Below are 288358 nucleotides of genomic sequence, written 5' to 3'. Positions count from 1 at the left end.
CGCAGTGGAGGAGCCACGTCGGAGGCTGACCGCAGCAGACACAGTAATACGCTCTCAAGCAGATATAGAGTGCAAATAAGACGTGACGCACCATCCTGAGTCGGCAGCAGCATAAGAACCGGACACGGACCAGACTGCTTCACTGTTCGGGACAAGTGTGACAGGGAGACATCAAGCCACACATGTGGCGCCAGACCCATCGAATAGTAACAGAGACATGCAAGGATACAGAGAAGTATGCGACAATAGGGAACACAGGCAAGTGGACTGCAATGGACCCCCAGGTGAGACAATGGAGGGGCTGACTTGAACTGCATGGCGCAACTGGACTGGTGCATATTTTAGGGCTGTTCTCTCCCGCCAACAGCACAATTGATGCACCGCTGGAGTGGGGCATAAATGAGTGCACCGCTGATCCCAAAGAGCAGTAGCAGCCACAAGCACCGCAGCACAGATGAAGGTGGAAAGTGCGGTCGGAACTACAACACAGCATGCAAACATCCGCCGGTCACAATAGGAGCCTGGGACTGTTGAGCATGCACCCGGAGGGCTGGCAAAAGTTATACAGAGGAGGCACTGAATTGGAATCTACGCCGGGGGACAGACGGCACCAACGGCTATGCAGACAGAATAACATTCATAATCAAAGGGAATCGAGGCCCAGCAGCTGGAACTTGTGAGTGCACATGGCAGGCCCCGGCGGTACACACAGAGGGCCTCATTATAACCCTGGAGTTGGACCATGGTGCTATTAGCACCATGGTCCATGCCGGATTCCGCCATGGTGGATGGCGGATTTACCGCCCCATTCCAAGGTTGGCGGGGCGGTAAATCCCCATTCACCATGGCCCCTTCCCCATTCCCATTTTTGGCCCATAGGGCTCAATGGGAATGGGGAAGGCGCTAATTACGGCACCGTAACTTACGGTGCCGTAATTAGCACCAAGGTCCCTTAGCGGGTTGCACTTTAAAGCCTGCAAAAAGCAGGCGTTAAAGTGTGAATCTGGCGTTAAGGGTTTAACCGCGCCGCAGCCTTTTACGGCGCCGTTAACCCCTTAACGCCAGGGTTGTAATGAGGCCCAGAGACGATAAGAAGGCCGGATACAAACAGAAGAGCAAATAAACAGCGATGGCAAAAGTGGAATAGCCCCCGATTAAGGGAGGTGCACAGACTAAATTCCTGCCCAAGGGGTGGATTACAGACCCTGAATCCGGAAGGGGACAAAAGAAGCAAGAAGTTCAAATATAAGGCACGACCAGATAAACGAGGACACATTAACACTTGAGTGGGAAGCACAATTATGTAGCGAGGTCCCCAAGCTGATCGGTGCATGGCTGGCGGCCCTCGGGTAGACCCAACTAGATCTGAGGGTTGGGTAAGCCGGAGCAAGCAAGGAGTTTAGACGGATTGTCCCCGTCCACTTATATCTGGTGCCATCGATATGGCATCCAGGCTGCCGAAAACAAAAGGGAATCAGCCAACGATGGAAGAGTTCACAAAAACGCCAACAGCAGCAGAAGGGTCCAAGAATAAGGAGAGGAACATACAAACTGAAACTCCATCAGCACGAAACGACCAACAGACCCTGGATGCGATTGCACATTGGACCTAAAAGCAACATGGGAAACCAAGCTTAGCACAGCTATGGCTGAACTTAAAACGTCTGTGGAATTCAAAATAGACGCGGTGCAGGTAGATGTTAACTTACTGCGACATGAAGTGAGAAAGCTTGCGGAACGCACAAGCGAGCTAGAACAAGAAGTGAAATCAAACAGCCACAGGCACGTCAACCGCTGCAGAAGTCCACACATTGCAACAGCCAGTGAGCAACCTGGAAAACAGGGAGGAGGAAGCCGAAGGGCGTGCTCGAAGAAATAACATACGGATGGTAGGGTTTCCAGATGGAGAGGAGGGGTCGGGCCCTACCAATTATGTTGAAAACATGTTGCTGCAAGAAACAAGGGAGGAGCGCTCACTCAGGGATTTGCGGTGGAAAGAGCACACAGAGCCCTGACAAAGAGGCCACCGGCAGGAGCCCCCCGAGACCGATTATCGCCAAAATACTGAATTATAGAGACAGGGATAAAATCCTGGAACACTTCCGGAAAGGGGGCACAATACAAAGAGCATCTGCGTCCATTACGGCGTACCCGGATTATACATTCCTGGTGCAAAGACGGTGATTGAACTATGGAACGATAAAGAGGTGACTGCGCGAGGCAGGCTACAAATATATGCTGATGTACCCAGCGAAACTAAAGGTGTTTCATAAAAACAGGGCCCTATTTTTCGAGACTCCAGAAGATCCGACGGAGTGGTTTGATGCACAGAATAGTCGGGTGGGAACAGACGACGAGATCAGGAGTAAAACAGACAATTGAAGCAGCGGCTCCTGAGACCGAGGTGCTGTATAAAATGCGACTCAGGGACTTGATTATAGAACAGCCCACATCGTAATTGGAGAGAGAAGCTATTCATCGGAGGATGGGGGATACAGGCGGACATGGTATATTGTGACATAAATGCGGGAGATACAGAGGAACTGAGCTTCTACCCCATTAGTTAGTTTAGTTAGGATAATGATAGCAAGGTATCCCCCTGCTGAGTTTAAAGTACCGGCAGAGGCCGAAAAAGGACTAGATGCAGGGTAGTCTGACATCCACGGATGGAGCTTGGCAACAGTTGGGGACGGGTAGGGTGGGGGGTGGGGAGGAAGTCAGGGAGTTTGGGAGGAAGATAGAAACAGTTGGGGAGCAAGCTGGACAATTGGGGAAGCGTAGGGTGGGGGCGGGAAGGGAGCTGGGGAAATGGAGGGGGTAGTAATAGTTAGGGAATGAGCTTCCACCTATACACCACTGCGTATGGAGGGGAAGACAAGGGAGGTTGGAGGCGAGACTGGGAATGGATAAAATGGGAGACCTGAAGATCGCTACCTGGAATGTCAGGGGGCTCAATAGTTATTTGAAAAGAAATAAGGTCATGATGTATTTGAAGAGGCAGAGAATTGACATCGCTCTATTACAAGAAACCCACCTGACGAAAGAAAAGCAGGATATAGTGGGAAGGAAATGGAGAGATACCACTATAGGAGCGACATACTCGGCGTACACCAGGGGGGTTATTATGTGGATGGCACTGCATGTCCCCTTTAAGCTGTTACAGTCTACCATAGAGCCAGATGGGAGGATGGTACTGATGAGGGGCTAGGTGGAAAATAGAGAGTTGAGTATTTTCAACACGTATACCCCGAACCAAGACACAGTAGGCTACTTCAGGACCCTGTACAGCAGGATCAGTCCATACATGGGAGGGGTAGTTACATGGGGAGGGGACTTTAATTGCACGCTGGATCCCAGGGTGGATAGCTCAGACAAGTAAAGCCCACTCCGGTGGCTAAAGCCCTGCGGACCCTATTGGGAGATTTTCATCTAGTGGATATATGGAGGATGCACCAACCACAGGACAGGCAATACTCTCACTACTCGGCCCCACAGGACCTACACACATGGCTAGACTATATGTTTGTTACATCGGAGTTGTCAGGGGAACTAATGTGCTCGGAATACAAAGCGAGAGTCCTTTCGGACCACTCGCCATTGATTATAGCGTGGCAGTATTTGCCGCCCAGAGCACGGATCCCGATGTGGAAACTCGGGGCCGAGGCCCAAAAAAATGCAGTGTTTAGGGAAGACCTAAAAAAAGAGATAGTGGAATATTTTGAACACAACAACGCGAGTGTAGATTCGGCAGGCACATTATGGGAGGCATTTAAGGTAGTAGTGTTAAGGTAGTAGTGAGGGGAGCAGCAATATCCAAATCCAAAGGGCTACAGGGTGAGATCACAAGAGAATTACATGAGGCAGAGAAGAAACTAGAGGAAATTATGCACACGGACGAGCACTCCCCAGAGGAGACTGGAACTATAAGACAATTGCAACAAGAGTGTGAAGAATGCTGGGAGAGATTGTGTAACTTGAACTATAAAAAATATGTAGAAAGACAGCATGCTGGGGGGGATAAACCTGGCAGGCTGTTGGCCTGGTTATACAAATGTGAGAGGCCCAGACAAACAATTAGAGCAATATGGGGAAAAGATGGGCAAACACTCGATAGTTAAGAGGCAGTGAACAATGGCTTTGTAGAGTTTTACCAGCAACTGTACGAGGGCACTGGCGGAGGGGCAGAGATGGATATGATAGACACATTAGAAGATATTGACCTACCCAAACTGGAGACATCGAGAGAGAGAACCTAGAGATTCCAATTACCTTAGAGGAACTAGAGGCAGTGATCAAGCTCTTACCTACCACTAAGGCTCCAGGGGTGGACGGACTCCCTAGCGAGTTCTATAAAATGTACACAGCGTAACTGCTCCCCCCATTTCTGGCAATGCTAAATGAAGCTTTGGAGAAAGGGGTATTGCCGGAATCTCTGAGGGAGGCGGTTATCATCCCGCTCCTTAAACCCAACAAGCCAAGCATGGATTGCGGGTCATACAGACCGCTGTCCGTGCTTAACCAAGATAGCAAGACACTCACTGCTGTGTTGGCGAACATACTGAGACTGGTTATCAGTCTGGTTATCAGTAAACTTATACACCCCGATCAGACCGGGTATGTCCCGCACAGGAACATTTCTGACAACCTCAGAAGGCTCCATCATATTATAGAACAAGCGGAAAAGGACTCACAAGAGGTTGCAGTAATATCATTAGATGTGGTGAAGGCCTTCGAAAGAATATGGGGTGGGGCCCATGTACTTGAGGTGGGTACATCTGCTGTACAGTGTGCCACTGGCTCGAGTTAAGACGGGAACGATCATCTCAGATTGATAGCAACTCGGTAGGGGCACTAGATAGGGATGTCTGTGGTCCCAGATGCTGTTTATTTTGACACTGGAACCCCTGGAGATATACTTAAGGCAACAATACAGGGAAGTGGGGATCAGAACGAAGGGGGGGCTACATCTGATATCAATGTATGCAAGAGAATCTACAATATGTATTGGAAGTGATGGAGAGATACGCGATATTATCTGGCATAACAGTGAATCACAAGAAATCATGTATATGTCCCCTTGGTAGATATAAAGGGATACCGCAAGAGGAGCTGTCGGTACTACAAATACGATGGGAGACTGCGACCTTTAGCTACCTGGGGATTGATGTATATCACACAGCCGAGGCGGATTACAGACACAACACAGTGAAATCGGTGACTAACATCGAACACAGTATGAAGTTTTGGGCCAAGCTCCCCCTGCCCATGATCGGGAGAGTGGCATTGTTAAAGATGGTGGTGCTGCTAGGATTCTACACTTCTTTGGGAATATACCATATATGATACCCAAGCGACTCTTTGTAAACTCCAAAGCATATGCAGGGGATTATTATGGCATGACACTACAAACAGAATAGCACTTTGAAAACTATAAAACACATATGATTGTGGGGGCATTAGATTGCCCAACTTTGAGATTTATTTTCTGGTCAGTCAATTACAAAATGTGGCTAGGTGGTTATCAGATGACCCAACATTGGATTCCAGATTACTAAAGGCTGAATGTGCCCCTTTCTTTCTGAAAGAGTGGATATGGTTGCCAAGGTCACAACAAAGGGAGCGCACAAGAATGTTAGAATTGGGATCGAAGATATGGCAGAGAGCTTGCCAGGCCATGGAGAACCCGACCCTGTGTTCCCCACAGATGCTGTTAGTGGCATTGACTTGGGGGGGTGGAGGACGAGCAGTTGAGGAAAATAATCCGTAGACATTGGGAACCAAATAGAATAGCAACACTAGGGGATATATGGCAAGATGGGAAAGCAGTAGAATTTGACACATTAGTAGAAGGCACCGGGGACAATACATCACTTATACCAGGTTGATGAGGGTGGTAGAAGATACATGCTTAGAAATAGTACTGGAGGGTCAGCCCGACACGGCCATAGAAATGATTTATGATGTATCAGATGGAGGCCACGAAGTCTCCCGAATTTACGAACTGCGAATGTCTAGGGTGGGGAAGGAGGTGCTCCAGTTGAGGCGAGACTGGGAAGAGGAAGCTGGGCAATCTATGAGTGCTGGGTTGTGGGTGAGAGTTCAGAGTTATCACAAAAATGTTTCTAGGAACGCGAGATTGCAACAAATCCAGTTATATATTACCCATAGGGCGTAGATGACCTCTCAGAGGATTGCACGGTTCGGGAATGCTGAAATACAAACATGTCCCAAATTTGGGGAGGTGAACGCAGGAATGATACATATGTTCTGGGCATGCCCTGAAGTAAGGAGATTTGGGGGGAGGTGGCCCACCGCTTGACCAAGAAGGGGATTAAGCTGGAAGTGGAATCTTTGTGGGCGTGCATGTTGGCGGGGTTCCCTAGGCCGCGCAAGATGAAACATGTGTTTAAACTAAAAGACTTGGCCTATATATTGGCCAAGCATAGAATTGCCATGGGCTGGAAAGCTAACAATAGACCAAGAGTGGAAGTATGGTGGCACAACCTTCAAAAATGGGTAGATGCGGAGACAACAGTGTGGTGTGAAGCAGTTAATAGAGGGGGGGTGACATAGGGGATACATTTATGGCTTGGAGGCACTTGGTGGCCACACTGTTTGGGTCTGCCCAGACCTGCTCAGGAGACGATGACTAGTCAACAGGTACAGAGGGAAAGGCACCCTTAGTTGATAGAATGGATGATGGTGAAGTAGAGTAAGCTCAGGAAGGGGGAGGGTAACAGGGAAGCGATGGACCTATTGTGATTGTTGCTTATTGTTTGCTTTATGTTGGTTGTTTATGTTGTTAAAATCAATAAAAACCTTTTTTTTTAAAGATTGTGCTTTCATGCTCCGCCTTTTATTAATGTGGGGAAACAGGATGGAAGTCAGGTGTGTGTAATTATCAGTAATTGCCTTACTCTGCCTGACCCTTGTGTTGGGACATGTCAGGTATACGGCTCTGGTGTTAGTCCGTTGTTGCTCACGATGAACTGTCTGTGAGAAAGTGTTTGTATCGGAAAAGGGGGGGGCTTGAGCTTCTAGGTATTCTACCTGGTAGGATGGGGAAAATGTGTTATAGGTAAGGGGATACTGCGTCTCACACTTAGGTGTCCCACCTCCACTCCCCGAAGAGCACTCATCCAGGTGATCCTCCCTCACTGGTCCACCCCCAGGAACGGGATCCAATAGTGCTGGCCATGTCCTGGCCAAATGGATGACAGATCCCCGGGGATTAGTGGGTGAGACACCTTCAGGTTTCGCACAACTTGAAGAGAAAGGATGCTCCTTTTGTGGAATAAGACAATACACAGAAGTCACCCATAATTCGTATTGGGGAAGAGGCCATTCATAGCACACAGGGGTGCTTTCCATAATCCCTTTTTTTTGGATGGACATCTGGCATTGGTCGATGAGGGTGTACCCCACCACAGGTCCGTGGCTTGTTGCAATTGGTCTCTATCCTGCTCTGAGGACATGGTATCCTGGGGGATGTGTACATTTTCAGTGCATGTGGTAATGCCGAATGAACGTGTGGACCACACCCTTAATGACAAGCAGGTCTCACAGGTTATCAGCAAGACTCTTCGAGTCATAATTTGCTTTGTGACTTGCACAATCCCACTGAGAACTTCGAAATTATGTTTGCATCAATGCTGTTCGTTTTGCACTGCCCTGGCTTAATGTCAGTCATAAACCTTCATCCTCTTTTTTGTACGTGGCGAGACAGGGGTCAAGTAATAAAAAAAATAAGTGTTGGGACTCATTCTCATACCAATTTAATGTGGCGTCACCAGAAATTAGCATATCAAGGTGCCCTCTGAAAAAGAAGTGGGGGAACTGCATTCACCCACGTGCACCCTCGACGTGAGCCCTCTCTAGAAGATGAAAGATGAACTTGGCTTAGTAGGATGCTGTTTTTAACTCTCTCAAACGTTGACTTAGCTTTGTTTCAAGGAGAGCTGGCATTTAGAAATATGCAGAAAGTGAAAAGTTCAACACTTTCAGTCTCTTGGACAAACATTAGCACCATCTCCAGGATGGTTTTCCCCCTTTTGGAAATCTTCTAGAAAGAAATTGTTTCCCCCCAAGGTTTCAAGTATTGCTGCTCTGCCTGGCTACCACAGGAAGCCATTGGCAACGATTTACATTTTTTGTTCTCTAACACAGTTCATTGTATTTAAAACATGACATTGTGAGTTTGAAAATACAAAATTCACAGAGGGGCAAACACTCCAGCCCCTCTAAACGGTTACAAAGGTAAAAGCCCCGCTTGAAATATTGAAATATCAAGATATTTCCAAAACACTTTCAAATACTAGAGAAAAAAGGAGGGGGAAATGTGAGAAAAAAAGGAGGAAGGAAGGAGAGGAAAAGGAAGGGGGGAGGTAAGCACAGAGGTGGTGGGAAACCCATGGCTGGCGGTTGGCAGGAAAAGTGAAAGACAATGAGCGACACTTCCCAAACCTGGCGCAGTTACACATAGAGGTCATTAAACAGGCCCCATACAAGATCAATCTTCAAGTTTATTAGTCAAGAGGGGGACCATACGCTTCAGCCAGTCCAAACAATGGGTTGGTGTTAAATTGGCAATGCCTAAATATCTACTCCGTGTCTACCATAAGAGCTCTGTAGGACCACTACAGTGGGAATCTTCAATTGCAGGGATAACAGACTCCGAATGCAGGCAGTGGGCGTCCTCGGAACCGCAGCCATAGGACTAAGTCAAAACATTGAATCACATCCTCCCAGAATGTCTTAACCTCCTGGCAAGCCCAGAACACCAGGGCCGTCGTGGCAACTGCATCCCTTCAGAGCCAGGCTTCATTAGTGGCGGGGCCCTTGCGGGATCACTTCTTGCAGGATGACCAACACAAATGATGAATCATTCTCTGCAGGCGGATACAGAGGCTAAGATCCTCCATTTGCACACACCAGATTCCAATCATGGGCAGTAATGTCCAAGGTCAATGTATTCTCCCACGCGTCCTTCATCTGCGACACGATGTGCGGGAACAAGGAGTCGAAGATCATGGAGGTGGACAGTGGGGATGTCATGGAGAAGTTAGGAGGGTCATGCATGCTTGCATTCAATGTTGAGAAGAGGGAGGCGAGCAGTGATTGGAGATGTTGATACCGACAAGCTCCGTTAACCGGAGCTTGTCTTTGAACCTCAAAAATTCAATGTCCAGTGGACTTCCTCCATCAAAGACTTGGTCCAGCTTCCACATCCCAGCTTTTCCAGTGGAGCATGACTGTCGATCTTTGTTGCAGGGTTTCCCCAAAGGCGCTATTCTCTTGACAGGAGGCATTTCTCGTTCCTCTGTGGGTTCCTCACTTTCCATTCCAAAAGCATGTGTTTAATTGATGACTGAGTGGATGTAGTCGGAGATTCTGGTCCATGGACAAACGACAGACTATTGGAGTGGTGCTAACTAAATTCTCCTCAATCTCTACCCAGTTTAGCGTCTGTTCTGAGTCCATGTTGATCCATTGGTGGGGTGTTCGAGGAGCGCAGGCTCTGTTGTATAACTTTGTTTTGCGGACCCCAAATCCCCTCTGTTTACCACATTTTGAAGCACGTCTTGGGATATTTTAGGCCTGGCACTCTCTCCCATTAAGAAATGGGCCCCCACATTTTACACAACTGAATGCGCTATGGGTGGTGAAGAGGGAGAACAGCACTGAGATAGCATTACAAACACTGCCATTCCCAGGGTACTGTCCCACAATGGGAACTGCTAGCTGATTGGATCAGTAGGTGGCCCCTCGTCAGTGGAACCCTTTTTTCCAGGTCCTGGGACTCAATGTTACAAACCCATGTCATCTGATTGTTTAATCCATTGGTTCAATTGAAGAGAACCAACAATACACATCCCAAGATGTAATAGTGTGCTTTCTGAAAACACGCTAGACGTGGAGGCGGCCAGAGCTGATGGCTGCACTTCATGTGGACTCCAACGAGCTGTTGACATCAAAGAGTTCAGTGTGAAGGACTGCCGGTGGTAAACTCAGATAGCACATTGTGAGGGCGTTTGAAATCAGGTACGAATATTAGAAGTCGAGTGCTGACTGTTGATGGGACCATCACTGGCTTGCTCTCACAATGTACCTGATCTCCTTGCCACAAGCACTTTTGTTCCTATCTGAGCGCACGGCCCTTTGTTGTAACCATAGGAGCCAGGGTCTGAGTCACTTGCTGCACGGTCCTCTGTCTATAGCTTCGGAAACGGGTGCTAGTAGCAGCGTGGCTCTGAGTAGGCAGCAGCTGTGAAGAGTATAGGGCTATAGTTAGGAGTCCTCCATGGGGTACGGAGATGTCATGGAGAAGGCTTCTCTGAAGGGTATTTTGGGATCAGTACTGTCAGCACTGATGCTCCTGTTGGGGACACTTCAATGAGATTTATTTCAGAGGCTTTTGATGGAGTCATCTCTGGGGAGAGGAGCCCAAAAACACTGGGGCCAGGGGAAGCCATCAGATACGTTAGGTGAACTTTGGAAGGGTATATGGAGGATCCTCTTAGAGCTCCCCCAGTCAGTCTCCAGGTGCCCCACCTTGCGCCCTGCATGAACCCTTCAGGAAGATTTCTCAAATATGGCCCACCAGAAAGAATATTACTTGAGAATTGAGGGGAAAGTACCCTCTAGAATCACATTTAGATAGGAGTAGTGCCAAAGGGAAGAAATCCCAAAGGATTGGCCACAGGAACTATTTGCACAGAATACCAAATACATCCGAGGACAGCTGCCCACTCTGGGCTCAAACCACGAGGCATCTCACTGAGCAGGACACTTCATTGAGCACAACTTGGGTGCACCAGCCCCAGACTAGAACACGGGTTCGAGCCCAAAGCAGAATGGGCAACCACAAGGAGAGGTCAAAGGGGCACTTGTGCACAGCGCAAACGTGATTTTGGTAAGCGAGGGAGAGAGTATTGACGTATTGCAGCCGAAAGGCGGTTGTGCCCAGTTACAGAGACGTTTTTATGGGATGGCAAAAGGGGCATTTGCCCGAGGGCCCCCATTTTGGAGGGGGCCCCACAAGGCTAGCTGAAGAAGTAAGATTCCATTGTTCACCAGTCTTAAGTAGCACACGTCATGATATTTTATGGGATGCTGCTGAGGCTCTAAACCCATTGCTAAACCCATTGCCTCTCTGTTTTGTCAAGTGCATTCTGCCTTGATCAATTCATCATGTATTGCTTTCTGCATTCACTGTGATATACATAGTTTGTGTGTTCCCTATGGCACAACTCCGTAGCATTCTTTCCTTCCTGTGCCTTCTTGCATGCTGCTTGTATCGTTTGGCATATTAATTGATCTTTCTTCAGATGTAGGCCATTTGGGTAAAGGGTTGGTAGACAGAAGAGAGCAGACCATATGTTGCAGGGTATACACGCATTTCGTCGACCACTTTTTCATCGTGAGACTTTTCATCGCCGACCCTTTCATCGCCAACATTTTTTTTTAAAAAAAATGAGTTTAGGGGGGGTGTTTGTGCGGGTTGGGGTATGATTATTTAAGTAAGGGGGCGTTTGAGGGGGTGCAGCCCCCCGATAAATAAAAATGTTGGCGATGAAAGGGTCGGCGATGAAAAGTCCCACGATGAAATTTCGTTCGGCGAAATAACGTAGAACCATGTTGCAGGCCTCAGGCAAGCATATTTTAAGGTATGCTTGTTTGACACGAAAAACGGTTTGCTTTTTGGTAAAAGTCAACATTTTTATGCACGTTTATAAATGAAAATGTTACAAGCCATTGTTTTGGAAGTATTTAAAGCATTAAAATACAAAAAGACAAACCCAGATTAAATGTGTTGTTAAATCGCATCGATTGGTGTGCTGGTTCTTATATACTTCCCTTGATGATAGAGAGAATGAAGCTAGAATCATTCTCATTTTGCATAACACCCTTCTACAATGTTTTGTTTAAAAATTGTCATGTTTGGTAATGTGATTTGTGTACTTTCCAAGTCCATTTTTTTATAAAATGAGATTGTTTTAGTTCATTTTAAGAACTGGAAAAGTTTCAAAAAAGGTAGCATGCGCTCCTCACCAGAAAGAACATGGCATGATAACCTGTTCTGTGTTTTTTTCCCACTTTGCGATGAGAGTTTGCTGCCTTGCTTTTTGCTCACTGTACCTTTCACAGATGGGAAATAGCCATTTGCATATCAGAGAGGCACTGCTCCACCTCACTGATGAGGCCCAACCAGTCTGAAACATTTGTATGGGGTTGCTGTTGGTTCTCTTGTTCAGAAGGGTATTGCCATAGCATTTCGGTGCTGGACTGCTCATGTGAGCAGGACAAAGACTGATATGCAAATTAAAATTTCCCATCTGTGAAAGGTACAGTGAGCATAAAGCATATGGCTGCAAACTCTCAAACTAGTTAATAACAACTGAACAGGTTATCATGCCATGTTCTTTCAAGAGAGGGGCACCTGCTACCTTTTATTGTATTTTTGGAAGGAACTTAGGGTTGGTCACCCTAAGTTACCTGGGGGCAACCAGACGTGGACTCCCTGCTCACTCTGCTCAGAGAGGCACAGCTCCACCTCACTGATGTGGCCCAACAAGGCTGAAACACGTGTATGGGGTTGCTGTTGGTATTCTTGTCCAGAGGGGAATTGCCATAGCATTTTGGTGCTGGACTGCCCATCTGGGCGGGACAAAGACTGATATGCAAATGGATATTTCCCACCTGTGAAAGGTACAGTGAGCAAAAAGCAGATGGCTGCAAACTCTCAAAGTGGTTAAAAACCACTGAACAGGTTATCATGCTGTTTTCTTTCGAGAGAGGGGTGCCTGCTACCTTTTTTATAAGAACTGGAAAAGAAAATGTTCAAATGCAGAAATTGCAGAGTTGGCACAAATCCCAGCTTCACCCCTCGCCCCTTAACCAATGTATGATCCTGTGAATCTCATTTAATCTTGTATTGCCTAACCTCTCAATATTGCCAGTCCCAAAACCTTTCAAAATAGTCAGCCCTTCCGTGTGATTTCCTTGTCATGGTATGATCTTCATAAAAGCCGTATTCATGGTTTCACTGTGTTAATAGTGGGCATATTTATATCGCACACCACAGGCATTTGTTCCTTTGATATCTAATGGCAGCACTATTGAAAACCATATCCCACTTCTAATCTCAGTCTGTCTGGATACGGACACCCTCCTGGTAGCTTCTAATCTGCCTCTGCTATCCATGCTACGGTATGTGTAGTGTTTCCCTTTCTTCCCATTGGTGGTCTGTATCCATGCATGAGCACTTAGCATTCTGTGAGATAGCTAATGTGAGTTCTCCGTCTTTTATGTGTTACATGTACCTTTTTCATAAGGTCCTGCATTAATAATACATCTACCTTCCTGGATGTAATTGATAAAAAGTATCCTGTATGTACTTGAAAAGTATCCCTTTGTAGACTGCTAATGTTGGTCTTCAAATGCTACTTGTTTATCATTCTGATAAGAGCAAGAATGAAGAGGGCAAGGGGACTTAAAGGGAGTAAACATGCTTATTATGCTGTGAGACAGCATATCAACCGATAAGTTGTGAGCACGAAGGGTGGGGGCCCGACCAGTATTCTTGATCCCTTAATTCCTTTGGTTTGGTGGAGGGGGGCCCAAAGATGTCCGTGCCCAGGGCCCCAAAAGTGCTTAAGATGGTCCTGCCCAGTTGCACTGATGTGTGTGCCTGACCCCAAGATGGCAGATACCCTACCTGACCCCTCAGGACTCTGGAGAAGGAGTGTAAGCCATTTTGGCATAGTGAGCTATAATCAACACTTGTTTAAGCACAGGGTAAGGACACACAGACATGGGAAGAAGGTGAAACCCTTTGGCTCGCACTAATCACATTATCCCAGGCTAATGGGGAAACAGACCCACAAATCAGAAGCATTAATAGAACAGTTAGCCCCAAAACCACAATATAAAAAGCCGCAAAAATCACTATGATGTATGGGAGTCAGGATTGCATTCCAGAGATTTGGTGAATTGAGACTTGCAGGTGATAATAGAGAAAGGAGCATGCTGGGACCTTGAACCAGAAGCTGGCAAGAGCCAGGGGAAACTGAAGAAGAATAGAAGGTGAATAACTACCAGGTGTCTCCGTCCAAAATTATTGTGGTAGCTGCGAAGGCGCCAGAGCTGAAAAGAAGTTTGCCACCTTGACAACCTTAGAAAAGCATCCGGTGAGGTGGATGGAAACCTTTCACTGCGGAGGTCATGATTACTGGAGCCTGAAAAGGTCTCAAATAGGTAGGGAAAATCCTATCACAGGGGACCTCTAGAGTAAGAGAGGGAGACAGCATGATCTTGCCTGCATACACGCTTAAAGAGACCGTTAAGGCAAGAGGCGTAATCTGAATGGTTCTGCCTCATTAGAAGTGTGGCACATGGCGAACGGCTCAGCTTCTGGATCATCTTCCAAGGTTAAAACACACTGAGACTGAAGGCAGTATGATGAAGTCACTATTTAGGTAACCATCAATGGGGACTGGAGACGCTGGGGGCTAGGTGAAGCCACCGCTCTCTGATGCAAACCCCCGTGATGGTATGTTGGGGATCCCACAGAGTTCCTCCAATCTCCCGTCAAACAGTCATACTTTCAAAGAAAAGACTATAGCATATAGTGAAAGTGCCTAGGGCTACCATCATCTGTGGGGAACATTATACGGGCCAACATTACATGCGCAGGGAATTTCGCACCCAATCTAGGAGCCATTCCCAAGACCACAAGTGGAACAGGATTGCCTGAAAAGTGCATCTCAAGTGCCAAGGCCTAAAGTGGATCCAGAATGGAGCCCAATGCGACTTGAAAACCAGCCTGGAGGGGTACACCAACAAAGCATATGGACACCTGGCAAATATGCTATCAGAGCCCACATGAACTCATTGTCTCAGAGGCCAGAACATGGGACTACACATCTGCTATAACACTGATGCCTAATGACAAGATGGCAGACATGCTATTTGAGCACTCGTGCTGCGGTGGTCATCGCTGGAGAAAGTACATTATCAAAGAAGCCAAAACACCTGAGCATAATGGGGAATGGAGACCCAATGTACCACCAATCACATGACTCTCAGCAACAACGAAGCGTGCTTACCAATTCCATAGATCATTAGAATAATTAAGGACAAAGTCAGCATTTATGAGGAGGCAAAAGCAATCCAGTACCATGAGTGTTAGGATAGCATTGCAGAGAGCTGGTGTTCTAGCAGTGAGAGAAGCAAGAGAGGGGGGGTTGGCAGAAAATAGCCAAGAGAAATAGGCCACCTTAATAGAGAGTCAAGGCTAGGCCAAATCCACCATACAGTTTTAGGTTTGAGACTTGAAGGAGGAACCAGTGCAAGGGCCAGCTGTGGTGCTTAACCCAAAAGCTGGCATGATCCAGGTCTTAAAGAAAATAAGCAAGAGATCAAGGCTCCAGGGGAATTTGAACTAGATCCTGCTGGTAGATGCAAAGCCGCCCGTGCAAATAAATGCACAACCTCGGAAGCCAGAAAAGAGACTACAATGGGCTCATCCCCAAGAGGGTGAGTGTGACCCTTGGCTAGCTGGTTCTAATTCCAAAGCCTGAGAAGCACTGAGGTAAGGGGAGACAATGCTACCCAGGAGTAAGGGGAGTTACAGGGGTTTGCCCTAGTAAAGAGAACAAGGAGATCCATATGAAAAGAGGGAATCTGAAAGGATGTGTCCCTGTAGCTGTGCATCATAATTGCATAATCACATTGGACTGCTCATCATTGCGGCCATCTTTTCATAGCCAAGTCAAGAAGTGTGCTGAGGCGCTTAAAAGTCTCTGAGTCTGAGAATGTTTTGATGGGTGCTTTCCTGGGCTGTGGGCACAATGGAACTGTGTGACTAGAATAAGGATTGAACATTGGACTAAGCACATTAGTGCATCCTTTCACTTGATTTGGTTTATCCCTTCATCCTCACACTGTACCCTGAGATTTCTCTTCTTGGTGTTGATCCCACACCCCAATAGGTATTTCTCGGAACTACTACCCTCAGAGAATGAATAAGCGCAATCCTCACAAGGAAAACAATCCACATTTAGCCAATACTTTTCCAGATGTTAGAAGAATGGGAACCCCGGAACCGAGAAAGAAAATTAGTATTGAGTAATGGAACCAAACGTTTAATAGTTCAACCTTGCAGGAAAGTGATGAATAGGCAAGAAAAAAGAAAATGCAAAGCCTCTGAGGACCAGGGTGCTAAGAGTACGTGTGGTAATCAGAAGGATTATAAGCACTTATCATGCACTAGGAAAGGTCAAAATAATAAGAACAGTCAGAAGGGCCATTTAGAATGCAGGAAAGGCTATTCAGATGGAATGAGCTGCAAGGGATATACAGCATTGAGGAAATAAATATGCTGTTTTACGAAGATAATAGAGGAATCGAGAGGGAGGAAATTAGAGGAATGAAGATGGATATGGGAAAGTTACAAAAGTCAATGGGCCACATTTGTGTGGCGGTCCGGAAACAAGGGTGCTGGTAAGCTTACCAGCACCCTTGTTTCTGGGCCGCCACACTATGTGTCTGCCTGCTGGGGCCGCTGTGCCCGACAAGTCTGACACTTCTGGGCGCAGCAGTCCCAGGAGGCAGAGTTGCCATGGAAGCACCAGCACCATCAGCAACGGTGCTGGTGCTTCCGAGTCCCCATTGGACTCCATGGGGACTTACATTTTCCAGCACCTGACTTCCCGGGCCGCCGGGACTTGTAATGTCCTGGTGGCACCGGGAAGCTGGGTGCTGGAAACAGTGTTACGAGGTTGGCTGCCACCCGCTGGTTGCACGGGCGGTTACTGTCGATCTCGTAATGAGGCCCAATGTGTGTTTGTACATGCTTAGAAAATATATTGAGGGCACATGGCTCCAGGTCCAAGTCAACAAAAGGGGGAATTAGGAAGTACAACACATCACGTGATTCCAAAACCCAGTAAGCATGCAACCGATTTCCCCAAAAATTAGTTATCAAGCAGGGATTTGCATAAAGCAGTTACCTAGACAATTAAGACAATTAAGTGATATGAAATTAATAAATCGTCATCAACATCTACCAATACTAATGGAGGTCCACACAGAAATACATTAGGCCTCATTACGAGGTTGCCAGTCCTTTAACAACGGTACCGATATTGCTTGCCGGTACCGCTGTTACCGGACCGGCAAACTTCGAGTTGTGCCGCTGGTGCCTTTCATTCCGCCAGGTCTGCCTTGGTGGAATGAAAGGCACCCGCGAGCACAGCATGCCTGTGCTACAAGCATCCCCATTCCCATTGAGCCCTATTCGACTGAAATGGGAATGTGGATCTACCGGCACCCGCGAAATGGCACTTACCTGATCCGGTGGGGTCAGAATACCCCGGTAATTGCCCATTCGCGGGTGCCAGACTTTCATGTCGGTATAGAAGTAGCCTTGCCACTCTTACCGGCAAGGCTACCTCCAACCTCGTAATGAGGCCCATTTCCACAGCTGGCTATGCTGAGGAAGCGAAATCCTCATAAAAGGAGTTTCCCATGCAAAGAAAGGCATGCAATAGGCATGAGAAAATGTTCCCAAATTACCAAACATAAGCAAGGATTGAATGGAGGATAGTCTCATAAATAAATGCATCAACTGGTTATGAGTTGTGAAAGGATGGTGTGCCATAGTAAGAGTAGATATTCAAGGCCAGGGTGGGTGCACCAAGACTGACTATAGTAGAAGGACCTTTGTCTATATGCGAGTCCTACTTTCGTTGTTGCTCTTTTGGATCTAAGAACAAGTTCAAATATTGCTGGCACTGGCAAATTGAAAATACCATCCCGGAATATTGTACCTCTTCACAAGAACATTGTAGATGAAGACAAGGTCACTTTCATGAGATTTCCAAACTTACTTAAAGGAAACAAATGTCACTAGAGACATCACGATGATGGGTTTTATTAATTACTTGAACTCTGCAAAAAGGGAACTAAAGTGTGAGGGGTCTTACAATTTGGGGGAATGCTAAAGTGAGTAAACAGAATATAGATTTTTATGATATTCCAGAAATGCTGTTAACTATCAAAGAGACTAATGTCCTGCTAAGTAATGTGTGTAATAACCTGCAGGACAGAATGGTATGTGCACTCTTAAGATCGGATCGGTGTTAGGTAATTGGGATTATATGTTATCTAAAAAAGGAAGATTATACCAAATCATATTTCATCTGCAGTTCGAGCTGCTCTCTGTTGTGGATGGTCTGACAGATGAGGAAGATTTGAGTTGGGGCATTCCACTAACAAGAGCTTCTAAAACTAAAAGACAGCATCTGGTGTGCAGAGTTGCCCAATTCAACATCAAGCATGGGTTCCTGCTGCCGATACTTTAAAAAATTGGTAGGAACCTCAATTATTATTGACTCATAGATGACAATGAGTGGCGTGTGGCTGAAAAGTTATCTGTCGCACTTACAACAGAAAGAGGCCATAACCCACTCACCCTTCAGGTGGGCCTAAATGATAGTGGTGGGCTCTGTCCTCATAAAAAGTAGTAATAATAGGTATATTAAATGGGTGAACCTGGACAAGCCAAACATTAAAAGTGATAGGTATTTATGCATTTTACCAGCATCGATACTAGTCCTACAGAACTGATTTAAAAGAGGTATGCTGTGGAAATATTGTGGAGGATTTAAAGCCCTTAGTCACTAAGTCCTGTCAAGATCAAGCAAAGTATAAAGAAACAGTAATTCCCACAGTGATATTGGTGGATGCAATCTTACAGCCTGCATAAAATATTTATAACATCAGGGCACTGAATGAGGAAGAACGCTTATGACTAGCTGCTGTACTAGAAACGGTGATATTTGCTGTGACAAACTGAGTGCACAGAACCTGGTTGTGAAGCAAACAGTTCTTAAAGAACAAAGACAATAAAACTTCTGCGAACCCTAGTGACTGGAAACTGTATTTGGGATTTTTAGGAATACATTGTGGGGGTCTTTTTGGTAGCAATTATCATTTCATTCAGAGGACCACCAGCGCTTACACGTTCATGCTACTGGACCCCCTGTGTAAACTTTTCAACAGTCTCAAAGCATAGTGTAAAGGTAGAGTAAAGCAAGGAAAACCCACCTTTACTTCTACTCTCAAGTGCTTTAAACAAAGTGCTGCCTTCGAATACTCTTGGCAGCGTTTCATAACGGCTTCTACAGAATCCGCCTGCTATACAGTAAAAGCAAGGCATATTGCATTGGAATCTTTGGTTTTACACCTGCATGAAAACCTCATGGATACGTAAAAACAAATGCTCTTCTGAGATGGAGTGCTCTCTCTGCTTTGCTACCCTCGTACACCTCAGGATGGTACTCTGCACTCATATGCACTCCGCAGTGCAAAGAAGAAGCGTAGAGTAAAGCCGGAAGTGTCTTTACACCTCTCTTTTGCACTCTGCATTGCAAGTAGAGTAAACACTGCCTGCCATGTACACATGGCAGGCAGCGTTTACAATGATTTCCCATGCAATCCAACTGCTTTTTACTGGGGCAAAAACAGGCATATTCTATAGGAAATCATTGGTTTTATGCCAGAATGGAAATCTGATGCTGCTGTAAAACCAAGTTGTTTTTAAAGGCAGAGGGCAAAAGAGAGGCAGAAATGTAACTTGTTTACCGCCCCCCCACCTTCAAAAATGATGAAAATTCCTGGCACATAAATGGAGGCGTTAAAGCAGGGTTTACACCATCACCAGTTACGCCCCTGCCCTCGCAAATATCTTTATGCATAACTATGAGCAACAGCATGTCTTCTAAAATCAGTTATTCCAACCACACATCTATATGTGGAAAAGATATATTGATGATGTGCTTTTGGTATGGCAGGGGTCCATTGAATGTTTGAATCAATTTGTATCTTTTTTTAAATTTGAATTCTTGGGGCATCCAATTTACACATACTTTCAGCTTTACGAGTATTAACTTTTTAGATCTTAGTATCAGCATTTCTCAAAACCAGTTTGTTACCAAAACATTTCGTAAGTCAACATCTGTGAATGCAGTCTTGCACGTGACAAGTTGCCACAGAAAAACTGTCACTTCAAACATACCGAAAGGTGAATTTGTCCGTGCAAGACAAAACTGCTTGTCACAAGAAGACTTTGATGTAGAATGCGCTGTGATACGCAAAAGATTTTTGGCTAGAGGTTACAACCGCAAATCAGTAGACAAGGCTGAACAGGACGTGAGAGTCATGAAGAGATGTGATCTACTCACACCAAAGGTTCGCAAGGATACTGTACATTCTCAGAAATTGAAATTCATCACTAGATTTAATGCGGATAGCTCTGTCTTCCACAATATAATCAAAAGGCATTGGCATATTTTACAACTTGATCGTGACATTACCTCATGGGTGCATACCACACCCAGTTTCATTTATACTAAGGCCAATAATCTCAAGAATATACTCTCACCCTCCTTCATGGGAAGGAGGGTGATACAATAAAGATAAAGATAAAATTGCTGGTATTGACATCTCTAGGTCCCTTGATTCTATTGATCCAACAGTCTCATGTGAGGAGTTTTCTAACATGGCACTCTCGGGTTTTGAGCATCATATGTAATAAAACATCTCCGCTGCAACCAAAAGCTAAGAAAGCCGCCCAACCATGCTTTTCAGCTAATTTAAAAGAACTACGCGGGATAGCTGGTAGAACCAGTCATATATGGTTCAAAAAGCCTACCCCAGTAAAATCAAATTAAAGCCAAAAAAGCCCTGTTGGAATATAAACTGGCCATTTCTTTGGCCAAGAAATATTTCTTGGGGAAAAAACTACAGTCTGCTAGCAATCAAAGAAGAGACATGTTTTCGATCATATCTAGGTTTTGTAATCCAGATTGTAAAAACTCAGCACCTGACCTTACAGAAGCACGAGCCAATCTGTTCAACTCCTTCTTTGTAGATAAGATAGAAAAAATCAGGATAGATATTGAACAGACTATCTGTGCAAATCCACCGCCAGATATAACTGATTCTGTGGTATCTAAATCTGATAATCCCCAAAATCAGATCTCGTTGTCTGTGTTTGACTTTCATTCAGTGACTGAAAAAGACATTCTTGAACTTATGATCACTCTTATACCCACAATCGACTCCCTCTCTCCCCTATTAGCCTATGCAGCCAAAATATTAGCACATTAATTAACTCCATTTATCACCACCTTTGTTAATAAGTCCCTGCTAGAAATAAAATAAAACATCAATCAATCAATCTGCTAACAGGGACTGTTCCAGAGAGCTTAAAGCTGTCCATAGTCTCATCTCTATTAAAAAAAACCCTCACTGGACGTAGAGGTTCTGCAAAATTATCATCCTATCGCAGGTCTATGTTGGCCAGCTAAGTTTCTTGAGAAGGTGGTTACTAAACAGCTCCGGAGTTTGTTGAAAATGAATTGTTGTTAGATAAACTTCAATCAGGATTTCGACCTAAATTTGGAACGGAAACAGCCCTCCTAGTAGTACAGGATGAACTTTTAAAGGCTGCAAACCAGGGGGAACTCACACTTTTGGTGATGTTAGACCTGTCTGCGGCCTTTGATACAGTGAATCACAAAATCCTCCTAGATCGACTACAGGAGGTAGGAAGAGTATCGGACTCAGCTTTGAAATGGTTTGAGTCTTTTTTGACTAACCATCATCAGCGTGTGAGACTGGGAGAGTTCTTATCAAATCTCATCTGTTTTTGAGCTGTGGAGTCCCACAGGGATCTTCCCTGTCACCATTGCTGTTTAATTTATATATTCAACCTCTTTTGGAAATTCTTAGATGGCATGGGTTGGACTTCCATTCATATGCCGATGATACCCAGATATTCTTACGAATAACCAACTTCCAGGAAGCGTCTAGCAAACTGGAGCAATGTTTGTCAGAGGTAAGCAGCTGGATGTCAAAGAACTATTTACAGCTTAACGCTGCTAAGACCGAACTTATATTGTTCGGCCCTAAGTACTTGCTGACAGCTGCAAAAAAACTGCCTGTCCCAACACTGCTGTGTAAAAATCTACAATTTGTCTCTAAAGTTAAAAATCTGGGATGTATGTGGCAAGAAGACCTGGGGAGTGAAACACAATTAGGAGTAAAGACCAAAGCAGTCTACTTTGTCTTGAGAATGCTACGACAAGCACTTACCTCTATCCCCAAGGAGGCACATGCCGCTGTGGTAGGGGCGCTAACTAGCGCCCACCTTGACTATTGTAATAGTCAATTGATGGGCATCCCTGCCAAACAACTTCAGCGACTTCAGAGAGCCCAGAATGCGGCCATTAGATTGATATTTAAATTGGGCACATTTACCCATGGATCATCTTATCGGAGAGAGCTAACTGGCTCTCAATTGCTGACCATATTAAATTTAAGATAGCCTGCATTATTTTCAAATGCATAAATGGCATTACCCCTCTGTATTTGAGAGAGCTAATTCAGCCATACCACCCAGTAAGACAACTACGCTCTAGTGACAGTGACCTTCTGATCATCCCACATTCAACCTATATTTCCAGAGGTGAGAGAAGATTCTCTGTTTTTGGACCTAAGCTGTGGAACTCGCTACCTCTGCATTTTAGGACCATGAGCTCCCTTTTGCAATTTCGCCGAACGCTGAAAACTTTTCTCTTCAGGTAGACAGCCCTGTTTTTTGGGGTTTTGTTTCAATTTACATACTCTACCTTTGTTCTTGTCATCTGCGCCTAAATACGATTAAGTTCATCATGTGCGCGCCATAAATACAAAAAATCAAAAATCAAAATCATGTCAATTCCGTTACATAAACACACTTGGCTGCATCAGCCCCAACTTCAAGGCTTCCGTAAATGTGGTGGATGCTCAATGTGTGCCCATGCATATGAAACATCCGTTATTGACTTTGGACATTTGGGTACACATAAGATCAACTCTTTCATTAACTGCAACTCCAAATTTTGCATCTATTGTATCAAATGCATATGTGGTCTCTATTACATAGGGAGCACTATTCGTCCACTTAAAATTAGGATTAGGGAACATCTTTCATCCATTGCTCAACCTGACTCTAAATACCCCTTAGCCACACATTCGCAACAAGTCCACCACTTGGACGACAAATCCATGATCAGGGAGGGAACTTGGTTCTTAAACTCAGACAATTGGAAGCACGCCTCATTTGCCAATACCATACTGTAGACAATGGCCTCAACACAGACCATGAATTATCAGTTTTTCTGTGATGAATGTGTTATTATGAATATTTAATCAGACTCAGAACAGAACCCCCCCCCCCGTTTTTCACATTACCAGATTGGTATTTCAATATTGATTTCGCTACCTGATCCAGTGGTGACCACCCAAACAGTGCTTATGAGTCAACTGCTATATACATAGCTCAACTAGTACTAATTATGAGGATACACAGGTATGATCCATTAGCATGCCTAAACCCTATTGCGCATTAATACTATGTCTCTGTCGCCGATCCACTTTTTACTATAATGTGCTTCATGGAACCCCTATCCGTGCGCATTGTTTCACCTCCTCATTACTTCACTATTTCTTAAAAGTGACCCATTCGAAATTTCATCCAATATATATAATTTCCACACTACAGCCAGTCCAACCACTCCTGTTACTACTTCAAAACCTGTCAATGGCTCAATTAAAATTGCTCTCTTTTTCAAGCTCATCCAATATATATATTTCTGGCTAGATAGTCAGCATATTCGCTATTGGATTCTGGCTGTCAATAGGTATCAGTGCATCCCGTGGCCATCCATACACTCAAGATGGCGCCCGGGTTTACACTGCTTACACGCCTAGCGTTACGTGACCATGCTTTCAGGTTGATTTATACACAGCACAGAGCCCCGCGAGTTCGGCTCCTGTGCTTCACTCGGCAGTGCACACGCTGGTGAGTACTACACTTTGTTGCTGAGCCCTGACTTGAAGGGACTCGCCAATCTCAGCTGTGTGTCTAGACGACCCCAGCAGCAACGTGCTAATTGGTCCCACCTGTCTGTCTCCTCTCTCCTCTCTGCGCTCAAATTCGTTTCGGACGACTCCTCTACCAGCACGAATAATAATTTAGAATCAAAGTCGATCCTGCAACTGCTAGTAATTGATATGTTCCCCTGACTTTATTGGACATACTTATAACTATGAGTCATTAACTGTATGTGATTTGACTTAAATAGATATCTACTATATTATAGCAAAACTTTTCGGTCTTTTCAATTTTTCCCTACAGTGGAGCCCACGATCAATTCCAATATCCCTGTACCTATAATACATTAACTCACGGGTAAGTGAGCTTCTCCTACACTTAATTGGCACCTCCTTGGCTGACTTATTATCAACTAATCTGACTTAATTAAGGTCAAACTAATTAGGTTCTATTCCTACAATTGCCAGCCCTACTTAGACTGTCATTTCTAACTTGTAGTAACCAGCCTAACAAGAAGCCAAGTTTAAGGTACAACATAAATATTTTTTACCATTTCCTTTACACATTTACTGTTTGGTTGCTCACCATTGGTACCAGGATCATTCTCATGGTTTGCTAAACAATGTTTCTTTTCTGTTCTTTTTTCCCTTTCAATATCCTTTTCTCATCAATTGATGGTGTTACCTAACAACTTTACATATTCTTTTGAATTGTTTGACGCACTATACGATTTGTACAATTGTTGATTTGTTTTTGGCTTGTCTGCCTCACCCCACTTGCCCTTTTTCCCTTGGGTCTGGACGTTCACGTTATTCCTGTTTCTGTTTTGCAACTATATTATGGTTTGTTCAATTTTGCTTTTCTATCAACCATGCTTACTATTATGCAGCCTTAGTGAAAGAGCGGGATGCTCGAAACACATGTCAGGCTGCAACAGTGCTGATTAAAACTGTGAACAAAAGCGAACCTTGCTTGATACTTTGTTTATTTGCGCAGTGTGAGAGCAAACCCATTCTCTGTTTAACTCTTTTATTGTTGTGGCTCTGGTTTTGCCCCTTTTGTGGACTTTCAGTTATGTATTCTATAGCCTGATCTTTTTTCCAGGAATCGTCCATCATGTCTAGGGTCTTTATTTATTTATTTATCTTATTTATTTATTGCATTTGATTACACGCCCAAACCCTTAGGTATCAGGCCGTACAATGTAGTTATCTTCATATCGAAAGGTCTTCTTAGACATCTACCTCAAGGTTACTCTTTCCCCTTGGAGTCTTCCCCTTGCGGTGCACTTTGGTAGGTACATGAGACATTGGGCCCCATTACAAGGTTGCCGGTCCGGTAATAACGATACCGGTAAGGCATTACCGGCATCGTTTACCGGACCGGCCCATCACGACCTGCAAAGCCGGTCCTACCGGCACCGACAGGGACCCGCTGTGGCCTGCACCACCATATCAGCATGCGCGCGGGCACGCAGGCTCCGTGCCAGTAACACCGGCATGCCGCAATGAAGCAGACATTATGAGTCGCACAGATATGCACATATCGGCATCCAGATGCCGGTAAGAAGGGCCACCATGATGCCGGCAATACCGGCATCGTGGATCACCCGTTAATAGTAAACTGCGGTGTTCCCAACTGCCACAGGTGCACACAATCAGCACAGGTGGAGGCAGTGGAGCCTGGCCCTGCACAAAAGGAGCACAAACACCCACCACACCCCTTCCAGACCAAGACCAAAAAGATTCCATTTGCAGTTGAGATACCGGAGCTAGAGGACATGCCTGCACTACTACTCCTTGAGCAGGCAGTACACCAGGGATTACAGAGGAGACATAGGAGAAGAAGGAGGGTGAGACTGCCCCAGCAAATTGCACCAGTGCAGGCAGTGGTTCCCGCAGGCAGCCACCAATTCCTTGCATAAGGGCCAGTCCATTCAACTTAACCCCAGCACAGATCCACACCCTGTACCGCCTGGACAGGGATACCATCACCACCATAGTGGATCTAATACATGAAGACTTGGTCAGCACCACCATCTCCCCTCTGCTGAAGGTGGCGTCTGTGCTCCACTTCTTGGCCACATGCACCTACCAGCTCACAGTGGGCCAGCTGCATGGCATCTCGCAACCATATTTCTCCGGTATGCTAAACCAAGTGCCGGATGCATTCCTTAAGCATGCAAGGGCCTACATATCCTTACCACGGACAGTACAGGAGGTGAATGACACCAAAATAGCATTTCATGCAAAGGCAGGCATGCCCAATGTCATTGGTGCCCTTGAGTGCACCCACTTGGAGTTGGTAGTCCCGCATGCCGTGGAGGGTGTGTACCGCAATTGGAAGCTATACCACTCCATCAATGTGCAGATGGTGTGTGATGCCAGCAAGATGATAACACATTGCTGTGCCAGATTCCCAGGATCCACGCATGATGCAATGATGCATCAGAACTCCTCGCTACCCCGATATGTGGAACGAGATGCAGCCCGACATGCCTGGCTGCTTGGTGAGTCTGCACTCTGGACCATGGGAATGTATTTTGGTGGGGGGAGCAACATGCATATGCAACGTGTCTGCCCCTGGGCAATGGGAGTGTATTTTGGGGTGGCAGGTACAGGCATATGAGTCTGCACTCTGTGCCATGGGAGTGTATTTTCTTTGGGGGGGGGGATACATGCATATGCAAACTGTCTGCTCCCTGGGCCATGGGAGTGTATTGGGGAGGGGGGGTACATGCATATGCAACCTGTCTGCTCCCTGGGCCATGGTACATGGGAGTGTATTTGGGTGTACGGGGGTACATGCATATGCAACCTGTCTGCTCCCTGAGCCATGGGAGTTCCCTCAATGGGGTTTCTGGACACTGTCCATGCTGGCAAACACTGTGCCCATAATCATTCAAATAAGATGCATGACACAGACAATGGAGGCCGACATACTCTGGCCGAACACCAAAGTGTAAATATCAGACTCACAATCAGCGCACACCCCTGAACTTGTCCACTGGACATCACCTGACCGTACCCACAGCACCACAATGCACCATCATGCATTCACAAAGCTGAATACACATGACCTCATCGAAGCACCTCGCAGGTCATGCATCCATGAGTGCGCAGTATGAATTCCCACTCAGGGAAATCCCCTGTCACTGTCCCTCCCTGACAGTAACACTGCATGACACCATGGAAACATGTGCAGATGAATACAAATGGGAAAACACATGTGACAAGGATGCTTCAAATTGGACCCATCAAGTAGTGAACAACACCTACATGGGTGCGATTGGTGTGGCAATCACCCACAGCACATGAGTATCAGCAAGCAAGTCGACACCCTGCATCATCCAAGGAACACATCCCTACACTGGCAGACCCTACCAACAATCACATTATGCCATTGTGACTAGTATGAAGACGTCGAGGGACACGTGCATGGTGTCAACAATTATCCAAAAGCATGATCGTCTACACAACCTGTATTATGTTGGGCATCAGCCTAATGCATCAAACATTGCCCAACATGCATTTGGTCTCATCCCCTGCCACAGAACCCTCACATGTGAGTACATAATGGACCTCGTCACTGCATCTGGGTGGTTGGTGATTCCAATGTCAAGGCCACTAAGTCATGTACGTCACCCAAGTCCAGAACCATGGATTGCCAAGTTGTGTACAGGGCAGACAGTTGCGCAGATGTGAAGTCAATAGCTGCCATTGACGATATACTGCATATGAGCATGAACGATGCACAGGCTGAGTACAAATGAAATTGAAGAAATACCCTTACACATACCTTATTGTGTTCCCATGCAGGTGATGCTGGCTATCCCCTCAAGCTGTGGCTCCTCACCCCTGTCAGGAATCCGCAGAACAGGCATGAAGAGGACTTAAATCGTGCCCATACACGCACTCGTGTGGTCATAGAGCAGACATTTGGCCTGTTGAAGGCACGGTTTTGCTGACTCAGCAGGTCCGGTGGCGCACTCATTTACCAGCCTGAGAAGATGGGCAAGATCATCATGGTATGTCCATGTGCATCCGGCGGAACGTACCTATGCCACCTGACATGGACCAGCCACCACCAGGTGAAGATGAAGATGAAGATGAGGAAGGAGAAGATGTTGCACATCGGCCAGGTCACAATGCACATGAGGGACGTGCTGTGCGCCAATCAGTGATAGACCATAGTTTCTGATACACTGGGATGCAGAGGGTGCTATGAATGTGGAACCCTGGGCACTGTGATTGGGGGAATAAGAGCACTGGGTTTGGGGAAAAATGGGCACTGTACACTGTCATGCAATAAATTGACACACGCTGATGAAGCAATGTCCAGTCATGTGAATTTTGTTTCACAACGGGTGTATTGAACAGATAGTATTTTCAACATAAATGAACCCTCCACCCCCCACAGACCCCCTCCCCCGCACCCCAACACCCCCACACAGTCCCTCCCCCACCCTCCACCCTACGCCCCCCTACACCCCCACACATCAAGTGCACAACATGTGTCCAGATGCACTGACAGTCAACACGTTGAGGGGGGTTGCATGTCTGCGCCGCATGCTGCGCAGGGACCTGCGCACAGGGTTTGTCTGTGTTGAGCTGGCATGCGTGGTATTCGAGGAAGTGGATGGATGTGGCTCGGATGCCGCAGAACGCCGCTGCTCCATGGTGTGGGCCAGTCTCTCCAGTATCTGGGCCACAGTTGCAAAGCCCTCATGGACCCGCTTTGAATACCGATTTACAGCCTTGATGATGGCCACAGTGTTCTCTCTCATCGCCCGGCGTGTTGCTTCCCCATCAGAAACATATTGCTTCACAAGTGCATGCATGGACTCTTGATGGCCCCCCATCCTCGTCAAATGTCCCTCGAGGTCCCAAATTGTAGTGGAAGTGGATGCTTGCATGGCTGGTGTGGACGTGCACAAGACAGGGCTGTCCTCTGGCCGAGACCACTCCTCCTGGCTGCCCTGACCTTCAGGCTCATGCTGAGGGGTGACCTGTGGTGTGTCCTGAGGCCTGGGCGTTTGTCCACCATCCCCCAACATGCTGCCTCCTTCATAAGTGTCCCCCGCATGCCCCTCGTCTTCATTGGCACTATGTTGGACGGATGCAGCAACCTCCCCAACTGAACTTGTGGCTGCCGACTACGTGCCGTCAGGGTCGCTTCACCACAGATGTGGGCTCATCCAGTGAAATGTGTGTCTCCAGAGGGGCAGGGGCAGGTTTTTGATGGACCTGTTTTGGGGGCTGTGCAGCCAATTGGGCACTGTTGTGTGCCTTGTGAGCCCCTTGGCTCATCCTTGTGCCCTTGCACATGGATGGCCTGGTGCCACCGTCCTGACCCCTGGACCTCTTGGCAGGTGTCCTGGGCTGTGCCGCTGCATCATCCTCGTCTCTGTCTGCATCTATGCCTGTGGGGGACAGAGAGGCAGGGCATCAGTGATGGGAGTACTTGCATCATTCATGCATTGCTGTTTGTGCAGTTTGGGCCTTGTGGTTCGTTGCATGTTTGTTGGCATGGAGGACAGGGTGCTTGCAAGATTGGGGAGTTAGTATTGGCATCCCTCAGGTGTAGACATGTTTTACATAGTGGCTGCTGTGAGGCAAACAGGTGTGTTGTGGCTTGCGTGCTGTGTGACATGTGATTTTTGTTTGTGTATTGGGTGTGTATTGGGTATAGCATGCGTTATGAAGTGACAGTGGTGGGTCCAGTATCTCGACAGGCATGTGTGTATGTGTGTAGGATGGGCCATGTATTTGCTCTCATCAAAATCACATTTGTTGGCCTACATTGTACTTTGGGTGTCAGGTGTTTGTGGGGACGCAAAGGGTCACTCACCTTCATCAGCCGATGATGGGACTCCATACTCAGCTCCACCAACTCCTTCAATGGCCTCCATGTCGATGGTGGAGCTACAGGTTTCCTCCCACCTCAACATTTTTAAGGGGGAGTTTGTACTGCCGCCTGTTGCCTGTCCCTGGCTGTGGTTGGCCGATAAGATGTTACGAAATTGCAGGCGCAGGTCGTCCCACCGCTTCCTGCAGTCCTTTACGCAGAGTGCAGTGGTTCCAACTGCACTCACCTTTCTGGCAACCTCCTCCCATATTTTTTTTTCTGTAGCTGTGCTGGACGATGCAGGTCTGCACTGAAAACTACATCCGCCTGCTCCATTAGCGTATCAGCAAGCATATTCAGCTCATCATCACTCAAACGCGTTTTTGCACACGTGCTGTGCCTTTCTTGGTGACTTTTGACATTTCCACCAGTCGGGATTGGGAATTTGGGTGCTCAGGTCCTGTCTGCGAAGGATTGCAATGGATTGTGGTTTTTAAGATGGCTGCCGGTGCATTTCCTGTTCCAGCGCAATGACGTTACTTCCGGTGCTGGTAATAATGGTACCGTTATAATCGGTACTGTTATTTAGGGTGCCAACGGTGGCGGGGGAGGTTTCAATGCATTCCTTGATGCCGCTATCGGGTGGGTGGGGGACTTTACCGGCAAGGCGGTGCATCCGTTACCGGCATGCAGGGACGCGTGTGCACGCAGACTCGTAATCGCACGAAGTTTTTAGAGTGGGCACTGCACAGACACGTTCATACCGGCATTCCGGTAATGACAGATTTTTACCGCCTACCTTCTAATGAGGCCCAGTGTGTTCTTGCTGCTGGGATTTCAGTTCGCATAAACATTCTGGAGGCATTCATGACATATGCGATGTGGAAGCAGACATAGCAGCTTGAGCTCTCTCCAGTAGTTTGTTTGCCTACTTTGGTTATGTGTTTGTACCTCATGTCATTAGATACCCAGGCTGTATCAGTTAGATATGAATCAACTCCTGCTATATATAAATCAGCACTGATCCTACTTCTCTTTACTGGTTTGGCAGTGCTTATCGCCTGACCTGACATGGTAGCCATACCTGCCGGAACTGGGGTCATGTTAGTAGGGGTCACAGCTTGCCCTTCTACAGAAAATAATCTTCAACAAAAAATGATGGTAAAGATGCAGAGAGAAACAAAAACACACACCATCACTATTATACTTTTAATAATGTTACCCATAACTTACTTCACTTTGCACTCTTGTGTAGTTCCAAGTGTGATAATGAACCCACCTCAAAGTCGCCAGAAATGCGTGATTACGTGGTTAGTATATATTAGCTCAAGCCCTGCAGGTGGAATATTGTGCAAGTGTTATAAAAAAAGAACTGTTCCCGCACAATGCTTATTCTAGGGTCACAGAGGATTTCAACTAATGAGGGGCTTCCTCGGTGAAGTCGTGGTTATGTTTGGGCCAAGTGGATCAGAAAGGCATAAAAGAAAAAACTAGGAGATGGTCTTCTTTCTCGTTCGGACCTTCTAACGAAATGGGCAAATTGACCCCGATAGGTCGTGGGCTGGGGATCCTGGGGAATCATGGAACCCAAATAATAACAGTTGCCACTTTCACGATTAATAGCTATGTGTAAAAAAAGCACAGTGTGCCCTGTATGCGAGGATAGGTCAATGGGACCCCCTCCCCGACATGCCCCACCTCTGTGAGGTTCGTGGCTCGTCAGCGGCCCCCCCATGCACCTGTGCTCGGGTGGCAGGGTGGCTGCCGATCAACACACAGGGCCAATCGGCTTGTACTGTAATATACCATGGACACCATTTTGAAAGCTTCAAGACTCCATTTTAGATAGAAACAAACAAAAACCCCAATAAAACAGCCTGCCTGCGAATGCCGCAGCTGCCCCCCGCTCACTGCGTGCAGGGAGCCATGCACTCCCCCTGCGCCTCCACCCCATGGCAGATCTGATGAAGGCCCGTTCTCACGAGCAACCAGACACGAATGAGTATCAGAACAAACACTGTATCATTTACCTTCCGCAGTACATCACTGTCCCCGAAGTGACCTGATTCGTGGTTCAAGTCTGGAAAATAACAGGAACCATCCCGATTGAACAGGCCTCCACCTGGCATCTAACCCCTAGCATTTGAAAATATATGGTGTCAATAACCATCCTACATGAACCCCTGCCCACATTCCACAGATGAGGTGTTGACTACATACCAGAACCCACCGATTCACAGAGTTGTTTGTAAATCATAATATGGGTGTTGGGAAGAGATGAAGCTTATAACGTTGATGAAGCAAGAGTGACCTCAGTCCATTGCAAAATACCATGTGCCTTGAAGACTTAATGAAAGGGCTTGATAGAGCCCCACCTAATGCTAACTAATGATTGCTGCTAGTGTACAAAGGAAGGAGAAAAAGCATTACTAAGAGTACTTGTGTGTAATACAGTGAAACATGGTTAAGGTGGTATAACCGAAAATGCAAATGCACGATTGTATATGAACGTATTGCTTCTATGCTCCTGAGTACACGTTCCAACCTGATGCTACCTCACGTGTTATCTATCTATTGCCTCATGAATTACCAATATGCATTCAACTAATGTTATGTAATGTATGTGCCACTGCCAAACTTGTACAGCTATGCATGAAGAAACAAACGAATGTATAAACAATAGAAATTTGTTATCATCCTAATGCTACTAACTTTATTAACTGTTCCCTCGTATGATATATTGTACAGCCCAGGTACAGAGAATCGCGTAAAGCCACAAGGCCATCTCCCCCTCCTCCCGCCAAGGCCCGCCAGGGCTTGCTGGTGCACGAGCAGCACATCCTCACCTCCCCTTCTTCTGCTGGACCCGTTTCAAGAATTCACCTCCCCCATGTCCGAGGCTGCCATAGTCGGCCAAATGAATTATATACAACCTGGGCCTAAACCCCACCGCCTCAAGGGGGCAGAGGTCTACCCTCGGTGATCCAGTAGTACTCCAGTTCACCCCAAGTTAATGAGCCTTGGAGATAGTTATTCAACCCTGTACTAACATATCATAAAGTAATTCCTCACCACATCTAACAGAACAGAACGACAAGGCAGCTCACCTTGTGCCCTCAGACCAGACACCCAAACTTATGACATCCGGTCAGCAGGTCAAAGGTAATAGTGCACTGATGTATTGGTGAAGCTTCACATTGCATGTTGTTTCTCCGGTCTCCTATTATTTCTTAGAGTATTGTAGGATTTACAGGACAACTGGAATTGTCTAAAGGATGAGTGTTTGTGTGTGTGTGTGGCCACAAGGGCAAAGTGTTAGTGCAGCCATCAATCATCGACTCAGACCGTGCCTGGCCTGGCAGCTCCACCCCGACGAGCCCAGCTGACCTGTCCACCCCACGTTGGCACCACGTGGATGTCCACCAATCCTGGAACGGCTCATCAGTGTACAACCTATAGCTTAGTCGACGCCACTCAATCCCCGAGACGATGTGCCCCCTATGGCTCACAGGATTTATGACGTGGTTTTGTAATAAATATGACTGTCTTTGCTATTGTCAGACAGAGCGCTCTCGGAGCTTGCCGAGTCCTTTGCATGCCCTATTTTGATTATATAAAAACCCCTTTTACATCACCCGCCCTTGGTCTTGGTCTCATTCCCTCCTGGGATGTGTCCTTATTGCCTCTCATTGTGGGGAGGGTACTGCATTTTGGGGACGCTTGCTTTCAGTGGTGACCCCGAAGACGTGATAGACTCTTTCATCGTCCCCTCTGGCACGAGAAATTCCGGGCGGCAGTGGAGACGCACCGTGCGCCTGCTCAAGAGAGCTGCCCACCTACAGCAACTGGCACGCTTAGACGTGTGCACGCAGTAGGCCAAAGGGTACGGGTCCCGTTCCAAAAGAAACCTTAGTACTGCTCGCCAGAGCCGGGGGGCAGCCATTGAGTGTGAGGCAGCACCGCCTGGACGGACCCAGTCCGGAAAATCTCAAATCAAGACGGGCACTTGAGTATTAAGTGCGAGTGATCATAAAAGGGGAGGGAACAAGATTGTACAAGGTCAGTTAATGGGTACTTTCAACTATTAAAGGGATGGTCTAGTAAAAAATGTTATTTAAAAAATAGATAGGTCACATAAAAAAAAATATACTAGCATCCTCCGTTTTAAAACTTCCTATGTAAAATTTTGAGCTATTCAAGCTCAAAATTCGAAAAAGCAAGCACAGGGGCGCCGCCATTTTGTGAAATGGAGGCCCTCCTGTGCTGGCTTTTGCTTTTGCGGCACTAATGAAGGAAAAGCCAGCCAGCTGTAGTAAACAAAGTCTACCGCTGGGTGGCTTTCCCTTCATTAGTGCCGGGACTCGGGGGACGCGGACCGGAGACCAGAGCAGGAAAGCTGCAGCTGAATATCGGTAAGTGCTATACAAAAAATAAGCACTAGCTGCGATTTTTTTTCTAAGTTTTCCGGGCTGGAGGAGCCCGGAAAACTTAGAAATAAAACAGCAGCTTTAAAAACGTTGTATTTATGTTTGCGGTCGCTTTTGAAGCGACCGCAAGCATAAATAAAACGTTATTGTGTTGGAAAACGCTGCGGCTTTAAAACCGCAGCGTTTTCCAACACAACCGCATGTGTTTCTGCCTGCTGTGGCTATCTCTTTGGGTCTCCGGAGCACCGGAGACCCAAAGTGAAAGCCACAGCAGGCAGAAACACACGCGGTTATGTTTACATGCCGCGTAGTGTTTCTACCTGCAGCTGATTTCCCATTTGGGGCAGATAGTGGGCAGGTGTAAGAAGGCCTTACTGGGGAGAAAAGTGTAGGGCAAGAAAAAGGGGGGAGGAATTGTTATGTGTTGTATGTTAAAAGTCTGTTAAATGTTGGTTCCATGTTGCATATGCTAAGCGCGTAGTGTTTTAGAAAATTATATTGCACAAGAAGTGATTTTAAGTTAGTGATGTTAAACAGTTCTGTGATATGGTCATTGTAAGTGTGACCCGGGAGGCAGCTAAGGTAGTACTATTGTGAACCGGTCAAAAAAAAAAAAAAAAGAGGGAAATTCAAAACAAGAACCGTTGGAGATAAGATATACGCGTACACGAGTCACATTGAGAGCTACAAGTAGCACAGGAAGGTGACAAACGAACATACAGTATGTGGGCGGAAACACCCCTGGCCCACATTTGCAAAAATGTACCTGGTTATGCAGAACGCATAAATAATTATCATGACCTGTGGGTCACGGAATTAAAAGGAGAGGGATTACCCAAGGTATGGCCACAAGGGGGATCATTTGATAAAAGTGTCTGGGATATGGTAGCCACGTGTATATTCATAAAATATAAAGGAAAACAGTTTCATAACAGAAGAGAGATATTAGATCTGTGGAGGCTATTTGAAGAAGTGCCTCCACTCAAAAAGAAGAAGATAGCACTTGATCAGCCCACCACCACTAACACTCCCCTAACATCACATGAAAATGGAGGCGAGAGTACAGGGAAAGAAGGATCAATAGAGGTAACACAATTGCACCCCCTCCTAAACAAACCAGTGCCAGCAGAAGGGTATAGCGATCCCACATATGTGCCCAACGCTGCCCCTACAGCCACCCTTGACCAACTGCACCACCACCATATGAGTGCCCCAGACAGCGTGGACAGATAAGCACCCCAGCAGTAGATATTGAAAGGTTAACAGAGGACCTAGACTCCAGACTCTCAATGGCCAGAGATGAGTTATCTAGAATAAGAGATATATGTGAGCAGAGTGGGACAAGTGTCGCAAGAACAGAACAAACACCTAGGGTACAGGCACTCGACAGAAGGGTGGAAGAATGGGGAAATACTATTTAGAATTAAGGAAGAACCAACTCGAATAATAGCATTGGGACCACAAGAACTGGAAGACAACACAGGTGAGGAGGGAATGGCCACTGGGGGAATGGAAGAGCTGTGGTGTGAAATCGAGGATGAAGAACAGGAAAGTGGAAGGTTGGGTGTGGCGGCAGGAGGGAGTTCAGGAAGAGTAGCTGAGACACCCCTGGGAAGAACTATGGAAGAGGAATGGACGGGGAGATTAAGGAATAGAATGGGAAGGATGGCCACGTTAGGGAGGAAAGGATTGAAGGTGAGTACAGGCAAAATGACAAAGAGCAAACTACAACTCCCATTGATACATAGGGGAGGTGGGAGGCCAAATTACATACACTGGGCCCATATGGACAAAGCCAATTTGTTAAAGTCCTTGCCTCCACTATCGGGGGGCAAGTAAGTGGATATATGCATCCGAGAAACATACCGCGGGAGTGCCATTAGCGGTAGGCGACATTAAAAGCTTACTGGTGTCAGCAGTAGGTGACCAGGCAGATAGAGTGTGGGCAAAAGCTGGTTTCCCGGGAGTAACACTGGATTGTGATCGCCATGATGGAGCTTCTTTTAACACAGTGCGCGCAAGAGTATGGGATGCATTGAGAGAAACATTTCCAAACACACCAGATTTACAGTCAGTGATGCAGTGCACCATGAATGATGGGGAGTATGCTAAGGATTTCATTTTCCGGGTGCAGGAGATGTGGAGAGCCGAGACGGGTACGGCCTGGGACCCGTCAAAGTCCCTATTTTACTTTATAATAAAGAGAGGGCTCCCAAAAGAAGTACAGAAAGCACTCGACAAAATAGCAGGGATCGAAGCAAAGGGGTGGCCAGAAATTCAAGGCATAATAGTTCACCATTGCAAAAGAAAAAAGGAAAGGGAGAAAGAAATTGCACAAAAAAGGTTGGGAGATGAGGCGAAGTTAGTACAAACGAAACTGGTGAAGGTCGCTGCGGCTGTAGCAGCACTCCCCCAAGACAGGGAGGGAGAAGAGGAGGAGGGACTGGTAGCGATACAGGGGTGGATGGCAGCAAATTGGGCAGGCAAAGGGCAGCCACAGTGGAATGGACTGGAGCTGTACAGAGGACCCCAGTGGCAGGTGTGGGCGCCCCACGGAGGATGAGGTGGGTACAGAGGACGCAGAGGCGGTGGTCAAGGGTATGGGGAAACGGTGGATATGGAGGGCAAAGTCCTAGAGGGGGACAAAGGAACTGTTGTAATTGCGGAAGGTGGGGACATTTCTCACAGGAATGCAGAAGCAGACCAAATAATGTGTACCAAGACGATCAACCCTATGGTCATCCACAACCGGGGAAGCCCATATGGATTACCTATGGGAGGGGTACAAGGGCAACCAGAGCAAGGGTATGTAGAGCAATGAAGAGAACCACCTCATAATGTACAACCGCACCCACAAAGCCGCCAGCATATGCAATACACGCAGGGCAACCCTTTCGCCACAACAGCTAACGGTGCACCGTACGGCTGAGAAGCAGTGGTATCAGGTAATGTCTTTATTCAAGGGGGGAATACAAGACATCCAGCATAGGACAGCCCACAGGGAGCACTTGCGTATCCTGTACTATCTACGACCTACAATGCAGCAGAGGAACCATTGATAGGGGCGCAGATAGGGAATAAACAGTTCATATTTATGGTGGACTCGGGAGCTGAAAAATCATGTTTATGTGAAGGCCGGTTCCTGTTATCTAATCATAAATTGGAGACGCAGGGGTTCTCTGGGCCTGTTGTCGAAGTTCCTTACACAGAAGATTTAGATGTGACCGTGGGGGTAAGACAGTGAAGGCACCCCTACTGTACTACGAACAGACCCCGATTAACTTACTGGGAAGGGCCCTCCTCAATGAGCTTAATATGACTATCTCCTTTACGGAGAGAGGGATAGTTTGTTCAACTCCAGGGATCTGTCCCATGTGAGTAATGCTGGTGGTGCATGCACGAGCAACAGCACCAGAAGTGAGCGGCATACCGGTAGATGTATTCATTCAAGGGCTAAGAACATTGGCACGGGTGGTCCCAGAGTTGAAAAATCTAGACTGGCGAGTACCCGCAGAGTTCATATTCCAACCAATAGCCCGCCCTGTAATTGTGCCCGGGACAGTGATGTCCTTAGATTTGCATGCAGTTCGGATCTCAGCCAAAATAATAGCCGTCATTGCAATGGACATACATGGCTGTGAGTGGCGCACGGTATTGGGCATCAATGCAAACATTGCATTGCGAGATCTATCAGATGAAGACCTTTTCTCAGACTCAGAAAGTGATGGTGAGATAATTATGGAGATAGCCATACCTTGTGATATCATGATACAGGAGAGACAAGTGCCTGTACAAGTAATGGCAGTGGTAGGAGCACCAGCCTCCTTTTTTGATGATGACATGAAATCAGTGCCCAGTAATTTGTGGACCACAGGCCCCCTTGATGTGGGATTATTGCATGGAGTCACACCAGTCAAAATAAAACTCAAACCTGGAGCTATTTTATCAAGGGTAAAACAGTACCCACTGACCCGAGAAGCAGAAGAAGGGATAAAAGAAACAATCAGTGCATTACTAGCCCAAGGAATAATAGTGCCTTCCAATTCGCCATGCAATACTTGCATTTACCCAATCAAAAAAGCAAAAGGTGGGGTGTGGAGGATGATCCAAGACCTACGCCCCCTCAATAACGTCATTCAAAAAGAATTCCCTATGGTCCCTAACCCGGCATCCATCCTGTGCAGGATTCCAAAGAATGCATCACATTTCACAGTAGTGGATTTGAAAAATGCCTTCTTCTGCATCCCACTGGCCGAAGAGTGCAGATATCTAACAGCATTCACATTGGGGGGAAAGAGATACGAGCATTGCAGGTTGCCCCAGGGGTACTGTGAAAGCCCCAGCATATTCAACCACATCCTACATGAAGATCTAGGGAACATGACAGCAGAAATCACAATTATTCAATAAGTCGATGATCTACTCATCTGCGCAAAGAATGAGGAAGAATGCAGAAAAGACTCCATTGCTCTCTTGACATTGCTGGCCCATAAAGACTACAAGGTCAACAGAGGAAAACTGCAGTACTGCCAGCGAGAAGTGTTGTATTTGGGGCAACTAATCTCTCAAGATGGCAAGAAAATAATACCAGACAGAGTAGCCGCCATCACAGTTGTCAGAAGGCCAAACACAGTGAAGGAAATGCAAACATTTCTTGGTATGTGTAATTACTGCCGAGCATGGATATTTGATTATGCAGCATACACAAGACCATTATTACAAGCACTCAAGGAGGCCCAACGTGAAAACACAGAAATACAATGGTCCACAGAACTGGGTGACGCATTCACGTCACTCAAAGAATTGATCTCGAGCACACCCGTGCTCGCGAACCCAGATTACAAACGCAAGTTTTACCTGTGCTCCCACTCTAAGGGGATCCTCATGACTGCAGTACTGACACAAAAAACGTCCTTAGGGCACACGCCTCTAGCATACTACAGCGGCACACTGGACACAGTAATGCAAGGACACTTAGCCTGCGAGCAATCTCTTGCAGCCGCAGCGTTTGCCATTGAAAAGAGTGCAACGATAGTGATGGGATGCTCCGTAACACTATTCTTGGAGCACTCCCTTTTCACTATCTTGAAAAGATCAAAGAGCACACTCACGACACAAAGAGCAACCGCCTGTGAGATAATATTATCCAGTGCAAACATCCACGTAGTTCGTTGTAAAACGGTAAATCCTGCCAGATTCATTACAGAACCATGCACATTAGAAGACATTCAGGCACACAACTGCACAATTTACAAGGGGGAGAAAAGAGAAAGCACTGTTGTAGGTGAAAACGCATTAAGCGAAGGAGAGGTTTTCTTCATAGACGGGTCAGCATCAATAAACCCAGACACAGGAGAAAAGCACGTGGTGGTAGCTGTTGTAAGGATGGAAGAAGGTGAGTACGAAGTGATAGTGCAGCATCGCCTGCCAGCCCATTACTCAGCTCAAGCAGCAGAACTCATAGCACTTATTGAAGCGTTATATGCAGCAAAAGGGTGCGTAGTCACCATCTACACAGATTCAGTTTATATGACAATTACAGTACACAGCGGATTAGCAAGGTGGGGACGGAGAGGGTTCCACAGAGCGGACGGGTCACCAGTTCAACACGCAGAACTCCTAAAAGAACTCATTGAGGCTTTGAAAGAGCCCACCATGGTAGCCATAGTGAAGTGCCAGGCCCATACTACTAACACAGATGTTATCTCTTTGGGAAACGCGGCCGCAGACGCTGCAGCCAAGGAAGCCTCTTATCTAGTGAAAGAACAGACAGGTGAGTACTTAATGCACCAACGAGTAGAGGAAGAGCTCGATGATGGTTACAGCACTATGCCTGTGTCACAAATACTAGAGTTACAAGAAGGAGCAAGTGAAGAAGAGAAAGGGCTATGGGAAAAGAGAGGATGTAGCCAGTCAGCCACAGATCTTTTGTGGCGTCAGAATAACACACGAAAAGTGGTAATGCCAATCAAACTCTTAGAAATAGCATTCCAGCAACTACACTCCCCAGCACACAATGCAAAGCATCATATTGTAGCAGAGATACAAGAGGACTGATTTGTGCCAGGGCTACAGGAACATGTATCAAAGCTGGCAATGGAATGTACAACATGTCAATTATACAACTCAGGAATGACCCTAAGGACACTGCGAGGAACAATACCCAAACCCGTAGGGCCCTTCAGAGAACTGCATATTGATTATGCAGATATGGGAGAAAGGTGTAATGGCGCATGGTACATGATAGTGGTGGTATGTCCGTTTTCCAGATGGGTCGAAGAAGGCCCCTTTGCATGTCCAGATGCTAAATGCGCTGCAAAATTCTTAGTGAGGGAAGTATTCCCATGCTTGGGGAATTTGCGACGTGATTCGCTCGGATAATAGCACGCATTTTGTTAATTAACTTTTCAAAGAAGTTACAGTTCTGTTAGGAATTAAGCATAAACTATGCTCGATTTATCATCCACAAAGCAATGGTGTGGTTGAGAAGATCAACGGCCTCCTGAAGGGGAGATTGTCAAAACTGCGTTTCTCCCTTAAAAAGAACTGGGTGCATTGTCTGCCTCTGGCCTTGTTTGAGCTGAGAAATCAGCCCAGCAAGGACCACCATCTGTCACCGCACGAGATCGTGACGGGAAGGTGCATGCACACAGCACACTCTCCACTCCGCAGACATTCAGATGCACACAAAAGCGCCACAATATTAGGTGAAGAATTTAATGACTATCTGACAAAACTCACCAGGGCAGCCCGCATGATATCAAGACAGCTTGTACCACCATTCACACGAGAAAAAGGGAATGAGGCAGTTAAATTTGTCGATGAGAACCCACAAGGCCAGTTAATGCCAGGTGAGATGATATATGTGAGGAGCTTCGTACATAGGTGGAATGCCCCAAGATTTCATGGCCCATATGAGGTGGTGTACTGCACACCGACGGCTGTAAAAGTAAAGGGCCTGAGATATTGGGTACATTTGACAGACGTACGTAAAGCCTATGACAGTGTAAGAGAGGGGTCAAGACGAAGAGGTACACAGCACAGCAGACGTGTCACATTAGTTCAAAAAAACAAAAAAACAAAGCAGAGTTACACATGGGTACAGGGTAATGAATGACAACAATGAAATCTATTGATGAGAAATTATGTCTATAACAAGCAGAAAATGTAAATAAGATTGAACTATAAATGAAAACTCTCTCTCTCTCTCTCTTTCACTCCTTCTATTTCTCCGTCCTTCTATAGTAAAATGATGATTTTAACTGTTTGAGTATACTTAATTCACTTTTATGTTTTAACGTATAGGAGTAACCATGGCAACGAACGGGCAGCCCGCAACGAATGATATTAGGGCAGTTAGGAATGTGAATAATACATTTGACTTGCGTAGATATTCGTATGAATGTGGCCTGTTTGTGTGCGCTGTTTTATTTTTTGCCATGATATTTGGTCTTGTCACTTACTGGTTTTTGTCATTCATCTCTTTTGAGATGAATGAGGGGGGAAGAAATGGAACTAGCATGGGGACGGAACCAGAATGGTTAAGGAGGGGGCCTATTTAATATGGGATGGATTCCAGCTTATATGGGGCTATGATACAGTCCCTACCCATGCACAGCCTCTAAATGATACCAACAACAGCCCAATTACAAGCCCACCTCCGCCCTCAGATGTCTCGGAATATAATGTTTATGGTTTAAATGATCGTAACCCTTCTGTCATATCATGGTTGTACGACACTACTGCCACAATGCCCACACTGGAAGTTACCCCGACCGCAGAAACTAGACCACCTGCAGGTAGGAAGGAAGAGAATGAAGAAATGGCAGAGAGGTTTTTGGCTCTATATGATGAATGGGAGAAGGGGGGCGCAGGGATAGTGGGGACGATGTCACAAGGGGCAAGAGAAGCAAAAGGCTACCTTAAAAGCAGTAGGAGAAGGAAGGAGGCGGGGAGGAAAAAATATGACTAATATTATGGCCCGGGCCTAGAGGCAATAGAAGACCCTAGACATCCACATCAGTCAAATAAATGGTACGCAGACTTGAGCTCCACTGCAAAACAGACAACCAACGAGAGTTGTTATGTCTGTTCCCTGATTCCCCACACCTCAGGTAAACCAAAAGTCCTGTTGCCTAAAGAACTGCCTTTTGCAGATGCCCATTCTCTCCTTCATCTCACGCTGTGCAGAATTAAGAACACCTTCCAGGCAAACAAAGTATCTTTTGAAATGCTGCAGAATGAGAAAACCTGCTACTCAAGAACAAAAGGAGTAATATGTTTAAAAGAACCTTTTTTCGTGATTAAAGGGACATTGTTTTTGGACAATAAATGGAAAGATGAAGTAATATCGTGCAAGGCTGAAGCATTACGAGGACTGATGACAGAAAAGCTACAGTGGATCGAGAAAACCTGCACACCAGTTTGGAAGGAGCACATCACAAAACTGACCTGGGTAACCGCCATAGAAAAACCGAACAAATTGCAGAAAGAAATATCATACGATCTGTGTTTTCATGGCGAAGGGAAAAACAACATGGGTGTAAACAAGAACTGCAACCAGACACTCGCTATCCTAGACATGAAGAAAGGAACAGCAGCACTCATGGACACTTACTGGGTCTGCGGTAAACAGGCATTCTTGCACCTCCCACCATCCTGGAGGGGCACATGCTGCTTGGCAACGTTGCATTCAGCGTTGATGGTAATCCCGGAAAGCCACATTAATGGAGGAAAATAAGTGCCAGTTGCCCATCTGGAACAAAAGACGCAGCCAACAGAAGAACCACGATTGTATGCCCTGTCCCAAGACAATGTGCAAGATGTGTTATCAAGGCAGCAGAGATCATCCAACTACATATCCAAAGCCTCCTCAGAGCTGTTGCCACAGATTCCAGACAAGTACCGGCTGTTCAGTTCCACAGAAACATTCTTTGCCTCCCTTATCCCGAGCATCCAGGTACGAGCAAATACAAAATGGCTCCAGATCACGCGCTGGGAGCTGATCCAGCTGGCCAACGACACTGAAGAAGGGTTTAACGTGATCAAGGTGGAGCTAAGGGCCCTGCGGTTAATGACCATGCAGAACAGGTATGTCCTAGACCTGTTAACGGCAATGGACAGAGATGTTTGCCGAAAAACCGGGACTGCCTGCTGCACATTCGTACTTTCTGAAGACGCAGACAATGGAACGTTATCACATGTTATCACAGCAGTGCACAACCTGGGGGAACGAATGAAAAACGGAGGAGGAGCAGATGCCAGCACCTGCTTCGATAACCTTTTTTCCTGGGTACCATCATGGCTAGGACTGACGGTCAAAATGCTGATGCCTATCGTGGTATTTTTGCTCGTGATTTTTTGCGTGTGCCAGCTGGGTCTTCGATGCTGCGCAAATGCGGTGCCAAATGGCGCAATGATGATGATGACAATGGGCAACACTAGAGGAGTGGCGCAGATCATGCAAGAAGCACAAGTACAAACAGATGAGGACCCAGAGCCAAAGTATAGAATGGTGCCATTATACTATGATGGGGATATGGTAGATAGATTATATCACACCACAATAAAGGAGCCACAAGAACGGTAGTGGTATACAGAAGTATGGGTGGACGTGGAAGGAGATGGGGGATGTATATATATAACCTGCACACCAGATGAATATGCTAGGAGGGGGGAAGAGCCTTCGGGGGGGGTATGTATGATATGATATGATATGTTATTTGAGCCTGATGCCAATAAAAGGCACACCATCATGGGATGAGACTGTTGCGAATGAGAAATAGCGCCAGAGGTTGGGCGAGTTACAGTATTCGTTACTTAAGTAACGAAAGGGGGGAAATGTATGGGAGGATAGGTCTATGGGACCCCCTCCCCGACATGCCCCACCTCTGTGAGGTTTGTGGCTCAACAGCGGTCCCCCATGCACCTGTGCTCGGGTGGCAGGGTGGCTGCTGATCGACACACAGGGCCAATCGGCTTCTACTGTAATATACCATGGACACCATTTTGGAAGCTTCAAGACTCCATTTTAGATAGAAACGACAAAAAACCCCAATAAAACAGCCTGCCTACGAAAGCTGCAGCTGGCCCCCACTCACTGCGTGCAGGGAGTCATGCACTCCCCCTGCACCTCCACCCCATGGCAGATCCGCTGAAGGCCCGTTCTCACGAGCAACCAGACACAAACGAGTATCAGAACAAACACTGTATCATTTACCTTCTGCAGTACATCACTGTCCCTGAAATGACCTGACTCGTGGTTCAAGTCTGGAAAATAACAAGAACCATCCCGATTGAACAGGCCTCGACCTGGCATCTAACCCCTAACATTTGAAAATATATGGTGTCAATAACCTTCCTACATGAACCCTTGCCCACATTCCCCAGATGAGGTGTTGACTACATACCAGAACCCACCGATTCACAGAGTTGTTTGTGAATCATAATATGGGTGTTGGGAAGGGATGAAGCTTATAACGCTGATGAAGCAAGAGTGACCTCAGTCCATTGCAAAATACCATGTGCCTTGAAGACTTAATGAAAGGGCTTGATAGAGCTCCACCTAATGCTAACTAATGATTGCTGCTAGTGTACAAAGGAAGGCGAAAAAGCAATGCTAAGAGTACTTCTGTGTAATATAGTGAAACATGTTTAAGGTGGTATAATCGAAAATGCAAATGCACGATTGTATATGAACATATTGCTTCTATGCTCCTGAGTACACGATCCAACCTGATGCTACCTCACGTGTTATCTATCTATTGCCTCATGAATTACCAATATGCATTCAACTAATGTTATGTAATGTATGTGTCACTGCCAAACTTTTACAGCTACGTATGAAGAAACGAGCGAATGTATAAACAATGGAAATTTGTAATCATCCTAATGCTACTAACTTTATTAACTGTTCCCTCGTATGATATATTGTACATCCCAGGCACAGAGAATCACGTGAAGCCACAAGGCCATCTCCCCCTCCTCCCGCCAAAGCCCGCCAGGGCTTGCTGGTGCACGAGCAGCACAGCCTCACCTCCCCTTCTTCTGCTGGACCTGTTTCAAGAATTCACCTCCCCCATGTCCGAGGCCGCCATAGTCGGCCAAATTAATTATTTACAACCTGGTCCTGAACCCCACCACCCCAAGGGGCCAGAGGTGTACCCTTGCTGATCCAGTAGTACTCCAGTTCACCCCAAGTTAATGAGCCTTGGAGATAGGTATTCAACCCTGTACTAACATATCATAAAGTAATTCCTCACCACATCTAACAGAAAAGAACAGAAAGACAAGGCAGCTCACCTTGTGCCCTCAGACCAGACACCCAGACCTATGACACCCGGTCAGCAGGTCAAAGTGCACTGATGTATTGGTGAAGCTTCACATTGCATGTTGTTTCTCCGGTCTCCTATTATTTCTTAGAGTAACATATTGTAGGATTTACAGGACAACTGGAATTGTCTAAAGGATGAGTGTTTGTGTGTGTGTGGCCACAAGGGCAAAGTGTTAGCGCAGCCATCAATCATCGACTCAGATAGCACCTGGCTTGGCAGCTCCACTCCGATGAGCCCAGCATACCTGTCCACCCCACGTCGGCACCATGCGGATGTCCACCAATCCTGGAGCATCAGTGTACAACCTATAGCTTAGTCAAGGCCACCCAATCCCCAAGACGATGTGCCCCCTATAGCTTACAGGATTTATGACGTGGTTTTGTAATAAATATGACTGTCTTTGCTATTGTCAGACAGAGCGCTTCCGGAGCTTGCAGAGTCCTTTGCATGCCCTATTTTGATTATATAAAAACCCCTTTTACATCACCCGCACTTGGTTTTGGTCTCATTCCCTCCTGGGGTGTTTCCTTATTGCCTCTCATTGTGGGGAGGGTACTGCCTTTTGGGGACACTTTCATTCAGCCCTTACCATGGATGGGTAGGTAGTCCTTTCCCTATATCTCTTGCTCTAGAACAAGCAATCCCTGGTTGAATTTCGTCGGGTTGTGACTGTCTTTGCTGGGTGTTTTGTGCTTCTTTCACAACGTTGGCACCCTCCTCATTGCTTCTAGGGCAGGCCTCTGCTCAAAGGGTTTCACATCACTAGCAAATTCCAAGCTTTCTTTCCACGTATCTTCACAGCTCCATCAGTCACTTCCTCTACAGTGTGGGGACCCGTAAACCTGGGCTTGTACCAGGTCCGAACTTTTTTTCGGAACCGGACTATGTCCCCTGGGTAGAGCTGTGTTGGCTTGTGGTGATTCTCACTGATCTCTGTAATGTTATCTTCTTTGCTCTTTTTGGACCTCTCCCATCGTACCTGCAGTTGACATTAAATAAAAGGCTCACTAGCCATCAAGGCAGCAGGTAAATCATACATTTCTTCCCCAAAACATTGACACAGATTCTGCATCAGTTAATGCTCTAGTCGGAGGAGCCAGAGGAAGTTGCATGTGCCATCCGGTTACCACCTCATGTGTGGTTAAGTGGTGGTCGGACCCTGGATTATTGCGCAATTCGAACAAAGCTAAAGACAAACAATGGAGCCAACTTTTGTTCATGGTTGCTTTTATTTTTGCGATTATCTCCTTAAGCAGCCAGTTGAGGTGCTCGCACAGCCCGTTCACTTGCGGCTGATAAACACAGGAGAACTTGTGTTGAAACCTTAATAGGGTTGCGTTATGTGGAAACATTTAATTGGCAAAGGGCTGTTGTCAGACCACAGGACCTCACACACACACCATCTTGGGGACATAAAGACAATGGCATCACTAGTTAGCCCATGCTTTCCTGTCACAACAGGGCATCTGAGGGGGATATAGAACACCCCTTTTCATCCATAACTCTTTTCCTTCCCTTTGCACATTCCCTTGCATCTCCATTATTTGTGTAACTGGCAACGCATTGTACCCTTCCTTTATTAACATAGTACATGCATAATTACGCTCCCGGGATAGGCTATCCATTTCTAGGATTTCCTCAAAATATGCTGCATGCTTCACTTCTGCATCTGCTGCTTCATTGCCCATGGAGATTAGATCCTCCTCCCTTGTGTGGACATGGCACTTCGCGACCACTATGCTTATTGGAAATCAGAGCGCCTCTACGAGTCTATCCAATAAGAGTGTGTGTTGCACTGGCGTGCCGTCAGCGCACCGGAAGCCCCTGCTCAGCCAGCATGATAGCCCAGAGTGGACCGTAGACGTCGCCTAGGCTGAATCTGAATACACTGTCACTTCCTGGTTTTTACTCTGCTCCAATGCCAATATGAGAGTCACTAATTCTGCACCCTGTGCTGAGAAATGTGATGGTAACCATGCACTTACTGCTACTTTACTTTTTCAATCTGCTTTTAGCCTTACTACCACCGTCCCAATATGTCTTTCTCCCGTGGTCTGGTCTATCATTGATGAACCAGCAATATAAAGTACCTCTTCCCTCTGAAGTGGCTTCTCTCTCATTCTCGGAATGCCGTCCCACCTTTCTATGTTTGTGGTGCAATCCTGTACATAGCCTTCTTCCTCTATGGGCTCAGCGACAAATGTAGCCGGGTTCACATTCCTGCATCTCACTATCTTTAAAGCTGGATTCGATAATATCACCTCATACCCCAAAGCCCTTTGTGTGGTCAATGTCCTCTACAGTATTGCAAAGAGAGCAAGCCCCACAAAGAGAGTGGTGCTGCATCCCATGGTAATACTTGCTGACTTGACTACTGCAAATGCAGCATCAACCAGTGCCTGTTCGTAAGAATAGTGCCCTCGCATTACTGGATCTAATTTCCCGCTATAGTAAGCTGATGGTTTGTAACCCATTGTTGTTTTCTGTGTGAGCACCGCGGGCATTACCACTCCATTGGAGTGCGAGAACAAATACAATTTGTCTTGATAGTCTGGGATCCCTAACACTACAGCATTGCATATCACTTTCGGCAGCTCCTCAAATGCACCGGTCATTTCTTCTGTCCATTGTAGTGTGCCCTCCCCTCTTTTTGCTTCTTTCAATGTGCTTTACAAAGGCCTTGTGTATGTGCTGTAATCAAATATCCACGCCCTGCAATAGTTGCAGAGGCCTATAAACTGCTGCATTTGTCTCACTGTCATGAGCTTTGGTGTCTTACGGATTGCCTCTACCCTTTCTGGTGTCACTTTTCATCCTTTTTGCAATATCAACTGTCCAATGTATAGCACCTCTTTCTGGCAATATTGTAATTTGGCTTTGTCTAATTTGTATAATTTTCCTGCTAGTATGTCAACATGGGCACTGAGTCATTTCTACACTGCATTTCTGATTTGTTGCAGATTAAAATATCGTCCACGTACTGTGTGATGGCACTTTCCAATTGTACTTTCCTAAGTCCATTTGAAGGACACTATTGAATAGGACGGGGACTCACAGTACCCTTGTGGAAGCTGAGTATGTTTCCATTTTTTATTTCTATATAGAAACAAAGTCAAGTCCTGTGACTCTGGGTGAGTTGGTAGAGAGAAGAAGGCATTCTTCAAATCTGTCACTGTGAAGTGGGTAGCTTCCGTGGGAATGCTACACAAAATTGTTGCAGGATTTGGATCTACAGGACATTCTGCCTCTACAATCCTGTTTAAAGGGTGCAAATCCTGTATAAAATCCCACAATGCCCCTGTTGCCTTTTTCACCGGGTACACCACAGTAATGCACTGGGATTCTGATGGATTCAGAATGCGCTGTTTAACTAATGCTGCAATTGTCTCATAAATGCCCTCATCTGCCTCTCTCAACCAGGGATATTGCCTTGCCCTCAGTAGAATTGCTCCTGGTCTGAGCTTTATCTTCACTGCCCCTATCCCTTTCAAACTCCCCACATCATAGGGACTCGTGGTCCATAAGATACTGGGTACATTTGCCAAATCTTCCTCGAGAAATGGTGCTGGTGCTTGCAGCATCATCACCATTCTCTGTGGTAATTCCCTGTAGTGTATTCTCAACCAATATGTGATGCTAATATCAAACAGCATTTCGTGATCTGAACTATTGTCCTGGAACAGTTCCTCATCGGTCAAGTCAGTCAACCTGTTACCCTCCCCCACTGCAATCACTATCCTCCAAGCTCGTCCTGTGTTATCTCTCCCATGAAATGTTCTTCTGTCTTCTTACACTATCATTGCCTCAAGTGAGATCACTTTCCCCTCTAGGTCATCTAATGGTAGATCTGGTCTGAATATGTACTCATTGGGAAGATGCCATAGTTTACCATCAATCCCCAGGAGCCATGTTCTGATTACTTCCTCTCCATATTGAAATAGCTCTAAATCTGCTGGCACCCCCTCTGTACCGTGTGCCTGCGATAGGACTGAATAATCTCCCTTACGTTCAGGAAGTGAATTCAAGATGTGGAACACACTATCCCCTGGTCTGTGAATGAAATGGTCATGTTAAGTTTGCTCATGATGTCTCTTCCCATTATGTTCACTGGTGTCTGTCGGGAATATAATAGTGGTAGAACTAAGTCATGCTCCCCTATAGAAAGTGTAAGTTTGTCTGCAAAAGGAACCAAATCCATCACCCCAGAGAATCCCTGTGCATTAATGGTGTTGCCTGATATGGGGTATCTTCCCTCCCTGATACAGGATCTAGTTGCCCCTGTGTCCACAAGAAAGGAAAACGTCTTGTCACCTATCGGCACCCTATTGTGGGTCCTCTGCCGGATTGGGTGTAGGATAGAACACATCAGGTCCATCTGTGGGCTGTCCTTTTGTGGGTATATTGACATCCCATTCCCCATGAATTGATTGCCCCCTACTACAGGCACCCCCCCACAACTTCCGAATGGGAGCTACTCCCATTGAATATGCGTGTGTCAATGTCCCATCATTCTGCTGTGCCGCTTGTGGTGACGACATTTAACTCTGCATCGGCAGTGCAGGTGGTGCCAGTGGGTATGGCTGTGTGGGCCCTTGCACCTGGGGTGTCTGCGCCATAGGCTGGTACACTTGCGCGCGCACATCTTGAGTCTGTACCTGTTGCTGCGTTAATTCTTGGGCATAATAGTCAGTCTGCTCTCCCTAATATTTGGGTTGGTATTGCATTCCTCCATTCTGTTGCATCCCCCTTCTACTTCTACACACTCGAGAGATGTGCCCTATCTGTCCACATGCCCAACACTGAGGTGGTACGCCTGTCGGTCTCTGATAGCCCCCTGAAAATCCCTCTTGGCTCTGCTGCATCTGATGTCCATACCCTCTCCCACTCGGTGCTCCTCCTCTTCCTCCTCTCCCGTGGTGCATGTCGCCTGCCACATGAAACCTCCTCCCATAGGTGGCTGTCTGTACTGTGCATGTGGCGCACCTATTCCTTCTGCGCTTGTTAACATCGCCCCTTCCATGGTATATTTTGAAAATTTCCTCTGCACTTACTTCACCTCTTACTGCTTTCTTTCCTTGTGCTTCTTTTTCGCATTCTCTTGCATTAGTCCGACATGTCTGAGTATTGCATCCTTAGAGCGTGCCACACGGCCGCTCAGCAATTGTTGAATGGTGAACATTGTGCACCCTGTTGTGTGTGGTTACTCCTGGGTAGCTGGCCCTTTTCCACACATCGTCTGCAACCTCCCCATGAATTGCTGAAAGTAAGCTCTTCATGTCACCCACTACTAATGTCGTCCCTACTGTTAACCTTTCTATCCCATATATCCACTTCCCAGCTCCCACGTTCACCTCAAAGTATCCTTGTCAATCTGGTGGCATGGTATATTAAGGTCACCCCTCCCTTCTCTAATAGTGGGCACTGTGTCAGTCGTACCCCTCCACTTTGTCTCCCTGTGTCTTTGGTGGCAGTAAACACCCAGGTAATTTCTCCCTTCCTTCGTCCTGGAAGATCTATGAGCCTTTGCGTGTACTGGGTAACGCTGTCAGCGATGTGCAATATATCCCTAGAACACTGCTGCCTTTCAGCCCTGCCCTCCCATAGTCCGTCCATGCTTTTATCATCTCCCCACATTGTGCCTCTGTCTAGGCTCTTCCCTCGGGAACAGTGAAAGGGTCTCCCTTTCACCTCGTCCTCACTCACAAATAAGTCGTTATCGGATCCCATGTCCCCATCGGTACTGTCAAGGTTTTCCTGGAAGCAAAGCCTTCCCAATATTGTGCCTTTCTGCTGCCTCTCTTCTAAGTGACTCGTGCTTCTGCACTCCCCCCTCACAGAGGAAACAATCTCATCTCTATCCATCCGCAGGGTAGCCCTGCTGCGTTTCTTGCCTCAGTGTCGCTCGCCTCTCCCTTGCGTCTCTCTCTCTCTCTCTCTCTCTCTCTCTCTTTCTACTCATTGTCACTAAAACGTGCTAAGCCCATCTTTACTTGTACTTCCCTTACAGAGTGCCTGTCTTCTTCTCTGCGCCATCACTCTCTAAGGAGCTGGTCTACCTTCAACTTTCTCTTGTCCTTCTTTATTTTCACTTGCCTGTCCCTCTCTTCTTCTGCCCTTCTCCTGGCCATGTCTTCAAGCTCTCTCTGTCTCTGTACTTCCCACTCCTCTCGCTCTCGTGCCTCTGCTTTATGATTCTCCCTATGCGCTCTTTTGTTCTCTTCCTTCTCCTCTCTCTCCCTTCTCTCTACTTCTTCCATTAGTGCTGCCCATTCTCTCGCTTCATCTATGTCCTTACAGCCCATAGCTTAAGCAACATCTGTCGGCCCATCCACTTGTTTGGAACTCTGGGCTCCTGTCCCTCCATGCTTCCCCCTTTCCCTTTGTCATTTCTTTCTATCGTGCCTTAATTTCACTGGCTCCTTGCTTTTGCTGCCTGTGCTTGGCGCTCCCCCAGTCGCTTGTTTGGTTGTGTCTTGTCCCTCCTTTTTGCTATATACTGGAGGTACAAATATGGGATTGGTAGAACCTGCTGCTGCTCTTAATTCCCTTGCTGGACATAATCCCTTGGTCCCTGCTGCTGCGCTTTTGTTTTCACGGTAAGAAGGAGGAGGGGGAGAAGCAGCCAAGGGTTTTTCACCTCGGGCCTCTTGTTGGCTCAGCATCCAGTGTTTACCGCGCCAGGTTCCCCTCTCCATCCTGAAACAGTTTCCATAACTCAAATACAGCCATTTCTTTGCTCAACTTCTTCCCTTTGTAAGCCTTGTGTATATTTGCATGTAATGGTTGCTGCACACATTTAGAGAAGCTCCCCTCTTTTGGCCATGGCTTCAGCAGTTTGCCCTCTGTACCTTGTGTACATTCCGCGCTATATTTACAAATCTTGTCCTTATAGCCTGTGAGGGACTTACACATATGTTGCAGGGATGTATCTCTCATACTTTTACTCAATTACATTACCTCAATAGTTACTTGACCCCAAGTCAGGGTTTTCGACACTTCAACCTTTACTGAATAAACTCACTTTATTTTGCCTTAACACCAAATGTTAAAATAGCTCTCAAAGCAACACAAATCACCAGCCTCTCCGGCTCTCATTCAATACCCTGGGAGTGCTCTCCGTACCGCCCCTCTGCAATTCTCCGCCTCAAAGGCACAACCAACAGTTCTGCACATGCGCCTTCCGCGCACCACCCCCAAAGCACGAAGATTTTTCAAACCCTGATCATCGTTCCCAACTACCCAAAATGTTCTGCACCCCTTGTGCACTCCAAATCCTATACAATAACCTGGTTGGTGATGTCACCTCTACAACACAGGAGAAAAAGAGAAATCACTGATACCTGCCCCTACAATGGGTTTACCAAAACATTTCCCAACCGCGCTAACACCCCAACAAAGACAAACAACATATACACGCCCGTCTTCCTGCCTCCTACCAGGGGAAACCAATGCTCCATGTGTTCAATCTTTACCTACAGGGTCGCCTTGTAGATAAAGCGCTGCAAGACTTAACCAGAAGAACATCTTCCACGATACAAGTTAGCTTCACCTACTAAGTCCTATACATGGGGATACCATCATCTATGACTCGAGCTACAATGCCCAACCCACAGGAAATCCAGTATTTACATATCTTCTGTCATCTGAAACCCTTGAGCCAATCATCTAGGCCAGCTGCCAAAACTGATCACCCCAAGATCGAATGTACCCTAACCACAAACAAATAACATCCACCTCCACTTTTTATCACCCCCAAATCGCCCAATCACCACCCAGCAACAAACATCTGTCAACCCGTTCCCCTGATCGCCGTATGGTCGAGTCTATAATTACACTCAGTGATTAGCTGACGTCGTTCAGCCACCGACTCTCCCCCAACCTGCCCTTCCAGTCTTCTGGGCCTTCCACTGAAAGTGGGCAGGAATTTCTCCAAGGCGGTACCCGAGGACCTTGTTACAGTGTGCACCTCACGTGTCTTTCTCGGTCTCCGTGGGTCACCTCACAGCCTTCAAGGCATTGCAACAGGACAAAGCAGCTTTGTGCCAATCGATCATAGCTAACCATCCTCTGATACCACTTTGGAATAGGCCAGAGGACTGGGGGACTTGCACCAATGATATCACAAGTCAGCAGCGTATCGAAGGCCCATCAAAACCCTCCCCTGGCAATAACAGAAGACTGAGCCATGGGGCAAGGTTTACGGTCTTTATTCTCCAATAGAAAGCAATCACACAGGAAATCACAAATCTCCAGCAATCACAGCTCCTGAGATGATATCACCCAGTTTAGTACCCCGGTGATGTCACAAACATCAGCTACATCCCAAAAAACCATAGCTCGAGTCTATTAACTACAGAGCCAATGTACATTTGAATCCTCATTGGTCTAGCATTTCAGGTGGCTTCGCCTGAGACTTCCCCCAAAAACTATCTATTACATTGTTGCAGGGTCGCACAAAGACCATTGGCCTGTGCAACATTATACACCACTCCATGATCAGAGTGTCTGGATTGGCTAAAGCGGGTCCTCCTAGGCATGGGACCCTGTTCTGTTCACAGCGCTCAGTGTACCTTTTCGAGGTAATGGGAAGGCTTATGTGTCCCCATTGTTGCCACTGGTCTGACCACCAAGCCTTAGAGAGTGCCTTCAGGTTGCAAGTTTTGGTGGGCAATGTCGTCTCTGTTTTGCTGGGAACTGATTCTGTTCTCACCACGAGTAAAAAGTCATTGTTCCGCTCTGCTGTGGCACGTGTGCAAAAACCGCAGGATGAAGCCCTTCTGTCTGCAATTAGGAGGATTTTATTCTGAATTCTTGCAGGTGGCTGACTGCCTCAGGACTCTGGAATTTTCCAGCTGCCCTTGTCCTTCGCTGCGAACACTGTCTGTGTGCTTCGTGCTGCAGAGCCTGCATCTTTCCCTCCATGTATTTGAGGCCTGTGGTCTTATGTGCGTTCACTACAGTCACTCTATGGTTTCCCTATGTGTTCTAATATCTTCTTAGAGGTTAGTCGCAATAGAGCCCTATGGGTTCCTTATACATTCCTGTAGCTCCTTATGATTAGTTGCAATAATGTGGCTGCAAGCTTGGTCCATGTATGGTTGGCTTTCTTGCATTTCTGCATTTGGCTACATAAAAAAAACGCTTTTAGCAGTATGTAAATGTATCTGTCATCTATCTACAGAAGGTATAAGCATATTCTTCATGAATATCTGCGTGTGTCCGTGTTTGCTTCATGACTAACGCTGCTATGTAGTGTTGTCACTAGTGATGTCATCACGGCTGGATTTTGCCATCAATCAACCTGGTCCATTGATGGGACACCTGTCTCCTCAAAGCTTTCAATTGGATATGGTTTGAAAGGTTTGCCTGAGAGAATGTATCTTTGCATATGTAGGATACATGGGTGCAGTTGGTGCTGAACCCAACAGTGAGTTACATATTTCACTCTTTTTCAGCGGGTTGACATTCACATAGGGGATATGAGGGCTATTCCAGGGACCCCCTCTTCACCCCCACCTTTTCAACCTTTCAACCATGTAAAACTTGAGTAAGACCAGCACTGAAAACAAATTCAAATAAAATAAAAAATAAACTACTAGGAATGCCTTCTTTCAGCTCTACATCCAGCCATGGATGACATTTTTTGTTTATCATGCACTGCTTTCCCTACCAGCTCCCCCCTTTATGTCAGTAAGAATAGACAGTTATCATATTTCTACTTGCTCATGTGGGAGTTCTCAGTTCCACCTTCCCTGTGACAAATGGTGTTAGAGGTGCGATTGGACTGAACCTGTAGAATAAACTTTCATCCACGTGCCAACCCAGAGCAAAAACCACCCATTGGGTGAAAGGAAACTCCCAATACAATTAACTAAAGAGGTGTTAGTCATCAGAGTTTCACACAGACAGGCACCATTGCCCTTGTGGATCGTTTAAGCCACCATCACCTAAAAGGCATCCCACCTTTCAGCCAATAAAACCCCTCCCACTATTCTGACTCCACCCAACACATTTCCATCACTAGGCACAACTCACAAAAATACATATAGGTCTAGCTCCTCATCCCTCTTAGAATTGTACGAAGGAGAAACAGCTGTAGCTGAGGAGTGCAGTTGCTGACTGAGACTGATAAGGGGACCATACATTGGGGTACTGAAAAAAGGCGTCATGTCGCATATTGTTTGTAAGCAGCGTAGATCACCATGCAAAATAAGGCAAGATTTTAGTCTGAACTTTTGTAATTACCAAACATTTTGCAGCAAACACATGCTGGTAGATGTGCATTGCTATCAAAAAGCTCTATTTAGTGCAAACTGCACTGGGCACCGCACTGACCTGAATGTGTCCTTTAGACATTGCTCTGTGGTTATGAATCATGATGTCAGCAGCCAGCCTACTAGCGGAATGTGCACTCATGTACCTCCATAGATTCATTGTGTTCATGGAGTCTAGACCTAAGCATTACACATATGTGGGTTTTCACTTATAAGTCACCAAGTATTAAAACATCTTGTTAGATAGTGTATTCATTTGGAAAAGTGCTCCATTTTAATTGACAAAGGTACACAAACACATAGAGAAATCACTTTGAACCTGTGCTGTATTTTAATTAGAAGCTGTCGCATTCACATTTCTCTTAATATGAGACAGAGTACTTGTAAGTAGAAAGAATTCAGCTACCTTCAGATGACCTTCAGTTTACATGCTGTTCATATTTCATGAAGCACCCATGTCATGCCCTCGAATAGATGACCAGAACACACTTTAAAGGTTTAGTTGGAGCTCTCTTTTGGACACTATGCATATGCATCTTACTTTTAATTTTCGGCTATTTTGAAAGTCAACTTCATGTAGAGAAAACAGTTATCTGATTCACAATGTGCCTATAAATCAGGGAGCCAATTTGCTATGATTTTGTGGGTTTTTTCATGGGAGGAAATCTAGATTAGAGCACCTGGCATCATCGTGATTGATATTTGAACGTTTACATTTGAAACCAGTGGAAGGTCTATGAGAAATTGACCTGCTGGCATATTTGGGCTTTTGGTGGGGGATGGCCTGAGCTTTGCAGTGGGATGGCTCCATTTGGGAGGAGACTGAGATTACAGTTTTGGGAGGTAGCCCCAGATGTTCACTGTTCATTTTTGAAGTCAATGGAAAGTCAATAGAAAGGAGACTTGCAAGCACTTATAAAAGATCATAACTAATGACTGCGACACTAATGCCTCCCGGTCAGCATTGCCTCAGCATTGTCTGCTAGATGTAGCTGGGGTTTAGATAAACGGGCCTCTCAACCTAAAAAGCAAAGCTTCACAGAGAAACATGGTTCCTGAATTACCCGGTAAGCCAATTTCATGCGGAGCTGAAAGGCAGAAGAGCACACCCCATGGCTCTAGGATTCCTGACTTGCTCGGGTAAAAAGAAACAGCTATTGTAAAAGCATTTAAGAATAAAGATTTCATCTGTTTCATGGGGCTAAACTTAGTATTTTGCCAATTTTTCCAAATTCAATTTTTTTCGCTGCCTTCTGCATTTTGAGCTGAAGACTTTGTTATCCTTTTTGCGGCCTAGACTTTTTAAATAAGATACTTTTCTTTGTGTAGTGCTAGTTAGACAATAGAGGTCAAGATGTATTTTTTTAGCTAGCTTCTAGCTATTCTCTACAGCATGGAAAACACTGGGTTTCATTATAGGTTTGGTGGTATCCTGCCGGTAAATCCAGCGTGATACCACCAAACGGTAATACCGTTCACACCACTTGGTCCGCCGGAATTATCGGCAGATTACAAGTGGCGGGAAGAGTAGTTAATGTGCATTCCATGGTGTTGCATAGGACTCCATGGGTGGATTTCTGGTATTACCGGAACGGGTAATTCCGTTGCCGTTAATACCGGCTGTCTTTTGCTGGTGGGGTGCCTGATTTACTTCCAGCTCACACATAGCTGGAGGTAAATCACCCCCTTGCCCTCACCAGCAAACATGTAGTTTGCCGGTGTGGAAACATGCCAGTAAATGTTATTACCAGCATGTTATTTCCACACCAGCAAACTAGTAATGAGGCCCTCTGAGTTTGTTCTCTGTTAAGGTTTGACCAGGTGCAACTAGTGGATGTAAAGTAGGAATCCAGCAGGTGGAGTTTAACTGGTGTAATCTGCATTTTTGGTTCCATGGCTTTAGGTTGTTTTTAGGTAACTGACATGTGCCTTTGAGAGACTGGTGGCTGAGGAGAACAGGGAGGAACTGGGCCACCACTGAGAGGAATCCAGAGCCTTGGCATTGGGCCACATCTCTGCATATGGACAGGCCACCAAAGCCTGGAACATAAACACTAAAAAGACAGCTGGCCTCAATATATTTTCTTGCCTTGAGGATGAGCCTGACCCTTCAAAGGGAGAGGCTTAAGCTTTTTGGTTAGGGGGAACGTGACAGTTGAGGGTGTGAAAGAAATGGCTTTTTTTAATTGACATAAAATAATGCAGGTGATTTTGTTTCTTAAGGGGAGGCTTGCCATTCAGGCCCCCCTTTCATGAAATGCTCCATGCCAAAATGATATTGCACACATGTGCCTTTGCTTTAACCAGCCTCTGATATCTAGAGCCCTAGCTCTGCAGTGGCACAGATCATGTTCTTAGGTCACATGGGAATCCCGGACAGCTGCTGGGAAACAAAATACTTGCAGGTGAACCTGCCTTCTAATCTTCTGTACATCTTATCTAAATTATAATAATTGCATGATTGTGTCAGTCTGGTGGCTTGTACATCTGTAGGCATGTGTGGCATGGTGACTGCTAATGACACATCATTATACAGCCACAGCAATTTGTTTCCGTCTAGCGCTAGGGTGACTGTCTCCACAGCTTCATTGTGGAACAATAGCCATAATGCTGCCCCTTTGATTCTCCTACAGGAATGGTAAGTGCGTAGACACTTCCCCCAAGACGTCCCCTAGATACTCTGCTTCAGAGGCCCCACTGACATTACAAGTCCAGCCTTACTCCAGGGTTCTGATAGCTGGAGTTCCTTTGAAGCCAGCAGGCATAGGAAGGGGGTATAGTTAGAGTAGCCAGAGAGGGAAGGCAGACCAAAAGCGACCAACCATCTTTGTTTCTTGTTAGGGCTCTCTTTCTTCTTTCTGTCCCCTCCATTTCCTGTGGGCCAGTTAATGTGGATGTGGTGTCATAAGGCAAAGAGCACTGATTACAAAAAATAAGGATTGTACATCAGGCTTGCTTCGGACTATCTCCAGTGACATTTTGCCTTTAAAAGCAGAGGAGCACCCCTTATTCTTTGATTCATCGTTGGACCATGAAGAGAATGAGAAGCATTCCTTTCTCGACTTCTGATGGGAGTGCATACATTCCAAGCTCCTCAGCCCTAGAGCTGAAGATGGAAGGCATCCAAAGCAGATAGAGTGCTCTGTCCCCTAACCCTCTCCCGGGAATAGTGGGGGTGCCGGCTGCCGGACCAAGGACCCTCTACCGGTTGCACTGCAACAAGGCTCCTGTTGATGTGAGGTAAAGGAGACTCTGAAGGTGCAAGCCAGCCTCTTTTGAATGGCAATGCGGAACAGAATGACACACTTTGTCCATGAAATCCCAGGATTGGTCCTCAGTGCAACCAAGCAGTCAAGGAACAGCTCTAAGCCCTGATTCCCTTATTGAACCACTCGTGAGTTTCACCAACCATTCAGACTACAATAATTGCATTGCCCCTTGCTGATGGGGAAACAGACCCACCAATCAAAATTCTTAATGGAACAGTTGGTGCCAAAGCCTCAATAAAAGATGCACAAACAACAGGAGGAGTTGGGGTTAAGGCGCATTCTAGCAGTTGATGTTGATACAGTGAGAGGAGTAGGAGAAGAACAGGGAGGGAAAAGGAGGTGGTCAATACAAATATAACCTTCTGTAATATAGTCAATAACCAGGAGGTGACTAAGTAAAAGTGTGAGAGAGCTTAGTCTTGCAGGTGAGATTAGAGCAAAAGCCTGATGGGGACTTGACCCAGAACCTGGAAAGAGCCACACGACACTGAATAGAAATAAAAAGAGAATAGCCATATGGCGGTTCTTGCAAAGTCCCCAGATCTGAAAATACGTTTGTATCCTTGAAAACATGAGAAGATCCTGTAGTGTGCTCAGCCTAGGAGGCAACCCTTATCCAGTGAGATATCATTACCGCAGCATGAAAAGGACCCAAGTAGGGGCAGGGAATCATACCCAATGAGACTCCTGAGGCAAGGGGGGGAACTGCAGAGTCTTTCCCAGATTAGCACTGAGGCAAGAGGAGTTATCTAAGTGATTTTGCGCCTTTATGACTGTGTCACATGGCGGTAGAGTACCGGTGGATGGATCATCTTCTGGATCATCTGCCAGCAGTAATGAAATAATTGGGCTGGGGCCCTGAGAATGTGAGTGCACTGAAGGACACTTTCCTGGGTGTGAAGGCTCCAGAACTGAGTGCCGATTTGAATAGGGATTGGACTAAGGGCTGAGAACATTAGACCCTCTTGGCTTAGGCCCTTTCACTTGATTTGAAGTATTCCTCCACCCTGACAATGTCACCTGAGACTATTCTTTTTTCGTGTATTAGATATTCCCCATTCCCATATATCAGGGTGAAAATAGAGAACAAGGGAGGTCTCCATAACGCAAGCAAAGGATTAGGTGGAGCACACCTGAGTTAGTTAGATACTTGATTTTTTCAATAGAGACTCAAAGGACAGGTGTTTCGTGTTTTTTAGGTGCGGGGGAGGAAAAATGGCCCTGGCACAGAGCCAATGCAATACAACCATACAAAGGAAAGAGGATCCGTAGATGGAACCCTCCCGTCCCCTGCACACCTTACAATCCTGTCAATAGACGGTTAAATCATTTGTTAACAAACGTTTGTAAGTATAGTGTTACTTGATGTGCAATTTCAAACAGGAACAGCTATTAGTGAAAGTTTGATACAGAAATGTGTTTAATGATTAAAAAAATAGGCAAAGCATATTCATCAAAGAGAGTGCAGTTCAACTAAAGAAAGGGGGCTGACGCCTTTGAGAAAACTATTCTCTTCTTCCAGAGCCAGGTTGAAATTCCGAACTGCAAATTTAGAAAATAAATAAAAGAGATAATGAGGTTTAATCATCTGACTTAGAGAACTCAATATCAGCTTTCACATAATTACAGCACATCACATTAGTAACATGTACATAAGTCTGTGCTATTAATGGTTAACAGTCTAGGCTTTTATCCGAAATCACAGACCATCACGTCTTCAAATCTGGGTGGGATACTATGTAGCTGCGAAGAGTAACAATCTAGATCACAGTTGTAAATGTGGTGACATATTCAAGGTAAGGGCTATCACGGATGGGAAGTCTATTATGGTCAAATCTATAGAACCAAATAGAATGGGGCACAACTGGGGATGGGTGAATAGTGAAGCACTCACCCAAGCTCAAAGGGAGAGCTGGTCACTTCATTTGTATTGCTCGGCGTGCTCAATGTAAAAAAGGACCCAAAACGTCCATATGTTCAGAGAATCCTTGGAGAAGAGGCCATCTGTCATGTGTTAAGCAGCGAAAGAATGAACCTATAATGCAATAGGTACAAGTAAGGAAAGCGCGGGGTACCCGTTGATTTAATAAGAAGAAGTGAAAATGGTCACTCACCCAAGTGTGTATTGCAAAATGCACCCACAGTTGGTGATATGGGATGACGCCGTTCGAAATAGAGGGTAACCGCCTTTATAGTAGTGTTGTGCCAGAGGGCTGTGAGGAAAAAAGGCGTGCCCCCGCATTAGACTAGGTTCAAACTGGGACAGAAAGCGTGAAAAGAGGAATAATAAAACTAGCAGGGAGAGAGACAGAAACATCTCCCTGGTCTGTAAAGCTTACCGAGTCTAACTGTGTCGCTGAAGACAGTGGGTAGAATCTCGAACGGCGGATGTAAATCCTATGCGAATACCATCCGCGCTGTGGGTTTCCCGAGGGGTCGCTAATGGCAACCGTTGTCAAGAGGCGAACGCTAGAGAGCTACTGTACGCCCCTCGTGTAGTTAATGCAGTGCCTCACAATAGTGTAGATAATGAGGAAGGACTGCTGAGGTTTAGGTACAACTAAGCAAGTGTCCCCCAAGGGCGGCCATGTTGGACTAGTCACAATGTATGTTATGGAAACCTCTAATCCAAATGAGTGTGTCTGGTTGACGAACGTGTAAATGGGAAAAGGTAACTGAATTTTAGCGATAGCAGGGGTGGGGGTATGGAGTAAAGCCATGAAATAAATGGCAGGGAGTGTTTAGAATCCAGTGCTCTTAAATATTATAGACATGTGAGCCAGTGATTTCCGATTTGCACGTTGAAGGATGCCCAGGACTACTGCACAAAGTACAAGTCGAGAAATCATTGTAAGATGAAATCAGAGGTCAAATACTCGGATAGTCGGAGGTACATGAGAGAGTCCATTCTGCATAAATTAAATCTTATAGGTTAACAACGCATGCATGTATGCAGTTACCCTCCATTTCGAACGGCGTCATCCCATATCACTCTTGGGTGAGTGACCATTTTCACTTCTTCTTATTAAATCAACGGGTACCCCGTGCTTTCCTTACTTGTACCTATTGCATTATAGGTTCATTCTTTCGCTGCTTAACACATGACAGATGGCCTCTTCTCCAAGGATTCTCTGAACATATGGACGTTTTGGGTCCTTTTTTACATTGAGCACGCCGAGCAATACAAATGAAGTGACCAGCTCTCCCTTTGAGCTTGGGTGAGTGCTATACTATTCACCCATCCCCAGTTGTGTCCCATTCTATTTGGTTCTATAGTTTTGACCATGATAGACTTCCCATCCGTGATAGCCCTTACCTTGAATATGTCACCACATTTACAACTGTGATCCAGATAGTTACTCTTCGCAGCTACATATTATCCCACCCAGATTTGAAGACGTAATGGTCTGTGATTTCAGATAAAAGCCAAGACTGTTAACCATTAATAGCACAGACCTATGTACATGTTACTAATGTGATGTGCTGTAATTATGTGAAAGCTGATATTGAGTTCTCTAAGTCAGATGATTAAACCTCATTATCTCTTTTATTTACTTTCTAAATTTGCAGTTCGGAATTTCAACCTGGCTCTGGAAGAAGAGAATAGTTTTCTCGAAACGCGTCAGCCCCCTTTCTTTAGTTGAACTGCACTCTCTTTGTTGTATATGCTTTGCCTATTTTATATCATTAAACACATTTCTGTATCAAACTTTTACTAAAAGCTGTTCTTGTTTGAAATTGTAAATCATGTAACACTATACTTAGAAACTTTTGTTAACAAATGATTTAACCGTCTATTGACGGGATTGTAAGGTGTGCAGCGGACGGGAGGGTTCCATCTACAGATCCTCTTTTCATTGTAAGGTCTCCATAATGCCCAGATGGACGCATCTGGTAGTATCTATGAGCAATTAAATGGTGAAAACAAAGCCGGGAAGGAAAAGCATACCAGTGTAGTTAGAAGAAGGTTTATAGAAAGTTGTCTCTTAAAGCTCCTCCCCCACCCTAGCATGGCCCCAGAAGTCAGAACCAGGGGTTAGTTGGGGACATGGAAACAGGGAGGCCAGGCCCATCCTTGGGAGAGAACAGGAAGTAAGACAGTAAAGTACAGAACAGATCTTTGACAGGGGTGTTATTGCTGTAAATACAGCACACCAAATATTAGGAAAGATATAATTAACTACAACATACATTGCCATCAAGATACTACTGGTAAAACAGTGGTGTTTATTCTTAACTGTCTGAAGATCAATGCGTTGTCTAAAAATAATTGTCTGTTGCCTTTTTGGACTACACAGCTGATTTAACACTAGGGCCCTCATTGCAAGTCAGGCGGTGGACCAGTGTGCTATTAGCACCATGGTCCATGCCGGATTCCGCCATGGTGGATGGCGGAATTACCGCCCCATTCCAAGGTGAGTGGGGCGGTAATTCCCCATTCACCATTTGCCCTTCCCCATTCCCATTTTTGCCCCATAGAGCATAATGGGGATGGGGAAGGCGCTAATTACGGCACCGTAAATTACGGTGCCATAATTAGCACCAAGGTCGCTTAGCGCCTTCGACTTTAACGCCTGCAAAAAGCAGGCGTTAAAGTGTGAATCAGGCGTTAAGGGTTAACGCCGCCGACAGCGCTGTTAAACCCTTAACGCCTGACTTGTAATGAGGGCCAGTATTGAAATTGGCTGTGATTGAAATTAAAGGGTCACGGCATACTGGAGGGTTTGCTGAAATTATTAATATTACTACTTGGTGATATTGTGTTAGTGATATTGTGGCCGAAATTAGGATTCACGCAGAAGGGGCCTTCTCTGAGGAAATATACCAGAATCAGGTACATATATGCAGGATGCAGTGGGGCTCCCTATATTTTTAATTTGTATATGTCAGTTGTGCAAACTGCCTTGTATGAGGTTAGGAATTTCCCCCCTGGATTCGGTGTGCTGCCCACACAATGGCTTACTTGGCTGATTTCGTTATTCTGGATTAAACCCCTACTGTAATGTAGTTTAGCCTCCATCTGGATGTATTCTGCTGTCTCACACAATTTGGTTAATAGTTTGGAAAAACCATAAATCATGACATTCATACATCGAGCATGTCTGGCTATTAAACTTATCTGACTCCTAAACAAAGAATTTGATACAGCAAATTGATGAGTTTATCTTGCTTTAAAATGTTTTCTCAATATGACTGTAATACAGAAGGCTATTGTTAGATTTAAATAAATAGACCTACTCGGGGAGGGGGTGTTAGTGGCAACCTTTGTTATTGTTATATACAATTAATGTCATTGGTTGTGTATGGTACAGATGTAATCAGGCATTGGACGTGGGTTGGCAGTCTAAACTAGAAGCCCGTATTTTAAGGTCCCTTTATGTTTGTTACAAAGTTTGGCAGAACAAACTATTAGAACAGAATTTGCTTTAAAATCTCTTCAAGCTTGTGCCATGTTTGGGAAGCTTTTTTGTGCTCTAAAATTAAACATGCTCCCAAACATACCCTAGATGCAGCTCTAAAAGCGGCTGGGAATGTTTGAGAACTTGTTTGAATTTGATTGATTTTAAAGTGGTTGTCTGGAGTGGTCACCTGTGTTTAAAAAGGAAACCGAGATAAAAAAAATATTGTTACGGCAATGGGGGCACAATTATACACATATTATTAAACTTGATCTCTTGGTGGAATGTACATATGTATTCCCTTATTATTGAATGATGTATAATTGCATCTTGAAATTTCCAAATAAACAGGCACCTCAAATGTATATGCATTTTAGGTTTAAACTGCCATATAAAAATATAGGTGCGCGTGTGAAAATGTTGCGTCATCTATGTGCTGATGTGCGTCAAGGTTACTTATTTATTGAAACTGTGAATCAACTTTTTATATTGATTGCATTCTGTGGGATAATCTATGCATACTGTTGTCCAGCCGTATTGTCTACAATGTTGAAATGCTTAAAACGGATCCATTTTGGAGACGATTTATGGAAGACAAGATTCCCCGATTTTAAAATGGTGTGTGTTCTTTATGATTTCTACTGTAATATGATGATTTTAACCAGTGGAGGTATTTCTGTAAACCATACCACTCTCAATAATAAATAAATAATATGCTTAGTTAGACTCAGATCGCCTTCTGCATTGTTCAGAGAGTGTCGGAAAAGCCGGGGAACCTGATAGTCAGTGTGACAAGGAGGAAGAAACATTAAGCTATGTGAACTAGATCTGCTGAGTGTGAGGGTCATTAATGGAGTAACTTTGCTGAAAATGTTGGGGGGGCATGACATCTAAAGGAAAGAGGCCCCTGCCAAATGAAGGGGACAAAATGGTTTGCCACGAAAGTTGTTGGGGGGGCAAACACCCTTGTCCCCCTCTAAAATTAGGCCCATGGGTCATTGTTGTGATGATGAGAGCTGCGAATGGACATGGTCGGTTTAGGGGGAAATGTTCTCGCATTATGTTACTGCCCCGGAGGTTGGCTGATTTTCTGCCGCTGTTTGCTGGTTTTTGGGAGACGATGGAGTGAATTGATAGGTGGGAATTTGGCTGTTTTGTGGCAGAATTGAGAAGAGAGGTGGGGAGGTTACGGGTGTGGCGCAAAACAATGAGAAATGGGCCCACTGCCCGCACAAACTGAGGATCCCATGAGATGATGAACTTTCCATTTGAGATTTACCAATTAAGGGCAATGTCACGCTGGAAGGGAGTTGCACCTACCAACCCACAATATTAAAAATACATTCTAAAACCATGTTTAAAATACTACAGCTGAAAACAGTTCCTCCCTCTGATAGGGATTCCCGGGTCAGCGTACGGTTTGCTGCTCAACGTGGTTAGGTTCCCGCCAGGGGTCAAGTCCTAAAGATTAAAGTGGGTGGACTCATCAACAAACGCAATAGGGTGCGACGTCAGCAGAAATTAGCATATCAAGGTGAAATATGCACATTTTATTAAATTGGCTTTGCATAAACACCCAAATTCCACAGGACGAATGGAATTTGCCTTTTTATAAAATCAACACAAAACCAAGAGAGGATATTTTCCTCCAATAGTGTTTTTGAAAACTTTAAAAGGTGTGCATGTTTTAAACTCCAAGAATCAATACAAATGTTTTCCTTGGGACTTGCAGTACCGAAATGCGACATTTCACCTTTAGTTGTTTGCTATTTTTCATCAGGTTATGTAGTGCAGGGGTGCAGTGGTGAGGTGTCCGGCCTACAAACCTGACGACTGTGGTTTAATCCCACAGGTCATCTTTAATTCATAAATTCAAAGAGGTCAATCAAGGTTTCCCATTTTAGCTAGGGGGACTGAGTCCACTCTGAATAAAGTGGGTGGACTCCGCCCCTCCGCGTGTACCATCGACTTGAGCCCTGGTTCCCGGTGAGCATGACGCTTCTTGGGAATTGTGGATAAATGGCACTGAGAAAAGCATACTGAATTTGAAAGAAGACAGACTATTCTGCCAGCCTCCTGTCTGAGCGGCGCCGTCACAGGCTAACGCTTCTCCAGCTGCCCGTAGGAGGTGCAAATCCCTCTTAATTTAGAAGCTTAGACTTGTAGAGGTGGTCAGACACAGTACGCCAGCTGCTAGGCCACAGAAGGACTTTGAGGGAAATAAAACTGCCAGGTTCACACTCGGTGCCCTATGGGACAGAAATGGGAATGGGGAAGGGCCATGGAGAAAGGGGGAACTACCGCCCCGCCAACCTTGGAATGGGGTGGTAATTCCCCTTTCCTCCATGGTGGTACCGGTATGGTACCGGCGGCAACCATGGTGCTAACTCGGTGCTCTGGCGTGGAGTCCGGTAGGCAAAGCAAAAAATAAACCATCCCTCACCTAATGTATTCAAAAGCGGCTCTTGCTTAATTGTTAAGAGTGGCATTGCACTGCAACATGTCCAACTATGAAAAAAAGACCCTTAGGAACAAAACAAATATATACAGTAAAATATGGGTGCAATAGCAGAGCCAGTAGAGCGCTCGCCTTGACATCTGTGCAGTGCCTGCTGACGCAGGTTCAAATCCGGCATTGTTCTGAGATCGATAAATGAGCACCACACACCATGCGGCGTAATAATAAGCAGCGCCCTGATACCTGAGGGTTCGCAGCGCTATATAAATGCTAAATTATTTATTTATTATTTATATTCTTCCTTAAATCAGAATGCAGAGTTTAACCTCAGAATAAGAGCCGCTGAGTTGAAGCATGTGCATTCTACTGAACCGCCCACCACCCAAATAACAACTGAAGACCAACAGGAAAAACGTCTTTTTTAAACTGTATAAATGATTAATTATGTTTGCATAGAACGTTTGTTTAACTGATAGTGACACATTTCTTAGAAGTACCCTGCCCCATGTGCACCCTATTGCGACATATCAAAACAAGGCAGTAATATGCGCTCAGAAAAACAAATGGTAAATTTTGAAATATAGTGACGCAAACAAGAAAATATATACATTTGTCATGTGAGGAGTATTCCTTGAACTTTTTCTAAGGAAGAGACAATATGCACATCAACTGGTACTGAACAAAGCAGTTAGTGCATAGCCTCCTAGTCGCCTTCGGTGCCTGCATGTGTGCAGCCCTTGCCACTACATGCTTTGCACAGTGCCGAGTACAGCACGCCATGTGGTCTGTACCAGCAATTCCCATTGCCTAGCTGGCTGACATATAGGGCCTCATTACACGGAAGGCGGTAAGGGTTAACGGTCACCGGTAAGGGTACCGTGACCGTTAACCCTTACCACCTTACTACGAGGTCCCTCTGCGAGACCCGACCTTAACGGCTGGTGTAGACCAGCCGTTAAAGTTGGGACCCGCAAAGGGACCTTGGTGTTAATTACGGTACCGCAATTTGCAGTACCGTAATTAGCTCCTTCCCCATTCCCATTATGCCCTATGGGACAAAAATGGGAATGGGGAAGGGCCATGGAGAAAGGGGGAATTACCGCCCTGCCAACCTTGGAATGGGGTGGTAATTCCCCTTTTTCGCCATGCTGGTACCAGTATGGTACTGGCGGCAACCATGGTGCTAATAGCACCATGGTTTACCGCCTACCGTGTAATGAGACCCATAGACTTTATAGGTGCAGTGGGTCATGTCCAGTAATTTCCAGGGGCTGAATCAAGTGCTTTTGTGCACAAGCTTCGCCGGACCCAATGTGTGAGGAATCGAGTTTGCCGCACATCGAACCAGCAAGGTTCCATCAATGCCAGACAAAGTCGTTGCTTCTTCAATGACTTCTAAAAAAGGCATTCGCCCATGGATTCCTCCAAGAAAGAAAATGGAATTGGGAAGTTCATCCGGTTTTGCACATACCAACCCATTGGCCTTAATCCACTGGTAAGGCCACAAACTGGGACACCCACCTTTAACATTTACAGTGTATCCACATAGGTGTTGCTGCTCTAAAAAGTGGGAAGTGCACGCAGGCGAGGACTTAAATGTACATGTTTCTGCTGTAAGGACTCTGCCACGCAACTTTCCTCAAGTACAAGACAAAGTCAGAAACAACAGTGTTAAAACAGACAAAATCTCCATAACGCGTTGGTTTTACACTTCATGCTGCACTGAATGTAAATACAGGCTGCCAATTCCGCTTGGCGGAAGGCATTTACAATGGATTTCTATGGAATCTGCCTGCTTTTAACAGGTGCTAAAAACAGTCCGATTCCGTAGAAAGCCATCAGTTTTACACTAGCATGAAAATACTTACTTTTACACTGAACGGGACTCACACCTGAGTATGATGGTGTGCACACACCAATACGTTGCTTGATTGATATGCAATAAGTGAGTAAACACTCTCCTGTGTGCTCCTGTGTGCCATTATCCCAGTAGGATGGCCAGCCCAGCTGTGATGCTGCAATTGGTTCATTGTAGTTCAAAAGAGGTCACCAGGCTTTAGAATTCATAGGCTGGGAGCAATTAGGCTGAAGGTTCTGTTTTTCATTCGAAAACCTGTGCTTGGTTGGAAGTCTCGAAGGGATTTACCATTTAATAAATGTAGACTCCAGCTGTGCTGTTCGCGTAGTGCCCTCGAACATTTCCATCACTTCAAAAGGACGGTGGCCATCAGTCGTGGAAATGTTGGGGACCACGTTGTCGGCTACCCCCTGAGGCAACCCTCTATGCGCTTAAAGGTCATTTACAGCACGGCCCACGATGCACGACATGTCCATCATCATGGGAAATGAAGAGGACCAGTCTGTGCACTTCAGAGCCCTTCAGCCAAAGTCTTGATGTAGTTGCGCACCAATTCCAAGTGCACTGGGCATATGAGAGACGTGGGTGTTGATCCTTGCAGTTGAACTTGCCCTATGGCAACCGTTTTTCCAATCAGCTTTAATGACTGGGTACAATCTGATGAGGTATTTTCAAAAGCAGAGGAAGGTATCCCTGTGTTTACTCCCAGCATGGCATTCTGCCTCAGAAGCATACAGAGCTCCAGGATCCTGCAGCCATCCTTTCTGCGTAGATTACTCTGGCTGCTCCTTTAATGTGACAGAGATGACTAGTTCACGAGCTTCAATTGGCTTTTGCTTGTGGTAGTCCGACATTATGCACTTCTTGTGACCACATTTTTCTTGCCACATAAAGAGGAAATTATTACCGTGCATCCAAACGTCTGTAAATACGTAGTACTATAAAGCTCATGGCCTAGAGGTAAAAAAATATAGCACCTTTGTCAACAGAAACTTTAAAGACATTAGGCCTCATTACAAGTTTGGCAGTATTCCGGAGATAAATCCACCTGAATACCACCCAACGGAATTACAGTTACCACCAGTTGGTTACGGCTGGATTGTAAGTGGTGGTAAGGCAGTGTTAGGCCCCATTTATGGATTCCATAGGACTCCATGTGGATTTTTGCAAGAGCGCTTTTCCTCCTCCTCACCACCAAAGTTGTAGTACATCAATGCAGTAATGGAGCGGTAATGCAGTGGTAACAAAGTTACCACTGCATTACCGCTGTTTTTTCCCACACTGCCATACTTGTAATGAGGCCCATTTCTTACTCTTTCTTCTTGAGCCATTCACAGACTACCAAAAATGCTTTGCATGTCACTGTATCTGTTGATGTCCAGATCCATGTACTTTGATGGAATTGCCTGTGCCTTCCTGAAATGGATGCTGCACTCCCGGTGATCCCGAGCAGCTGCATCAGGCAGATCCTCTCCTCGCACACTTCAGTATTGGGTCCGCAGAGTTTCCATCACAGATACTTCATATTTAGTTGTCTTTTTAGTAGTATTCATTGTGTTGCCACAAAACAGACAACATTGGGCCTCATTACGACCCTGGCGTTAAGGGTTTAACGGCGCCGTAAAAGGTGTCGGCGCCGTTAAACCCTTAACGCCTGATTACGAGGTCCCTTTGCGGACCCGACCTTAATGCCTGCTTTTAGCAGGTGTTAAAGTAGGGCGCCAAAAAGGGACCTTCGTGCTAAGAACGGTGCTGCAATTTGCGGCACCGTACTTAGCGCCTTCCCCATTCCCATTGAGCCCTATGGGGCAAAAATGGGAATGGGGAAGGGCCCATGGTCAATGGGGAATTACCGCCCCACCAACCTTGGAATGGGGCGGTAATTCCGCCATTCACCATGGCGGACCCCGGCATGGACCATGGTGCTAATAGCACCATGGTTTAGCGCCGGGGTCGTAATGAGGCCCATTGTCTGGAGGTAAACAATTGTAGCTAAGAACATGGAACCAGGCGGCGGCGAATGCTCGCTTCTCCAATCCTGCTTTCGGATCACTTTAGATATTTATTGGATTGGGGTACAAGAGGTAACAATGTCTGAACTTTGAAAGGAAAATCCAGGATGAGGATCAACAACTACTCGACGCAATCCAAGTCTTGTAGGCTTGCACTCATGATCAATTGCACATATTTGCTGGTCTATTGGGCGCCGTTTGTGTCCTCTTTGCTTTTGAAGAACACAAACAAAAGTCCTCTCATTTCTTGCTGAGGTCTTCCTACGCTGTCAACAAAAACAAGCAATCAACAATGAATCGTCTCCAGGGTTGCAATAATGTGATAGTCTCTGGACGTGCAAGCAAGGAATGCCTAAACAACACAAACTAGTCTTCAAAACACATTTATTCTGATAAGCTCAGGTGATCTTTCCAATGCCATCATTTATATAATAACCTTGTATAATTTGTGTATTTACAGTCCACCTGCGCAAGGAAAGACTCTTGGAAAGTATACGCGTCAGCAATGCTCATACAGCCTCCTAATACAACACATGACCTATCATGAACTACGTAATCTATTAAAGAATGTACTCATCTAAACAACACTGTATTGGAGGGTTGTTGTTAGTGCAGGAACCTAATCACACATGAACATAGGCAATGGCTGCGGCATGCACCATAGAAGTACAATATTTATAATCTTGTAATTTTGGATAGTACAATAATGAATGCTACCTTATCAGAGTTTTGAGTGATTTTAAACATGCAATAACTAGCTAACAATTCAAGACTTACTACACACTTGTGCTAGTACAAACAATATATATGAAGACCCAGAATGCATACAAATCACAGGGAAACTAAAGGAAGAAAGAAACAGCATCATCAGAAAATTGTAATAATCTTAAAGTTTATTTTCATGTATACAAATGAATTGTGTGTTTGAGGCCTGCTTATTTCCGCATGTATGTGCACCATGAGCTGAGACCAAACCCTAAGGAAAGTACTTTAATAACATATGACAAGTTTAACGTCTAGATATATAGCACCATTGGAATTTTAATATTCTGAGTGTCAGTGAACAAAACCACCTGGCCTAGATATGTCAGTGAACAAAAACAAGTGGCCCAGATAGGTGATGTCATCAATGACATTTGTGATGTCATCTTTGATGTCCTGGGTGTTAGTCTTAGCAGTGCACGGTGGTGGCGTGAGTTATGGTTGCTTAGTTTACAATAACTAATGAATTTCTGAGGTTTTTCGGTTTTACTTGTAACCATAACGTCCCTTTAACAACGTTTTTTCAGTGAATTTCATGGGTTTTCATTAGTGCAACTTTACCATAACGTCCCTTTAACAACGTTTTTTTCAGTGAATTTCATGGGTTTTTACCAGTGCATTCTATTTTCCTACAATTTACTAATATCATACTTACCCCAATATAGCAACATCCAATGTGCTATCCTGTGCCGATAACTTGGGCTGGCCGGCCGTTATCCCTCATTCCGTTCCCGGGAACAGTGGATGAACGCCACATTATTCCCATTAGCATAACACAAAATGCTAATGGAAATGTTGGAAAATCTTACTTTACTGAGAAATGTAAGGTTTATGGAGTCTATAAGATTTTTATTTTTAGTTCTATTTTTTAACTGTGAAAGGTGATTCCTTAAGAAACCTTTCTTTTGTTGTTTTTTTATGTTTTTTTTTTTGGCAGGAGAGCTTAGAACATAAGGTGGGGAGGGAAATGAGGGAAGAGGCACCAAGCACTAATATGGTGGACAGGGGAAGATGTTGCGCGTGTGTCACATCTAAGGTAGAGGGCACTGTTTCTCATGCTCCTTGATTACAGCTTCAAAAGCACTTCGAAATTGCTTCCCCCTCCAGAGTGGTGTGTTGCAGAATATGCAGAGGAGTATTGTATTATAAAGACATGGATCAACAGCCTCTTTTATTGCTTGCAAGGCAGCTGGTGGGATTTTGTGTCACACAGAAATAGGCTGTGTTGTTACAGTATTGGTTGAGCAAGACATCCTACTACTTGCTAAGAAAGGAACAAGCTTTCTGAGAGCACTGCAGTGGTTAGATTTGGTGTGCCGGCACATGGAGGTGGTTTCGTAGGAGTACTGTCCACGTCGCCCGTGACTGATTGCAAAATTGCACTCAGTTCATTTCACTTTGGTAGCTTTAGCCTTTGTTACATTCCCAACAGTGATAAAGAGCTGCCCCACACATGATTCTCTCTGGGTGCTAGAAGTAGGCACTTCCTATACCTCATCTTCTTGGTCCTCTTCATTTTCTTTGGTAGTACTGTGCTTTTTTTGTTGTTTAGGTCCTCCAGCTGGTGGTGGTAGTGGTTCTTGGGGAGGAGGGATGGCAATACATGTTGCCATTTTTAAGATAAATAGTTTTGCTAATATTCTTCCAAGTATTTATTTATTTATTTTGGATTTGTAGAGCGCACTACAGCCCACAGGCATCGAGGCTCTATAAGGATATGTAAGAGATCTTGCTTGAGGTTTACAGGATTGTGGCCCCTGGATAGAGGCTTGGTATACATGGTTTGGTTACAGTTAGCTTGGTTACACGCACATTTGTTTGGTTACAGTTAGCTTGGTCACATGATCAGAAATTACATTACATATAAAGTGACTGTAAGGCTGGAGGGATACATATACAGGAAAGTAGAACAAGATGTTAGACAGAGCCTAATCAGACAAATAGCAATGTTTTTATGGCCTTCCCGAAAGCTGCATGAGACTCAATCAGCCTGATATGGATTGGGAGGTTGTTCCAGTGTGTTGCAGTCAGGTTGAGAAGCTGGATCCCCCAGCCCGCATTCTGCGTCAAAGAGGAACCATAATGCGATCTGCATACGCAGACCTAGAAGGTCTAGAAGATGTCAGTTTGTTGATCCATTGTGCTAAGTACAGGGCGCCAGGCCATGGAGACATTTATGTGTGAGGGCAAGTGTTTTGAAAACATTCCTTTCTTTTACAGGTAGCCAGTGAACTTGTCTTCTAATCCCAGAGATGTGATCCCTACATGAGATTCATGTGGCTGCCCTAAGGTCATTGTTCTGCGCTATTTGGAGTTTGGCCAGATTCTTGTGGCAGGTTTCAACAAAAAGGGCATTGCAGTAGTCCAACCTAGAGCCAATGATGGCCCTAGCGATGGTAATGCAATTCTTTTGGGAAAGGAAAGGCCTAATTGCATTGATCAGTTTGGGGTGATAGGCTGTGGCCGATGCGATGGCATTAACCTGCCTATCCATGGTAAGGCTAGGTTCAAGATACACACTCAAAGTCTTGATAGCTGGAGAGACTGCTATGGGAATGTTGTCGACAGTGAGAGAGCAGTACTGTTTGTCCAGTTTCCCGAAAGTGGAGGGGGAGCCGATTAGCAGAAGTTCTGTTTTCTCACTGTTGAGACATAGCCAGTTTTCAGCCATCCAAGCATGAATGGTGGAGTAGATGAAATTGAGGGTATTCATATCAGTATGGTAGTTACAGATAGTGGGATGAGCACCTGGGTGTCATCTGCATAGTTGGTATATGAGATGCCAGGGCATCAAGGATATGGAACAGTGGCCTGGTAAAGAGGTTATATAGAGTGGGGCTATGCAGGATCCTTGTGGGACCCCACATTTGATTGGACTGGAGTTGGCATTGGAACAGTCAGAGAAAACCTTCATCACTCTTCCCTTCAGGAAGGAGGTAATCCACTCACAGGCCTTTGTGTAGAAGTTGGTTCTGGAAGACAGATGATGGCATAGGGTTTTCTGATCTCCCAGATCAAAGGCCGCCGAAAGGTCTAGGAGAATGAGGAGTGCAGGTTTGCCTGTGTCTCTCAGGTCATCCATTTGATTTTTTAGATCAAGTAGAGCCGTTTCGGTGCCATGCTTGGGCCGGAAACCAGACTGGCGGAGTCCAAGGAGGTGGTTATCTTTGAGGAATTTTTGAACTTGCAGGTAAACTGCTTTGCCCAAGATCTTTAGCAAAAATGGGACAGTGGTGATGGGTCTATAGTTCCCTGGGACCAGTGGGTCAAGGGAGGGTTTTTTAAGGAGCGGTCTGACCCATGCTTCCTTGAGTGCAGTCGGGACATGGGCCGACTGGACAGAGGAGTTAATGAAGGCAGTGAGGAATTGGGTCGAGGGCAGGGGTACAATCCTTAATGATGTGTGCCGGGCAGGCGTCCCCTTTACAGTTCGAGGGCTTGATAGATTTGATGAGGGCGATGACTTCAGTCTCAGTCATGTCTGAGAATTCAAAAGTAGGTCCCTGCTTGGTAGCGGTGGCTGTGGTGGGTGCCATGGGAGAGGACGTCAGTAAGGAGGAAAGGGCCTTCCGGTGAGCTAAGATTTTGTTGTGCAAGGTGTCTAGTTTGTCTAGCATGGCTGCTTGAATTTTGTTACACCAGGACTCATCCTTGATAAGGGTAGAGGGAAGGGGTGAAGGGGTTTCCAGTTCCCTAAAGATTGCAAAGATTTCCTTAGTACCAGAGTTTGCGTTGTTAATCCTAGTGTTGAATGATGCGGCTTTGGCCTGTGTTATGGCTGCTTTGTAGTCTCTGCCAATGGCCTTGAAGGCTGCTTTGGAGGCTTCAGTGGAGTTTCTTTTCTTTGCTTTGTACTAGATTGTTAATGGGTAATGAGTAAGAATAGGCGTAGGAGCTGTGCAAGGGTACATTTTGAGCATGAAAGTTCCTAGATCAGTAGAAAATGCGGTTCTGAACTGTCCTCGAAGCACGGACCCGACCGCGAAGTGTGGACGCGATGACGTCAGATGTCGACGGATGCAAAAACAGTGGAAAAAGTTTACAGATGTGTTAAAAATGATGCTAGAAGGTGGGACATGGCAGAGTTTTAAGGTGACACTTTGGACATTGGACACAGGATCCCGAAGTGAAGTATCCTGAAGTGATCAGAATCATCATGAATTTCTGAATTGCAGGATTTGCAATTTCCAGTAGCTTTCGAGTGTAGCTGTGAACATGTGAGAACACTGCACGTCCACCCCTCACTCTCCAGAGACTATGTGGGTGCAGAGATAAACCAGGAAAGGGCGTCTCCTCTGCTTTCCCTCTACATCCACATTTTTGAGAAACGGGGGTTTGGCTAGTCTACGTATATTGTTGTGGCTGGGCTTGCACGTACATTGGATATGATTTGTACTTTAAAAGCAAGACCAAGAATGGAAATGGATTACCCTGTAGCCATACATTTTGTGCGCACGTCTAGAATTCACTCTGCGTGAGGAAACCTTCTTTGGCATGGATTGTCACTCTGGCCGCCTCTAGTTGGTCTTCGTCACAGCATTGGAAGCAGGCTGCGAAGGGGTCACCACGTTAATTTTTAACGCTGAGCAGCGTTGTACTATTTACCTGAAATGGTGACCGGTGCTTCCGACAACTCCCCATAAACAGATCCAGTTCAGGATCAAATACTGCGTCCCAAACCCTCCATTTGAGATAAGAGGCTGTCTGTATGTTCTTTCCTGTTTCTGCCCTTTTTCCTGATTCCTGCTTTGTTAATTTCCTTTGGACTTTCCTTTTTTGTAGCCTCCATCTCAACTTTCTCTTATCGCCATTATTCACTTCTGCTCCTGACTGCTACACCTGCTGACAGCCTCCACTTGGATACCCTTTGGACTGCCTGCCATCTCCACTTGGATACTCTTCTGACTGCCTGCCATCCATTACATCAAGTACTCCCCCAGGCACCTGCTGTATCCCTCTGTGCCTCCAGGGTGAACACTGTAACGCTCAGTAGGGCTCATCCCTACTTGCTCACATGTCTTCATGATTGCCGGAAAGACCCCAAAGCAACCCAACGGGAGGGTTGCCTTGGAAGTCGAAGCCACAAGCACAAAGAGACCCTTGGGCCTGGCCTTGTAGCTACTAGAGGTGAGATTGATTCAGTTTACTAAAACCCAAGACATGAAATTGGGAAAAAGAACCTTGACTCGTGGGAGGAACACAGAGAATCTGATGAGATATGCAAATTGTAGGGAGTAAAATTAAGAGAAGGGATTCCATCTTGCTCTTGGAGATAAATGTTATGAGCACTTTGCCATAGTTTATTTTCTTATTTTAGAAATTAATGATCAATTGAGAGGAGTAGAGATGAGTGCTTAGATTTTTGGCCCACATTGTGTGGCAGGAGATAGCAATCTGTTAAAGTTGACACTGCCTGCCGAACATTAACACAGTGGACAAAATAAAATAAATGAGGACTCAGCCTGTTGGAGATGACGTTATACATTGGTCAGTTTGCAGTAGAAGTAATTCAAGGCATTGCCCTATGTTCTCTGAGCATCCATCATTATATGACTACGAGAATGCGGGGGTGGTAGACCACCCTTTCTGCGTGCAGTGTATTGGCAGCCAGCACTCATGGCTGTGCCCTTTTGGGAGGATCCATTTCGCTTCTGATCAGTGTGCCGTAGCATGATGATTGATCATAGAAGCCCAGAGACTGATTGGATCCACCAGCCAGTCTGTGTGTCACTTCTTCCACCCTCATTCTTCCATGCCAGAGCAGCAGCTCAAGCCAAACAACACGAGGCAGAAATAGTCGAAAGGGAGAAGCATTGGGGATTGGGCTACAGCAACTATAAACGACAGTCAAGCTGCTTTCTGCTGGGTATCGAACAACCCCTGGAGGGCAAAGGGCCATTATTTGGTAGGATGCCACTGCCTGCTACTGCAGGTTTATATTTGTGGATATATATATATATATCATTATATAGTAGTCAAAATTATATAGTTGGTCAACTAATGCTCTACCTCCAGACATTCTACTGAAATATAGGCAACACATATGAATGATTTCCATCGGAAACCCGCCCCCCCCCAGCCGCAATCGTGCAATCTGGTCATTGAGGGTGGTGCCGAACCCCTACACTCAGAACGTTTGACTGAGACAAGTCACTCCTGCAGTGACCGGAAGCCTTCCCGCTAACCACAACCTGACGTTGAACTCCAGCTAGCCCATGAGGCCTCCACGCTAGTTGGGACCTAATCTCTTGGCTATTACAAACAATGAATTTACAGAGCCACAACAGGGAAAGGCAAATGGATAATCACAGAGAACTCCAAATTCAGATTATAAAGACTTTCTAAATAACATTAGGTATAACTCTGGCAATGAAGTGGCAAGCAACAGAGCGCAGTGGGATTGAGGATTCTCGCTTCCTTTATCACCATGGCGGGGGGCATGACACACGATGATGGCACCTCCGGCGCTAGTTGCGCTGGCAGTTCAGCCATAACCCTGTTGACTATTCTTGTAGCATGAGAGAACGGAGTGCACTGCCTTCCATGTTAGCCTCACGCTGAGAGGGGAGCGGGTACCTCTAAACTCCCCCTTCGGCTTTGGGTCTCTTGGAATTGGCTATGTGACCTGTCCCTGACCTAGGATTGAGGGATTAATGTACCACGGACCTTCAATCAAAAGGCTGTTCTCATATGCTCAAACAGCTACGCGGAAAATGCCTTTCACCTCTCCTAAATCCTGTTCCGGGAAGGGAATAATTAAGGTCCACGGATTACGAGAATGAAAACACGAGCAAGGACAGACACATGCATCTAAAAGACAGTGGAACGGGTGAGATCTACTCACTGGGACATATGTGTGCTATTAAAACTGGGCAAAATATAAACCAATGTGGTTTGCAAAGGTAGCGGGCGCCCCTCTCTCGACAGAACAAGGCCTGATAACCTGTTCAGTGGTTATTAACCACTTGAGAGTTCGCAGCCACTGCTTTTACTCACTGTGCCTTTCACAGATGGGAAATATCCATTTGCATATCAGTCTTTGTCCTGCCCAGGGGCAGTCCAGCACCGAAATGCAATGGCAATTCCAACCTGAACGAGAGTACCACCAGCAACCCCATACACGTGTTTCACCCTTGTTGGGGATCATCAGTGAGGTGAAGCTGATGCCTCTCTAAGCACAGTGAGAGGGAGACCACGTCTGGTTGCCCCCAGGAGACCTAGGGTTACCAATCCCAGGTTCCTTGAAATTTAGTTTGCAAAGGTAGCGGGCGCCCCTCTCTCGACAGAACAAGGCCTGATAACCTGTTCAGTGGTTATTAACCACTTGAGAGTTCGCAGCCACTGCTTTTACTCACTGTGCCTTTCACAGATGGGAAATATCCATTTGCATATCAGTCTTTGTCCTGCCCAGGGGCAGTCCAGCACCGAAATGCAATGGCAATTCCAACCTGAACGAGAGTACCACCAGCAACCCCATACACGTGTTTCACCCTTGTTGGGGATCATCAGTGAGGTGAAGCTGATGCCTCTCTAAGCACAGTGAGAGGGAGACCACGTCTGGTTGCCCCCAGGAGACCTAGGGTTACCAATCCGAGGTTCCTTGAAATTTAGTTTGCAAAGGTAGCGGGCGCCCCTCTCCAATGTGCTCTGCCTAAAGGAGGTTTACCAAGTTCCCAGCGACAGCCCACAATATCTCCTATGCCCCAGCTCACATGTAAGTGGCATCCTCAGACCCATGGGTGACACAGCGAGTGGGTGGTGAGATGAAGTCCCCTGGCTGGTGCAAAACAATTCCCTAGGGTCAAAAGGATGAACTTCAAAAAGCATAGACAAGCATGCATGAAGAATATGTCATCATTATCAGATCTTTTTTATTTAATATACAAAATTATAGATAGATAAATATTTCTGAGCAACCAAGCAATGTGTGTGCTCTTTAAAATGTAAACCAAATTTACAAAATAATGAACAAATAAATTACAAGAAAACCTACATTTGGACCGACCTAAAGTTATATATATATGGCATATTTATATTCAGAATTGTCCATGAGACAGACCGTGTAGAAACATCAAAACGCAAAAAAGTCATATATACCAAACAAAGAAACAACAATACACGCATATATAAATACATGTACACAAACTTGAAATAACAAACAATGGGCCTCATTACGAGCTTGCCGGTCTGGATACAACGGTACCGGTAAGCTTGCTGGTACCGTTGCATCCGGACCGGCAATCTCTGAGTTGTGCTCGCGGGTGCCTTTCATTCCACCAGGTCTGACCTGGCGGAATGTAAGGCACCGGCGAGCACAGCATTTCGGATGCACCGGCACCGCTATAAACGGTGCCTGTGCATCCGGCTTCCCCATTCCCATTGAGCCCTTTTGGGCTCAATGGGAATGCGGAAGATTTTTTTCCGGCGCCCAGGATTGGGCAAATACCGGGTCCGGCAAGGCCGTAATGATCCGGTAATTGCCCATTTCTGGGTGCCGGAAAAAATGCAGCTCCAGCGGCAGCCGTGCCTGTTTTACAGGGATGGCTACCGCCAGGGATGTAATGAGGCCCAATGTCCCTTAAGTTTAAATAATTGCAAAGAGTGGACAACGATCCTTCTTTTAGCCTACGTTAATATAAAAAATAAGCGTACTGTTGTGTATGGCTTCTATTGAAAGCCTTCAGCTACAATGTTTGTTTCAAAATGCCATATGTTACTCTAATACAGCAATTTCTTATTTATATTCATAAGGGTCTTCTCAGAATCTTATAGGATCTTAACATAAATCCTACTTCAAACGTACGTTCTTATTATTGTTCCCAAATTCCAACTAGTTGCTCTCAAGTTCTTATAACACACTTATAAGAATCTTATACGGCACAGCCAAAACACCTTTCAACTTAGAAACTTATCATCTCCGGAGGCCAGCACACCACCAGAAGCCACAACATCGCCAGGCTTTAAAAAAAAGACCTACAGGAGCGAGAAATACAGGGAACATGCCTCTTCCTGCTATGCAACTTGTCTAGGGAACGCATCAACAATACAGCTAAGACTGCCCCCCTCCCTATCCTATCCTACACTTCAAGAAGGACCTGAAGACTCATCAAAAAATGCCTGACTAAACGCTGATCGCTCCACTCCTCCCTAATTTGCCTCCTCTGGAGCTGTCCCCTCCTGTGCTCCCTCTTTCCATTTTATCACCTCTGCTACGATTGTAACCCACTGGGTGCATCCCCTACGTATGGTGCTCCGTTGCTGTCCAGCTAAGATCACACTTTATAAATACTATACACAAATACTATTCTAGTTCAGGGTCTAAAGGCCAGGAACAAAAGAACAAACTTGTAGATTCCAGGCTGAGAAGGTAGAATCTGCAAGGGTCTGCCTTTTGTTCACGGCCCTCTCATGGTCCCTTATGGGGAAGGGGGATTTGAACCCTTGAAGCTGTGTAGCCCTCTCCTCCCCCTCACCCACGTACCTGCTACGCTCTGGCGCCCTCTTCTGGCTTCGTTCTAAGTCATGCCCATACAGACCTACGCATGGGAGGCGGCCTTCTTTATGCAGCCTTTTGTGCATAGGCCTTTGGTGGGAACAGCCTAGAGACCAAAAACAACTATTCTATATTGCTTCTTTGGAGGTGGGGATGGGACCAGGACAGTAGGTATTATTGTCCTGTTAAGGTTGGAGAGCGTTTTGTTTATGTTATGTTAGGTTAATCAGATTTATATCGCGCACTGCTGACATTTGCATGGTCTCCAGGCGCCAGTGGAGTAACTTTGCTGAAAATGTTGGGGGGACATGGGATCTAAATGAAAGCGGCCCCTGCCAAATGAGTGACACAAAATGGCGTGCAGCAATTGTTGGTGGGGACAAACACCCTTGTCCCCCCTGAAATTACGCCGATTACCTGCTCTACATCACTTCCTCTATCCAACCTCTGAAATGTGGTTGCACAAGTACAGCGCATCGGGTTAAAAAGTGGCATTGGCTGGGCTGGGCCGTGCATAACATAGAACTGCAGAAGGGTAGTTATGCACTCAGAGGCATATTCAACCTTCGGCTCTGAGTGAAATTATAGACAACTCGAACTTCAGTGAAGTCGATTCCCGTAACCTACAGCAACACATGTATAATTATGTATATATTCAAAATTAATAAAAATGTTCTTAAAAGTTTTCCCCCCATCATGGACAATCAAGGATGACATCCATAACCATTGAATTTAATTTTCTTCATAATGTAAAAAATACGCTCGACGAGCAATAAACACATTGACAAAATGGGCTCTCTAGGCAGCTGTAAACAGCCCACGTGTTCTTTGTGGAGAAGTTCTATCCTGTAACACCTGTGCGGAGGTGTACTGTCTGGCTGCTCTATGGCCCAAAGTCAGATTTCCAGTACGCCTGAGAAATTTAAATACGCACCTACTTTTCGCTGCTTGCCGTACCTAGCGAGCGCTGAGCGTTTTTGTTTCTAGACGAAGAACAGAACAAACATCTTAATAACACCCTGCGTGCTTTGACCGAAAGTAACCTCAGGCTGAGCAAGGGAGAGGGACAGAGCGAGCTAGTTCTGGCAGGGATGAAAATAGCATATTATTATTTCACTTCCAGCAGGAAAGATCAGCTTCGCGCGTGCACACACACTGGCACTTTTCCTGCGTGTTAACCATTGAATGGTAAAGCAACTTAGCAGAAAAGAAGACTAACGTTACGTTAGTGTCACAATAACCCACTATATTTCAGCATTTACCACACAAAGACAGGCCATTCGCTGCTTTAGGCTCCTCACAGGAGAACAAGGTGGCGGTTTGAACAAACCTGCCAGCTCTCCCTATTCAGCATAGAGGTACCCACATTTTTGGGGACAGAATGGTGCTATTTTCTCTCTAAAAAAAAATTACTTTCTCCCACTGTTGAAGGAGGACGCGCACACACGGAGATCGGATCAGTCTTCCTTTTTATTTCTGTACTGCGAACTAACTGGCGCTCAGCGCGCCTTTTCCCATAACCCCCTTCTCCCTTCCACCTCCCGCCGTATCATCGCTCCGCCCCCACAACGGTGGGGGCAGGCACTCCTTAACCCCTGAGTGCTCGGCAACATCACCCCCGAACAATATATACAAACATCTAAAATTAGCATTCTTCAACAAGTCTCATAGGTTTCCTTACAGTTCTCCGTGGCCTCTCCTCTTGGTCACCTGCCTCTTGCGGTTCCGAGGTCCTCTCTTCTCTGCTCGTCCCTCCTGGGTCTCCTCCTGGTGGGAACCACAGGTCGTCCCGTGGCTCTCGCGGCTCTGGAGAGGCCGATCGATATAGCGGCTCTGTTCTTTCTCGTCTGGAGTAGTGTCTGAATTGTTGACAGTTCCTGGTGACAGCTCTACTTTGATCCTCGGCTGTCACCATCGTGCCTTTCACTGCGGTTACTCTCATGGGACTTGGAGCAAACCGCGGATCTGTCTTTCTGGGCGTTGGTTGCTGGACGAGTACTTCGTCTCCAATGTGGAAGTCTTGCATCACTGCATGACGGCGGGCGTCTGTCTCTCGTCTCGCTCTTTCCTTAGCTTCTGCATCCCTTCGGAGCACGTCCATGTCAAGCGGCTCCTCATCAGATGGGTTGTGCGGTATGCGGGTTCGTACTTTGTAGCAAAATATGAGTTCGGCAGGTGTCTTATTGGTGGCTTCGTGAGGAGTGTTGGAGTCGGCACAGCGCCTGATGTGGGTCGACCGCTTCCACTCTTGCTCTTTGTCTCGTTTTTTTGATTGATGCCATGAATCGTTCGGCCATTCCGTTCGCTTGAGGGTGGCGAGGAGTTATTTTCGTATGTGTAAACCCTAGATGTTCTGCGAGTGTTCCAAATTCATGGCCACTGAATGGGGGCCCATTGTCGGATTTGACTATCTTGGGGATCCCCCACTCGCTGAATACTTGTTCTATCGCCGCCGCTACTTGGGGGAATGCGGTGGTGTTGACCGTTTTGACTATTGGGAAACGTGAGTGTTCGTCTATTATGAGCAAGAGGTAGTCACCCTCTTCCGTGGGTCCGTAGAAGTCCATGGCCACCCGTTCCCATGGTCGTTCGGGTATCTGTGTGTGTTGGAGCGGGGGTGGATGTTCCGCAGGGGCTGTGCACTGACAGGCGTGGCAGTTTTTTACCCATTCTTCCACTGCCGCGTCCAGTAGCGGGAACCAGACATGGCGCCTCAGCTGCCTCTTAGTGTTTTCTGCTCCTCTATGGCCCTCATGGGCTGTGCTTACCACTTCATTCCTGAGCGTGGCGGGGATGACTATTTTGCACCCTCTGAGGAGGATGTCGTTGTCCTTGACGGCCAATTCGCTGTGTACCCTGGCCAATCTTTCTATTTCTTGTTTGCACGCTCCTGGGTGTGCTAGCGTCGCTCTATGGTGGTCTCTCCATTTGCTGGACAATGTGAGACTGATTGCGAGTGCCATGGTGGGGTCGGCAGCGGATGCGGCAGCCACTCTCTCCAGTGATAACGCTGGAGGCAGCGCGTTCGACGCTATGTACTGTACGTAGGCGATGTCTCCCTTACGAGTCAGTGGGCCCCCCACTGGGTGACGTGATAGGTAGTCCGCGGGGTTAAGGTCACCCCCTGGTCGATGCACGATGTCATAGTCGTATTCCTGTAAGCGGATTCCCCACCGCTCGATCCTCGGAGGCATCTTGGTGTGCGGGTTGCCAAACAGTGAGAGCAAAGCTTGGTGGTCGGTTATTAGAGTGAACTTCTTCCCAATGATGAAGTCATGGAAATGTTCGCACGCCCAGACGGCAGCTAAGCTCTCTTTCTCCGCCTGGGAGTAGGCCAGTTCCGGGGTGGACAGGGCCCTGCTCGCGTATGCGACAACGTGTCTCGGGTGGACATCCGCCCCGCTGGTCTGGGCTAGGATGGCACCAAGGCCCACCGGGCTCGCGTCCACTACAATTTCAGTGTGCCATGCGGGATTGAAGTATGCCAAACGGTGTGCTTCCATCAAAGCTCGCTTGATGTCGGAGAAAGCCTGGAGGCATGCGGGGGTCCACTCAAACACCGTGTCTTTCTGGAGGAGTTTCCGTAGGGGGTCGGTGAGGGACGCGTAGTGCGGTATGTACCGCGCACAGTAGCCAGCCATGCCGAGGAATGAGCAGACGTCAGCGACTTGTCGCGGTTCTTCCAGGTTGGTGATGGTGTCAACCTTGTCAGGATCTGGCAGCATGCCCTCGCTGGAGAAGATGTGTCCGAAAAATTTCAGCTTGGTCTTGCTGAAACTGCATTTTGCAATGTTGAGGGTGAGGCCCGCTTCTTGGAGTGCTGCACATGTAGCGAGCGGAGCCTTGTCGTGAGCCTCCTGTGATGATCCGAAGACGAGGATGTCGTCACTGTACTTCAGTGTGCCTTTGATGGGTCTGATCACCTGCCGGATGGCTTCTTGGAATATTTCTGCGGCCGATGAGATGCCGAAATTCAGACGTCTATATCTGTATAGACCGTCATGGGTCGCGAATGTCGTGATGGGTCTGGATTCCGGATGTAGCTCCAGCTGATGGTATCCTTGGTTGAGGTCGAGTTTGGAGAACATCTGGGCGTTGTTCAGTTGCACAATCATGTCCTCGATGCAAGGGCCCGGGTGCCTCTCACGCTGAATGGCCGTGTTTGCCACCCTCATGTCCACGCACAAGCGGATCTTTCCTCCCTCCTTTGGTACAATCACGAGAGGGGAAACCCATGGTGTCGGACCTGTGGCTGGTTCAATAATACCATCAGACAATAGTTGTTGGAGTGCGTCTGATACTGCCGTTTGCAGGTGGAACCCCACTCTCCGGGGGTGTTGCGATACCGGCCTCACTGAGGTGTCAATGTGTAGTCGGATGGGGGGGCCTTGAGTTTGCCCAGCCCCCTGCAGAGGTTGGGGAAGTCTCTTGTGATGTCAGCCTGCGTCAACAGGTTCTGCATCTGGTGGCATGCGACGGCGCTGACTGCATCTCTCGTATTTATACTCTCAGAGGTTGCTGTGATGGAGTCTCCTGCCTTCACATGTATTTCAATTAGGCCCAAGCGGGACGCCGTGTGATAACTGAGCAGGCATCGGCTTCTAGCAAGTGACCGGATGATGTGTATTGTGGTGTCTACTTTCCGGCCATTCAGGAGAAGGCGTTGTGTGAAGCATCCTACTGTCGGTAGGGGGGTGGTGGCGCCCCACTGAAATATTCTTGAGCGGGACTGTTGGAGTTCAGGTGGGTTCGGTAGCATGGCATAGTCCTGTTCGCCCATGATGTTAACAGTAGCGCCTGAGTCAATCATGAACTGGAACTGTCTATTTCCCATTTTGATGGGGATTTTCGGGGCTTCTCTGGCCTCTTTGGTGTCGAGTATGAGATTGACAAACTCATCTTGGTCATATGAGTCATACGGTATGTCATAAGCAGCTCCCTGCATCTCCTGGTAAAAAGTTTCAGGCCCATATTCTTCTGGTGGGTGATCATATTCGTCGGTGATATATCTGGTCCGATCCGTCTGTTCTGGCTGTGGTGGGTATCCCGTCATGTGGTATTCGTCAATGGCTCTGACGTACCGTCTCTGTCCTTGGCTCTGTTGGTAGGATCGGGGTTGAAAATGTCTGGGAGGTGGCGGACGGACGAAAGTCCTTACTGGCGTTTGGGGTCTCACGGGAGGAAATGGTACGCCTTCCCTGCACACTGAGTGGAAATGACCTTCTCTTCCGCAGTTTGTGCATCGTTGCGACAGAGCGGGACAAGATCCTGCGTGCGGAAAAGACATTCCGCAGCGATAGCATTGTCTCTGAAAGCGGGGTGTTTGGATGTTTTGAGTTCTGTATGGCTGAGGCACCCTGTCGCCTGGACGAGATGGTTGTATGGTTGCAATGAGTTCCGCAGCGTCATGTTTGGGGTTGCTTGGGCTGGCCATGGATGTGGCCTGGGCATCGACCCTCTCATGTATGCGAGCGAGCTCGCTCACTTCCTGGATGGAGAGGGGTTTCTTTAAGAGCTGTTTCTTGAGGGCAGGGGACAAGCAACCTTCAATTACTCTTAATCTTATGGCTTCTTCCAGAGAAAATGCGTCGAAATGACAATTTGCACCTTTTACTCTCAGACGGGTTATGAATTCGTCGGCTGTTTCCTGTGGCATTTGAGTGCACTTGTTGAAAAGGTAGCGTTCATAGTCGCGATTGACTTCAATGATGAGAAGTTTGTCGAGGGCCTTTATTAGGTCCTTGAAAGTGTTCTGTTCAGCTGCAGGAATGGTTTTGACCACAGTCTTTATCTCGCCCCCCACCAGATTAAGGAAAATGTCTCTGATGTTGGGGGAATTTCCATCCCCAGATCCCCTGACGTAGTGCTGGAAGTCTTCCATCCAATCGGTCCATCTGGGACCTTTTGTTGCTTGTGGGGTCATGGTGAAAGGGGGCGGTAATCGCAATTGAATCGGCTGCACCACGTGAGCCGGTGTAGGCGAACCTGGGTTGGACCCTGACGCGGAGGCTGGCGTGCTCATGGTGTCGGACAAATATGTATTTAAATGCCTTATATGGGTAGGCCAGACTCACCGGCCTCCGGCGTGTGGGGTGTCGCAGGAGATGTCCGACCACTCACCTGCGCTGTTATGTTGGGCCCACGGGCTCCTTTGGTCCACCGACGACCTTCTAGGGGTGTGGATGAGAAAAGGATGTCCGGATATGGGAGGAGGAGAACTTAGGAGCCTTCAGGGCGTGATGATGGAGGTACTGCGAGGAGGAAGAGGAGAACTTGGGAGCCTTCAGGGCGTGATGATGGAGGTACTGCGAGGAGGAAGAGGGCTTCCGCCCATGTGGGACACCAGGATGTAGGAGGAGGAGGCCCGGGGCCTTCAGAGTGCGAAAATTGGCAGACTGCCAATGCGGACGTGTTGTGTGCTCTCGGAGGGGGCCCAGGGCAATCAGGGCGCGAAAATTGGCGGGCAGCCAAAATGCGGACGTGCGCGCTCGCGGCGCGGTGAGTGGCGGCGAGCCAAAGGAGGAGCGGAAAGCCAAAGGAGGAGCGGCGGATTGCCGCGGAGGACTCCGTGGGCGCTCAGGGAGAAAACCTTGTCGCCAGTGTTGAAGGAGGACGCGCACACACGGAGATCGGATCAGTCTTCCTTTTTATTTCTGTACTGCGAACTAACTGGCGCTCAGCGCGCCTTTTCCCATAACCCCCTTCTCCCTTCCACCTCCCGCCGTATCATCGCTCCGCCCCCACAACGGTGGGGGCAGGCACTCCTTAACCCCTGAGTGCTCGGCAACACCCACCTAAATATAGTTCATTTCAATGTAGCTCTATGGGCAAACATGAATTTCCCCTCTTCCTTGTGCAAAACCTTCTGATTAAGTGTTCCCAAATGTTGCCCTAGACGTGAGTTGTCCTCATTGTCAGTGTGACGTGTCTCTTGAGTTGGCTGATGTCTCCTGCCTTAAGATTGGTTCACATTGTTAGGGCATGCGTTATTGATGTAGGCATCCACTCAGCCAATCTCTTGAGCAGGGACGTCATTTGGGGGTCGCCAGAGGTCGCAACTGCGACCTCTGAGGTCTCCCTTGCGACCTCTGTGGTCTCCCTTGCGACCTCTGTAAAAAAAAAGAAAAAAAAAAGAAAAAAGAAATCGTATTTTTTTTTTTTTCGTTTTTTGTAATGCAAGGTCCTGGAGTGGCTGGCTCTCATGTACAGGCCCTTTAAAAAATAAATAAGAAAAATAAGAACAGGAGTGCCACAAGTCTAGCACTTTTAGCACTGACCCTAAATAAGAAAGAATAGGAAACCAAATAATGTGTCTTCCTGGAATTCTGTACAATAATTGCTAGACTCATTAAAGGTTTATTTCAGGCACACTTCAGGGGGTGAGTCACTGATTTAGTCTGTTCTTAAACGCCTCAACTCAGCCTTTCATCCTTCTGAGGTCGATAAATGAGTACCAAGACAGGTTGGGTGATATTGGGTTTATATTTTTTCTATATAAAGCGCTTAAGCGTAAGTGCTATATAATAACACATCATTATTATTTGGTCATGGACGTCTGCTTGCATTCACAGTAATTTGGTAATATGGGCCTATACACACTGATCTTAACGCTACATATGGCGATCCATTCTTGCATGAAATGTACATCACATTATAGTGATATCGTAACCATATTTTTCGTAGTGTACAATGCTGTGATGTCACTTCCTGTTTTGGCAACGGGTGAAAGGTCGTGTTCCATCGCTTCCCGCGATATCACTTCGGGGTGGGGTCAAATGACATCACTTCCTGTGATGTCATCAGGGGTCAAGGGTCGTGTGATGTCACTTCCCCTACCCCTGGCATTTTGGTGAAATGACGTCCCTGCTCGTGAGAAGTGCATTAAAGTGCAATTAAGTGATTTTGAGGCACCAGAATACTACTGAGAACAATTGTAAAAAGCTAAACTACATTTCACCTGTAAGCATGCGAGCCCTGGGGGTAGAGCAGGCCAAGCCCAAGATGTTGGTGTTCTCCTGCCCCTCCCCTGTGGTTCCGGTCTCAGTGTGCCACTGAGCTCTTCTTTGAATCTAGCCTGGTCTAGAGGTCAAAGGGGGCGGGGCAATCCCGACGCCCGGCAATGTGACAATTAAAACCAGGGGGCACCCATTATTGGGTTGGAGTGGTGGGCCTCTGCAGATTTGGAGCGATCAGAGGAGGAGCAACAGCACGTAGGTTGCCCCTATTCCTATTCTGGGACCCGAGAGAAACGCCGCACTAGATCTGATGGCCGAGGCCGAATGACTCCTGGTGCCTTGAGCTGAGGATCCGGTGCTAGGGAGGAGTAGAGGCAAATGCAGGAGTGGTATTGTGCTTGTGGTGATCCATGCGGAAAACTGGCACAGTGGGGTGCACAGATGGATGCAGGGGTGCAGTGGTGCTGAGAAGATATGGGAAGGCAATGAATCCTCAGAGAGCTCCAAACGCAATGAGCGCAGGCTTTAGTAGCCTTGGTGGATGACAGCGGCTCCCTAATTTCTGTTTGTTAGCCGCCAGCTGCTTTCCATTTTGGCTTTTGTTGATTTTCTCAATCGCCATGGCTAAATAAAGATAAGATTAGGGAGGAGTGTACGCTCTTTAAGGCCCTGAAAGTGAAATGCTCTGAGCCAGGACGTGGACAACGTGCCGAGTCTTCAGTAGACTGGATCCCTCTCAGACGGGGAAAGAAGAATCATGGTATTGCTGGAGAGCCTACATTAAATAAAAAATGATAAGTACATCGTGAATTAGCGGCACCCATTGTGTCCTTGGAAGGAAAGATGGAGAAGGTAGATCATAACAACTCAGCTGGGATGTACAGAACGAAAGATATCGACACACTAGAGAACATAATGGCGGCTTTGGAAACCACTATGAGGGATACCTTGCACACCCAAGAAACATTTGCTGACTTAACACGGTGCAGCATCATGTGTGCGCCGAGTGGAAAGAAAAAAGGAAACCCTTTAGAACTCCAGGGGTCTCCCTAAGTTGGTCAGTCACAACGAACTGAGTAAATTTGACCAGAAAAATGTTTTTGAGGAATTGGAACTAGATGTCTTCTGGGACCCGGGTGGTGATATATAAAGCGTTTCAGCTCTCGATGAGGGGTGCCGATGGAGTGGAAGAAGGAGGGGGCAGAGTACTTGCTGTGCATGACCAGGAATTTGGGGTTGGCTACTGCAGTTTAGAGGAAGAGGATTACCACTGGAGATTATAGCCTTGTTTTTACTTGACCTGTGTTGTGATGAGCAGGGGAAAAGTCTGGATCTTTTAAAAAAGTGAGGAAGGGATTTATAGATTTGGGGATCCCATCTTCAGTTCCTTTCTAGCTAATATGAGACCAACCTACCACCAGAAAACCTGTATGTTCACGTAGGCAGACTTTTCAAAGAAATTCCTGGCTGTCAGGAAGATGCGCAGAACCAGAAAGGACTCAGCAGGTTGATAAGTACACTCTTATGTGCCCTTTTCAAGTGTAAGGAATTATCAGTGGTGGAAGTGGAGAAAAGGGCACAAGTTGTAGTCTGGCTGTGTTCAAAACGGAGGGAGTGGGTTGATGGGGAGCAGGGGAGGGTGTAGGGCAGGACAAGGCTTGACCTTTGACTTGCAATCCTTATTGGCTCTTGCTCCATTGCAGCTTCAGTGAGCAATGCCTGGACTAATAGAACAATGGCATTAGATTCATTCTCGACGGATATACCCAAACAATATATTAATCAATAGAAAGCTTTAATCTAACTTTGCTTGCATATCAAATAACATATTATTTGACGGAGAGATCACTGAAGAGAGTGTCTATTAGTGTTATCTGTGAGTCATGATTTTCATTAAAACACACAATTCCAAGCATAGCGTAAACGTATGGTGATTGGTATTAAATTGAAACTGCATAGGACTCTAAAAAAAAGTTGCTAGTAATCATCCCGCGGCAGAGATAACTTGGTGAATTAATGTGCCTCAGGCAAAAATGGGTTTAAACTTTAGGTCACCGGATTGAGTCCCGGTTTAGGTGACGGAACCTTCCACTTGTCACCAACCCTGCTGACAGGGCAGTTTCTAGCCAGCTTGGTGGCCAGGGCGAAACACTAGAATGCGCCCCCTCTGCCCCTCCGACTGGCACACATCACTCTCAAACTACACCCCTTTGTCATGTGACAAAATCCTTCCTCAATATCAATACATCATTGCTATACAAATGAAGCTGGTGTCATTACATTGTAATTCAAGCACTTTACAGAAGAAATCTAAAGTGAAAACACAGCTGTTGCTTCACAAGTAAAGGGTTCTTCTGTAACCTGCTCTTAGGGAAGGCCTTGTCTGAATGCAGTTTCAAACTGTCCGTATTGGCACACTGCGCTGCCACCAACCTGCCAGGGTCTGAGGGCCCACTGACCTCTGGCCCTGTGTTGAAGGCATTCTGTTTGTAGCACCTCATATGTATTTCGCAAGGAGCAGCACTAAACTAACCACATGAATTATTTTCTGATAGAAGATTATTATTGCAAGATGGACAGTCTGGTACACTCCTATTGCACTTTTTCAAAATACCCCTATGAGAGAGGGAAATAGGACAAATAGCATCAATGAGTGTTCCTGCCTGCTTTGCATTAAATCACAGAGCATTTCGGGGAATATAACAAAGCTCAGAGATCTATATATTTGATAAACAAGTCTGTGATAAAAGGGTTGTGAATCTCTAAATACATAACCGACACATGGATTGGTGCTCAAATCACAGTTCAAAACACTCAACCTAAAATTAAAATGTTTGTGAGCATGAACCATAAATACTCATTTTGACATCTTAAGTTTTTGGATGTGAGGATAAAATGGCTGCAACATCAGCCACTCAAATGGGGTACACAGGGTCTTTTGCTTCTTGTTTCTGGAGGATTTTATGTGAAGAGGGGCTGCGTCTCAGAGTGAGCATGCCCAGACCCCAATACAGAAACATCTTTAGGGAATTATATTACAGACAGTAAAGGATACCATACAGGAGACACCCAATAAACAATTCACAGAAAGTATTGGACCTCTTACGAAGTTAAGCTTGACCAATAATTAGCTGATGAAGCGTTCTAAATGAAACCGGCTTCTGATAACTGGTAAAGGGTATACAGTTCCTCAGCCACTACCTCCTCTCCATTGCGCATGCCACAGGGTTTATGTCTGCAAAAAAGAGCAGGCCCATTCTTTATCTAACATAGCTGGCATTAGCATCTCTTATTGGTGCTGGCCTGCAGCTCGTGAAAATCATGGTGTGGCAGTGAACAAAGGGCGTTTGGCCTTGTGTATGTACGATTTGAGGCAACTTCTTTGATCACTTTGTGTTTAAGTGTGGGCACAGTATGGCACACTCTTCGGAGCTGCATGCACAAAAAATGCCAGTGTTCTAGTGTATGGACATTGGACGCATCAGACAAAAATAGTAATATGCGCTGTTACATAGAGGAGCCCCACATAGATGCCAATAACCAACAGGGTGGTGACTTGGGCAGAGCACATATCATTGCTACATAGATATCACTGCATTGATTTGCCATGGACTACTGTCTGCATGGTGACACACAATGAAACCTGCCAAGTCACATTGTGGAACCATCTGGTGTGTGATAGGCAGTGGTTGGCTTGTTTAGAAAATGGAAAGATCTTTGATGCTGGGTGGATGCATTTAGTCCATGTCCCAAAGCAGCCACTAGAAAATGACAGTTAACTTTACCAGGCATGCACCATGTGTAACTAAAAAGTAACATACAAAAAAAACGTTTTGGTGGGTCAAATGAAAAGACATGAAAATAAAGAACATAGGTTAAAACGTTTTATGTGTGAATGTGTGCATTTGCTCAGCTAACTGATGTTTTGTGCTGGCCTTCAGAATAAAAAGGCCCTATGTTCAGTTCTTAAGACTGAAATGTTAAGGGAATACTGTGTACAAACAGTGGCTTGTGAAATGTGCCATCACTTATAAATTGCCTCCACTTTAAAGACTTTTTATCTGGTGGCGGGCTCAGAAGCAGCTATCTGGGTGGGCTCCTTACTGCACCCCGGGACCCCCAGCCTGAGCACCTTAGCTCTGCTCCCAGGCACCTGCCCGCTTTGCCCGCCACAAGAAACGGGTCTGCCTGCTGAAACATTTTGCTGCTGCCCGACTGACTAAACAGCAGCTGTGGTGAAAATGGGAAGGTTTAGTCGCCTAAACCCTGACTCAATCCTGTGACTTGCAGTTTAAATTCATGTCATTAATCCACCGGACTAGCTCTCCAGGACTAGGACCTGGTACATGGAGGCTATCCAGATCTCGCCGGAAGATGCAAGCAATATAGCAATTATGCTATAGCTATATGTCAACGGACAGCTGCCACTGGCAGGCCCATAGGCTTGGTGCAGTTGAGTGACATGTAAGGCGCACTTGACTTATGACTTGCTCTATTCCAGCTCTAGCTCGGTCTGCAAATACCAACTTGCATTATTTTACATAGATTTGCAAGCAGGCCAGTGACTATGCACGTTATGCCCCCAGTTGAGAGCCTCAAAGCTTGAAACCTGACGCAGCAGTGCAAGCTTGCCTGGATGCCTGCCAGTGTGTATCACATTTCCCCGTAAGAGGAGAGTAACAGTATGCCCATTCAGTACTTTCATGCTCCGCTGAGATTGCCCACAAGTGCTGACCATGTGCCATTAAAAGGATAGCAGGGCTTCTGACACATGAAGTGCAGGTGAAGTCCATTGAAAGACATTACAGAAGTCCAACTAACTGCTCGTACGGTGCTATTATAAGAACAGCACCTCGTTGGAAGAAACGCAAGCCTCGTTTTAAGCCTTTTGAGAAGGGACACTACTGTCCTGCTAAAATCTTTGCAAGCTTGCTGAGAATGTTGGTATTGTGCCATCAAAGTAACAGCACCTCGGCTGAAAAGGGCAGATACTGTCCAAGTAAAAGTAGGGCAGTCCTGCTGAAAGTGATGGAAACTGTCCATTCATATGTACATTATTAGGAAGGCTTCCGGTTTTATGGGATTTCTTTTTCTGCCATTTCCACCTGTATTTATCCATATTTATTTGTGGGCCTTTTCCTATATTTATCCACATTTCATTTTGTGTCATATACAAATACGACTGACAACAGTAGTTTTCTGCATTTACTCTAATAAAAAATGCATTTATTAAAGCACACATGCAGCCATATAGGAAAGAAATGCAAGCTCCATTTTTTCCATAACAACAAACGGTTGCTCATGTGACTGCTGCTGCCTTAAGATATATGCTGTCAGCAATTTGAAGTAGCTTAATGCTATTTATACACAACCTTTACTCTCTCCACGCTGCAATGTGATTGGCCTGCGATGTATGAGTGACATCATAGAGAACCAGGCAGAAAGATCTCTGTTCTGTTTTTTTTTGCATTTTTATAACTAAATACGGAAAGAAAGCAGAATGATTTCTGTCTATATTTATGTGTAAAAATCAGTAAAAACAGAAAACTGGAAGCCTTAATTATTAGTCATGCTGAGAAGTGATGTCACATGGTTTGTCCGCGTGCATTACGCCTGCCTCAGGTGTTAAAGGGCCATGTTCAGATTGCATGCTGTGCAAATCCTTGACACCTCTGCTCAGACTTCCAATAAGTGGATTTACCTCTTGTACATGTGTAATCTTGTAATACTATCGCTGCACCACTTATTTGTACTCAATACATCCTATAAAAATCCTTTTCTATTAAAAAAAAACGTACAGGCCGATTCTCAAAACTTTTTTTCACCAAGCACCAATTTGTAAGACAAAAGCATTAACCACCAAGCCCATTGCATCCTAGAGTCTTCTTCTCTCTGCTTTGCAATTGGTTGCCTTTGAACACATTTTTCCATAAAGAACAACTCAACTGAACATTATTTTCCATTATACTACTGACTACACCCCAAGCAGCAAAGCCATAGCGGCACATATGAACAGTTCACCTTCCAGTATTTAGGGGTTCATTCGAGTTTGGTGGTAATATTGGTGGTGATATTGTTACCGCCACGTGGCCCCGTGGGTTTACCATGGGATTACAAGTGGTGGTAGGGCGGTGTTAGTCCACATTTATGAAATTGGGGATTTGGGCAGCAATGCCACCAGTGGAATCTTCGGGTGGTAATTCCTCAAAAAATCGTGGGAATTACCACTTGTTAAATCCGCCGCTGGTAATTCCGCTGAAACTTGTAATTTATCAGAGCAGGAAAAAGGGAGGTAATGCCGTTACTGAAAAAAAATTGGCAGTAACAGAATTACTGCCACTTGCTTCCTGCAGAGCCAAACTCGGAATGAGCTTCTTAGCCTGTTGTGGTGTCAAGACTCTCAATAATACATGAACAAAGTCATAGAATGCTCGTTCATAAATGACCGCTGACACTTATTAAAGTTTTGGAATACACGGTGGGGGAAGGGACCAGCGGACAGCAAAGAACATAAGAATGGAGAGAGCCTGCAGGCTGGCGGCCCTGGACGCATCTGAGATAGCTCTCTGCATTTGCCTTTGTGTGCCCCCACACAACTGAATGCCTTGGAACTCGAGGGAGTCGCCTCAGGGTTTGTTAATAATACCTCACATAAATATTTGATTTAATAATCACCCATGGTCTTGTTGTCTGTGACGGTAGCCCGGACAATATATCACGCTACAATGCAGGCACTCAAATCGCCTTATCCTTTCTATAATGGCTACAAATCGCCAATAAATTAGCCATTATAGAAAGGATAAGGCGATTTGAGTGCCTGCATTTGTCCGAAATGTGTAGAATATGAAATATGTCCTTGACTAGCTGGGTCAAAATTACCACCCAACAAAAAGCCTTCCTGTTCTCGGGTTGTCTGTCTTGACAATGTTAAGAGTTATAGAAAATGTGCAATTATTTAGAAACGTATATGATTCTCCTGCGTTTCCTTCCTGTTGCAAAAGCACAAACGAAGCTTTGCCTTTATAACGTCCTTACTATCTGACTTTGTTCCCGTTCTAACCTATTCATTCTTAATCCCTTCCTCTATTAGCCAATACTTTATAATGGCTGCTTCCAGGAACGCGGGGACGCGCAGGAGCTGTAACACCAGCGTGCACGTGCTCTTTCATTTGTATCATCGCCACTTCTGCATTCCTCGCCTGCCGCGCGCATCCAGTCATCACTCCCACACCACCATTGCTTGAGATTGAGGTCACCTGCGGGCAAAACGCGCGCCTGCGCACTGGCCCATTAAGCCCTGAACGACAGTAACCCCGCTTAGCTGAGCTTCCCGGGAAGTAGGTGAAAGGTAACGTGACGTCATGTGCGGCAGATGTCGGGAATAAGAAGGCAAGAGGACGAGTGCGGTGTGGTGCGGGGCAGGGGAGAACGCGCAGCGCCCCTTCCCTTTGTCTCTGCGCAGTGAGCAATTGCTGCAAGTGCACAATAGGAGTGAGGAAAAGCCTTTGGTCTGCGCCACTTCTAATGCACGAGTGCCTACTGAAGATAAAACGGTCTCATTTTGAAACAGTACACACGTTTAATTGCAGACAATGTTTTTTTTGTTTCTCAAAATGTGGTTATCAGCTTGTTTACGCGTTTTATTCGTCTCCCTGTAGTACGCCTGATTAAACCTAATAACACCGGCCTCGCCCCAACGACCTCTCTAGCCTTGCCCCCTCCCTTTCGGGATCATAGAGGTTTCATGAAAAGATAATCACGAAAATCCAGTTTGTTAATATTGACGAATCGAAGGCCTACCAAAACTCAAGATAGTGAAGGCAATATAACATACCTAACATAACATACCTTTGTTAATCACGCATAATTCCAAACCTACTCTACAGCCCTCTGTCGCTTCCCTGAACTTCGTTTACACTCAATACATTCCTCCAAAAATAAATTGGTTTTTAAACCCAGCTTCGATATCTGCCACGGAAGATAGGACAGTGAAATATGAAGAATTATTATTTTAAACAAACACAATCTCATAGCTGTCTTATAAATCATGGTACCCCAAATAATGGTACAAATAATCACAGAGGAGAATTTTCAATAACTATCTTTTAAGCCAAACAATTTATAATGAAATATTCCAAAGAAAACAAAATCCAAACATGAGACTTGCGCTTTAATGGCACTTTTACGTGTTCTTGTGGGTAAGTGTCTGCATTGGAAACATGACAACATGATGTGAAATCCTAGTAGCTGAACACTTGAGCAAGCAAACTTAAAAAAATGCTGGCCTCAAAAACACAGAATCGGGGTTGCTCCCACCCACTGAAAAAAGTGGGCGGACGCTGTTCACACTCATGTATGCACTTGTGCCCTGAAAATCAGGACAGGAAAAAAGGTCCTCTCCAGTCTTCAGAATGACAACCTCCCTTGTCACACCCTTGATAAATATGGTATACAGTCTTTATAACTAAAAGTTTATATCGAGTGAATATATAACGAAAATGATATAACGAAAAACATAAGAAAAATGTATGTGGGGGTGGGGTAAACGGTTAAATCTTGCAAGGAAACGGTTGGGGTAGGTTCTAGGAGTGGGAAACTGGGGTTTGGGCCCCCTCCAAAAAAAGAAAAAAACATTGTTATGTTTTGTCATTATATAATTTTTGTTATATGTGCATTTGTTATAAAAAGTTTTATTATAAAGACATGTAACCGGTAAATATTAATGACTCACTTGCATGCTTCATATATAATGTGAGGAAAATGTTACATTCTACTTAAACATGTTTTGGCTTGGTAAATATAAACATGTGGAAATAAGGCAAATAGCTAAAACAGTTTTGTGCAATATGTTTAATTGTGCTGGAGGAAGGCACAGATTTAAGGCAGATAACTGCTGCTTTGCATGTCCTTTCAAAATAAAAAAGCCCCTTTGCAGTTCTTAACACAACAATGGTCTCTTAAATAGGCCATAAATAGTAAATTGAACCCGCTTTGCTTTAATCACTTTAGATAGTGATCAGAAGTGCTTATGAGGGCTGCAGCGCCTATTGGGCCATTGGGATGGGGGGTGGTTGTCTCACCAGAGTCCCAGCAGGAGGTTGACAGGTGACAACTTGCCTCACCATAAGAAACAAAAGGGAGCCAAACCTCGAGGGACAACAGCCGCTTTTCAAAAAGTATTACAGAAAGCTTCCCCGCCATGCATGCTGCAGCATGTGTTGCCCGTGTGCACTGCAGCAAGTTACCATAATGTGAGCACACGGCTCAATTGCACCCTCAGCGTGGGGCCAAGGGCAGCTGCATATACTGCATATGCCTAGCGCCGGCCCTGACCCCAAATCTAGGGTGACCAGATAAAAAATAAAAAAACAGGACATACAATAGACGTAGAGGTACGACTACAGTAAACACATACAGGAATCCGATAAAACTGCAGCCCTACTTCTATGTCGATGACCTGTTACGGGGGGAGGTGTTCACAGGCACACAACTCTCTTTGGAGGAGAGTGGCCACAGAGGGAAAGTGGGAGGTAATAGGGGGGTAAAAAGCATTCACATGACCATGAAGAGCGGTGCTGGGCCCGATTTCATGATTTCTTAATCAGTTCCCGGCAAAAACCGGGACCGTAGCCCCCGTCCCTCCAATCCTGGCACAGGGTTTTAAAACTCTCGGGACGCCGAGAGCAAGGGGTACATACTGGGACCGTCCCAGCAAAACCGGGAAACCTGGTTGTGGTGGCCTTAATGAAGACAGGACACCTAATGTAGTAACTGTGGTATTTAATGAACACGGTGAGATGGGGATCAACTTGGGATTTGAAGTGTCCAGGGGCAGGGGGTATAACTGTACTCACAGTCTTGTAGTATTTACTGCAGCCTTGGATTCTCTGCTGGATTTAAGTCCCAGATGGGGCACACCTGTCACCCCAGACCCCCCAGGAGGCTGTCCCCATCCAGGGTGTTACGTCCTGGTGTTAGTGTGCTGTTTGTGCAGGCCTGTGAGCCTGCTGACTCTCATCTCTAGGAGGAGCGCATGGGCCGTCCTCTACTTGCACTCTCCCGCCCTATTCTCCTGAGATGCGTGTTCCTCGCACTTCTCCGGGCCGAGATCTCGCGAGATCTCGTTGATGAGATCTCACGACCGGAAGTACCCACACTGGTCACCCTACCCAAAAACTCCCCTTCAGACACAAATGCCTCTCTGCTCTCGGCACAGAACACCTAGAAAATGACCCACACGCAGTTCTGTGTGCATCTACCAATGCAGCAGCAAAGTTATCTTACATTTTTCCTTTCTCACGACTTACCTAACCTACCTCCACTCACCAGACAAGTTGGGGACCATGCAAAAGGCAGTAGAGCACAGTATAAATCTCAGTAACACAACAGCAGCAGCACCACCAGAGTTGGCATCCAGGGCAGGTCAAATACTATTTACCTAGCACCCCAGGGCTGGCACTGGGGACATTATGAGTGATGTTTTCCTGGCACCTCCAGGAAGGTGTCAGTGATAGTCGCAATGTTATTTAACTAGCATCATAACCAGTCCTTGTATCAGTAACAGTGTGAATGCTGTTATCCTAGCAGCACAACCAGGAATGGTATCCAGGACAATTCGGATGCTGTTCACCCAGCACCGCCCGTATTGCTGGTATTTCAGGACAGTTCAGATGTTGTTTAGCTAGCGGCCCAAGGGCTGATATCAGGAAATGAAAAATATGCTGTTTACCAGACACCCCTAGGGCTGATAAAGGGGCAGTCCGATTGCTGTTATCTAGCATTACCACCAGGGCTGGTATCTGGGAAAGTCTGAATGCTGCTTACCTAGCACCCCTAGGGCTGGTATCAGTGTAAAGACTGGAGGGGGGTCTGTACTTCTGCTCTCTATATGGTAGAGGATACGCACAGAGGACCCCAGCCAATATTCTCTATTAAGGTAGCAATGGACGAGCAATGAAGGCCTAGCTTCTCAGGAGGTGATGCAGGCTGGTTCTTAAGTACAGTGTAGTCCGCAAACCCCCACAAAGGAATGTCCACACACTGTATTACTGAAAACACAGTCTTTATATAATTAATATTCAAAGGTATGTACACTATCACAATAACTCACTTTGTACTCAAAAGTCAACAATGGCAAATATATACAATTCTAAAGTGGTACCACCAATATTATCAGATCCCATTAAAGTGCATCAACTATACTGTCAGAATGTCACACAGATCAAGAACAAGGAAACCAGCAATAGAAATAGGAAGGAAAGCAAGATGGTTGAAACAATAGGCAGAATTCTGGCCCCTACCACTAGACACAGTTCTGTGTGGAGATCCCCCCACCCGGGCAACCTGTAAAATAAAGATATAGCACAAGCCCAGTCCACATATTGCTCAATAGTCTTATTTCCTCCTATAATGTTTTTACCCCCCCCCCCCAATGTACCTGGTGAAGCAGAGTTCTTCGAAGAAGCGTCGATGGATCTTTCTTGAGTTACCCCCTTTCAAGCAGGAGTCACTGATCGTCGAGAGGCATTGAAGAAGGTGAACTTGGCGTTGATGGCGTCGATGAGAAGTTTGAGGGTGCAGAGACCACGGCGTCGATCCATGCGGTGCTCGTCGGTGACGTCCTGTGAGAATGAGGTGTGCGGGGCACCTCAGCATTTGATAGTTATGGACCGCAAAGTGTTTCAGAAGAACTGTGGCCCAGCAAGGGCGTCGAGTCGCCAAAGTCTTTGTAGGCTCCAGGAGGCGGGAAACCCACTGGCGGATTCTCCTCGGCGCTTCGGCGGCCTCGACTCTCTCCAGCAGGATAAAGTGGTCGTCGGAGCAGACAAGGGAGTCCTTCAATTCAAATGTTCTTAGGCAAAGGAGCGGGCGGCTCCGGTCGTCGGTGGCACGGCGTCAAGCGGTCCCCTCTTCTGGGGCAACACGACTTCGACAGGCCTTCAGCGGTTACACAAACCTGCGAACCCTGGTCAACGGCAATGGACTTCGACGGTGGTGAAGTCCGGGTGCTTCACTTCGATTTCCTCGGCGGTCCCGTCTCCGGTGGCAGCCTTTCGAGGGTCTGACTTCCAGGGAGCTTCGGCGAAGGTAGGCGGTGCTTGATGGTCCCTCGGAGGACGGGAAGAGGGCGCCTTACCAGGTCCTCTCTCGGATCAGTCTTCGATGAATTTGGCAGCTTTCAGATCAGGTGGAAGCAAATGCAACAACAAGTCTTCTTCTTCAAGCTGGGCGTCGAGGATCAGCAGTTCCAGTTACTCTTCAAGTGTAGACACAGCTTCTGAACAATTTCCAGTGGTGAGAGGTCCCCAGATATACTATCCTGTCTCTCATCCACACAGCTGGGTCACACTCAGCAGCCAATCATACAGAAGGGCATTCATGCAGCCAGTCAGCCAATCAGGCACACAGTGCATTCAGGCCATCCTCCTCCCTCTCAGACACTCACAACAAGGAATGTGGATTGGGACAAGTACCCAGCCATTCAACACTACACACAGCATTCAGGCAAGTTTTGGGCAGGGCTGTCTCAGTCTTTGTCTCTCATACCAGAAACCAGACAGCCACAACAATAAGTGCATATTGGTCACACACTCCATTCACCCAGGTCCCACCCACAGGCTGTACCCACAACATACAGTCACTGGGAAGACTCCAGCCAGTCTGGACTGGACTTCACAACAACACCATATATGGAACTTCCACCCAACAGTCAGTCAGGGGGAAGGGACAGAGTCAGGGCTTCCCAGGACTTTGGGAAAACAAGGTAACAGGCAATAGAAAGCAAGAGGCCACGGGGGCCATCTTGTTTTCCATCAGGAATCAACTGATTCCAATGGCAGCGCCTGGGTATCCCAAAATGGAGGATACTCAGAGCACCTGTCAAATTCAGCATGGAGCTGCCACCAGCCCATACCCTGCTCTGTGGGGCACCCACAGGTGCTCAGAAACATACACTAGGGGCACAGGGTTGTACCCCCACTCATAGGTGCCATAAGGGTATCCCATGGGTCTGTACACCAAACCAAAACCAGGAAGAGCTGCACTGCCAGGAGTCCCACATGGACTCCTGGGCAGAAAACATCACAGAACACAATGAAAAAGGACTACAGGACAAGGACAGGGAGGCCCTGTCCCTCCAATGCATTTCCAGCATCAAAATCAGGAATAGTCGGAGTGGTGTTTACCTAGCACCATCAACAGTGCCAGTCCATATGCTATTTAAAAAGCACCAGGGACAATGTGAGTGATGTTTATCTGGCACGCTCAGGGCCGGTATTGTGATAGTCTGTTGCTGTTTACCTAACTCCCGCAGGGCTGGCACCAGTGACATTGTGAGTGCTGTTTGCCTAGCACTCCCAGGGCTGGTTTTGTGAAAGTCCTATTGCTGTTTAACTAGCCCCATCATTTGGCCAGGCATCTAGGACTGCCAAAATGCTGTTCATATGGTGTAATCCCAGGTTTAAATAAATCCCACAGTTTCTCAGGGTTAATATTCCCATGTTAAGTATTAGTTATCAAGTGGGGCAAGAAGTATGCAGCCCTGCAGGTTGACTGTGTTGTGGAAACTGAGCAGAGCGGAGTGAACTGTATCAGTGTTTTACTGACTTTGCGTGCGATTGCCGCGCGGCTCGCAGGTCCTTTGAACTCACTCCCGGGAGTTTCATCTTTAAAAACAAGACATTGCGGGCGTCGGCAAATGAGGCAGGAAGTGTGCAGTCCTGCAGGTGGACTGTGTTGTGGAAACTGAGGGGAGCAGAGCGGAGTGAATTGTATCAGTGTTTTATTGACTTTGCCTGGGATTGCTGTTCGGCTCGGAGATCCTTTGAACTCACTGCCGGCAGTTTCATCTTTAAAAACAGGACATTGTGGGCCTCGGCAAGTGAGGCAGAAGTGTGCAGTCCTGCAGGTGGACTGTCTTTGTGTGTTGGAAATTGAGCTGAGCAGAGCAGAGTGATCCGTATCAGTATTCTGCTGACTTACTGCCGCTAGTTTCATCTTTAAAAACAGGACGATGTACATCGGCGTACACATCAGCAAGTGAGGCATAAAGTGTGAAGTCCTGCAGGTGGACTGTCTTTGTGTAGTGGAAACTGAGCAGAGCGGAGTGAACTGTGTCAGTGTTCTACTGACTTTGGCTGGGATTGCTCTGTGGCTCAGAGATTCTTTGACTCACTGCCAGGAGTTTAATCTTTAAAGACAGGATGTTGCGTGTCGGCAAGTGAGGCAGGACGTGTGCAGTCCTGCAGTCGACGCTTCAGTGGCTTGACGTTTTGGCATTTTTTGAAAATAAGGTCTATTGCATTTAAATTTTGCAACTAAGTATCTGGATACTATAATCAACAAAACATTTATTGTGCCTCCTAAAGTGAAAGCTAACACTAGCTCCTACAACCTACGTAAGAAAAAGGTTTTGATCAGCATTGTTAACCGTTGTAATAATGTGTTGGATAATGTACATATGGGGTTAGACAAGCAAGATAAGAACCTTCCAGTTGACAAGGATGGAAACAATCCTAAGGGGAAGATCACTGCTTTTTTCCAAGTAGAGTCAGTGGAGTCACATTGTGGCTGCAGGACAAGGCAGCAGTGTTGTGAGATGAAGGTGCTCAGGAGACTCTGCCTGTCGATACATAATATGTTGCGCCTACATCCACGTATCAAAACCTTTAAAAACAGAGGGACACTCTGTGGCAAAGCCCCCGCAGGACAAGGCCACAGTGTTGTGCGATGCAGGTGCGCAGGAGATGCTGTCTGTCGACACGTAATATGTTGCGCCTACGTCCATGCATCGAAATCTTTAAAAACCAGGATCGGACCCTATGCGACAAAGCCCTTGCAGGAGAAGGCCACAGTGTTGTGCGACGCAGGTGTTTGGCAGCGAAGGGGTAGCGGTGCAGAGTGCAAGCGTGTGATGAAATTGCAGTCAATCTGCGTCCGAAAAGTAAGAAGGTGCAGAGAGGGAGAGTAGCCACTACTGCGCTCAATGCAACTCCCCAGCCTTGCACGTCCTTCCTCTTTCTGCCCGACTCCATGTGCGCTGTTCCCCTCTCAACTCAGGCTCCACTTCTCCCGGTCTTCCGCATCCATCCCCTTACGTCCGACTCCACGTGCACTGTTCCCCTCGCAACGTAGGCCCCTTGTCTCTTGTGCCTTGCGCGTCTTTCCCCTTTCCGCCCAACTCCACATGGGCTGTTCCCCTCGCAACTTAAGTTCCACTTCTTCCAGCCTTGTGCGTCGTTCTCCTTTCTGCCCAACTCCACGTGCGCTGTCCCATTGCAATTTAGGCTCCTCTTCTCCTGGCCTTGCGTGTTCTTCCCCTTTCCTCTCAATTCCACATGCTCCAGTTCTCTCTTCTCCTACCTCTCCATGTCCCCACAGTTGTTACTATTGTGTTGTATATTTATTGTTGTATTGTTTGCATTTCTCGCACTTCTCTTGTCCGCCCCCAGTGGTTTCTATTGTATTACTGCACTGTCTCACTCTATTTCACTCCTCCCCCAAATGTGATTATTGTTGCTACTGTATTCTGCATTGACTGTACCCATCCTCCTCTTATGCTCCTCCCCTTTGTGTGCCCCTAGTGTGTGACCCTCTGTTGTATAAATGACAAGTTATCCAGTGTGTCTGACAAGAGTAAAAGACTATGGCTGGGTCAGGTAGGCTCATTCTAGAATGAGCCTGTGAGGTGAACCTAATCTGGAATGTGGAGTTCATCACCTTGTTATTGCGCAAGCTTTGTCAGTTAAGCCTTGGTTGTTGGATGAGTTGGGGGTCTTTGTCTTATGATCTTCATATGACTTAATAAAGCTCCTAGTAAACATAACTGGCGTGTTTATCTTTACTACAATGGCGACGAAGACGGGATGGGAATTCCTGTGAAGTGAGCCCTGCTTCCCTGGATGCCTCGACGACAATTAGACCCCCAACACCAGCAGGTCGGGAGAAGACGACACTTACTTCCAGTGTCGTACTGAAGGAGGAAACCGACGTCCAGGCATCGGCCATGTGGATTTGGCCGTGTGCCCCGCTGTTCCAGGCTTTCCGCAGGAGATCGTATCAGAGTCATTGGAGTTAACGCTTCATCTGGTCCGAAGCGGCGCTGTTTCCAGCACGGGGGCACGATACATTGTGTGCCGCCCTGCGACAGGAGCGCCTGGGGTGCTTGTCGCTCATTTGGAGGAGTGCTCCACTGCCCGAGGATCGGGGCCCTTCTACCTTTTTGGCTCTCTAATCAGTGCAGCACGTGATGCGGTTTGCGCCTGTCACGTGGTCAAGTCACGTGCACCTAAGTAAGGCAAGCACTGCAGAAGCAGCAGCGATTCCGCGTTGTAAGTACAGACGCCGCTGCTCATCTGCTTTTTCGATGGGAATCGAAAGCAGGAGAGCGCAATAATCCGCCCAGGGCCCAATCGGGAAGGCGGTCGGCGGAGGTTGTCTCTGCTGAGTTCTGCAGGTGAGCTTGGGTACTTGTGGAAGTGCCTCACCTCCAATCTCGCGGTACACCGCAAAGTTCTGCAGGTGAGCTTGGGTACGTGTGGAAGTGCTTCACCCCGATCTCGCCGTACACCGCAAGGTGTTACGGATTTGCCTGGACTCGTTTTTTCGTAATTTTGCTGGGAGAGTGTTACAGCAGTGACTGTGTACAGGAGAAGAGGTATCTGATACATACTGACACGGGCTGCATCTTCTTTCTGGAGTGAAGTTTGAGTTATGGCTCCTTTCGGAGTTCCTGGTCCACAAGTATTTATGCCCACCCCAGGTCCACACAGGATCAAGTGGGCCCCCTGTGGAACGTAAGGTGGCAATGTTGATGCAGTTCCTTGGTTATGAGGGTCAGAGGATATATGACACTCTCCCAGACATTCCTGAGCTAGACTTGGAAGGGGGATCTAATGATTTTGATGAAGCTTTGGCTAAATTAGACAAACATTTTGAATCCAAAACTAGTACCATGCTGGAACGGTACCATTTTGGCATGAGGTTCCAACACAATGGAGAATCTGTTGAAGATTATATTACAGCTCTAAGGCATTTGTCTCTAAATTGTCAATTTGGTGGTGGACTAGATGAACATATAAGGGATCAGTTTATGCTCCACTGTTCAAATGATAAAATTTGCGAAGAGATTTGGTTGAAAGATGATCCCAATTTACAGGAGGTTATAAGTATTGCAAAAAGGATTGAGAATACATTACAGTGTGTAGCCAAATTGTCAGTTAAAGAGAGTAAGCCATCTCAAATTACTGAGGTCTTGAAGTTGGGTGATAAAAAAAGGGGCTATTCCAAAAGAGAAAAAGAAACAGAAAGTCAGACCCAGTAGATGTTATGAGACTAATCAAAGCAAAGGTGGGGGTGGTGAGCAGGGAAATAGACGTATCCAGAAGGATAGCACGCAAGTTAATGTAAAAAGAGAAGATTGGTTGTGCTTTCGATGTGGTAGTGCATGCCACTTGTCCACATCTCCCATATGTTCGGGAAGGCGTGTGAATTGTAGTATTTGTAAGAAATGGGGCCATTTCGAAAATTGTTGTAAGAATTATCGGATTGGTGGTGGGAAAGGGACCCTTCTAATTGAAGAGTATGACGGTGAGGAGTGTGATTTGTCAGAGAATGAAATTGTCACTGTGCACATGGTGCGGTGCACTGGGTCTGATGAATGCAAACACCTTCTGCCTGGATAGAATTCAATGGACATCAAGTAAAAATGCTAGCAGACTCATGTTCAAAAATCACGATGTCCAGAGTGGTATTTGAGAATGTGATAGGTGGTTCTATGAAACATTTGTTTCCCTCTGACAAGATCCCTGGTGGGTACAATGGAGACAAGATAGATATTTTGGGATGTTGTAATGCTGAGTTTAAGTTTAAAGGCAGAGTGACATATGGAAAAATCTATGTTACTAAAAAAGGGGAAACCTTGCTTGGATGGTGGGAGCAGAGGGGTTTAGGCATTAAGTTGGATCCTAATAGTGAGGAACAAGTACTCAATGTGGCCAATATACCGGGGTCAAATAGAAACACCTCTAAAGGTCATGAAATGATCGTGAAGTACCCAGAGGTTTTTAGCAAAAGTGTAGGATGTCTTAAAGGGATGGTGCATACATTTGTTGTAAAAGAGGGAAGTAGACCAGTAGCAGATAAACTCAGACCATTACTGTTGTCAATGCGGAGGGCTGTGCGCGAGGGGCTAGTGAAGCTAGAAAAAGAAGGCATCATTGAGCCTGCCAAGGCAGTGGAATGGATTTCTCCAGTTGTGGTAGTGAAGAAAAGTAATGGGGATTTGAGAGTGCGCATTGACTTAAGGGAACTCAATCGGTATGTTGTAGCTGATCGCCACCGACTTCCAAACATGGGAGAACTGTTGAGTAGAATAGGGAATGCAAAATTGTTTGCAAAACTAGACATGGCGAGTGCTTACCATCAGATCAGTTTGGACGTCGAATCTCGCAAACTAACCGCATTTATTACATATGAGGGGATATACTAATTTCGGCGCATGCCTTTTGGATTGATATCAGCATCCTCTGTGTTTCAAAAGGTCATGGACAAGTTGTTAAGGGATGTCAGTGGAGTATGGTGTTTCCAATACATTGTTCTCATATGTGGAAAAGATGAGGAAGAGTTGAAAGAAAGGCTTGATGTAGTCTTGGGAATTTTCAAGGCAAGAGGTATAACGTTGCGAGGAGAAAAGTGTGTTTTTATGACTCGGGTTGTCGAGTATCTAGGTCATGAGATTTCAGAGCAAGGACTCAAACCAAAAAGGGATTTGGTGAATTCCATTATTAAAATCCAACCACCAAAGAATAAAGCAGAATTAAGGTCATTTCTGGTTACCATTGAATTTTACCATCGGTTTGTTGAGAACTATGCTGATTGTGTAACCACTTTAAGGGCGTTGTTAAGAAAGGGTGTTGATTGTGATTGGAACAGGGAGTGTGAGAGAGAATTCGAAGAAATTAAAAGGAAGATTGATATGGCGAAACCTTTAGCGATGTTTGACACAAGGAAGAGGACTATTCTTTCTGTTGACGCCAGCGATACAGGCATATGAGTTGTGATGTTACAGCCCGATGTTAATGGCACAGAGGTGGTTGTGATGCACGCCTCCCGCATGTTGAAAGGTGCGGAGCTTAATTATTCTGTTCTGGAAAAAGAAGCCTTGGCATGCCATTGGGGCATAGAGAAATTAAAGAACTTTGTGTGGGGTCAGGATTTTACATTAAGAACGGATCATAAGCCACTTAAGTCGATATTTGAGAGTAAAGGCCTTGACAAAGTCTCAAGGAGAGTTGCCTGTTGGGTAACAAGATTACAGTGCCACAAATTTACTATAGAGGCGGTTGCTGGTAAAGAGAATGTACAAGCTGATCATGCTTCTAGGGTGAAATTGGAAAACTGCGAAAGTGAGGGAGGTAACAAAGTGTGTGGTGAGAGTGACATGGTTTTTGCCACAGTGGAAGGCATTATACAAAGGCAAGAATGGATTTAAGTGTTAGAAACTGACGAAATGTGGAAACACATCATAAACTTTGTAAAAGAGGAATGGCCTGAGAAGAGATTACTGTGTGGTGAGGAAATATCACTATGGGAAGTGAGGATTGAACTGTCAGTGAAGGAGGGATTATTGTATCGGTGGGACAAATTGGTTGTTCCCGGATGTCTTAGGGAAAGGTTGATAAGATCTGCACATCAAGGACACATAGGTGTGTGTAAGACCAAAGAAGTAATAAAGGCTGATTACGGGTGGCCAGGGATTGACCCTGAAATTGAAAGAGTGGTTGGTGCATGTACTGATTGTGTCAAATCAGGAAATAATCTATTGGCGGTGTCCCAGCCGATGGGGAAGGCAAATGCACCTGAGGGAGTGTGGCAGGATTTAGCGATGGATGTTTTGGGGCCGGTTGAAATTGGTGCGGGTCGAGGAAGGTTTATCCTTGTACTGGTTGACACTTTCTCGAGGTGGACTGAATTCAAGATCATGAGAGAAGTGACATGTCAGCGTATCATAGAATTTCTGGAAAGTGTGTTTGAAAGGGAAGGCCTACCCAGGAGTATTCTCACAGTTAATGGACCACAATTTATGGGGAAGTTGTTCCAAGAATATCTTGATAAATGTGGGATTGGACGCAAAAGAACTCTTTTATATTATCCCCAAGGAAATGGTATGGTCGAAAGAGTTAATCGATGTATCATGGAAGCTCTCCGAGGAGCGAATGCATGTGGTCTATACAGGAGAGTGGCTGTGAAAGAAAGGTTATATGCATTGCGGATGGCTCCAGGTATTGAAACAGGCGTAAGCCCTTTTGAACTTATGAGAGGCCGAAGGGCGAACACTTTGGTTTCGCTAGCCTGGCTGGGTAGAGCAAGAGAAACGGATGTGGTTGTAGATGTTGTGAGAAGAAGGATGGATGTTCGCAAGGACAAATGGGTAAAAAAAGTCAATGAAAAACATCTAATAAAAAGAACCGTGGTTGAAGTTGGAGATTGGGTTCGGATAAGAAGAGCTGTGGTCTCAAAGAAAGGAGAGCCTCTTTACACTGACCCTGTTAGGGTTGTGCGAGTTTTCAGAAATGCTGTGGGGTTGGAGAGTGGTCAAATCTGGAATATGTCTAGAGTTGCGAAGATAAAGAGATAAATCTACATTATACTTGTGTGAATAGTTATATCTATATTTTATTTTTGTGTTCTATTTTTGGGAAATAAAGAAACCATTTTTGTTTCATATAGGGGTGGGGGGTGTGTTGTATAAATGACAAGTTATCCAGTGTGTTTGACAAGAGTAAAAGACTATGGCTGGGTGAGGTAGGCTCATTCTAGAAAGAGCCTGTGAGGTGAACCTATTCTGGAATGTGGAGTTCATCACCTTGTTATTGCTCAAGCTTTTTCAGTTAAGCCTTGGTTGTTGGATGTGTTGGGGGTCTTTGTCTTATGATCTTCATATGACTTAATAAAGCTCCTAGTAAACATAACTGGCGTGTTTATCTTTACTACACCCGCCACCCACTTGCTTGGGCCTCCTCCTCTTCTTGCTCCTCCACGCACCCCTCTATGGTGCTCTCATTCTCCCCTATCTTCTCTAACTGCTACTCTATCTCCTATCCTATCCCTCTCACTATGTCTGGTAGGAAGAAGTTCAAAAGGGACATCCCGCTCTCCAACCCAGACTTCTCTATTGCTGATAACTACACCAGTGCTTCCTCCAGACAAACCATTAACAACATCTTCTTTGCTGTTCCCGCTCCAGACTTATGGACCCCCCATATGGTCTCTGTTCCCTCCCCTTTTTTCTCATCTCCCATTAATGGTGGCACTCGATGGGAGGTCCTCCTGGCCCCCTCCCAGTCCTCCAACATGATCATTAATGTTTGAATGGCATCGTATTGGTCCAGGGCCCTCAACCCAATCTCCTCCTTTTCGATAGACGTTTCCTGTGTCTTATCAACTTCCTTCCTTCTCCTGCTACTCCTACCTGCACCTCCCCGGCTACTCCGCCACCTCCCTCTTCTGGCACCTCTCTGGCACCCTCATCTTCTCTGGCTGCTCTGCCTCTTCCTTCCTCTGCCACCTCTCTGGCATCCTCCTCATCCTCTCTGACTACTCTCTGACTGACTAATCTGCCATCTCCTTCTTCTTCCTCTGCCCACTCTCAGGCCTCTCTATCACCTCTGCAGGGTGTACCTCATACCTGTACCCCTCCACGGAAGTCTTTCAAATGTGGCAATATGATCCATATCGCTACTCTTAACTCTCTCTCTGCTGTCAACCACTCCTCCGACATCTGCTGACTCCTCGAAGAACTTGATCTAGATGTCCTCGGGCTCACAATACATAGTACATGGCCAGAAGCTCTGTCACAAGTTTTGACACTCTCCTTCTTGATGGCTACAAAATCCTCTCTGAACCCAGAGGCAACCGTCCAGGAGGTGGAGTAACCTTGATCATCCCGGAGTGGATCCCTGCTTCTGTCATTCCTATGCAGGCCTACTCCTCCTTTGAATGACTGGTCTTCAGGCTCTCTATCTCTCCTTGCCTCCCTCTTACTGTGGCTCCCATCTACAGGCCAACTAGCTCTTCCTCTCCGAGTGGGCCAACCTCTCCTCCTCTCTCTTTGCCTCTAGCTCTCAACTTCTCCTCCTCAGAGACCTCAAAATCCACCTGGATGCTTCTGACCCGTCCTCTGGGCTCTTTTGTAATTTCAAGCAACTCTCTCTCGCTTTCTATTTTACCCTCTGGCCCGACACACTCTGCCGGACACACCCTGGATGTTCTCATCTCCTCAGACCTCCCCCTCTTGAACCCTCTTACCACTCCTCTCTCTGGATTGACTACTTTCTTCTCTCATCCCACCTGTTGCTCTCTGTCCCCAGGTGAAGCTGACCCCAACACTGTCACCCACCTTCTCTGTCATCTGGCCCATTAAGCGTGTGTCAGTGGAGGCTTTTGACGCTACTTTCACTCATCCTATGCCTGTGGCTGACTCACACTTTGACACAGCCCTCTCCGAACTTTATCTCTCTGTCTCTAACACTCTTGATATCCTTGCCCCTCTCATGTGTATCCGTTTGAACCCCACAGCCTTTTAAAACTCTTGGTATGACTCTGACCTTACCACCCATAAATGCAAGACTAGGGTGGCTGAGAGGAAGTGGAGGGCATCAGACTCATCCTCTGACAAACTGGCCTGCCTCCTGCTCCAAAGGTAATACAGACTCTCTGTCTTGTCCCAGAAGAGAGTGTACATCCAAGCCTGCATATCTGCAGCCTCTAACAACACGACCAAACTCTTCAAAATCTGCAAGGAGCTGGCCATTCCTGCTGCAGTCTCCGCCTCTTCTGTTCCCTCCCAGGCCCTTTGCACAGAACCGGCTTCTCACTTCACCACTAAAACTCAGGGCATCCTGCTCTCTCTCTCTCTCCTCTTCCTCTCCCTCTTCCTCACTCAGCCCGCCATCTCTCCTCCTCCTTTCTCCTCTTTCCCTGTGTTCCCTCCTGGTGATGTTTCTATACAAGTCCGATATATGAAAGTCTTGTCGAAGCAGGTGCTCCCCGGCTCCTCTAGAACCATCAAGGACCACATCGACACCCTCACTCCAGCTTTGGCCGATTTCTGCAATCACTCTTTTGCCACTGGAACATTCCCCTCTCCCCTAAAGCACTCCCTTGCGCACCCCCTCCTTAAGAAGCCTTCTGCCGATCCTTCTTCCACACCAAACTATCGCCCAATCTCTATCATTCCTTTCCTGGGCAAACTCCTGGAAAAGCTGGCCATCTCCCAGCTTACACTCCATACCGAATCTGTTGGTTGTCTCCATTAACACCAGTCTGGCTTTAGAGCAGCCAGAAGCACAGAAACTGCTCTCCTGAACACCCGTGAAGATTTGCTCTCTAATCTCGACTCTAGCCTTCATTCTGTCCTCGTCCTCCTTGATCTATTCCCTGCTTTTAACACAGCCAACCATGCCATCCACATCAATCGTCTATGTGACAACCTGGGCATCACAGGTTAGGCCCTGACCTGGTTGACCTCCTTCCTCTCTGATCGACCCTCCCAGGTCCAATATGGGTCCTTTCTCTCCACCACCTCTCCCTCCCCATGTGTTGTTCCCAAGGGTTCTAACCTTTCACCCTGGCCCTTCGACCTTTACTTGGCACCTCTGGCCCACCTCATCTCTACCTTCTCTCCTGACTTTCAGTGTAATGCAGATGACACTCAGCTCTCCATCGGGCATGTCTCAGCCTCCTCTCTCACTCATTCCTGACTGTCTATCCATGATTCAGGAATGATGTGCCTCCAATGATCTCTGCCTCAATACCATTAAGATTGAGATCCTTCTCATTAGGACCCCTGCTCCCACATTCCCTCTTTCACTCCGGCTGTCCTCCTTAGGCCCTCTACCTGCACCTTCCTGCAAGGCAAAAAAACTTGGGGTCATGTTCGACTCCACCCTATCCTTCTCTCCTCACATCATGGACACCTTTAAGAAGTCCCACTACCAGCTTCACCTCCTCAGAAGTATTCTTTCTTTTCTCACTTTCCCCCAGAAGCTCACTGTCTCCAGAGCCTTGGTTCTCTCTAGGCAGGACTACCGCAACAGCCTCCTTTAAAATCTGTTTGCCTCTACTCTTTGCCCTTTGCAGCTAATCCAGAACAGGACTGCAAGACTTGTCCTTGGCTCAAGCCCAGGGATCATATCTCTCCAGCCCTGAAATCTCTCCACTGGCACCCGATTGCTGCAAGGATCAAGTTCAAGACCCTCTGCATTGTCCACAAGGCTTTTTGGGACCAGGCAACTCACTACATCCAACTCTCTCTTCCTATGCATTTTCTTTTGAAGAGGGATGGGGAAGCCTGCCCTCACCCCTCCCCCCCAAATCCTCCCACCTACTAACTTCATGACAAGGAAGAAGCCCAGGAAACACTGCAATCAACCATTTTATTTTAGACGAATTCCCAACTGACCTATGATTAACAAGTATGTCGAGAGATATCCCCTCAGCCAGCCATACTGACCAAGGGACATACAGATCTATCCATGTGCAGATGAAGAGCCACAGACTATGATTAAGGACATCTGAATGCACAGCTTGGACTAAAACACTAAGAAGCCAGGTTGCTAACCTCATTACAGACTCCATGACATAGAAGCATTAGACATGAAGCACACGTACCACCCACATTTCGGGACATAACTACGCATTCGAATACATGAAGAACCCGAGCGTACAGTTCTATAGTTAGAGAACAGATATATATACATACTGTGATTGCGTTATTATTTTTGCCATTAGCCAAATGCAGCAAAGCAGAAACCGCAAGAGACAAGAGACCCTGAGCAGGGCTTGCAGATGCTTACACACATATAACCCTATTGAACTGCAGGAGCATGGACATTGTAGAAACCGCATTGTAGGGTTTAGGAAAATTACAGCAGGCCTCAGGCCTCTGAGCAAGAGACGAGCTGAGCTGATTCAGGCTGGACAGAGAGCAATACGTGTGAGACAGGACCTGCAGCCAAGGTCAAGAGATATGGATGACATTCCAATCCACAGACGACAAAGGGACCAGCTGCAGAAAATACTAATAAATTCTCATAATTCAGAGCTGGACAGCTCAAATTCATGGTCTCTGAACACGTGACGTGGCCGAAGCATACAATGGACAGCGATCAGTGGTGGGAAAGGCTTGTCCCAGGCTTCCAGACACAGACAGTAACAAGTAGGCAGCAGTATGCAACAAGTGCTGCACCGCTCAAGAGAGCACTCTCATAAGCATAGCTGTTACACAAGTTACAAAACAGACACATAATCATTCGTATTACCTTGAAGAGGTACACAGTGAGCTGAGAATCTTTGCAGATCCCAGGCCTGGGGACGTCAGCTCTAGCCAATCACAGTTTAGTACCGTAGGAGTGGGTAGAAACGGGCAAGAACCAATGTTAAGTCCACCACTCTGCAGCCACATTATAGTTAGTGACTTGGGAATGGATTAGGCCAACCACCTGACATGCGAGGGCCAATAAAATAACATCTATAATGTCCTATATAGGTAATAGAATACTCAATACCCAATCACTTGGCTTGATAGGTTTTCTGGAGAGGGGCCCAAGTTGTGACGAAATGCTGACGTCATTGGCTAGTAAAACCAGCCTGTGAGCCGATGAAGAGCGAGATGGCATGGATATTTCCCTGTTGATTTTGTCTGTAATAAACTGCAGTTGATCCTGCTGTTGAATGAGTCCTCCGTGTATCCTGGGGGAGGGTGTTGGGCCCTCCGAGTCTATGGACTTCCAGTGTCCCTCTGGCATACCTGGGGGTCCGCCCCCAACAAGTTGGTAGCAGAGGTGATGGTTGACTGTGCCAGCCCGGCACCAGGTTGTCTCCTTTGCTGCTGAAACTGAGAGGCTGCAGGACTCTCACATATTTCGAGAAGATGGGAAAACGTGTGCTCGGTTAAAGGCCGTCAGGAGCCCCTTGGAAATCATCCTGCCCGAAGTCAGCGAGGAGTCTAGGCAGACCAGGACAGGGAAGTGAGCGCCTTCTGGAGGAGTCGGCAGCCAAGCAGCTCCTGCAGACCACAGAGTGTAAGTATTGACCCAGTCTAACGGCAACTGTGGGTGTGAGGGAGGGTATTGAGTATTGTGGAGTATTGTTTAGTATTGTCGAGTATTGCCAAAGTATTGTTCAGTATTGTCAAAGTTAGTAGGGACAGGAGCGGAGGTAGAAGTCCTTCTTCTGTGTTTAGGGCATATTCGGTCTTAGAGGTAAACGGTTCTGGTGAATAACCTATACCATTGACTCGAGGGCACGGATGACAGAAGATATGTAAATAGTGATATTCCTGTGGGTTGGACGTTTTAGCGCCGGTCATAGATGACAGTATCCTCGTAAGGGTTAGCAAGGGAGCAGGCCTAGATTGCGGAAGGTGAGTCAACTGATTAAGTCTCCTGGAGTGAGATGTTTCACACGCTAGATGACGCAGCGGATGCTTCGATCACAAGAGAATATTGGTATACTCTGCCTGAAGGCGGGATGACAGCTGTGGGGTTTTGTGTGGGTTGGGAGTAACGGGCTATTACAGTGAACGCACAGTATTTGATTTTTCTGCACTACATATGTTAATAGATTGGTGACGTCACCCGCATGTTTGCACATAGGACTTGGAGGGCACGGGACGGTGAGGTAGCATTGGAAACTTGGGATTGGCAGACAAGGTGAACCAGTGGTGGTGCGTGGATGGCGCATGCGCAACATTGTAGGTGTGCCTGAGGAGGCAGTGATTGGGAAGGCGGGGCGGTGAGTGGAGCACACCTGATAAGTTGTGGAGCAAGAGAGGCTTGTAGAAACTGAAAAATATTGTCATTATATTGTACCTTTCTCCCTTAACAGCGGACTATGAAAACCCTCGACTTGAGGTCAGGTAAAGGTACTAAATATGCATCAGGGGAAATGCGATGGGGACACGCCCCTTCAGCACTTGTGTAAGACACTCCCGCCTTACAGGGAAAAGATTTGCAAGTATAGCATAGAATGGTCCAAAAGTACTGAGGGAAAGTTAACTAAACCATGTCCACCTTGTGGGCGTTTCTCCAAACACGTGCAGCAATCACTATTGACACACATACGGGGTACCTATAAGGGGAAGAAGATAACAAAACGCATGGCCATATTCAAGCTGCGGCACATGTTTCAGGAGGGTGAGGGGGATGCCGCGAGGCATCAATGGATGCTAAGCCAGCAGGAGGTGAAGGATCCAGGGGCTCATCCCTCTGCACCTCCCCACGTCCCTCTGAGTGTAGTATACGATGATACAGACGACGAGCAAGGGATGTACCCAATGCAAGAATTAAGGACAGCAGAGGGATAGTCAAATCTGACATATGAGCCACCACCATATACTAAAGAGAGGCCCAAAGGCTCAGGGCAGCCATCTATTGATCAAGAGGTGAACAGCTAGGTGCAGAGGGATGCGAGGTAAGGGCTCAGGAGCATAGCCACAAACAAATGGATAGTAGGACTGATACTCCTGAAGCTGCAAGGGAAAACAGATAGAGAGTCAAAAGGGGCGAGTAAGGCAATGAAGGGGCTGCAAAGAAGCAGCGAAGAATCAGAGTGGGCAGAGATAATGGATGAGGAGGGCAGGAAAGAGATGGAACAAGAGGAGAAACTCGAGAGGGAGGAGAGGTTGGAGAGAGAGGATAGGGGACAAAGGAAGAAGGAGGAGAAGGAGCACATGGAAAGGGAACAAGAGCAGAGGATCGAAAGAGACCTCAAGGAAAGGAAGAGAGCACAGCAGGAGCAGAGGGATAGAAAGATGAGGGAAGTGGATGAGATAGAAAGGAGAATAGTAGTAGCAGAGCGAGACAAACGCAAGTTAGCTGAGTGGGTACAGAGGAAGTTACAGTTGGATAGGCTGACTAGAGAACGAGCGTGCAGGGAGGTGGACGAGCGAGCAATAAGGGCAGTAAATATACAAGGAGCTCTAGACAGGGGAGGAAACAGACTCAGGGAGGACAGACGGACAGAACCAGACAGCACAAGTTCACGAGGTAGGAGCACAGTAGACAGGGAAGGAGCAGGCATAGGAGCCTGGGGAGGAGGAAGCAAGTATGATTTGAGGGACATCGACCTAAGCACAAAGCCCAACACAGACTTCACCTCGAGAAGAGTGAGTTTCGCAGACGATTCATGTAGTAAAATTTACACAGGGTCTGACAATGAAGACAGGTACAGTGGGGATGAAAGGGGGGAGCAGTTCAATGTCATGGGAGTTTAGGTGCACGGAGACAGCAATGGCTTATTCAAGGGTTCAATTGACGAGGCAGGAGATACGATGACAGCACTAGGGTACCTATACTAGAGCCAATAGATGTATGCGCAGGCATCGAGAGCAAGAGAGGGGGCTGACAAATCAGACTGACTAGGAGGACGCATGAGGAGGAGGCGGGGTTCACACAGATGCCCTTACTAGAGAGAGGAGGGGTGTGACCTCAGTATGTACCATGGAAGGATACAGACAAGGAGAATGTAAAGTGTAGGCTACCATCGTTGAGAGCAGCGGCTGTAAAGTGAATCTATGAGATGGAGAAAATGACAGCGGGACATAGGGTAGCAGTGTGAGAAGTAAAAGGACTATTAATGTCAATAATAGGAGATGTGGCTGATGACATATGGAAAAGGGCGGTGTTCCCAGGGGTGATGACACAAAACACAGCACACAACGGTTCACTGTTTGCAAACTGCAGGTCAGCAGTATGGCAAGCACTAATGACACAATACCCAGACACAACAGACATTGGGTTGATTACATCTCAAAAAACTAGAGAAGATGAAGACTATGTGCAGTACATTCATCAGATTCAAGAGCTTTGGCGCCTTGAAACATGAGACCCTTGGGACACAATAATAGCAATATTCTATCACATACCAGTACAGGGGCTACCAGAGCCCGTACAGAAAAGTTTAAGGAAACTGGTAGGGATGGAAGTGAAGGGCTGGCCAGAGATACAACTCACGATCATTCATCATTATAGGCTATGGCAGGAGAAGATTAAGAAGAGGGCAGAGGACAGGAAGCAAAACTAGTACAGAAAAAAGTATCGAAGTACACGATGGAAGGGGTGGTCTTGACCAGCCCCGCCCCACAGGCACTGCAACAGCAGCCACAACCACAGCAGTTCACACCGCCTATGGGGGGAAGGAATATGGGAGGGGGGTGGCCCACTGCAAGGGTTCCAAGGAAGGGTGGCCAACAGAGAGGGCATGGCTTCGGACCACAGATGCATCACAACCAAGGGGGTTTTCCAGGGGAGTTTCGAGGATATGGGCAACAAATTCAGTCAAACCCAGGGGATATTTCAGGGGGTTTCCAAGGGCAAGGGAGGGAGCCACCACAGTGTTGGACCTAAGGGCAAGAAGGACACATTTCAAGAGTGTGTAGGTACAGGGGGATGCAACTAAAGTGGGGGGCGCAGGGCCAACAGCTATGCACAAGACCAGCACATATCAACAGATGCCACAAGCATAAGCCCCACAGACCCAAATGCTGGCACCGCTGATGCCAGCACCAGTACCACAGTATGTACAAACACCACAGGTTCGAGAGAACACACAGCAATTAGCACAGATACACAACAATGACGCACCAGCACACATGGACACAAAGGCGACTGTCCCTGTCAGACAACTGGGAGGAGTTACCATGGTAGGGAACAACCCCTTTACAGGAAATGGGATATCCCTGTACCCTCAATAGGACAATCCACAGATGTACTTAATGTGTCCAATCCTGTCGATCACACCCAATCTTGTGGAGGAACCTCGCATAGGGGTGGCGATAGGTGACAAAACCATTTCCTTTCTTTTTGACACAGGGGGGACTAGGTCCTGCGTTAGGAAAGGAGCATTTACATTGTCAGGCAATGCCATGAACAACCAAGGATTCTCTGGGGCTCAGGAAGTGGTTCCTTTCACAGACAATATCTCACTTTCTATAGGAGATCACAATCTAGCACTGTCTTTACCTTACTCTCGACAGACCCCCGTAAACATACTGGGACAAGACATTATTAGCAGACTGAACATGACCATCTCATTCACAGACAAGGCAATAGTGTGCTCTACACCAGGAATACACATGCTCAATGTAAGACAGATTGTTCAAGCCTATTGCAGATGCAAGGTAAAGAGGGGGGGTGCCAGTAGACGCAGACATTTTCCAGTATGGAACTGACATTGCCATTGCATGGCTTCCAGGAATTGCAGGAAAGATGCTGCGAGTTCCAAACAAGTACCTATTCAGTCCTGAGCTACCAATGGACGAGGAAGAGGGAACCATTGTGTCAATAGAAATGGAGGCAGTGGTTGCAAAAGAGGATTGGATTGCTGTACACAGGATGGATGACACAGGGTGGGCATTGAGAGCAGTGATCGCAGTGGCAGAAGAGTTTTTCAGAGAAGAAAGACTGGAAACAGAGATGGTGTTCGAAATGAGTGTGACTTATTGGTTACAAATACACCACAGGGAAGTACCACAGAAAATGGCAATGGCACTCAAGGCGCCACCACCATTCTGGGAGGAGGATATGGCCAAGGTACCCAGCACCCTATGGACCACAAGTCCCTATGACGTGGGTCACATAAAGAACATAGGGGGAGTGAATATCAAGCTGAAGCCAGGAACAATTTTACCAAGAGTGAAGCAGTACGCCCTAACAAAGGAAGCAGATGAGGGCATTTATGAGACAATAACAGCCCTGATTGAGAGAGGCATCCTTGTACCACCAGAGTCCCCATGCAATACCACAGTGTATCCTGTGAGGAAAGTGAAGGGGGGTTGGGTCATGGCATTTCATGCAAGATTTAAGACCTCTTCACCACATTGTAGAAGCAGAATATCCTTTAGTTATAAACCCAGTGACACAATTTTGTGCAGAATTCCGACAGAAGCTGCCTGTTTCACAGTCAATGATTTTAAGAATGCATTCTTCTCAGTACCACTACACCCAGACTCACAAGGCTTGACCAGCTTTATGTATAGAAACCAGAAGTGGAAACATACTTGTCTTCCACATGGGTACTGCGAGTCACCATCTATCTTTAACAGAGTGATACAGATGGACTTAGGCAACATACAGATGGAAAGCACGGGTTTGCAATATGTAGATGACATTTTGATTAGCATCACGACAGAAGATCAGTGTAGGAAGGAGTCAGTACAGATGCTGACTGTGTTAGCTGACAAGGGATAAAAGGTGGACAAGGCCAAGTTACAGTACTGTCAGAAAGAGGTGCTATACATTGGACAGATGATATCCCAAAATGGCTGACAGATCACCGCAGAAAGAGCAGAGACAATACGCAAGACACCTAAGCCCATGACAGTGAGGGAAATGCAACAGTTCTTAGGTTTATGCAAGTACTGCAGAGCATGGGTTTTTGACTACAGCACATACACCAGTCCACTACTGTCCGCTCTGAAGGAAGCACAGAAAGGAAACAAGACATTGACAAGGACCTCTGAGATGACTGAGAAATTCGAGTAACTGAAGGAAGCAATATGCACAGCACAACTGCTAGGGATCACAGATTTCTTGTTTTCACACATTGACGGTTTAGTGATGAAGGCAGTACTGACACAAATGTCAAGCATGGGACACACGCCAATAGCTTACTACAGTGGGAAACTCGGCCCAGTATTGAGAGGATGCTATCACTGTGAACATGCCTTGCCAGCTGCTGCATTTGCAGTGAAGTCAGCAGCAATAACCATGGGGTGCTCCACCACGCTTTACGTGGAGCATGCCCTCTGTGCGAGACTGCAGATGCCAAAGAGCACACTGACAACATAAAGAGCATCAGGGTGCGAGGTGATACTATCGAAGGTGGGACTGAAGATAGTAAGATGCAGAATTGTCAACCCAGCAACATTTCTAGCAGATGTCCTACAGGTATGAGATTATTCACACGGCTGTACAGTAAACAGAGAGTAGTAGAGGAGGAGGCACTTGAGGGGGGAGAAGTGCTCTACACTGACAGGTCGTCGACAATTGATCAGACAGATGGATCAGGCATAAGGTGACTGCAGTAGTAAGACTGAAGGAAGACAGGACAAGTGAAGTGGTAGCCAGTGCGCGACTACTATCCCATTACACAGCACAAGTAACAGAAATAGTGGCCCTAATACTAGCACTGGGGAACAGCATAGAAAAGAGGTGACGATCTATTCTGACTCAGCGAACGTGGCATCCACAGTCTACTCTAGACTGTCACAATGGCTCAGGAGCGGGTTCAGAAGTGCGGACGGGACTCCAGTACAACATGCTCTTTTATTGGGCAGACTGATTTAAGTAATTGCTTATTCAAGCCAGATGCAATAGTGAAGTACCAAGCACACACCAAAGGGCAAGATCCCATATCAAGGGGAAACGAAGAAGGAGCTCCAAATGCAAGAGAATGCACCTGAAATATGGTACTTAAGAAAGGGTACAACATACTGCCAGAAGCACAGATCATGGAGTTGCAGGGAGTTGCACGTAGGGAGGAGAAGGAACTGTGGGCAAGGAGGGGATGCACAATGTCTCCGACAGATGCCTTGTGGCAGGAGGATAAAACAGGGAAGTGGTAATGCCACTCGCATTATTGAACACTGCATTGACACAATTGTACTATCCAACACACACAGGGAAGGAGGTCATTGCTACTCAGAGAAACATGGTTCTGTCCTAATTTGGTGGAGCATGTGGCTGAATTTGTGAGCAATTGTTTGACTTGTCAGCAGTTTACAACAGGGCATACTCTGTGTATTATGTAGACATGATCAAAGTTTGCCAAGGATACCGCTAGCATGATAGTGCTTGTATGCCTATTCTACAGGTAGATTGAGGCAGGCCCCTGCTCACATGCTGACACCCTTAGAGTGGCTAAGTTCCTAGTCAGGGAAGTATCCCCAAGATGGGGTGTGTGTGAGGTCCTGCGGTCTGACAATGGGCCTCACTTTGCCAAAGAAATGTTCCAGCACATCACATCATTGTTGGGCATCCAACTTAAGTTTGCCTGTGCATACCACCTGCAAGCAAATGGGAAGTGTGAACCCATGAACGGCCTCCTAAAAAAGTGCATAGCAAAGACACAGCAGAGCACCAAGAAGAATTGGCTGCACTGTTTACCACTCACACTTTTTGCATTGCGCAATAAGCCTGGGTCTGACCACTATTTAACGCCCCATGAGGTGGTGACGGTACAGTGCATGCATCTTCCCCTGGCTCCTTCCACAAGAGGACTGAAGGATTGTGAGAATAGTGCATATGTGATAGGGCAGGAAATGTATGACTATGTTACTTCTTTGGTGGCTAGCATTTCTTTTATCTCTCGCCAGATACAACGACACCCAGGAGGTCCAGAAGACAGTGAAGAAAGCAACTGTGACAGTGCTTGACTCTGGATTTATAAAACCTATGAATGTGGGGGACATAGTCCTCCTCAGGAACTTCATTCGGCACTGGAATGCGCCAAGGTGCACAGGTCCGTACATAGTGGAGAAAGTGGCTGACCCTGCTGTCAAACTGGAGGGGAAGCTGTCGCGAAGCACTTGGCAGGTGTCAAGCTCTACAAAGCAGCAGCCTCACCTGGCAACCAGCTCACTGTGACCGACAGGGCCAACATTCAGCACCTAAGAGAGATACAAACGCGTTATGAACTTAAACAACCGAGAGGAGGACATCCAATGATCACTCACTCACGAGCAGCATAAGTGAAGACCGAATCCTTGTGGACATAGATTAGGACACACTGTCTGTTTGTTATTTTAATTTCCCCACACAACCAACGTGAAAGCCAATGTAATTGTTGATAGATGTCCATGTTGCGCTCTGCTCACCACCCAGATACTTTCTCAAGTCAATTTGTCCATACTGTAAGGAGAACCAGTAGATTCTGATCCCGATCCTCCGGAGTATACTATCTTGCCTTTATGGAGTATTTGGCCCAAACATACCCACAGCTTGAGCACGATGATCCCCTAGTCCTGGCGAGGTTGAGAGACCGATCTGAAAGAAAATTGTGGGAAGAAGTGTTTGTCTTTGCCATCAGTGATTACCTGGTCCGTGAGGCTTAAGAGCATTTACAACACTAACAAAATAACGCATTTCAGGTGGGCAACTAGATCTTCAAGCTGCAAGCATCAAGCAGCGTAAGTGAAAATGAATGACATATTAAAAAATGTGATGATTCTGTTGGTCTTAGTGGTGTTATTATATTTTGGAAAATTACTTGCTTCCCTAGTGCTACCGCTGTACCCTCTACTAACATTTCCCCACCCCGAGCAGGTGGAAAAATCCATGTCAGGTGGACAGGAGAACACTGCTGATAAGGTAAGGAGATTTAAGCTCAGTGTTGACACAGACATGAAGGGGGTTGACATGTTTCTCACCGACACTGCTCGAGTGTATAATAACCTGGAACATACACATGACAAAAGTAGGTAAGGAAAGTAGGTAAGGAAACCACTGGGGAGAGCTGTTATATCTGATCCTTAATCCTCTATGCAATGAGTGCCTCTGTAGCAACTGAAATAGCACCAGCAAGAGCACAATGCCTAATGTATCTCCCGATGGTGACAACTCGAGGAAGATTTCAAGGGAAGACAGCAGCGCTGAGATGGATGTCTAAAGCAACGATCCAGTATGAGGACATTATTATTGGCAGCTAGATGAAGCTATACAGTACATAACTGATGGACTTGACAAAGGAGAAACAAAGACTATCACTCTGAAGGAACTACCATTGACAAGAGGGAAAGAGACCGGAAGAGAGCCAGGCTGCTGGGAAAGACCACAGATATCAGTGGATGGCCAAGTGTACGCCAATGATGGATGGAAGGATCGAGTGGTGGGAAGCAAAGCACTGACGCTAGCACAGTTGCCCGTGAAAAAGGTACAGGAAGAAAACGACAAGTGCCTGAAAGAATGGGAAGCGAGTGCCAAGTTACTGACATGGGTGGAAAATGAAGCTGATCCGATCCAGATAATACCTCTAAAGACACTAGCACTGTGCTATCAGAACAATGGCGAAGTTGAAGTTGCTGAAAATGTTAGATGCAGAAGCTTTGAAGAACACACAGCTATGAAGGCAGGTTCAGCAGTACTGATGGATCACTACTGGGCATGCAGATCAAAAGCATATGAGAAGCTGCTACCCGACTGGGGAGGAGTTTGCTCGTTGGTACACATCGACATGCCTTCATTGGTCGTGCCCAAGAAAGATGTGAAACTTGACGACATCCCGAAAATGGACAATAACAAAAGAAAGAAGAGGTCGATTGAGGGCGGCACCAACAGCCAAGGCAGAGAAGGCAGAGAAGCAAGCAGGATTGAGAAGAGTAAAGAGAGGAGGAAATTACTTCTCAGAAGCATCAGAGAAAGCATTTGATGACATTCCAGCAGAACAGAGGCTGTTCAGCAGAACACAAATGTTCTTTGCATCAATAATACCGTCTGTACAGACGTATACAAATGCGAAGTGGTTACAGATCACACTCTGGGAGCTGATGTGACTATTAATTCCACAGTGAATGGGTTCAACACCATAAAAGAAGAGCTCAGAGCGATAAGGTTGCTGGTGCTCAAGAATAGATATGTTCTGGAGATCCGCAAAGCTATGGAAGGAGGAGTTTGAGCAAAAATAGGGTGTTCCTGTTGCACGTTCACACCTGCCAATGATGAACATAATGGAACTCTATCAGATGCAGTGGTGCAGCTGGCACGGATGCATGCTAAAATGGAAGAAGAAGCAAGAGCGACAGGAAAGGACCAGAGCTTGATAGCATATATATGGTCATGGATGCCATCATGGCTGTCATATGGACTAAAGGTGACAATGGGAGCACTTGTGCTAGCAGCAACATCAATGTGTGGGATCAAAGTCTGCATGGTCAGGTGGCAGAAAATGGCAGAGGCAGCTACCGGTGTGCAGGTCCTGATGGATGTGAATATAGGAGGAGCAAAGGACGAGATTGTGGCAGAAAGGCGCAAGATGAGAGAAAGAATTGCACAATGTGAACTATTCCCTCTTGGAGCAATGACGCTGGACAATCCATTCAGTGCAAAGTACTATGAAGGAAGTTGGGTTTGGTGTAACCCTGAAGGAGTGTGCTGTTACATGAACTGGTCGTTCGATGACCACACAATCTACTATGGGCACCTCAGAGGAATAGTGAAGATATGGCAGCCAAGAGCAAAAGTACTGTTATATAAGGATGTGGTTGACAGGTTGACCACATGGGGCACTGAAAAGGGATGGGAAAGCCTGCCACCACCACCCATTACTAAATTCATATCAAGGAAGAAGCCCCAGAAACACTGCAAACATCCATTCTATTTTGGACAAATTCCCAATGGACCTATTATTAACAAGTATTCCGAGAGGTATCCCCTCAACCAGCCATACCGACCAAGGGACATACAGATCTATCAGAAGCCAGGTTGTTGACGTTGTTAGAGACATCATGACATAGCAGCATTAGACATGAAGCACAGGTGCCATCCATATTTTTTGGGACATAACCATACACTCAAATACACGAAGAACACAAGCGTACAGTTCTATAGTTAGAGGACAGATACATATACATACTGTCATTGCTTTATTATTTTTGCCATTAGCCAAATGCAGCAACGCAGAAACCACAAGAGACAAGAGATCCAGAGCAGGGCTTGCAGGTGCTTACATGCGAATAGCCTTATGGAACTGGAGGAGCACCTATGGGACCTGACAGAGCCAAGTGTGACTAACCTATGGAAATGTAGCATAGCACGAACATTGTAGAAACAGCATTGTAAGATTTAGGAAAATTACAGCAGGCCTCTGAGCAAGAGATGAGCTGAGCTGATTCAGGCTGGACAGAGAGCAAGACATGTGAGACAGGACCCGCAGCCAAGGTCAAGTGATATGGATGACATTACAATCCCAGATGACAAAAGGATCTGCTCCAGAAAATACTAATACATTCTCATAATTCAGAGCTGCACAGCTCAAATTCGTGGTCTCTGAACACATGATGCGGCCAAAGCAGACAATGGACAGAAATCAGTGCTGGCAAAGGAAAGCTGGTCCCAGACAAAGACAGCAACAAATATGCAACAGTGTTGCACTAGTCAGGAAAGCACTCTCATAAGATAAGGTGGTACACACAAGTTATAATACAGACACATAATCATTCTTATTACCTTGAAGGGGTACACAGTATCTGAGAATCTGTTCAGTTCCCAGGCATGGGGACGTCAGCTCTAGCCAATCACAGTTTAGTACCCTAAGGGTGGGTAGCAATGGGCAAGAACAAATGATAAGTCCACCTCACTGCACCAATGTTATAGTTAGTGACTTCTGGATGGACCAGGCCAGCCTCCTGACATGCAAGGTCCAGTAAAATAACATTTTAAGGCAATGCCTTTTGGATTAAAGAATGCACCTGCAACATTCCAAAGGATGGGTAATCAAGTACTGAATGGAATGGAGGACTTCTGCATGACATATGTGGATGACATTGCAGTGTACAGCCTTACTTGGAACGAACATGTTGACCACTTAGGATATGTTTTGCAGCTTCTTGAGCAGACCCATCTGACCATAAAGGCAAGTAAATGTCAAATTGGTCAGAGCAAAGTGGTCTACCTTGGACATGAGGTAGAAGGAGGTGAAATAAGGCCATTGTCTAGCAAAGTACAAGATGTACAAGACTGGGCCACCCCTATTACTAAAACCCAAGTGAGAGCCTTCTTAGGTATCACTGTGTCAGGACTCGCACCACGATTGGTGCTTCAAGGACCTTACAACAACTCAGTCAGCACCCCTTCTCCTTCACTAGGAGGGTTGCCTTCCGCTGGTTTGTTGCCCCGTTCCTGCAATGCTGGCGGTTACCACGGCATCGTCTAACAACACCACAGGCTGGTTGCCATGGACACATTCCACATCACGTGACTTTGCGGCGCATTCAGAGGCGCACTACCGGAAATAAAGCCGGCTCATCAGTACGCCGCGGTGCTTCTGATTGAGCTTCGGTTGCATTTCGTTTAGTTTTCGTTTCAACTTCTGGATATCTGTTCTCCCATGCACTGAACTTGCCTGTCCCTGGATTACCTCGCCTTGCCCTCTGTTACCTGCTCGCTGTGATTACTAATACCTGTGTACTGAACTTGCCTGTCCCTGGATTGCCTCACCTTGTCGTTGGTTACTTGCTTGTTATTATTACGAATACTGTGTACTGAACTTGCTTGTCCTTGGATTGCCTTGCATTGCCCTCTGTTACCTGTTTGGTGTGGTTTACTCGGATTGCCCCCACACCCGTGGAACTGCTTTTTCTACGTGATTTTGTCTCCTGATTGCCTGACAGTTACTGACCTCAGTCTGCTACTGGATTTCTTTCTACTTAGTATCTTTGCTGCCAAGCTATCACCTGGAACTCCCTTCTCTACCGGTGCAGCCTAGGACAAGAGATGCTTACCAGTCTCGCTGCTCAGGCCCTTTGTACCTGGAACACGTTTATCCTCTGGTCCTTCATCCTCACCCGCTACTGTTTCTGATGGGTATGAGGTTTGGGACATCCTTGACTCCCGGGTTCGGCGGGGTGTCAGCAGTTCCTAATCGGTTGGAAGGGCTATGGGCCTGAGGACCTTACGTGGGAGCCACTGACAAATATATCCGCTTCCTTGCTCATGTCTCGTTTTCTTCATTCTCTTGGGGTGCGTGCACCTTTGGGGAAGGGAACTGTTAGGACTAGCACCTTGATTGGTGCTTCAAGGACCTTACAACAACTCAGTCAGCGCCCCTTCTCCTTCACTCGGATGGTTGCCTTCCGCTGGTTTGTTGCCCCATTCGTGCAACGCTGGCAGGAACCATGGCGCCGTCTAACAACACCATGGGCTGGTTGCCATGGACGCATTCCATGTCATGTGACTTTGCGTCGCATTCAGACGCGCACTACCGGAAATAAAGCCAGCTCATCAGTACGCTGCGGTGCTTCTGATTGAGCTTCGGTTGCGTTTCATTTCATTTTTGTTTCAACTTCTGGATATCTGTTCACCAGTGCACTCAACTTGCCTTTCACTGGATTGCCTCGCCTTGCCCTCTTTTACATGCTCACTCTGATTACGAATACCTGTGTACTGAACTTGCCTGTCCCTGGATTGCCTCGCCTTGTCCTTGGTTACCTGCTAGCTGTTCTTACAAATACCATGTACTGAACTTGCCGGTCCTTGGATTGCCTTGCATTGCCCTCTGTTACCTGTTTGCTGTGGTTTACTTGGATTGCCCCCCCCCCCGGAATTGCTTTTTCTACGTGACTTTGTCTCCTGATTGCCCGTCCGTTAATGACCTCAGTCTGCTACTGGATTTCTTTCTACTTAGTATCTTTGCTGCCAAGCTATCACCTGGAACTCCCTTCTCTACCGGTGCAGCCTAGGACTAGAGACGCTTAACAGTGTGCTGCACATTAGGTGTCCTCGTGCCGTCGGGATAGGTTCCCATCTTTTCTACAGCAGCCCGGAACAAGAGACACTTACCTGCTTGCTGCAATAGGCGTCCTCGTGCCGGCGGGATAGGTATTTCCATCCGACTTCCAATTCTTGCTGTGGGATTTACGCATATCTGCTTCTCAGACGCCTCCGGAACAACTCTGATTCATCTTCCCCCGGGAATACTGATAAGACATCTTAGGATTCTCTGGGTGGGGTTCTACTCTGTTTTGATTACAGTGCCCTCCTTAGATAACTCTTGGATTGCTCCTATTTTTCCTTAGACATCACTGGGGGTTCTCAGGACACCACGATTGTCATCCTTTCCCACTTTACAAAACACCATACGAAGCAACGGTTTACTTCAGGTGGGCTATCTTCTAGTGTTGTGCTAAGAAGTCATAGTTGTATTCTGTCCATTGTTAATATTGTCCTTCTTCCTCTACAGCTGGTGTATCGTGGGGAGGTGTCCTATCTTTCGACTACTGGATCCCTCTGATTGTCAATTAGCAAAACAGAGGGTTACAGTTGTAGGAAGAATTCATTGTCAACTGATTTCCTGATACAAGGTGGGGCTGGTACTCTGCAGAGCACAGTTGATTTATGACACACTAGTTATTATAGGAACTTCATAGAGAACTATGGGTCCATAGCTTCTCCCTTGAATGTAGTCTCCTCACCCAAATTTCCTAAAAAGGTCAGGTGGAATGAGGAGTGCGACAAGGAATTTGAAGGACTTAAGAAAGCCATTTGTCAAGCTCCAGTTTAAAGAGCTCCTGACGACAGCCACACCTTCATTGTGCAAACAGATGCCTCCGATACAGGTATAGGTGCAGTTTTGAGTAAGCTGGGTGAGAAAGGTAGGGGGCACCCCATCTGATTCATCAGCAGAACGCTGAAGGAACCAGAAAGAAGGTGGGCAACCATTGAAAGAGAATGTTTTGCTATTGTGTGGTCACTGAAGAAGTTTAGACCATACTTGTATGGATCTACTTTTGTGATTCAGACTGACCACCAACCCTTGAGATGGTTAATGCAGATGAAGGGGGAACAGCCTAAATTGTTAAGATGGTCAATCAGCCTACAGGGGTTTGATTTTACCATTGAACACAGGTCAGGGTGTAATCACCAAAATGCTGATGGTCTCTCCAGAATGTTTGACCGACTGGAGTAAGGAGCTTTATCCAGGGGTGTATTAAAAACTGCTGCCCTTAGTCTGGGGCGGGGGAACGTGTGTTAGGGAGAATTCTCATAAATGTGCTAAATCCCTTCACCTTAGAGACCCCCAGCAACTTTGCTGGATTTTGAGGACTTTTTTACCTGGAAAGAGTGTGAGCCTTTTTTCCCCACTCTTTCATGTATTTTGATGTGTGTTTTACTCTTGTGTTCTTTGATTATGGAGTTTTAAGATAACACCATAGGCATATTTCCATGTGTGTTACACAGCACCCTCAGTGCAGTGACACAGGGATGTCTTTTTAGACTTCCCAAAGGTTTAAATACCTTCTCTGGGATAAACTACTGTTTCCCAGAGAATGTAAGGTTAAATTGACTTTACTAGTCTTTTTAAATTCCTAGAGCCAGCACACACTATCTTCCTATAGAGTGCTGGAGGGGTTACCTAGTATCCCCTATGTGTAGAAACTCATGTAGCAGTAAAATGCTACCCTTTTCTATCGAAATGGCTGGTGGCAGTGGTTTTACAACGAAATACCATGATTTATCCCGACCGCGAACACCGGTAGCTAAAAATCGCATGAGCCATGTTTTTCAAGATGGCGCCTTAAGCCCCTTTGTTTAAACAGGTCCTGGTCTTCTTTTTTGCCATTTCTTTTTGGAAAGTTCCTTCTTGTGTTTGTCTCTGAGCGTCAAACTAGGTTTGGTCCCTGGGTTTCTATGCCTTTGGTGGGCTTCAGGACTGAAGACCGCCCCTGGCGTCTGAGTGTCTGGGTTGGGCAGGAAGTGAGGGAGGTGCCTGAAACTCCCTGTGCTTAGTCTCCTAGGAGACCCAAATGCACCCTGGCGTGATTGGCTGGCTGACTGTCCAGCAAGGACAGCCACCCTGCTGGGTGAGTGGCAGCTAGGCTGGAATGAAAGGGAGAAAACTATTTAAAAGGCGAGTCTCTTGGACTGGAAAGCAGAGTCGACCACTGGAATGAAAGAACCAAAGACGAGCTGGAAGAGGACGGCTGCTGCAACTCCTGGACCGTTGGTTTGCCCGGTGAAGCCCTGCTGCAGGTCTGAATTGCCAAGTTCAACTCGACAGAGAAGCCCCTTCAAGGACGACTTCTTCCTTTGAGTTGGTGGGACCAATCAACTCGTAAGCCACCTGGATACCATTCTTAGAGCTGGTTAGGATTAACCAAGGGGGAAGGACAACAGCTTGTGTGCTTGAATTACAGCTACTGAAGTGACTCCAGTTTGTCAGCGTTTTCGATGATACCATGCTGTGCAGGAGTCCCCGAGCGTTCTCCCTCTTGTCCCCACGACTGAGGCTCAGGAACAGTGAGATCTGCAGGAACTGCCAAGAACCAACGTCTTCTGCTGCATCTTGTTCTTCATATTAAGGTACTGTGCCAACCCGATTGAGAGAACTTACCTCTCGCAGTGAAAGTTTGCAGAACTTTCCCAACTTGAAGGCCTAATCAGCTTGTGACCCAACATATGATTCTTTTTCATACAAACTACTTCTGAGACCTTTGGCAAAGACTTTACCGTTTACTTCAAGAACTGCGCTTTCCTATCCAAGACACTAGTCCATTGACTTTGGCCTAGGCCTATTGAACTGAATCGAGTCCTTTAGTCAACTAAACTATTTGCACTGCCTAAGAACATATTTCTGATCTATTCTGCTAACTTGTGCCTTTATCCTCCTATTTAAAGTGACTGAAATGCCATTTTGCTCCTATTTCAGGGGAGCCTAATTTACTTAGCAACTTATTGGTTTGGAAATGAAGTTTATTTGTGTATGATATTAAGTTGCATTCTTCTAGTGAATGTTTTCTAAATGATTGTGTAATACATTAATAACTGTTTTACCAATAAACCTTGAGTATAATGTCTACTTGAACCACTGTGATTGTAAGATATCTGTGTAACCTCTTTTACTGCTCACATTCCCTCTTGAGATAAGTCTGGCTGCTCAACTCGCTACCACAAAACTGTGTAGTACAGACTTATACCAAAGGTTGGTTTTGCTTACACCTGTAGTCCTAATTGTATGTGGTGGTCCCAGAGAGTACTACATTTAATTCTGCCTAACAGCAAAGAACACAGACAAGGTAGTAGGAGGAAATGCCAGGAGGGAGGGGGGAAGAAACTGATAGGAAGAGGCTGGAGATAAAGAGAATAAGGAGGATGGGAGAAAGGGTAGCTGTGAGAAAACCCAAGGGCTTTTCCCTATCAACCACCTTCGTACCGTCTTTGGGGGTGGTAGCGAGGGGTTTTTGCTATTGTTGTTGGGTCCGGACCTGGGAGTGGACCAAAGAGAGAGGAGGAGTCCCAAGGTGAGACATGGTGTTCCCCTTTCCTTAACACCTCTCTACCCGACATTCCCTCTTCTAACAAACACCATGTTGAATCCAATACCGTTGCCCCATCCCCAATTCCAACAGGTACTAACACAAAAGGGAGTTGTGGGAGAACCAGGAAAAATGAAAACTCATACATCATCCCGTGTTTTACAGCACCAGGATTGTTCGCCTTCTCCTAACAGCATTTTTTATAATCTTCCTACCACCACTCGGAAACACTACAACTCCCATTATTCCTCCTCACTGTTTTTTTCCCCAAAACCACTGGGATGAAGAAGAGGCAAACTGGAGCTATTAAGATTACCCATAGAAACCAATGCACTATCTATTCCTATGGGCAGTCTCCATCTTGTCCCGTTAACCAGGTCAGGCTGAGTCAGGTAGGGCTGGACAACCACTCACACCAGACTCCTATTAATTCTCCCAGCAAGTATAAAAGGTGGAGCACACAGGCACACTTGGAGTGAGCTGGGGATGGTGGAGGAAGCAACCTTAGCTGAAAAACCTGGAGCAAGGAGGACTGCCAAATTACTGAGCCTGTGATTACAGGGGAGGCTGCAATATGGCGAGGGAGCTCTGAATCAAGGGAGCCAAACCAGGGGCAGCTGGGGTTACCTGGCAGTGCCCAAACCAGAGCTCCTCCCCTGGGTGAAACAGGAAATCCCAGGCCTTTAAGGGGCATGTGGCAAGACTCTGACCTCAACAATTATCACCTTAAACTCATGCAACTCCCAAAAACCCAGGAATGCTATTTAAGGGAGCTGGTGTGAAGTGGGAGCAAAATGCGTTATGGGACTTGAAGTCCAGATATATTTTCTTGCGGTTAAACTCAAATGCACGGGAAGGAGCAGTTCTTCCAGGGTGACGGCAAACCAGGCGGAGCAGAGCAACAGGCCAAGGAACTCAACCGAGGTACGGAGAAACCTTGGGCACCCCGGCGAGAGATTGTTACCGCCAAAGGGCCTTGAAAGTTGCACAAGGAAGTCCAGCCAGAGAGAAGAGACAATACTCTTTTGTGTTTCAAGGAAACCAGCCACCTCCTGGGTGAACGGCAGAGTTGGGGAGGTGCAGCAGCAGTTACAGTATCAGCCTTGATTACAGGATCAAAGCCGCGAAAGATGAAATAAATTAACACAGGCAGTGAGTTGATGAAAGCAATGAAAGTTCGGTCTGTGTTGAATACAACTTGACAGCAACACTATCCGATGAATGAAGGTTTGCGCATGTGCCGATAAGACGCGAGAGAAAGCAAAGCACTGTAAAGAACTGTAAATTCAAGATACAAAGTAACAGAGTGTTCCGGCAAAAGAAGATTGCCCAATCAAAGGTCTCTGTGAAATGTCTGATGCCGTAGAAGCAGCGGGAAGAGAAAGAAACTGAGATGCAAGATTTGAACTGTTGTCAGGTTTGATCCTGGTGAGGGAAACCTGGATGTTAGAGATGTCTTTGAACTGTTAGGTTTGATCCCGGCAGAGGGAAACCTGGATGTGAGAGATATCTTTGAACTATGAAATAAGTACTGTGCTCGAAACTACATTCACCAAGAGGCCTTGGTGTAGGAGAGCAAAAGTGACTTTTGGGGAAAAAAGGTCAAAGTGGTTCTGCCGTGGTAAGAGCTAAAGCCTCGCATTTTCAAAAATCTTCGACTGCGGAAGGAAAGTGAAAGGAGGCTGGAGCCCGACGGAGGAAAGCATATGAAGATCTGATTGAAGCTTGAGGAAGGGTAGCCCCACAAACTGTGATTGAAACGCTTGAGCCCGGTGGAGGAAAACATGTACTTAATTAGCTGTGACCTGGGCTGGAGTGAGAGAAAGCCGAGAGGCCCAGCGGATAAACAAGTGACTTTTTGTGGAACGCTAAGTGGGCCCTGGTCCACGAAATGAACTGCATCCTTGTGTTTCGAAGCCAGAGTGTGTCGTAAGGTCCAAGTGTGCCACCTTACCATGTGCTACAAAACATGGGGAAGGGAGTTTGCTCAGCCATACTGACATTTCTTTTGAACACTGATTTTTTCCTTTTTGCATTACACATTCCCTTTACACGTTTATTGTATTAGAAAGATTGCAGGCATTAGGTTTATTAGTATAGGCCATTTTGATTGACTAGGCTTGTATTTTCTTTTTGTTTGATGTTCGAGAATATTCCTGTTTTAGTTATAGGGCAAGATGGGAGTTTTTTAACCCCTTTTAAACCATCAATAAAGGTTTTGAAATGTGCAGCTCTTGGGGGGGGGGCGCTGTTGAGCAGCCTGTAAAATGGCTGCCTAGTGTTTGAGCTCTGCGCCTAGCCGCCTTCTATCCGGCTACATCTGCGGTTCTGTGCCTGATCCTGTAATCCTGCTTCGGATTAAATATAGCTGCTGCTGTGAGCTTCCCACACGCCGAATCCCGGAGGAAATCGGACATCGGGTGCCCTTAATCTGCCTTCGTGCTACGTGGGCGGCGGCGCGGCCCTGGCCAATTTGACGTCTCCCTTGTGCCCCGCGGCTCGGCGGGTGCCCGCCGCCGTCCCCATCGCTGCTGGCTCGTGCTTGTGCCTCGGGCGCGGCTCCTCCTCGCCGCTGGACTGGTGCCTCTGTCATCTCCGCCTGCCCGACCTTCCCGCTGGAGATCGGTACCGCGCCGGCTGCTTGGCTGCGGCCGGGAGTGGGGGCTGGGCGGGGTGCGGGCCCGCGGGGAGTGCTGCCGCGGCAGAGCCCTTCGCCCGCCGCCGTTGCGGCTCCTAGAGGCGGCCTACGGATCTGCGGCCCCTCCCTCTGGGATCGAGGGGCTGCTGGCGGGCCCTTTTGGTGTGACGGCCCTGCCTGGGTCGGACTTGCGGCGCCTGAGTGGAGGACGCGGCGGTCTTGAGGTGAGGATCGGGGGCGGCCGCCATCTGCGTCTCCCGCGCTCTCGTCGCTTCTCACCTCATGGGAGATGGCCTGCTGAGGCCTGGACACCCTGCGCACTGCCCATTTTGCTGGTGGGCCCCTCCTGTCTCGTGGTGCGTGGCCCTCCCTGCGGGGGTCTTCCTCCACCGCACCGCCGCATGGTGGCCTCACCCCGCTCCCGAAGTTGAGTCGCCCTGACGGAACACTGTACCTCATCCTGTCGGGTGGGTGTCCCTCACCACACCCAGCTGACCCACGTTTGAGGACCCCCTATGCTTGGCCCCACTCACTCTTCATCATACTGGGCAGTCTCACCACAAGCTGCAAACTTCATCGTACCGGGTCGTTCTCTCCGGCTCCGCAACACCCCATCTGCGCAGACGGGTTACCCCGTCTTCCATACCCCACCCCCTCACCTCCCCAATCTCTTCTGGAATGCAAGCTGCTCCCTCGGTTGGAGACCACCGCGGGGACTGCACTGGGGAGGCTGCTGGTCCCTCTGGTAAGCCCTACACTTCGTAAACACTTGGTCCTTCCACACGCGTGGTCTCCTCACTTCCTGGCTCGGGGGCTGCACCGACCTAGACCTGCTTGGCTGCCTTCTTTGTGCCCGTAGCAGCCCTGGGCTGCCGTAACTGGCTACTCTCATCTTGTCATCCCCCCCTCTGATTCTCTGCTACCGATCATGTCGAATCGCTCCAAGAGTGGCGCCAGGGGGGGGCCATGGACAAATTTACAAAGGCGGTCCCTCGATCAGAAGTGGGCCACGCGTCAACTACGCCGGAGGAACCTGATACCGAGCTGAGTCCCGGGGCTGCGGCTCCTGATCTTACTGCCATGATGGAATCGATGGCCAAAAACTTTGCCTCCTTTCATGAAAAGCTTGACGTCATCAATGCTAAAGTGGCCTCGCTCAAAACACACGTTGATCAGGCTGGCTCCAGAATTACGGAGGCCGAAAACCGGATATCAACTAATGAAGATGTGATACACACACTACAGGACACTGTGGCTGCCTTATCGCGCGATATGAAGAATGTAAAGGCCAAATGCAACGACTTGGAATCCCGCTCCCGCAGAAACAACCTGCGCATTATTGGGGTCCCTGAAACTGCCATAAAGGGTCGAATGGAGGAGGCGGTCGAACGTCTACTCAAGGACTTATTCGGTGACCCGGATCTTTCCCCTTACTTCACTGTTGAGCGAGCTCACCGGGCCCTGTCCCCGCGTCCCAGGCCTGGCGATAGCCCCAGGCCCATTATAGCCAAGATTCTCAATTACCGGGAGAGGGACCTCATCCTCCGCCTGGCACGTGAGAAGGGGGAGTTGCGGTTGGAGGCTAACACTATCCGAATCTTCCCGGATTTTTCAATGGCTGTGCAGCAGGAGAGGCGTCAGTTCCTTGGCGTCAAGAAGATGCTCAGGGAGCGCAAAGTCCCATATGCCATTTTATTTCCTGCCAGACTCAAAATCACCCACAGGGGCAAACTCTTTTTCTTTACTATCCCTGAAGAGGCGGCAAAATGTATTGAGATGCAGATACCGCTTCAGGGCCCTGGTGATGCCATTGCTGATGAAAATTGACTGGGTGTTGTGGAGTGGGGTTATTGGCTGCATTTGTTGACTCTGTAATTACAATTTCTCACTGTTAACACTGTTCTGGCTCCCGGCGGCGCTCGCCTGTATTGTCGGTTATTGTTATTGTTATTGTTGGCCACAAACTGTTGGCACTGGCCACTTTCCTCTCAAGTTGCTGGGAACTGTCGTGTACTCCAGTCCCCCTTGGTGTTTGGATGGCTTGTGGGGCGGTGACTGGCCCCGATATCTCCTGAATATGTTGCATGCCATAGTGCTGGGCCTCGCTCAGTACATGCTGGTTTGTAGTATGTCCGTAAGGCTGGTCACGCTGTGACCCTCTTCCCGGCCTCCTGCAGTTGGTGTAGCGCCTGCTTGGGAGCCGGGTATCTACTCTGGGGCCTGCTCCACCTGGGTTGGTCTACGTATCCGCTGACTGCCTGGGCCGCAAGGTTCAGGCTTTCATCCTCCTTGGGGCTTAGATGATGCTCTACATGAGGCCAATGTTGTAATATTTTGCTGCCCTAATGTTCTGCTTTCCTCTTTCAATTGCACAACTACGAGACTTCCACCTCTTTGAGACCGGCCCAGTTCCCCACTCTGGGGACACATGGGGTGGATGCTATATGACTGTCGACACTGTTCTGGTAGTTGCGGAGCCGCAGGGGCTCGTGCGCGGTCCCTGAGTTCCCGCTCTGCGGGCGGGGGCTTGCGTTAGAAGTCCACCGCTACTGTTCGTTTGGCAACAGAGCCGTTTGGCTCTAAGCGTGCTAGTGCGTGGCAACGGCGCACCCCATTGCGATTGCACTGTTCTTTTCTGGTTTGCTGGAATGGCTTGGCCCCCGTTGGGCCTTGGGGAAGTGCTGGCCAGGTTGGGGTTGGCCTATCTGTGTGTTGCTAAGGGAGGGTGATGTTTACACTGCTAATTCACGGTTAGTGGTGCGGGTGGGGGGTGGGAAGGGGGCTGTTTCTCAAAAAGGCACACAAGGTTTCGCGAGGCGCATCCTGAGATGCCACAAGCGCGCATGCTGTCTTTACTTTGGGAGCTCACACGGTCATTTGGGTTGGGATGTTCATTGAGGATGGATATTGCGGTTGAAGATGGCTACAACTGAAATGTCTACTGTCATAATGTCCTGGAATGTTCGGGGGTTGAGCAACCACGACCAAAGCCCGCAAGATCATGGCGTATGCCAACAGGCATAACTGTAGGATCCTGCTCCTGCAGGAGACACACTCCAATGGACTGATACCAAGGGCACTTGCCCCGTCATGGGGTCCCGCCAGATTTTTCACTTCCTATTCCACCCAATCTAGGGGTGTTCTCACGATTATCCACAAATCGATTAAGTTTGGGCTGCATAAAAGCTACATCGACCCTGAGGGTCGCTACGTTATACTACACTGCACACTAGTCAATAAGGAATATTTGCTTGTCAACACCTACTGTCCCAACGTGGACTCTCCGGAATTCTTTGACACAATAGCCACCATACTTCTGGGTTTCGTGGGGGTGCATATTATATGGGGAGGAGATCTGAACCTTATATTGGACACTGTCCTAGACAGAACTGCCACGGGTCCCAGGGCACTGTCTCGCGCGGCGCGCAGGCTACGGGGCCATATGCAGTCTCTCAACATTTGTGACGCCTGGAGAACTCTCCATCCCCAGAAACGGGAATACACCTACTATTCATCTGTGCATGATAGCTCGTCCAGGATAGATCTATTCTTGGTCTCCGGCGAGGTAGTGGGCGGGGTGGAGGGCGCGGGCATTCTGGCCCGCACTCTTTCGGACCACGCTCCAATCACACTGTCCCTAAGACTGGGCACTCCTGTTCCAACAGTCAGCACTTGGCGCTTTAAGTCCGAGGCCCTAAAAGACATCGTGTTTAAGGCCGAAATACTAGCTGATATCGGGTCGTTCTTTGAACTTAACTCACTTCGAGACACGACCGCCACGGTTAGGTGGGAGGCCTTCAAGGTATATATAAGGGGCATGTCCATCTCCCGGGAGGCCGGGGTGCTGAAGGCCATTAGGGCTGCCCTGGGGCAATCTGAGATCAAATTGAAACAACTTGAGCAACGTAACACTCCCAGCTCTGACCCCTCCATTCTTGCCCAGATCTCGGATGATCTCCAAGTATATAACACACTGGCCACCTCCGAAGTCTGTTATTTCAGCCGTCCTCAGGCCGCCAGGAGGTATGGGGAGGGCGACAGGCCTGGGAAAATGCTTGCGACTCTTGTGAGGGGGGAGATGTGCCGTACACAGATCTATTCTATCAAAGATCGAAATGGCGACGTTCAGTGGGCGGATCCGAAAATACTAGAGACATTCACTGAGTTTTATAGCTCCCTTTATTCCCAGCCCGCAGAACACACTAAGCAACATATGCGCGAGCTCCTCGGGCAGATCCCCACTAAGAAATTTCCCAACAGACTAGGGACTAGTTAGACTCCCCGATCACGCTAGACGAGATAGTGTCGTCCATCTCTGACTTGCCCAAAGGCAAGGCGCCTGGCCCTGACGGGCTCACCGCTGACTTTTAGCAGGAGCACATAGCTGTTCTGGCCCCTCGGCTGCTTGAGGTATGAAACGAGGCACTCCGGGCCTCCATCCTTCCCCCCTCCATGCGTGAAGCGGTAATCACGGTGTTGCTCAAACCGGGTAAGCCTGAAGATGAGTGCGGGTCATACAGACCTCTTTCCCTCATGAATCTTGACACAAAGATCTTTGCTAAGACCATTGCCAACCGCTTTTTGCCAATCATGACGCACCTTGTGCATGAGGACCAAGCGGGCTTCGTTCCGGGCAGGTACACCTCCCATAATATCAGGAGATTGTTTAATGTCATGTCCCGCATAGATCAGGACCCATAGGCTGTAGCGGTTACGTTGGACGCCCAGAAAGCCTTCGACATGGTTTCTTGGAAATACATGTGGCTGGTCCTCGAGACAATGGGTATTGGCCCAAACATGATAGGGTTCAATAGACTATTGTACACGTCCCCTGTTGCGCGCGTTCGAGTTAACTCACTAACATCTGAGATTTTCACGTTATTTAGAGGCACCCGTCAGGGTTGTCCCTTCTCTCCAATTCTCTTCGCATTGGTGATAGAACCAATGGCGGACTATGTACATTCAAGACACTCTCGTAAGGGAATAAGATTGATAGAGGAGCCTGAAATGATATCCCTATATGCAGACGTCGTCCTACTTTACATCAGAGATCCCACAACTCACCTCAATCCCATATTGAGAGACATCACTCGCATTGGCACCCATTCCGGCTTTACGATCAACTACTCCAAGTCGGAGATCTTCCCGCTCACTAAATCTACCACACAGCCCATCTCCGAATATCCCCTGCGCTGGGCCCCTAACGGCATTAAATACCTGGGAGTACATGTATCCCTTACTAAACCCACCCTACTTACCGATAATTACTCTGCGGTAGCGCAGACAGTTCAGGCTAAAATCTCACGATGGCGCACTCTTCCGTTGTCTGTTGCGGGACGACTGTCCCTGATTAAAATGATTCTGCTCCCCAAGCTCCTGTACACCTTTAGTAACATACCCTTATGGCCTGGGAGGTCATACTTCACTAAGCTTCACACGCTCTGCGCACAATTCCTCTGGCACTCTGGTGCGGTACGCAAGAAGTGGACTGACATGGCACTCTCATACAGACGTGGGGGTATTGCTGCTCCTGACTTTGCTATATATTGGATTGCGGCCCAAGCCCAGCACGCCACTCACTGGTACCCTGGCGCCCCAGTGCGCCCTCATGTCAAGCTGGAACGGTTGGCATCCGCGGGTATTAATCTAATGACCCTAGTGCTGCATCGACATTATGCTCCGGACTCCCCCGTTGACCCCATCGCTGCGACCTTGTTCGCCTGGTCACACATACTAAGCCCATCAGCTGGGACCTCCCCGTATTACAGGTGGCTGCCCGTGTGGGCCTTTCCGGGGTTGGAGCCCACGCTGGACGCTGCCTTGACCCGCCACTGGGAGGCTCTGGGGTACAGGGCATTGTCTGACTTCTATCCAGAGGGCAAATTTATAGACCCCCAGACTTGGAGGCTGGGTCATACTAAATCTCCCTTAGAGACTCTTCAGTACTACAGGCTTCGTGCTGCGTTCCGCACTATGTGGCCCTCCTTCCCAGATGAACCTCCGGATGACCCGGCAATAGCGTACATCGCTAACTCGGGCGGTGCACGGGGCGTTGTCTCATCATTGTATCATATCCTGCAGGATGCCTCCTCTGCTCCGGTTCTCGGAGCGCGCAACAAATGGGCAGACGAACTGGGCCTAGAGATACCTGATGAGTTATGGGAGAGCATGTGTCTCCACACCCAAAAAGTATCCCTCAACTTCCGCTTTCGGGCCATGCAATATAAACTCCTTAATAGGCTATATTATACACCGCACAGGACTTCGGGGTTTGCTCGTTCTGGGGTGCGCCTCTGCCCGCGCTGCAAGGCCGCAGATGCTGATCACCTACATATGTTCTGGACCTGTCATAAGCTGTCCGATTTTTGGGACAGGGTCATAAAAACACTTAATGCAGTAACTGAAACCACTATTGATCCCGATCCTCTGGCAGTTTTGTTTGGGGTTTGGAGCACTGAGGAAACTAAGCGCCTGAAAAAGTTTTTAAATATAAGTTGCATGATTGCCAAGAAGTGTATACTCCAGAATTGGAGGTGTTCCTCTCCCCCGACCCCTCAGAGATGGTTGGGCCTGCTCACATGGTCACGGAACTGCGAGGAGGATTACTTGGCTATGCTGCCGGCCCAATCCCGCCCCAAGAACATTTGGAATGAATTTACCACATATCTCAACAATCAGTCCGGAGCCGCGTCAGGGTCCTGTCTGTCCCCGGCCTCAACTCATGCACCGTGATCTCCTTTGGTTTCCTCCTTTATTTGTAAAATATTGCAATCAATGTTGTAATGATGATAAAGTGGCCTGTAAGCAGCTCCACGCTCTACATGATTCATATGCTTGTTGCCTCGATGTTTGTACCTTGTGAACCTCTGCCAATAAAAATAAGAGTTTAAAAAAAAAGAAATGTGCAGCTCTTGTGTCAGTGTCTACATGTGATGCCATGTCTATCTTACATATCAGTGAAGAGTTTGAAGGTGTTGAGGGGGAGCTGATACATTACAAGTCTGACAGGAGGGAGTTGAGGAGATGCAGAAGAAAAATGAAGGGGAGAGGATGAGGCATAACGAAGAACTCCTCAGGCGCAAGACTTACGCGACTAGTCAAGGAGGTAGAAGAGAATGGGGTGTTGGAGACTAGAGCAGAAAGCTAAGACAAGGAGGAGGAGAACATAGCCAGCCCCAGCCCGCAGACAAGCACAGATGGCTAGCCTTCTGGTGGAAACTCTTGGGATCAGCTTGGCATTAACCAGCCCTAGCTTATTCCTTTACCCAGGCCGAATGTGTAAGTGAACAGTGGGCTCCTTGACTCAGACAAGGAGCAGAGGACCGTAACCAATGGAAATGAAAGACAAGAAACAAGTGCATGGATACTTAAACCCCAAAGACTTTGAGTAGATGAGACATGAAGACAAATGCCAGGAAGCAGTCTCCAAATTGAAGATTTCTATGCCCAGATACTTTACTGTCGTTTTGAAGTTCCCCCAAAGTGAAGACATCCTGCTGAGTGATATTGCACTTATTGACTCACTTGTGCAAAGTACCCGTAGAACTTTATTTTGTTACTTCCCCAAGTGACGATATTCGGTTTTTGGGCTATAATGAAAGCTATTGAGCTTTTCATTAATGAGAGGTGACAATGCCCCGTATGAAGGGACACTCAGGATGAAGGTTACGAAACTTTCAGTCTTCTTCCATAAACTCAAAGAGAAATCATCCTGATTCTAGAGTACAGAGTTTGGTTGTGCCCCAGTCAGGCCATCCGATTGATGGTAATGGTAATGGTAATGTTTATTTATAAAAACGCCTATGCACAGGCAAGTGTTTCAAAGCGCTCAAGGAGGGTGGAAACACAGGGAAAAACAACAGTCGCTCAGAACCCTTGAATTTCAGAGACAATAACGGTCTGCCCAGGAAGATTAAGTGAATATGATACATTTAACAGATTAGATACAGCAAATAGGCCTGAAGGCGATTCTGCGTTTTCTTTAAAGTGCACATTAAGGGCTGTAGACAAGGGAGAGCAGACAGAACGATCTTTGGCAGAGCTGTATAGATCGTGCAAGTGCAGGCCGGGCTAGGGAGGGGCAGGGGTCCAAGTGCACCCAGTCGGTAGAGACTGGGGAAGTGAGGATGGGAAACTCTCTAAGATTTATTACAAGAGCAGTGAGGGGTGGGGTGCAGGGCCCTGAGGCAAGTGCAGAAGGACTGGCAGGGGTGCCTGGGACCTATGAGACTCTGAGGTATACCAGGCGGCCAGTCAGTAAGCTGTATGGAAGAGGAGGGAGAGAAGGAAGAGCAGAGAGCTAGGTTAGCAGGGTAGGGTGAGAGAGAAGGGAGAGGAGAAGAGCCTTGAGGAGTTTCCGGAACTTAAGAATATCAGGCTCAAGATGGAGGGTGGCAGGGAGACTGTTCCAGAAGGAGGTGCCTGCTGAAGAAAGGGATCTCCCTCCAAATCTCTGCTTGGAGAACCAGCTCACTCGCAGAAGGTTGGAGGTAGATGAGCAGAGGGCTCGAGAGGGATAGTATTTAGGCCGGCAATATTGAAGAAAGCCTTGTGGACAATGCAGAGGGTCTTGAATTTGATCATTGCAGCCACCGGGAGCCAGTGAAGGGATTTCAGCACCGGAGAGATGCGCTCCCTGGGCTTGAGGCCAAGGATAAGTCTAGCGGTTCTGTTCTGGATGAGTTGCAGAGGGCGCAGGGCAGAAGCAGGGAGGTTGAGGAAGAGGATGTTGTAGTAGTCCAGCCTAGAGAGAACCATGGCTCTGGAGCCAGTGAGACGCTGGGGGAACGTGAGAAAAGGTAGAGTGCCTCTGAGGAGGATTAGTTGATAGTTAGACTTTTTTGAGATGTCAGAAATGTGAGACAAGAAGGAGAGAGTGGAGTCGAAGATGACACCAAGGTTTTTGGCCTCACAGGTGGGGTGGGCGCGGGGCCAAGGGAGGCCGGCCAGAGTGAGAGGGGGAAAGCCGGCGAGGGGTCCCAATGCGAACAATCTCAGTTTTATTGGCATTGAGACAGAGGTTGTTTTGCAGCACACCATGACTGAATAGCGCACTGACAGTCATGTATGAGTGAAGAGGAGGAGGTGGCTGAGGGTAGCCTGAGCGATAGTTGCATGTCATCTGCATACCACTGGGAATTAGAGGTGAAAGTGACAATCACACGTGCCAGGGTAGCCATGTAGACATTGAAGAACCGGGGGGATAGGTTCGATCTCTGGGGAACACCACAGGTAGAGAGAGCTATAGTCTAGAGAAAGACTCAGAGTTCCACCTGGGATGGGTGGTCGGAGAGAAAGGAGGTTAACCACGCCAGAGCCTGACCAGTGATTCCCAGGGTGTCACGCAGATGTGCGATCAGGATGTTGTGGTTAACCATGTCAAAAGCAGAGGAGAGGTCATGGAGGAGGACAGAGGGAGTGTTAGTGTCAAGATTTGTAAGCAGGTTTTCATGGGTGTTCAGAAGAGCAGTTTCCATGCCTCTGGACACTCTAAAGCCAGAATGATGGTCATGGAAGCAAGCAATAGATTCAGTGTGGAGGGTCAGCTGAGAGATAGCCAACTTCTCAAGGAGTTTGACCAGGAAAGGAGTGATGGAGTTAGGGTGGTAGTTTGCCGGAATGGCGGAGTCGGCAGAGGGTTTTTTGAGCAGGAGGGTGCACATGGGAGTGCTTTGGGGCAGTTGGAAAACTTCAGTGAAAAAGAGAGATTGCAGAGGTCAGCCAGGGCTGGGGTGAGGAAGTCAATATTGCCTTTGATGGTTTTTGTGGGGCAGGGGTCCACCTGGTTGAATGAGGCCTTCATACATCGGACTTGTCTGGAGAGGTCATCCGATGTGACGGGTGAGAGAGAAGAGAGGGTAAGTGGAGGGGGGCCAAGGGATGCTCCGGCGTTGGTGTATGCTGTGGTGTGGTGGGAAGGGTGGAAAGGACGTCTTGGGTTTTTGTGGTGAAGTGTGCAGCCAGGGCCGAGCAAAGGTCCTAGTTGGGTGTGTCAGAAGAAGAGGCTGCTGGAGGATTGGCCAGTTCCTTGCAGACTTTGAAAAGTTTGGCCGTGTTGTTTGATGCCGCAGAGATGCAGGCTTGAATAAAGACTCTTTTCTTGGAGCGGATGCAGAGTCGATATTGCCTTTGAAGGAGGCGGCAGTCCAGTTTGTCAGGTGGTTCGCCCGACATGTTCCATTTCTGCTCAGCTGCCCTCAGGGCCGGTCTTTGTGTCGGGCAGCTCAGGCGACTGTCTGACGTCAGTGATCCTCTAGGGGGCGCTTGCCTTACTCTCAAATCAGTGCAAAGTCACTGGGCTAGGTCGCAAGCACCAGCCAAAGCCAGCCTAGGAATACGAATGTAAGTTAACAACACATTAAAAAGATGCATCATTAGGCAGCCTAAAACTGCCCAATGATGCATCATTTTAATGTATTTTTAATTTACTTTCGGATTTCACACTGTAGCGGGCGGCAGCCTTGTCCCTCAGGCAGGGCAGCAATTGACAGGCCAGTTTGCAACATTTGTTGCTTTATTGCGCCTTCCCAGGTAGCGCTGGCGCCAGCTAGGCCCATGGGCGCCCGTGCCCTCCTCCAGGCCATGCGCATGAACACAGAGAAGTGCACTGCTACTCTTTCACTGTGACACAGATTGGGATCGAGGGCAGCTGCCTTCTGGCGTTGGCGACGGCGTTGCAATCGTGCGTGCAGGTAAGTGTTGGGGGGGCAGGGAGGCGAGCAGGCTGACGTACTTCCTGCCGTCCGGCTACTCGGAGGTCATTAAGTTGAGTTGAATAGTGGCAGCCCCTCTGGAACTCATTGTTGCTTCAAGATACTGAGCACAAAGATCAATCACATATTCCCACACACACGTGGACAGTGGATCTAAGACTTTCCTGATCGCAATGCTAGCCCGCTTCTCTTTCCTCCTTCCTTTCAACGTATCGCGTTCTAAAGCGACGGCGGGTGGCTTTTAGCACTATACACAAAACACAAACAAAATGGAAGATAAATAAAGTACTGAGCTTGGCATTCTGTCCGATGACCATGGTCCATGGGTCTAATTGTAATTAATTGGTTATTTGTAACGCGCTTAATACCCTGGTTGCTCTGTGTCATCTTGCTTTCACAGCGAGCATGTGCGTCTTGCCCCCAAGCTATCTGAGACCAGTGTGATGCAGCCTTTGTGGCTGCCACCTGCCGGCACCTTCCGTGGAACACCAGCGAGTTGGGCTTTAAACCCGGCTGGAAATCATGTCTCGCTGGCCTGCTTTGGCATTCCAGTGTTAGAGGACACTTTTGGCAAGCATGTCGAATTCCTAAACAGACAAGCTCGGCCCTTGAGCAGCGGCATCACGGCTGTATCATTTCAAACATCATCTGCTTTTAATGCTACTGTTGGAGAAAAGGAAACAGACACTGTAATTCATGGATTATTTGCGCCGAAAAAAACGGGATTTGTGCGCCATTCTGCCCGCAAATCCCCATTTGTTAAACAGGGATTTGCGGGCAGAATGGCGCATAAATCCCGTTTCTTTTGGCGCAAATAATCCATGAATCAGGCTTAAAATTAGAAGGCATTGCAAGGCACAGGGCGATGCCATTAAAAGGGCCACTGCGAGAAATAGAAGGTTGCCACCTAGACAGCCTCAAATTATGAGCTGGGTTTTTTTGCCTCAAATTACGAGCTGGGCTTTTTTGCCTCAAATTATGAGCTAGGCTTTTTTGCCTCAAATTACGAGCTTGGCTTTTTTGCCTCAAATTACGATCTGGCCTTTTTTGCCTCAAATTACGAGCTGGGCTTTTTTGCCTCAAATTATGAGCTGGGCTTTTTGCCTGAAATTATGAGCTGGTCTTTTTTCAAGTGTCAGCAGTAGGGCGCAATGCCATGCTGTCATCGTCAATTGTGGCTAGCGCAGTGAAAGCAAGCAGTGCTGGCACGGTGACTGTCCAGCTCCACAGAGGGTTCAGCGTGCCACGAAGCTAAGGGAGGTTTTCCAATGGGTGCTGCGCACACACAACTATTATCTGCAGTGTGCTGCTGGTACAGCCTCCAGACAGTGTACAGTAATATGTAATTAAGGTGACAAGATTTCCAAAACGAAAGATTTCCAAAACGAAAAACCGGGACGATCAATAACATAATAGAGGGACTACCCCATCACAGCCCACCAATTACCACCCAGCCCCCAACACGCCCCCACAACCACCACCTAATCATATTTCCAGCACTTCTCCTTTCTATAAAGTGTATCTAATCTAATTTGTGCAGTTTTGTCTGTGAATCTTGGCATGTTGATTCAAAACAAGCGTTTGCTCTCATTGATAATACATGGCTTGCTGTACAACTATATCCAAGCCAGTCTCTGTGGCACAGTCAGCAAGTGTTGTGACTTGTAGCTGAACGGTTGGGTTCTTCAAATTCTGCAACTGTTGTGAAAAGTAATTACAATTTTAAATACGTAGCCACCCACCCAACCATGCAAACCCCGGACGGAGTAAAACTCCAGGGACCCCAGGACGGAGGGTGATTTCCGGGGAAAACAGGGACGTCTGATCACCATACTTCAATTGTATATCTAAAATGACTAAACTTCAATCAGGCTACTACATTAAAGGAAACATCATACAGCATTTCCCTTTAACAGAGCACATGAGTGCCAGTTTACACACATGTTGCATTAACTTAAAGGTCCCACCCCACAGCTATTTATTAGTAATCCCTTCCCCCAGCCCACCCAACTGCACTGGAACCTTTTTATCTATAGGACAAAACATAATTTTCCAGTTCATCAGTGACATGTGATAAACCAGACTTGTCGGACGGGATTTGGCAGGAGGGAAAGGTAGAAAGCATTGATTTTCTTTCTGGACTGTTTCCTCTCCAGCCCGTGTGCCGGCCCTCTTTCTCTTTCCATCTCCGTGACTCCTATTTATTTTCCTTTAAATTCCCTTCTTTTATCCATGCCGCTTTACTATAATAATCGCCTTCTCCGAGGGCTATTTGCACTACTGCATTGTGTAATATCACATATATTTCAATGCTGATGGTGGAGGGGCATTATGCAGTCCTGAAGCATAAGCTATTTTGTATATGTCAATGTCATATTACATATGATATGATATTTATAACGCGCTTAAATACCCAGAGGTTTCTAAGCGCAGACCCGGGGATCAAACCAGTGTGTTTGCTCAGTGTTGTTTTGCTTCCAAGGTGAGCACTTTGCGCCTGAGCTATCCTCCTGAGTCCCAAGACATAGGCTCTTATTGGTTGTCATTTTTAGGGGTGGGGGGGTGCCAATAATGCTTCCCGCCTGGGGTGCAATCTGGTGTAAGACCGGCCCTGGCTGCCCTAATCATGCATTTAAGGGCAACTAGGTCAGAGTGGTACCAAGAGTTGCACTGTTTGGAAAGGGGTACACATGAGTTTCTATTGGTTACTTTATAGTCGTAAGAACATCTTATTTGACTCTTGCAATTCCATCATTACATATTTCGAACAGTCCGCCCAATAATAGGAAGTGTATCCATGTTCTCATGGACCTGAAAACATTTCAGTATGTCGTTGCACCAATCGGAGCTAGATGGTGAGCCATGTTGCTTTCTCTTTGCTATTAATTGTCTTTGTGGTATGCTTTGTACCTTTTGGTTAATTTCTTTCATCAAAAAATAAAATAAATAAACAAAACTGGACAGAAGAATGGCCTAAAGCAAGGCCTCATGGTTGGCACATGGCTGTTCCGGCTCTATGTATATGATCTTCTATTAGCTCTGGTGCATATAAGAGCTTTTGCTCCACAGCTAGCGAGTACCTCCTCTGTGGACAATACCGTTATTTTGGATGATATGGCTACAGTGTGCAACTATCGCTGTGCACTCAAAAATCATTGTAAATGGAGTATTAATTCATTATAAAAATTACAAAATAATGAGTTATGGTCGTTTTGATAGAACATATCCTTTGAGCCTGGGGAGGAGAAAATGAAGAGTGTTGGAATACTATTATTTAGGTTTCCTCTGATTCCAAAGCAAATTGGTCTCATCTAGGAAGAAAAATAAACCGCATAAAATCATGACAGCCGTCCTTTTGAAGTTCGACAAAAAATTTTGGGGCTTGTCAGGGGCTTCCATGATATAAACCTGTCTGGGAAAAGTGTCACATCTGCTACCTTTGGGGCTGAAATATGGTTGCCTATGTGTATCTCCCATCTTCAGTGGTTCGTTGGAGTTACCTGTGTATACTGATAGGAGATGGCTCATGGGCTTACCACTTTGGTTTGTTCTTTGTGATCACACGATTCATGCAGCGGCAGCATACCTTTGTTAAATAACAGAGCAACACGTCATAATACTAACTGTTGGAAATCTCCACGCGGACAGACTTGCGTCGGTCCAACATCCTCCATTTAATAATGATGCTTGTTGTGACGCTATGTGCTCCCTTCACCTAAAAGGGTCTATGCTTTATTATGTTTATATGTGGTAGTGTTTACACCCCCATAGGAATGTTAATGTCTGCTACAAAAAGTTTAGAGTATCTTTTTTCAATGGGTGACAGGCCTTTGCTGGCATACACAACAGGTCTGATTTCTCCTTTTGAATTGGTCTGTGTGAACACCGCACATAGGCCAAATGGACTTGCATCAAAGATGATCTCTGTATATGTGGCTTGGTCGAATATAGCCATTTTTGTTTTGAACAGGAGGGCTGTATTGATGCCCCTGAAAGCTGTTTCTTCGCGGTCAGCCCATTGCCATGGATGGTCCTTCATCAGTAAGTGTTGCAGTGGTTCAGATAGGGTGGCTAAGTTCCTTATGAATCTCCCACTGTACATTACCATCCCTAGGAAGCTTCTCACTTCCAACAGGTTTTTTGTTGGTGGCGCATCCTGGATATCGTGTACTTTATGGGGGTCTGCGGATATTCCTTTCGGCTTGGATCATATAGCTGGAAAATTCCAATTTGGATTTCAGAAATTCACACTTCTCTTTGTTGAAAGTAAGGCAGAAGGTTTGCAAAGGATGAGTACATTATCTAGTCATTCAAGGGTTCAGCTTCGGGGGATGTGTAGATCAGAATAACATCGCTGATATTGAGAACTCCCAGGAAACCTGCTAACGCACACCTTATTATGTATTTGAACACTTTGGCGGGCAAGAACATTTTGAAATTGAGCAGTTCATATCAGTATAACCCCGGTCGGTAGTGATTGTCATTATGTATCTGGACTCTGGGTGAAGAACTACTTGATGGTATCCGAGATTCTGGCTTAACTTGGAAAACAACGAGGCACCTTGAAGATCAGCAATTACATCATCGATTGTTGGGGTAAGGTGATGTTCATTCTTTATGGCTTTGTTAGAGAGGTCCATGTCAATGCAGATCCTCCCAATTGTTTTGGTTTAGCAGCAAGGACTATGCTGAGCACCCAGGGATTGGGGCTCTCAACCTTTTCAATGATGTCTTCAGCCACCAGTGCCTCCGGTTCTTCTTCCACTTTGTTTCCTAAGTGGAATGGTACACTCCTGTGTTTTAGGGTAATAGGATGTTTTGCCAGATATTGTAAAGCCTTTGCCTCGGTTCAACATCCTCCTTTTTATTAATGGTGCGTTGTGACGCACTGTGCTCCCTTCACCTAAAAGAAAGAGTGCTTTAATGTAATAGCCACCTACCTCTGGTTGTTATCTTACAGTTAGGCAGTTCCTTCACTGTCTTGCTTACAAATCTATCATTTAATGCGCCTCACTGACTTCAAGTGTCCTGTGAGAAACGAGAGGGTGTCTCACCCGCTAGTCCCCAGGGATTTCCCTCTCAGGTGTCCAGGGCACGGCCATCACTTTTGGATTCAGACCCAGTTGACCAGTGCAGGAGGATCGCCTGGGTGAGGGGTCTTCGGGGAGTGGGGGTGAGGCAGCCAATGGTGAGACACAGTATTCCACCCCTTTTTTGTACTCCTAACACATCCTATTTTTCAGGATTCTCAGAGGTCCTAACTCCCCCCCTCCCTTTTTACACAAACATTGGGCCGAGGAAGAGGGTGACTGAGAGTAACAAGACTTATTCTCATACATCGTACTGGACATGTCCCATTAATTGGGTCAAGCAAAGTCAGTCACTTGACTTTAAGTGCATGCACATGATACCAATTAACTCTCCTCATACGGATAAAAGGCAGAACCTAGAGACTAACTCTAAGCAAGGCGGAACACGGGTACGAGCAGCATTTCCAGGGTGAAGGCAAACCTACTGGAGCTAGGGACGGACCAAGGGACGAGAGCAGCGGGTCGAAAACCCCAAGAGTTCCCTACTGGAGGCAGTTGCCTCTGAAAGGCCGTGAAAGACATGTGGAGAAGGCCAGATCCCACATCAGAAAGCTGTATTGTGTTTCAAAGAACCCAGTTACCCTCCCGGGTGAACGACAGAGTTGGGGAGACGGGTCCAAGCCTGTGGCACTAACCTTCACTCGTGAATTGGAAATCGTAAAACTAAGACATAAATACGCACAGCCGGTAGTTGGCAAGCGACCTGAGAGACCGGTGTGTGTTAAAGTTTGAAGTGTCAACATTATATCGCAAGTGAAGGCTGCACGCATGTGGATGAGATGCAAAGAAAGGTAGACCTGTGAATGAATTTTTGAAATAAGGACTGCTGTGAAATCGGCGGTACTGAGTAACAGAGTGGTCCAGTGAAAGAAAGTAGCCCACTTGAAAGTCTACATGAAAGGTGAATTGTTTTGAACTGAGAAAGCGAATGAACTGCAAAAGCGAAGTAAGCAAAATTAACTCCTATATAAGGTGAGAGTGAAACTTGAAACTTGAGCTGTTAGTCAAAGTGATCCTGCAGAGGTCTGTAAAGAAAGCCTTGCACATTCGAAAGTCTTCGATATACAAAAGTGATCTGAGCCCGACTGAGGGAGACCCAAAGTGTAATAAGCCTGGGGAAGGGAGCCCTCTTGCAACTCTTGTTGAATATTGTTCGAAGAGGTCTGAACACGACAGAGGGGGACTACCGTGAACTTTTGTTTTGAAGAATTCTGAGCCCGACAGAGGGGGACTAATGTGAACTTTTTGTGAAACATTGTTTGAAAAGCTGGGAAGAGCCACTTTAACGTGGAAGGTCAGGTGGGCCTCAATCCACATTTTGAACTGTTCATGTGTTGAATCCCCGAGCCAGAGTGTGTCATCCTGCCTACATGGATCGCCTTACTCTGTGTGGTCTAACATGGGGAGGAGAGATGATTCAGCCAAGTTTATTCTTTTGAACACTGATTTTTCCTTTACATACATTTCTCCCCTTACACTTTTTGTACAACAGATGGAGCAGTCATTAGGTTTTGTTAGGATAGGCCATTTTGATTTGACGGACTCCACTAGGACTGTTTTGTTTATCGTATCATGGTCGAGACTACTCCAATCTTAGCTATAGGGCAAAGTAGGCATTTTTCCAACCCCAGAAACTTCAATAAAGGTTTTACAGATTGTACCTATTGTTTCAGTGTCATACTTGTGATACCACGCCTTCCATACTTATGGTTTCAGGAGTGGGAAGTGACTCAATTGAGACAAATTGCGGGACCCTAAAATTCCAGAAACTTAGTCACAGATTCTCAAACCCCTCTACCGCCACAAAAGAATCCATAGGCTTTGATATTTATAGCAGCAGAGAAGCTATTATCTCTGCCGGGAAAAGAGGGATGATTCCCACAGGCTTAGTCCTAATACCCCCTACAGGTTGTTATATAAGATTGGCCCCAATATCTGTCCTAGCCTGGAAGTTTGACTTAGATGTCCTAGCAGGCATGTGAAACTCCGTTTGAAATACACTGTGGGGACAAAATTGCACAGGGAATTCTTGAGAAGGCTCTATTTCCCTGTTTTGAAGTGAACCATAGGAAACTGAGAGAGGTAGCTTAGGCTGTGGAGAGGCAGATGAAACCTGTACCACTGAGACAAAAAGGGAAAAGAACCTACCATCCTTCCCGATCTAGCCTTCACCCAGCGAAGTGATCCAGTACTCGCAGAGGCTTTCTTACAAGTTATTCCTGAGGGAGAGGGACAAGAGAAGGGGAGTTATTCTTTCTCACTGAAACAGGGATTGCTATATAGAAGGGAAACCTCCAGAGAAAGCCTAAGTAAAACTCAGTTGGCAATACCCAAAACCCATAGCAAGATTGTGCTAGAGATTGCACACTCTCATTTGACAGGGGGACATTTGGGACAGTCTAAAACCCAAACTCACATCAGTGGGAAGTTCTACTTACCAGGTATCTATGGTTGTGCACATATTGATTTGTCTCACCAACAATTTTTAGGTGACTAATTGTGATAATGATGTTTACCTTTAATCATTTTTTAGGTGACGATTTGTGATCATTTTGTACACCCTACATCATCGCTATGACATATGACTCCCCAACAAGGATACATTCATTAGGCAAATAATATTAAATTGGCCTCGAATCAGATATGTATGATCAACAGGAGGTCTGGGACGTGTACTTGTGCATTTTTGCCTCCACAACTAGCCACACCCCGCGGTGGCCATTTGGCATCACAATGGCAGCACATACATACAGAGATCTGAGTTTTTTGCTGCCTCAAATGGCAACCAGTAATCCATTTTCGAGATATACGAAACGGGACTCGGTTTTTTACGAATAGCCAAACTCTTTGGTGACACCGGGTCACCAGGACCGCTCTTAGTTTTATTTCAGTCTGTAATGCTAGACTGTATGCCGGCATGTTTAGTGCCATGCAGCAAAAAGGACACTGATCCTCTTTGAATTTTGAAGTCGTTCACCACGGCACAGTCTTTCAATCGGCACAGTGGTTTCCATGTTTACCAGTGATGCCCGCTGGAATGACCACGTATTTTTCTTCAACAAAGTGCGATTAACTAAACGCCTTTTATATAAACATGGCTACTAGTTTTGTTGTTCTGGGGTGCATATACAATCCGATGCATTCAAAGTCATAAACAATTCCTTTTTCTAGTTTTTGGAAATGAAAGGAACTGGGCCACGTTGACAGTGTGTAAAATGGCCGCCGGTATTTAAATAACACGTAACCATGACTACGTACTAACACAGCACTCGGCATTCAGCAGCCAGAGGCTTGGAAATGACTCAGCATTGTTAGGTGAGTTTCTCTTTCTCATTCTCGCATCGAGGTCCGAATTGGTACATGATCGGACTTCACTATTATTAATAATCACAATGGCCTTTTATACATGTTATGTGCATTCTGTACACGGAATGGATTGTAATTGATATGCTTTCACCAACAGGCGAACTGGGGCCACTATACCTAAGCACTCTGAGATTATTAACAATCACAATTGTGTTTTACACATGTTATGTGCATTCCATACATCAAATGGATTGTAATTGACACGCCTTTACCAACAGGCGATCTGGGGCCACTATACCTAAGCACTCTGAGATTATTAAGGATCAAGATGGTGTTTTATACACGTTATCTTCATTCCATACACAGAATTAATTTTAATTAATACGCTTTCACCAACAGACATTCTGGGGACACTATATCTGAGTACTCTGAGGCAACAAGGAGGCTGAACTAACTACAACCTGCCCCCACGAAATCGTCCAGACAGGGTAAGAGTGCATGCACCCTCCACAAGGGGCAAGTACACGAAACTTTAACACTTTGTCCTCTATAATTGCTTGTCTGATAGAGCCTCTATCTCAGATTTCGTTAACAGATACATGTGATTTCCGACATTAATAGTCTCGCCAGTTACCCAGCCATCACCACTTGGCCAGGGCCCACGACTTAGCCCCGACGCAACCGTCAGATAATGGTAATACTATTTTAGACCCGCAATCACGGTTGTAGCTTTGGGCGCGTAATCTGTGCAAGATTGTAACCGAATTTTAACAATAGTCATTAGTTCAAATTGATAGATTTGCGTGACCTCTGTCACTACAGGCTTAGTAGCCATTTGGGGACTATTTATTGCGTATGATTAATGGAATCATCTATGCTACCCAAAATATACCTCTGACACACGGTTATGAGACCATTTTTTTTACAGAACCTACATGACCTCCCTTCTCCAATTGCTATCGTCCTGATGAAGGCCCACATAACAGCAACTACATAACATCGCTACAAGTTGCCAAAACACAGTCATATTGACTTTTTATTCTTTGTCCCAGTGTCTAATTCATACACTGCTGCAATTTTGTGTAACTCACTACATCCTGTCCAATGTGTACAATTGTTCCTATGTTACCTTTATGGTCTGAAGGTTGTGTACATGTCTATTATATTATGATCTAAGGTTGTTTCCTTAGGAAAACACCATTGTATAACAGGTGGATACTGTTTTTGTTAATTGATAAATGTCCTGTAATATGTTTTAGTTTGCAGATTAAAATTCTTGAGTAAAACAATCATGTCCAGTGTTTGAAATCCAATAGGAGCATATTTCTGCGGGTACATTTGACCATGTTCATTTGTTTGTTTCAGGTATCCATGCTGACATAAAGAACTTCTTTCAGACATGTAAAATATGCCAGAAAACCAGCTCACATATTCTCTTACCGGCCCCCTCTGAACCCACTACCGATAATAGAAGTCCCTTTCTCCCGAATTGGGATGGATATCATTGGACCGTTGGAAACTTCTAGACTGGGTAATAAATATGTTCTCGTAGTCGTTGATTACGCTACCCAGTAGCCTTCCCCATGTAGATCAACACAACCCAGCACATTTAAAAACACCTACTACCATTGCTACCTTTGCAAGGAGACATAGTCCTGGTGAGAAAATGCCTTTCATTTACCCCTTGGGGAAACACACCAATGACCTCCAGATAAATATATAAAAACCTAACCCCTATAACAACTTCACTAGAGAGAATCTGCCGCACCCTCCTCCCAAAAATGGTTTGTTACTTAGACAATATAGGTATTCAGACATGATCCATAGCTGGGATAATCATGCCTTTTAACATTGGTGGCAATTAAAAACTTCTACCTCTACCTGTGGATACTATACCCTATGGGACAAAAAACAACAGCAATGAAGATGCCCAGGAAATTGCCAACATGGTACAACTCCACAGAGAGAATTTTGCCCAGAAAATTGGCAGCACAACCCAAGGCAACAAAAGAAACTTGCCTGGCAGGTGTTATACTGGAACCCTTGCAAATGCAGGTGCTCTGGATGTGGATCAGATGGCATTCAATTTAGGGCTATCTGAATCTAGCAGCGGCCATTAAGCACATCACACATGCCCACGCCTGTGAACCTGGAAGCTGGATGCTTTTGTACATTGATCGGTTTGGTTCTTTTTTGGCGGGACGCTCACAGTCTGTTTCTCTGCCACCTTTTCAGTCCCAACCTGTACCTCCGTTATGTGGAGTCCCTCAGTGTTCCTCGGTGTCTCCCAACATGTTTAACATTTACATCCAGCCGCTTCTTGGTATCATCCACACACATGGCTTCCTGTGCTACCCCTACACCAATGACACACAGATTATTCTGTGGCTCAATCTGTATCAGTCTGATACGGCTGTTTGGCTGAGGAGTTGCCTGGAGGCTGTGGGTGGATGGATGGCCAGGAACTGGCTTAAGTTGGACAGGGAGAAGACAGAGGTGCTGGTGGTTGGTATCGCTAATCCTTCTCTGTTCTGGACCCCAGAGTTCTGGCCCGCTAGTTTGGGCCCTTTTCGCACACCTGTTTCATCGGTCAAAGACATAGGCATCAAGATTATGTCTTCTTTATCCATGGCGGAACAGGTGTCAGCCACTTGTCAGAAGGGTCACTTTAAGCTGCGGACATTACTCAAGGTTTTGCCTTTTATTCCTATTAAATGGCATGCCCCTGTAGCCTCCTCTCTGGTAATCAGTGAAATTGATTGTTGTAATGCATTTTATTTGGCTGCACCCCACTATTTGCTGCACCGTCTCCAGCTGCTGCAAACCCTGGCTGCTAGAACGGTTCTTCACCCCCTGCATGGTGCCCATATGACTCCCATTCTTTGGCAGCTCCACTGGCTCCCAGTTCAGAAACATGTCAGGTTTAAGTCTCTGTGCTTGGTACACAGAGCCTTTTACAAAAAAGGGGCAGAATACCTTCAGGTGAAGTTTTGCCTCTATGTTCCCCCGAGAGCACTGTGCTCCCAGTCTTCTTTGACTATCTCAGTTCCTAGGTGTAGGCTCTCTCGGGTTGGAGGCCGTGCTTTCTCAGTGGCTGCGGCACAGACTTGGAATTCTCTTCCTCTTCACCTGCATGCAATTGAGGTCTATTTTTCTTTCCGGCAGGCCTTGAAAACATTTATGTTTTTAGTTTCTTGTGTGTACTCAGCCAGTGCGTACATTGCTTAGTGTATAGCACCATGATGCCTTTGGGCGACTGATGCGCTTTACAAGTTTCAATAACATAACATAAAATAACATGACATAACAGATACCTGAATCCAGAGAGATATGCCGGCATGGCATTGGACGCTATGGCATTCGCTTGTGGCAAAAGCAACATTTACAGGAAAGATGGCCGAACAGTCCTTATGAGTGTGCGGTTCGTGCTCCATGCATCACTGCAGAAAAAAAAACAGCTGAGAAGACGAATTTGAATTTCAAGAGTGAATCCCCATATCCAGGTACAGGGCGGTCAGAGCTGTGCACGGTTCTGCAATCGCAGGGGCTGCAGGCAGGCCCACAGACGTTTGAACATGTTGAGCGCCTTAGGCTGGATGTGGTTTTTCGTGTTTAGAGTTGTAGTGACAAGGAGGTGGTGATTCGGAATGGGTAGGGGTTTTAGAGGAGAGCCTGGAAGAGGGCACGCAGCCTGAGAGGAAGAAAGGAGTTGGTGGCAGTACAAGAAGTAGGAATGAGAGAAGGAGGCGAGCGGGAGTGAGGAGCAGGTTGGAAAGATCTAGGTAGAGTAGAGCAAGAGGTGGGGGAAGGGCAGAGCGAAAAACAGTGAGTAGGAGCAGAGGATTTAGGAGAAGAATTGCTCGAGAAGAAACAAAAGCAGAAGGGGAAGCAAACAGAGAATAAGAGCGGAGGATCGGGCGAGGAGGGAGGTACTAGAGAAGCACTAGGAGCTGGAGTGGAAGAAAGAGGAAAGAGAGTGTGAAGAAGGGTATCCATATGGATAGGAGTAAGGAGGAAGGCAAAAGCAAGGTCCGGAATACCTACGCATGTGTACCTTCACTGCTGCAGCATCCCACATCTGTACGGATTAGGGGCTTCAAAATATGGAGATGAAATTAAATATGGAGATGAAAGGCAATATTTTTGTATAAGACTCTGACTTGTTTTGTCAGAATCATATATGTGATGTAAACTTTTTGTATGACGTATTGGTACAATTATAATAAATGTTTTCTTAAACGGTTTATAATATTTTTAATACATAAACCTTAAGTAATTACAGAAATGTAATGAAGTGTAGTGTTGAACAAAATGGGGCGCTAGAATCCCGTCGTTTTTTGTGTATGGTTAAAAATGTGATTTGACAGTGTTTACTACGGGTTTTGAAACCGGCTGTGCTTCCTGTAAGTACATTACCTTCATGTTTACTCCCACCAATGCCCAAATAAGCACTCCGTGAAACGCAATTTATTATTGTCATTAACGCAATTTGTTATTGTCATTAACAGAATTTAGCAACAGCCGAAAATAGTGATAGGAGTGATAGGAGCTCTTAATGGACGTGCCCAGGGGGGTTAACTAGGAGTAAAAACCATGCATTGTTTGTGTATGTTATGTTAATATGCTTTCATAGTCACCACCTTAGTAGTAACAGAGCAGGTTGGCTTGGCTCACAGTACCCCCGCAGGGGCGACACGGAGTCTGCTGGAAGAAAGAAAATGAACGAGGGGAGGAAAAGAGGATGGGAAAGCGGGAACCAGATGTTACAGGACACAGGAGTAATGCATAGTTCAGTGCCCCCTTTACTGCTCCAGTGCTTTCCTAGTATTTGTGAGGCGGAGCAGGGGCATAGAGCAAATGCACGATCTTGCCCACCCATCCGCTCAGCTGAACCACTACAGGAGCATCTCCGCCTGCCTCTGACTTTGATGCCAGCAGACATGCCATTCATGTGCGTGTGTCGTGTCCTGGAAAGGACACATTTAACAGAGCCACGCAGCTCCGTCATGAAGTGGGCCCACCAATCAGGATGCATCATACTTGCACATGCGCATTGGTCCGCTCCCGCGCTACAGCTACTGGCAGTTCGCCGACGCCAGCAAAAAAGGCGAGTAGGATTTCCCTGTGGCTCCTGTATTGATTGCCACACTCTGGCATTGCAGGCCTGGCGTGCAGTTGTGTGTCAGGGATTGGGAAATCTTTAATATACCCAAGAGGAGGAGAGCAAGACAGTGTTAATGCCTCACACCTTGCATGCACCGGGCTGGGGGCATTTGCAATTGTTGGCATGCAGAGGAGTAACAGGACCGCTCGGATTTCTGTGCATTATTTGCATCCCAGTGCCTGGAGTGCAAACAATCACAATTGCATAGAGGTGACTGTGTGTATGGATGCGCCCTTGTGGGAGGTCCCATTTGACCAAACGAATTAGCAGACACGAGACCCTTTATCATTTATGAAAGGGAAGTGTGTGCTTCTTTGTATGGTTGATACACAAACTGACTTCAAAACCACACAAAGGGAACATTGAGGCAGCAAGTCAGAATGCATTTTAAAAAGGGTGACTTGTGTTGTTTTTCTTAAACTAGAAGTACTTATTTTTTAGTTGACTGCAGTATCGTTTTTGTATCACTATAAACAGATGGAAGGAAAGGACTAAACTTCTGATGGATCCCTGTCTCACGCTAATACGGAAGGAGGGTGGGAACTAATCAAAAACATTGCAGTGAAAGTATACACACCTCCTGGTTTCAAAACAGCTACTTACGTATACAAAAGATGAGAATCCAGAGTTTTCCGAGGGCACCTTGTGTGACTATGTGAGTGCCATGCATTACGGAAACTTGTTTTTAAAGGCAAATTAGCGGAAGCATGTATCCCGATTCTATCTCTCCCTCCTGTACTAAACTCCCCCATTGCGTGGAAATATTCACGCAGCTTCAGTTGTTTCTTTTATCAATTCATGACTTTGAACTGCTGGAGAAAGTTAGTTCAGAAGCGATGGCCCAGAGAAGTTAGTCATGCTTTGAATTGTTCACGTGGCAGTTGGTATCGTGCTCACGGGGGAGCCTTTCACTCAGTGTTCTGGCTCTGGGAGCAGGCCTCGTGTTGACACCATGCAGCTGTGACACGTGATTGATGTTGAGCGGTGATGCCATCTTCTTATTCTGCCATCAAAATGGAAATGATGTACACGTGTTTATGATATAGATATTGCAGACTTCCGTGTGCCAAAAAGCTATCGAAAATCTCAAACGAGGTCTGTCCCAAATGCGGCACAATGACTAAGAACTATTCAAGCACGGATCTTCAAGGCGCTTACGGGGAAGACTCCCTGTTTTCAATTTTTTGTTGATTTTCACACAAATATAGACGTAAATGACAGATTACTTTCGGTATTCATTTGTAAAAAAAAAATGGAAATAAGCAGAAATGCAGGTCACTTGCTTAGCTCTCCAAGTTGTCAATCATGCCATGCTGGCTAAAGGTTGGCCAATGACTCTAGAAGTATCACCAATGGGCAGGGGCGGCTCGTACAAAATGGGTGAGGGGTACTGAGTGGACAGTACCCTTGCCCATTATGAATGAGCCACCCCTTCTCAGCTGTGTTACTCCCAGAGTCATTGACCAGACTTTGGCCAGCAAGGCATGATTTTGGTGCAGCCAGTCCATCCATTTCTTATTTTGGCATGCTAACATTTTTACTGGGCATCTCTGATAAAGCAAGCATGATGGTTGTTTTGTGGCTAGACAAATCTTTTGGTACAGCCAGTCTCGCTGTAATATCTAAATGTGGCATGCCATTTCTTACTGGGTATCTATGATGAAGAACATATGATAGGGTTAACACGTGTCAAACGTTTTCTTATTGTGGCATGGAGTTTGTAATGGCAAAGCCAAAAGGGGTTTGTTCTTACATGCAGGTACTGTCATGCATTCGCAGAGGCGTAGACAAGGTAGGGCCTGAATGGGCAAAGCTCACCCAAAATCTGAAAATGCCCACTCAGATATTAATGTGGTGGGCCCAACTACATTAGCTTCAGGACCCACTTAATAGACAATTCTGGCTACTCCTCTGTGTATTAGCAATGCCAGCTTGGACATATTTTCTTATGACATGATACAATGATATTTTATTTATAGCGCGCCTATACACAAGTGTTTCAAGGCGCGATGATGCAAAGGGGGGAACAAGGGAGGACAAGACACTGATCTTACTAGGCCAAGTGACATTGGGGGTCATTACGAGGTTGGAGGTAATGGAAAAACGATGCCGGTAAAGGATTACCATGCATCGCATACCGCTCCGGGCTATTCCGACCTAAGACCCCGGTATTAGAGGCACTGCTAATAACTGTGCCTCTAATAGCGGCAAGGGCGCGGGCAAGTGGCCCTTCAGGCTGGCAATACGGGGATGCCGCTATAGGGAGGACATCACAAGTCAGGCGGACATGCAAATACCAGCATCATGAAGGCGCTAATAGGGGATACCGGCATGCCGGTAAAACCGGCATCGCAAAGCACCCGTAAACTGCTTTGTGCAGTGTTCCCAATTGCCACAGGTGCACACAATCAGCACAGTTGGAGGCAATGGAGTCTGGGCCAGCACAAAAGGAGCACACCCACATACCACACCCCTTCCCACACCATAATGATTCCACTAGTAGTAGCAATACTGGGGCTGGAGGACATGGTTGCATTGCTACATCAGTAACAACAACAGCAGGCACCACAAAGGAGACGCAGGAGGAGAAGGAGGGTGAGACAGGCCCAGCATGCCCTAGCAGTGCAGCCAGTGATACCACGCAGTCAGCCCTAATCCCTTGCATCAGAGCCAGTCCATTCAACCTAACCCTTGAGCAGATCCACACCCTGTGCGGTCTGGACCGGGACACTATAACCACTTTTGTGGATATGATACACAATGACATTGTCAGCCTCATTGAAATATGCACCACCATCCACCCGCTACTCAAGGTAGTGTCGGTGCTCCACTTCCTTGCCACAGGCACCTACCAGCACACATTGGGGCACATGCATGGCATATCACAACCCTTATTTTCTCGCATGCTGAACCAAGTACTGGATTCCCTCCTGAAACACACAAGGGACTACATATCCCTACCACAGACTCCCCAGGAGATTTTTGATACAAACGTTGGCTTCCATGCACTGGCAGGCATGCCGAATTGTATAGGTGCCCTCGACTGCACCCACGTGGAGTTCGTGGTCCCGCATGCCATGGAGGTGGTGTATCGCAAGCAATACCACTCCATCATTGTGCAGATGGTATGTGACACCAGCAAGAACATCACACATTGTTGTGCCTGATATCCCGGATCAACTCATGACTCAATGGTCCTGCGGAACTCCACGCTACCACGTTACATGGAGCGACATGCAGGACGAAGTTCCTGGCTGCTTGGTAAGTTGCATGATAGGCACATGGCAGTGAAATGGGGGGGGGAGATGCACACACCACCAGGGTGTCATTGTTGATGTGACAGCACAATGTGCACATCACAAAACACTGTGCCCCAAAGCATCCCTAACTGAACATGACAACCAAATCCCATAGCAATGAAGTTAGCTGGACACCTATCACAACATGCCAAACTTAAAAACACCCCACATGCCACAACACGTCCACCACCCATCATCGTATATATCACCCTCTGTAACACAATCCAGCAACATGCTATGAATAATCACTATGTAAATGTCTGCAGCAAATCACTACACAGGACATGCATCCATGGGAGTGCACTGAACAAAATCACCAAGGGAATCCACAGCTTGTCAAAGGGCCACCACCACCACAGAAGTGCAGCATGTCACCATCGTAATAATCAGCGCTGATTGCCTAATATTGCAGAGCATACTGCCAACGCTGCCAGTTAGAAAATCATACAGAACACAACACATCACAAATTTGACACAAACACAGCGGTATGCATCCAAAATGCATGAGCAACATCAAGGCAGTGTACACTGTGTATCATCTTGGAGATGCAACCCACACCATAAGCCCATGGCACAGAACACATTGAGGGCATTAAAATTGTGTGCTTACAACCAGGGACATGTGCATGTGACCAACAATAATCTGAAGGCATGTGTGACTAGTACAGCTGTCCATCATGATTCGACTGACATATACCTTTTATTGCCTCTCATGCAGGTGATAGTGGCTATCCCTTGAAGCGTGGCTCCTCACTCCTGTCCGAAACCCACAGAACAGGCACGAGGAGGACTACAATCGTTCCCATACCTGTACCTGTGTGGTCATCGAGCAGACCTTTGGCCTGTTGAAGGCACGGTTTCGCTGCCTTAGCCGGTCGGGTGGGGCCCTCCACTACATGCATGAGAAGGTGGCCAAGATCGTCATGGAATGTGTCATGCTGCACAACATGTGTATCCGACGGAATGTGCCACTGCCCCCTGACATTGAACTGCAACCACCTGGTGATGATGAAGGGGATGAAGAAGATGTGGGTGCACATCATCGCGGTGCCAATGCAGAGGAGGGACGTGCTGTGCATCAGTCAGTGATTGCACAATATTTCTGACACACATGTGCACAATATTTCTGACACACATGGGTGCAGAGGCTGACATGAAAGTCGGACAGAGGGCACGGAGTGTGGGAGCACATGTACAATATGCACTGTATATCAATAAATGACACATATGCAATAAGTAATGTCCACTCAAGAATTTTCTTTCACACAATGGGTGTATTTAACTGTCCAAAAAATATTAAAGTGCTGAAACCCTCCACCCCACACACCCTCACCCCCTCCCCACACAACTCCCCCACACACCCTCTCCACTCCCCCTCCCCTCACAACTCCCCCACACACCCTCCCCCTTCCCCCTCCCCCACAACTCCCCCACACACCCTCCCCCAATCCCCCACAACTCCCCCATACATCCTCTTCCCCCTCCCTCTCCCCCTCCCCCCACACATGGTGTCCAAGCAAATGCTTCATTCGTCAGTTGCCTTCATCAGGCTGCCCCGTCTACATCCTTCCACGGTGGCATGTCCGAACAGCGCAGGGTGCACGCTGACCTGCGTAGGGGGCTGGTTTGGTTGGAGCTTGACGATGAAGGGGTGGCTGCTTGCTCCATTCTGGGGGCTGGACGCTCAGCCTCCATGGAATCTGCAATGCGGGTGAGCACCTGCCTCAGGGCAGACACCTCCTCACATAATCTATTGGTGCTTTCCACAATGACCTGCCTCAGGGATGCAGTGTTTCCGCGTCCCTCCTGCCTTGCTTGGGCACTGTCTGACACAAACTGTCTAACTACGGCAGTGAGCTCCTCCTGGTGCTGTGCTGCGTGTTCTGCCTGCTGTACCCCCGCCTGTACACCAGTGGAGGTGGAGGGTGCATGTGTGACATGGGCAAATCCATTTGGGTCCTCCGTGGAACTCATGCTCCCTTGTACGGACTCCCACCCAGACTGCTCCGGGGTGGTGTCGTGGTCGGATTCGACAGGTGTGAACTGGGGGGATGAGGCGGGACTTGGTGTTGCAGGTAGGTCCCAGGAGTCGTCCTTGACGGGCACACACACCTGGCCCTGCACGTCATCATCTGCCAGGGGTGCTGTAGCTGCCGCCTCCCCAACAGAGCTGTTTTCTGCAGATTGTGCCCCATCGTCTGTCTCCAGTGCAGCTGTCACAGGTGTTGTGGGGACTGTGGTGATGGGCCTCACCGGCACCAGTGCCGTGGCATCCTGGGCTGTATTGGTCTTCTTTGCCTGTCGTGGCTTTTCTGGGCCTTTGGAAGTGGAAGGCCTGTTGCCTTCATCCCTGGCCCTCTTCCGGGGGGTAGTTGCCTGTGGGGGTGAGTTCTTGGCCTCACTGTCAGGATCTGAGCCTGTGGGGGACCAAGAGAGGGACGGCATGAGTGATGGTTTGATAAGCATCATGCATACATTTGTATCATTGCTCTTCTACACATTAGAGGGGATTAGACAGTGGAGTTTTGATGATCACGTTGCTTGCTATATGGGTGGAGCATGCAGCCATCCGTCGGGGTCACTCATGTTGGGGTGGGCGTATACAAAACCAATCACTGACATCAGCGGAATTACTCACCCTCAAACTATCCACAACGCACACAAGCACTATCACCATCCACCTCATTTACAGACCGCCAGGCCCCATACTATCCTTTAATGACGACATAGCCCTTCTACTCTCTAACAATATCAAACCTAACTCTCGACTACTCATCCTAGGAGACTTTAATCTAGGTCTCAATGATGCGAAAGATGACAAAGCTCACACTATCGCCAACACTATTTCAGAATTAGGACTCACCCACCATATCGCACAACCCACACACAACAAAGGCCGCATCCTTGACTGGATAGCTGACCTCAATTGCAACACTACCATCCTCTCCAACACTCCATGCGCCTGGACCGATCACCACCTTATTACCTTCACCATCAACAAAGGCACTCAAACACCAGTGCCCTCCTCCAATGCCCCACCCACACTCACAAGAAACAACAAAAATATCACACTAGAGAAACTCCTCCCGCTACTCCAACCCATCATCGACTTCTCACCCACCATGACCAACCCTACTGAATTAGTAGATTTATACAACACAACTATCCTTAAGGCCATAAACACCATAGCACCACTCAAGCTTCGGAAAGCCAAACCACGAGCACACCTCAATTCCTGGTTCACCCCCAAACTAAAAACACTCCGCAAAGCCAAAAGACAAGCTGAATTAGCATGGAAACAGTCACCATCCACTATTAATAAGACATCCTACGCACTGGCATCGAACATCTATAAATCAGCCATCATCCAGTCTAAAAAAAACATGTACAATGAAAGAATCAGCAACGCCAAATCTAATACCAAAGAGCTCTTCAATATCCTGAGAGAACTCGAATCACCCTCCCCCATTCCAGACACTTGCAACAAAGACATCCACTGGTGCACGAACATCCAGGAAGCACTCCTAGGCAAAATTGCCACGCTACAAGCCAAAATCCTGACAAAGAAAGAAAGCCTCACCCTCTCCGATAACATCACCCCCTCTACACACACCCACACCACCCCCCAAAATGATGACAATAACCTCTTTGAGTTTTCCACCATAACCATTAAAGAGGTTGAAGAAATAATCTACTCTCTTAAACCGTCCAAATGCCAAGGCGACACTTGCCCAGCCCCTATCATTAAAGATGCAGCCAAACAACTTGCTCCCTTCATCACCTCCCTCATCAACACATCTTTCACCTCCAACATAGTGCCCAACAACCTCAAGGACTCCTGGGTTCTTCCTTTACTTAAGAAGCCCACCGTTGACCCTAATGTCCCCACCAACTACAGACCCATAACGACTGTACCCTTCCTACTAAAAATCCTCGACAGAGCTGCCTATCTCCAGATACAGAACCACCTTGAGAAAAATAACTTATTAGGACTCAGACAATCAGGATTCCGCCCCAAACACGGCACTGAGACCGCCCTGATTGACCTTAAGACACAGATGGACAACATTAAAGACAATGGTAAACTAGCCCTCCTTCTCCTCCTTGACTTATCGGCCGCCTTCGACCTGGTCAACCACGACATCCTCTGCAAACATCTATCCTCAGCAGCCAAATTTTCAGATAACGCCAACGCATGGATCCATTCCTTCCTTAACAACAGATCCATGAGAGTCTTCGCACCCACAGCCTCTGCCATCCCAGCCCCAGTCACTTGCGGTGTCCCCCAGGGCTCCTGCGTCTCCCCCACTCTATACAATGTATTCACGAAACCCCTCTTTGACATACTGGACCGCTTGGGTGTCATCTACACCAACTACGCAGATGACACCCAAATACTGATCCCTTTAACAGGCGACTACTCCACTGACCTCACTGCTCTCAACAACATTTATTCCATTATCCAAGAATGGATGGCCAAGCATGGCCTATGCCTTAATGACGACAAGACCGAGCTTCTTCTCCTAGGTTCCCAACCCAGACTTAATAAACTCGACAAACTCTATCAAGCATTCACTATAGACGGCAATAACATCATCGTCTCTAACAGCGTCAAAACCCTAGGAATCTACCTCGACTCCTCCCTCACACTGACAAGACAGATCAATTCCATCTCATCAGCCACGGCTTACACTTGTAAACTCATCAATGCCAGCAGACCTTACCTCTCACCATCCAACAGCATCACCTTAGCCAGAGCGCTAGTCCTTTCCAAAGTTGACTACTGCAATGCGCTATACTTGGGAACCAGTCAGAAAAACATCAACAAACTACAAGTCATACAAAACAACGCCTTGCGAGCAGCCCTGAACATACCCAAACATGAACACATCTCGGACGCCAGACGCACCTGCCATTGGCTATCCATACCACAAAGAATTGAATATAAAACCATCTCACTCACACAAATGCCTAGCTAACCAAGCACCCAGATACCTATCCGACAACCTCAAGCTCCACACCCCAGCGCGCCCTACCAGATCAGCTCAAACACACTGCTTAAATATCCCAAGATTTAAGCTCCAAAAAGCAGGTGGCTCCAGCTTCCCCGTGCTTGCCTCCAAACTTTGGAATTCACTTCCACTCGAGCTGAGATCAGAACCGTCCTTTCACAGATTTAGACACAACACCAAAACTTGGCTTCTATCCAAAGAAACTGCCTAGCCCTACCTCACTAGCATGCACCAAGACTGTAAATTTGTAAATATGTAATCGATTTGTACATTTCTGCTGCATTATTCTTGTTGTATTCATTATTCTTGTTGTATTCATCGCAAGCGCCTGGATGCCCTAGGGCCAGGCGGCGCTATACAAATAATAAACTAAACTAAACTAAACTATGTGACATTCATTTTTGTTGTGGCCTGCATGCAGTGTGACTTATGCCATTTTCATATTTGTGTGGTGTGTGTCAGGTATGGCATTGCCATGCTCCATGCATGTGTCTGTGCTGCGGACGACATCTAGGCAGGGAATGTGTATGTATTGGGCAATGCATTGCCTATTTAGACAGACAAATTGGTGGACTATCATCATACTTTGCAGTACAGTGTTTTCTTAGGACACTCACCTCCTTCCGCCTATGAGGTGGCTCCATGCTCCATCTCACCAACACCTTCGATGGTCTCTATGCCAATCGTGCTGGTGCAGATCTCCTCCCACCAGCTTAACTTTATTGGTGAACTTGGTCCTCCACCAGTAGCCACGGCCTGGCTCCTGTTTGCGGACAGGATGTTCCTGACTCGCAGGCGCAGGTCATCCCATCTCTTCCGGACATCCTTTGTTGTGTGGAGGGTGTTGCCTACTGTGCTGACCCTTTGGGCAACAAGTTCCCAGATTTGTTTTTTCTTTAACACTGCCTCTCTCTTGGGGCTCGTTGCGAATACAACCTTGGCATTGTCAGCCAGGGTCTCAGCCAGCATTATTATAAGTTCGTCTTCATTAAAGCGCTCTTTGCACTGGTGTGAGGCGCCTTTTTTTACTGCCTTGGGCATGTTTATCTTGTGGGAGGTTGATATCTGGAGTCAGCAATATGCTGCAGGTCCTAAGTGCTGAGTATGGCAATGGATTGTGTTTTCAAAGATGGCCGCCGTGCTCGTTCCCATTCCTGTGCGATGACACAACTTCCGGTTCCGCTTATTTACAATCACCGCTATTAGCGGTCACTGCTATTGCTGTTTCCATTGATGCCGGTGGTGCTGTCTGCGCTTTCAATGATACCGCTAAGGCCCATTTTTTGGACTTTAACGTCATGACAGTAATGTCGTTACTGGCATGGCGCAAAGCTCGTGCATGCAAACTCGTAATAGCCCTCTATTAGCGGGTTTTTTACTACACTGACACAGTATTTGCTCCATGCCGGTAAGGACTGTTACTTACCTCCAACCTCGTAATGACCCCCATTGTGATCGCGCATATGCGGGGGAGAGGGAAGGGGAAAAGTACGTGGGGAAGGGGAGAAGCAAAAGTGCGAGACATAGGAACAAAACATAGGAAAAGAATGCGGCCAGCAGGTGGAGGTGCGGGGGTTAAGTGCAGACAACAGGTGTTGGATAAGTGCAAGTAGGGGGACTGTAGGATGCAGATACAGCCCTCAATTATCATTATTTTTTAATTGGTTATTTATAATGCGCTTAATACCAAGAGGTTTGTCGTCTTGTTTACAAGGCGAGCATGTTGCTCCTGAGCTATCCTGAGATAATTACTGGCGTTATGCGCAAAGCAAACATGAATATGGTTTTACGTTGGAATACTGGCAAATATAGGTGCAGCCAGCATGGAAATGTATGGGCACAGCCAGTGTGGACATGTTTTTTATGCAGGCATATTTTGTGGGGAAAGGCAACATGAAAATGCGTTGGGAAATGCTCCTGTGCACTGTTGGTGACTTGCACCTATTTGAGTTTTTCATGAGCTAGCCTACACAACTGAGTTCAAACCGCTAGGCTTTTTACCCAATTTTTCACATAAAGTGTGCTTTATCATGCACCACGTTAACACATTATTCAAAAATGTCTCTGGGGGTGGACCCGCTGAACCCCCGTCGGTAGGTTTGAGATCCCTCGCTACGCTTGCACGCTCTGCAATATTTGTGGCCCCTGCAACTCCGAGGCTAAACAGGAACGCATTATCTTTTGAACTTCTTCTAGCGCTGCTCGGTCACCACCAACAGTAGGAGCATCAGTTTACTTTCCATGTAAAAACCGAGCTTGGCTTGATATGCAAGCACCCAGCTTTGCGCGTCTCCTATTACAGGCACACACGCACTTCATTTTTCATTTAACATTTTTGGGGATAAATAAGATCAAATTACGAATAAAGAAATATTTATACATATTGAATACATGTTGAAAAAGTACCATGAAACTGGAAGCCTTAATTATTATATCCTTTAAATTTACTTAGCGGGGGAACATTAGTCTATATAATTTCCATACCTTAATGGCCATTCCTTTTGAGTCGACAAGTACCTGCAAGGGTTTGGGTCTACATGGTTGAAAATATTTGACCTTTTCACATTTGACAGAATTTATTTTGCTCTTTTTTTGGTCAGAAATGCCCACCCTTTTCCCTTACCCCGCCCCATATCAATATTTCATTAAATGTGACTGAGTTTTGACCAAAAAAAACGGTCAAAAAATGTGGTCAAAAGTAAAAGGTCAAATGTTTTTCGACCAAGTACACTAATACCCCTGCAAGTCACTAAACCTTTGTAGTCGTTGGAAAAGATTTGTTTTGGGAAATGGCAGCTGTCTGAGTTAATCCACCAGTCATGTTTCCTCATATGGGAGTTTGAGAGGTAGGTTAAGGTCTGTAGCCAACACCCATGAGCTTTGCTCCAATTCGTTAAGTGTCCTCTGACATCACAACTAAAGTGTAAAGGTATAATCAGCCAGTTAAGATATCACAATTGGAGCATTGTAAGAGTATTGTGCAATATTAGGTTGTTAGTCAGGTGCACATTTGCTACCGCTACCCCAGCCATTGCTGACAGCACCCTAACCATAGAAAAAATACAGGTATCTTGAAGGTGGGGTGCTTTCCTTTTGTATTCTTTAGAGAATAATAAGAGCAGAATGTACAGTGGCATCTCTTGAGATGGGGTTCAGCCTTGTATTTGGAGGCATCATTGGGTGTGTTCTGGGGGTATGTCACCTTCACACTAATGGTGCAAAGACTGTATGGTGGAAGTTGAAGGGGTGCAGATAGGCTCTACATAGGGTGTTGGGGTGCTCACAGACCTAATATTGGACCAGAGTATTAAGCTGCATTGTCTACAATTGTGTTTGTTATTTTCTATTTTTTTTATTAATTGTTTGTGTTTGTGCATACTGTAGCAAATGCAAAGGTTGTGTGAACTACCAACCAATCAGTGGGCAACACACACAATTACACATTCCCTTAGTGCTCATAGAGGAAACAGATCACTGGTTTTAATTTGAGCATGACCCTTTCCAAGAATGATGGCCCTTTTGAGAGACAAAATGGTGTGTTCTCTGAGCAAAGAAATCTTTTTAAAAAAATTATTTTAATTATGCTAAAATTGTAAATTGGCTATTTTGAAAAAGTTACATTGTTATTTTCTTAGGATCACTTTGAGTATATATTGTAGTCATAACTCGAACATTAGTCTTCTCTTACTGATCAAAGCACGTTATCAAATCCTAGAAAACATACATTATTTTCTGATAGGTTATCATTCCAAAATGGACAGTCTGGTGAACTGCTATTTTAGTATTTCAAAATACCCTATGACAAAGGGGAACAGCAGAAAGAGCATCAACAAGGCTGCATAAAATCAAAGAGCATTTTATGGACCTTAGAATTACCACAGACCTTTTAACATTTGCCAAAAAACGTCTGTGATAAATGGTTGCATGCTTCAATCACAAAGTACATAATGTAAAATGGGCTTGGTGTTCATTTCATTTTTACAGAACTCACACCATTATTAAAGTGTTTGGAACCGTGAACCATATTTACATAATCAGGCAGCATCAAGATTTGGATGTGAGGATGAAATGGCTATGAAATCTGTCACTCTATGGGGGTTGATGGCTAAAACTGGAGAATTTTAGAAGTGGGGCTGGATCTCAGGGTAAGGATGTCTGTTTCTGGACAGACACCATCAGAGAATGATATTTATCTGATATCCTTCTTGTTCTTTTATGTCTGTTCTTATACATATTTAACAACGTTGGCGGATGGATCAGGCCCAAAAAATGATTAGATAGTGACCTGAGTGGGGAGTCAGAGTATCCAGAGGTGAAACTGAGATTCCAACCCCACCAACTCGTAAATGCCTAGTTGGGAGTTCTCTCTTCGTCAGCTAATATTGCTGTCGTAAAACGGATTACTCCTAGAGTACATGCCTTAATAGGATCTAGCTCCCCGGTTTAGCCAGGACTGCAAATGTTTGCCTTTCTTTCCCATAAAAGTCAGTAATGGTGCTACCAAAAGGGTGAAGGAGGATCCAGGAGTGAGCATGGGTGTGGTTACTGGTCCGAGGGGATGAACCGCTGCCAGCAGATAAAGAGCTGCTGCTGGCAGTGGGCCATGCTCCCTGGCCAGAAGCCATGTCCACAACCTCATCCCTGGGCCCCAACTCAGGGTCGGCCATAGCACTAGCATTACTCCTTGCCATGAGAATGAAAGAGGAGCCTTCTGATTTTAAAAAAACGATCAGAAAAAAAGAATGTTTTTGGGGAAAGTGGTGGGGGAGGGAGTGTGAGCATCCCGGTACGGGGAGAGGGGGAGTTTCTGCCCATGAATATGCTAGGCCAATTAAATAAGAAGGAAATCAACTATAAAAGAGCATTTAAGATTAGGAAGTAATGATGAAAACAAAAAAGTGGATTAGCTAACAGGGAGAGAAAAGTAAGAAAATAGCAAAACAGAATAAAGAAATAAAACAAGAAAAAGGTGTATTCAATACAAAGTCGGCATTAATGCATGAGGTATTTATTAGGTCGATATTTTCTCTTGGAGCATAATGTACTAAATTGAAAAGTAGGGTCGATGGTTAGCAACCTTTTCAAGCCTCTCGTGGGAAATCGTTTTCCCTGCATGGCTAAAGAGATTCTTTTCTCGATTTCACTGCTCCTTCTTCTCAGAGTTTGGGGGGGCTGCATGTCCCCACCCCTCTCAGACCATGCCTGTAACCCTTATTTATCTCAGTATCTGTTTCACAAGCACCGCACTTTCTACCGCAAGCAGCAAAAGGAGGGCAATGTCTACTGGCCAGGTAGTGCATGTGAAAAGGCTGTACCGATCTGATTGTTACATCCCCTGCTTCATGGACAACCAACTCGTTTTTTGCATAGTGCTTACAATTGGGACACATACTTTAACTCTTACCTCCATATTTTGATAACTAGGGGAATGGACAAACCTTGATAAAACACTTGGTCCAAGATAACACAGCATGCTGCAGTATGTAAGCAAAACATGGCTCCACTGTGTTGTGTGGCCACTACTGCATGTCGTGTATTGTCCTTGGTGTAGGTTTGGGCCAGGATGGCTCCCAGGCCGACTGGGGTGGCGTCCACTTTGATGACGGTGTGCCATTCAGGGTGGAAGTATGCTAGCTGGCGATGGTTGGCGAGGCTCTCTTTGATGGTCAGGAAAGCTGTCTGGCTTTTTGGGTCCCAGTTGAAGAGTTTGTCCTTTTTGAGGAGGGCTCGGAGTGGGTCGGTGATCGTGGCATTAGAGGTAGCGTGCGCAGTGTCCTGCCATCCCTAGGAATGATCGTAATTCCGCTGTCGTCGTGGGGACTTGAAGATCGGTGATCGCTTTTATCTTGTCCAGGTCGGCCTTTATGCCTTTGTCAGAAAATATGTGCCCAAAAAATCTGAGGCTGGTTTTATTAATGTCGCACTTGGGCCCATTCAGTGTTAGGCCAGCGTCTTGAAGGATTTTGAAAACTGCCACGAGTGCCTTGTCATGTTGTTCTTGACACTTCCCGAAGATCAGGATGTCGTCGCTGTAGTTTAGAGCGTTTACTTCAGATGATATGAGGCGTCTGATCGTCTCTTGGAAAATTTCCATGGCTGAAGATATGCCAAAGTTGAGGCGTTTATATCTGAATAGTCCCTCGTGTGTTGCAAAGGTGGTGATTGGCCTGGAAGCTGGGTCAGGTAGCCCTGATTGAGGCCTAACTTTGAAAAGTGTGTCGCTTGGTTCAGTCTGATGAGCATGTCCTCCAAACTTGGTCCAGGATGCCTCTCTCTTTGGATGGCGGTGTTGGGGATGAGCATGTCGACGCATATGCGCAGTCGTCCATTGTCTTTGGGCACTATTACGATGGGGGATACCCATGGTGTCGGTCCTTCCGCTTTTTCAATGATGTCATTGAGTAGTAGGAGTTGGAGCTCTTTAGATACTTGGGCCTGTAGGTGAAAGCCCACTTTGCGGGAGTGCTGTGGCACTGGTGTGACTGTGGGGTCGATGTGCAATTGAATGACAGAGTTTTTGACCATTCCTACCCCTTCAAATAGTTTGGGGAATTGAGTTTGAGGGTCTCTTTGGTGAGGGGTCGGCAGGTTATTGTCATAATGTCACAGCTAGCTGACGGTGTCCTTTAATGACTTTGGTCTGTTCATATTGCAGATCAATGCGTGCCAGGACCCTGGCTGTCCTGCAGCTGAGGAGGCATCGTCCTATTTAGGGACTCCATATGACGTGTATTATAGTGGTTGTTGTAAGGTCTCTGTGAGTCAGATCACATTGAAACTGTCCTTTCGAAGTCATGGGTAGGGCTGCTCCCCACTGGAAGATGTGGGTCCTTGATTGTCGCAGGGGGTAGAGGGCTGCTTTCTCGTGGTACAGTTCCTCGTTCATGACGTTTACCGTCGCTCCAGTGTCGACAACAAATGTATTCCAGGTCTTCCCCTTTTGTATTGTGACTTTGGGGGCTGGTGTGTCTTCAATGTCGGCCCTGAGGAGCCGGACGTATTCCCTGTCATACCCATCCTGTAGGTATTGGGGTTGTTGTACCTCTTCTTGAAGTTATCTTGGTGGAGAGTTGCTGTATGGGATGTAATCCAGCGGGAATTGTTGATTGTGAATTTCTTGTTCCTGGGGTGTTGGGCGTTCCCTTGTGTAGGCTCTCTCCGGGTTGTCCATTTGCATTTGGTCATAGTGGGGGAAGTCATATAGTTCGTGGGCCTTCCTGTCAGCTTCAATATGTAGTCCTTCTAGTGCTCTCACAGTGTTCAGGAGTTGGTGTGTGCTTGCAGGGTATGTTAATCCCCCCTCGATGGGCCGTTGGTCGGGCTGTTCTCTGTGTGATTCCGGAAGGTGAATGGTATTCTGCGGGCGGTTCAGCCCATGTCAGGGAGTTGTTCCTTGCACATGGCTTGAAAGTGATTTTCTTGGCCACATCGCATGCATCGTTGACCAATAGCGGGGCATGGTCCTCTGTGGGTTTACTGGAACCCACAGCGGTAGCATTGCCGGTCACTTTGTGCCCGCTATGTGGTATTCCTGGGAGTTTGCTAATTCTGAGAGTTTCGGTAACGGGTATATGGGGTTATGGCTGCAATGATGTCTCCCTTTTTTGGGTTTTCTATGGCCGCGGCTTGGACATCTATTCTTTCATACACGTTGGCCAGGTCTAGTACTTCTTTGAGGGATAGGGGTTTCTTCAGAAGGTGTTTTCTGAACATTGATGAGATACATCCTTCTATTATGAGCAGTCTGATAGCTTCCTCGTCATTGAAGTTGGCAAAGTCACATTTTATTATTTGCCTTTGGAGGCGGATGACGAATTCTCCTATGGATTTGTGGGGGAGCTGAGCGCACTGATTGAAGGTATAGCGTTCATAGTCTCGGTTGGGTGTTATTACATGTTTTTCATCGATGGCTTCCAGGAAGCGTGTATAGGTGGGGTGGTCCTGCACGGGAATAGTGCGTTTTATGTTTTTGATTTCTCTTCCCGCTACATTTGTGAAGATACTGATCTTGTTGGGGGGGGGGGTCTTGGGTACCGATGGCACCTACAAAGTCTTCAAATTCCTCAACCCACTCTTCCCATCGCTGACCTTGATCATGATGCGGGTTGAGGGTGAATGGGCTTGGTCTCCTCATGAGGCTGGATTGTGAGGTGAGGCTGATGGGGGCCGTTGGGGGAGTTCCTGCATCAGCCGCTGCTTGTGCTTGGTCGGTCATGGATGCACCTTGGTGGTGTGTCAGGGTATGTGGTGGCCCTGCGGTTGGTTGGAGCCAACCTGTATACGTGAATTCACACTTTTGTATATAAATAAACTGCATTGAATGTTTTTCTTTTGTTATATTATGTATGGAATGTCTATTCCTACTGTAAATTTCATGTCAGTTTAGTATTACAATTTTCCTTTTCTGTTTCTGTGAAATAAAAAAAAGATTTTTTTTGGAAATGTTTTTTCAATTTGGTTTCATCTTGTGCTAGATTTCTATCTGATTATCTTAGTTTGCTTTAAGGAAGAATAAGTTGGATATCTTTCTTTGGATACCATGTAAATTACAATTTGAGTGTATTAATTTATTTCTTACAGCTTTTGAATTTCTTTGTGTAACGGTTGGAGCCATTAGCAGCATTCAAAGGCGGGTTGTATGTATACAGTTCCCACTGTGCGGAGCTAGTCTGTTCTTAGGTAAGGTATTGGTGGCCTTGCGGGTTTTGGTGATATTGAGTTGAGTTCAGGGATCCTTGTAATGGGAAGGCTTGTCTGCCTTCCTTAATTGTGTTGATTTCTTTTATATATATTTTTTTGTATTTGGGGCTGGGTGGCAGCTTTTTGTTTCCCTGTATTTCCTCTTGTTGAGGTGATGGTGCTCGTGTGTGTCCACAGGTGTTAGTGGCACTGCGTTTGGTTGGCGTTGCTGGCAGTGTTCACACGTGGTGTGAGCGTTTGATGATACATTTTGGCATATCTCGTTGGTGCTGCTCACACGTGGTGTGAGCGTGTGATGATACGCTCTGGCGTATGGCGCTGGCAGTGTTCAGTGTTCAAGGTGTGAATGTTTAATGATACGCGGTAGGTGTTACGTTTGGGCTTAAATGCAGACTTATAGTTCTGTTCGCTGGCCAGGGGTGCACGGGGTCTCTACCTGGCGTCTTTATCTTCTTTCCGCTGCACGTCTTCTGGCGTTGCCCCTTCTGTTGTTGGGCTTGCGGGCTGGCGGTGCTCCTCCTCCGCCGCATCGGCGTCACTCCTCCTTCGCTGCTCGGCTGTGGTCCGGCGGTTCTTTCTTCCGCTGCTGTATGTCCACAGTTCATGGAGGGTGGGGCAGGGTTTTTAAAAAGGGATTACAATGAATGTTTTTAATATAAAAAAGGATTAAGGTGACTGCTTTAATAGAAGATCTAGGCTTTAGAAAATCTGTTTATATGTTTATATTTTAGAGAGCCTGGGGGAGGAGGGGCAGGAAACAATAGGGTTGCTGAAAAAGTTTGAATACCACTGCACTTTACTATGTCAGGGAGTTTTGCAATTACAACTTTGGGGCAAGAAACAGATGGGAATTCATTGGTTGCGGACCAGTGTGATGCACAGGAAGGAAGTAGCAAAGATGTTCCACAGACCACGACATCCCGTTTTTGGCATCTGAATTTCGCGGTGCCATTTCTGCTCACAAGCAAAGGAAATTCCAGCCCAGCAGGAGGAAACCGCTCTTTCCGATGCGTATGTGCTTTGCTCGTGCATTTGGTGAGAAACTGCACTTTTCCAAACATTGCACAAAATGATGGTCCCATTTAGCGCAATGAAGCATCAATACAATACACATCCATATCAATCCGTATGGATTCCTAGCCTGTTTTTCATTCTATGCCCCGAAATGTTGGGACCTATCTTTTCACATTCCTAACTGTGCCGAATTGCAGACCCTGTGCATTGGAAGAGCACAGCATTAAGGATCTATTGCTGCATGCAATACCTCTGCTCAACAGTAGTCATAGGACTGGATGACAACGTAATGGGCTGCATGTTTCACACAAATTGAAAAGATTGATACATTTCCTGGCACACATTTTATTCTTTTATCCATTCAATTATTTCCTTTGATAATTAGCCTATATTCAGAGAAAAAACGTTAGTTGATAGAGTTAAGGTGTAGCAACAAAACCTTTAGCATTTAGCGGGTGTGAGCAGTGATGAGGATCTTCACTTGGCTTCACACCCCTTCCCGCCCACACTTTAGTGTCACAAATGTTGTCATTTTGTATCTCATTGTCACTCCCCTCTGTGATATGATATATGTGCTCATGGGTTTTGCAACACAGGGACGCTGAGGTAAGATACACACCCCTTCCCACACCCTCTGAACTCCAACGGTTTTGTTGCGATGAATCCGATCACCCTAACTCTCGCTTAACTAACGTTGTTCACTGAATTTCAAGGATTCTGTTATAATATCATTTCTGTTGGGTCCACTGCCTATGGCCATTGGCCCTGGCCTACCGTTAGAGGGCCATACCCAACTCCCTAGTGCCTAACCAGAACCCACAAGTCGTAGCCTACGTCCATGGCCAGTGGCCTCAGAGCCCACTGCCCTTTGGCCGTGCCCACTTTAGATGTTGTTCCAAATATTAAAAAACATAGACAGGTTTCCACAGTGTCTACTGTACATGTTGCACCAATTATTTAAAAAAAAAAAACTATTTCCCCTGCCTAAAGGGGCAGTGATGCCACCATTTCCCCTGCCTAATAGTTCTGATTAAAAGACTATTGCCAAGTCCCAGTGGTCCACTTTGTATTCCAGTGATACATTTTCATACTAACACCTCTGTTGCCATCTTCTGTTGGTGCGGACATCATTCACGATAATTATTCCTGCAGTAATACAGGGTATGCCAATTCCAAGTAACTTTCACTCTTTGATTCAAGTGGCCCAGGATGGGGACATTCCTACCACTCAGATCCAGGTAAAAGCATTCCTTGGTCTGACTGGTATTACTGATCTTGAATCAGAAAGAATGGGACCATTGTCTTTCGCATGAATGATTTGACCTCTAAGAAAATGCCAGAGAAAGTCACTTGGATGCCTCCTGACAAACAGCTTTCCAGAACTTTTAAGTTGGTTTGTGCAGGGACCTAGTACTAAATATCCCAAATCATGGACAGGAATTTATTATCCAAGCATATGCCAGTGAATTTGGAAATGAAGCAGTTTCAGGACAGCAAAACGCAAAGATTGAACAACCTATTGCCTACATTAGCAGGTGACTGACCAAGAGAGAGAAACTAGGCCAAAATTGCAAAAGAGGCGTTTGCGGTATATTGCTTTGTGCGAACGTTGGAATTCTACCGTTTTGGGCCTCACTCTATGGTCCAAAGAGATCTCCAGTCTTTTTGGTGGTTAATGGCGATACAGGGTGAAACCATGGCCTACGGCAACCTGAGACCACTGGTACCCAGGAACCTGCTCAGTGTTGAGGGGACAGAACCCTGGCAGGGCTTTCTAGAAACTGTCCTGGCTGGGTTGTGCAAAACAAATTATGTATTTTGCCTCGGTAGACACCAGAGAATGTCCCCCAGCAATCAGAAGTCAAGAACCAAATCTAGAGTCTGTTTTTCAATCTACATCTTTTTTCGAGCTGGTTTGACCGTCTCATGGCAGCGGTCGAAGTGTATGAAAAGTACATTTAAACAAAAGGTGCCTACGTCTACTGCGCTTATTCCACAGTATGCCAAGCTGGTATTCAGTGGTACATAACACACAAAAAGGAAGAATGGTAACGCTTGCTTAATATTTATCATCTAGTTTAATAAACACAGTCCACCTGAACTAGAGTACAATATTGGTTGCTACACTATGCCAACATGTGTTTCGACCAACATGGTCTTTTTCAAGGCAAAAGTCCTGAGTCACAATCCACCTGACCTAGAGTACAATATTGGCTGCTACACTATGCCAACACGTGTTTTGACGACCAACATAGTCTTTTTCAAGGCAAGAGGTCTGAGTCAGCAACCTTAAACACTTTGTAGAACACATCTTAACACAGAAATAAAGATTGCAAGTGTCCAAAAACCATTATTAAATGCATTAAATAGGTATAAAAGACATTCGTTTTTGACCAATTGTATACCATGTAGCAGAGGAAAGAAAGAGAAGACAAAAAACGTGGGAGCGGAGGGGAAGGATTAATTCAAAACATAAGCCACATTTCGATGAAACTTCTCATTAAGTTACCAACTCATAAGTCCTTTACATGACCGAATCCTTCTCTCCATTTCATGTGATAATCTATTTCCCAACACATTCATCAAAAAAGACTCTCTGGTGTTCCTCTACCTCCTTAGTCATCTTCCAATGTCTATATATATGAGAGTCACTCAGATCAGTAAGTACCAACTCATGAGTCAATTGCATGACAGATTCCCTTATTCATCAATTCATGTAATAATCAATTTCCCAATGTATTCATTAGAGAATTTCTTTAGGCATGGGGTTAGCCTAATTGGTGCCAGGCCTGCAGTTGTTCGTATTACTTACTGGAGTAATAATTGATAACTAACCCAAGCGTCCATAACTACGTGGTCTAGACCCCAATACTAGTGTACGAAAAGTAGTAGTGGAACTACGTTTCCTGCTGGCCTGCCCCCGCTATCCCCAAACCCCATCACCACGCCCCCTCCTACGTACATTGCAAACCCCCAAACAAATGCACCTTCTGTTTAAGGGAACGTTCAAGAGCAAGTTTTAACTTCTCCTTACACTTTTGTTTCAAACCAAACCATTCAGGAATGGTTTCTTCTTAAAATAGAAGCATAGCTACAGTAAAACTTAATAGAAGAAAACTGCGGAGCTCCTCACCCTCCCACTTCGACCACTGTTGCAAGGTGCTTTTCAAGCCATTGCAAGCATCCAGAGCTGCCTTTGACACTCTCTTCTTTTCGATCTGCTTTCGAGCTGCTGCCTCGACCCATTGCCTGCTTGAGAACTAGGCCAAGTGTCATTCAGATCACGCAAGTGCTGCCAAATCTGAGAAAATCACTGCTATAGGACTGCACTGCATTGCTGGACAATCGCTAACTGGCTTGACTGTCTCGATGACTATGATCATTAGGAACTACTGATTCAAAATATCTCCACGTTAACTTGACCAATTGACAGTTCCTAGAAGCCTTGTTTGCTGTTGGTAAACCTCAAGACCAAGCATTCAAGGTATCTGAAGGGGTCCTGTTCTGCAGGCCTGCTGTAATAGGAGATAGTGACTAGTAAGCCACCATTATCTACCTTTTTAAAAGACATCTTCAGTGAACTAACCAATGCATTTATCCTCTCACACTCCCCGATTTTGGAATTAGCGGCCACACTCTCACATGCATCTGCTTTCGCATACAACTCGAATGACACTTTGCACAACACTTTTGCCATACGAATGTAGCTACCTTTTGCAAGAAAAATTCAAACTGTATTCACACATAAATGACTATCATCTCATACACACCCTCCAGCTTATTTCCCTAGTGTCCCTCTCTCCACCCATATGATATGATCTGATATGATATGATGTGCCATTTATAACGCGCCTGTGCACAAGTGTTTCTAGGCGTGACAAGACAAGGAGGGGGAAACAAAGGGAGGACAAAATAACGATCTCACTAGGCTTTGTGTCATTCACATCGCGCAAGTGTAGGGAAGGGAAGAAGTGCCAGGGGGAGGGGAAGGGGGAAGTACAGTTAACTCACAAGTGCAGCCAGTGGGTAGCTCATAAGTGCAGAGACATACACATGCCAATTAGATATGGATGGCTAGAAGGGAATCGGGCAAACCCTCATAACGTTTAATGGCCATTTTGCACACACGCATACTAGCACCTCCTAACATTTCCCATAAATCGGACTTCGGTCCATCCAAGGCCTTTCAACCTACAGCACTTTGCGACCATAACCATGGTGGTGAAAGGCACTATACAATTGGTGAAATGAAATTCATAGCTTTATTTCTGACCTACCTGAGTTTCCACCCCTTGGTGGAAGGGAGCACCAATTGATTCTTTCCCTCTGCTATCAAGAGGAATTTAAATACACCTGTTATGCCAGAGAAGGGGGAGACCTGGCAGGAGAGCGGGAAATGCAGGCCTGTGCAAGAGCCCAAATGAGGAACCCATGAAGTAAGCCACACAGTCGGTGTGGTGTGGGGCAACTCCAGGCAGCCTGCAGGAGACTGGTGCTCAAACTCCGACAGGAGCCAGGAAGAATCCAGGAATGCTGAGAAGGGTAACAGCCCTAAGGAACCAAAGGAGTACCGACGGGAAATCCATCCACTGCCTGAAGCGAGGAACCGGAACCAAGATGCCGACCATCGAGCCCTTCACCAGGGTGATTACGTGTATCCATAAAGGCCTGAGATCCCACCTTCCCATTCAAGCAACGCCACTGGAGAAAAGGTTTGTGGCCTTATATGAGTGACAGGTGGAGGGTGTGGATGCAGAAGCCCACACCGGGCTGACTGCCAAAAGATCCCAGAATGGGGTGAACGAGCGGACAAACAAACCGGGCTGAATGAGGCCATAGCCCATGCAGGGCTGATAAGTCGAAGACCCCTAAAGGAGGTAAGCAAAACCGTAAGCACAGCAGAGCTGAACAAGCCCATGGCCTGCACAGGGCTGATTTCCATAAGACCCTTGAATGGGGTAAGAGCAATCTTAAGCAAACCAGAGCCGAGCGAGACCATAGCCCAAGCTGGGTTGACAAACGGAGAGCCCCAGAAGGGGGTGTGAGAAATCATGACAGAAAAAGGGTCGAACACGCCTGTGGTCCAGGACGGGCCACGCATCAGAAGACCCCAGAAGGGGAGGGGGAGGAAAACCAAAACCCGAGGACTAAGCAAAGTTGGTGAAACAAGCCCTTAGCCTACCCGAAGCAGGGAATCTAGTAATCTGACCAACATCGAGAGAAGAGCTACTTTTTGTGGACATTAAACTGTACAGACCAAAGAAACTGGTTGTGTTTAATAAATGCCTGAAGAGTGAAACAAATCAAGAACTGCTTAGACGAACTAACATAACCTATTAGTGCTATCAGGATGCTGAGACACCTCTATATATATGTTGTGTTGGGGGCTGTGCGCCTGGGGGGTGGTCGGCGGCAGGCTGAGGTGGTGGGGGTGTATTAGATGGGAGGTTGGGCGGGACCTCTCAATTTGAAGGGAAAAAAAATGAAAACGACACCAGGGGAAAAATGCATGAGTGTGTGCAAACGAGGAAAGTGACCTCATTAAAACCACCTACAACACTTTTCATTGTTGGAATTTCCAAGGCCCAGATTTAGAACAGACATTTGAGAACTTTGTGGTGGGGCTCGGAAAACCAGCCATCACATACATACCAAAAGGGGAGAGTAATCCTATTCTATGATAAAGCTTAGAGCACGTGTTCTTTCTTTCTTTCTTTCTTTCTTTCTAGTAGTAGGGAATACATTAGGTTGGTAAAGGTTTGACCGAGGACTGAGCTTCATTTGTTGGACATTCTGCTGAGCACCGGTATAATATATTCATGGATAGAGAAATCATTGTAGTACTAGGGATTAGAGAACATTTTCTTTGAGATAAAAGTAAAACATCCTGTTTGAACATATACTTGTGTCCATCTCCTATCTCTGATTTAACACATTGCATATTCTACGTCTTCTCTCACAGGGATGGTTTGTGGTGTTTTTGATTAGTGCGTTTGTAATTTTAGTTTAATTAAAGTATCCAATTATTATAGAACCTTGCTTGGACATTCTTTTCTTTTGGTACCACAGTGCGATTTTTATGTGGTCTCCTGTGCCAGTTCACATCCCTGCTGAACAGTATGTCCTACCCTGAGCCAATCCACCCTGAAATTGGTGAAGGAGGTGTACCTGTCGGGCTGTGCATGAATCAGCCCCCCCCCTTGGAACCAATTCCATTCTGGGTTCTTAAGAGGGTCATGTTGACATAGCCCAGTGGGTTGCTTAGGCAGTTAATTTCTCCTGTGCTGAGGATGTTATACCATGGCTTTAAAGCAGGCTTTCGTTGTTCCACTCTTTAAAAAAACCCTCTCTTGGCACTATGATCCCTGTCCATTTCCATTCTATCTCTTTTTTGCCATTTCTTAATACATTAATGGAGGCCCTTGTGTCTCCATTACTTTGCTCTTTTCTGGAGTGCTCATCTTTTTTGATGCTTTTCAATCAGGCTTCTTTCGTACAGGAGTCCAATTCTGTCTCGTCCTCCTTTTCGGTCCTGCTGTAGTGTTCTTGCATGTGGTGTTCCACAGGGTTCGGCTCTATTAACATTTACATCAAGCTACTTGTCAGTCTCATCCATTCCCATGGCCTCCGTTGCTACTCCTATGCTGATGATACCAGGATTATTGTACAACTTAATGTGGAGGAATTTGGTCAGTCTTCCCAGTTTAGGGGGTGCTTGGATGCTGTGGGGTGCTGGATGGGGGAAAATCGCTGAAGTTAAATGGGGACAAGATGGAAATGTTGGTGATTGGTCCTCCTTCCGCTACCTCCCTGTGGACATCTGCTTTCTGGCCTATGTCTTTGGGACCTCTCCCTATTCCTGTATCTGTGGTCAGGGATCTGGGCGTGAAGATTACTTCCTCACTTTCTAAGGAGGCTCAGATTACTGCAGTTTGTCAGTCTGTGTATTTCCATCTAAAAATTATTTGGAAAGTACTTCCTTTCCTGGCCACACCTCTACATGCTCCAGTTGTGGCGGCTTTGGTATTGAGTCGGATTGATAATTGTAATTCACTTTATCTGGCTCAACCCCAATATCTTATTCACCATCTGCAGCTTTTACAGAATCATGGGACTAGGGTAGCTATGATTTGATATGACAGGTTATTTATAACACGCTTAATACCCAGAGGTTTCTAAGCACGGACCCGGATATCGAACCTGAGGTGCTCTGTGTCATCTTGCTTCCAAGGCGAGTATGCTGCCCCTGAGCTATCCTCCCGAGACAATTATGTCTAGGGATCCCACATGTGTCCGGTGCTATGCAGGCTGCATTGGCTCCCTGTGGACAAATGGATTGCCTTTAAGGCTCTTTGTAGTGTGCACCGAGCCTTCTATGGACACAGTGCTGAATATTTACAAACCAAGTTGCAGCTTATACTCCACGCCGGTATCTTCAGTCTCAGAAGAAATGTCTAATTCAGATTCATCGCTACAGACTCGCTAGAACTGGTGAGCGAGCTTTTTCAGTGGCTGCTGCCAAGTTATGGAGCTCTATTCCACAATCACTCAGGGCAACATCTAACCATTAAGCATTAAGATGTACTCTGAAAATGTTCTTATTTTAAGTTTTGGCCTCTGGGCTATGTCGTGCCTGTGTGGAAAAATAGCGCCAAGATGCCTCTGATGAATGTGGGCTTTATCAGTTAGTTAACATAACATAACATACACTTTATGATTGGTATCACTGATAGTTTAGTAGTCGTGTGGGGCTGAGTAGGAGTTTTATTCACTACTCATCCCTGTACTCCTGCAGTGCAGTAGTCATTTTGTCACAGGCCATTCCCACCTCCTAACAGCCCCTTCCACCCAAAACACACCCTCCTGGGATCTCTTTGAGCTAGCTTTTTCATGCAGCAGCATCAAACTATGGCTCTTCGTGGGACATATATTGGTATTTCTAAGCAGTCTTCTAAAAGGTAGTGATTTAATTGCAGTTGTAAATCAGCTCCTCCTATGATGAAAAAGTCTTAACCAAGTGCGCCTTCAGCCACTTGATATTTAAGCACTATGGGCCTTATCAGGGGTTCGGGAGGAGCAGTAAAAATGCGGCGGTAATAGCATTACAGCCACATTACCTCTCCGGACCAATCCCGAGTTTGGGCGGAAAGTTAGAGATTTACCTCCAGCTTTAAGCTGGAGGTAAATCTGGGCACTTTCTGCCTGTTTTCGGCACAATTACCTATGGGGAGTAACAGCATTGCTGCAACTCGAGAACCAGCGCTAATAGCGACGGACCGAGTTACAGTAACGCTATTTGCGTTGGGCGGGATCCCGGCAAATTTACCGCCAGGATACCGCCCAACTTCTGATGAGCACCCATGTGCGCTCTTATCTGTTCTTTGCATCAAATACCTGTTACAACGAGAATTGGCAAGGCCAACAATTTAGGCTCTTTTTGGGCATTAAATAGACATTTGCCTTATTCACTGCCAACACATGCCCAGCTACCCACGTTTGCCACCTGTTGTCACCTTATGATCGGGAAGTACCATATGCCTGGAAAATCCTTCTCCCATGCATTCACAAAAGCCAAAACGGTTGGATTTACCAATGCTTATTTTTTTTTCTGGTGCACCCATAATCTGTTGGCTTTTATGTTGCAAGTGTACATTATTTTGCAATCTTCGCTTATACGGATAATTTCACTTTGAGAAGTTTGCACACAACCTTTAGCGCGGTGCAAAGTGACTTTGCACTGCCAACAAGCACGTTGAACCATCCCTGATTCACAGATCGGTGCAAAGTGCATTTTTGCAGAGCGCTGCAAAGTACACTTTGCACCGCGGCGTACACACATCTGCCCACAGCAAGAACCAGACCGGAGAGGAATCCCGGCGGCCGACATCAAATGCACCAGAATCCTCTCCTTGTCCGGACATGCATCTCCTCCCGAGAGCCAAAAGAGTTCCAGACACCCCCACTATCCCCCGAATGCTATTTGGATTATAGAAGCTATTGTACCTAATGCATTAAGGGTGCAGGGCTATCCGTGGCACACTCTTTTAACGCGTCTTTACTGATCTGTGCATTCTGATCTGCTCTATGATGTAGTTACTTGCAAACAGAGTTGGTGCATGCCTACCCCTTCCCTTGTGTAGAGGATTCCGAACATGGTACCTCAGGGTGAGCCCAGGATGGACTGGCATGGCAACCACTCAGATGCAGTACTTCATGCCAAAGAGAAGAAGTGAATTGTGGGGTGTTAGCCTGTTCTTTAAGTAACAGAATTGAGGTTTGTTGCTGGGAGGTGTCTCAGAACCTCTTCACCTTGTAATGTAAATTGTAATGGGTTATTTATAATGCGCTTAATACCCAGAGGTTTTGTAATTCCCCATTCCCATTGAGTTCAACTCAATGGGAATGAGGAACACGGAAGCACCGGCACCATTTCAACGGTGCCGGTGCTCTTGTGACACTCAGTGGGCGTGTCCTGTTCCGCCCGCCAGGTCTCACCCGGGCAGGACGGCACCTGCCTGCAGAGTCGTAGTGTGCCCATCCGGAAACAACGGTGCCGGTAGTTTTACCGGCACCGTTATTTCCGGACTGGCCCACTTGTGTCTGGAAATAGGAACATGGTGGCATCACTGCCCTTTTTCAGTAGGGATGCCATGCCACCGCTTCACAGGCACTTACTCTTACTGTCTTATGCATTAAAAGGTGGAGGTCTGATGACTGATCAGGCCCACTTGGTGTGCGCTGTGCATACCTATTTCCATAAATAGGCGCCATTTAGGTCATCTTGTTGGCACTCCAGAGTTTGAATCTTACATATTGCTGTAAAGTGTAACTCGGAAAAACATTGACTTCAATTGTAGTTACCCCATTCAAGCACATCCACCACCTCTAGCCAGTATGTCAGTCTAGAAAAATGGATGCCTCTCATGATTGACGGCAAACGTATTTTGGTGGCCCTGGGCCAACCGTCTCATGCACGATATGACAGACGTATAGGTTTCCGAGTTTGCCAATGAACGACCATTTTGATGTAACATGGATCACCATTTTGTTTTCTAACAATTGCTCATTGCTTTCTGTTCTTATTGCTTCGCAGCACATTTTCTGCTTACACTGCTTGACTGTTAAGCATTGTTGTCTGAACGTGAAAGGACAAGGCCGCAGGGCCGCGAGGCTAACAAGAGTTTGTTGAAACACAACATAGGCAGCGCCAGGAAGGGCTCCCTCCTGAATGTAGCCTTGAAGCAGAGCTGCAGGGCATTTAATCATTTCGCAGCTGCCAGCCAGTCTCGTTATATGGTAGAATATGTTAGAAAAAAGCAGCTAAAAGCCTGAATTATGCTCTTCTTACGGCCCCCCTTTACTGAGCCCTGTAGAGCGTGGCGGCTCAGTAAAGGGCACCTCATAGATAGCAAGGTCTGGAATGTGACTCTTCCCACGTATGTAGCTCGCTTCCAAGAACAGAAGCACTGTGTTCTGTTCAACAACTAAAAGATGCCTCCGCACTTTTGCATATTGTTACTAGAATAGATATTTGAAGGTGTCATAATTGTCGAAAGTGTCCATCATCACACTGAGTTCAAAGAAACCCAATAAAGGGGGGTGTTAAACATGTCATAGCTGATTGTATGATATGCATTTTGTATATATGTAACTGATGTACGTAATTCACTCTCTTGTGTCCCTCGAGGTCTAGAGATACACGTTGCGGGGCGTGAGACCGAGTTGGCCAACTGAGACTATTTGCTTTGCAATAAACCCTAGCTTTGGGAATACAACCTCGTGTCTGGCGTATCTATCGTGTGTGGGGACTTGCCTTGTTTCCATAGACATAAGGGACCCCTAAGGGCCCCTTTCAAGTACGCAAGAGTGCAGCATCCCTTAAGACCCAGAATTATGCCATGCGAACATATGTTGGACACATGCTCTTCTGATCCCGAAGATCTGTACACCATTGCCCCTCATTCTCATCTGGCTACTTTTGCTGACTGCATGCCAGTGTAATAAGCTTCAATTAACTCAAACAGATCACCAGCCTCATTCAAACCGCTCAATCATTTCTACATGTGGACCCCCATGCGCCATACATGCCACAAACCATACACACCGAAGCCCCAACTGGACTCTATTTTTCCCGTTGCCAGTCATATTGACTACATTTAACATATTATAATATTATAAATCGCAACCATAGATTGGTAGAACACTCCAAATTTGAGTAGACGCTCACCTTCCACTGAATCAGACAAGCAGCTAGACAGTAACCTTTGTAGAGGAGCAGCTACATGCTATATGTTTGAAACCGGAAATTGCGACATGCGCAACACCTGTAATGGTGTCTATACCACGAAGAGCCTTTGAGAAAAGGTATCCATTAAGAAAACCTTATATGATGTATCTCCGTACAGATGACAGTCTCTTGGGGGAGATCCCAAAAGGAGTGTGAAGATGAGAGAAGGAGAGGCTGGTGATGTCATAAGAAATAAGCATGAAGCACTGAGAGGAGAGGTTGAAGAAGAGAATGAATGGTCCTTATAGAAACTGATGACGAAGTAAAGAATTGAGTAAGCTTTCATATGCAGAATGAAGATTACACGTGTGAAGAGCACTGCAGAAAATGCAAGCCTTTTTATAAATGTACAGATGCAGCAACGCAAGTAGACTAAGTAATCATGAGGCTGGCTATACGTAGTGAATTTACTGCAGGCAGTGCTGCCATAAAATAGAATTTGGATATTCAATTTCACAATTTTAGTAAGCTCAAACCCACAGAGAAAGAAGCTGTGTGTGTGTGTGTGTGTCAAAGCAAAGAAAGAAGGAAGACCAAGAAAGGCCGTCTGACCTGGTGTCAAAGACTGAAGAAAGCCAAAACTGGTTATCAGTCCTTGAAGTACAGTGAACTTGAGAAGCTGAAACAGCCCTTGTTAAGATGTGAAGAAAAGAACACCATGAGTGCCAAGTTTATTAATTCAAGACAATTAAAGGTCTGCAAAACAGGCTGAAATACTGTCTCCAGTTACGTAAGCTGAGGATGAAAATAGGAGTGGATGTGCAGACCTGAGCTACGATAAGGATGTGCCTATACTCCCTTCTATTCTCGGGAGCAGTGATACTTTGCAAGGCCAAGTTCAAAGAAAATCCGAATGGCAGATGACATGACTGATGAGAGATGTTGGGCTAATTGGGTGGGGGGGCATGGTCAAGTTCACCCACTGACACATGGGATACCAGCTTACGTGCTGCTAGTGAGTCAAATATTCCAGAAGGATGCAAGCATGCCAACCAATTGTAGAAGGCCATATAATGAAGGGCCTTATAGTTTTAGAGCAAATGATGGACCGTGTTCTTAATAAATGTTCAGGATCACTTGCACTAGAGGTGGGCCTAAGTTGTCCACCTGACTGTAGAGACCCAATCACAATCCAATTCCTTATAGAAAGTATACTTAGATGTTCCCCTTAAGCCAACCACAATAACCCCTAGCTTTTCCTAGTTTGCCATGTAGTATGACGTCAAGTATAACACGTTTTTTTCAAATAAAAGAAGTGTTTTTTATGAAATGCGCTGAGCAAGCTTGTGTAACATCCTTTGATGTCCGTTGTAACTCCCTGGTTTAGACAATTGAAAATGAAACAGTCTGATGAGACATTTAGCCAACTTCCTGAGTCGGTCTTATCATTTGGTGTAAGAGTTATTCTGCATCCCCTACATCGTACGATGTGTTACCTCAATTAAAAGGACCATAAGGGTTCACCTTTCTGATCCATAAACTAATATTCATCTTCATGAAATAATTGTGTCTTCTCCACCTCAATCGCTGGCATGAACAGACAGGAAACGTGCAGGGCTACTATTTTCACAACAACTGTCTCTTGACTGAGGACAAATCTGCTTTGGCCATAAACACTATAAATTAGAGAGATGAGGCCCCCCCATCCTGTGTTAACTTTGGACATTTTGTGTAACTATTCATATCGAGGAAGCCTTGATGTTGCTTAGGCATGAGAGCTTCAACTTCATAAAATACATCATGAGAAACGTTACTTGTAGATAAAATAAAACTGGGTTCTGCAGCTTTGCTCCTCATGAACCACCCCTGAAGCTTGCATCTTCATTGGGGCACATCTGTTAGATTTTGTTCTGACACCCCTGGTAGAGTAAGGTCAGTTTGTTCATCAGTGGCTGGCACATGCTAGAAATAAGATGGCAGTGGACCTGAGTCAAGTGTTGCTTATCTTAGAGTTCATTTGACATGCTTGGCAAAAAGCCCTACTGTAAAGGACGCCATTTAGACTTTCTGTGCTCCGATGGTGCAGAAGCAAGTATTTAGGGCTTGATAATAGTGTCAGGGTCTAAGGACCTGTACTTCTTTTTTGTTTTGAAAGGGTGATCAGTGCTTTTTGTCAGAGGTGGTGTGATTTTGCTTGCGGCGAGAACCAGAACTTCAGTATTTATTTGCAAAAGTCGACTTCTTGCTAGATATGATATGACATGATATGATATGATATGATTTGATATGGCATTTATGACACACCTATACACAAGTGTTTCATGCTGTATGATCATTTATTTATTTATCCAACAAAATATTCATATTTTATGAGGTGAGGGACATAGTTATTAGTTAAATGATTGCCAACAACAGATTTCGACCTTCGAAAGGAAAGAAAAACGAGGGTATTCTTCCTAAATAAGGTGTACTGGGAGGCTAGCCCAAGGATTCCCTTTAGAATGGGGCAAGCCTGCAAATCTCATGTTCGATTCTTAGCAGGGCCGTCTCAGCCCTTCATCCTTCCGATGTTGTTACATTTAGTACTTCTAAGTAATAATTACAGAAGTTATAATAGGAAGGAATCTGACAATGAACGTAAAAAACTGATATTAATGTTTTTATCAAGTCTTTATTCTCTTACGGTACATCTACTTCTAGAAATGTTCAGTCTTTTTATCCACAAAATGCAATATTTCAGCACCACACAACATCTATATACTATATTCAGTGCAAAAGCTTAGTTAAGGTGCAGTTAAGTTGAGCAGACTTAACGCAACAAAACCCTTGAAATTCAGCATATGTGGGAAGTCATGACCAGCTTAACATGGCGCGATCCTGTTGATGTCCCCCATAATGCCTTTTTGTCTGTCATTGAGAATCCCTTCTCTTATAATATGTATATGTAAATGCTAATAGGCTTTACAACAGAAACGTGCAGAGTTAAGCTGGTTATGACTTCTCACATCCACTGAATTTCAAGGGTTTTGTTGCGGTAGATCTGTGCAACTTACCTGCACCATAACTAAGGTTTTGTTATACTATAGTTTATTCAAAGCCACCAGCAACGGCTTTTGGCCGTGGCCATAGTGCATGATGCACCAATAGGATTTCTTTAGGTCCCACATGGCCAGTAGCCAGCCATGGCCGCTTTACATGTTCCACCTATAGGTTTCCATGGGGCCCGTTAGCCATGACCTTTGACCGTGGCCACTGTGCATTTTGCTCTAATAGGATTTATTTAGAATCCACTAGTCAGGGCCTTCAGGCATTGACAGTGGCCACGGCCATCCACCTATAGGTTTCCTTGAGGCCCATTAGCCATGGCCTTTGGCTGTAGCCTCTAGTAGATTTCCCCCCATTGATTTTTTCCCCAGTTTCCATTATCCCAATAATTATTGCGGTAATTACGTGATAATCTGACCGCAATTACCGTGGGTAAATGCAGTTAGGTTATTATGAAATAACTGTGTCACCATTACCACAGTAATTATCGCGTTAATCCGATAAAGCAAAAACATTCAAACTGAAACTGGCCCTCCAGGCCACCTCCAACTCCCTAACTTCACATGATGTCCTTTTTCCCCTTCCCCACCTGTAGCCTGATGCCATTTCATCCTTTTTCCTCCTCCAAATATCTGTTTTTTCCCATTTTCCATGTTCACATTACCCCGGTAATTACCGCTGGAATTTCTTGCATCGAGCAAAAAAAAGTCAGCTTTTTCATTTATGAAATGCCTCGCTAATGCATTGCGGGACACGTATATAGCTATACATTTGGGAGAAGGGGGCACCCCTTTCTCCGTCAAATATTTAAAGAACTACTGAACAGAATAACCCCAAACCTCTCCCAGAAATCGATACTACGTGCCCAAGTTGTTTCGTACTTGATCCATTTCCACCCAGCAGTATTTGCTGTGCGCTGCGCAGAAGTTTGGACTTTTTCTCTATGTGCAAATTAAAGCGAATAGGCCGAAAACAGTTTTTTTTTTAGCTGTAATACTTTTTAAATGTTTTAACTAAATGTTCCCAAAATTTCCAGTCTGGGTGTAAGGGGAGGCCGTGACAACATTTTTGTTTCCAAAATATCAGCCGAATCCATCATGCAAGTCAAAAGTTATTAGCGTCCTATGGAACTGATACTCAACTTAACTATTAAAATATATATTATTTTAATATATATGATGATGCCAGGCGCATCTACCAAGAAGGTTTGTTTTATATGCACGTACACTAAGAAGGCTTCTTGACTTTAGGCCCTAGAAGAAAAATTAAGGGAGGAGCAGAAACCAAAGGGTCGAAGAGGACTAAGTAAAAAGACAGGTTTTCAAATTTTACAGTAACTTAGTCGTCAACAGATAAGATGTTGATAGGAAGCATCTTCCACAAGGTGAGAACCGACGCTCAGACCTAGCCATAGGGAACCAGGCAGGAAATACAAAGGACGGAGGAGCACTGAGCTCAATGTAACCCTTGGTGCATCAGCTTAGAACAAAGGCATGTGGGGAGGGGCTGCTGCAAAATAATTGTGTGTCTAGACGAATTGGTGTAAAAAGGATAATGTTCCCCATTGGGAGCCACTACATCCCAAAGAGAAAAATCATCCCCTACTTCGGTAAAGACTACGAATTCGATGCTACCAAGGCACTGGTGAGCTCTGTGTTATGGTCTGAATGATCACGCTAGGCATAGTGAGGTTATTACCTTTATTCACCTCATAAGGTACAACCTAAGCTGAGCACAGTTGCTTCACTGTGACAGTGCTTCAGTAATAATTAGTAGTGTTATCCCTTAAGAAAAAGTATTTGCAATAAATACAGAGTCTTGTTTCTCCTAGTGTCCTCTTAGAAGGAACGCCAGCCGGGGTGATGGTGCTTCTAGCACAGCCCACGCTCTGAATGGCGCTGTGCGAGGAGCCGCGTACACAAGTCGGCTTAGATCCCACAAGAGCTAGGGGCCGAGCATCTTGCGAGACCTGTTCCCCACACTCTGTAAGAAATTTGGCAACCGCATTTTTGGTGATCTGTAGGAGCTTTTCTGGCATAGACCAAAGTAAAGTTCATTGCTCTATTCTTGTTGAGAAGGGGTGACAACTGTATCTGCTGATTTCTGCAAAACTGCAAACTGCAACCGGAAATGGCAAGACTTTCCTCTAATGCCAGATGCAAGAAACAGAAAGAAGCCATGGCAGAAATCTGTGGTCCCAGTGAAAGCTTAAATCTGAAACACTGATGGGTGATCCTAATGGGAGGTAATGGGTCACACTAGGCTATTTAACAAAAGAAGTTCCCCTCTCAATCAAGAACGTTTTACATGAGTAGTTTAAAATTGTTTCACTATACATGATTCATTATAATTATAACATGAAGAACTGGCAAAATAATTACATCAACAACAAAACAACATTTATCAGATACTGAGTCCAACGCATATCACATAATGAGGAATACTTCTTCCAACAAATCAGATTAGCCAGACCCAGAAGTGTTCTGTTTTGGTATTGATGTCTACAAATGTTTCAAAGTGCAGGGGGTGGGCATATTGAAGTGCCCCCTCCCTCATTTTCTTCAGGACTGGATTTGTTTGATTCCCACCACTCGTTGTGAACAACAATACACAATCTGTGGCTAGTTATTATTAAAGGTGATGTGTGCATTTCATTTCGGGGGTTGGGGGGTGCAGGCTGAACAGTAGCACAAAGATGAGCTGGCCAGACCCTTGAATACATTAGTGAATACATTTGTGTACTGATGAGGCCCAACAAGGCCGAAACATGTTTAAGGTTGCTTGTGTTTTTATGCAGAGGCGACGTGGTCTCGCAGTTCGGGGTGGGCTGCTCTCATTGGTGGCAGTAACTGGAAGGTTGAGCAGAGCAGTGCCAGTGGTCCAGATATATTCAAAACCTTCCATCTATCACTGTTTTGATTATAGTTTGTCTCCATGTGTGAGAGAGGGTATGCCCAGACGTGGGTCCCTTGCTCGCTGCACCATAGGGAACCAAGATGCACCTCACTGATGAGGCCCAACAAATCTGAAACATATCTGGGGTTGCTTGTGATTACATGCAGAGAAGACCTGGCCTCGCAGTTCGGGCTGGGCTGCTCCCATCGGTGTCAGTGCCTGATTGATTTGCATAGGGCTGGATCCCTTTTGCAATGGGACGTACGGGCTAAAAACAGTGTTGTAGAAGTTTGCCCAGAGCAGTGACAGTGGTTCAGATTTATTCAAAACCTACGACCTATCACTTTTTTGGTCATACATTAGTTTCATGAGCAAGCTCTCGATACTAATGTATGAAAGACTCCCAGCACTCATTTGGGTGATGGGGACACATTTCACAGTGACAGGAAATGCAGTAAAAAATAAAAAGCATTTCTGCTTTGCCACCTCAAAGACAATGCATGAAAGGTTCAGAATAGAACCTCTCATGCAGTGCACCTTTCCCTGCGCATTTCAAATGGAATCCCACATTGAAATGCGCACAAACACGCACTTATTTTAGCAAATGCACAAAAGACGTGAAAAAGGCCATCTGATTGTGCGCATCTATGATGCGCACAATGAGATATTCTTTGTGGATCTTAGTGGTGAGCAAAACTCGGAAAAGCAGAGGCGATCGAGCGTTGAGGTTGAAGATGGCTCAGATGATTTCCTTGCAGCAGCTTGGATGGTGCCAAAGATGCCCAAACCAGTGTTGAGGCGGTTCCAAGATGCATAGAGAATCAGGGGTCACTTTCTTGGTTCTTTGGATGCTGAGAGCCCCATCCAGGCTATGATGAAATGACTAGTTTTCCGAAGGAGTACAAGGGTGAGTAGTGGCTAAACCGCCTGCTCAGCCCTCATACTACTACAAACCAATGGTGATCCCAATCATAAAGGTGAAACAGGCACAGTAGAGAGATAAACCCCATTTACCTTTTTTGGTAACGTGGGCTAAGGAAAGGCTATACTCTAAAAGGGTGGGTGAATATAATGACAGTAGCATCCCAAACAGCAATGGTACACCAGTCCAAAATAAAGGAATATACAATCAAGATCCTATAAAAATAAACACTTTAATTAACGGCATAAATGTGCAGATCACTGACTATAATAACACTACCAAAAATCTGCCTCTGTGGAAAGAACACAGAAAATGCAGAACATGGAGATGAAAGCACTCTGGGTAATGTAGCAAAGGTGAACAGCAAGAAAATTCAACAATGTTTCTTTTAAACAGATATACTTTTGATTAAAAAAGATGCAAAAGGGTGTCTTATCAGTCTTTATGGCCCCAAAAGTGGACCATATGGGTTGAGCCTCACAAAAGTACTTTAGTCTCTTCTTGGTGGTTCAACAGTGTCGAACTGGTGTCCTAGTGCTTGTGTACGTGTCGATCTAGGTTTGAATGCGTTGAGTCATAGTGTTCTAGGTAGTGAGTCCACGTCGAGTCTGGTGCAACGTGAAGCTGTGTGCAGTTCAGTGGGGCATCACAACGAAGAAGTTCACCTGGTTAGGTCCAAAGGTCGAGTCAGTTCGATGAGATGGGTACTGCTGGGCCGAGTTGTCCGACCAAACAAAGCGGTTCAGCGGTTTGAGTCATGATGCAGGTCGGCTCGTTGGGAAGATCCTGATAGTTCAAGTTGGTGTTCAGAGATGCAGCGGTTCAAAGAGTTCTGCAGCACTGATCTTTTTGTTCAAGCCAGAGCAGGTGGCACGGTATACTGGCACAATGTGGTGGCAAACTGGTTTGACGTAGCAAAACAGCTGTTTGAGGTTCAAAGTGAAAGAGGAAAGCAGCACCATGGGTCCTGAATTGTTTGAAGGTGGTTTGAGGACATTTTGCAGTGGCGGAAGACAGAAATCCAGCTGCTTTGGCTTCTCTGGTGCTGTGAGTCCCAATACAGTGGCTCATGGACAACATTGGTCCTTTTCTTCTTCACTCTCAATCTAGGGATGCTATCTGGCCCTTTCAGGAATCCCTCACAACCAGTTAGAAGCCCTGATACCTCTGCAGCTTCCAGAAAACACATGCCTTGATCCAATAGCAGTCACCCTCAATGTTCCCCCTTACTCCTTCCTTCTAAAAGTAAAAGGTCATAGGGGACTCGATATAGCAAGGATGCTTTAAGTGGTCCAATCCCTGTCGCTATGACAAGTGACATTTGCCATCTTGTATCATACTCAAAGTGCTCTGCAGGAAATGGAGGAAACAGCAAGGAAAGAAAATCCCACATAAAAACAAGATGGGGAATCCTTCCTTCAGTTTGTTCTGCTCGTCTAACTTTTCTAACTCTGTTCCCTTCCCAAGCTTGCAGCTTCAAAGCCCCTTATGTAGGTAACCCTATTATGTGAGGCAGGCTCTTTTGGTATGGGTGTGCCTTTTAAGAATCAGGGTTCCCATGAGTTCTTAGGAGTTCTCCTGCTCGGAGCTTCCTGGGATGGAGAGAGGTGTTATCCAATCTCTCAGAGGAAAAAAAGAAGCAGCTTACCTGCCTGTTATCTTTCTTGCTGAAGCGAAGACAGGAAGTCTGACCATAATCCACATTGACCTTTGGTCACAGAATTGACATGAGTATGATACCAGTTTGATGTGGCTTCAATTATTGTTGTCACTATCTGTCACCGTACCATAAACAGGGATGTCATATTCTTAGAAATTACCCTGCCACCAGATAGATAGTTCCACAAATTTTGTGTATTTTGGTCAGAGGTGCAGTAGTTAAATGCAACATTTGTCTGCAGTGACTTTCTGTCATTGCAGCTGTCACACAGGGTACATATGACATCTGAACATGTTCTGCACCACACAGGGGCAGGTGCTACAGATAAGCAGACTGATGCAGCGGGGCACATGTGTAGTATGCTTTTGGCATGGATCTTTTGAAAGGAGGGTCTGATTAGGAGACCACTCATTCTGAAATGTATTAGCTGCATCATTTTATTATCTAATAAAAATAAAAAAAAGCCAGGGCTTCTACACCCTCACCAGGTGACAATCGATCACACAGGCTCCGAGGGGCATGGTAAGTCTTTTCCTCTGCCCTTCCCAACCTGGAAGATTTGTATAGAGCATTTTCAGTGTCCTCTCACCTCCAGTGAGCAGGGTCCTAGGTAGAAGTATCTCAGTTGTATTAGGCCTTGTCCAGCCAGCTGATCACCCCAACTAGGCCCTTGGGATCCTTAGCATGATGATATATCTTGTCTGTGGAGTTCCTGGTCTTCTCCTCTCTGGCAGAACTTTGGAGTAGACTGTAATCCCAATCAGATTCAAGTGAACCCTTCTACAAGCAGTTTCTAAAAATGAATCTGCTAAAGGGAGGACACCCATCCTCCCCCCATTATATAGGCAAAATGTTTCAGCGGCTTGGTCAAAGGCAAGCCTGTTGTTAAAGTGTCCTTTACTTTCTGATATCATACACAGAGTGCTAGTCTGCAGGAAGTGGGGGGGGGTTACAAAGTTTGAGAGCACCAGAAAAATCTAAGATGGCAAGATTCCTCTGTTGGCTGAAGCTATCTTCTGGGCTACTTTAACTACTCCCCCTTCCTCTATCTTGCTACCTCAAAATATTTCCATTAATCAGGACCTTGGCATGAGGAGGTCATTGAAATAACAGGACTGTCTTTAAAGCGCTCGTTTCCACGGGGCCTCCCAGTGAGTGTTCCTGTTCCCTGGGGGAAGGTGACAACCCTTCACAGAGGTATCAAGCAGAAGGTATGCTGGGCTCGACCCAACATGTTTGTTGTGGGTACACCCAGCCCAGACAGCTTTAATATACACCATGCCCTGCCAAGAATGAGTCACTGGTCACCAAGTTGACCATAAATGACAACAAATGCCTGTGGCTGTGTAATTGTGTGATTAAAGTAGCTACTACGTCAAACTAGGCATAGCCTATATTTAGATACTCAAAACTACCACCAGGTAGTTGGGGTACACAATTGTGATAATTTAAAACAGATGTACATATTTTATAAAATCCTCTGTCTGTTGGAGGTTTCTATTCCAGCTGCCGTGTTCAGGAAGGCACATTTGACTCAAGCCTGCACTGGTGCCACGGCAGAGCAGCTGCTGGAAATGCCATGAGATGGTCACCGCATGTACATGCTTGCATTATGCTTTTTGGCCTGGAGCAGTATGAAAGTGGGGTCTAATTAGCAGTTCTCACTTTGAGAAACAGAGTTACCTGCATCATCTTTATTTTGTAAAAGCATAAAAATCTCAGGCATCCCGCCCTCACATGCACCTACTGTATTCCAAAGATTCATACATCACGTCTTTACAGATTTCCTTAACCACTCTTTGATCAGATACCTCAATGACATCTCCATATTGAACATGTCAAAGAAGTCCTACAGAGATTATGTCTCCATCAATTGTATGCAAAACCCAAAAAGTGCAGTTTTGACCAGTCATCGATGGACTATTTGGGTTACATCCTTTTGCAAGACGGTGTTAAAATGGACCTGAGAAAGGTAACAGCAATTCTGGATTAGCCAACGCCAAAAACCATCAAGGATATACTGAGCTTTTTATGTTTGGCCAATTATCATCCAGATATTTTGTGTGCATACATTCTAGTATCAGACGCTTCAAACCTAGCCATTGGCGCCATCTTGAAACAAACTGTTGATGATGAGTGAGAATATCCTGCGAACTATCTGTCCCATGAATTGGCTGCCAATTAAGTTAATTATTCTGTTATGGAAAAAAAACATCTAGCTCTGAAGTGTGCCGATAAGAAACAAAGAACCAGTCCTGTGTATGCGTGGATCATACGGTTTGACTTTCTTCTAAGTACGCACCTCAGCATCTGGTTCCTTTCAAATTTTCACATAAATATTTTGGACCCTTGTCTTGAAGGTCATCAATCCAGTTGATGATCATTTAAAGCTTTACCTGTGGAAGCATTGCATCCTGTTTTCAATGCTTCCTTGATAAAGCCCTTCCTGGATGGTGTTCATCTGGAAAGGCCCAGTGGTCTTCCGCCTCTTGTGCGTAACCACGGGTGCTGGAGCTTGAAGAACATGAAATATGCAAATCCCACATTCAGCGGGGTAGATTGCAATTTCTCCTGGATTGGTCAAGGTACAGTCCTGCTGACAGGTATTGGGAACCCAGCACGCATGTGCAGGCCACTTTTTTAATGCAACTTTTCTTTTGTTCTCACCCCGGGAAACACAGGGCCTCTGCTTATGGATGGGGCCATACTGTCATATCCTGTCTTCCACCTTACAGATGGAGACTGTGGCCGTCCACCCTTTTACATAGGAAAAGATAATTTGGAAGGAACACTTAGATCATCCTATCATATTTCTTAACTTAGTAGTGTGATTGCCCCATTCAAGATGGTAGCCACTGTTGGGAAGGAGCTAGTGTCTTTCAGCACCCACAAACGCTTTAGAATTAGGCAAGACTTCTTTTGACTGCTTCTAGGCCCTACAAGGGACCAGTGGGAAGGAGGGGCACTGGGAGAGCTCTCTCATGCAAATATAATCATATACACAGACATGGGCAGGCACTAAAAGAAGGCAGTTTTTATTTAAATATAAGGTGCAAATAACGATTAGCTGAATACATTTGTAAATGTCCAATCCTATGCAGTTCTAAAATCTTAGCATGATATGAGTCAAAAACTCTCCCTCCCTTCCTGGAAAAATGCAGCATATGCTAACAATGGACTACAGGTATTGCCGTGGTGTTAGTGCTAGCACAAGCACACAAAGTGACCAGCTGTTTGCTGTCTGTCAAGAGCCCATGCATGCTAAAATGGGACTTTACATGCTCAGTGTACAACATGCAGGATTATGAAACGAGGTTTAAAAGAAATTACAGGACCACATAAAAACATGAGTAGGATGAGTGGAGTATGGATAGAATTAATGAAAATTAGTTGGAGAAATGTTTCGTTTTTCCTGGGGCTAGGCCTCAAGGTTTCTAAAAGTCTGCAGGGCTGCAGTGTGTTTCTATGTAAGGTAGCATGTCCTGACAGAAATCGCTGACAATGAAGAAAGGAAGACTTTACAGCATCACTTGTATGGAAGCAGGACGGTTTGGGATGAAGCCATGCCATTATCCAGTGACACAACTGCAACAAGCCAGCAGTATATAAACCCCTGCCTGGCACCAGTTTGGGAGGAGAAAGGAATGGATGAGAGGCAGAAGACTGTTCAGGGAGCAGAGTTCTTTGCCCCATCCTCATTTCTGTAAAGAACAAACGTGTTATCCTTGCAAGATTGACTCTTGGCCTTACTTCCCTAGAGGGGTGTATTTACTCTGGTGTGAGCGTAATCAAGGACACCCTTATAATTAGGGATACCCTTATAATTAGAGCCAGCCTTACACCACCTTTGTCTAATGTGGCCTCCCCAACATAGAGGATTTCCACTTCCGGGTCATGTTGGATGCAAAATGCCGGAATTTATCGTTAGAGGTTTCACTGCCCACTCCTTGTCTCAACACTTAGTGTCTTTGATGCTGTTCTTGTCTCTGCTCTGTTTTCTTGGCCATGATTTCTGAAGCCTTCCCCTTGCTTGCCACTGCACTCTCAGCCTTCCTACTTCGTCTGCTTCCTGAGGATTTGTACTTCCATTTGAATCCTCCACTTATGCGTCTTCCTTCTTCGCCTTTATCCATCATTCCGCCATCTCCTGTGCCGCTCCTGGTGGGTCATCATCCAGCTTCTCTAATACCATAGCACACTGACATCCAGTTGCATTTTCACAATCTATTGAGCCTTGTCATCAATGAGGTTTTATCCCAGGGGAGTGTTTCCTCTTTCTTTGGCTTTACTTTCCTGGGCCCCTTTCCTGAAGGGGTTTACAATCTCTTGGGATGGTGGCTTTAAGAAAGGACAACAGGATCGCTCGCAGGTAAGATCTGCAATTGTAACTAGCTGCTTTGTCCTGCCTGGCCTCCTTTCCAGAGGTTTCGACTACAGATCCTTCTTCCTGTTGAACGATGCACCCCAATGCTGGCACCATCTACAAAGATACAAAAGGGGGAGCGCAAGCAATCTTAAGAAATGTGCCCTTATGGCCCACACATACAGTTTATATACCCTTGAGTTCCACCTTTTCAAGCCCATAATTTTCCTCCCTCACAGTCGCACCTTTTCGCCCTTCTTTTGGCCCAATCCTGAATAGGTGAGTACCATTTCCCTCTGTGGCAGACATAAAGACAGAAAGAATGTCTTAAAAACTGGCAACACCTGAATCACTACATGGAGGGGAGGGGTGGGCACCACTAAAGTGATTGTGACTTAATGTTAGTTCAACTCAAATTCAAGTTTAACCATGGCAACCTGGCTTGTTCCATGGTGATGCAGACCTCGGATCCTTCACTGCACATAACTTGGTGAGCGATCAACTGCTGTCCTCACCAATGTAGTAGTCACAGACTATATAATTCATTAACCAGGGCTCATAATATCATTAGGAAATTCCATCAGCGCTCCCAGAACGATTGAGGGACCACGTATAACCTCAACCTAGTACAAGATATTCCTGGGGGGTCTATGTACTGAATACACTAGAGAACAGAGTTTTGCTCCTTTACCACGATTTATTACACAGCACAAAATGATTTCTGTAACACTAGCTCAGGTCAACTCTCAGAGCTCTTCCTACCTTCATCCTTCTAGGCGACCTCCTTAGACTACATCCTGCTTCATGCCCACAAAACAGAACCTACCCTAAAGAAGGACGCAAAGTCCAAAACGCGTCAGCAAGGGTCTCTGCACACAGATTTTGAAAATTAAAAAAGAAGATTGCAATCTTATAGACTATGAGAATCTCGCATTTTTTTATTCAAATTAATCTTTAATGAATAGGCATATCTGGTAATATGCAGTCGCTTCCACTACATTTCAGGCGTCTCCAGGTGTAGTGATTGTTTCACTAGACACCTTCTGTTTTATGTAACACCTGAAGGACTGTCACAACTGACCCATCTACCTGCATAAATATACCATCCTTTTTATACTCTTTCATGCTTTAACCACCTGCACTAAACACAAGATCTCCACGTCCAACTTCCACTGCAGATTCCTTGCCCCTTTTCCACTCTTATCAGTTTTTGAAGAACCCAGGAAAATTCACAAGCCTTCCTCTGCCCTCTCTGTTTGGTCAGCTCAAACCTTGCTCACCCCTCTTTTCCAGCACCTCCAACACCCTGGCCATTCCAGAAAACACCCACAAAAAACACAGCTTGAACAACCTTTGTTGCTCCAGTGATACCCAGACCCCAGAATGTCCCTCAATAATAGTATGGTTACTGTGACCCTAACCCTAGCATCCCCAAAGCTCTCCCTAGCTCACGCCTGTAGCATCCCTTTGCCCTTTCCCCTCGCTGAGGGTTCATAACCTCAAAAACTATTTCCCCAAAAAAGCCCTGTCGACCAACTTACCTGCAATGTGCTGAGCCAATTCCCCAGGACCCCTGTGCTTCTTCGTTGTCCCGCTAGTCACAACCACTGATAGGACTGCTTGATATGCCCGAACGGTCGACAAGGCCAAGGATCGCCCAATCAGCTGTAACACTCTCATCATCCCAGCGCCTACATTTCTTGCAGAATCCTCATTGGTTGGTCGGCCGCCCAAGGGACCAGCCCACAAAATCTCTGCCATTGAGAAGGAGACTGCAAATCAGCAATACAATTGTGCAATCCCAGAACATGCTGTACCCAAAGTACAATATTATTCTCCAGGAAACCCAACACAAGCAAGCTCAGCAAGCGCACCACTTTCTCATCCCTTGCTGACTGCCTGCTCACCACCCATACCACTGCCATATTATCCACGCTAAAGGTCACCAGCCTGTGGGCCAGCTTCTTACCTAATAAAACCAAGGCCAGCAACACCAGGAAAAACTCCAGAAATACAATACTCAGCCGCAAGTCCTCCCTACCCCCCATATTGCCAGCCGACACTCTGGCAATGATTTCACATTCTAAAAGATGTGAAAACCTCCGACCCCTGCAGCATTCGAAAAGATTTGCACTGAACAAGCCTCTAACTCCGCCAGCAACCACATAAAAACCCCCATTGAAATGCTTCAGAAAAACCTCCCACATTCAAAATGTCCTCTTACACACACACACCCCCAACAGCCTTATCCTATCATGCTGAAATCTAGCCCCTTTCAGGTTCTTTGCCAGGTTCCTCCGAAAAGTCATGCCGGGGACCACATTTTACAAGCAAAATTTCAAGTGCCTCAGGACTAGCTCCCCGTTAGCTGGGTGTGGATGGATCCTTTGAGGGCATTGGCTGCCTCTTATTTTGCTCCCCACTGCAGCTCCTGTTCCTGCTCCTAAAGACCACCTCTTTGCCAGTGAAATGATGTCAGTTCGGTGCACAGAGGACACAGGATCCAGTAAGTGTATATAGTGGCCCGCTTTATTGGCCTCTGGTCTTCCAGACACGCAGGGTAAATACTTGCGGGTAAGTTAAATTCACGAATACAGTTAACAGCACACTGGTCCTCCACATCCTTCCAGCCAGCTCCCTATGTCCAACTGTCCTCCCTGGAACCTGCAAACGCTCCACCACAACACACATTCCACTCTGACCTCACAGGCACTCTGACATCACCAATACTGAGCGTACCGTTTACATGACCCCCAGGAACACCAAGCTATAACGCCCATCCAGCCTTCAAATACCTGAAGCATCCCACACTCCCATAATGCAGCATATGCCCACACCACGTACTGAACTGAAACCACCACTGCAAAAAAGGGCAAAAATGCTCGAACAACGCAGGTGACACTGAATAGCCCATGGGTAACGACCTGTCCACAAGGATATAGGCCCATGAACTGCACTCATAACAGCCAAAAGTCCCGAGGATGGATGGGTAACAGCCTAAATGCTGCTTTTATATCACATTTGTCATTCACACTCTCACCCCACAATTCAATGACTTATGCATTGTTGTTGTAGACCACCCCACAATCCTCTTGACTTATGAAATCATTCACTCACTGAATCCCGGGACATAATAAATGAGGTATCAGGTGAAGATCTCCCTGCTTCTTCCTAGGCACCACTCCACTTCAACTGGTGGTATTCCACAGGCCCTTCCGAAAAAAGGGACCTGGCAACCTTGCTTCCTCAACCTCTAATGATCTTCCTCTCCACCAACTAGCTCCCCAGCCACCCACTTACTGCATGCACAAGTGCCACCCGGCCTGCTCCTACATTGCCAAGGAAGATACCAGAGTCTGCCAACACCCACTTGCTTCCCAAAACCGCTGGACCCTTTACCTACCCACACATTCCTCGGTTTATGTCATCTGCTGCATGGCCTGCCTTGCTTCTGGACTGCGACGCACACCCAACGCAGCCGGCACCTGCCCACTTCTCCACTGTCATGAACCCGGTCCTCATGGCCAGGCCAAAAGTAGACCACCCTGGTCGTTCAAACCATCAAACCAGATCGAAAACCCGACCTACACTGCTGGAGGTTCTCTGAGTTTATTCACTTTGGTGATGCACAGTCCCCAGGCAGCTTATTCTCCTCTGCCACCTATACTCGGTCCAGTGGTCAAAGCGAGCAGGAACGGTTGGGAGCGGCGTTCCACTAGTTTTATTTTTTATTTTTAACAGCTCCACTACTTTTTGCAAACATTTTCACCATTTCAGCACACTTCTCCACTTTACCACCGGATATCAGTTAGAGCTAAACTGAAATCTATTTCAACTCAAGAGGCTGTCAACCAGCACGACTGCAACCCTTGAAAAATGTGCTGCACATTGCTCCTCCCCTTCCTGCTTTCTCCCCCTGCGGAGTCCAATTCCCACTACTTTTTTGGTACACTTCTATCACTGACTAGGCCGCACCATTCACCCAAACTCCCTGGGGTGTACGTTGACGGCTCACCACCCAGGACCCTCTTGCAGACTACACCAATATTGTTTGATGAGCAAAACAACAAGAAAAGAAGAGCAATGTATTTGAATAGATGAGTATTTGTAGCTTGGTGTGTGAAGGGAAACGTGAGAAGGCAACTATCGAGTGCTAACGTTCCATCCTGTCCTGTTTTTTGCCTGTTTTGCATACAGGCCCCTTGACATATTACTCCCGCGCACATTGGTTAGGGGACTGACTCTTTCTATTGGCCCCTTATAGTATTCAGCCATAGCTGACGGACTTAATAAATATTCCTGCAAATCCTTGCAGGGCGACTTGGCCGGCTAAGCTTCGCTAGCTTGGCATTGTTCGTTTGCCTGCAGGCAGCCCGTCCACGTGCTCCCTCCCTCCCTCCCTCTTTAGGACATCGTGTACCTGAGAATGAATGCAGTGTGTGCAGCCCATCCAGAACGTACTAGCCTTTATGTGCGTGCTGTGCGTCTCCATTTGGGACGTGGTGCCCGATCAAGACTAAAACATTGCCTGGCATCTTTAATCGATGAACACCATGTCTATGTTTCTAAAGGGAAGTGCAATAGCCAATAAGGCGGCAGCGGTAGAGTGGTTAGGGGTGTTTGCTAAATAAGACTGCCTATGGGCCAGAGCACTGAGGAGGACCATGCATGTGTATGTGTTTATAGGGCAGTCCCTGCATCACTCAATTACTTCGGCATATTCCAATGGAGGGCCCTCCAAGTGTTATGTTCGAGATGGGTTGTGAGTTTTGCCCTCTAAAATATATCAGGTTCGGAGTGAACTATATTGTATTTTTTTTTTACAGCAAATCAACAGTCTCTGCAGGGTTTGGATGATGTGTTGGGATTAGCACGCCGCTGGGTTGCTACTGTGAAATCCTTTCTTGAAGGTAATGTAGTACAAAGACTTCAGGCATTTGCATGCAAGGCACATTATATTGGAAGGGGAGTCCTGGCCTGCATCAGAAGCCAATGTATGCTTTTGAGTTGGTTGGTGGCTGGTTGGCTTTTCCTTAAACCAACGATGAGCCCACCCAGGTGGTTCTGAACTATCTGCTGGCTTTTAGTTTGATAGGCACATGGCCACATGCAGAGAGAGCAGCCATGAATGTGCAAGTGCTTCTACCACCATTGTGTGGTTTTCCACTGTTGTATAATATAAGATTCTTTTAGCATTTTCCTTTGAAAAGTGGCAATCTTTACATGTATGGCATTCTGCTAGATGAAGCCTAGGTTTCGTTCCTTGGTTTCTATAGGAACATAGGGAGCATGTCTGTCTCAGTAGCAGAGGCATGAATGGCAGTGTCTCAAGTCTGACATTTAGCACCATCGGCCTTGAGAATGGTTTGTCCAATCCACTTCCCTATGGCTTTGAGAGCTTTGACATGATGGGGAATTGGTCTTGTTGGTCTTTGATCCTTAGGTAGATTTGCATATCAGCCATAAAGGACTGCAGGTTAAGTTCATGGTTGCTTAATAGGCCCATGAGTGGTTTGGCATAAATGTTGAAAAGCATTCGGGGTGAACCCTGGGGTACTCCACACTCCACAGCACTAGGTTTGTAGGATAGGTTACTGATGATCAGAACCATCATTTGCAGGATTTCAGAGATTGCAATTGCGACACCCTACGGTTTCCTTTGAAACTCCTAAGCCTGCCTAGTCCATCAATGCTCTCAGCTTCACACCAGAGCAGGGGTGGAGCTATTTTGCGGGTGCCTTGTGGGCATCACCTCCCTCACCTCACTGGTGCCAGAAAGGGATTGTTGTATGTATACGAGTCCAAACAATGAGGATCCTCGACCCCAATTTGGTCACCCATCTATCAGTACTAGCGTATGTCCTTAATTTGATCTTGTTACTTCACAACCTAGAATGTGCAACCCCTTATCTGCAAATACAGATCGGGTTAATGTTCTCATTCTAAAAGAGTGCTATTCCCAGCATGCACTCCTTCTCTCTGAGAGGTCAGGCAAGGCCTGAGTGGCACTGTGTACCTTCCCATTGCCTCTTGCTGCCTCACCTGTCCAGTAGCTGTTTTTACACTGTAGGTCACACCCATTCCCGGGGACCTCAGATGAAAAGACCTTTCACCTGGTGCATGTGCTGTGCATATGTTCTGTTGCTTGTAATAGACAAGTAATGTACAAAGCTAGAACACAAATAGTTACCAGTTGACAATTCTAATTCATTTGGGAATTATCACCATACATCAAATGCAATACACAACCGAACCAATGGCAACCAATAAACGTTAATAATACGCTACGTAGTTCACACAGTTACCCCCAAAGACAGGGTGATGAAGGTTAAAACAACAATCATTCTCTAACAGGCACCTGCCTGTGCAAAGAGAGGGCCGTTGTGTTGAGTATTACCTCACACCTTAACAAACTTACCAGATCCAACCCTAACGCTGGCAATCAATTCTGGACGAGGTCTTTTCAAATTCAGGGGCTATCTTTTACAAGGGTACATGCAGAAAAGCAGAAAATAACACAAAGGATGCAATCAAGACTACTATGACAAAATCAAGCATAGATTAGCATTTAACGGTCTTCTGAAAAGCATGGGGAGTCTGCAAATAGCCAAGGTTCATCATTCTCGGGAGGATAGCTCAGGGGCAACGTGCTTGCCTTGGAAGAAAGACGACGGAGCAGCGCAGGTTTGATCCCCCGGTCTGTGCTTAGAAACCTCTGGGTATATCATGTCAATTAATGGTCACAACGGATCTCTCATTATACAAAAGTGCTGAGCGCCCAGGACTAACTCTCAATTTGAACTTGCTTGCTCCTTTCTCTACCACGGCTGGGCACAGAACGACTAAACATTTAAAAGCTCTACACAGGGGAAAGCAAGTAAGACAATTGCATTTGCTCTTTAATATCTGGACAACTAGACATCTAAAGACAACGGGCATTGACATGCCTCTTGGGGCATGAAGTAAATTTGATAGTCGATAAATGGAGTCAACAGCCTAAATAAAATCCACAAATGCTCAGATATTAGCTACCTACTTAAACAGAAACCTACATAATAAGAATCAAAACAGTGCCCTAGCCCGCATTACCGCTAGGGGCATAGAGTGTGGTACGGGCCTCATTTTGCCATTGCTGGTATCCTGGCAGTAGAGTTGCCTGGAAAGGTAGTTGCTGTTTCCGGCACCCGGTCTGGCAGGATTTCCGCTGAATTACCGGAGCCAGCATGACAGTGTAAATCCCCATTCATGGAGTCCCACAAGACTCCATTAGGTGATTTGCTGTCAAAGTCAAAGTCCTCATCACCGGCACCGGCATTGCCGGTGCCGGTGATGAGGACTTTTTTTGCTGTTAGGGCACCTGGTTTACCTACAGATTTTAGCTGGAGGTAACCCAGGTGCCTCACCTGCTAACCCGTAGTCAGCCGGTCCGGTAAAGTGCCAGTAATCTTTGAATACTGGCACTTTTTTACCAGACCGGCCGACTCAGAATGAGCCCTGTGCGTGTTATGAAATGAACGCTAATTTAGGTATACAACCACCTGATCAATCAAAGGATACCTTAATAAAGGATAAGGGCTGTGAGAGTACACCAAGCAACTTGGAGTTCTGCTATCCGATCACTGATGGATTACAGTGGAGAGATGAGACTGGGATCAAGATAAGATCTTCCAATAGATGAAGCTCTCTGTCTGATATGTAGATACAGCTAGAGTGAATAATCAATGGAAAGGACAAGGAGCAGGAAACATACGCCAAGCTGTGATAATAAAAGGAGACTATCAGTAGGATTCCAAGCAATCACAATTGTATTACACCCTCTCTAAACTCACTGACCTGTTGGCGAAGTCAGAAACCAAATGTTTTTCCATGTAGGAATCCAGGTAATCCAATTGGAAACAACGACTAGTAAGGGGAAGGTTAGTGAGGAAGCTAATCCCCAACGGCACGAGGGCCACGCTAGTGCCGTGTTGGTGCACCCATGGATAGCGTCCCAATAGTTCGGTGCACTTTGGTATTCCAAAAATAGTTCAGAGAAAAGACAATAACTTAAATCCACACCTGGTTTGCTATTCCAACGTGGGTAGCAAAACCTTTCCAATGCCCTTGGAATTAACAAAGAATGAGCCCACACCACAATGGACTAAAGCAGACCAAGAAATGATGTGCAGTGGGCGAATACAGGAATTCAGCTGCCAATGGTTATGAAACGAACTGAAAGTCGGCAGTCAGCAAATGGGTGTGATTGGAATATCGGCAGAGGAACAATTACATAAGAACTCCTCACTCGGAATCGCAAGGGAAAAGTGTCCGTAGAATTCGGCAAAAGTTGCGATCAGGATATCGCCAGAGAAACACTTATCGGGGAACGCCTCACTCGGACTCGCGAGGTGCAATTGTCTGTGGAAATCAGCATATGTTGCGATGAAGATATCACCAGAGGAAAGCTTCCTTGAAAATGCCTTGCTCGGATGGAAAGGCGAGGAACAGGAACCACCCAATTATGTTCTGTGAATTCACTCAGAAGGATGAGTCTGGAACGCTGGTAAAGGGTAGAAAAGAATGACTCGAAGGAGAAAGGGCTTCGGACCAAGCCTGAAAATAATCAGAAGCAGCGAACATACGCTGACGTGATGCTAAATACATGCCAAAGAGACACGTGACTCTAATGGCGTATCAGCTGCTGGCGCCGCTTTCCTGGAAGTGTATCAAAGAACCTCCACCTAGTGTAGAACGGTTTAGCCGTTCTCTATGCATAACGCACACCTTGCAGATTTTTTGGCACAGGAGTAGTGTTTACACCAAGATGAAGGGGCACAGGCATGACAGTGCCATCCCCCAAAGGGGCCGGCACACCCCTCCTAGCCAGGGACATTTTAAGCACTTTTGGGGCCCTGGGCACGGATATCTTTGGGGCCCCCCTCCACCAAACCAAAGGAATTAAGGGATCAAGCAAACTGGTGCGCCCCCCACCTCCATCCATCGCACTCAAAACTCATAGATTGATCTACTTTCTTGCAGCATAGTAAACACGTTTACTCCCTTTAGTCCACTTGCCCTCATCATTCTTGCTCTAATCATAATGATAAACAAGTAGCATTTGAAGACCAACATTAGCAGTCTACAAAGGGTTCTAGTACATACATAATACTTTTTATCAAGAACATCCAGTAGGGTAGATGTAGTATTAATGCAGGACTGTACGTAAAAGGTACATGTAACCCATAATAGACAGAGAACTCACATTAGCTGTCTCACAGAATGCAAAAGTGCTCATGCATGGATAGAGCCCACCAATTGGAAGGAAGGAGAACGCTACACATACCGTAGCATGGATAGTGGAGGCTCATTAGAAGCTACCAGGAAGGTGTCTTTATCCAGACATAGTGAGATTAGAAGTGGGATACAGTTTTCAAATAGTGTTGCCATTAGATATCAAAGGAAAAAATGTATGTGGTGTGTGATATAAATATGCTCACTATTAACATAGTGAAACCATGAATAAGGCTTTTATGAAGATCATACCATGAGATGGAAAACCCCCGGAAGCGCTGACAATTTTTAAAGGGTTAGGGACTGGCAATATTGAGAGGTTAGGCAATACAAGATTAAATGAGATGCCCAGGATCACAGATTGGTTAAGGCGCGAAGGGGTGAAGATGGGATTTGTGCCAACTCTGTAATTTCTGCATTTGAACACTATCTTTTCCAGTTCTTACCATGATCTAAAACGATCTCATTTTATAAATAAATGGACTTGGAAAGTACACAAATCACATTTCGAAACGTGACCATTTTGAAAGAAAATATTATAGAAGGGTGTTATGCAAAATGGGAATGATTATAGCTTTATTCTCTCCATCATCAAGTGAAGTATATAAAAACCAGCATACCAATTGATGTGATTTAACACATTTAATCTGCGTTTGTCTTTTGTATTTTAAAGCTTTAAATACTTCCAAAACAATGGCTTGTGACATTTTCATTTATAAACGTGCATAAAAACTTTGACTTTTACCAAAAAGCAAACAGTTTTTTGTGTCAAACAAGCAGACCTGAGGCCTGCAACATATGGTCCGCTCTCTTTTGTCTACCAACCCTTCCACTCAAATGGCCTACATAAGAAGAAAGATCAAGTAATTGGCTAAACGATACTAGCAGCATGCAAGAAGGAAAACCTCACAGAAGACAGCACAGTAATGTAAGATATAGTAGATGATATGACCAGGATCACTGTATTGCCTGCTGGCAAATCCAGGATACAAACATGAACGCTGTTGTTCGATAGTCTTGAATTTTATCCTTATTCACCTCTTGGACTAACAGTTTATGCCATCGTTGGAGGCGATTGCCTAGTTTTTACAACATCACATATGAACAAAACAATTTCTTCTAGACGTTCACAAAAAGGGAGGATATGTTAGTTTTTATAGCAACCCCTATCTGGTACAAGTACATTGCTGATAATAGCAGATGTTGTTCGGTAAAACCAAGTACATATGGAGGCAGGTTTATAATCTTCAGACATAGGAAAGGCTCAGCCAGCATTGCTGGTATGTGATATTCTAATGAAATATGAAACAAATGAACACATATCTCTGCAATGGGTGCTCCACACACTGAGCTAACCTCTGGACCATTGTGGCACTCAATTTATCAATATGCCTATTGCATATGATCAACATAATTCCCACAGGAAGGAAAGAATGCCACTGAGTTATACCATAAAGAGCACATAAACTATGTATACCACAGTGAACGCAGAAAGCAATACATGATGAATTGATCAAGGCAGAATGCACTTGCCAAAACAGAAAGGTAATGGGTTTAGCCATTGCTGAGCCATTGCTGAGGTTTAGAGCCTCAGCAGCACCCCATAAAATATCAGGACGTGTGTTATTTAGGACTGGTGAACAATGGAATCTTACTTCTTCAGATCATCTAGCCTTGTGGGGCCCCCTCCAAGGTGGGGGCCCTGGGCAAGTGCCCCTTTTGCCCTCCCATAAAAACATCTGCGCTCCTAGTGTGGAAGCGACGTAACAGAGCCAGAGTGTGTGTATTAGACAATGGTTCCCAGGCTCTGTCTTCTGGTCCGTAACCCTTCCAATCAATCAGGTAATAGGGTTTCCCAGACCGTAAACGAATATCCAAAATGGCTTTGACTTCATACTCCTCTGAGCCCCTGACTGAAACGGAAAAAGTTCAGACAGGGAGACATGTGGAGGATAGACAAGGCTTAATGAGTGAGACATGGAAAACCGGATGTACCTGCCAACGGGTTGGTAGATCCAGATGAACAGCAGCTGGATTAACCACACCGGTGATGTCATATGGACTGATGAATCTGGGTAGCACTTTCCATTTCCCGGGAATCTTCAGATTCTTGGTAGACAACCAGACTTTCATAACGACCCGATAGACCAGCGCCGGTTTCCTATGCGCATCAGCACAGGACTTGGACCATTGTTGGGCTCTTGTCAGATGTCGTCTGATTCGGGGATGCAGCACTGTGAGATCTCTGATGTTCTGAACTGCTGCAGGATTGTCTTGGTAAAGAACCGGGTCCACTGGAATGGATCTGGGATGCTGGCCATATAAGGCATAAAACGGTGAAGTACCTGTTGATGAATGTAGGGAGTTGTTGTAGACAAACTCGGCCGAAGGCAAAATTGACAACCAAATGGACTGGAATTGTAAACACAGACAACGTAGATATTGTTCCAGAGTACTGTTCTATCTCTCCATCTGTCCGTCTGTTTGTGAATGGTAAGAACTAGACATCCTGTCATCAATAAGTAAAGCAGAGCTTAATGCCCTCCTGGGACCCACTGTTGGTGATGATAATGGAAGGCAGGCCGAAAAAACGGAAAACATGATGCATAAACAATTCCGCTAGAACAGGAGCTGTGGGTACCCCATTACATGGAACGAAAAGGGCAAGCTTAGTGAAATAATCTACTACCACCCATATGGTGGTAAAACCCTGAATCTGAGGTAACTCAACAATGAAATCCATCGATATCATGTGCCAGGGCTTGTGTGGTACCGGTAAAGGATGTAACAGCCCCATCGGCTTGCTACGGCTGTTTTTGCATTGTGTACAAACAGAGCAGGATGCCACTTAGTCGGTTACGTCACGTGACATGGAAAGCCACCAACACCATCGTCTGAGTAGTTCCAGGGTCTGTTTCTGGCCAGGATGAGCAGCAATCATGGAATTGTGGGCCCACCGAAGTGCCTTGTCTCGGGTGCTCTCTGTAGGTAGGAACAGAACGCCTTGTATGAACGGCAGACCGTTCTGTATGTCTAGATCATATTCCTGTATCTCACGAGGATTACGAGACACCCAATCCTGAATCTCTTGTCTCAGTGAAGGCTGCACTGAGCAACTGCAAATCACATGGTCAGAGAGCACAGGACGCTTTTTTGGATGGGTCTCCTAAACGTCACTGTTGATGCAAGACAATGCGTCGGCTTTGGTGTGGTACCGTGCGGGACGATAGGTGATCTGGAAGTCAAACTGTGCAAAGAAGGCATGCATCTGGCCTGGCGAGCTGTGAGTCAATTCATATTTTTGAATGCCTGAATATTGCGATGATCAGAGTATATCACCACTGGATGTTTAGCCCCTAAGAGGTGATGACGCCATTTCAGGAACGCATCTTTGACAGCAAGCAACTCCCTCTCGGTAACGGTATAGTTGCATTCATATGAAGTTAGTTTGCGAGAAAAGAAAGCAATGGGATGCTCTTCCTTGGTATCAATGCATTCCTGGGAAAGGATGACACTGATCGCAACACTGGAGGCATCAGCTTCCACAATGAACTGTAGTTCAGTATCAGGGTGTTGCAATACGGGAGCAGTGGTAAAGGACTCTTTCAATGCGAGGAAGGATCTTTGCGCGTCTTCATTCTAGCAAAACACTACTTTGGAACTGGTAAGTGCTGCAAGAGGGGCTACTGTCCTGGAGAATGACTGGATAAAACGATGATAGAAATTAGCAAATCCTAGGAAGGATTGTAGCATTTTGGTGCTGCTGGACGATATCGTCCAAGTAAATGATGACAAACTGATCTAGGAGATCACTGAAAATGTCATTCATAAAGAACTGAAAAGTAGCAGTGGCGTTACATAGGCCAAAAGGCATAACAAGGTATTCGTAAAGACCATACCCCATCTTGAAGGCGGTCTTCCACTCGTCTCCTTCTCAGATACGTACGAGGTTGTACGCTCCACGTAGGTCTAGCTTTGTGAAAATAGCAGACGTACCTTGTTGATTAAATGTGAGGAGCACATTGATTAAAGGCAATGGGTATTGTTTTTTTACAGTTATAGTATTAAGTGCCCTGTAATCTATACATGGTCTCAAATCCCCTTCCTTCTTTGGGACAAAGAAAAGAGGGGACGCAGCAGGTGACTGTGAAGGCTGGATGAACCCCATCTTCAATGCCTTGTCAATATACTCTTTCAGGAACTCGTCCTCTTACTGTGTTAGTGAATAAACCCGACCAGATGGTATCTTAGCCCCGGGTAGCAAATCTATAGGGCAATCGTATTGCCTATGTGGAGGCAATTGTTCAGCCATACCCTTATCAAATACGTCTGAGAAAGTCACCTACTCAGATGGAACCTGGTTGCTACTGGGAAGGACAGCACCAATGGTCAAGACCCCCTCCATAGCAGCTAATACGGATGTGGCACTGGTCACTTCTTGTCCTTGAAAGCAGTGTTCATTGCAAAATGCAGAGGGATATTGTATTTGTCCCGTAACCCAATCTATGGATGGATTACATCCTGCTAACCATGACAAACCCAAAATAAGCTTGTACTGAGGTGCAGCAATCACATCAATAACCATTTCTTCAGTATGTCCGTTAAGCAAGACTCAATGCACAGGGATGGTCTCTTCTGTGACCTTACCGGAAGTCAATACTGAACTGTCTACCGTGTTAATGGTTTCAGGTATAGGCTTTACCACTGTGGCGATTGCGTTTGTCTTAACAAAAGTAATATCAATGTAGTTGTTTGTTGCGCCGGTATCCGCCATTGCTTTGGTGTGGATACATGTATCACCAACGCATAGATCAACTGAGATGAAAATCAGAGATGTAAATATCGCCTGACTGGTGTCCGGTGTTGGACCCGGCATAGGGACTCCTGCTAATGCCGAGCTTTGGCGTTTCCCGAACGCTTGACTGGTTTTTTAGACAGGAAACCAACAAATGATCAGCCGAACCACAATACATGCATAGATTATTTTTACGGCAATTTTCTTTTTTCTGCAGAGGACAAACGCCCACGTATTGCCCCAATCTGCATTGATTCTGGGTCATTGGGCGGAACAATGGAAGTGTCTGACCGAATAAACACAAGCATGTTAGGTTTTTTCTCGCCTTTTCTAGCCGATCTTCATGCATCCATCTGAAGGATGAGGTCCAGGAGTTCAGTAAAACCCGAGGGAACCACGGGTACTGTAGATAATACATCTTTTAACTCTTCTGACAACCTTTTATAAAACACGGCTGCTTTCTTGTCTTCTGGCCATTGAGTTTCAGCAACCAACTGGTTGAACTTGACAAGATATGTCAACAGAGACTGATTGCCCTGATGCAGATTCAACAACTCCAGGTCAGTTGCTTGTGTTGCATAACGCATGTCAAAAACTTTACACATGGCTGACAAAAGGGCATTGCAATCATAGAGCAAAGGGCTATTGGACTCTAATAATGGATTAGCCCATGCTGCTGCAGTACCCCTCAAATGCCATAACACAAAAGCGGCTTTTGTAGTCAGATCTGGAAAAGTGTTAGGACGACAAAGGAAATGAAGCCGGCACTGATTGACAAATGTGCGATAGGCTTTGGGTTCACCCGTAACTCTCTCTGGGGGAGCCAGAGGAAACTGAGTAGGCATAACCACTTGCACTGACTCACATGGAGGTGTAGGCAAGCTTGAGCCGGATACAACACCCGCGGGGGCTTCCACCCCCTGAGGGGAAGAATGCAAGGCGTCCTGCATGACATACATATGGTAGCGTAGGTTGTCCTGTGCAGTAACCATCTAATTCTGTAGGTCACCGATGAGCTGTGTTAGAACTGCCAAATGGTCTGTACCTTCCATTTCCATGGCTTCTGCTTCTGTCATGAAATGAACGCTAATTTAGGTATACAACCACCTGATCAATCAAATGATACCTTGGTAAAGGATAAGGGTTGTGAGAGTACACCAACCAACTTGGAGTTCTGCTATCCGATCACTGATGCACTACAGCGGAGAGATGAGACTGAGATCAAGATAAGACCTTCCAATTGATGAAGCTCTCTGTCTGATATGTAGATACAGCCAGAGTGAAGAATCATTGGAAAGGGCAGGGAGCATGAAACATACGCCAAGCTGTAAGAATAAAAGGAGACCATCAGTAGGATTCCAAGCAATCACAATTGTATGACACCCCCTCTAAACACACACTGACATGTTGTCAAAGTCAGAAACCAAATATTTTTCCATGTAGGAATCCAGGTAATCCAATGGGAAACAATGACTAGGAAGTGGAAGGTTAGTGAGGAAGCTAATCTCGAACGGCACGAGGGCCGCGCTAGTGCCGGGTTTGTGCACCACTGGATAGCGTCCCAATAGTTCTGTGCACTTTGGTATTCCAACAATAGTTCAGAGAAAAGACAATAACTTAAATCCACACCTGGTTTACTGTTCCAACGTGGGTAGCAAAACAATTCCAATGCCCTTGGAATTACCAAAGAATGAGCTCACACCACAACTGACTAAAGCAGACCAGGAAATGATGTGCAGTGGGCGAATACAGGAATTCAGCTGCCAATGGTTATGAAACGAACTGAAAGTCGACAGTCAGCAAATGGGTGCGATTGGAATATCGCCAGAGGAACAATTACATAAGAACTCCTCACTCGGAATCGCGAGGGAAAAGTGTCGGTAGAATTCAGCAAAAGTTGCGATCAGGATATCGCCAGAGAAACACTTACATGGGAACGCCTTGCTCAGACTCGCGAGGTGCAAGTGTCTGTAGAAATCAGCATATGTTGCGATGAAGATATCGCCAGAGGAAAGCTTCCTTGAAAATGCCTCGCTCAGATGGAAAGGCGAGGAACAGGAACCACCCAATTACGCTCTGTGAATTCACTCGGAAGGATGAGTCCAGAACGCTGGTAAAGAATAGAAAAGAATGACTCGAAGGAGCGGGGGCTTCGGACCAAGTCTGAAAACAAACAATCAGAAGCAGCGAACGTACGCTGACGTGCTGCTAAATACGGGCCAAAGAGACACGTGACTCTAATGGCGTATCAGCTGCTGGTGCCGCTTTCCAGGAAGTGTATCAAAGAACCTCCACCTAGTGTAGAACGGTTTAGCCGTTCTGTATGCAACGCACACCTTGCAGAGTTTTTGGCACAGGAGTAGTGTTTACACCAAGATGAAGGGGCACAGGCGTGACAGTGCGTCACTGTTTTTTGACTCCTTTCTTTTTCTCTCTTATTCTTAATAAAGCTGGGGTACATTTCTCGAGTGCCCATATTTGTCACTGTCCCTTTACCTATCTTTATATAGAACAAGGTTAACGGCACTGCCTGATCCTCTTTGGATGGGATAAGGGAATTGGGAAACATTTGCTGGGAGCGATATAAATATTACAAAAAAAGCAGAACGTCCAAATTTACCTCCGCTGTCACTTGATCAGAAGTGCCAAAATGGGATCTGCTTTTTCTTTTTAGCCCACCTGCACACATTTACTGCAATTGGCACAGGCTGGAACGGTAGTAGATTCTGCACTTGCGTGCCGCAGAATTGCTGGCAATAGCCAAGTGCATTTCCATCTTCACTGCCAAGTTATTTGGAGGATATTCTCTGAAGATGTTCCTCTCAAGCTCCCTTAAGGTTCGCTTTTTTGATGTGTGCTTAGCATATCTTCTTAACGTTTTGGTGCTTAGTGAAGGCGGACAAACCACGAGATGAGTCCTAGTTCAGTCAAACCCTTCCTAACATGAGCTAACCAAGCAGGTTTTTGACAAACATGCGAGCCTTAGGAGCGCTGATAACACTTCTATATCCACAACTGCTTGGCCCGACTTGAATAAAACTGAAATCCATAACAGAAGGGGAGATAACATTTTGAAACTTCCACTGTTGCCCGCGAGACAACGCAAATACAAGGCAGAACATTATTCTCTCCAACTTCCAGGGCCAGGTAGTAGTCAAGAGCCCATAAACCACAGGCCTTACAAAATGGCCCCCATAGATGTATGAGAGACTAAGAATACCATCATATATTTACTAGGAGTTTCTTTGCTATTTCCTCAGGTGGGTTCTGGGGTAGCTGCTCTGGAAAACAAACTCTATATATTGAAATACATCGACCTTCTCCTGCTCTTCCTTGTTAGCCAAAAGTTTGACAGACTAGACTCACTGCTCCTAGGACGACCACTTTAAATGTTAGAGTGTTAATAAATAACCCTCTTTCCTGCATACATGTTTGTGAAACTTGGTGGGGAATAGCCACTAAGACGGCACCATCAGTATAAACCAATAAATGGTATTTCCCAGGGGACCAACCTGTGCAGGGGCTGAGCTAGGCTCTGTTACAACATCCAGGCCCCACCAACTGTTTTCCTTTCCCTGGACATGGACCGAGTAGGTGCTGAAGTGACCTGGCCTTGATGCTCCTGCTGATGTTTCTGTTGCATAAATGTCAAGCAGCCTGGCTGTGGGGGACTGTTTATTTTCACCATGGCTCTTTTGCTCACAGAGGTGGACTTGCCCAGTTGGAAACCAATAGTGGTGGGTACTGGTTTGTGGATTTCACAGTTTTGGTGTGCATGAGGTGGAGCAAAACAAACTGGAAATTAAAAGATTTTTATCAAACTCTTAGATCCAGAATACAGTGAATCCATCACAGAGCACTGAATTGAAATTCCTTACGCTTATCGTCTTTAAATGCTTTAGACTTCTAGGTCCCGTTAGGGAATTTGTGTAAAGGGACCATGGCTTAGTGGTGTGTCAAGTAATGTGGTGGAGAGATGCCTTCTTTCATTACATTCTCTTTAGTTCAGTGTCTCATGCAAGGCTTTGAAAGAAAACAAGTGGAATATCGTTGTCCGTGAACATCTTTTAACTCGTCCCTTATTTGGAACTACTATCCAGTTTTTTTTCCGCAGTTATCCATATCAAATACCAGAGCATATGACTTATCTTCAGCCCCACAATCCTGTTAACATCCACAACATGTTATCTCCTTTACAATCCTAGTTTCTTCCAGTAACATCTCCAGAAACCCCTGTCTTGTCAGTACCAAACTACTTTGACCAAGCTTACCACTGTAAAGGGTCCTTTATTCTAAATCCCTTACTCCGTTCTAAGGCATTTGTCACTACACTTAGATCGCCATCTTTCCACTCTTTCAAGCTCTGGCATGCTCGTTAGCAAACCTCTTTTCGTTCATTGTGTACTCGAAAGGCCTGGTGTCTTCTCCTCTGTTTCTCTCTTGTGGTGTCCCACAGGGGTCTGTTCAGTACCCATTATTTGTACCTCTCACAGCTACTCTATTTCCTGCCATCATTTGCTTCTTTAGTTTTTCAATGGCTTTATTATGGTAATGACGAGTTGTTTCCATGATTCTTTTTTTGCAGATGTAACCCAATCTCAGAGCTTGGCTTGTTTCTCTGCAGTTGAATCATGGATTCACGGTTACTCTGCATTGCATCAAGCCTTTCCAAGATGGAAGCCTTTTCTTGCGCTGCTTCCTGCTCACTTTACGTTGGACTTTCGCCAGATTATCTTGTTCCTTTACGTTCTATTGAAATTCAGTAGTCTTTATTTTATATAGGCTCTTTTCTTTTTTCCCATTTTTTTTGGCCCTGCTGCGCTTGCTGTAGATTTCATTAATTCCCATTTTGCTTTTTTTGTCTAGTCTTCTAGCCCACGATTTATTTGGCTGCTGACTATTCGTCGCCCTTGATCACCATATCTGTTCTCCTAGCTCCACTGCTCTTGGTCACCTCCATGCTTTGTTCAGCATAAACATTTTGGTTGGTCACTGTTATAGCACTTAATTATGGAACACGTTGCTTATTGTCTCCTAAAATAGTTTCATTCAGAACTTGCCTTAAAGCTAATTTTCCGTCTTTTGGCTATTACCAACTCAAAAAATTTTTTGACACAGCTGTCACAATTTGATTTCCAGTAGGTAAGTAGGAATTTGCCAGATTGATTTAGAGCTAATCAATTGTGCACACTTTCCAATCAAGTATGCAATACGTTATCAAAATGTGTAGCGCATCGGATAAAAGCGGTGTACACATTCACTAAATGCAAATACAACCAACCAGACAGCCTAATTCCCAGAAGCAAAGTTGTGGTCACGGGTCAGTCTGCTCCACAGTGGGTCATTATGTATGATCTTGAAAGCCGCCATTGAGTGAGTTGGGGCAGGCAGCCAACGTCCTCCCTTTGGCAGAGACAATGGTCCTTACTACAGAAGCTTTGCACAGAAGCAGCACATTTTACGTGGCATTTGCACCAGGGAACAGACTGGCCTCCTGCAAAAAATGCCCTCAGGCCGTACACATGTTCAATGGGGCAATTGTTGTACTTGTGCAAATGTCAATGCAAAATTGCACTTCACCCGTGCAAAGTTTCTGCAATACCACCTCGTGGCTATTAAAAAGACTGCATATGCACACTTTCACCCATTTTAAAAGCAAATTTACCACAACGCAAGTCAGACGGAGGTTCGCAGTCTTACTTTTTACTCAACATAACAAAGCAAATACGTTGTCAATTTTGCTAGTATGCACTCTAATAACGAGACGAATCGAGCTTCCGTTGACCTGCCATTGTTCTCATATTATATAATTGCCACCGAGTTAAACCTGTTGCCAAAGAAAGAAAGTGAGACCTTTTGAGTTTTGTTGGGTAGTGAGGATGCCTTCTCTTACTGGTGCTTCACCTACATTAAGCACAGAGCTTGGTTCCAGGAGTGGGACTTGGTTCTGATTTCCAGCACCCTTCTTAATAAGTATTGGTGTTCCAACGGAAGGTCACATTAACTCATTGCAGACATTAGCAAGTCTTTTCCAAAGAAGAAAGACAAAAACGTTGCTTCCCATCTATTCAAAATAATGACCAGGACCATTTCACATCAGTAGTTCCTCATAAAAAAAGTCCAAGGCCAAAACAACCAATGCCCTTCTAAGAACTCATGCAACCGGGCATTATTGTAATCAAAGGAGAATGAAAGTAACACTTCCGGAAGGAGCCTATTCCATAATGTGATTGATCACGCTGCAAAAAACATGTTCTATGGCAGTGACAAAACCTTTGCCATTCCAGAAGTATTCACTGATAACATGTTAAATGTTAAATGTTAAATGTTAAAGGTATTTATACCGCGCACCGTCACCAACGGAGTTGGTCCCCAGGCGCTCTGGCGGATCTGTAAATGAGAAGGTGGGATGGGTTAGTAGGTGAAGCGGGAGTAGGATAGTGAGAGGAGAGTGGTGTTCTGTTGGCAGCTTCAACTCGGTATACACCGGGTGCTGAGCTTTGGTGCGAGTATTGGGTTGTTGCCAGTCCTCGTGTGCTGTTGGTGTTGCTTATGTGTTGTTGCGGTGTTGTGAAGTGCGTGCAGGTTGTTGTGCGAGAAATGGTTGTGTGCGATTTTTGAGTGAGATAAGTTTGCAGAAATGCTGAGTATTTTTGTTAGAGGTGAAGCTGTGTCTCTCTAAGAGCAGTGAGCAAGGAGTCCACGTCTGGAGTCCCCTGGTAACTTAGGGTGAGACCCAAAGTTACTTAACATGCGAAACAAGGGGGGTTCTGGGAATTCCTCTACCAGCACGAATACTGCCCATTGACCTGTTCTTGGGTGGATGGCCCCTGGGAAAGACTCTACCAAGTCTTTAGCTCACTTTCGCTTTCACAGAGGAAAAATGTCCCTGCATATCAGTCTTTGTCCTGTCCTGCGGTAGTCCAGCACCGAAATGCTAGGCAATTCTCCTCTGAACAACAGTACCAACAGTAACACCATACACATGTTTCAGCCTTGTTGGGCATAATCAGTGAGGTGGAGCTGTGCCTCTCAAAGAACAGTGAGCAAAGGGTCCACGTCTGGATTCCCCTGGTAACTTAGGGTGAGACCCAAAGTTACTTAATATGGAAAACAGGGGGGGTCTGGGAATCCCTTTACCAGCACCAACACAACCAGTTGACCTGTTCTTGGGCACTCTTTAAAGTTTTGCGCCAAAACAGTTTCAATGTTTAATTCTCATATTCGATTTGTATATACTTCAATGGGTTAACTAGCACACTCTCAGCCTTCCTCTCTTTTGGAAAAGTAAGACTGCAGGGTTCTGCAACGTTTGGCTCTCCAGATGTTTTGCACCACAATTCCCAGCAGCACTTTCCAGCAGTTAATGATGAGGGAGCCTGGGAGTCGCATTCCAAAACATCTCGCGAGTCACCGGCTGCACTCTCTGGCACCACCTGATGGAACCAAACCTAAGACAGCCAAACCTTTGTTTTTAAAAATATGGTGCATCCTGGATCTTTCTCCAATTCACTGTAATGTGTGTTCATATATGGTGCCCCAAATATGCACAGTTCTATACGTGGTGTAACCAAGGCCTCTTATAGTGCTGTATAGCCTATCTCCTGCTCTTGCCTGGTCCCCTTTACTGCTAAACTTGTATTCCAAGTCATAGCACGAAACTGTGCATGCTAGATGAGCATGTTCTTTTCATGAACACTCCCAGATCATTGCTGTGGCATTGCTCCTACTTATTAAGCATGATCATTCACCAAAAGATCTGCATCTTGGAGCTGCAGAAGGTTCTGCCACACGGCATTGGATCTATCATCTGGACTTAGTTACCGGATAACCTGACAAATCACATAGGCTATCAATTATTTCCTAAAACATTACAGCGCTTTAGTCGTGGAAAGGGACTGCGGAAGTTCCTAACAGGATCTGATATTTCCAAAAGTGCTACTTAGAATAGAGCACAACGAGGCAAGCAGATGATTAGCATCCAAGCACACGTGGTGGCCCCTACTGTGGCAATAAGCCCTGAGACGGTGGGTCATTACCGTCTAAGTTAATGCGCCCAGGGCCCACAGTTACAGGCCCGAGCGTAGCAAGGCACTTAACGAAGGCCCTGGGGGCATTACCATAGGCGGTAATGGCCCATGTCTCGGAAGACGACGACCAACTCGAAGGACGCACAAGTACGTGAGCGCGATTACCGTCTAGTAAGGCTTGCAAATGTACCAATCGGCACATTTGTTTCGAGCAAAAAAACCTGTGCCGGTTACTAATTACAGAAATATTTAGATAAGAGCATAAGACAGGAGAATAAACCACCTTATGAACAGAACAAAGTGATTAAGAGCAATTAATTTCCCTACTGGACGCTGGATAAGATCAACTGGTTTAATGAGAATCAAGGGTTTGAAAAAGTCCATGCTGCAAGATTTTGGCTACATTGTGGCTTCTAGATCTTGTATTTAGGCTGTCTGAGATGCAAAAAGTTGCTATTACACAACTGCGATGAAATGAAGCTATTTATCAGAATGTACCAAAGTGGACGAGTTTATTTTTCACAAATACTGCACAGTTTTTTCAAAGGAAATAGGCTTAAACTCTTGTCGCTCAAGTATTGCCCCATTCACTTGGTCTATGCAATATATTCATCCATTTATCACTGGATTGCTTCAATTCCAGTAGTCTCTGGCTCTCCTGGGGACCTGTGTGGGTCCTGCTCTGTCATTATCAGCCAACTTAATTTTGGCTAGTCCGAAAAGTTGGAACCATTGACTCCCACACTTACCTGTACATCCTATCTGAATATGTAAATACACATTAGAACCTACATATAACTATGAGGGGATCCATCACAAGACTCACATTAACACCAGTCTGAACGTATTTTCAACAATATGTTCCCTAATAATAATCTATATGATATGTATTATCTGCAAGCTTGAGGGCCGGGAGGATAGCTCCTGGGCAACGCGCTTGTCTTGGAAGCAACACAACTCATAGCAACATAGGTTCAAATCCAAGCAACACAAGGCATAGCAACACAGTTTCAAATCCAAGCAACACAACACATAGGATTTGAACCCCAGTCTCCTGCTTGGAAACTGGTCTCCGGTATTAAGCCCGTTATAAAAGAACAATTATAATTATAGGTTCCAGAATCGACTGATCTTTTGTGTTGATACTATAAGTCTGCCTTTGGAACCAAATCTGACTAATTCTTCCCAAACTCAATACAAAAGTTTGGCCGAAGCACCAAATGGCGTTTTAATACCACTCGTAAATGATCCAAGATGGCAGTCTCACCTTTTTGTTCATTATTCAAGCACTGTTCATCGTTTATCCTCAGAATGCACAGTCTTACTTAAGATGTATTTAGATGTCCCTTCATGAAATACTCAAACAGATGACACGTCAGACAGCCGCAAGCAACAATGCGCAATTGCTAAATGTTTTTTAAACAGGTAACAGCAATTTTAATTGAAAATTTATTTTTGGAAAACATGTACAGTACACCACCCTGTCTGTGTGGGTCTGCCGAGGCATGTTAAACCTCTACTGAGGCATTGGAAAGACTGTCCTACTGTATTTTGGGTACCCTTATAAATCTCCCTTTTCTAAAGTGATAATGTCTGCAAGTCAATCACTCAATCAGTTAATAAAGAAAAAACAACAGCGTACAACTAAGACATTATCACCATCTATTCTCTGCTATTCTTTTACTGGGTGTAGCACAGTAAATCCATGCAGGTATGTCTAGATCATGAAAGACAACACAATCTTGCTCTCATGATAACTTGAGAAGGTGTTGCTCAATACCGAGGTAAGAAGCTGCAACATCAGTCAGATTCTTAATGCAATTGCAATCCATCGCAATTAAGCCGAAAGTGAATCAATGAATAGGTATTTGGTTCTCTACTAACAGCTTCACTTCGATCAGGGGCGCACAACTTGTTTCACTCGAGGACCCAATGTACCACACAAGCCCCATATAGTGGGGCGAACTATCTAAGCAAATGTGCAGGGTCATCGGTTCAAAAACGTGAGTTAAAAACATGTTTTTAAAGGTGTCATTTTTATGTATTCCTTTTTCACTGTTAGACATTATACGTAGCCCTACAGCACATATCATGATGCAGAGACTAAAACTGTACCACAGAGGCTTCATACAACTGATAAGACAGACTTAGTGACTGGCTGACATTCGGCCAGGCAACACTTCATTAAATTGATCTGACTTGGAGGGACAGAAATAATGTCCTAATGGGCTGTGTTTGGCCCACAGGCCGCATGCTGTGAACCACTGACTTAGATGTTCGTACAGGGTTTGGCCCACTCATTAATATGTTATTACTTAAATCAAGAGGATCAAATCAACAAGCATAATAAAAAATGATGACTAAAGCAATGCATTGTCCGGGCGGGCTGATCTGGGATATTTTGGGTGCTTCTGGATAGGTGAGTTATCTCCAGTGCCAATTGGCTTGAAATAGCTACTGGTTTTAGTTTTAGGGAATTTATGGAGTCGGGACTGGTAGAGTTTAGCAGTTGTGAGATTGTTTAACATTGTGGTTTTTCTTAATCCATATCCACTTTGGCATAACCAGCGTTCTGTCTACCGCTTCGTTCACTCATTATTTATGTTTTTTTTGGTGGACCTATTACATTTGCGGCACTGGAGCAGGGCCATCCTCTGCGCACTGGATGTAAGCAATGTTAAGGCCTTTAATTTGGGGCTCCTTCTGCAGCCAGAACAGCTCTCAGTGTTGACCAACTCTTTTTTGGGAGGAAGATATCCCTCTCGCAGGCAATAGAGGTGTCAGTGCCCTTTAATACAGGCCACACCCACTTCAATTCTTGATTAAGCAACGTTTCGTATTACTTTTCTTTTTAAGTGAATTATCAATTTTCTTAAAATTCTGTCTTACAGATGAAATCATGCCATGTTTTGTGTTCCTTAAATGTTCCGTAGGGACCATGTTCCTGATGATTTCTTTATTGTTTATCATTGCCAGATCAAGAATTGCTCCTTGGTGGTGACTTCTTTCACACACAGTTTCAATCCATGAGAGGGTAGCCATTCGTCTCACACCCTTCACTGTGTTGCGTTGGCCTCCCAGCTTTGAGGCTCTACATAGTGTGCCATCCAATATAACATGGTCATTTAGCCGGCTAACAGACCACCCTACTTGACACCCTATAGCATCTTCCGATCCTAAGAGTACATTTGCAGAATTGTAGCTGTATTGCTTTATGGTGAGAGCATTTTAGTACTGTTAATTTGCAGCACCCATCCATTTTCTCCTTTTTCTGTGCCCCAATTTTCCTCTCCATATTGCTGATTCTTACAGGCTTTAGATTTCTATGATTATGATTGGTGAGCCTCTAAGTCACTCCCAAAAGGCCATAATCTCAGACGTTTCACATTCTGCTTTTACGCCATATACACCTGGGTGATTTATGATGAATTGAAATCCATCTGAAAAAAAAAAGTTTCTTTTTCTTCACCATCACGCGTTGAAAAAACGTTTTCTTGATATGACTTAACCCTAAAAGAGACGGCACAGTGCCAGCATCTGTGCTCCCAAACCTTGACTATGCCAGTGGGTTGTAGGGGGAACATATTTTGCTTGCTAGGCTTCAGAGGCTACAGGTTGTAGCAGCTCATCTGCTTGGGGTAAACGGTACCGCCGCCTGATATCCCGGTTCCACGTGATGTTACAGGGTTGCCGTTAACCCACCGCCTACCAGCAGGGTTTACCGGCAACCCCGTAAGGAACCCCTAAGTCTGAAATAGGCAATAAGCAATTACAGCTTACCCATTCAGTCACATTTCTTGCATTGGCACCAGGCACTCAATGATTTTGCATTTAGGTTTCATGTATACATCTATTAAGATATCCCACCCAGGATTGTGCAAAGGTCTTTCTGTTGAAAAGTCATTTGTATGTGATATGCTTTGCTTTATACAAGTTAGGTATTTTTTACTTTTTATGTAAACTCTGGAAATGTAATTAACTTAATTTGGCATTCATCCCCCATTCCAGGCAGCCTAAGTTATCAGGCCGAGCGAAGCGAAGGCAGATAATGATGGCTCCGTGCCATGTTCTCCCGTTCCATCCCCTTGAACGGGGGATGAAGGCCATTAGCACCCGGGTTGCCAAAGCAGTAACCCAGGGTGCTAAAAAAAAATAAGGATTTTCCTTCCTACGGTGGGACGTGTGTCTCGTTGTAGGAAGGAAAATCCTTTTCCATGATGGCCACCATGGAAAGGGAAGGCGGGGCTCCACACAGAGCCCCTGTTCCCTTTCCATGGTGGCCTGTGGGAGGCGAAGAGAAGGAGTGAATGCCGCAGCGGGTGCTGCCGAAATAAGGTAAGTAGAGGGATGGGGGTAAAAGAAAAAAAAATGGGAAGGAGGGTGGGGGGGAAGATGGTTGCGGCGAGAGCCGGCCGACAGGCGTCTTGGATCCTGGGCTTGTACCGGCAGTTCAAGCCCACGTTCCTAGCCACCTGATTGGCTGGCTCCCCCGCCCACGGTTCTAATGACAAATAAAGACTGTGCTCCAGGACCATGTTGCATATGTGGTCAAGAACCTTGCCTAAATTTGGAAACCTGCAGTGGGATGGTCAACAAGCCCAGGTGCCACCCCAATCTAGTGGATCCCCAGACCACCAGCCCCTGCACTAAGGAAGAGGATAGGCACAGAATGATAAACCCCTTTCCCAACCCTACCAGTGGCCCATGTCGAAAGGATGGCAGTCACAGGGTTTCAGACTCTGGTTTTATTCCCAGTGGCAGAGGCAGCTGGAAGTGTGGGGGCAGGTGGGTCCTGAAAGGGAAATCGGCATTCCAAACCATTTTCAGTGGCGGCTGATGCCTAGGGTCTTAACATGTTATACACATTGGTGCAAGTGATCAAGCGTAGTGAGGGAACCTCAAGCAACATAGGGATGTTTGGGGGAGAACATTTTGGCAAATAACCGATTAGAATGGTGCATTTTACAGTCCAACATTTGAAAAAAATGATGAAATACCATTCCATATAGAAATGGTTCTCTAGGGAAACACAAGACATCCAACAGATGCCAGGTCACCAAAAGTACACAAAAACATTTGAATGATGCTGTGCCCACAGTGTAACTATTTAACCAGTGGGAAAACCAAGCCTCCTAGTAAGAATATAGAGTGAATATGGAGAATATGGAGTGAGCAAGTCTCCAAAGGCTAAAAGGAGAACTGCACCCAGCATAATTGAATCAAATGGTGTTAAATGCACCATGGAAATTAACAATTTCATGGTCTTGCAACAAGTGAGGAGGAGCTCACAAATAGGTCTATTCATTAGGTTTGGAGCTACGGTAGTGGTGTAGCTACACTCCCTCGAAGGTCCTGATACAGTGCAGAATGGCAAGGTCAGTCTTCAAACAGAAGACACTGGCATGAGGTCTACCCATGAGAGAGGATGGCCTAATTGGGGAACAAGGGAAGAGATGACGCTCTCAACCACCTGGGTTTCGTTTCTATGTATGTGCTGCTAACAAGTCCAGTGTCCAAGGTTGGATTTGGGATGCCAACCAATTATTATAGCCAGCCATGTACTTTTAAATACAATGTTGCAAAATATTAGTCCGCTACCACATTTTCGGCTATGATGAATGCCCTCTACCATGTGATTAGAAGTAGCTCAGGGTGTGTCTCATAGACAAGAGACCACCAATTAGAAACTAACATGCATATTTTCTATAAGTATACATGATCCCCTAATCCAACTTTGAAGTTTGCCACGTAGGATGACATCATAGATGACACATCTAGCATTATATAAACTAGAAGCAAATGATAAGACATTAGGATCCTGCATGAGTCGAATTGATGAGTGTTTATTCGCCCTGCTTTACTTTTTGAGATTAAAGCAGTATTTTACCATCTCCTTTGATTCTGTCCAGTTATTGGGTCTTAAATAATTTAAAGGTAATTCCATAAAGCACAATAGATGCTTCAAGGTGGTAAAGCACATTTGGTAGCAGTGCAGATGGTTCTGGTCTAATCGACATAGAACTCAGACCTAGAACCCAGACCTAGATTCCAGGCTGCTCGACGACTCCCGTCATAAGCCAAAGGAGCGCAGAGTTCCCTCTGGTGAACGGTGCGCTAAACTAAAATCATGCGATTGATATATGGTCTGCAGCTCCCCCTTTGAAGAAATTCCTGTTCGGTCCCCGCAGATGCCCCGCGGATGAAAGGCGAACTGATTGATTACGGGAGAGTCGATGCCGGGGGACTCGAGGTGAGTACCAGGTGTAAGAAGACCATCGAAGTTGGTAAAAGCATATGGTGCGAGTGATTGTGATCATGTCATGTTGTAAATAAGAAGAGACATGGAGAGCAACTGGATTTTTGGGGATTATATAAAGAAGAGAGATAAAAAGGGCACACACTATAGTTCCATATCCGAACATTAAGGATTCCTACTGGCAGAGCCAGGTAGAAAAGTGAGTGTCAATCCCCCAGAGGAAGTAAATAAAAAGAAAGGAGAATACATCTACTAAGGTAGTAGGGGAAGACGTACGTAAATGGGAAATATATACATATATATATATATATAAATATATATATATATATTGATTGAAAGTGCAATTATATAAAGTGTATAATATGGATAAAAAAGTTGTGTTTAAAACGAATAACAAAAACAAAGAAAGAATAGCGCAAGATAATTAAATAATGATTTTTATTTCCTTATACCTTATACTTTTTGACAACTGATCGATGTCTATCAAAAGGTTAGAATTAGACAAAACCAAAATAGAAGTAAAGGAGACAGTATAAAGATACTAACAAACCAAGAACAATATGAGAATTATTAACGGAAAATGTAAACAAAGGAGTTAGAAAAATAGTGTAAAATAAATTTTGTTTTAAAAAATAATAAATAAAGTTACCGGAAATATCCTGATTTTCTGGAATATGAGTGGCGATTGATGGTGCCTACTCAAAAATATTGAAACAATATATTTAATTAATTTGAAAGTAAGAGAAAAACTTAAGTAAGTATTGACAGTCTGAATTGACTTGTCATAATGGACGAGACACCTCTCACACACCTATGCAGGACACTGCCAAGATATACAGCTAGGATTATGCAGTACCATTCCGAATGGATTAAGGGCACGATCAATAAAACATTTATGCCCTGGCCTCCAGGAGGTTCATTGTCAAATATAGTATTCCGAAATCTGACAACATATTTGCATGCCACATATAAGGGAAAGAAGCTAGAGAAAAGATTGGCAGTATCAGCGCTTTGGAACATATACCAGAATGAGAAAAGACTCAGTCTATAAGGCATGGATGCTTAGTCAGCACAAAGGGGAAGATGTAACACCTTCAGATCCTCTTTCCCCTCCAGAGAAACGAGACGTAGAGAATAAAGAGGAGGGTTTTTACGCTCTAAAGGAATTGAAAGCAGCAGTGGGGTATGTTAATCCATCATACAAGTGAAGAGACAGAAGAAGAGAGTAAGAGTAGAGAACGCAAAAACATACAGATACGCGATCAAAGCAAACAGCGTGATGAGAAAAAGGGTAGACAGAATAAATAGATAAAAATAGAAAAAATAGATGGAGATATAAGAAGTGGTAGAGAAACAAAGAAGAGTGACAGATTCAGCTAAGGGTGTGACAATAGTGCAGAATGAATGGATGGTAGGACACATATTGCTTAAAATAGATGACAAAGAGATCAGCCGAGTTCGAGAAAGAGAGGCAAGGGAAGAACAAGACAAGAGAGAGAAAGACAAGGAAGAATAGAGGTTATATAAACAAGAGAGAGACAAGGAATGTAAGCAAATTGAACGAAGAAAGTTAGAGACGAAAAGAGAAAGAGAGGTTAGAAGAAGAAAAACAAGAAGTAGTAGAAGCTCAAAGATTGAAAGCACGTAAATTACAAAGAAGGTGAGAGGAAGAAGAATTAAGGGAAATAAGGAGAAGAGAGGAAGAAATGAACAAAAGCAGGAGATTTAAAGATGATGGGCCTCTTTACGAGGTGGGCGGTAAGGGATTACCGGCACCAGTAAGGGCACCAGTGCTGGTAATCCCTTACCGCCCTACTACGAGTTCCCTTTGCGGGTCCTCCCTTAACGCCTGGTAGGCGTTAAGGACAGGACCCGCAAAGGGACTTTGGAGCTAATAACGGGACCACAATTTGCGGTACCGTTATTAGCGCCTTCCCCATTCCCACTGAACCCTTTGGGGGCTCAAATGGGAATGGGGAAGGGCCCTGGTGAATGGGGAATTAACGCCAACCTTGGAATGGGGCGGTAATAGCTCCATTCACCAGGGCGGAGTCGGTAAGGATTTGGAGGCAGCCATGCCGCTAATAGCGCCATGGTTACCTCCGACCTCGTAATGAAGCCCGATGAGTTGAATATTTATGTCAAAGAAGCATAATACCCATAGAAACGCAAGAGTGAACTGAAAGGTCACAGCCGTCTCATGAAGGGTGGTGAGGACCATTAGATCTGCCAACATGGAGAGAAGAAGACACAGGGAGCATAGGAACAACAATCGGGAGATTATATAGACAAATGAGGGATAAGGAAGTGTATAAAAGTCAAGAGGGTGACCAAGGAGCATCCTTTAGAGAAATATATGAGGAAGCTTCAATGACGTCAGAGTAAAAAGTCATAGAACTACAACCTTAAGTGTGTTAGTTCCTGAGATGTTGGGGCATAATGATGTCAGATGAGGAAAGGAGACAAAATAAGAAAACACAAGGAGAAAGTGCATATGGGTTTACGAGACAATCGTGGTAAAATGGTTAGATCTAGTGGACCCAATAAGGAACACACTAGAACCAATACCATATACTGAGCAGTTACCAGTACAATCGCATAGTACGGAGGAGGCGTCCCTGCCTTTTGTGAGCACACTGAGAGCATTGCCAAGGAGGAGACAGACAGGTGTTGATGATGCTGCCTGGAAGACAAGGAGTGTTGGGAGGTATGACAAAGGATTAGGGTTTTCACAATTCCCACTATTAGAGAAAGGAGGGGGTTGACCACAGTATATACCATGGGCCCAGATGGATAAGGATGATTTATACTGCTCCAGAGCGGGAAAATGGATTAAGGAATTAGTGAAAAGAATGCTATAGGCGATATAAAAGGCCTATTATCTGCTTTCCTAGGGGAGAGATCTGATATTTGGAAAAGAGCAGGGTATACAAAAATAACTACACAGAACACAGTGTATGATGGAGCGCCATTTAGTAATTGTAGAGCAGATCTATGGCGAGCGCTTAGAGTACAATATCCAGATACATCAGATATTGGTGCGATATGGACTAGGAAGATGAGGGAGGATAAAGACCCTATTGCTTTTATTCAGGATATTCAAGATAAATGGAGTGCAGAGATGCATGAACGGTGAGATAAAATGGTAGCTTTATTTTACCACATAGTATACTAGGGACTGCCAGAAGCAGTACATAGGCAGGGTTAAAGAAACGGGTGGGAATGGAGGCAAAACCATGGCCAGAGATACAATTGGCAATCGTGCATTATTTCAGAATGCTAAAAGAGAAAGACAAGAAGAAAACTGATGGCAGAAAGAAAGAAGAAGCGAGCAGTGTTGACGAGCAATGAGGGAAGCATGGCGCAAATAGTACAGTTCCCACAGCAAAATAACATAGCCAGCGCCCAAGATCAGAATAGGAATAATTATATGCCAAGAGGCAGAGGGAATGGGCCCTGAAGAGGAGGATTTCAAAACCCTCAAGGATGGGCAGGATTTAATGGTGGACAGTCATTAATATGTTGGAATTGTAGAAAATTACGACATATGGCTAGGGTATGTAGAAGTAGAGCAGCCATGCCACAACAGAATTAGCAATCTTCAACAGGGGGGATGGAATATGCTGCACAATATAACACAGATTCACAAGGATATTATGCCCACGATCACACACAGAATCAAGCATATGCGCCACAACCACAGCAGTTTCAGCAAGCACAGATGCAAATACAAGCGTTACAACCGCAGCAATTCCAACAAGTACCAATATAAACACAATCATTAAAGAGACAGCAACAACAATCACCTATGCAAATGCAACAGGCACCCACTCAACAGATACAATATATTCCAATGAAACAGAGAGGCGCATCACAGTGGCAGGTGGACACAGGAGCTACAGAGGTAGTCGAACCCAAATAGGGACTGTGACTGTGGTAGGAGGGAATCCTTTCACAGGAACAGGGATGAAAGTATACCTGCGATAGGACAGCCAACAGGACGACCTGATGTGTTCAGTACTATCTGTAACACCAGACCCCCAAGAGGAACCAAGGGTTAAGGTGACGATAGGAGGCAAAACATACTCATTTCTTGTGGACACTGGAGCGACTCATTCATGCGTCCGTGAGGGAACATTTTCAATGTCAGACATTGCCATGAATGCTCAAGGATTTACTGGCATGATGACTTTAGTTCCATTTACAGATGAATTACCTATTTCTATAGGGGAACACAACATGTCTATGCCATTGCTCTATTCTATACAGACACCAGTGAATATATTAGAATGTGATGTAATGACAAAACGTAACATGATGATATCTTCTACTGATGAAGGCATAGTGTGTTCAACCCCAGGGATACATTACATAAACGTGAGGGAATTTATGCTAGGTTTTGCAGGAAGGAAAGCTTTCAGGAGAGTCCCCCTAGACGAAGAAGTGTTTTTGTATGGAGTGCATGTTTTATTATCATGGTTACCTAAATTGGCAGGTAAAATAATAAGGATGCCTGATACATTTTTGTTCAGGCCAGAAAATTGCATGGACCATGAGGAAGGGCAAGTTATTCCCCTGGAGTTAGACGCAGCAGTGTTAAGAGAATAAAGGGTGATGCTTCATGGGACCGATGATGAGGGAAGAGGATGGAGAACAGTGATAGCCCTCAATGAAGGATGTAGACTGACAGATGACAAATTAGTATTCTTTATAAGTCTCACTTATTGGATCAAAGTTGAGAGCATAGAGGTACCACAGAGAATGGCGGTGATAAAAACAAAGCCATCATTGTGTCAGGAAGGCATGGAAAAAGTGGCAAGTATTTTATGGACCACAAGTCCATATGAAGTGGGTCTATTGAAAGGAGTATGAGCAGTGAAAATCAAACTTAAAACCAGGAGCTATTCTGCCACTTGCAAAGTAATACCCTATGTCTAGAGAAGCAGATGAGGGGATATTTGAAACTATATCCGCACTAATGAAACAAGGCATTCAAGTACCATCACATTCTCTGTGTAACACGGCTGTGTACCCTATTAAGAAATCGAAGGGGGGGGGGGGGGTCGTGGAGATTCATCCAGGAGCTTTGCCCTTTAAACCATATTGTCAAAGCAGAGTTCCCTTTAGTTCTAAACCCTGTGACAATATTGCACAATATCCAATATAAGGCATGGAAAAAGTGGCAAGTATTTTATGGACCACAAGTCCATATGATGTGGGTTTATTGAAAGGAGTAGGAGCAGTGAAAATCAAACTTAAAACCAGGAGCTATTCTGCCATGTGCAAAGTAATACGCTGTGTCTATAGAAGCCGATGAGGGGATATTTGAAACTATATCCGCACTAATGAAACAAGGCATTCAAGTACCATCACATTCTCTGTGTAACACGGCTGTGTACCCTATTAAGAAATCGAAGGGGGAGGGGTCGTGGAGATTCATCCAGGAGCTTTGCCCTTTAAACCTTATTGTCAAACAGAGTTCCCTTTAGTTCCAAACCCTTTGACAATATTGCACAATATCCCATCAACTGCCAGGTATTTTACTTTTGTCCATTTGAAAAATACATTTTTCTCAATTCCCTTACACGAAGACTCACAGGATTTGACTTCCTTTTCATATAGACCAATGTGTCGGAAACATACTTGTTTGCCTCAGGGGTACTGTGAGTCCTCTTTTATCTTTCATAGAGTCCTTCAGGTGGATTTAGGAAATGTTGATTATAATGTTGAAAGTTCCATAATTCAATACGTAGATTAAATATTAGTGTGCAGTGAGACAAAACAAAATGCAGTGAAGACTGTCAAACGTATGCGAATACTTGCAGAAAAAAGGGTACAAGGTAGACAAAGAAAAATTACAGTTTTGTCAAGAAGAGGTGTTATACATAGGACAATGAATCTCACATTAAGGGGAAAAAAGTGATACCTGAAAGAGCAGCTAACACAGTGAGACAAATGCAGCAATGTTTAAGTCTATGCAATTACTGTAGGACCTGGGTCTTTGACTATAGTACATATGTTTCGACTACTTTTAAAAGCGCTCAAGGAAACACAGGTGGCTAAAACTAAATTAATATGGACAGAAGATTTGACTGAAGGATTTAATGAATAAAGAAATGCGATTAGCACAACTCCTGTATTAGGGATTCCAAATAATAGCGAAGAATCGTACTTATTTTCTCATTCAAATGGAGAAGTCATGACAGCAGTTCTTACACAGAAGACGACATCAGGACGTGGTCATAAACCACTGGCTTACTATAGTGGGATTTTAGAACCAGTTATGAAAGGACACTATCTTTGCGACCAATCTTTGGCAGCTGCTGCATTCGCTATAGAAAAGGCTCCAAGTATAACTATGGTGTGTCCTGTAACGCTATTTGTAGAGCATGCATTATTTGCAATCTTAGAGAAGCCCAAAAGTACTTTGACAACTCAAAGAGCGTCAGGGCGTAAAGTAATTATTTCAAACCCTGCGATTAAAATTGAAAGGTGTAGTATTGCGAATCCAGCAATGTTCGTAGATAAACCAGTGGGAGAAGATGATGATGTGCATGATTGTGTCACTTACACTGAGTATTATAACCATATTCCCCATGTTAGAGGATATGCTATAGGAAGAGGGGAAGTTGTTTTCATTGATGGTTCATCTACAATTGACCAGCAGACTGGGTTGAGACATTCAGGATCAGCTGTAGTAAGGGTGACCCGAGAGGGCTCCTTTGAAGTGCTAATGAGCAGATGACTACCGTCAACCTATGCAGCACAGGCTGCAGAATTAGCCACGCTTATTGATGCATTAAGAAGAATTGAGGAAGTGACAGTGTACCTTGACTCCGCCTATGTGACGACAATAGTACATGCAAGCCTAGCATGTTGGAAGAGGAGGGGCTTCCTCCACGCAGACGGCACTCCAGTGCTACATGCAGGGCTATTAGACAAACTCATTGAAGCCTTAAGCTTCCCAGAAACCATAGCTATCATGTAATGCGCACCACATTCAAAAAGAACAGACCACATGTCTTGTGGGAACAAAGCCGCAGACTTAGAGGCCAAACATGCCGCATATTATTCAACCATGTATGAAGATGAATTTAAATATTTGAAGAAAGCAAAAGGGCGATGCATGTTGGTTAAAGAAGGATTTAATATGATGTCCTATGTACGGTTAAATGAGATACTAGGACAAGCACCGCAAGAAGAAAAGGAGATATTGAAAAATCAGGTGTGTTCTTTATCCCACACTGAGGAAATTTGGAGACAGGACAAAACAGGAAAGCCAGTTATGCCTCTAGCATTATTAAGAGTAGCATTGGAATAGCTCCACTATCCTGTGCATGTGATTCGAGAGAGTATAGCTGCTACTGGTTCGTACCGAACCTCAGTGAGCATGTGGTACAGTTCATTGTAAACTGTATTGTGTGCCAACAATTTATAGCAGGGCACAGCCTGCAAATGGTTAGAGGAGTAATCCCCAGACCAAATGGTCCCTTTCAACATTTGCACGTAGATTATGTGGATATGTTGCAAATATCTAATGACTATTGATACATGATATTTGTAGTTTATCCCTTTTCCGGATGGATTGAGACAGGTCTGTGCACGCATCCGGATGATGTATGTGCTGCAAAGTTTTTGGTCTGCAAGGTCTTTCCAAGTGGGGGATGTGTGAAGTTTTGCGATCCGATAATGGACTGCATTTTGTGAATTAACTCTTTGAAAATATAGTCTCACTTCTAAGCATTAAGCATAGGTTTGCTTGAGCCTATCACCCGCAAGCCAACAGGATATGTGAGTGATTAAACAGACTTGTGAAGGAAAGGATAGCAAAGGCCAAATTAACATTAAAGAAAGTATGGCTGTATTGACCACCTCTTGCATCACATGCACAGAGGAACCAACATGGTTCAGATCACCACCTATCGCCCCATGAGCTGGTGACTGGACACTGTATGACAACTCCTCTCATCCCCCACCCCGACAAGGGTGAATATAGATGCCCACAGTGTAGCAAGGGCACTAGGTGATGAAATGCATGATTATTTAAAAACAATGACTCAAAGTATCTCTTTTATTTCTCAACAGATCAAGTGTTAACAGGAGGGGTTAAATGTAAACAAATAGGACAATTTGCCTATCAATTTGAAAACGCATTAAAGGCACTGGGCGTCATTAGAAGTATGGCGGTAAGGCAACAACGGTGTCGGTAGCGCTACCGGCACCGTTGCAACCATACCACCATACTACAAGTTCTGCTCGTGGGTACCGGCATCCGCAAGCAGGACAGGACAGTAGCAGAACAGGACTGTAGCACCAGTACCGTTATTATTACCGTTGTTAATGGTACCAGTGCTACCACCTTCCCCATTCCCATTGAGCCCTATGAGGCTTGAATGGGAATGGGGATGTACCGGGCCCGGCACCCGCGAAAGGACAATTACCGGGTCTGGCTGCACTGGAATAGCCCAGTAATTGCCCATTCGAGGGTGCCAGACCTAGATGCGAGTTTGGAGGTAGCCTTGCTTGCAAGGCTACCTCCAAACTCATAATGAGGCCCACTGCCAGTAAATAAAGGGGACCAAGTGTTAGTGCACAAATTTGTACGTGCTTGGAATACCCCTTGATTTGAAGGCCCACACGAGCTGGAGGATATAAGCCCTACCGCTGTGAAGCTAAAAGGAAGAAGGGCCCGATCCACCTGCACAATGTCAAACCTTATAAAAGTGAAGCAACATTGACCTCTCCTGCACCCCACAGCGAAGCAAGTGTCCACTATGAAGTGATTATCTCCAGCGAAGCAAGGCCCCACAGTGAAGCAAGAGAAAAACAACAAAGAATGACCACGCGTTTGATGGTCAAGAACTTGGATAAAGAAAGTAAAACACTTTTAGATTAGGACTGATTTATTGATTAATTAATCTGCAGTAATCTTGAAACATCTTCTCTAAAATAGAGAAAACCATGAAGTAATTAAAGAGGGAAAAGAATATTTCAGTTTTTATGTTGCCGATCGTCCACACATTCTTACTTGCTGTTTTCTATTATATACTTCAATCTTATCCAGCTTTAATACAAAGAAGTATGAACATTGTGACATTTTTCAGAGATCCAACGAATGGCTTCATCGTTGTAAGAATTGTTTTGGCAATCGTTTTACAATTTTTGCTATAAATGTATGACTTACAGTTAAAACAATGAGAATTTATATATCTATATAAATAAAAATGTAAATGTTCGTTTGTTCAAAATCTTAAATCTCCAAAAGTTCTTCACTGATTGCTTTGAAATTTTGACACAATGTTGCATTCAAATACACACGTGTTTTTATATACCTACCATAGATACCATACATAGATGTCACACCTGGGACAGGTAAAACATGCTTATGCCAAAAAACAGCACCATCTGGTGGACGTAAAAGCAACACAAGATATACTAAATATTTTACGATTCCATTTCAATGTTTCCGATTTAGAATGGCTCAAATACGTGCAGAGGAAGTAGCAGAGCAACATGCAGCCAGACTTCAGGATGCATAGTTGCGAGTACAGAGATCGCGTTCTGCAGCTTCAGAGCTGCTTCGTTCTCAACAGAATGAACGTGACAGGCTGAGAGTGGCTGATAGACGTCAACGAGAAACAGCAGATCAGCATCAAACACGACTCCGTGCTCAGCAATCACGCGATTACAATCGCCTTGCATTCCGGTACAACCCAGCTGATGATTATAGTTTGAGCCAGCATGTTCTCATCGGCACTATGACTGAAGTGTGTCCTTATTACAAGACTCTGAAATTTAATGGAGAAACAAAAGGAATGTGTTGCGCCGCCGGGAAAATTATGCTGCCTCAATTTGGAGACCCGACAGAGCCATTAAAAACTTTGCTTGCTGTATATAACGCCGAATCAAAGCATTTCCTATCTAACATCAGGAAATACAACTCATGCTTCCAAATTATGCCTTTCGGCCCAGAAATCATAACAGCTCAATTCATACCAACTTGCGTTTGCAATCACCATCAACAAAGCTCAAGGCCAATCTTTACAATTGTGCGGTTTAGATCTAGACACGGATTGCTACTCACATGGACAATTATATGTTGCGTGTTCCGACTCTAGAACACGCAACATATCTTTCTTTTCCATTTAACCAGACTCAGCCACAGCAACGGGTGGCCGGGTACAGCTAGTATTAAAATAAAAGTGGTGACAATGGAAATGTTCCAAGATGTAACAGCTGCAGCTCCACGAAAACGATTTACCAAACAAAAGATAATTCTAGGAGTTTTCTGTGGCATTCTTATTTTGACCATTCTCCTTATAACGTTAGCATTTACAAGTGTTATAAGCAGTGGGGAGCCGGAAAATTAGACAACCCCCACAAATACCATTATTCCCATTGTCCTAATTAAGAACCCAAAAAGCCCATTACGTCACGATACTAAAAAACCCTTGTCCCGACTAAGAATAGATGCAAAGGAAGACAAGGAAGGTATTAACACATATTTAGATAAATCAGCTCACTTGGCCAATCATTTATGGTATCAGCACATGGAAGAGGCGGGAACGAAAACGTCTGGAGAGGTTGCTATGTCTGTTCCCTAACACCGTATGCCATGAATGCTGCAAGAACATTTATTGCAAGACAAATGTCTCCACATGATGCATAATGTCTTACAAAATGAATGGAGAGCGGATTAGGGTGGACAAATCAAAAATGTATATATTTTTTTTTAATTCTTTTTATTGGTTTAGTCAAACCTTTAAAGGAAAATGACATCACATTTAGCTGTTCATATGTAAAAATATTGCAATTAGCGAGTAAAACAAAGAGAAGCAGAAAATATCGCAAAGTAAAAATGTAATATTCATAGAGAAGATACAGGTTGTCAACATGAAGAGAATTAATTGCTCAGACATGACTGAAACACCAGGAGAGCCAGGATGCTGATAAAGAGCACAACTGTAGGTGTATGGACATGCAGCAACCGGATGGAAAGATGGACTAATATCGAGCCCTGCACACTTATTGAAAAAGAACTCTGTTCACCGAGTACAAAAGGTGAATGATGAATGCTTGGAATCATGGGCTAATCTTTCAAAATTGCTCACTTGGGTTGACCATGAGGCAGGACCGGTACCTATACTACAATTGAAGAATGCAACAACCTGTTTCAAGAATGGTGGCAAGGTCTATGTTGAAAGGAACAAAGGATGTGGAGAAACAATTGAAGTACTAGGAATTAATGGAGGACCTGCAGTTTTGATGGATCGATATTGGGCCTGCGGATGCAAAGCCTATATGCAGTTGCCTAACGACTGGGGAGGAGTGTGCTCCATTGTAAATGTACACGTTCCAGCACTAGTGATTCCCCAGAGTGATCTCCATATCAAAAAGAGTTCCCAAAGATGAATGAATATAACAGAAATAAGAGATCATTCCATCTTCGCTGACTAAAGAGAGAGAACTATTTGTTATCAAAATCGATAAAGGCTTACAAAGACATTCCTGATGAGCACAAACTATTCAGCAAGTCCGCCATGATAACGACATCTATGTTCATACCCGGACTTCAAGCTACAGTACATGCTAAGTGGCTCCAGATTACTAAATGAGAGGTACTGCAGAAAATCAATGCAAAAATAAAAGGGTTCACTGCAATAAAGGAAGAGTTGAGGGCCATCAGACTGATGACTCTCCAGAACAGGTATGTTCTGGATCTGATACCAGCAATGGAGGGGGGCGTGTGCGCCATAGATGAACCATCTTGCTGCACATTTCTACCATCTCTGGATGGAGAAAATTTACTAGGACAATGGATATTCTGTGCACCAGCAAGATATTGTCGTACGATGACCTGGAGTGTGGATAAACACATAAAGAATGCTGGCCACCTGAGGGGGTAACAAAAATATGAGTTCCAAAGAAAAGAAAATATGATGAGATGATTGAAGAAGATGAAGCAGGAATTGCAGAAGAGGGGGCGAAGAGTGTGTTTGAGAATGCAACCAGGGGGGGAATGAAGAGGAGCAGGTGGACGCATTCTCCTTAGTCACCGCCCCCTCATCTCTGCCTTATGGGAATGACAGACAAAGAGTTATATTTAGGAATCCATGCACAAGTTTATGTGATATGTCTATACCTCATCGACTATATGAAAAACGATATGCACTCAGGCAGCCATTCAGAAGATATCCTCATGTTGAAACAGTGGAAAGAACTACCAAGAAGGATGTCCCTTACCGATTTCTCGAAATAAAGTGGCTCACAAGCCAATAACTGTAAATACGCTGAAACACAAGGTAGAAAGAATACATAGACGCTTGCTTAAAGGAAGTATATATTTAATGTTTAGGACTGCCCTCAGAACAAGATGGACAACGGTTTATGTCAATCAATCGAATTACCTCAAAATACGTGCCCAGGATCTTAAACGTGGAACGATGATGAAGAAGCAATTTTTCTTGCGAAATCGGGCAGTACATTGGCTTAAAACCAAGGATGCTATTTCAAGAGATAAAGAAAAAAGCACAAAGGGAGTCTAACAAGCAAATCATGTCAAGGACATATTTCCAAAGATTATGAGGAACAAGAAAATTGACTAATGCCAAGTATTGGACATCCACGAAGGCAAAAGCCTATGTGAGGTGGAATGAGCAAGTCTCTAAAGGTTAAAGGAGAACTGCACCCAGCATAATTGAATGAAAAGATGTTAAATGCACTGTCAAAATTGACAATTTCATGGTCTTACAACACTTCTTGAGGAGCTTGCAAACAAGGGCTATTCATTAGGCCTGGAGCTAAGATAGCAGTGTACCTAGACTCCCTCGAATGTCCTGAGACAGTGCAGACTGGCAAGGTCAGTCTTCAAACAGAAGACACTGGCATGAGGCCTACCGATGAGGGAGGATGGCCTAATTGGGGAACAAGGGAAGAGCTGATGCATGTCAACCACCTGAGTTTCGTCTCTATGTACTTGATGCTAACAAGCCGAATGGTCAAGTTTGGATTTGAGCTGACAACCAATTAGAATAGCCTGCCATTTAGTTTTACATACAATGTTGCAAAATATTAGTCTGCTGCCACATTTATTGCTATGATGCATGCCCTACACCATGTGATTAGAAGTAGCTCAGGGTGTGTGTCTCACAGACAAGAGACCACCAATGAGAAACTAACACACATATTTTCTATAAGTACACATGATCCCCTAATCCAATCCCACCCCTCAATAGGTTTTGAAGTTTGCCACGTAGGATGTCATCATAGATGACTCATCTAGCATTTTCTAAACTAGAAGTGAATGATAAGACATTAGGATCTTGCATGAGTCGAATTGATGATTGCTTATTCACCCTGCTTTACGCCTTGAAATTTTAGCGATATTTTACCATCTCCTTTCAGTCTCTGCGGTTATTAGGTCTTAAATAATTTGAAGTTCATTCCATCTAACATAATAGATGCTTCAAGGTGCTAGAGCACATCTGCATTCTCTGAGGCCTCTGAGCGTCCAACATGGCACACTGCTTCTTACGTGGAGCGTGACCGTGTCACCACAGCAGTTATCAACAGCGTCCGGAACTGGCTCGAAGTGTCACAATGCTAAGGTATTTACTTAGCTCAGTGCTACGGTCTTTGTACCTTGTCCGTGATTATTCGCTCTTCTTTTCCTTCCTTGCTTGCCTTGTCCATTTTCCTTGTGTTCATTCTGCCCCCTTCAACTACCTCCCGGGATCTCCCTCTGCTTTTCCCGTGCTGTGTACTGTCTACCTGGATACTCCTCCTGGCCTCTCCTGTACTTGTGGCTGTGTATGCCTGACATACCCCGTTTCCTGTCTTTGCCGTGCACGCTCAGAATTGCTACTAGTGACGGTCTGAAAACGTACTACCATTTCGTTGCTGTGCCCTCCTTGGAAATATTAGTAGTAGCTGCCTGAAAACTAAGCATTGTCGACACTACAAAGCCTACTTCAAAATCCATCAGGTTTTTTCAGCCATTCTGGATTTTTCCTGATAGGCGGTTGGCTCTGGTTGTTTCCCTGACTGGTGTCTGTTTCATCGGGTAGGGTGGCGTATGGAGACAGTCACTCATTCCTCTATGATTCCTGGATTAACCAAAGAAAATGCCAGAGTAAGAAAAATACTTTGAGCACAGATTCCAAGACCCAGGTGAGACTTAAGATCCATTCCTCTGAAAACTCCATGTGTCCTTCCGACTCAGAACCTGACATACAGTGCGGCAAGGTCAAAGACTTTCAGAGGATGTGTGACACATTTTGGCAAAGCCAAGAGGCTAACCGGGAAACAAGAAATGGTGAACCTTCACATAAAGCCAAGCGGCGACAAGGAGAAGCTAATTGAATATGAATCTGTACACAGGAGTAGTTATAGAAGAAGCTTTGTGGGCTGAAGAGCCTATATGGTTCCTGGTTGTGCAACCTGCGATGGGTGGTCCATGTGGTCTGACAACTGCACCTAGACCAGGGAACTCTCGATGGTGAAAGCCAAAGACATTGTGATACAAACCAAGATAGAGCACTGTAAGTGAACTGTTAATGCAATCCAGAAGGAGTGTCAAGTTTACCTGGAGTTGTGTTGAATATTGAAAGACTGAAACAAGTATACGTTGTGGCATTGAAGTCTTGGGGAAGGGAATCGTGAGACTTGATGATCTGCCATGCTGTCTTGAGGACGGAGCATCAAGACCCTTTTTCTTTTGAACGATGTTGCCTTGAACTTGGGAAAGGGAACCCCAAGGATTGTGTGGAACTGTATTGCCTTGGACTTGGGGAAGGGAACCTGAAGGATTTTTGGAACTTTCTTGTACTTGGGGAAGGGGAGCTGAAGAGGAAGCTAGGAGCTTGTTGATCACCCTTTCATATATTATTGACATCCCTATACATTGTTTATATTTGGTTGTGAGGGCAAGGATAGGTTTTGGACACAGGCTTTGGTCACAAAGACGTTTAAATTGAGCTATCTGACTCAGACTTTCCTTAGTTTCATTCAAGTAGGGAAAACCTTCCTTAGCATAGGGCAAGTTAGGCCTTCAACCATCTTGACATTTGATTTAATAAACCATTTTATTTTGAACTTTGAATCTGTTGTCTGTGTCTTGCTTTATGATGACTTCACAAATGGTGTCAAGTTTGGGGTACACTTAATTGATACAAATTGAGGGACCCCTATTTGGTTGGTAATTCAACAGACAGTAGCGAAGGACACTATTGTAAAGGTTCAGGATCAGGATCGAGTATCACCACTGAAGAAGGTGATCGCTTTACAGCTACACATTCCCGTTAAGTGTCAACACTTATTCTAGAAGACCCAGGTCCTTCTTCACACCCTTCCCTGAGCCACATATCACTTATAGCACAGGGATAAAATGTGTCTATCAATCAGAGAATCCTGAACCTTTATTCGACCTGGATCCTTACGTCCAATAGGAACAGGGTTAGGGAACTCTTCCATCTCTTCCCCTTCCTCTCCTGTAGAGTCAATAAAAGAGGACCCAAGTTCCGTCAGCCAAAAGGACATGGAAGTGAGAACTGACACCACCAAAGAGCCTGCATTTCTTTTGATGTCTGAATATGAAGAGGATTCAAGTGACAGCTTATCATCCCCAGACACAATGACATCATTAGAAGAAGTACTAGCCCATCAGCTAGAGACTGACCAAAGACTACAAACAGGGTTGGAAAGACTAATTGCCACCCAAGAAAAGCCTAAAGCTCCCCATGGAATCTTGCAACCATACAAAGTGGGAGATGATCTAGGGCACATTTTTCTAAACTTCGAAAGGATAGCACACCAATTTCGATGTGGGGACGAACTAAAAATATGTTATTTTAGGCCCCTTTTGAAAGGAGAGTTACAGACCTTGTACCAACTGTTGAACCTCCCAGGAACCACCTCTTCTGCTGATATTAAAGAAGGGCTCCTACAACGGGTAGGCCAATCTAGACATTTTTATCACCAGAGGTTTAAAAATGTTAAATTAGATCAAGGAGAAACTCCAATTGAACTCAGCAAGCGATTAAAACACTCTGTCACCATGGTTGGGAAGGAAAACACTGCCCGAGGTGTTAGAAGCTTTAAGCGTGGAACAGTTTATTAATTGATTACCTCCCTCACTCCCACAAGCCGTTTTACAAGTGAATAAACCTACCCTCTCACTATCCATTGAGACTGCCCAACATATTTCTGATGCCAACAAATATTTTAATTTTTTACACAGGCCAGATGAAACAAGAGAAAGTAAAGGACCTCCTAAAACCCCTTTCATCCTTAAAGAGAAGGTGGAATTCCCAAATGGGTTCTGAGATCCACATAGAAGGGAGAAGGCAAAATAGAGAAGAGACCAGAACCCAAACCCAGGGAGGAATTGAAGAGGGAAGATATGAGAACAACAAAACCCCTAATTCCAACATGCTTTTCTTTTAAAGAAGAGGAACATCTAGCCAGAAAGTGCCCGCAGAATAGAAAAGAGGAACCCATGGAGCTCGGGTGTATGGTTGAAGAAGAGTGGGACAATCCCGAATATAATGAAGAGATAGAAGTCCAAAGTAACTTTTTCTATCGAACCTCTTCGAAGTCCACCTATGAATCATCTGTGGTTAACAGAGTCCCAGCACATGCCCTAGTGGGTTCCGGTAGCAAACAGACCACGTTCAGGGCTGACCTGATACTACCCAAAAGGTTAAGAGAGGCTTCCATAGTGAAAATAATATGTGTTCATGGAGAACAGGAAATCTACCCCAAAGAAGCTGTCCCTATTCAAGTGAAAGAAATAACCACCAACTTTCCTTCTGCCATTATCAGAGGGTTACTGGAAGAAACCATTCTCAGAACTGACTTTCCCAATTTTCCATCATTACTATACAAAGTCAGTTCCCCCCAACCTTCTTTTCACTATTGAATACTTGGCAAGAAGACATCTTTGAGACAAACAATTTGGTATGGGATTGGGATGCAATTCAAAAAAGGTTACAACAGGAGCCACCCCCTAAGAACTTAACAACATAAGTCCCTTGTACGGCAAGTCGTTTTTATAGGGGATGGGTATGTAAAAAACCAGAGGGTGTCATCACATCTACACCCCTTGAATCCTCTTCTCAGGTGGCCAGGGAAATGCCATCGCTTTTGGATCCTGACCCTGGGGGTGGAGTAGCAAGGGAGGATCACCTTGGTGGAGGGTTCGTTGGGGACTGGAAATTAGATGGCCTCAGGCGAGACGCAGTATTCTTTTCCCTTATAGGAATAAACCTCCATCCCAGAAGCAGTTATGGGATATTACTAACACTGTCCCACTCACCGGGAAAATGCCCAGAGATATTCCCACTCTTGAAGCACGAGAAAGAGGGTTAAGAAGAGGGGTGTCAAGGGTGAGACAGGTGATACATTGTATCCCCTTTTTCCCTATAAAAACCAATCTAACTCTCCCCCAGCCTTTATGGGCTACTATAAGACATCTCCCTTCCTTTCCCCTCATTTGACCTATTACAGTTTTGGGACGAGGAAGAGGCAACTAGGAGTAGTGAACACTAATCAGTATTTTCACCACTCTGGTACTGAGACAAAGAAGAAGACTGTGCAAGACTACCATTGAGAAAGTCAGGCATGTACCAGAAATAAGTTACCTAAAGGTCAGGCAATTGGATTTACTGGCCCACACATGTGGACCCTTAATACTCCTAGGGAGTATAAGAGGCAGGGCTGCACACCAGGGGGGAGTCCGGTGTGAGAGTTTAGAGAAGGCTGGGGACGAGAACAGGCTGGAAAGAAGAGAAGGAGAACCTGCCATGTGTTGCAGTGGCAGGTGTGAGCAATCTGAAGCCGAGGAGGCATGTAGCAGTGAGGGCTGTGGCAGACTGAGTAAGCTGTTTGGAACAACGCACGCCGGGCCTGCGGATTGCTGGATGCGTGAATCCTACTACGTCAGTGGCCAAGAAGCTTGTGCTTCATGTGGCAGAGGTCATGCAGCGGAAAACAGTAAAGTGGGAAACTGTGGCAAAAGATGCTTGATGATTCTGGCACGATGTTCTGAGGGTCTAAGGGGGCAGTCTGAAGCCCCTTGGGAAGCCAGAAGCAGCAGCAGTACGCATCGAGGTTCCCTGTGCAACCCAGACACTTCAAAGAGGCCGGTGAGCTTTTCTGAGGCCTGAAATCTCGGATCGCTATGCACGCAAAAGCTGACAAGTAACGCTGCAGTATGGTTAAAGCGATTCCCATTGTCTGAACCGAAAAGCGAGCTGGAACTAGGTAACAGACCATTGCGCACACGTTTAATTCTTATGGCAATTGAAAGACAAGTTGCGTGTGAGAATTTCCAGAACTAGAAAACTGAGTCTTTGCATCCCATGGCAATTAAAGCATTATTTAGCGAATTGAATGGAACGACAGAAAATGTTATTTACAAAGCCGAAAGAATGATCACAATATTGAATACCAAACTGAATTAAACCTGTGTGGGCGAGGCTAAGAGTTGATGAAAGTTAAAGGTGAAAGAGCCCCTTTAAAAGCGAACCTAAAAAATAAGAGCGAAAGTGTGAAAGATCATGACAGAAAGGTGGTGAATAAATAAAACCACTACAAAGTGAAATTTATGAATGAATACAGTGCAGCAAGGTCAAAGACTGGCAGCGGATGTGTGAGACATTGTGCCAAAGCCAAGAGGCTAACCGGGAAAATCCAAGAAAGTGTGAACCTGCACATAATGCCAAGAGGCCAACAAGGAGAAGCTAAGTGAAAGTGAATCTGTAGACAGGAGCACATACAGAGGAACCTGTTTGGGCTGAAGAGCCTAGGGTTCCTGGTTGCTCGACTTGTGATGGGTGGACCGTGTGATCTGATAACTTTGCCTACACTAAGGAACCCTCAATTGTGAAAGCCAAAGACATTGTGAAACAAACCACGAAGGAGCATTTTTAGTGAGCTGTTAATGCAATCCAGAAGTATAAGTTGCTTCGTTGAAGTCTTGGGGAAGGGAACCTTAAGACTTGATGAACTTCCATGCTGTCTTGAGGACGGAACATCAAGACCCCTTTTCTTTTCAACTGTGTTGCCTTCAACTTGGAGAAGGGAACCCCAAGGATTGTGTGGAACCTACATGAACTTTGGGAAGCGGAGCTAAAGAGGAAGCTAGGAGCTCGAAGAAGCTCAGAACTTTGTGTTGATCACCATTTATTGTATTATTGACATTCCTACACATTGTTTAGCTTTAGTTGTGAGGGCAAGCATAGGTTTGGGACACAGGTTGTGGTCACCCAGACTTTTAAGTTGAACTTTCTGACTCAGACTTTCCTTAGTTTTGTTTAGGTGGGGAAATCCCACCTTAGCATAGGGCAATTTAGGCCTTCAACCATCCTGACATTTGATTTAATAAACCATTTTATTTTGAACTTTGAATCTGTTGTCTGTGTCTTGCTTCATGATGCCTTCACAATACATACATAAATACATATATACATGCATACATATATTGATGATGGCCCACACACAATATACGCTGGCACTCCCACTGTAAACAGCATTCATGATGAGGCTGCTTCCCCTGCCAAATACATGCAGGCATTTCATTCACGCGTACACTCCCCTACACACTGTGTCAGAGATGCAGACACACCCACACACACTCTGACACAAACTAACACATGCATGCACGTGAAGATTCACTCAAACCCTTTCTTGCACAAATACACACGCACACAGGATTCATTACAAGCAAACATTCATGCATACAGTACAACACTTTTTTTGCTTTAAACTTAAATTTAGGTCTGCTACTTGAGTCTTCTCTTCAATAAGATTCACCAGCAAACAATGCCCTGCAAAGACTTGAATACATGGGGTGCTCGCCATCGGATCTTAACCTTGTTGCTAAGAAACCTGTCGGCCAGCATACAGCACCTACACACGACACATCACACATTCCTCCACAGTTCTCTTACAAACACAAAGGGGTCTTTTTGAGTCTGGGCAACCCGACGTGGACTCCCTGCTCACTGTGCTTAGAGAGGCTCAGCTTCACCTCACTGATGATGCCCAACAAGGCTGAAACACGTGTATGGGGTTGCTGATGGTACTCTTATTCAGAGAGGAATTGCCATAGCATTTCGGTGCTGGACTGCCCTTGTGGGCGGGACAAAGACTGATATGCAAATGGATATTTCCCATCTGTGAAGGTACAGTGAGAAAAAAGCAATGGCTGCGAACTCTCAATGTGGTTAATAACCACTGAACAGGTTATCATGCCTTGTTCTTTCGAGAGAGGGGCGCCTGCTACCTCTTTTGTATTTTTGAAAGGAACTTGGGGTTGGTCACCCTAGGTTACCTGGGGGCAACCAGGCGTGGACTCCCTGCTCACTGTGCTTAGAGAGGCTCAGCTTCACCTCACTGATGATGCCCAACAAGACTGAAACACGTGTATGGGGTTGCTGATGGTACTCTTGTTCAGAGAGGAATTGCCATAGCATTTCGGTGCTGGACTGCCCTTGTGGGCGGGACAAAGACTGATATGCAAATGCATATTTCCCATCTGTGAAGGTACAGTGAGCAAAAAGCAAGGGCTGCGAACTCTCAATGTGGTTAATAACCACTGAACAGGTTATCATGCCTTGTTCTTTCGAGAGAGGGGCGCCTGCTACCTTTTTTGTATTTTTGAAAGGAACTTGGGGTTGGTCACCCTAGGTTACCTGGGGCAACCAGACGTGGACTCCCTGCTCACTGTGCTTAGAGAGGCTCAGCTTCACCTCACTGACGATGCCCAACAAGGCTGAAACACGTGTATGGGGTTGCTGATGGTTCTCTTGTTCAGAGAGGAATTGCCATAGCATTTCGGTGCTGGACTGCCTTTGTGGGCGGGACAAAGACTGATATGCAAATGGATATTTCCCATCTGTGAGGGTACAGTGAGCAAAAAGCAATGGCTGAGAATTCTCAATGTGGTTAATAACCACTGAACAGGTTATCATGCCTTGTTCTTTCGAGAGAGGGGCGCCTGCTACCTTTTTTGTATTTTTGAAAGGAACTTGGGGTTGGTCACCCTAGGTTACCTGGAGGCAACCTGACGTGGACTCCCTGCTCACTGTGCTTAGAGAGGCTCAGCTTCACCTCACTGATGATGCCCAACAAAGCTGAAACACGTGTATGGTTTTGCTGATGGTACTCCTGTGCAGAGAGGAATTGCCATAGCATTTCGGTGCTGGACTGCCCTTGTGGGCGGGACAAAGACTGATATGCAAATGGATATTTCCCATCTGTGAAGGTACAGTGAGCAAAAAGCAATGGCTGCGAACTCTCAATGTGGTTAATAACCATTGAACAGGTTATCATGCCTTGTTCTTTCGAGAGAGGGGCGCCTGCTACCTTTTTTGTATTTTTGAAAGGAACTTGGGGTTTGTCACCCTAGGTTACCTGGGGCAACCAGACGTGGACTCCCTGCTCCCTGTGCTTAGAGAGGCTCAGCTTCACCTCACTGACGATGCCCAACAAGGCTGAAACACGTGCATGGGGTTGCTGATGGTACTCTTGTTCAGAGAGGAATTGCCATAGCATTTCGGTGCTGGACTGCCCTTGTGGGCGGGACAAAGACTGATATGCAAACGGATATTTCCCATCTGTGAGGGTACAGTGAGCAAAAAGCAATGGCTGAGAATTCTCAATGTGGTTAATAACCACTGAACAGGTTATCATGCCTTGTTCTTTCGAGAGAGGGGCGCCTGCTACCTTTTTTGTATTTTTGAAAGGAATTGGGGTTGGTCACCCTAGGTTACCTGGGGGCAACCTGACGTGGACTCCCTGCTCACTATGCTTAGAGAGGCTCAGCTTCACCTCACTGATGATGCCCAACAAGGCTGAAACACGTGTATGGGGTTGCTGATGGTACTCTTGTTCAGAGAGGAATTGCCATAGCATTTCGGTGCTGGACTGCCCTTGTGGGCGGGACAAAGACTGATATGCAAATGGATATTTCCCATCTGTGAAGGTACAGTGAGCAAAAAGCAATGGCTGCGAACTCTCAATGTGGTTAATAACCACTGAACAGGTTATCGTGCCTTGTTCTTTCGAGAGAGGGGCGCCTGCTTTTTTTTTGTATTTGTCTTTTTGAGTTAACACCATCCATGTGTGAGGTAGTGGGAGGATCACCATGCAATGAGGAGGGGCCCAACGGAGGTGAGCGCTGCCCTACCCAAGGTTCCATCACTGTTTATTTCCCCTGACCTTACCAGTGCTCAGGGTAAGGAAAGAAGACTGCCAAAGACCCTGCAAACAAGTCCTCCACATAAGGTAAATGCTGGTGTAGAACCCTACAAACTCCTATGTCAATCCCAAAACTTGGGTTCAAGAGATCAAGCCTCACTGTGAAAAAATCAATGCTACAACTCCAGGCAAAACGGAAGAGGTAGTTCTTTCCGCAGCATGGTCTCCAGAGGAATCAGTTCCTATTATGATTCATGCTTGCGTGACTCAGAGAAGTTCCACAGTAAACCAGGCTGGAATAATGGAAGGGTAATTCCAACGGAACATGCACATGGAGACAGAAACACAGCCGTCATTCCATGCCATGAGGGTTACAAACATTCAGGTTCCTGCAACAAATTTGAAACAGATGTATCAAAGAGCCTCCCATGCTTACAGAGAGGTTTCCTGAATACCTTTTTCATGTTTTTTATTTTATTGTAAAACTTCAGTTCAGTAAATCAATACTGAACTTTTGTTACATTAATCAGCCATCTTCATTATCATTATCATTATGAAGACTCATTATCAAAATCATTGTCGAGATAATTTCCAAAATCCAAATCAGAGGCGTTATCTTTTCCAGTTACTTAACTTTTGTTTCCTCTTAGGATTGATCATGTGGTCCATTTTGCAATTTGGCCCTGATTTTAGCCCTTTCAATGTTTGTTTTGTTATTTAGCATTTTGAGCCATTCCACCACAATGTTGTACAGTCTTTACATTTCTTTAGTCCTTTGCTAGTCAACATTCAGGATCATGTCTAAATAGTCAATCAAACAACATGATAACTTGATATTTCTGCCTGCTGAAACATAGGCCCACCATTCATCCATGTCGTTGTTTTGTGGTTTGAAGCTACTCAAGTGTAGATTCCACTGGCTGTTGGTTCCGGTGCATGCTGTTATTGGGTGCTTTGGGGACTCAATTACTCCAGTATTGCAGAATCGACATTTGTTAACGATTGTTTCCTTGTTCCGTCTTATCAAAATCATTTCCTTATTATTCAAAGCATTTAGCCTGAATCTTAGGAATTGATTTCTGTGACGTCGTTTTTTTTTTGCATTGCGAGGACAGTTCAGTAGCTCTGATCTACTTATACAAGCTGCTTCCGTGATGACATCTAGCTTTAACTTCCAAATTTGTAGTAATGTGGATTACATCCCTTCGTTTCCAATAGCAAAGATTTGGTATGCTGGGATTTTTCTACCAAGGAACATTTTCTTCAAGGTAGCAAGAGATTTCCATAAGATTGTCATATGCAGTGAATTGATGGCCAGTTCATATCTCAATGCTGTCATTGAGATATATTGGGAGAGCCTCAAGGCTCTTTGCCAAAAAGTACCTTATAATCTTTGCCATAGATGATGGTCTAAGTTCCAGCCTGCTTTTGCTCCAAACACGATTGTTGGTATGACCTTCTGAAGGTAGAAGGTCATGATTGGGGCAATCATGAATTTCCCATATTTTTTATTGATTTTCGCACCTTGTAGCCCAAGTTTGATCGTTCTATCTGGAAGATCTTTGGTGCATGCAGCTTCGCAGATTGAATCATTACACATGACGCCAAGATATCTTATTGAGCTTACAGTTCTTAGTTCATCATTTGCAATTTTCCATCTGAATTTTTTGTCTTTTTTTTTTGCACTTGTCCAATACTCATGATCTTTGTTTTCTCCGTATTTATCACCAGCTCATTCTCTTTCAGATATTCATAGAGATGATTCAAGAGTCGCTGCAGACCAATCTGAGTATAATCAGTTAGGACCAGGTCGTCCGCATAGACAAGGCATTGTATTGGCGTTCCATTTATCCTTGGAGGAAAGCAGTGTACTGTGTCCAGCCACAAAGGCAAGTCTGCTATAAATAGCTTAAACAGTTCAGCTGTTCAGCTGCAGCCTTGCTTAATGCCTTTATACGTTGTTACTGGCTGGGTCAAGGAACCTTGCTGATTCACCCTTATTCGCACGGTTGGATTTGCATGGATGGCTTTTAGTGGTTCTAGTATAGAGGGTGGACAGTTCCACTTGGACAGTTTCGACCACAATTTTTCATGATTTATTCCGTCAAAAGCCTGCCTCAGATCTATGAATGCAAGGAACATCTTTCTTTTTTACGCTTGATCCTCCAACTTTAGGATGTTCAACATTAGTAAACTTACTTCGACTCCCACTCTTTCGGTAAAGCCTGTTTGACGGATGTCTGAAATCCTTGATTCGATTGCCCATGCTGCAAGGTTCTGGCGAAGAAAAGAGCCAAAAATGTTCCCAATAGTATCAAGAAGGGCAATATGGCGATAATTTACAGGATCGTCCCTATTGCCCTTCTTGTAGATTGGGACTATGATTGCCGTTAACCATGAGTCCGGAACGATCCTACTGGAGGACACTTTACTAAATAGGCTTTTGATGAACTTTGCCCATTGTTCCTTGTGTTTTTTCAGCATTACGTTTGAGATTTGGTCCGGGCCTGCAGCTCTAGAGTTTTTTAGCTTTTGTATGGCTATTTCGATTTCGCCTCTTGATGGAGTTATGTCTCATGCTTTAGTTGAGTTAGGTACTTCTGGCTGGATTTCACTTCGTGGCTTCTCATATATCATGGCAAAATACTCTACACATTTCGAACTAGCGATTTCATTTGTGCTTCTGGGTAGGAATATTGTGTTTTCGTTATTCAAAATTGCCTAGATGTCTCCTGTATTTTTTGTGACCAAAAGTTCTAACATTTTTTCAGCACAATTTTGCTCAGTTATCACAGCATGGGAATTAAGCCAGTGATGGTAAGACTGGCGTCTTTCCTTGACTCTGATGTATTTGCTTTCCGTTGATAACTTCATCATCATTATCTGTCGCAGGTCTTTCCTGAGTGCCTTTTTTGCTTGGACAATTTCATTGCTGAACAAGTGTTTATGAGTAGGACCAAAGATATTTGACGATGCAAGTGTCCTGAAGTCTATCAGCAATGGTGCATAGTCCACATCATTTGATTATTTTATTTCAAAAAGTAATCTTTCAATTTGTGGGAAATTTAGCCTCAAATGATTTCCAGCTGCATTTGTTGAGAGATGCGCTTCATGTTTGTCAGTGGGTTCATCCCATTCAGCTTCCCAGGATAGACGTAACAAGTCATGGTCACTGTTGGTCATTCCAATTACATATAGGCCAACCACCCTTTCAGAGACATTTCTGGATGTCCAAATATAGTCTAGTGTGTTTTGACTTCTTGGTCCTCGCCACGTTGGTTTGCTTGGCTGGTCGCCTTTTGTGTTGTCATTTAGCATTGTGCAGTTTCTGATTGCGAGGGCGGCTAACCAAGTTTGTCCTCTATTTGATACTGCATGATCTGGAATCCGCTGGTTTGTTGCTTTGACTTGATCATATTCAAACCAGCTGAAATTTAAGTCACCCCAAAAAAAGATTGACAGATTATTTTATGTCAATGTAGCTTCATCAATTAAGTGTGTTACTGAGCTTATAAAGCTCATTGTGGTTATCATTGCTGGATTCCAATAACCATTTATTAGTAATAAATATTTTTTTCACAGTATTTTTTGAGGTGGTTATTTGCACTGTTGTGCCTTGAACAAAAGGGTTTGGATTTTGCGACTCCAAGGGGGTTAGCCAATTGTATATTTTCAACAAGGTGACAAGACCCGAATAAGAGCGCCCTTACATTTTTTCCTGCAGGGTTTAAAAAAATGCTGAATCCATCACGTGTCAGTGGTTCGCGTAGCCATGTCTCTTGCAGACAAACTGCAAAGATGTCATCCATTGGTACCTCAGAACTATTGAACAAATGTACAACGCTGCATGTATTCCATGATGGTACAGCTAGTACAGAATTGGACCCTTTCAATCATTGTTATTGTTGTTTAACATTTGTTGTTTGATTTCCATTTCTCATTCACAACAATAAACCCTGATTGTCGCCTTCTTTTTGGGTAGCATAGGGATAAGACAATGATTTCCTAAGTGCAGCTCTTCGTTGTTCGATTTTTTTCACCGTCTTCACTTTCTCGTGGTCCGGTCTTTCCATTTTTCACCGTTTGGTCGGGTTCCAGTGTTATATCAAATCCAAATACAAGTAGCTCCTCAATAGCTTGCAATATCATGTTTTTCACAGCAGAAGATCTAATATGGAGTAGTACCTGATCAGAGGTTTTTTCTGTAGGATATTCTACAATTTTTATATCATCAGGGGATATGGTCCGCAGTAATGGTATACAGCCAAATAATTTCATTACAATGGATCTATTTAAATTGACCTAATTTTCATCAGTTTGAATATTTTGTAGTCACAATTTCCAAAGGCGGCTGTTTTTCCTTGGATGTTTATTCAAATCCACCCTAGATAGGTGGTGTACTCCCTGTTTCCGCTGGTTTATAGTTAATTTGGGATTGAGTTTCGAGGTAAAGATTGACGTAGGCACTTGCAAAGTTTTTTCGCTTTCTTTAGAGTAAACATTCTCACTTAGATTTTTGAGAGGAGGCATCTTTGCTTGTCTCTGGTTGTCAGGGGCTTGGGTCTTCAGCTTTCCTGTAGATTCAGAGGCATGACTTTGATTCGTAAACTCAGCTGGATCTTCTGTGTCAATTGAGTAGGTGGAAATGTCACATAAATCGACTGCTGATGATGCAAATGTGCTAGCATTACTCGTTTTGTCTGATTCAACACGTCGACATTTTGTTATTTATTTATTTGACCGTTGACTGTGGTCTTTAAAGAGGGCTTGATCAGGTTCCAAACGAGAGGCTGGCTGTTTTATACTACTTGTTCGTTCAAACAGGCTAGTTTTTTCAGCGTGGTTAGATTCCTTATATTTTTGAAATTTGGACGCACAAACTTTTGTTTGTTGGTGTTCATTTCTTTGAGATGAACATTTTTGGCGTCTTTTGAATTTCTTGTAGATTTTCCAGTCATCGAAATTGATTTAGCCAAACCATTAAAAATGCCAAATGAGCATTGTGTGCTACTATTTGGTACAACGGTTGCATCAGCTGGAGGTTGGTTGTTGGGAACTTTGGTCTTGTTTGAGTGAACCAGGCCATTTGAGATGCCAACTAAACTTTGAGTAGAATTGGTTGATGCAGCAATTTGATCAGATGGACGTTGTCTGTTTGACTCCATGTTTGCAGTTTTGTTTGAATGAGATTTTTCTGTTTGATTTCCATTTTCACTCAATGTGTCATCAATTTCCTGGACCGGATTTTGGGAGGGAATGCGTAGAGTTTCATTTGACATGAATCCTTGAACTATCTCTGCCTCATTCGCTTTCGGCCGCGTAGGATCCTGCAGAGACTTGGACAGATTTTGTTGATTTGGTACGTTAGGTGCGCTTTCCTTCATTTTAGGAGTTTCTCGTGAGTTGGCTTCCTTGTTTTTCACTTCTGCAACATTGTGGCGCATCCATTTCACCGCCTCTAGAAGACCATCCGTTAAATTGTCATTTTGGCAATGATGCCGAGCTGCTAGTCGCAGAGACGTTCTTGCCTGCGAATGGAGAGTTCAGCTTCCTTTTCCAATTGATTTTGCAGAAAACCTTTAAAGAGTTCCAATTTTTCCATTTTCTTTGCAAAGTTTGTCAACATGACCCCTTGATCAATGATAGCCCCATTAAGAGATTCATATAATTTGGTGAATGGGAGCAGGGCGAGTGAAGAGGCTGCCAATACATTGTTGTGTATCTGGGTTATAGCTTCAGCAGGTATGCTAGATTTTAATTCATTGGGTATGGACAGCTCATTTCCACTTAGTGAAACATGTGAGTTTTTCATATTGTAATGTCTCTCCAAGGAAGAAAGATTTTTTGGTTTCTTGTTGATTAATTCCTCGATGAACACACTTTTTGTTTTTGGGTGAGGAGTGCTTGCATTTGCAATCGCAATTTCTGGTTCCTTGAATGTCGACTGATTGAGTTTTTGTTTTAGCTCTACTATTCTTTGTAGTCTGCAAGCTCTTGTGATATCACTCATGTTCGCTGTGTCTGTATTCGAATGTGTTTGTGGTGAATTTAAAGTTGTATCAGGTATTTTTGCATGGTCTTTCACATTTCCTGAAGGTGCCATTAGGCACTTTCCTGTCGTTTCAGGTTCTTGACATGCATATGCACTATGATCGTCATTTTCTTTAGGCTGGTCATTCTTGGCAGACTCGTATGTATCATCCATTGGCGTGACCAAAGATTTTTTTTCGGTACCATTAATGTATTTGATTTTGTTTGTTTCCAAGACACGTGATTTCATGTCCTTTTTTAGCACGTTAATGGTAGTTGGTCCAGTTGACATTTCTTTGTTATTTGCGCAACCATTGATTGCCGTGCCATGCATGTTCACAGGTGAAACCGCAGTCTCAGGTGATGCTGGTAAAGCTGCAGAGGGGCGCATAGGATTTTGTGTACTGATGAATTCACTTGAGGAACGTTGTTGATATCTTTTCCCATTTGGTGATACATTTTGTAGGGCACGCTCACATTCAGTCGACTCTAGATAGATGTTGTTTTTGAGCCCTCTAGATGAAGGGCCTCATCACGACTTCGGCGGTAACCCTCAAAATCGGCGGTAACACTATCTGCGCCGATTTTAAGGGTCCGTCAGATCACGAGTCCAAATACTGCCAGCGCCATTACAGCTGGCGCAAGTACAGCCGGCTGTACAAGCGTCGGCTGTAAAAGCGCCAGTAACCATTCGCGCTAAAACATCAGCAATCATGAGTCCGGGGTAGGCGCAATCAGCGCCAGAAAAGGGGCGGATAATCCGCCAAAAATACCTCCAGCAAAAAGCTGGAGGTAACAGAACACAGCCCACAGCAATAAGGGCTCAGGTGAAACCAATGCAAATCAGAGGCCTACAAAGGACCCACCCATGCACAACACACCCTCCCCAACACCATTACACCAGCAGGAGCAGGGAGGAGACAGCAATAAGGGCCCAGGTGAAACCAATGTAAATCAGAGGCCTACAAAGGACCCACCCATGCACAACACACCCTCCCCAACAACATTACACCAGCAGGAGCAGGGAGGAGACAGCAATAAGGGCCCAGGTGAAACCAATGAAATCAGAGGCCTACAAAGGACCCACCCATGCACAACACACCCTCACCAACACCATGCTGCCATTTGGAGCCGGGAGCCTTGATGTTGACTTCTACCTGCTGCGCCTGGAGCTACAGAGGCCAGCCAACCAGGCCAGGGCCCTGGGAGTGCAGGGGGTAGTGGGGATGAGGAGAAGGAGGAGGAGAGCAGCACCAGCAAGGTGGCCAGCCATCCCCAGGGTCAGGCCAACACCCTGGGCCCTGACTGATGGCCAGTTGGTGACGGAATATCGGCTGGACAGGGCAACCATCACCCAGTTGCTGGACACAATCCAGGGTGACATTGGCAGCCGCATAGCCACCAGCACAGCAGTACCTCCCCTAGTGAAGCTCGTGTCTGTGCTTCAATTCCTTGGGACTGGCAGCTACCAACATACCGTTGCCATGATGCATGGAATGGCCCAGTCCACATTCAGTGCCATGCTGGGACAGTTGCTCGATGCACTGTTGAATCATGTGAACGAGCACATTGCATTGCCATCCACACAGGCACAGGTGCACCAGCTGAAGGGTCAATTCTATGCCATTGCCCAAGTCCCGAATGTAATAGCAGCCCTGGACTGCACACATGTAGCACTCGTACCACCCCAGGCACATGAGGCAGCCCACAGAAACCGGAAACATTCCCTCAATGTGCAGATGACATGTGGTCCTGACCTCACCTTCAGCCACTGCTGTGCCCGCTACCCAGGATCCACCCACGACTCCATGGTCCTGCGCAACAGTACCCTGCCGGCGTACATGGAAAGGCACCAAGGCCAAAACACATGGCTGCTGGGTGAGTACAAATGCATACCATAATGCATGTCAATCCACAACTGATGGTGCTTTTCACATAATCCATGATTCCCAATAGGCAGCACCATTACTGCAGCATTCACATTCAAGCAGCTTGCACGACAAACCTTGTACATGTCCAACACAGCAGAACACACCCATTCAGGATGTAAAAGACATGTGGCAGCACAGTGACACATGGAAGCCCCACCACCATAAAGCCTCCTGTGTGAGTAGCACCATGGCTCCCAACACTGACACAGTACATAAATCCCACCCTGCCCACCCGACAGTAATGAAATTCTAACCCATAAGCTGGCACATCCACAAATGCACCACACATAAGTAGCCTGAGTAATGGCAATGTACATCCCACGAACCCTGTCCCCGGAATGGCCAAGCAAGTGCATGGAGAACAGTACAGAATAGTGACAACCAGCAAATGCAATTGCAGCCAAATGGAATTGCAATGACACATGAAGCAGCTACTTCTGTCATGCAGAAGTAGGTGTAAGGGCCCCCTTACCCAGCAACAAGAATGAGTACTGTTACATCCAGAAACATAGGCTTACCAAGTTGAGAGTACCTCATTGATTCAATTGTGCCTGTAGAACAGCACACTCCACAATGTTGTAGACCTAATGACAATTATGGCAAAATGACACTGATGACAGAGCTCTGTACACCCACTGGACTTACCTTGTCCCCATACCGGCTTTCTCTCCTCTGCAGGTGATTCTGGATATCCCCAGTACATGTGGCTCATGACCCCTGTGCGTCATCCACCCACAGCAGCGGAGCGGGCATACAACCTTGCCCATGCTCGTACACGGATCTGCATGGAGAGGGCATTTGGACTGCTGAAGGCACCTTCTGGTGCCTCGACTGCACGGGAGGGGCAATGATGTATGCATCAGAAAAAGTCAGAAAAATTGTACTGACATGTGCCATGCTGCACAACATCTGCTGTCGCAGAAATGTGCCACTGCCCCCTGATGCTCATGTGCAGCCACCTGAGGATGGGAGTGAGGGTGATAACGTGCCAGAAGGTGTTGCGCATGCACAAAGGTTTGGGCTGAGGGATTGAACAGATGTCACTTCAACATTAAATTGGATTTGTCAACAATCAGTACTGTCCATGCCTTGTGATTTTTCAAACGTAATTTATTTTCAGTCCAACAATCCCCCCTCCCACCAGTGAACAACCAGTACACAATCCCCTCTCCCCCCAGTGAACACCCAGCACACAATCCCCCTCCATTCAGTGAACTACCCACAACTGTGCAGATAGGTGCATGTGTCTTATCAGGGCACCAACAACGATGCCATGCACCACTAGGACGGTCGTGGGCGCTTTCCTTTTCCGGCCCCTCTGGTGTGCGTGCCCTCAGGTGGCGCATAGACCGGCGCCTAGGAGATGGCTCGAGGGAACCCTCCGTGGGTGTGGTTGATGTTGAAGGGAGTGAAGCGGCGGACCTGCATGTGCTGTCGCATGAGGTTGTTTCCCTCCCTTGTTTGTTCAGCAAGTGCTGACACTGCCTCGCTCAACTCCCTCATTCGTTGTCAAAACCCTGTCAGGGCAGTGGTACATTGTTCTACGACTCTGCCTGTGCGCGCATTGTCACGCACTATGTATTTGCATCCATGCCATATAGATGCACTGACAGCCTTGATGTGCCGGCTCTGCACCTTGGCCATTGATTCCACCCTGACCTGTTTGGCCTCAATAACGTCGAGTCAGTCCATCACTGCTGCCCCTGTGACGAAGGGCAGCCCTGGTGGTGTCATGTGCTGGCCTGCAACTTGTGCGCTGTCGGGGGGGGCTGCATGGGGACATGGCGCCGGCTTGGATTGGGCTGCCAGGCTCTGAGTGCCGGTCTTCTGGGCTGCCATATGATGGCGTGTCCTCGTCCGGCTGTGGTGTGAGGACACGACGCACAGGCACATTTGGGCTTTGTGCTTGCTGTGTGCCAGGCCTTGGGGTTCCCTGTGGTGTGACCATCCCTTCTGCATCACTGCTTCTGAGTGAATGCTGTCCTCCTGCATGATGAGCACGTGGAGGCGTTACTCCCACGTCGGGCCCCGATTCACAGCTCAGTCCCTCTGCATCGGGGCTTTGTCTGGTGGGTTGGGGCGAGCTGGCGGTGGCCTCCCTGCGGCCATGTGGGTGCTGCTGCCGTCTGGTAGGGCTGCATTGGGGTGAAGTGGGGGGGTGGCCTGGGTCGTCTCCCTTCCGTGCGGCCTCTATGTGGGGTGGTGGTGCTGGTGGAGGCTTGCTGCCGTGGGCGCTGTGTTCATATGGCCTCCTCCCCATCATCCTCGTCCTGTTGGGTTTGACGTGTGCCTGTGGGGTACATAGGGTGTGGTTTGAGTTCAATGATACCTACATTTGTGTGATGCAGTTCATGCCAACAAGTGGGATTGTAGACAGTATCAATCACGCATTCAACTTGCATTCCTTTCAGTCGCCATGTGGTGCTTGTTGTGAGTGGGTATGGAGGTACACTGCATGGGAATGTCAGAGTGACAAGATTGCATGCTTGGTTGGGCTGCACTGCGCTCAGGGTTTTGGGGGTGTATTCATGCACACTCAAACTCTATGTAGCTGTCCCATGGCTATGGATGTCTATCCCCTGCCCCTGTCATTCATGCACTGCACGTGCAGGGTCGTCTAGGCAGCACTACGGTTCAATGGATGTAGGCCTCACTTATGGGTGTATGCAGTTCCTCACACACATTTCTTCGCATTCATTCAATCAGGGTCTGCATGTGTGGTACTTTCGGCTGCATGCATTCAGGGGTGGGACTCACCTGCAGTTGGATCGATGCCAGTGCCTGCCTCCGCTCCACCAATTCCCTCGATGGTGCCAACATCTATCAGGGCACTCATTTTCTCCTCCCAAGGTGTGAGTTCGGGTGGGGGTGGTGGTGGCCTCCTGTGTTGTGACAGGATGCCACAGACTCGCACGCGCAGGTCGTTCAGGCGCTTGCGGCAATCCACCCCATCCCGGGGCACGCGCCCCACAGCAGTGACCCTTTGTCTGATGGTGCTCCAAATTTGTGCTCTGCGCTGCCCACTAGTTTTGCGCTGCTGCAGCTCCTCATGATGGGTCTCAGCCTCCTCCACCAGTACAGCTAGCTCCTGGTCGCTGGATTTGGGCTTTCTCACCCTGTACAGGGCAGTCTTGCCCCTAGTGCACTCCTGTGACATGTTTTGGTGTCAGATGGCATGGATGGCTTCCAGGGGCTGTGATATCCGATGGATTGTGATTTCCAAGATGGCCGCCGCTTTGTTTCCGTTCCGGTGCTGACACGTTTCCCGCGCGCTCATAGCGCGCACTATTAGCACGATATGGCGGTAGCGCACGGTCCGTCGGATTTAAGGGTTCGCGCTATTTGCGATAACGCCATGGACCGGGGCGCGTGCACAATAACTCGTGATTTGGCGGATTATCCGCTGGGGGTCTTGGCATTAGCGCAATTTACGTTCGACGGGAAAACCGCTGCGTTACCGCCGAAGTCGTGATGAGGCCCAAAGTGTCTGCGTTGGATATGCAGATTAGTTTTGCGTCTGTTACGCAGAATGGTGAATAGAAAACATCAGAAGTGTCGTACCTTTCAGTGCTCACTGCCATCATTAAGTGGGTTTGTAACAATTGAGTGACTGGGACAGTTATCGCTTCCAAATCACATAACGATAGCAGGGTGAACAATTTGTATTTTTGATGGCATTTCAAATGTTTTAGAGTTTCCAATTCCCTCACAAATTCCCTCACCAAGAGTTTGCTGGCCGTGTTGGCCCACTTAATTTCCCATTCTTACAGGTATACAGGTTTGCTCGCCCGAGCAGGAATGGATTTGGTGAGGGGGCGAACTTGCACACTTGCTTACCTTTTCTTTCCCTGCCGAAGCTGCTTTAATGCGGTCCAAGGATTTAGCATGCGCTGATGCTGCAGCGTTTACCAACGCGTCACACTGCCAACATCCGCAGTCAAAGTCATCTTTTCCAAGAGATAGTAGAGGCGAGATGTGGTGGACTGGGGCAGACTGGGACTCTGTGCCTGGACTCCGAGCTGCGCTCTGCGCGTAGATGGGTATTTTAAAGCCACAAATCAATAGAAACAGAAACAGGACAGACCGTCGTGCAGCTCCTCTCGCCAAAATGCACAGCAGGGACTGGGGCAGACTGGGCCTGGACTCCCTGAATACTAAATCACACACTGGTAGTGCAGAGGGACCAACTCTCACACAAGAAATGGCACCAGTGCTTCCAAAGGGAGGCTTCAGACCTACCCATAGCCCTTCTGTAATCCAAGATGGCGTCGGACCTTCATGTAACCTTACGCCAGCCCTCCTTCAAGGTACAGGACCCTCAACATAGGACCCAATCAGTGCCAAGCCCAGTCCTCAGTACACAGGTGTCCTCAATACCAGCAAGCACTGTCCCAAAGAAGGAGAGATTCCACTACATACGACAGCCATCTTGGTCTGGCGTTGTTGGTAGTTCCAGCAGGAGCTGGAGGAATGAGTTTGGAGGAGCGTGGCAAGAGACGATTTATGAGAGACGAGCAGGAGGGGAGAACTGGAGCTTGGGGGGAGAGTTTGAAGGAAGAAACAGTTACTCACCATAGTGATTGCTGTACTCATACTCCATAGACCCCTTTCCTCCATACTGATAGGATACCTCGTTCCAAAGGGACAGACCAGAGCCTTTTTTGCACCACATAAAAAAGTCCCCTTTAAATGAATGCATGCAGGGTGTGCCCGCCCATGTTGACTCCGCCCCTACGCCTCGCCTCACCAGTCCTTTTTATACCCACTTATCGTCTACAGCCTAACTAAACCAATTTAGCAGGGGATGGCGGGAGGAGTGTATGGAGGAAAGGAGTACAGTAGTCATTATGGTATTTTACTCCTATGCCCTGTCCCCTTTCCTCCATACTGATGGGAGATTTCATAGCATGACAAAGTCACGTGTGGAGGTACTCTAACTAGGGGCAAACAGGCTTCTCAAGACTGCCTGACCAAACCTGGCATCGGCCCTGGAACTGGTATCCGAACAATAATGTTTGCAAAATGCTGACGGAGTGGACCACGTGGTGGCCCTGCTGATAACGCCCCAAGAGATGTGACTTTGAAATGCTACAGCAGTGGCTTTTGCCCTCACTGCGTGTGGATGCATGCCTTTAGGTGGAGTCAGTTTACGAGATGAATAGCAGTAGTGATTGGCAAATACAAGCCACCAGGCAATTGTGTCCTTTGTTGCTTGATTGCCTGAATTCTCTCCCCAGAAGGTGACAATGAGAGCATCTGATTTTCTGATCTGCTTGGTCCTGTCAAGGTAAAACTTGAAAACCCTACAGACATCTAGTGTGTGGAGGGTAGCATCTGCAGAGGACTAGGGTGCCGTAAGGAATGTCAGAAGGACCACCTCCTCATTAATATGAAAAAGGAAACTACCTTCGATAGGAAAGCTGGATGTGTGCACAGCATGACCTTGTATGAAAGAACATGTAAGGTTCCGACGCAGAGAATCTCACTCACTCTCCTGGTAGAAGTAAGGGTGACCAACAGAGCCACCTTCCAAGATATTAACTTGAGTCCTGTGAAGTGCATTGGCCCGAAGGGCTTGCAAGTGAGAGTCAATAAGTCTATGTTTAGATCCCACATGGGATGAGGCCTCTTGACAGGCAGGTGTAGCCTCAGGCAAAGGACGAGTTGCCCACATTCCTGTAGGCTCCAATAGCTGCCAAATAGGTGCGACGGGAGTCGACCAAAATAGCAGATGATGCTAGATGCGAAACGAAAGCTAAAACGTCATTGAAACCACTGGAGAGAGGGTTGATGCCTTTCTCTAATGCCCTATGACAGAATCTGGTCCATTTACGTTGGTATTGCGACAGTGTTGACTGTTTCCTGGCTGCATGAAAGATCTTCATGTTTTCTGTGGACAAGCCCAAATGACCTAGTGTCACGTCCTCAGGAACCAGACTGCTAAGCTCAACAATTGAGAGAATGGATGCAGAATTTTGCCCTGTTCTTGGACCAAGATGTCTTGCCACTGTGGAAGAGGAAAGGAGGCCAGCCCATTCAGCCTCACTAGTTCCAAGTACCAGAGCACAGAGGTGTTTTATCAGTGGAGGACACCCCATCTCCCAACCCCAAAACACAAGTGGACAGGCATCACTGGAGAAACTAGCTCATTGCCTTGCCTTGTGGGAAGGACAACACTTCTGGAATTATTTGTAACAGACTTTCATTTGATACTTGAACAGAGAAATGGTTCCTAGTTTTGTTTGCTCTTGTGGTTGCAATAAAAATCCCTTACTGCTACGGAGCCTTGCATCTAGCCTCATTATGCATCCCACTCGGTAACTCAGTCACACTTATTACACTTATCCTGATCAGCAGTTTTCCTAATTGTTGTCCTTCTAGTCATGGAGTTCTTGTATGCTAAGGAGTTTCGAATTATGAAATTGCCTCTGTGCTTTACCATCCACAATCTCCTACTTTACACAGTGCACTGCTTAGAACATAAGCATCAACATCCTTGGCTAGCCCTCTCTGTTTGCCAAAATGGCAGGGCTCAAGTCGAGGGTACACGCGGGTGGACAGAGTCCCCCCACCTTTTTATGGAGTCCCCCACTTTTTTACGGTGTCCCCCCACATTTTTTCAGAGGTCACCTTGATACGCTAATCTCTGTTGACGCCACATTCAAATGGTATGTTAATGAGTCCCCCCACTTTTTTTTTAGGACTTGACCCCTGCAAAATAGTAACGCCCATGTCTGGGCCACTCAGGTAGACATTCTTGCTGCGTTTAAACGATAAACGTTGTCTTTAAACAACAAAATGTTCCTTTCTCCCAACCAATTGTATTTGTTTTAGTTTATTGCCGTGTGCAGGCGTCACCTTCACAGGAAAGAGCAGGCGGCGCAGCCCCTCAGCTAAGTGAAGGCTACCCCTGCATGAATCCAACTCAAAGAACTTTAGGCTGTCTAGAGGTTTTGATCTACAAATCAATTAGGCCTTGCATGCATAGTCAATGGTGAGGGATGATGGGAGTTCTATTTCAAAAAATGGAAGAGCCACCGGTGAGAGCAAAAGTACGGTTTTACATTACATGGTAGTTTGCACAGGGGGTTGTTCACTGTTACTATGACAGTTGCCATAGCATGCCTTGAGGGTGGAAGAGGATAGGGGAGTCATCTAAATGTTCAGTAGTGAGGCAAGGACCTCATGTGCAGTAGGCTGGCAGCACCCATTTGAAAAGAAAGGAGAGAAGGGAATCTGAAGAGAGACGAACGATATCGCTAGCGTGAGCGAGCAGGTGAAACAAGCCCATGTAGCGTGGAATCTGACAAAAAATGACAGGTGAGAAGACGGCTGGAAAGAGGTGGGTGGGCGCAGAGCACAGCTGAGGCGAAGATGAAGGGCGGTGAGGCAGGGTATACAGTGACGAGCTTGCGAGAGCTTTGGTTAACTAATCCAGACAAGAACATGGAATTCCAAGAGAATACAGGGTAAAAGAGCAGGAAACGCTCTTAGAAAGCTCTGTCCTGATTGGCTGAGCCAATCCAAACATTTGACCGGGGTTCTATTTTAATTTGAATCTGCTTCACACAGACATTCCATTTGATTCAAAACATATGCTATACCCTATTTCTGCAATACTGATGTGTGGTAATTGGATCTACATGCACCCAAGCAATATCAAAACAGACACCCTCCTTTCTCATTGTCCAGAGCACCACTTCTCTAATGAGAAAGGGGCTGCCGACTCACCAGAACCCTCGCCCATTATGGAGGAGCGATGCCAGCCCAGTGGAAACACCCAGCGCTCTCTGAGCTGCTTCTTGCAACTGAGCGCTATCTTAAACGTGGAAATGTGGTTTCCCTTTGACAGTTTAGTTCCCCAGCAACTATGACCGATGGACCATGCAAGGCCGGCATGTTTTTGCTTCTCAAGTCTGAATGGTACATTGATAATGCTAGCTGGGGAACTGCACGTTTTTATGTATGAGGGGGCCCTCTTGTGCCTCCCCTCACATACTAAAAATAATCTAATGTCGCTTCAGAATCACTCTGGCTCCTGCGCATGTGTGCAGAAACCAGGGAGTGTTCTTTGCTTCCTGGTTCCCATTGTGCTTCGTGGGAGTATCAGGGCTTTCTAGAGGCACGGCAGAGCTGCAAAACGGACCAGGGTTGTGTGCAGGTAAGATTTAACATTGTTTACTAATTATGATTATTTAATGTGTTTGCATGAGTGAGTGTATTATGTGTGGCTGCGCATGTGAATAAGTGAGTGAATGTTGTGTGTGAATGAGCGAGTGCATGTAATGTGAATGGTCATGTTATGTTATTGTGATTTATACCACGCACCGCTGCCATTTTCATGGTCTTCAGGTGCTCTGGAGGATCTGAAAAGGAAAGTGGTTTGGGAGGGTTTAGGTAGTGGAGTTGAGAGGGAAAGGCACAAGAGAGCTTGGTGTACTGTTGGTAGCTTCAGTTCAGGATCAACCTCCACTGTGTGCTGGTTTGTTTTTGTTGGTAGATGTTATGTGGTGTTTGGTGCATGAGTGTTCAGGGGTAATTTGTTTGCGATTGATTTAGTTTCCTGTCGGGTGTTGTCGGGTGTTTATATTTTGCAGTGGTTTTTGTTTTTTCTCTGGGACGGAGGTGTGCTTATGATTTATTCAGTGTTTGAGGATTAGTATGCACAGTATTAGCGAGTTTTTGGTAGCGAACACTCTGGAGTGTAAAAAGCAACCAGTGGCAAAGCACAAAAAATGGCGAGTTAACAGGCAGCAAAGCCTATATTTGGGAACCTCTGGGGGGAAAATGCAAGTAGTGGCAAAACGCAAACAATGGCAAGATAACAGGTAGCAAAACCTACATTTTGTATATTTAGGGGTAACCAAAAGTACAGATTAGGCATCCCTTACCTGTAGGTAGCTGTGTTCCAGTGCTCTCACAGTCTGCAGTATATAGTGCACAGATGAAGCTCCTCCAGTTTTATTTAATTGGCAACTATGTTGGCCTAACTGACAGACAAGGCAATGGCCAGGCCAGTGTATGGAACCCCAGCTAATGGGATTGTTTGGAGGGGTTGGGATGAATTGGATGAGGGGAATCTGACACTGAAATAATGCTTAGGGATGTTTTTCTTCTCAAGAGGTTAGATGACCGACTCAGTGGTAAAGTACCAAGGGCAGCAGGATTCAAAACAGTGGCGGACCTCAGAGTGCTGAAGGGTTTAAACAGTGGCAGACTTCTCAGGGCAGCTAGCTTATAACGCAATGGCAACATTTAAGGGGAGCAGGGACAAAACAGTGGCAAACCTGTCAGGGCAGATAGCTTTTAACGCAGTGCCAAAATTCAAGGACAGCAGGGTTAAAATAAGTGGCAATATTCAAAGGGCAGCAGTACCTTATTCAGCCTATTAGCTATACACAAAATACAGCGAGTATAAACACGGTGGCTATACTCAAATGTGAACCTAAATTCAATACAGTGGCTAAACTCAAAATGGAGCTAATTTCCATTTAAGTCCAAAATATAGCACTGGCTATTCATTCAAGTGGTCGTCTCTTACCTGGAAGTAGTTTTAGAGAGCTTTAGAGATCTGGCTCAGGCGCCCAGAGCAAACAGGCAAAATGGCGAGTGGCCCATAAAAAATAAACTATAGTATAACAAAACCCTTGAAATTCACTGAAAACATTGGTTGAGGTGCAGTTGAATTGGGCAGATTTGATGTGGCGGAGCCATTGAGGTTCAGCAGATGTGGGAGTTTGTGGCCAGCTTATCTCAGCATGTTCCCATTGCAAAGCCCATGAGCACATACATATTATATGAGAAGGGATTCACCATGACATACAAAATGCAGTAAAGAGGACATGACATTATGGGGGACATCGATTTGGGCTGGTCGTGTCTTCATGCAACCGCTGAGTTTCAAGGGTTTTGTTGCATTGGATCTGCTCAACTTGACTTGACCCTGACTAGAGTTTTTTCAGTGAATATATATATATATATATATATATATATATATATATATATATATATATATATATATATATGTAACAGCCAGACTGCATCAGAGGCCATGGGACGCCATGCGAACACCAAATACCTGGAGACAACGGAGGGGCCCGCGGGAATCAATGAGGTGGACACTGGAGAAGCAGATCTCGAACCTGAACGTACGGGCCGAAAGGAGGAGGAGGAGGACACTGAAGGAAGCAGTCATTTGTGGTCGGGGCAGACCTGGGTGCCATCCGCAAATTGTGTTGCCTGAATGCGGATAGTGGAAACCCTAACGCACGGCCGGTAGCGGGGTTGAGAAGTGGTGTGGGTCCTACGGGCGACGAACACGGAAACCATGACACAGGCGACCATACGGAGCAAGGGTCTGCCGGCGTGCGCCGTGTGTACCGCAGCACGAATGACCAACAGGGGAGGTTGTTGGGCAAAGACGCCACAAACGGGGAACGGAGCAAAGAGAAGCAAAAGAACCGTATAACCTCACACTCGTAAAACAGAGAAAAGAGACCAAAAAGCAGGATATTAGAAGGACTTTATCCTTACCAAAGCTGGGGACCTCTGACTGTATAAACCCCAATCTTCACCTCGTGGCACATGGCGGGGAGACATCATGGTGAATGGGAGCACAGAAGGAAGGGGGTGGGGCTTGGGAGGGTTATTATATCCTCGGACAGAAGGAGAGACCTGATTGGGTCAAGAGTGGCCAGACCCTATATAAAGCAAAGAGAGACGAAGGACTGATGGGGAGTTCACTTTCTTCTTTCAGAATCGGTTTGGAAGCGAGAAGACCACAAGTCCATACCAGTGGGCTTACGAAGATTAAACAGAGATTTCTGCCTTACACTCGCAGAAAACCCATCAGAGTCATCTCGGCTGGAAAGAGAACTCATACTTGATTTAATATTTTCTTTTTATTTCTTAAAAAGTCAATAAAGACTGACCTTTGTTCAAGTTACCTGCCTAGTCCGAGTGGTCTGTTACAAAATTTGGTGGCAGCCGTGGGATCGTAAACGCCATGGAGGCCCTCATCAAAGCTCTCACAGACGGACAGCAACAACTCCAGCAATCGTTACAGTTGCAGACCCAACAGGCTCAGGCAGACAGACAGGCTTTACAGCAAGCACTACAACTACAAGTGGCTAATCAAGATTTCATTAAACAGATCGCCGAGACAATGACAGCTACCAGAGGAGCTTCCATAGCCCCTACCAACGTGCTGCAGAAATTTCAGCCAGGAGAAGACCCAGGGTATTTCTTTACCAATTTTGAAAGAGTAGCAAGAAATTCCCAGTGGCGAGTGGAAAAGTGGGGCCACTTCATTGCTCCCCTCTTGACTGGATCCATGCAAGGAGCGTACCAGGCTGCTAATCCTGCAGGCGATGCCACGTATGCGGACATTAAGAAAACCATACTGGAAAGGATGGGGGTGGATGAGGAAGCCTACAGGGCTAGGCTAAGAGAGACACGTCTACGCAACGGAGAGACCCCCAGGCAATTGTATTATAGAATACATGACTTAAATGATAAATGGTTAAAACCAACTGCTAGCACTGTTCAAGAAATCATGGACAAAGTTAAACTAGAACAGTTTGTGGATGCTCTACCCACAGCTATGCAACGGTGGGTACGTCAACACCACTGGCCCACTTTGTTAGAAGCCATTGAGATTGCTACGGCTTTCCAAAAGGCCGGCTTCACCAGGTTGGCTCCGTTGGATGCGCATAAACCAGCACCTCGAGGAACTCCAGTCCCGTGAGTCAAGAACAGTCACCCGGAAACCCGCACAGCAGCCTGCCCCCCCCTAACAAGCAACCTCAGTGCTTTGACTGCGGTGAATGGGGACATATAGCCCGGTTCTGCCCGAGAAGACCTAAGCCCGAGCCGATAGAGATTGGATGTGCGCAGTCCAGAGAATTCCGGAGAAGACGGGAGCCTTATCTAGTGGAAGTCCGAGTGGATGGCACTCCAAGACAAGGTCTTCTTGATTCCGGAAGTGAACAAACAGCCATAAGGCCGGAAGTAAGTGGGGTTAAAGGGGCGGGAAGACAACCAATTCAAATAAGATGTGTACATGGGGACACTAAAGAGTATCCTTCTAAGGAAGTAGACCTAGAAGTTAATGGTGTAAATTCCAGACTGAGAGTCGCCATAATGCCTCACTTGCCAGCCCAGGTGTTATTGGGTACTGACTTACCGACCTTTGGAGAGTGTGTAAATGAAGCCGAATGGTTAGAGTCAGCACCAAATGCATATAGCGAGATTGAACCAGGCGTTCCCAAACATATAAAGAAAACCCGGAAAGAGGTTAGAGAAGCTAAACGGCAATGGGTAGAAGGGAACAAATAAATTGGAATGATAGACTGGTTACCAGAGGACAGCGTAAAGTCATTTCAAAGTGAACTGTTAACGGATCCTACTCTGAAGAATGCGAGAGAACAGGCCGTACCTGTCCAGGATATTGGGACAGGATATCCCTGGTTCAAAACCAAGAAAGGCTTGATATATTGCATAACTAACGATTCAAGTAGAGGGGAATTGGAACAATTACTGGTGCCTAAAAGTTTTAGGTCAATTGTGCTAAGTTTAGCCCACGATGACGTGGTAGGCGGACATCTGGGAAGGGAAAAAACTCAAGAGAAATTGTTAAAAAGGTTCTTTTGGCCAGGGGTGTACAGAGAAGTGAGTAAATACTGCGAAGAGTGCCCGATTTCTCAGAAGACCAGTCCTCATAAACCACACAAAGCCCCTCTACAGCCAATGCCTCTTATAAAAGAACTGTTTACAGGAATAGGAATGGACCTGATTGGTCCCTTGGAACCTAACAGCCATGGACACAAGTTCATATTAGTCATAGTGGACTATGCCACCAGATACCCGGAAGCCTTCCCAATGAGGGGTATTAGTGCTCAACAAGTATGCCAACAGTTGATTCCATTCTTTTCGCGAGTTGGACTGCCTAACGAAATAGTAACTCATCAAGGACGCAACTTTGTGTCGGGAGTTATGGAAAAAGTGTGCAAGCAACTAGGTATCAAGCAGCTACATACTTCCGTATATCACCCGCAAATGGATGGACTAGATGAGAGGTACAACAGAACTATTAAGACCATGCTCAAAAGAGTAACAGCACCGTCGGGAAAAGATTGGGACAGAGTGTTGCCTTGGGTCTTGATGATTCTTAGAGACACTCCACAGTCATCTACAGGGTTCTCACCATTCGAGCTATTGTTCGGACATAAGCCAAAAACAATCCTTGACATAGCCAAGAAAGATTGGGAAGAACAAGAGGAAGAAAAACCTCTTATGGACTATGTCATAGAAATGAAGGAACACCTGACTAAACTTAGAGAGTTGGCCAAAGAAAACCTGGGAAGAGCTCAAGTGTCACAAGCTACCTATTACAACCAGAACGCCAGGAGGAGGACATTTCAAGTAGGGGATAAGGTCTTGGTATTGATACCTAACTCCTCTAATAAAATGCTGGCCCAGTGGAGAGGACCATATAAGATTACAGCCGTTTTAGGCCCCGTGAATTACCTGGTTGAACAACCCGACAGGAGGGAAAAACACCAGAACTATCACATTAATCTCCTAAAAAGTTGGAGGGAACCAGGAAGAGAACCCCTAAGGGTAAACCAACTAGAGGTAACGAATACGGAAAAGGCTTTCCAGGCGGTGAAATGGGGGGCACAGCTGGAGCACGAGAAAAAAAAGGAACTGGAAAGGCATTTACAATCATTGGAACAACTGTTCTCTTTCTATCCTGGGAAGACGTCCCTTGTAGAGCATGAGATTCACACTGACCCCTCCCAAACAGTAAGAATCCGCCCTTACAGACTGCCTGAATCAAAAAGAGCAGCAGTACAAGCTGAGGTAGAAGAAATGTTACGCCTGGGAGTAATAGAACCATCCACCAGCCACTGGTCCTCTCCAATTGTGTTAGTTCCCAAACCCGATGGATCCATCAGGTTCTGTATGGATTACAAGAAACTAAACACCATATCCACCTTTCAAGCATACCCCATGCTCCGAATCGATGAGTTAATAGAGCAACTGAGTACAGCCAATTATATCAGCACGATTGACCTAACCAAAGGATATTGGCAGATTCCCCTACAAGAAGAAGACAAGTTGAAGACGGCATTCTTTACTCCAACCGGGCTATATCCGTTCACCGTATTACCCTTTGGTTTACCCGGTGCCCCAGCGACTTTTCAGGTCTTAATGAATAAAGTCTTGGCCCCACACACGGCATACAGTTCAGCATATCTTGATGATATTATCGTGTTTAGCAAAAAATGGAAGGACCACCTCGAACATTTGGTGAATGTAATAAACTCCCTAGGAAGGGCAGGACTACACATCAATCCTAAAAAAAAACATCCTCAGTGCCAGAGAAACAAAGTATTTAGGTTACCTAGTGGGAGGAGGGGTTATTAAACCCCAGTTGGACAAAGTCGAGGCTATTACAAGGCTGACCATACCTAGTAACCGGAAACAAATAAGAGCGTTCCTGGGATTCATAGGCTATTATAGAAGGTTCATACCCATGTTCTCAACCATTGCTGGTCCCTTGACGGATGCCCTTAAATCCACCTACGAGGAAAAATTGTTACAAGACGACGCAGCCAAAGCTGCGATTCAGTCTCTTAAAACTATCCTTTCTACTATGCCAGTCTTGAAATGTCCAGACTTTGGAAAACCGTTTTTTGTGCAGACTGATGCTTCTGGAACAGGATTGGGGGCTGTGTTGTCACAGGGAATGGAAGAGGATTTAACACCAGTCTCCTTTATCAGCAGGAAACTCCTACCTCATGAGAGAACATACTCCACATTAGAAAAAGAGTGTTTGGCCATCAAATGGGCGATTGAGACCTTACGATATTACCTGTTTGGAAGAACTTTTACAGTTTTCACAGACCATGCTCCCCTACAATGGTTGGCCATGAACAAGGATTCCAATCAAAGAGTTCTTAGGTGGTTTCTCATGCTGCAGGCATTCTCCTTCAAAACGGTACATAAACCGGCATCATTTCAGGTGGTTCCTATCTGTCCCGGTGCATGGACCGGCCCGAGCGGCTCGATTCCTGGGGTGGTGTGTGTAACAGCCAGACTGCATCAGAGGCCATGGGATGCCATGCGAACACCAAATACCTGGAAACAACGGAGGGGCCCGCGGGAAGCAATGAGGTGGACACTGGAGAAGCAGATCTCGAACCTGAACATAGAGGCCGAAAGGAGGAGGAGGAGGGCACTGAAGGAAGCAGTCATTTGTGATCGGGGGCAGACCTGGGTGCCATCCGCAAATTGTGTTGCCTGAATGCGGATAGTGGAAACCCTAACACACGGCCGGGTTGAGAAGTGGCATGGGTCCTACGGGCGACGAACGCGGAAACCACGACACAGGCGACCAGACGGAGCAAAGGTCTGCCGGCGTGCGCCGCGTGTACCGCAGCACGCACGACCAACGGGGGGAGGTTGATGGACAAAGACGCCACAAACGGGGAATAGAGCAAAGAGAAGCAAAAGAACCGTGTAACTTCACACTCGTAAAACAGAGAAAAGAGACCAAAAAGAAGGATATTAGAAGGACTTTATCCTTACCAAAGTTGGGGACCTCTGACTGTATAAACCCCAATCTTCACCTCGTGGCACATGGCGGGGAGACATCATGGCAACTGGGAGCACAGAAGGAAGGGGCGGGGCTGGGGAGGGTTTTTATATCCTCAGACAGAAGGAGAGACCTGATTGGGTCAAGAGTGGCCAGCCCCTATGTAAAGCAAAGAGAGACGAAGGACTGATGGGGAGTTCTCTTTCTTCTTTCAGAATCGGTTTGGAAGCGAGGAGACCACAAGTCCATACCAGTGGGCTTACGAAGATTAAACTGAGATTTCTGCCTTACATTCGCAGAAAACCCATCAGAGTCATATCGGCTGGAAAGAGAACTGATACTTGATTTAATATTTTCTTTTTATTTCTTAAAACGTCAATAAAGACTGACCTTTGTTCAAGTTACCTGCCTAGTCCGAGTGGTCTGTTACAAAATTTGGTGGCAGCCGTGGGATCGTAAACGCCATGGAGGCCCTCATCAAAGCTCTCACAGACGGACAGCAACAACTCCAGCAATCGTTACAGGTGCAGACCCACCAGGCTCAGGCAGACAGACAGGCTCTACAGCAAGCACTACAACTACAAGTGGCTAATCAAGATGTCATTAAACAGATCGCGAGACAATGACAGCTACCAGAGGAGCTTCCATAGCCCCTACCAACGTGCTACAGAAATTCCAGCCAGGAGAAGACCCAGGGTTTTTCTTTACCAATTTTGAAAGAGTAGCAAGAAATTCCCAGTGGTCAGTGGAAAGGTGGGGCCCCTTCATTGCTCCCCTCTTGACTGGATCCATGGAAGGAGCATACCAGGCTGCTAATCCTGCAGGCGATGCCATGTATGCGGACATTAAGAAAACCATACTGGAAAGGATGGGGGTGGACAAGGAAGCCTACAGGGCTAGGCTAAGAGAGACACGTCTACGCAACGGAGAGACCCCCAAGCAATTGAATTATAGAATACATGACTTAAGTGATAAATGGTTAAAACCAACTGCTAGCACTGTTCAAGAAATCATGGACAAAGATAAACTAGAACAGTTTGTGGATGCTCTACCCACAGCTATGCAACGGTGGGTACGTCAACACCACCGGCCCACTTTGTCAGAAGCCATTGACATTGCTACGGCTTTCCAAAAGGCCGGCCCCACCAGGTTGGCTCCGTTGGATGTACATAAACTAGCACCTCGAGGAACTCCAGTCCCAGAAGTCAAGAACAGTCTCCCGGAAACCCGCACAGCAGCCTGGCCCCCCCCCCTAACAAGCAACCTCAGTGCTTTGACTGCGGTGAATGGGGACATATAGCCCGGTTCTGCTCGAGAAGACTTAAGACCGAGCCGATGGAGATTGGATGTGCCCAGTCCAGAGAATTCCGGAGAAGAAGGGAGCCTTATCTAGTGGAAGTCCGAGTGGATGGCACTCCAAGACAAGGTCTTCTTGATTCCGGAAGTGAAGAACAGCCATAAGGCCGGAAGTAAGTGGGGTTAAAGGGGCGGGAAGACAACCAATTCAAATAAGATGTGTACATGGGGACACTAAAGTGTATCCTTCTAAGGAAGTAGACCTAGAAGTTAATGGGGTAAATTCCAGAATGAGAGTCACCATAATGTCTCACTTGCCAGCCCAGGTGTTATTGGGTACTGACTTACCGACCTTTGGAGAGTGTGTAAACAAAGCCGAATGGTTAAAGTCAGCAACATATGCATATAGCGAGATTGAACCAGGCGTTCCCAAACATATAAAGGAAACCCCGAAAGAGGTTAGAGAAGCTAAACGGCAATGGGAAGAAGGGAACAAATACATTGGAATGATAGACTGATTACCAAAGGACAGCGTAAAGTAATTTCGAAGTGAACTGTTAACGGATCCTACTCTGAAGAATGCGAGAGAACAGGCCGTACCTGTCCAGGATATTGGGACAGGATATCCCTGGTTCAAAACCAAGAAAGGCTTGAAATATTGCATAACTAATGATTCAAGTAGAGGGGAATTGGAACAATTACTGGTGCCTAAAAGTTTTAGGTCAATTGTGCTAAGTTTAGCCCACGATGACTTGGTAGGCGGACATCTGTGAAGGGAAAAAACTCAAGAGAAATTGTTAAAAAGGTTCTTTTGGCCAGGGGTGTACAGAGAAATGACTAAATACTGCGAAGAGTGCCCGATTTGTCAGAAGACCAGTCCTCATAAACCACACAAAGCCCCTCTACAGCCAATGCCTCTTATAAAAGAACTGTTTACAAGAATAGGAATGGACCTGATTGGTCCCTTGGAACCTAACAGCCATGGGCACAAGTTCATATTAGTCATAGTGGACTATGCCACCAGATACCTGGAAGCCTTCCCAATGAGGGGTATTAGTGCTCAACAAGTATGCCAACAGTTGGTTCCATTCTTTTCACGAGTTGGACTGCCTAACGAAATAGTAACTGATCAAGGACGCAACTTTGTGTCGGGAGTTATGGAAAAAGTGTGCAAGCAACTAGGTATCAAGCAGCTACATACTTCCGTATATCACCCTCAAACGGATGGACTAGATGAGAGGTACAACAGAACTATTAAGACCATGCTCAAAAGAGTAACAGCACCGTCGGGAAAAGATTGGGACAGAGTGTTGCCTTGGGTCTTGATGTTCTTAGAGACACTCCACAGTCATCTACAGGGTTCTCACCATTCGAGCTATTGTTCGGACATAAGCCAAAAACAATCTTTGACATAGCCAAGAAAGATTGGGAAGAACAAGAGGAAGAAAAACCTCTTACCGACTATGTCATAGAAATGAAGGAACACCTGACTAAACTTAGAGGGTTGGCCAAAGAAAACCTGGGAAGAGCTCAAGTGTCACAAGCTACCTATTACAACCAGAACGCCAGGAGGAGGACATCTCAAGTAGGGGATAAGGTCTTGGTATTGTTAGCTAACTCCTCCAATAAAATGCTGGCCCAGTGGAGAGGACCATATAAGATTACAGCCGTCTTAGGCCCCGTGAATTACCTGGTTGAACAACCCGACAGGAGGGAAAAACACCAGAACTATCACATCAATCTCCTAAAAAGTTGGAGGGAACCAGGAAGAGAACCCCTAAGGGTAAAGCAACTAGAGGTGACGAATACGTAGAAGGCTTTCCAGGCGGTGAAATAGGGGGCACAGCTGGAGCACGAGAAAAAAAAGGAACTGGAAAGGCATTTACAATCATTGGAACAAGTGTTCTCTTTCTATCCTGGGAAGACGTCTCTTGTAAAGCATGAGATTCAAACTGACCCCCCCCCAAACAGTAAGAATCCGCCCTTACAGACTGCCTGAATCAAAAAGAGCAGCAGTACAAGCTGAGGTAAAAGAAATGTTTTGCCTGGGAGTAATAGAACCATCCACCAGCCACTGGTCCTCTCCAATCGTGTTAGTTCCCAAACCCGATGGATCCATCAGGTTCTGTATGGATTACAGAAAACTAAACACCATATCCACCTTTCAAGCATACCCCATGCTCAGAATCGATGAGTTAATAGAGCAACTGAGTACAGCCAATTATATCAGCACGATTGACCTAACCAAAGGATATTGGCAGATTCCACTACGAGAAGAAGACAAGTTGAAGACGGCATTCTCTACTCCATCCGGGCTATATCAGTTCACCGTATTACCCTTTGGTTTACCCGGTGCACAAGTGACTTTTCAGGCCTTAATGAATAAAGTCTTGGCCCCACACACAGCATACAGTTCAGCATATCTTGATGATATTATCGTGTTTAGCAAAACATGGAAGGACCACCTCCAACATTTGGTGAATGTAATAAGCTCCCTAGGAAGGGCAGGACTACACATCAATCCTAAAAAAAACATCCTCAGTGCCAGAGAAACAAAGTATTTAGGTTACCTGGTGGGAGGAGGGGTTATTAAACCCCAGGTGGACAAAGTCGAGGCTATTACAAAGCTGACCATGCCTAGTAACCCGGAAACAAATAAGAGCGTTCCTGGGATTCGTAGGCTATTATAGAAGGTTCATACCCATGTTCTCAACCATTGCCGGTCCCTTGACGGATGCCCTTAAATCCACCTACAGGGGAAATGTGTTAGAAGACGACGCAGCCAAAGCTTTGTTTCACTCTCTTAAAACTATCCTTTCTACTATGCCAGTCTTGAAATGACCAGACTTTGGAAAACCGTTTTTTGTGCAGACTGATGCTTCTGGAACAGGATTGGGGGCTGTGTTGTCACAGGGAATGGAAGAGGACTTAACACCAGTCTCCTTTATCAGCAGGAAACTCCTACCTCATGAGAGAACATAATCCACATTAGAAAAAGAGTGTTTGGCCATCAAATGGGCCATTGAGACCTCACGATATTACCTGTTTGGAAGAACGTTTACAGTTTTCACAGACCATGCTCCCCTACAATGGTTGGCCACGAACAAGGATTCCAATCAAAGAGTTCTTAGGTGGTTTCTCACGCTGCAGGCATTCTCCTTCAAAATGGTACATAAACCGGCATCATTTCAGGTGGTTCCTAACTATCTGTCCCGGAGCATGGATTGGCCTGAGCGGCTCGATTCCTGGGGTGGTGTGTGTAACAGCCAGACTGCATCAGAGGCCATGGGATGCCATGCGAACAGCAAATACCCGGAAAAAATTTAGGGGCCCGCGGGAAGCAATGAGGTGGACACTGGAGAAGCAGATCTCGAACCTGAACGTACGGGCCGAAAGGAGGAGGAGGAGGACACTGAAGGAAGCAATCATTTGTGTTCGGGGGCAGACCTGGGTGCCATCTGCGAATTGTGTTGCCTGAATGCGGATAGTGGAAACCCTAACGCACGGCCGGAAGCGGGGTTGAGAAGTGGCGTGGGTCCTACGGGCGAGGTGTGTGGAAACCACGACACAGGTGACTGCCGGCGTGCGCCGCGTGTACCGCAGCACGGACAACCAACAGGGGGAGGTTGTGGGGCAAAGACTTCACAAACGGGGAATGGAGCAAAGAGAAGCAAAAGAACCGTATAACCTCACACTTGTAAAACAGAGAAAAGAGACCAAAAAGGAGGATATTAGAAGGACTTTATCCTTACCAAAGCTGGGGATCTCTGACTATATAAACCCCAATCTTCACCTCGTGGCACATGGCGGGGAGACATCATGGCGACTGGGAGCACAGAAGGAAGGGGGCAGGGCTTGGGAGGGTTTTTATATCCTCGGGCAGAAGGAGAGACCTGATTGGGTCAAGAGTGGCCAGCCCCTATATAAAGCAAAGAGAGACGAAGGACTGATGGGGAGTTCTCTTTCTTCTTTCAGAATCGGTTTGGAAGCGAGGAGACCACAAGTCCATACCAGTGGGCTTACGAAGATTAAACAGAGATTTCTGCCTTACACTCGCAGAAAACCCATCAGAGTCATCTCGGCTGGAAAGAGAACTGATACTTGATTTAATATTTTCTTTTTATTTCTTAAAAAGTCAATAAAGACTGACCTTTGTTCAAGTTACCTGCCTAGTCCGAGTGGTCTGTCACAATATATATATTACATGGCCACGGTAGTGGCCATGTAGTTATGGTTAAGTTGCTGTTTTCATAGGAAGAGCACTTTTTGGGTGGCTTATAACTTCGCTCTCCCTGGACGGATCCTCACCAAACTTCGCAAAAAAAGTTTTTGGGTCACTCTGAATTATTTTGCAAATTTTGGTGAGGATTCGTCCAGGGGGGGCAAAGTTATAGGGTCCCAAAACTTTTTTTTTCCCATAGACTGAATGGGAAAAAAAATTTGCTCGCGCCTACAGCCCAAACCGCTGGACGGATTTCCACCGAATTTGGACCAGGAGCAGCGGCTTGGTCCCGAAAGCGTGCTTTTGCAAATTTGGTGAAAATCCATCCAGTAGTTTTTTTTTAAATGACCAAAAAGTAGGTAAAAAAAATTAGTGATATCTGTGTTCGCTCCACGGACAGTGTCCTGATTGGCCAATCGTCTTGCGTGATGTTCGCGGACATGAAAGTGTTCACTGATTGGACGGCGTGGAGCGTGAAGCGCGTCAGATTTTTCGGTAGCGCCCGCCATCTTGGATTCGCGGACGTCCGCGGACAGCGCGGTGAAACTTTGTTCAAAATGTGTATTTTGTAGAGTGTGTTGGTGTGTAGGAGTGTTTAGGGAGGGTGGGAGTGTGTGAGATAGGATGAAAGTTGTGTTTTTTATGTGTTAGACGTTCTTTTTGTGTTTGATTTGTTTGCGGACATCACGGGTGTTCTGAAATGTTCTAAATAAACTGACTGGGGGGTGTTCTAAGGACTCAATATGTGTCCGTTTTGTTCGCAAGCAAAGTGAAACTGTTCTAAGAACACTCGCGGTGTCCGGGGAGTGTTCGTAGGGGGTGTCCTGAGGACGCTGTCCCTATTGTTCTCTGTCAAGTTGAATGTGTTCTAAGGACACCCGCGGTGTCCTGAAATTTTCGCAAATAAACAAAATGGGGGTGTTCTGAAGACGTTTTTGAGAGCACTCCCGGTGTCCTGAAATGTTCGTAGGTGGTGTCCTGAGGACGCTGTCCGTATTGTTCTCTGTCAAGTTGAATGTGTTCTAAGAACACCCACGGTGTCCTGAAATGTTCGCAAATAAACAAAATGGAGGTGTTCTGAAGAAGCTTCTAAGAACACTCGCGGTGTCCGGGGAGTGTTCGTAGGGGGTGTCCTGAGGACGCTGTCCCTATTGTTCTCTGTCAAGTTGAATGTGTTCTAAGGACACCCGCGGTGTCCTGAAATGTTCGCAAATAAACAAAATGGGGGTGTTCTGAAGACGTTTTTGAGAGCACTCCCGGTGTCCTGAAATGTTCGTAGGTGGTGTCCTGAGGACACTGTCCGTATTGTTCTCTGTCAAGTTGAATGTGTCCTAAGAACACTCGCGGTGTCCTGAAATGTTCGCAAATAAACAAAATGGGGGTGTTCTGAAGACGCTTCTAAGAACACTCGCGGTGTCCGGGGAGTGTTCGTAGGGGGTGTCCTGAGGACGCTGTCCGTATTGTTCTCTGTCAAGTTGAATGTGTCCTAAGAACACTCGCGGTGTCCTGAAATGTTCGCAAATAAACAAGATGGTGGTGTTCTGAAGACGCTTCTAAGAACACTCCCAGTGTCCTGGAATGTTCGTAGGGGGTGTCCTGAGGACGCTGTCCGTATTGTTCTCTGTCAAGTTGTATGTGTTCTATGAACACCCGGGGTGTCCTGAAATGTTTGCAAATAAACAAAATGGGGGTGTTCTGAAGACGCTTCTAAGAACACTTGCGGTGTCCGGGGAGTGTTCGTAGAAGGTGTCCTGAGGACGCTGTCCGTATTGTTCTCTGTCAAGTTGAATGTGTCCTAAGAACACTCGCGGTGTCCTGAAATGTTCGCAAATAAACAAGATGGTGGTGTTCTGAAGACGCTTCTAAGAACACTCGCGGTGTCCGGGGAGTGTTCGTAGGGGGTGTCCTGAGGACGCTGTCCGTATTGTTCTCTGTCAAGTTGAATGTGTCCTAAAAACACTCGCAGTGTCCTGAAATGTTCGCAAATAAACAAGATGGTGGTGTTCTGAAGAAGCTTCTAAGAACACTCCCGGTGTCCTGGAATGTTTGTAGGGGGTGTCCTGAGGACGCTGTCCGTATTGTTCTCTGTCAAGTTGAATGTGTCCTAAGAACACTTGCGGTGTCCTGAAATGTTAGCAAATAAACAAGATGGTGGTGTTCTGAAGACGCTTCTAAGAACACTCGCGGTGTCCGGGGAGTGTTCGTAGGGGGTGTCCTGAGGACGCTGTCCGTATTGTTCTCTGTCAAGTTGAATGTGTTCTAAGAACACCCGCGGTGTCCTGAAATGTTCGCAAATAAACAAAATGGGGGTGTTCTGAAGACGTTTTTGAGAACACTCCCGGTGTCCTGGAATGTTCGTAGGGGGTGTCCTTAGGATGCTGTCCGTTTTGTTCGTTGTTAAGTTGAAAGTGTTCTAAGAACTATCGCGTTGTTCTGAAATGTTCGTAGGGGGTGTCCTGAAAACGGTGTCCGTATTGTTTGCTGGCAAGTTCAAAGTGTTCTAAGAACACTCACATTGTTCGCGGACATTAAATGTTTCCCATAAATCATAGTTGAAATGTTTGACTCTATGGATGTGATATGCTGCGGTGGTTGTTGCCAGGGCATAGAGTCTTGGGTGCATGGGCATTTGGCCATGCACCCAAGACTCTATGCCCTGGCAACAACCACCGCAGCATATCACATTCATGTTTGCTTATAACTTTGGGTGAAAAACAAATGTATAAGGAACAAAGGTATTAGATACTATGGATGTGATATGATGCTATGGTTGTCCTTATTATTGTATACTTACTGTTTGGTCTAGTAATGGGAGTCCATGTTTTTCTTCTTCATTTCTGTGATAAAAGAAAATAGCATGTTAGTATTAGTATTTTGTAATGACTTATTACATTGTATAAGCAATATACTTTTATTTTTTTTCGACCCTCATATTTAGTAGAGTACAAATCAGAGTACTGTGCAATTTGCTCAGTTTCTGTATTTGTTGCTAAAATCATTGGGTCTCCGGGAGAAAATAAAATCCATGTTGGATTAAAAAAAAACCTTTTTCTGTTATGCTACAGTTTATTTGTTTGTTTGTTTTCAGTGTTCACTTGTTGTTTCTGGCTAATGCTTTATACTTTGCTTTGTTGTATTTTTTTTGGAGCAGTAACAGATTCTTCATTTGTTTTGATATTATAAAATTTTGGAGCAGTTAGATACCAATTGGCGTATTCTAACTGTCTATTTTTTTAATATATTTTAGTGGTTTTGATTTATCTATTTGGATATTGTTAAATTTTGGGACAGTTAGATACCAATTGGCGTATTCTAACTGTGTATTTTTTGGCCTAATTTAGAGGTATTCATTTATCTGATTAGTTGTTGTAGAATCTTTGAGCTGTTAGATAGCTTTTGGAGTATTCTAACAGTTTATATTATTTTAACACAAATTTATAATTTTGGGACAGTTAGATACCAATTGGCGTATTCTATCTGTGTATTTTTTGGTCTAATTTAGTGGTAGTCATTTATCTGATTAGTTGTTGTAGAATCTTTGAGCAGTTAGATAGCTTTTGGAGTATTCTAACAGTTTATATTTTTTTAACACAAATTTACTTAAAGGTTTAAATACAGTTTATTTATCAAATTCTGGTTTTAAGAATATCAAATAAGCGTTCGTAAGATTTGCTGGTAATCTCTGCATTAGAGTAATGGTACTATCATTACATTCAAACCATCCACATTTCTTTTTTATATATGCTGTGTAGTGCCCTGAATTGGTTGTGGCTCCTGCGTGGTAGATTATACCTATTGTTGTGAAGGTTTTCTTACCAAGTGATATTTGACTATGTGTGAATCCAGTCAGCTTGCAGTTGTTTTTGGTACCATCTGCATTGTAACGTAGAAGCATTAGTATTACGTATTTACTATGTGTTTGTATTACTAACGTGGAGCGATTATCTGAATTGCAGGTAGAGCATAATCTACCATGGTTTGCATTTTGTACAAGTTGCTGAAATGGAATGGATTCACAATTTGGTATTGATATATATATGAAGCGTTCATTGGGAATTTCTTCTTCTGTCACATTGTTGCACAGAGTGCATGTATGTTTCCACATGTATGAAATCTGGAAGATTTCATTTATAGGTATGTTTTTGTTTTCCAGTACTAATAGTAAGTACATTAGAAATTCTTGTGGATCTTCCTGTGAGTTTATAGTGAATTTCACCATTCCAGCACAGTAGTCCAATTGTCGTCTTATTCCAAAAACACTATGGGCCTCATTCCGAGTACGGCGCTAACCAATGGCGCTATTAACGCCTTGGTTGACGCCGTACCCGGACCGGCAGCGCCTTGGTGGATGGCGGAATTACCGCCCCATTCCAAGGTTGGCGGGGCGGTAATTCCCCATTCACCAAGGCTCTTCCCCATTCCCAAATGAGCCCCCATAGGGCTCAATGGGAATGGGGAAGATGCAAATAACGGTGACCGTTCATTACGGTCACCGTTATTGGCTTGGAGGCCCCTTTGCGCCCTCGACTTTAACACCTGCTCAAAGCAGGCGTTAAGGGCGAGGGCGCAAAGGGAACTCGGAGTATGGCGGTAAGGGATTACCGCCACCGGTCTCGTTACCGGTGGCCGCTATCCCTTACCGCCATACTCGGAATGAGGCCCTATATGTGTTGTCAGGATTGTTTGCTGCATTTCTGTGAAGTACTAACATTTGCAAACACAAAGGGTCTGTACTGTGTAAGTAAATGTTGTCAACAATTGGTGGAAATTGAAATAGAATATTCATTGCTACATTTGCATAGCAATTTACACCAACTATATTTGAGAATTTAAATGGTCCAGGTAGTTCTGTATCTAACTGCTTTTTTTGGAGTTTGTCTTCCTTCTTTAAAGAAGTACCTGGTTTACTTTCTCTAATTGATTCTTTTTGTTTGTGGTACTTGATGAAGTATTAGTTTCTTTTACTCTCTTTGGAGGATTTGCAGTGACGTCCTGTTGCATTTCTGTTTGATTTAGTTTTCTTTTACAACGTTTTAGTTTTTGTGGAACAGAATATGTGTTTAGATGGGGAGTGTATAGTGAGCGAAGTCTATTATATTCTAAAATGCAAGGAATATCAGCGTTTAATTTACTTGCATCAAAGTTGATTAGAAATAGACCGTCAAGTGTACGTAAGCGTGATAGTGCTACGTAGCTCATGCCTTCTTTAAAGACTGTGTTACCAATATCTATCATTGCTTTGTCTAGGGTAAGACCTTGTGATTTATGAATCGTGACTGCGTATGCAACAGTTAGAGAAAATTGTTCTCTGCGTACATACATATCTTTGAAGAGAAGGAATCTAGCTGTTGAGCGTCCTATCCGTTTTACTTCTGAAAGTTTGTCAAAGAGTATATTGACAAACTGAATTTTGTTGTCACGTGGGTATGTTTGAAAGCCAACAACTGTACCCAGTGCTCCATTAACTAGTCCTTGGTCCACATCAAGGTTACGTTTAAGCATTACTGTGCAATTTAAGGATAATTTTAACATCTTTTCTAAGCCTGCTGTGTTTGAGATTGATTTTTCTAAATTATTTAGTCTTGTTGTGGCTTGGTCACACATGGGTAGTGTCATACCATGTACATCTAGTTTGTCTGTGGCGCTAATTTCCATTATTGGTTGCATTTCTTTACTTAACATTATTTCATTGAATTTGAGACAGCTTGCAAGAGTTGGCATTAAGGCCATACAATTGACATTTTTGTGGGCTAATTGTTCCATAACATCTGTAGCACATGCATTATCGCCATAAAGTGCATTAATGTGCCGGGTTTTCAATGTTGCTTATGCTTCTTTCGAAAGTATACCAACTCTCAAACTTTTTAAAATGTTGGCATAAGTTAGATCTGCAGATTGACGCATGTTTTCTGTTAATTCTCTGTATTGGAAATGTTGCCAAAGGTTGACATTTCCAATGCTGCCAACAGTTTTACGGCAGAGTTTGTGCCCTAATGTTTTAAAAATAGGTTCACCTTTTACTGGTGTTAATTGAAGCAGATCTCCAAAAACAATAATGTGTTTTCCTGCAAAGAGCTCTTCATAGTCTGTTTTGAGTACTTCTTGTAATCTGAGGTGAATCAAAGCTAACATCAGGTTGGAGACCATGCTCACTTCATCTATTAGTAGCATTTTCATTTGTTTCAATACTCTGCGTAATTCCATTGCAGCTTCTGCAGAAAGTTTGTAATAGTCTAATTTGTTCTGGTGTTCTACTGGTAATAGTAGGAATTGGTGTAATGTAACACCACCTATGTTGTAGGCAGCTAAACCTGTGGGGGCAGTGACAACAGCTGACAGTTTGTTGTTTGTCAATTGTTGAAGGAACTTACTAATGATTTTGATTAGGAATGTTTTGCCAGAACCAGCTTCACCACTGACGTACAGTAGTATAGGTTTATAATTATGGCAGGAACATTCTTTATTTTCATGTTTTACACCATGTGCAATTTGTTTTGTTACTTCTTGAAAAATGCTACTTTGCTCATTGTTTAGTTTTGATTGTAGTATAGTTAAGTCTTCCTTATCTTCATACTGACACATGGTGTTTTCTACTTCTATCATAGCTAATTCTGCCTCATTTGTTATTAGTGGTTCTCCCAGTGGTTCTTGGCTTCCTGTTACAGAAGGTTGACTACTGTCAGGAGTAATCTTATCTAGTTGGGCTTGGAGTTCTTCTTCATGTTACTGTTCATTGTGCAACATTGTTTTGTACTGTGTAAAGTTTACATCAGTTATAGTGCTTTCATTTGCTTTGAAAGCATCCTCATATGAGTCATAGTTATCTAGTAATTGTTCTTCTTTTCTCCATGGTTTGAAGAGTTGTAGCAGGGACATGTAATATACTTCTTTATGTTGAGGAGTCTTCAATGACAATTTGATATGATTAATTAAATTTGGTTTAGTGAGTTTAACTAAGCTGCCTTCACAGTCTGTCACTCTATATTTACCTTTTTTTTCATCACGTTTCATATTATTTTTGTATGTGTAGGTTTGGGATATTTGGTATAGACACATGTTTTCCAAAGTATTACTTCTGTTTGGGTAGTATGTGTCCAATAAATTGTTTTTTAAAATGTCTTGGCTGTTGGGATCATGTTTGGCTATTGTTTCTATATCTTCATATGATTTTAGAACTCTTTTTCTAGATGTAGCTGGACCAAGACTTAGCCATACTATATTTTCAGATTTACCATACAATGAAGTACCAGTTAAACGAACAGCTGCTTCATAAGATCCACATTCTCTATGGGTGAGCATTTTTATGCCCAAGCTGTATAATTTCTGAGATACTGTTTTATCTGATGACAGGTCATTCCAGAGGTCTTGGAGCTCTGTTTTTTCTGCTTTAGTTAAGTATGCTGTGACATATCGTGCAACTGCAGTAGAATTGTCTGCAATGTACTGCACATCTATGTTTGCATTCCATAAGTGGGCAATGATTGCATTATAATCATTGATATATTTTTCTTCTTCTTTTCTTTTTATGTAATATGTATTTTTAGGTGACTTACCTTTAACACCATGTCTAACTGAAGACATGAGGTTGTTTACTTGACCTGTATTTGTAACTGGTCTAGGGAAAC

This window comes from Ambystoma mexicanum, chromosome 6q (genome assembly GCF_040938575.1).
Source record: "Ambystoma mexicanum isolate Mex_15411 chromosome 6q, UKY_AmexF1_1, whole genome shotgun sequence".
NCBI classification, from domain to species: Eukaryota; Metazoa; Chordata; class Amphibia; order Caudata; family Ambystomatidae; genus Ambystoma; species Ambystoma mexicanum.
This window is presented reverse-complemented; position numbering follows the sequence as displayed.